This window comes from Stenella coeruleoalba, assembly GCF_951394435.1.
Source record: "Stenella coeruleoalba genome assembly, chromosome: 12".
Classification (NCBI taxonomy): Eukaryota; Metazoa; Chordata; class Mammalia; order Artiodactyla; family Delphinidae; genus Stenella; species Stenella coeruleoalba.
The window spans coordinates 42,413,996-42,702,353 of record NC_137158.1 but is presented as its reverse complement, the minus strand read 5'-3'; the positions used below and the strand labels follow the sequence as shown (position 1 = coordinate 42,702,353).

The 288,358-nt window shown below is 40.4% G+C and overlaps 7 protein-coding genes, 1 long non-coding RNA gene and 1 pseudogene across 16 annotated transcripts in view; 4 read left to right on the top strand and 5 right to left on the bottom strand.

Moving 5' to 3' along the window:
* Nucleotides 1–1,445, top strand: part of REV3L (REV3 like, DNA directed polymerase zeta catalytic subunit) — a 230,608-nt gene extending 229,163 nt beyond the window's left edge. For all 4 annotated transcript variants that reach the window (XM_079939298.1, XM_079939295.1, XM_079939296.1 and 1 more), the window contains one exon: nt 1–1,445. This exon is cut by the window's left edge and continues 4,737 nt beyond it. The gene's annotated coding sequence lies outside the window, so the exon portion shown is untranslated.
* An 18,533-nt stretch (nt 1,446–19,978) lies between these two features.
* MFSD4B (major facilitator superfamily domain containing 4B) lies at nt 19,979–30,231 on the bottom strand. The gene is given in 5 exon segments (XM_079939309.1): nt 19,979–24,368; nt 24,370–25,580; nt 26,910–27,026; nt 28,137–28,305; nt 30,025–30,231. Coding segments are annotated over 4 exon segments (1,530 nt in total). The 5' UTR covers nt 28,303–28,305; nt 30,025–30,231; the 3' UTR covers nt 19,979–24,332.
* On the top strand, nt 29,879–43,460 carry LOC307195479 (uncharacterized protein; the record flags this gene model as incomplete). The annotated part of the gene is made up of 3 exons (XM_079939602.1): nt 29,879–29,922; nt 29,976–30,675; nt 43,373–43,460. 2 exons carry the CDS (start codon nt 29,879–29,881, stop codon nt 30,541–30,543), a joined length of 612 nt encoding a protein of 203 aa, XP_079795728.1. The 3' UTR covers nt 30,544–30,675; nt 43,373–43,460.
* A 10,272-nt stretch (nt 43,461–53,732) lies between these two features.
* On the bottom strand, nt 53,733–189,653 carry SLC16A10 (solute carrier family 16 member 10). The gene is given in 8 exon segments (XM_079939304.1): nt 53,733–54,485; nt 54,859–57,235; nt 57,237–57,460; nt 59,783–60,011; nt 70,278–70,421; nt 94,379–94,841; nt 103,775–103,919; nt 189,139–189,653. Coding segments are annotated over 7 exon segments (1,605 nt in total). The 5' UTR covers nt 189,485–189,653; the 3' UTR covers nt 53,733–54,485; nt 54,859–57,181.
* LOC307195586 (mitochondrial dimethyladenosine transferase 1-like) lies at nt 161,992–164,251 on the top strand. The gene has a single exon (XM_079939778.1). The coding sequence runs from the start codon at nt 163,191–163,193 to the stop codon at nt 164,241–164,243; it is 1,053 nt and encodes a 350-aa protein (XP_079795904.1). The 5' UTR covers nt 161,992–163,190; the 3' UTR covers nt 164,244–164,251.
* A 7,035-nt stretch (nt 189,654–196,688) lies between the features above and the next one.
* RPF2 (ribosome production factor 2 homolog) lies at nt 196,689–274,792 on the bottom strand. 5 transcript variants are annotated; one of them, XR_013830771.1, is made up of 19 exons: nt 274,673–274,736; nt 272,554–272,682; nt 271,571–271,608; nt 267,872–267,911; nt 264,620–264,701; nt 263,875–263,951; nt 257,932–258,031; nt 247,763–247,865; nt 242,815–242,959; nt 240,072–242,064; nt 239,165–239,278; nt 236,899–236,964; nt 233,951–234,079; nt 232,677–232,834; nt 217,544–217,684; nt 215,758–216,062; nt 214,028–214,729; nt 213,693–213,880; nt 196,689–196,969 (listed from the first exon to the last, which is right to left on the bottom strand). XR_013830771.1 is itself a non-coding variant. In XM_079939310.1 (10 exons), the coding sequence occupies exons 1-10, from the start codon at nt 274,693–274,695 to the stop codon at nt 241,885–241,887; spliced, it is 921 nt and encodes a 306-aa protein (XP_079795436.1). In that variant the 5' UTR covers nt 274,696–274,792; the 3' UTR covers nt 239,379–241,884. The 5 variants fall into 5 exon arrangements, 1 of the variants encoding a protein (XP_079795436.1); XR_013830772.1 differs by lacking the exon at nt 274,673–274,736 and adding an exon at nt 274,370–274,612 and having other exon boundaries at nt 272,554–272,686; XR_013830769.1 differs by having other exon boundaries at nt 196,690–196,969; nt 272,554–272,686; nt 274,673–274,792.
* Nucleotides 260,572–262,154, bottom strand: LOC307195257 (ubiquitin-conjugating enzyme E2 D3-like; annotated as a pseudogene). Its single transcript has one exon. The product of its transcript is annotated as a ubiquitin-conjugating enzyme E2 D3-like (transcript).
* LOC307195301 lies at nt 274,758–278,343 on the top strand. The gene is made up of 3 exons (XR_013830773.1): nt 274,758–274,993; nt 275,378–275,528; nt 278,246–278,343. It is a non-coding gene; the product is annotated as an uncharacterized lncRNA (long non-coding RNA).
* Nucleotides 278,344–278,518: 175 nt separating this feature from the next.
* GTF3C6 (general transcription factor IIIC subunit 6) lies at nt 278,519–287,536 on the bottom strand (the record flags this gene model as incomplete). The annotated part of the gene is made up of 6 exons (XM_079939314.1): nt 278,519–280,107; nt 283,236–283,349; nt 284,785–284,829; nt 284,934–284,997; nt 286,976–287,056; nt 287,408–287,536. 6 exons carry the CDS (start codon nt 287,534–287,536, stop codon nt 279,806–279,808), a joined length of 735 nt encoding a protein of 244 aa, XP_079795440.1. The 3' UTR covers nt 278,519–279,805.
* Between the last annotated feature and the right edge of the window lie 822 nt (nt 287,537–288,358).

Below are 288,358 nucleotides of genomic sequence, written 5' to 3'. Positions count from 1 at the left end.
GGCAGTAGCCTGTGCACAAGGCAGGGCCTGGCAACCAACTGGACCAGGGGCCAACCAAGCCTACTAGACTGCTCACACCAGTCAGCCTGCCACAACAGAAGGAGCCACACAGCCAACAGAGGAGGCATCCCTAGAGCATACAGATCTGGTGATGAGAGGGGAGTACACTGCTGGGATACATAGGACATCGCCTGCAAAAGGCCACTTCTCCAAGGTCAGGAAATGAAGCCAACCTACCAGATACATAGAAATTTAAGTTAGGGAAAATGAGGTGATAGAGGAACATATTTCAAACGAAGGAACAAGATAAACTCCAGAAGAAGAACTAAGTGAAGTGGATACAGGCAGTCTATCCAAGAAAGAATTCAGGGTAATAATCATAAAGATGATCAAAGAACTTGGGAGAAGAATGGATGCACAGAGCAAGAAGTTAGAAGTTTACAACAAAGAGTTAGAAAATATAAAGAACTACCTACCAGAGATGAAGAATACAATAACTAAAATGAAAAACACTAGCAGGAATCAACAGTAGATCAAATGACAAAGAGGAATGAATCAGCTAGCTGACAGAGTAGTGGAAATCACTGATGCTGAACAGAAAAAAGAAAAAATAATTAAAAGAAATGAGAAGAGTTTAAGAGACCTCTGGGACAACACTACGTGGCACTAATATTCACATTATAGGGAGATTCCAGAGGGAGAACAGAGAGAGAAAGAAGCTGAGAAAAAATTTGAAGACACAACAGCTGAAAACTTGCCTAACCTGGGAAAGGAAAAAGACATTCAAATCTGGGAAGCACAGAGAGTCCCAAACAGAATTAACCCAAAGAGAACCACACCAAGACACACTGTAATTAAAAACGGCAAAAATTAAAGAGAGAATATTAAAAGCAGAAAGGGAAAAGCAAGAAGTTAATACTGGGAACTCCCATAACACTATCAGCTGGCTTTTCAGCAAAAACTCTGCAGGCCAGAAGGGAGTGGCATGATATATTTAAAGTGATGAAAGGGAAAAGCCTACAACCAAGAATACCCAGCAAGGCTCTTGTTCAGATTTGATGGATAAATCAAAAGTTTTATAGACAAGCAAAAGCTAAAAGAGTTCAGCACCACCACACCAGCACTACAAGGAATATTAAAGGAACTTCTCTAAGCAAAAAGAAATGACCACAACTAAAAACTTGGAACTTATGAAAGGAAAAGGCTCATCAGTAAAGCCAAATATACAGTAAAGGTAGTAAATCATCGACATACAAAGCTACTAGGAAGGTTACATTACAAAAGTAAAATCATCTATATCCACAATGAGCAGTTAAGGGATGCACAAAATAATTAGATGTAAAATAATGACATCAAAAACAATAACTGTGAGAGTACAAATGCATGGTTGTTAAAACGCATTTCAAATTAAGAGATAAGCAACTTAAAACAATCGTACACATATACATACTCTCTCTCTCTCTCTCTCTCACATACACACACACACACACACCCCTACCTCATGGTAACCACAAACCAAAAAAATCTATAAAAGATACACAAAACAGAGAAAGGAATTACAATCTAACACTAAAGATAGTCATCAAATCACAAGAGAACAAAAGAAGAAAGAAAAATAAAGACCTACAAAAACAACCCCAAAACAATGAACAAAATAGCAATAAGAACATAATCAATAATCATCATAAATGTAAATTGACTAAATGCCCCAATCAAAAGACACAGAGTGGCTAAATGGATACAAAAACAAGACCTGTATATGCTGCCTACAAAAGATTCACTTCATATCTTAAAGACACACAAAGACTGTAAGTGAGGGGATAGAAAAAGGTGTTCTATGCAAATGGAAATCAAAAAAAGCTTGAATAACAATATCTATATCAGAAAAAATAGACTTTAAAACAGACTTCTACAAGAGACAAAGAAGGACTTTACATGTGATCAAGGGATCAATTCAAGAAGATATAACAATTGTAAATATATATACACCCACAACTTCCCTGGTGGCGCAGTAGTTAAGAATCCGCCTGCCGGGCTTCCCTGGTGGTGCAGTGGTTGAGAGTCCGCCTGCCGATGCAGGGGACATGGGTTCGTGCCCTGGTCTGGGAGGATCCCACATGCCGCGGAGCGGCTGGGCCCGTGAGCCATGGCTGCTGAGCCTGTGTGTCCAGAGCCTGTGCTCCGCAGCAGGAGATCCCACATGCTGCAGAGCAACTAAGCCCATGGGCCACAACTACTAAGCCTGCGCTCTAGAGCCTGTGAGCCACAACTAGTAAAGGCTGCACACCCTACAACCTGTGTGCCGCTACTACTGAGCCCACACACCGCAACTACTGAAGCCCGTGTGCCTAGAGCCCACGCACTGCAACAAGAGAAGCCACCTCAATGAGAAGCCCATGCACCAAAACGAAGAGTAGCCCCTGCTCACTGCAACTACAGAAAAGCCCGCACAGAGCAACGAAGACCCAACACAGCCAAAAAATAAATAAAATTTTTTAAAATATATATATATATATATACACCCAACATAGGAGCACTTAAATACATAAAGCAAATATTAATGGACATAAGGGGAGAAATTGACAGTAACGCAATAGTAGCAGGGGACTTTAATACCCCACTTACATCAATGAACAGATCATCCAAACAAAAAATCACTAAGGAAACATTGGCCTCAAATGACGCATTATATCAGGAACACTTAGCAGATACAGATAGAAGATTCCATCCAAAAGCAGCAGACTACACATTCTTTTCAAATGCACATGGAACATTCTCCAGGATAGATCACATGCTAGGCCACAGAACAAACCTTACTAAATTTGAGAAAACTGAAATCATATCAAGGATTTTTTGTGACCACAACACTATGAGACTAAAAAAACAACTACAAGAAAAAAACTACAAAAAAACCACAAATAGGCGGAGGCTAAACAATATGCTACTAAACAACTAATGAATCACTGAAGAAATCAAACAGGAAATAGAAAAATACCTGGAGATAAATGAAAACAAAACGATCCAAAATCTATGGGACACAGCAAAAGCAGTTCAAAAAGAGAAGTTTACAGCAATACAAGCTTACCTAAGGAAACAAGAAAAATCTCAAATAAACAACCTAAACTTACACCTAAAGGAACTAGAAAAAGAATACCCAAAATTGATAGAAGAAAAGAAAGCATAAAGATCAGAGCAGAAATAAATGAAATAGAGACTAAAAAACAATAGAAAAAAATCAATGAAACTAAAAGCTGAAACTAAGGGCCTACTGTATAGCATAGGGAACTCGGCTCAATATTCTGTAATAACCTAAATGGGAAAAGAACTTGAAAAAGAATGGATACATGTATATGTATAACTGAAACACTTTGCTGTACACCTGAAACTAACACAGCATTGTTATCAACTATACTCCAACATAAAATAAAAAAATTTTTTAAAGAAAGAAATGAAATAGAGACTAAAAAAATAGAAAAAAAATCAATGAAACTAAGAGCTGGTTCTTTGAAAAGGCAAACAAAAGTAATAAACCTTTAGCCACACTCATCAAGAAAAAAAAGAGGGCCCAAATCAATAAAATCAGAAATGAAAAAGGAGAAGTTACAATGGACATCACAGAAAGACAAAGGATCGTTAAGAGACTACTACAAACAACTATCTGCCAAAAAAATGGGCAACCTACAATAAATGGACAAATTCCTAGAAACAAATAATCTCCCAACAGTGAACCACCAGGAAGAAACAGAAAATACTGAACAAATTACCACTAACAAAACTGAATCAGTAATTTAACAAAAAAAGAAAAACCCTACAAACAAAAGTTCAGGACCAGATGGCTTCACTGGTGAATTCTACCAAACATGTAGAGAAGAGTTAATACCTACCCTTCTCATACTATTCCAAAAAATTTCAGAGGAAGGGGTGCTTTCGAACTCATTCTATTAGGCTACCATCACCCTGATAGCAAAACCAGACAAAGATATCACACAAAAAGAAAATTACAGGCTAATGTCAACGATAAAAAAATGCAAAAGTCCTCAACAAAATTTGAGCAAACTGAATTCAACAATACATTAAAATGATTATACACCACGACAAGTGGGATTTATCCCAGAGATGCAAGGATTTTTCAATATCCACAAATCAATCAGTGTGATAAACCATATCAACAAATTGAGGGATAAAAACCATATGATCGGGACTTCCCTGGCAGTCTAGTGGTTAAAACTTCGCCTTCCAATGCAGGGGGTGTGGGTTTGATCCCTGGTCAGGTAGCTAAGATCCCACATGCCTCATGGCCAAAAAACCAAAACATAAAAAAAACCCAATATTGTAGAAGCAATATTGTAACAAAATAAAGAAGCAATACTGTAACAAATTCAATAAAGACTTTAAAAATGTTCACATCAAAAACAAAAAAATTTTTTAAAAAAACCCAAAACACCATATGATTATCTCAACAGATGCAGAAAAAGCTTCTGACAAAATTCAACACCCATTTATGATTAAAAAAAAAAAAAAACCCTCCAGAAAGAGGGCATAGAGGGAACATACTTCAACATAATAAAGGCCAGATATGAGAAATCTACAGCCAGCATCATACTCAATGGGAAAAAGTTGAAAGCAATTTCCTCTAAAATCAGAAACAGGACAAGGATGTCCAGTCTTGCCACTTTTATTCAACATAGTTTTGGAAGTCCTAACCACAGCAGAGGAGAGAAAGAAATAAAAGGAATCCAAATTGGAAAAGAAGAAGTAAAACTGTCACTGTGTGCAGATGACACAATACTATACACAGAAAATCCTAAAGACACTACCAGAAAACTACTAGAGCTCATCAATGAATCTGGTAAAGTTGCAGGATACAAAACTAATACACAGAAATCTGTTGCATTTCTATACACTAACAATGAAAGATCAGAAATTCAAGAAACAACCCCACTTACCATCACAGCAAAAAGAATAAGACACCTAGGAATAAACCTACCTAAGGAGGCAAAAGACCTGTACTCCAAAAACTGTAAGATGCTGATGAAAGAAACTGAAGATGACATGAACAGATGGAAAGATATACCATGTTCTTGGATTGGAAGAATCAATAGTGTCAAAACGACTATACTTCCCAAGGCAATCTAATTCAATGCAATCCCTATCAAATTACCAATGGCATTTTTCAAAGAACTAGAACAAAAAAACTTTTTATTTGTATGGAGACACAAAAGGCCCCAAATAGCCAAAGCAATCCTGAGAAAGAAAAACAGAGCTGGAGAAATCAGGCTCCCTGACTTCAGACTCTACTACAAAGCTATAGTTATCAAAACAGTATGGTACTGGCACAAAAACAGAAATCAATCAACAGAACAGGGCAGAAAGCCCAGAAATAAACCCATGCACCTATGGTCGATTAATCTATGACAAAGTAGGCAAGACTATACAATGGAGGAAAGACAGACTCTTCAATGAATGGTGCTGGGAAAACTGGACAGCTACATGTAAAAAAATGATATTAGAACACTCTTTAACACCATACACAAAAATAAAATCAAAACGGATTAAAGACCTAAATGTAAAACTGGATACTATAAAACTCTTAGAGGAAAACATAGGCAGAACACTCTCTGACATAAATCACAGCAATATCTTTTTTGATCTGTCTCCCAGAGTAATGGAAATAAAAACAAAGGGGGCCTAATTAAACTCAAAAGCTTTTGCACAGCAAAAGAAACCATAAACAAAATCAAAAGATAACACACAGAATGGGAGAAAATACTTGCAAGCAATGCAACCAACAAGGGATTAATCTCCAAAATTTACAAAGAGCTCATGTGGCTTAATATCGTAAAAGCAAACAATCCCATCAAAAAGTGGGCAGAAGACCTAAATAGACATTTCTCCAAAGAAGACATACAGATGACCAAGAGGTGAATGAAAAGATGTTCAACATCACTAATTATAAGAAAAATGCAAATCAAAACTACAATGAGATATCACCTCACACTGGTTAGAATGGCCATCATCAAAAAATCTACAAACAAAAAATGCTGCAGAGGGTGTGGAGAAAAGAGAACTCTCCTATACTGTTGGTGGGAATGTAAATTGGTACAGCCACTATGGAGAACAGTATGGAGGTTCCTTGAAAAACTAAAAATAGAGCTATCATATGATTCTGCCATCCCACTCCTAGGCATATATGCAGAGAAAAACATGGTCTGAAAGGATACATGCACCCCAGTGTTCATTGCAGCACTGTTTACAATAGCTAAGACAAGGAAACAACCTAAACATCCATCGACAGAGGAATGGATAAAGATGATGTGGTATATATATACAATGCAATATTACTCAGCCATTAAAAAGAATGAAATAATGCCATTTGCAGCAACATGGATGGACCTAGAGATCATCATACTGAGTGAAGTAAGTCAGACAGAGGAAGACAAATATCATGTGATATTGCTTATATGAGGAATCTAGAAAACAATGATACAAATGAACTTATTTACAAAACAGAAACAGACTCACAGACTTAAAGAATGAACTTATGGTTACCAGGGAGGAAGGGGTGGGGGGATGGGATAGTTAGGGAGCTTGGGATTGACATGTACACACTGCTATATTTAAAATGGATAACCATAAAGGAGGCAAGAATATACAGTGGAGAAAAGACAGCCTCTTCAATAAGTGGTGCTAGGAAAACTGGACAGGTACATGTAAAAGTATGAAATTAGAACACTCCCTAACACCATACACAAAAATAAAGTCAAAATGGATTAAAGACCTAAATGTAAGGCCAGACACTATCAAACTCTTAGAGGAAAACATAGGCAGAACACTCTGTGACATAAATCACAGCAAGATCCTTTTTGACCCACCTCCTAGAGAAATGGAAATAAAAACAAAAATAAACAAATGGGACTTAATGAAACTTCAAAGCCTTTGCACAGCAAAGGAAACCATAAACAAGATCAAATGACAACCCTCAGAATGGGAGAAAATATTTGCAAATGAAGCAACTGACAAAGGATTAATCTCCAAAATTTACAAGCAGCTCATGTAGCTCAATATCAAAAAGACAAACAACCCAATCCAAAAATGGGCAGAAGACCTAAATAGACATTTCTCCAAAGAAGATATACAGATTGCCAACAAACACATGAAAGAATGCTCAACATCATTAATCATTAGAGAAATGCAAATCAAAACTACAATGAGATATCATCTCACACCAGTTAGAATGGCCATCATCAAAAAATCTACAAACAATAAATGCTGGAGAGGGTGTGGAGAAAAGGGAACCCTCTTGCACTGTTGGTGGGAATGTAAATTGATACAGCCACTATGGAGAACAGCATGGAGGTTCCTTAAAAATCTAAAAATAGAACTACCATACGACCCAGCAATCCCACTACTGGGCATATACCCTGAGAAAACCATAATTCAAAAAGACTCATGTACCACAATGTTCACTGCAGCACTATTTACAATAGCTAGGACATGGAAGCAACCTAAGTGTCCATCAACAGATGAATGGATAAAAAAGATGTGGCACATATACACAATGGAATATTACTCAGTCATAAAAAGAAATGAAAATTGATTTTTTTGTAGTGAGGTGGATGGACCTAGAGTCTGTCATACAGAGTGAAGTAAGTCAGAAAGAGAAAAACAAATATTGTATGCTAACACATACATATGGAATCTAAGGGAAAAAAAGGTCATGAAGAACCTAGGGGCAAGACGGGAATAAAGACACAGACCTACTAGAGAATGGACTTGAGGATATGGGGAGGGAGAAGGGTAAGCTGTGACAAAGTGAGAGAGTGCATGGACATATATACACTACCAAATGTAAAATAGATAGCTAGTGGGAAGCAGCCACATGGCACAGGGAGATCAGCTCGGTGCTTTGTGACCACCTAGAGGGGTGGGATAGGGAGGGTGGGAGGGAGGGAGATGCAAGAGGGAAGAGATATGGGAACATATGTATAACTGATTCACTTTGTTATAAAGCAGAAACTAACACACCATTGTAAAGCAATTATACTCCAATAAAGATGTTAAAAAATAAAATAAAATAAAATGGATAACCAACAAGGACCTACTGTATAGCACAGGGAACTCTGCTCGATATTATGTAACAACCTAAATGAGAAAAGAATTTGGAAAAGAACAGATACATGTATATGTATAACTGAATCACTTTGCTGTATACCTAAAACAAACACAATATTGTTAATCAACTATACTCCAACATAAAATAAAAAGTTAGGGCTTCCCTGGTGGCACAGTGGTTAAGAGTCCGCCTGCCGATGCAGAGGACACGGGTTCGTGCTCCGGTCCGGGAAGATCCCACATGCCGCGGAGCAGCTAGGCCCGTGAGCCATGGCCCCTGAGCCTCCACGTCCAGAGCCTGTGCTCCGCGATGGGAGAGGCCACAACAGTGAGAGGCCCGCGTACCACAAAAAAATAAATAAATAAATAAATAAATAAAAAGTTAACAAAAAAATGACCATCTCAACAGATGCAAAAAAAGCTGCTGACAAAATTCAACACCCATTTATGATAAAAATTCTCCAGAAAGTGGGCATAGAGGGAACCTAACTCAACATAATAAAGGCCAGATATGATAAACCTACAGCCAGCATCATACGCCATGGGGAAAAGCTGAAAGCATTTCCTCTAAGATCAGGAACAAGACAAGGATATCCACTGTCACCACTTTTATTTAACATAGTTTTGGAAGTCCTGACCACAGCAATCAGAGAAGAAAAAGAAATAAAAGGCACCTAAATCAGAAAGGAAGAAGTAAAACTGCACTGTGTGTAGATGACATGATACTATACATAGAAAATCCTAAAGATGCTACCAGAAAACTACTAGAGCTCATCATTAAATTCAGTAAAGTTTCAGGATACAAAAATCAATATACAGAAAAACTGCTGTGTTTCTAGACACTAAAAACAAACAGAAAGTGAAATTAAGACAACAGTCCTTTTTATAATTTACAATTGCATCAAAAAGAATAAATAAATAAATAATAAATTTAACCAAGGAGGTAAAAGCCCTATACAGTGAAAACTGTAAGACACACACTGATAAAAGAAATTGAAAACACAAATAAATGGAAAGATATTCCATGCTCATGGATTGAAATAATTAATATTGTTAGAATGTCCATACTACTCAAAGAAATCTACATATTCAATGCAGTCCTGATCAAAATTCCAATGGTATTTTTCACAGAAATAGAATAAACAATTTAAAAATTTGTATGGAAGCACAAAAACCCCAGGTAGCCAAAGCCATTTTGAGAAAGAAGAACAAAGCTGGAGGCATCATGCATCCTGGTTTCAAACTATATATAGAGCTAGAGTAATCAAAACAGCATGGTGTTGGGTGGGGGAGATACATAGATCAATGAAACCTATAGAGAGCCCAGAAATAAACCCACACATATATGATCAATTAATTTACAACAGAGGAGTCAAGAGGATACAATGGGAAAAGGATAGTCTCTTCAATAAATGGTGTTGGGAAAACTGGATAGCTACCTGCAAAAGAATGAAACTGGACCACTATTTTACACCATACACAAAAATTAACTCAAAATGGATTAAAGACTTGAATGTAAAACGTTAAACCATAAAAATCATAGAAGAAAACAGGCAGTAAGCATCCTGACATCTGTCTTGGCTATGATTTTCTGGATTTGACAACAAAAGCAAAGGCAACAAAAGCAAAAATAAACAAATGGGACAATATCAAAAAGTTTCTGCACAGCAAAGGAAACCATCAACAAAACAAAATGGCAACCTACCAAATGGGAGAAAATGTTTAATATCCAAAATATATAAAGAACTCACATAAATAAATAGGAAAATAAGGCAATCTGACCTAAAAACAGGCAGGGGATGGGAATAGACATTTTTCCAGAGAAGACATAGATTGCCTACAGTTATTTGAAAAGGTGCTCAGCATCATTCTTCATCAGGGAAATGCAAATCAAAATCAAAGAGAGATCACCTCACAGTGTTAGAATGGCTATTATCAAAAAGGTATGAAATAACAAGTATAAGCAAAGATGTAGAGAAAACGGAACACTTGTACACTGTTGATGGAATTGTAAATTGGTGCAGCCACTATGGTGAACAGTATGGAGTGTCTTCAAATAGAATACAACTATCATATGATCCAGCAATTTCACTTCTGGGTATTTTTCAAAGAAAATTAAATCACTTTCTTGAAAAGATATATGCATGTCTATGTTCATTGCAGCATTACATACAACAACCGAGACATGGAAACAACCTAAGTGTCTATCAACAGATGAATGGATAAAGAAAATGTGATATGTATGTACGTGTATGTGTGTGTATGTGTGTATGTGTGTGTGTATGTGTATATATGGTGGAATATCAATCATAAAAAAGAAAATCCTGCCATTTGCAACTACGTGAATGGACCTTACAATATTATGCTAAGTGAACTAACTCAGAGAAAGACAAATACTGTATAATATCACTTTTATGTGGAATCTAAAAAAAAAAAGCTGAACTCATAGATACATAGAACAGATTGGTGATTGCCAGAGGTGGGGGATGAGGAGTAGGCAAAATGGGCGAAGGGGGTCAAAAGGTAAGAACTTCCAGTTATAAAATAAATAAGTCCTGGGGATATAAAATACAGCATGGTGACTGTAGTTAACAGTAGTGTACTGAGCACAACAAAGGAAACCATAAACAAAATGAAAAGACAACTCACAGAATGGGAGAAAAGATTTGCAAACAAAGGGACCAATAAAGGTTTAATCTCCAAAATATACAAACAGCTCACGCAGCTCTATGTCAAAAGAAAACAACCCAATCAAAAAATGGGCAGAAAATCTAAACAGATATTTCTCCAAAGACAACATACAGATGGCCAAGAAGCTCATGAAAAGATGCTCAACATCACCAGTTATCAGAGAAATGCAAATTAAAACTACATTGGGGTATCACCTCACACCAGTCAGGACGGCCATCATCAAAAAATCTACAAACAGGGCTTCCCTGGTGGCGCAGTGGTTGAGAGTCCACCTGCCAATGCAGGGGACGCGGGTTCGTGCCCTGGTCTGGGAGGATCCTACATGCCGCGGAGCGGCTGGGCCCGTGAGCCATGGCCGCTGAGCCTGCGCGTCCCGAGCCTGTGCTCCGCAACAGGAGAGGCCACAGCAGTGAGAGGCCCACGTACGGCAAAAAAAAAAAAAAAAAAAAAAAAACTCTACAAACAGTAAATGCTGGAGAGGATGTGGAGAAAAGGGAACCCTCCTATACTGCTGGTGGGAATGTAAATTGGTAAAACCACTATGAAGAATAGTATGGAGGTTCCTTAAAAACTAAAAACAGAACTGCTGTATGACTGAGCAATCCCACTCCTGGGCACATATACAGAGAAAATTCCAATTCGAAAAGATACAAGCACCCCAATGTTCATAGCAGCACTATTTACAATAGCCAAGACATGGAAGCAACCTAAATGTCCATCAACAGAGGAATGGATGAAGAAGATGTGGTACTTATATACAATGGACTATTGCTCAGCCATAAAAAAGAATGAAATAATGCCACTCTCAGGCCTAATCAAGTTCATGGAAGATGAAATGGGCATGTAACAATAAACCAAGCCCCTGCTTCTTCATGGAAAACACTGGGGACCCTTGGACATTGCGGTCAGTTATGCTTGAAATCCTATCATATCTGGCCCAATGCCAAGTCTTCTAGAGGATTTTATTTATGAGGAGCCAGAAAAGGCCAAGCTTTGCCCACAGTCCCTGGCACGAGGCAAAGGTACAAGAGGATCCCTGCACAGAGTGAAGTGCATAGTTGTAAACTAGGTCACTGAAAGCAGAGATCGTAGTAGTCAAATAAGGACACCAGGAATGTCCCTTATAACTGCTCCCATAAGACAAGGGAGAATGAATGTGATCATTTAGTTTCTCTCAGCTTAAACATCCCACCTTAAAAAATATCCTTTCCCAAGACTCCAGTAAAGGATGAAGGGGGTGGGAAGTTGCTGTATACCTGAATCATGATCCAAGTTAGAAGTATTTAACCAAATTATCACCATAGTTGTTTTAAACAAGTTAAAAAACAGGCAGTCTTTCAGCTGCTAGGTGCTGTACAGAAGGGAAGCAAGGAGAGGCATCCCAGTTTCTGCCTGATGTGCAATTTTTAAAATCTCCTTTCCATTCTGAAACAGACATATCTGTAATCCTCTTAATTAGGGAAGTATCATTCCAATAAAATATTAACTAAAATATGCAGCTAGTAATAGCTTCTTTGGTGGACTTTTAACAATTAGGTCATAAACTTCTTAAGAGGAACTGAAGGACCAAAAATGCTAGATGTCATCAAAGATATTAGACGTCATTTCTAAAATATCTATGTGAAGTGAAAATAAAATACTATTCACATTTTAGGGACCAATACACTATATCACATACATTTTGGAGCACTCACAAGCGAAAATCTAGAAATATTCTTGACTAATTTCTGGAGAGATGCCAAACTCACTTTTAAACATCCATGAAATGAAATGAGACACAAATCTTATCTTAAAGCAGTATTAGTATTTACTTATATCAATATTTTACTCAAACAAGCTTTTACCTTGTACAAAGCCACGTAAACAGTGAACAGGCTTAAATCCGGATGTAGTAAATCTACAAGATCATCACCCCTACTCCATTAAGCCCCCCAAATCAAAACTGACTGGCAAAAACCTCTCTAGAAGGCCAACCTCCAAAAGGTCCAGGTTTGGTTTTGTTTGGGGCAGAATTTCAAACAATATTGGTTACTCCCTTTAACTGACCAAGCACTAGCAGAGGTAACAGGAAATAGGAGAGAGATCTTCTTCTCCATTTTTCCTTCAGAGAAAGCACACAGAATTTCAAGCATCCATAAAAGAAGCATGACGTAACCAAGCTGTAAATTAGCCTTTAAAAACCACTGTTAACTAGCAGAAGTTCCAGTTCTTTGCACTGATAAAAGCAGTGGTTCTCAACCTCTACTGCACATTACATTACCGGGGGTACTTCCAAAAACATCAATACTCAGGCTCCACTTCAGAGCAATTAAATTCTTATTTAAGTGAAAATGCTGGCATCAGTAGTTTTTAAACACTCCTAGGTGATTCTAACAGCAGTTACGTTTAAAAACCACTGGAGCAAAGACTCATCACTAGACCAGGGAACAAGAATACATGCTGCAATCACGTTTTTCCCTCAGGCCATTTTTCCTCCTAGAGCTTATGGGTTCTGGAGGGTGTAGCAGCAAAATGTCACTTTGCCCTGCTTCTCTATGACTAAGCTCTTCTCATATCACAGTCAGGAGACACCCCCCCCCCGCCCCCCACCTCCGGCCACTGAGATAAACCCAAGGTAACAGGGTCATCTAACTGGTTCTGATCTCAAAAACAATAAATTTCAAGCATCTTGAACATCTCCCATAAGCCTGACTCCCTAACAAAGCAATTCTATCCCTGGTTTTTGCTGCACTGGTATCTGAAGACTTGTCATGACCTTTGCGAATAAGATAATCATGTGGGAGAGTTACTGCTTTTCCATTATGAACAGACTAACGCAAACTTGGAAACCTTGATAGGTATTGCTTTTTTCCTTTAAATACTTGTGTTTCTGTTTAGCAAGCCAGTCCTTCTCTTGCTCTCTTGCAGGTAAACTTTTTCTTTCCTAAATGCTTCTGTCTCTGAGTTTATTCAACAAGGGTAAATAAAGGCCCAAAGAGAATGTGGACCCAGAACTGGGTATCTCCTCCTAAGGGCAAAAAGTTCTCTGCAATTAAGTGAAAGAGCTGAGGAATGAGAACCGGCTCAGTTAACCCACAGGTGTTCCGAGGTGTGACCCAAGATCCAATTCAACCATAAATGCCGCCTTTGGCTGCTCTGAACAAATGCCGGGGCTGGTGTCAGACTCCTCTGCTGCAGCCTTCCTCAGCAGGTTTTCACTATATTTAACCTCAACTGCACTGCACTGTGCTAAAGAATTTTCATAAAGCTCTAAATCAGGAATCACTCCAAAGATTACATGTAAAAATACTGGAAATGAACAGACACAAACATGCACCAAGGAAACAAGAGCTTGGTTACTTTACTGACTTTTCTGGAACTAGGTAAAACCTATTTCAATAGGCTTTACTGACTCTTCAGCTAACAGAAAGACTGTCATGGCAAATCTTAGTTGAAATAGTGAAGTATAAGCTTGATGAAGGCAAGACTCTCATCTGGCTTGTCCTCTGCTATATTCCCGGGGCTGATACTGAGCATGGTAAATGCTCAGTAGATTATCTGTTAAATGACTGAAATGTTTAGACTTGGAAATCTTTCTGGTTCACAGAGATGAGAGCTTTAATAATATTTCGTGACAACTGGAAATCCTCTTGTATCTCACTCAAGTACAAATGCTACCTTATTAAGAGAGAGCTTTTTTCCTTGATTGAAATCAAACAGTTCACTACTAACCTTGCCTAATAAGCTCTTCAAAAAAGATCTGCCATTCAGTGTGACTTTGTTTTTCCAATTTTTGATTCAAAACATGAACAAGACCATCATACCCAGGGCCTAACAATTTGAATTCCATTGGAGCATCTGCTAGCAAATATCCATTAAGCCCAGCACCACCCCAGGTACAGAGCAGACAGGGGAACTTCCTTTTTGGTTGTCACAGCTCCTGACTCAGAGCAGCGGGGGGAGGAATGTCGAGATGGCCACTCTCTGGATGGGGGCGACAGGCACTGATCCAAGGAGGGCCCATTAACAGGCTGATCAGCAACTCCTGAGGCCAGGCTCTGCCCAGTAAGGGCAATGGCAGCTACTCAAGTCATTCAGACAGGTTCTTTCTGGAATTTGGACTAGAGATATACAGAGGATGGGCCAAAGGAAGGAGGAACAGGGAGAAGTTCCACAGAGAGGCAGAGCTGCTTTGAGAAACAAGCAGAGAGCAAGCAGCCTGGCCACAGCCCTGGACCCACCCCAGCCCATGGTTCCCTGACCACACCACCATCTGGTTCCACGGTGGTCAGAGGGGTATCTGTGTTTATAAACAAAGGAGAACATGACACAAGACCAGCCATTTAGGAGAAAACTGGGATCAAAACTCCAAAACACATGATAATGGTACTTGGTACTCCAAGGACAGGAGAGGAAGTTCATTAATACTTAGTCTACAGTGCCTAGCATAAAGTAAGCTCTCAATCATTTGCTCAGTGACTGAACAAAAATTGGAAGCAGAGATAACAAAACTTTGAGGTAGATACCTGACATATGAGTTCATTTATTCAGTATGTGGGTGATACTAAGCTCATTATAATGGGCCAAAAGTCTGCCTAGAGTTTGAAGCAATACTAATGAAAGTGTTTCTCCTCTTCCTATAACTGGTCTCTTCTGGAAGAAGTGCATTAGGATAATATCTAAGCAGAATAATAAAAATAAAGCACCCCCAAAATTAAAAATAGAATCATCATACGATTCAACAATTTCACTTGTGGGAATATACCTAAAAGAATTAAAAGCAGAGACTCGAGGACCTACTGCATAGCACAGGGAACTGTACTCAAAATTTTGTAATAACCTATAAGGAAAAAGAATCTAAAAAAGAACATATGTATATGTATATATATATGAATAACTGTGCTGTGCACCTGAAACACAACATTTTAAATCAACTATACTTCAATTAAAAAAAACTTTTTAGAAAAGCAGACACTCTAAAAGATATTTGTACATCAACGTTCATAGCAGCATTAATCACAACTGCCAAAAGGTGGAAGCAAAGCAAGTATCCATCAACAGATAAATGGATAAACAACATATGCATACAATGGAATATTATTTATTCTTACAAAGTTAATTCTGACACATGCTACAACACAAATGAACCCTGAAGACGTTATGCTAAGTAAAACAAGCTGGTCATGAAAGGACAAATACTGTTTGAATCCACTTATATGAGGTACTTAAGAACAGTCAAATTTACAGAGACCGAAAATAGAATGATGGTTGCCAGGGGCTGAAAGGAGGGTAGAATGGGGAGTTATTGTGCAATGGATTGAGAGTTTCAGTTTTGCAAGATGACAAATGTTCTGCAGATGATGGCAGTGATTGTAGCACGATAATGAGAATGTACTTAATGACACTGAACTTACAAATGGTTAAAATGATAAATTTTATGTTATGTGTATTTTATCACGACTAAAAAGAATTTTTTTAAAAAAAAGAAAGGACCTTATTAATCTCAACAAATGGTTCAGAAGCTAGAAAGCCCAACCTCTTAAGCTATTCATGTCATCTTACAACTTCAAAACATTTCTCCAGGCCATCCATTAACTAACATAACCAAATGCATCAAAGGTGAGCTGCAATAATTTAGAGGCCAGAAACTAAGGCATTCTGCAATTAAAAGTATCAGTCAAGGGACTTCCCTGGTGGTGCAGGGGTTAAGAATTCGCCTGCCAATGCAGGGGACACGGGTTCGATCCCTGGTCCGGGAAGATCCCACATGCCGCGGAGCAGCTAAGCCCGTGCACCACAACTACTGAGCCTGTGCTTTAGAGCCTGCAAGCCACAACTACGGAGCCCGTAAGCCGCAATTACTGAAGCCCCCGTACCTAGAGCCCATGCTCTGCAACAAGAGAAGCTACTGCAATGAGAATTCTGCACACTGCAACTAAGAGCAGCCCCCACTCACTACAACTAGAGAAAACCCGCGTGCAGCAATGAAGACCCAACACAGTCAAAAATAAATTAAAATGTATATATATACAAGTCAAAAGGAAGACATGAAACAATATGCAAGAATTAATAGCCACAGTGCAAGAACATAAGGGATCCTCTCTAAAAGAATTCAAAGAGGGGCTTCCCTGGTGGCGCAGTGGTTGAGAGTCTGCCTGCCGATGCAGGGGACACGGGTTCGTGCCCCGGTCCAGGAGGATCCCACATGCCGCGGAGCAACTGGGCCCGTGAGCCATGGCCGCTGAGCCTGCGCATCCGGAGCCTGTGCTCCGCAACGGGAGAGGCCACAACAGTGAGAGGCCCGCATACCGCAAAAAAAAAAAAAAAAAAAAAAAAAAGAATTCAAAGAAATAAATAGGGCAGAAATAGAGGACAAGAAAAGACATAATTACAATAACCACAGAAAAATGTTGGAAAATAATTCTTTGACTGTAAAAATTCAGTGTTATACAATTTTAAATCATTAAATATGAAACTATTTAAACCTAAATAATAATCCAACTCAAGTTCAACCTAGCTCAAATGCCAACTGGCCAAAGTGCATTAAAGGAAAGAGCTTAAATACTCCTTCTGATAACCAAGGTCACCAGCCTTGGTTTGCTTCTTTTATACACAAGGAAAACCAAAACCTTCTCTTTTAGCTCACCAGGTCTTTCTTAAATGCCACAGTTTATACTACACCATTTGACAAGGTATCTATCACAACCTTTGTGACCCCAGATAGTAGTTAATTAATCTCTAGTACAACAGGAAATAAAGACTTCCTGGAAATATCTGTGTGATTACTTGTTTGATACCTTGCTTCTCCAACTGGACCTGTGCTATCCAATATGGCAGCCACCAACCCAAGTAGATACTGGACAGTACGGCATTAGAGGTAAGTTCCCTGAAGGCAGGAAACTTCTGACCTTTTCACCAGCGCACACTTAGCACCCCCCACAGAAACTGCCAAATAGGAGGCATTCAATAAACATGTGAAGTAAATATTCAACAGCTAATGTGGTAAATGGAGAGGACTGAAGAGAACTCAGAATAGTGTAAGAGGAGGGGGTTCATGGGGACTGCAGAATCCCAGAGATCTAGGATCAGATTTAGAAAAGCTAAAACAGGAGGAGGAACCAAGATGGCGGAGTAGAAGGACATGCTCTCACTCCCTCTTGTGAGAACACCAGAATCACAACTAGCTGCTGGACAATCATCAACAGGAAAACACTGGAACTCACCAAAAAAAGATACCCCACATCTAAAGACAAAGGAGAAGCCACAATGAGACAGTAGGAGGGGCGCAATCACAGTAAAATCAAATCCCGTAACTGGTGGGTGGGTGACTCACAGACTGGCGAACACTTAAACCACAGAAGTACACCCACTGGAGTGAAGGTTCTGAGCCCCACGTCAGGCTTCCCAACCTGGGGATCCAGCAACGGGAGGAGGAATTCTTAGAGAATCAGACTTTGAAGGCTAGTGGGAATTGATTGCAGGACTTCAACAGGACTGGGGGAAACAGACACTCCACTCTTGGAGGGCACACACAAAGTAGTGTGCGCACTGGGACCCAGGGTAAGGGGCAGTGACCCTGGGGGAGATTGAACCAGACCTACCTGCTAGTGTTGGAGGGTCTCCTGCAGAGGTGGGAGGTGGCTCTGTTTCACCGTGGGGACAAGGACACTGGCAGCAGAAGTTCTGGGAAGTACTCCTTGGCATGAGCCCTCCCAGAGTCTGTCATTAGCCCCACCAAAGAGCCCAGGTAGGCTCCAGGGTTGGGTTGCCTCAGGCCAAACAACCAACAGGGAGGGAACCCAGCCCCACCCATCAACAGTCAAGTGGATTAAAGTTTTACTGAGTTCTGCCCACCAGAGCAACAGTCAGCTCTACCCATCACCAGTCCCTCCCATCAGGAAGCTTGCACAAGCCTCTTAGATAGCCTCATCCACCAGAGGGCAGACAGCAGAAGCAAGAAGAACTACAATCCTGCAGCCTGTGGAACAAAAACCACATTCACAGAAAGGTAGACAAGATGAAAAGGCAGAGGGCTATGTACCAGATGAAGGAACAAGATAAAACCCCAGGAAAACAACTAAATGAAGTGGAGATAGGCAACCTTCCAGAAAAAGAATTCAGAATAATGATAGTGAAGATGATCCAGGACCTCAGAAAAACAATGGAGGCAAGATTGAGAAGATGCAAGAAATGTTTAACAAAGACCTAGAAGAATTAAAGAACAAACAAACAGAGATGAACAATACAATAACTGAAATGAAAACTACACTAGAAGGAATCAATAGCAGAAAAACTGAGGCAGAAGAACGGATAAGTGACCTGGAAGACAGAATGGTGGAATTCACTGCTGTGGAACAGACTAAAGAAAAAAGAATGAAAAGAAATGAAGACAGCCTAAGACCTCTGGGACAACATTAAACGCAACAACATTCGCATTATAGGGGTCCCAGAAGGAGAAGGGAGAGAGAAAGGACCAGAGAAAATATCTGAAGAGATTATAGTCGAAAACTTCCCTCACATGGGAAAGGAAATAGCCACCCAAGTGCAGGAAGCGCAGCAAGTCCCATACAGGATAAACCCAAGGAGAAACACGCCAAGACACACAGTAATCAAATTGGCAAAAGTTAAAGACAAAGAAAAATTATTGAAAGCAGCAAGGGAAAAATGACAAATAACATACAAGGGAACCCTCATAAGGTTAACAGCTGATTTCTCAGCAGAAACTCTACAAGCCAGAAGGGAGTGGCATGATATACTTAAAGTGATGAAAGGGAAAAACAAGGGACAACCAAGATTACTCTACCCGGCAAGGATCTCATTCAGGATCTCATTCAGATTCTATGGAGAAATCAAAACCTTTACAGACAAGCAAAAGCTAAGAGAATTCAGCACCACCAAACCAGCTCTACAACAAATGCTAAAGGAAATTCTCTAAGTGGGAAACACAAGAGAAAAAAAGGACCTACAAAAGCAAACCCAAAACAATTAAGAAAATGGTCACAGGAACATACGTATCGATAATTACCTTAAACGTGAATGGATTAAATGCTCCAACCAAAAGACACAGGCTTGTTAAATGGATACAAAAACAAGACCCATATATATGCTGTCTACAAGAGATCCACTTCAGACTGAAAGTGAGGGCCAACAGTACCTAGGAGCTTCTTAGAAATGCAGAATCTCAGTCTTACCCCAGTCCAACTGAATTAGAATCTGTATTTTAACAAGCAATTCTAATACACATTAAAGTATGAGAAGCACTAGTCTAGTTCTCTACCCTTCCACATTGAGCAAGTAACCCTCTCTCAGCAAATTTGAAAAAAACACTATATACAACTGCATGTAAATCTACAGTAATCTTCATAAAAATTTCAATTAGAAACAAAAAACAGGGCTTCCCTAGTGGCGCAGTGGTTGAGAGTCTGCCTGCCGATGCAGGGGACGCGGGTTTGTGCCCGAGTCCGGGAAGATCCCACATGCCGCGGAGCGGCTGGGCCCGTGAGCCATGGCCGCTGAGCCTGCGCGTCCGGAGCCTGTGCTCCGCAACAGGAGAGGCCACAACAGTGAGAGGCCCGTGTACCACAAAAAAAAAAAAAAAAAAAAAAAAAATTCTGGGACTTCCCTGGTGGTCCAATGGGAAAGACTCTGCGCTCCCAATGAAGGCAGCCAGGTTCAATTCCTAGTCAGGGAACTAGATCCCACATGCATGCCGCAACTAAAGATCCTGCATGCTGCAACAAAGTTTCCACGTGCCACAACTAAGAGCCAGCGCAGCCAAAATAAATAAATAAATTTTTTTTTTTTTAAAAAAAGAACATTTCTAACAAACTTTGAATCATACGGGAAGCTTTTCTGTATCCCTTCCCTATCACCTCTACCTCCACAGCATCCCCATAGTATGAACAAAACAAGGGCACTTAAACACAAATACAGGGCATCCCAGAAGAATATATCTACTTCCACTAAGAATTTTAAGCTCTATTTTAGTAATAACTTTTTAAGCAGCAGGACTGAAAATGGTACATTGCTATGGTAAAACAAAAGTTCTGGTTATGAGAAAGCTATCTTGACTATTCAGTAAATCTACCTGAAACAAAATTATTTTACATGTAATCTGGGTCTCACACAGTTTTTAGGAATGTGTTGCTACACTGTTTTTGTTTTTAATAAACTACAATTCTTCAAACTAAAAACCAGTCCACCAAATATAGTATCAATATAATGTAGACACAAAATTCAAGTTGTTTCTGATACCGTATCTGGTAGAAAGAAACTTTTTTTTACCCCTTTACCCTTGACTTAGGAAATTAAGTTGATTAGAAATGTAAGAACTCTCCAGGTGTTTAGGATTATGATTACTTATATTTGTCCCTCATAATTTTAGGTATTTCCATAATTTTCTATCATGACCTTTCTTTATACCTTCATTACTTGTATAATAAAAACTGATTTTTAAAAAAGATTTTCCTTTAAAACATAATAGTAATTGAAAAATGCTCTCAAAGTGTTCTTGGACTTTACTATGAAAATACAATTAAACTGAAACTTACCTATTTCCCTCATATTATGCTGCATTTGAACGGGTTTTAAAAAGCACAGTGGTAAAGGACACAAAATAAAATCTCAAGAAAAAAAAGCCTAACTCCGAGTTAGGTTTATTGGCCTGGTCTATGGAGCACTTTCCATCCCCTCACTAGGACATTCAGTGGGCTGTATCTATAATCACTTTCAATGACTGCTGAAGGTCTTTCTTCCCCCCAGCTCAAACTTTCTAGCTCTCTTGAGTTTTGCAGGTACCTGAGTATAGCAGACACACTCCAGGGTGACCCCCAATAATCAGATACATCTCTATACTAGCTTCTCCCCTTGAGTTTGGGCAGATCTGCGACTTCCTTCTAGCCAACCCAATATGGCAAAGGTGACAGGATGTCACTCCTGTGATTACATTATATTATAAAAGACACCAGCTTAGCTGGCTCTGGTAAGAGATTCTCCCACTGGCTTTGAAGAAACAAGCTGCCATACTTTTGAGAGGATCTAAGAGAGGGCCACACAGCAAGGGTCTGTGGGAGGTTCTAACAATCGAGAATGGTGCCTGCTGACAGCCAGCAAAAAACAGAGACCTCAATCCACATCAAGGAACTGAATACTGTCAAAAACTACACGGCCCTGGAAGGGAAGCCCAAGCTCCACAAAGAAGCACAACTCTTCCAACAGCCTGACTGCAGCCCTGTGAAACCGTGAGTGACAGTGACACCGTGCCCAAACTCCTGACTCAAGGAAACTATGAGGTTAAAGAAACAAAAACTCCGCTGTTTTAAGCTGTTAAATTTGTGGTAATTTGTTACTCAGCAACAGAAAATTTCGGTATTGGTTATCTGTGTATCAGCAGACACTTACTTAACTAAGAACTTATTATTAGGATGAATGCTAATTCCTGAATTGTAATAAGTCTTATCCTTCCAATATGGAAATAGATTATTAAACTTTAACAATGCCTATAATCTCATCTGGCCATTCACATTTTGGTTTGTGGAATTCTAATGCATTTTTCATGGATTTCCAAATTTTCTGCCATGTTCTTATTAACTTCTTTCCCTGAGTTGCCTTTTTACCCTTTAAATGTAGATGCTGCAGGTAGAATCCCTATTCCAGCAAGCCGCGCAGATGCCAAACAGTTGCTGCTGCCTAAATTCCAACAACCTGAGAAGAGCAGTAAATGGAGCAGAGATAATCTCCAAGTTCTTGCTAAGAGAAAAATACAGTATAAGAAGAGCAAGAATAGGCTTTTCACTGCTAATTTCTTCACCAGCCCTCTCCAAAACTGTCAGATTGTTAATATGAACCAATAATGGACAGTGGTCAAGAAAGGTAGTTTTCCACTTAAAACAAAGGCAAATTTATAGGAATTAGATAAAAAGTAGACATACTGCAACCAAGTAGAAATTAGATATTTTTCAGCCTAAAATGTGCTAAAAAGAAGTGAATAAAATCTGTCGTCAATGCCAGTCATTTATCAAAGGATAGCCCACTTGCCATACTCATGATCCCCGACTCTTAGGCTCCCAAGCCACTTTCTAATCATTACTTTGGTTTCCCAGGTATTTCAAACTAGGCAAAGAGGAAGCCCAGAGGGCTTCAAGCACTGTATCCAGAGTATTGTATCCACCTGGGGGATACAAGTATTCCAATCCTTGGAAAAGACTGTGTCTCACTGTAAGTTAAACTAGCAACCTAATCTACGGCGCGTACAACATGATTACCAACTGGACTTAATGAGGAGCAATTCCTGGAACAGCAAGGCTCATACCCACACTGTGTTACTGAGCTAGGGAAAGGACCTCAAGAGACCCTGTCCACAGCCCTACTACTAACATAGTAACCCTGAAACAGCTTTAAAAATCGGAACAAGGCATCTCCAAATCCTGTTTGAACATAATTACAGAAAATAAGCATATAAAAATAACTTCTTTTTAAAATGTCTGTAAAAATAGTATAATCTCCATAATTGAATGAATTACTATAGTCACTGAAACTAAGACACTGATTGTAAAATGCAGCACTACTTTATAGAAGTATATAGGAAAAAACCGTCAATTAAGTTTTGCCACAATGTTAAACGATCATTGATTTCAACACATATTGATTTCAGAGATGTTAAAAATGTGAAAAAAGGTGCATCTCAGAATTGATGAAATACAGTACTAAAAATGTATTCTTCAGACAATTATTCAAATAAAGTATTAAACACTGAGTCTCTTAAATTGACACTATTCATAGCACATTCTTAAAGCTATCAATTTTTTTCACTTCTCATTTGAAATGAAGAATGGGGTGACACATATTGATTTCTAGCAGGTATCTTGCACAAACTTTAAAAATTATGGATCCCCAGCTTGAAAGTCATCGCATTTTCATTAGAGAATCACAGATCGGGGATGAGATAAACGAGACCTATATAAGTTAAATGACTGAGTACAGGGCCAGAAGACTTGTGAGCAGCAGTGGAGGCCTGAAGCCAGGTCTGTGCCTGTTCTGTGTTCTCTTCACAGAAATCAGAAATCATACGAGTAATTAGCATTTTCTGGTCCAACACTACAGACAGAGGGAAACAGTAAAAATCTCTGTCCATTTTCAAAGATGCTCTTTTATGAAATGATCCTCCTCAACTTCCCTGGCAGAATACTGACGACGGATAATTTGTTCAGCTAACCAATTCAACTACTAAACAGTTTCATTCTATCTGAATGGCACCCAACTTCTCAAAAACAAATGCCTTCTCTGCACACTCTGAGACCAGAAAATATTGCCTAATCAGCCACATGCCACCAAACGCTAGCCTCACAACAGGATCCAGCTGTATGAGATCACTGGTTCTTTACGAAAGGCTCTGGGAATGACAAAACATTTCAAAACCTTTTAGCATTTGCTATACTTGGACCTAGAAATTTTGACCCCCAAAGCTTGTTGAAAATCTGTTATGCTTTGCTCTGACTGGCCTCTTTAGAACTGATGATTATTCAGGGAAGTCAGTAAATAGTTCATCTTCTCTAGCCCTTAGTCCCTTTTGTCCTGGTTTCTTGCAAGGTGATTCACAGGGGACTTGCCCATATTAACCGGAGAGGACTCAAACATTAACGCATTTGAGTGGGACTGGTTGGAGACGTCAGCTGTGGGCTCCATCAAAATATATCTAGATGTCTCTATTACAGAATTCCTCATTGTATCATTCATTTCGATCACTTCAAAGTCCATTTCATTCCATTTTTCTGCATCTTCTTCTTCATTCTCTTCCTCACAGTCATTTAGCCCAGAGCTAGAGAGCAAAGCTTTCTGGTCCTCGCTTTTACTGTGTTCTTTATGCTGACGACTGATAGGCAAGGTGGCTAATTTATACAGCACAGGAAATAAAACAGCAGTGGCTACTGATGACCCCAAACAGGTGTACAAAACTACAGGCAAATCAGGGTATTTTCCTTGAAGAATTCCAATTACTGCAGGAATAGCCATTTCTCCCAGGGCAGCACCGACTACAAAAAATGCTGCAGCTTTCCCATGGATGGTCGTGTACTGCTCAATCCAAGACACACCACTGGGAAATGTGGTTGCCATTGAGGCGCCATACACTGAAGTTGCTATCCAGAGACAAACTCGGCTCTTGTTGAAAAGCACCAGAAATAAAGATGAAGCCAGGCTGCCAATGTTGCTCAACACAATCATGGTTCCAGGTTGTAAACATGTAGCAAAAAAGATTGCCATACCCCTGCAGGCTGCAAAGGTCCCCCAGAAGATGGAGTTCAACCCAGCCGCTTCACTTTCTTTCATGCCAGCATGGGTGGTTGCAAAGGAGAAAACGTAAGAGCCATATGTTACCTCGGCTCCAACATAAAAAAAGAAGAACAGAAAAAGGAGACAAAGAAGGGCATTGTGATATTTAGCTCTTCGAAACCTCTGAGTAGATACTTTTGCTTTATCCTGCCTTGAGCTTTTCTTTACAAACAGAGCGAAAAAAAAGAGAGAAACTACAAAAATATAAGTACCGATAACAGCATAAGCCCACAGTAAATTCATATCGTCAGGTATTCGAAGCAGAGATTCTGAGTCAGCTTCAGATGACTGGTTGAGGGCAGAATGGTTAAAGTCAGCCTCTGTGTGGTTTTCAGCAGACACCATCCTGCCCAATGCCAATTTAGCCAGCAGGGGAGCCAAAAAGGCACCCAAGGCAAAACTGAAGTGTAAGGCCTGCATATGGGGGGCTCCTTTGTCCCCCCAAATAGCCAAGATTAGGACGTTACCACCTACCAATGAAAGATGGGGAAAATGATTTAATCATAGTAACTTAGTAAAAAAAAGTTCAAAATAGATGAGTCTATTTTACATGGCACAAGGATTATAATATTCTAAGTTATCAACTGTTGCAACTAAGTCAATTCTATGATTAAAAAACTCTAACTCACCAATACCACCAGCGAACTCTAAGCACTGGAACATCACACACTCACAAATGGGATTCTACAAGCTAATAAACCACTATTTCCTAGAGCCAAGTACATTAGCCCAAGGCTTTTTATAATATAGTTCTAATACCAGGGATAGGAGGGGTGGGGGTAGGGAAGGATATTTATATAGTTATTTTTAAACATTTTAAATATATATTATCATCAGATAGTGGCCAAATTACCAAATTTTTCTGTACCTGCAATCGGTAGCCACTTGAAGAAAATTATTTATGTATACGGCGGATGCAAAACACATGTTCAGGAACCTGAACATTACAGGATTCTGCTGTGCCCATTGCAGGAAACAAGGAACACGGATACCTTCTAACACACTCAGTTACACTGTCTATGTATCTACATGGTGAAAGGCAAGAAGCCTCAAGTCTTGTGTTTTCTCTTTCTTTTTAATATATTTGCAGATAAACATACAATTCCACACAATTCCATCCTGTAATTTCACAACCAAATTAAGCCCCAAGTAAAAGAATATTTCCCCAACCTATCAAATAACAGGAAGAGAGGGAGAACGTTGGTTTCAGGGGTGAACAAATGTCACATATGTTATTTAGTAGGTTTTAAAAGATATGAAGATACATGGAGAGGATCTCCTGCAGGAGGTCAGGAACTTTTGAGAGAATAGGAAAAGAAGGGAAATAATACACAGCACAGGTTTCTCTTAGTTCAAAAGGCAGAGTGCATTTTAAATTGGAGAGCTGCTTTTATGTTTCCTCAGCCAAATAATGGTTCCAAACTTGGTTTGTTCTATTAACCCGTCAATTCCTGACATATTACAATGATAAAGTTCTATCCCGAAATGAAAACCTGCTCATCTGCACTGTGATTACCCACATGGGGGCCCCTTCCCTGTTTGGATACTGTAAATCAACAATCTCTCAAAGAACAAAATTCTCTGAATTCACTCTGTGGTTGGCTGCTCAAAAATGGGCACCCTACTTGGCAAGAAGAGTAGTTGCCGGAAAGGTGGTTCTGACCTGGAGACCCCATGACCAACTCAGTAGGTCAGTGTCATTTTAGGGGACACTGCAAGTGACAATTTAATATCATATGCTCTACTTTTTCTAGTAGAAAGTCCCTACTCCCAGAGTTGACAATGAAGGGCTCACTGACCTGTATCCAGGATGCCAACTGAAACACCAAAGATGGACATCATGACAATCAGTAACACCGCGGTCTTACAAAATGGAACAAGATAAAGACCAATTGTGGTAGCGAACATTGACATCCCTGAGAAGAAAAGTAAAAGTCAGCTATAAAAAACACTATTTATGGGAAAGGGTTATGGATCAAGGCAACATCATAAAAACTCCCAAAAATGTAAAAACAGGTCAAATTAAAATTGAGTAATAATGAGTAGATGAGAGGTTTAGCTTCTACTAACAGTTATTTCATTTAAAAGCTTTTATCATCTTTATGGACTATAAAATATATGTTATTCTACTATAAATACATTTCTAGTACTGCTAATAATCAAACAATACATTATACCACAAGGCAAAGTTTTATAGCAAAACAGAGCTCAAAAATTATTCATTTAAATGTTTCATATTTAACCACCTAAAGAGATGTTTAGATATGAGGTAAAAAATAAAAAAGACAAAAATTAAATGCAATTACTATAGTAGTTCATAGTAGAAATGTATTAAACAAATTTGGGGAATAGGGAGGGAAATATAAGTAGTATACTCTTTCGACACACTATGGAAATCAGAGAGATTATTTACTCATTCATCAACAATGGTAAATTATCTCCTTACGTCCAAAGCAGTTTTATCACATTAATTCAGATTTTCTTTAAACATGTCAAGTTATCCCAAAAAAGAGTAAGTTAAAAGCTTCGCCGTCTATTTTGAGAGTGAGGTAGAGAGGCCTGGGGTAATCATTAACATGGGGCAGCTGGGACAAAAATTGAGCCTTCATCATTTCACCCACCATCCCCTCCCACCTCATTCTCAGTCCAGGGTCTAATCTGGGGAGGTTCAAGGAGTTTATTCTGATCTTTGGCCCAGGAGATCTGCCCTAAACCCTGACAATCAGAGCTCTTTGGACAACTTGTATGTTATCCAGTGGTGGTGCCTAAACTACAATGAAGGTCGGGAAGGCTAAGGATCGCTAACACACTCCAGGGCTAATCTAAATTTCCAGAGGGGTTTTAGACCGGATTCCCAGTAACTGCCAAGATGAAAGCAGGCACCAGGGAAACCTGACTTCCACTGAGGATACCTAAACACTACCCTTAAGTTGTCAACCATTCTGCAAGCCAGTATGTTTCATATTTATAAACAAACTGTAAATTCCTCGAAAGTCACAAAGAAGCGAAAATTGTTGTTTACTTACCCAAAAGAAGAAAATGATTCATAATGTCAAAAAGAACTCCACCAATCACAGAGCCACCCAAATATCCAAAGGCACGGCCCACAAAAATCAGAGAAAGACTGCTGATATTGCGGTTCACATTTGCTGCCAAATCTTGAAACGTGGGTCCCAGTATAGCGACACTCATTCCCTAAAATTTAGAAAGACAGAAGTTTTCATTTACAATCACTAAAATAATGTCTATCCAGGTGGTAGCTGTTTTTCAGTATTAAAAAGGGAGGAGGGGATTTCAATGTAATGTAGGAGATTAAGCCCCACAGTAAAATTCATAATGAAAATACTAGTACTAGTAGAGCTATAGACTCCTATTTCTGGTGTGCCAAGTCCTAGTGCTTTTCTAGTTTTGACAACCCTCGATTTTTACAAAATTCTTTAATTCTTTTGGCTCTTTGCTGCAATTCTGTTTCCTTTTTGAACAATACCAGAAAAAAACTACAGTATTTGTATTAACAGTAAAATGTAACATTAAAAAATTTATGAAATAGTTTTGAATAGTCTGAAATATACTGCACGCACAAATAACACCAGAATTTTGAGGTTAAAAATTTAAGTTAACAAACCATCAAAATATTATCCCCATTTTTTGATGTTGTTAAAACAGCAATATTTCTGGATGTACATGGGGTCCTTCCTCTGAACTACACATATAAAACATGTAAGAGATAAACAATTTGAATGTTTCTAAATCTACATTTTTTTCTTCAAAGAAAACCAAAGCCTCAGGAGTACTGTCTGTAAGGCTTCCTTAGAGAATATTACATATGCGTGTATGCAATGACTTTAAAAATAAAATTTTACTCAAAGACATGTAACTTCAGCAAAAATTAGGGGCTGCAGTTGGCTTTCACAGGAAATTCGCTGGACACACAAAAAATGTTTCCAATCGGTCTACATTTCAAGAATAAGTGATTCTAATTGCACGAATTTGCTCTAAACGCTTGGGTGTAGCCCCTCTCCAGGCCTGAGCAGTCCCCAGCTACGAGCAAGCTTGGGCACAGGTGCAGAGTAAGTGCCTAGTACAGGAAGGGAAGGCTGCGCCCCAGCTGTAACCAAATTAGTTCCCGCCTGCAAAGCACTTAAAAGGACCTGGCACATCATCTGCAGTGACGTTTCTTCGAATACAAATACTCTAAGAATCAAGCCTGGCTCAAAGGAAGAGACACTAAGTGGTCACAGGTGACTCTGCTCAGAGGACTCACCCTCCCAACTCCCCAGGATCCCAATATTTAAGACAAGTGACCACAGGGCGGCCAAAGGGGTTGGCAAAAGGCCAAACTAGCCTTGCAGTTTGGTCTTAGAAAAACACTGAAGGACCTGAAATTTTGTTTTACATAAAACTGTAGGCAGAATAAAAGACATTCCTGGCTCAACCACTTAACCAGCTGTGTGGTCCGAAAAAAAGTCACTTTCCCTCTCTGGGTCTATTTCCCCACCTGCAAAAATAAGGGGTGAATTTGGTCAGCCGAGGAAGAGAAAAAACCAGTAGAGCAACTTTGCGCAATAATTTGGGGGTTGGGTGAACGCAGGAGGCGGGGGGGGGGGGCTTCGGGGGAGGCTATAAACCTGGCAACCCCTCTTGCATCCCCCCGACCCCACGGAGGAGAGGTAGAAAGGTTTGCTGGTGCTGGAAAATATTTTACGAAAATCGGTTTCACATCTGACAATAGCCCTCTAAGATTATAATTGTGCCCATTTTTCAGATTATGAAACTGAGGCCCCGGCAGATTAAGGAGCCCAAGGACACCCAGTCTGCAAGCGGCGGAAACGAGACAGGAGCTCGGAAGGCCGCGCTCCCTACAGGACTTCTGCTCACGCCTCGGCCTGGGAGGGTTCCAGCCCCGGCTCTCACCAGCCCCAGGAAGGCGGCACACAGGAGGACGGTGATGAACCAGCGCAGCACGCTCCCAGCCCGGCCGCTCCGCCGGGAGCCCGCCACCGCCTCCGGCTCATTCTCCGCTGGGGCTTCGGCCGGGAAAAGCCGCTGCCCGGCAGCCTGGGCCCCGGCCCCACAGGGTTCCAGTTCCAGCTCCAGCTTGGAGGCTCGCGAGCAGCGGTCTTGCTGCCGTCCGGCTTCTCAGAGGAGTCTCGAGAACTCCAAGCCCTGCCCCGGCCCCGCGCCTCCAGAGCCGTTGGTCTCGGCTGGCGCCACCTCCCCGGGGGAGGCCCTAGTCCGGGCCGAGGACTAGAACTTCTGAACGCGCCGGGTGTAGCCGGCAGCGGAGGCGCGCCCTCGCACACGCAGGGCGCCTGCCCGGGTCACGTGGCGGAAATGTGGCCTCCAGCCAACCACGGCCGTGCCTCAAACCGGAAGTTGATAGGGTTGCCCAGGACACTGGACGCCGCGCTCGGGCCTCAGCATCACACTTAGCTGAGCTCACAGAGGCCCTGTGAGCGGGCGCCGCGCGGCGGAGCGAGCTGAAGCCGCAGCCTGGGACCCGACGAATCAGGAGGGAAGATGCAGCCAAGCCGTCAGGAGGAAGTGCTGGCCAAGAAATACAAGGTATGGCTTCGCTCCCTCTCCCCGGGTCTCCTGGGGGGTAAAGGGAACCCCAAGGTCTGTCCTTAATACAACTTTCTAAAATCCCTGCCCTAGTTCCTTTAAGGTCTGTCGTCTATTGATCTGCAGTTCATCTGTTACTCCACAGCATTTGTTGAACCACATATGTAAGCTTTCACGTGTATGAGCTCAATTGATCCTCATAACAACACTCTAAATTACGTGTTATCCTGATTTTAAGATAGGAGGATTGAGTCATAGAAACTAGCAACTTGCCCAAAGTCAGTCAGTGAATCAGTGGACACAATAGCTCAAGAAATCTGGAGCCAAAACTGCGGTTTCAAGCACACTCTCACCCCCAGTCCCTTCAAATAATTCCATTGTTGTAAGGAAGTGGAGCAGGGCTTTGATTTGCAGAATGCCTGAATAAGGTTATGCCAGTGGGGGCTTCTCTGGTGGCGCGGTGGTTAAGAATCCATCTGCCAGTGCAGGGGACACAGGTTCAAGCCCTGGTCCGGGAAGATTCCACATTCTCCGGAGCAACTAAGCCCGTGCGCCACAACTACTGAACCTGTGCTCTAGAGCCCGTGAGCCACAACTACCGAGCCCACGTGCTGCAGCTACTGAAGCCGGCGCGCCTAGAGCCCGTGCTCCACAACAAGAGAAGCCACCGCGATGAGAAGCCCGCGCACCGCAAGGAAGAGTAGCCCCTGCTCGCCGCAACTAGAGAAAGCCCGCACGCAGCAACAAAGACCCAAAACAGCCAAAAATAAAAATTAATTAATTATTTTTAAAAAGTTATGCCAGTGGATGAAGGAAAGGCCTTGTTTTGTGTATCCTACTCTAGCTTTTTGTTTCCTTTTGCTCTTTGACCAAACAGACCACGGCCTCAAAATGTGTAAATATTTTTTTCTCGTTTATCTGAAATGTTCTTTTCCACCTGATTACTCTCCAGCTCACCCACTTAAGCTCCAGATTATACACACCTGAGTCTTATCATCATTTCCCTTGCAACCCATCTCTCCAGCCCCATCCATTTGGTCATTAATCACGTCCCAGTTTACCCCAGAAAGTACAGGTGTTATGATTTAAGAGAACCTGTTTTAGTTTTTCAGAGTCAGGGAATGTCTCTGAGAAAAGTGTAATGTGATTGAAACAAAAGGCATATACATATGTTAAAGAGAATAGAATATGATATGGGAGAAGTAAGTTAGGTCCAAATTGTTAAGGGCAAATAATTCTTCTGCCTCGATCTCTTTCTCCTCTCCTTCTGGGACTCTGATGACTTGTATGTTAGACCTTTTGATATTATTGCAGAGATCCTTGATGCTCATATGTTCTCTTTTTCTTTTCTAGTTGTTTTTTCCCCTCTCTGCTCTTCAGTTTAGATCATCTCTGTTGATGTCTCTATCTTCAAGTGCACTGCCTCTTTCCTCATCTCCATTCTGCTGTATCCACTGAATTTGTTTATTTCGGTTATTGTACTTTTCAGTTCAAAATTTCCACCTGGTTCTTTTTCATCCTTTCTTCTTCTCTGCTGAAGATGCCTTCCTTTACATTTATCTTTACCTCCTGGAACATGTAATAGCTGCTTTAAATTCTAGGAAAATGCCAACATCTGTGTTATCTCAGGGTTTGTGTTTGTTGCTTGTCATTTCCCTTGGGATTTGGTCACATTTTCCTGTTTCTTTGTATGACAGGTAATTTTCTATTGTATCCTGGACATTGTGACAGTTACATTACGCAGACTCTGGGTCCTGTTAAAATCCTCCTCTGGAGAATGTTCATTTAAGCAGGCAATCAACCTGATTGAGTTCAGGCTGCAAGTTTCGTATCGCCTTCTGTGGATGATGGTTCCAATCTCAGTTCAGTTATCAAAGCCTGTGCTGTGCTGTGCTGCTCTGGGCCAGTCCTGAACATGCACCACTCAGGCGTTCATCTGAGACTTGGGCAATGGTTTAACACTCAAATCAGTTGTCAAAGCTGTTGCTATGCTGCTTCGGGTGTCTGTCACACACAGGGGCAAACCCAAGGGGCTTGCGTGGTTCATACACAAAATTTTAGTGATCACCTTCTCTAGCTCTCCCCTCCCCACCTCCCCACTCGCTTTCCAACCCAGAGCGTCTCCATTTCTCAGTTCCTTGAACAAGGAAGATGGGGTTTCTATCATTCTATCTCATTGCCTTGAAGGGTTTTTTTTTCTAAGTTTTGATTCCCCTCCTTTGTTCACTTTTCAGAGTCCTCAGGTACTTGCTCTTTGTATTTCATCGTGAGTGGTTAGTTGTCATCAGTGGGAGAGGGGCTGGAGCAGGCTTATGATAACACCGAACCAGAACTATCCCTACCTATCTTTGAAGAGTCAGCTGAGGTGTTACTTCCTCTAGGAAGCCTCTTCTTACCCTCCTCTCAGTCTCGGGACTATTTTAGTTTCCCTCCTTTGTGCATAATTCTCATAGGCCACCAGCTACTACCTATAGAATTTTCCTGTTTATGTGTCAGCTTCCCTTTTATACCAAGAGTGCCTGAAGGAAGGTACTGTGTCTTATTTATCCTCAAGCATAGTGCCTGGCACACAGTTTGTCTTCAGTAAATGTTCGTTGAATGTAGTAGACTTTTTCTGAACAACCTAACCAAAAATCTGAATTCCTATGTAGCTATGCTACTCCTAAATGTTCTCACACATTCTAGCTTGTGTTACAGTTATTTCAACACTTCTCTTTAGTTCCCTAGGAGATTGTAAGCTCAATGAGATGGAAACCATGGATCTCATGTCTCTATCTCCCCTGTGGCATTGTGTTATATACTTAAAATATTACATAATTGAATTGAGGTTCAGTTAACTAATTTTAAATGTTTTAATTCACCCTGATTAAACATCAAAAAATTTTTTTTCTCTAGATGGAAAGATCTACTTTCTGATTCTCCCCACTTCACTCCTGAAAGCAGCAGGATACTTTTTCCACTTGCCTCCAGAGGTCACTCACCACCTTTTTTTAAAAAGGGGTGATTAAAATAGGGCATTGCTTCACGCAGCTTTCTCTTTAGACCATTTTTGAGAATACATCTTCTTGTGTGAGACAATTCAAGAGAAATAAAAATGTTGATGGGCCATTCTTTAAATAAATATAGTTTTATTGATTCCCTTGAAAAAATGGATATTCTACAATATATATGACAATTTATCTTTGAAGAAAATGTCTGGGTCTTAGTGGCTAATATGGTACTACCTTGGCATATTTGTGAAATGGCAACAGGGAGGCAGGTTTTTCATCTTTCAACTTAAAATTTTACTTTGGACGAGAATGAGAAGTTAGATGGATTATGTTTAGGGACTGCATATCACTGCTAGGACCAATTTAATCTTTATTCTCTGGAGGGACCATCCTTTTTACTTATCAGTAAATGTCTCATTAGTGCTTAAAGTGCATCATGAAAAACTAGGTGTCATCATAACTATTTCTATCAGTATACTAAACGATCATTCTTTAACCTCATCTCTAAAAGCCCAGTCTATTAAAACCAACTCTCACAAAGGTTTAATTTCAGTAAGATAACTCTCATGTTTGTGCTATGTATTTTGAAAAGTGAGAAATAATATTGAAAGTATCTAACATTGGTGTCTGTTTGATGGAATTAACTTTTTATCTTATTAAAAATAAAAAATTACTGTTTTTTCATGAAATTTCCTTATAAAAATATAAACTTAAAATTTCCTTTAACTGGATTCATTGTAACATTTGGGGCTGCAGGACTCTGAATCTACCATCATAATGGGCTCCTAGGCTGTATTGGTCAGATAAAATCTTTGCTGTACTGTACCATTATTAGCCAAAATCAATATATCAAGAGAATAAAAACAAAGCAACCAAAAGTGAGAGCATGGCTACTGTAGACTCTGCACAGAAAAATAAAATAACATTTCTTAAGGTACTAAGGGCTTCAGAAGCAATTAGGGTCATCTGCATCAAAAAAGAAAGCCACTTTAGGGCTTTAGGTACTTTGTAAGGGATATGATCTCCATCTGTACAAAGAAGAGGCCACTTATCCAGAGCTGTACACTGCTCTGCCCTGGAACAAAGGAAAAACTGGAAATTACAGATGGCTTTTAGCATTCCTGTTTAATCACTGCCATCTGATACCACATATGATACTACCTGCTTGGAAAAAGTCCAAAACCTTTGCAGAAATCCCCACAATGACAAGGACTGTTGTGTTGCTGGACTAGGAACAAATACTAGTAACAGTATTTCTTTTTAAGTTGCGAGCAAACTATATAAAATCCCACCTGTTCATTTATTTAGTCATTAAATAGCTATTCAACATCTAGCACGTGCCAGGCATTGTTCTAACAGTGAAAAAACAGACAAAAATTCCTGCCCTCATAGGCAAGGTAGACAGTGAACAAATACATTTGTAATGTTATGTCAGATTGTGATAAATACTCTAAAGAAAAATAAAGCAGGAAAGGGGGATAAGAGTGATGGGAGGGGGTTATTTTAAGTTAAGGTAGTGTTGGGGAGGGCTCTGTGAGTGATGTTTGAACAGAACCCTAACTGAAATGAGGGAACCGAAGGGCAGGAAGAGCAGTCCAGAAAAAACAACAGGTGCAAGGATCCATTAACAGGAGTGAGCTTGGTGTGTTGGAGAAATAAGAAAGGCTGAGATCAGGCAGTGTTCCTGACTGGGTATGCCTTATGTTAAGGACTTTCTGGGTATGTTAGAAGAATACACTAGAGGCAGGCAGGATGGAGAGTAGAGAGAACAGAGATCTAATTAGGCGGTTATTTGATTAGGTCAGATTTGTGTAGGTGGTGAGAGTGTTCAGATTTGGGAACTATATTGAAGATAAAAATAATAGTATTTGCCAATGAACTGGGTGTATGAGAGAAGGAATATAAAAAATGACTTCAGGGACGTCCCTGGCGGTCCAGTGGTTAGGACTCCCCACTTCCACTGCAGGGGACACGGGTTCGATCCCTGGTTGGGGCACTAAGATCCCACATGTCACACGGTGCAGCCAAAAAATTAAAAAAAAAAAAATGACTTCAAGGATTTTGACCTATGTCAAAGAAACCCAGAGCTGGACAGTAGTTAAGGCTATAAAAACAGATTTTACTCAGGAACTATTATAATAAAGGAAAAGAGACCTCAGTATAGAACTGGGCTCAATTCTGAATACAACAAGGAAAAGTGGGAATTTATAGCCAAGGATCCTGGTTGAGGGCAGGGGGAAAGATCAGTGGATAGAAAATTATTAAGAGGGAACAGAGTAAGGGGGTTTCTGGCTAAACCAGCCTAGCAGGAGTCTTGCGGAAGGCAGGCCAGGCTGATCCGGCATCACCAGGGGGATGTTGGGGATGAGCAACCCAATCAGATATCAGAGTGCTCAGCTATCTAGGGTGGGGGCTCTGGCTAAACCACTTTAGCAGGATTCTTGCTGAAACTGGGTGATGCAAATGGTAGTCCACAGTTGAGGCCTTGCTGGGAAAAGGATTCAGGAGAGACTGTTATCTAAGCAACTGGTAAATAGTGCTCCTCTTTATTCAGGTGGAAAAGATTGTGGAAGGAGCATGAGCGCTGCTGGGAAATGGAAGAAAATCAAGAATTCAGGTTGAATGTGTTAAGATTATGATATTTATTAGACAATTAAATGAAGGCATCAAGTGGGCAGCTGGATATTCAGTTCAGTGGAAGGATCAGAACAGTAGATATAAACTGGGTGTTATCAGCGTGTAGATGGTATTTAATACTGTGTAACTGGGTGAGATCACCTAAATTGTGAGTATAGACAGAAGAGGGCCAGGGAGTAAGCCCTGAGGGCATCCCACATGTAAAGGTAGGAAAGATGAGGAATATCCTGCAAAGGAGACTAAAATAAGAAGGAAATCAAGAATGTATGGTTTTAGAGGCCAAGTAAACAGAATTCAAGAAGGCGTGTGATCAGCTGTGATCGGTGGAGAACACACTGGATTTATAGAATCACACACATGTTCTTAAATAATTATGTAACTTTCCTCAGCCTCACTTTCCAAGTGGGTAAATCTGGAAAACCAAACTGAGGACTCTATCTTTTGAATTTAGGAAGCTATTACAGGTTTTTGAGTAGTAAAGAGTATCAAGATGAAAGCAGAGGATTAAGAACATTAGCAGGCAGTAGTGGCCAGTTGAATTGGAAAAACTAGAGAATGCGAAATGATTTTAGTAGTTTTATTACGTAGTTCAGCAAAGAGATAATTGTCTTTGTGCCAGAGTGGTTTGGTGAGAATGGAAGCGTGGGTATGGAGGCAATAATTCCCATGACCTTTCTTTTTTGTCTGTTTTCTTCTGTATGTACATGTTCCATGGCAGTACCAGAATTTCTATATAAGAGGGCATAAGATTGCAAGCTGGTTGGAATGTGGGGAGAATTAGGGGACTTGTATTCAAGATAAATCATTTTTACTTCGATTGTATCTTTATTTAGAGTGGCTGAGCGTAAGGAACTAATGGAGATTTTGAGTAGGCCAAACCACTCCCCTATTCCACCACAAGCCACCCCTGAGTAAAGGCTCAAACGATGTGAAACTATGGCCAAAAGAACTTAGATCTAGCTTTCAGGCCACTTCAAAGAGAGAAACTATGTACAGCAGAAAATGTTCACCCAACCCAGCTCTTTATGAGGAGGCTGGGCAAGGGTCAGCTCAGTTGTCCATTAGCTTGAGACAGAAATGATTCTTATCTCTTGTCTCAGTGGTGGCTAGACCTATTGGGAGTTCAGTGAAGGGGAGCTGAAGTAGTCAGAATCCATGAGAATGGGTCAGACTGAGTCATTAAGCAAAGGGGCCTGGTGATGAATAGGAGCTGAAATAATGAGCTAAAATAAAGGGGTTGAGAAGCCACAAGAATGAGGAGTTAAGGCAAGGACACGGACCTAGCATGCCGAAATGGCATGTTCATCAAGCCAAACTTATATCTGGTTTATGTAATGTCAGTTACCACAAATAGTTTATTATATTACTATGTTTCTTGACAATTAGGGATCGTTAGCTGTATAATCAAAAGAATTACTCAAAAATGGTTTATTGGATCTCTCTGATTAGGTTTTCAAATTATTCCTAGCTTCTTTGATGATAATTTCATAAAGAAGTAAAAGTAATCTGCTGTGGACTAAATTGTGTTTCTCCCAAAGTTCATATGTTGACGCCCTAACCCCCAGTGTGATAGTATTTGGAGGTAGACCCTTTAGGAGGTAATTAGGTTTAGATGAGGTCACGAGGGTAGAGCCCGCATGATGGGATTAGTGTTCTTTTAAGAAGAGGAACAGACACCAGAGCACACTTGCTCTCTTTCTGCCATGTGAGGTCACAGAGAGAGGAGGGCAAGCATCTGAAAGCCAGGAAGAGAGCCCTCACCAGGGAAGTGAATCAATCAGAACTCTGATCTTACTTCCCAGCCTCCAGGACTGTGAAAAGTAAATTCCTGTTGTTTAAGCCACCCATTCTAAGGCATTTTGTTATGGCAGCCTGAGCCGACTAGGATAGAATCCATCACAGTATTGTTTTGTGTTTTTAATGCAGTCATGCATTAAACTCTTCATGATAATAGCTGAGTTAATCTTTAAAACTGCATATTTTCTCTTATACTCAACTATTTTAAATGTAGACTGATTATTAAACCTAAAAAAGCCCTGTTTGTTTAATAGTATTATTAACCTGTTAAAATTATATTGATGTTGCCATTTAGAGATGGTGAAAAGAGAGAATGATGAATAAGTGAGATAGATCAGCTACTCAGGCTAGACCCCAAGGTCAAGTCTCTTCAGAGTTCAACTTTCCAAGGTTAGGAACTCAATTATTAGTTCATCTAGAACTGATCAGGTCCCAGAAAACTAACTGATATGAGCAGACCACAAGATGATAATTTACAAACAGAGTGATCTGCTCTGTATCTAGTATTCCCTAGATCTAGGCACTCCTCCCCAGTGAGCAGAACCAGTCTGGAAGTCAAATGATAGCTTAAACAAGGGTCAACAAACTAAAGCCCACAGGCCATATCTGGATACATTCTGTTTTTGTAAATAAAGATTTATTAGAACACAGCCACGCATATTCATTTACACATTATCTATGGCTAATTTTGCACTACAGTGACAGTTGAGTAGTTGTGACAGAGACCTCATGGACCGCAAAGTCTGAAGTATTTACCGCCTGGCCCTTTACAGAAAAAGTTTCATGACCACTATATTTGAAGGTTCTCTATTAAAGTAAAAAATTAAGCAGAAGGAATTATATATGTCCTTAAAACTGTAGAATCAGATAAACTGTCCTTTCCCACTGTCAGGTTAATTTGGGGCTATATTAGCAAAATCAGAACCCTAGAAGTGCTGGGCATATACTGACAAATGCTTACCATCTAATGCTCTTTTAAAAAATATCCTTGACTTCTGAATTACAGTCTTCCCATCAGTTTATCTCTCATTGTTATGATTTCTAAATTTCTGTCTTTCCTTTTAGGGACATGACCTAGCCTGTGTGAAGATTTAGATAGCACCTACTTTTATTATCAGCAGTATCTTTATAAATCATTACTTTAGTATGTTATTTTCTCAGAAGATTTCCACAGATAGCTACCTCTGTCCATTTAAAGTTGGTTCTTATTAGTTTCAAAATGTGAATTTCCCCCTTCCATTTTCGGGGTGACATTTTCTGACTTTGTCCACAAATTCTTAGAGTGTGTTGCATCTGTAGCTGTCAGATCAAGGGTGACCCACAACATGCACTGACCATCTCCGTTTCTCAATATTGAATCATAAAAGAAAGTTTTTTCCTGCTGGTCAGAAAGGTTCAAATGAGCAATTATTGGTAGCTTTTAGCATCCTGTCAGCTGGTTATCGATTGATTGCCTCTTAGCACCATATCCACCCTTAAGTACCTGCTCTGCAATGATGGATTGGACCATTAAGCATTTCTCTTTTATAGTGGGCACAGTGCTGAAATTCTCAGTAAAGGGTGCTGGAGGGACATTGTAGGAGGAAAGGGGCTTCTCCTTTGTTTTTTTGCTGCTATCATTTTCATTATTGCTGTCATCACTGGTAGAGTATCATCATTATTACTGTAGCAACTGGGAGATACAACGTATAGCCATTTTTTAAAATAAATTTATTTATTTATTCATTTTTGGCTGTGTTGGGTCTTCGTTGCTGCCTGTGGGTTTTCTCTAGTTGTGGCAAGCAGGGGCTACGCTTCGTTGCGTTGCGCGGGCTTCTCACTGCGGTGGCTTCTCTTGTGGAGCATGGGCTCTAGGCACACGGGCTCTAGAGCGCAGGCTCAGTAGTTGTGGCTCACGGGCCCAGTTGCTCCGCGGCATGTGGGATCCTCCCAGACCAGGGCTCAAACCCATGTCCCCTGCATTGGCAGGCAGACTCTCAACCACTGTGCCACCAGGGAAGCCCCCTTACACTATTTTTAAAGTGTGGTATTCATTTTTTTTTCCACTATGGAGTTGTAGAAGTTTCTTATATAATTTGGAGATTAACCCCTTGTCACATATATGGTTTGCAAATATTTTCTCCCATTCCATAGATTACCTTTTCACTGCGATGATTGTGTCCTTTGCTGTGTGGAAGCTTTTTAGTTTGATGTAGTTGCACTTATTTTTGTTCTTGTTGCCTGTGCTTTTGGTGTTATATCCATGAAATCATTGCAAAGACCAATGTCATGAAGCTTACCACATTTTGCAATCATTTGTGCTATTCTGAAAGAAACAATAAAACCATCTTTCCGGTTTAGGGAAAAAATGTTAAACATTCCAGTAAATAGTAAGACGGTTTTCAGACTTTTCAGAATGCTTTATCTCACAAGAATGCTATTATCGTTGCCAACTTTTCACCATGTTTCCTTGTAAAGTGGTCACTTAATCTTGATGGTTTCATTGCTTCATTAGGGAAAAACATGTTAACAAAATGGGCATATGGCAACCGTTCATTTGTGGGCAAAGATATAAAATCCAACTTGAAATATTCAACTGAATATTGATAATTTTTCTCTATAATTAATGAAATGACTAAATAAGTATATTCTTGTAGATCAAATTGCTGTGAATGCCACATTACAAATACAGACCTAAGCTGTATTAGATGAGTATCGACTACTCAAATACCACGAGTGGCATTCCCTTGATGATTTTCCAAAATGGAGACTCACTCATGGTAGAGTTCAAACTAAAACAAAATGCAGTCTTCCCTTGAGTTACATGATAGTTTATGTTTTTGGAAAATTTGGTGTTTATTGGAACTATGCAAAAAAATTTATGTTTATATGTACAAGAGGTTTAGAGTCTAGGCTCAGATAATTAAAAGCAAGCTTTTTTCACTCAATGAATATTTAACAGGACATTCAAAAGTTGGACAGTGTGTGGGACTATCCCATATCACACATTGTAGGATGTCTAGCATCTCTGACCCCTGCCCACTAAAGGCTAGTAGCAACTCCCAGTTACTATGACACCCTCACAGATTTCCAGAGTACCCTCTGGGTGCAATAAGACTTCAACTGAAAACTACTCATGTAAACTGTCTGCCTCAAAGCTTCGCAAATAGTATTCTCTGAAATGGCCAGGGGCAACAGAAGTTGGTGACATTTCTGTTGTATGCTATAAGGATTCTAGATAAAGGTATTCTTTTACAAGATGCTTCATAGTAAAAGTTCACATGTGGTAAGAAATTCAGGGGTACTACCTTTGTTCGTAAGCTTCAAAGCATTTAAAAATTTATAGGCATACAGTGATAAAGGATTGTCATTGCTAGGTGGCAGAGCTTCCCTTACCAATGAAAGTTGCTTGCTCTCTAGTATCTAAAGAGACTAGTCTTTGTCTAAAAACTGTGATAATGTCACCTGGGACAGATGCCTCATAAGAAATGCCATTCTCCTTAAGGCCCATGACAACCATTACCATTCTCTATTGCCGCTAGGCCCATAACAAAGACCAAATCTCAACATGATTCAGGGAGACAGGTACACACTGTGATCCAGGAGGACATAGCTTGCACACCAAAAGAATTGCAATACTTCATTAATATATATTAGCAGAAACCTGGTGAGTGTGTAGGAGTAGATGCTCAGGGTATTAGAGCAAGGAGAGCAGAATATAACATTAGATCCAGCTGAATTCATTGATATGGGTACACTTTACTGGATATTGTGAATTCAAAGGGTTAGATCGTGCAGCTGGAGTTGGCTGTAACAGCTTACTTGGATCACTAAAATTTGGAGGCAGTGGTGGTCTACAGTTAATGAGGTTGAGATGCTAGAGCTTTCTTGGCATGATGTAGCGGAGAGAATCCAAAGGTTGGCCTCAGTCTTTTTTCATAGCAAACTTCAATCCTCAAAGATTCTGAAGCAATGCCTACAAGATCTCAAAGGAAAGAAGGCATGAGCCAAACTCTCTGTCAGGTATAGAAGCAAAAGACAAATAGTCTGAACATGAAAGGACACAGGGAATGTTATTTCCTTGACCCTGTTGGAGAAATCTGTTAGAAGATTCAGCCAACCAAGAGATGAGTGGAAAAACAACTGCAAAGGGATTGGCAATGATTACTGACATGAACTGTACGACTAGGACAAATGTGGGGATTTTGGTGACAGAACAGAATATAAATGTTGTTAGCCCTGATAATGTAGAAATTATATCAAAAATTAGTTATATCATTAAATTAGTTATATCACTAATGAAAGGTGGGAAGCAAAGGGTGGAGAAGGGTAGAAGTATACTGATTTCTTCATCTTCCATAACTAGGGGTCAAAGTTATCACTTAATGCTAGTAATTCAAGTAGTAGAGTTATAAGTATTCTTTTGAACAATGCAGAGTAAACACTAAGAGAGCGATTACCTACTAAAAAAAGGTGATGGAGAAAAGGGTGGGGACAAGGAGGAAAAGGGTATTTATTAATTTTGTCTTTGTTCATAGTAGAAAATTATTAGACACTGTCAGATGAGGAGGGAGAAGATGGATTGTTCAATGAGTAATGTCTAGTATCAAATTGGATAAACATTAAAGAAGTAGATTCCTACTTCATACCATACCTCAAAATAAATCATAGAGTTTAGAGATTTAATGTAAAAATGAAACCATAAAGATATTAGAAGGGATTTTAAGAATATAGCTACATAATAGGGTAGGCCTTTCTAAACATATAAGCAATGAGAGAGTCTATAAAAGTGAAAACTTTAGTTTAAAAAAAAAAATCAATGTAAAAAGACAAACTGGGGAAATTTTTACCAACACTTTAATTAGAGTCTCACATGATATATGAAGAGCGCTCACAAACCAGTAAGAAAAAGAGAAACCCCCCAACAGAAAAACAGAGAAAGGATAAGAATAGATAATACCCCAAAGAAGAAATGCCATGGCTGAGAAGTTTATGAAAAAATATTTCCACTAATTAGTCATAAAAAATGCAAATGTAGACAAATATTGTATGATTCCACTGTATGAAGCACCTAGCATGGTCAATTCATAGAGACAGAAAGTAGAATGGTGGTTGTCAGGGACTAAGGGGAGGGAGGAGTGGGGAGTTAGTGTTTAATGGGTACAGAGTTTCAGTTTAGGATGATGGAAGCATTCAGGAGATGGATGGTAGTGACGGTTGCCCAGTAGTGTGAATGTACTCAATGCCACAATACACTTTAAAATGGTTCAAATGGTAACTTTTATGTTCTGTAGATTTCACCACAATTGAAAAGACTCCTGAGGATTTTAAAGAAGGACTCTTGTATTTAAGGATTTAGGTTCATCTGTAGGAGACTGTGAGAAGAGAACTTTAAACCCTGAAAGTAAGTCTGATACTATGATAATTCTTTGATTGAGTCATACCTCTAGAAACTTTGTTTTCTGTATACAATAGAATTCTGTTTTTTTCCTATAAAAATTACTTCCTCAAGAGAGTAAATTTTAGAGACTGGTTCAAGATGGCAGAGTATAAGGATGTGCGCTCACTCCCTCTTGCGAGAGCACTGGAATCACAACTAATTGCTGAACAGTCTACAGGAAGACACTGGAACTCACCAAAAAAGATACCCCACAACCCAAGACAAGGGAGAAGCCACAATGAGACAGTAGGAAGGGCACAATCACAATAAAATCAAATCCCATAACTGCTGGGTGGGTGACTCACAGACTGGAGAACACATACCACAGAACACATACCACCCACTGGAGTGAAGGTTCTAAGCCCCGTGTCAGGCTTCCCAACCTGGGGGTCCGGCAACGGGAGGAGGAATTCCTAGAGAATCAGACTTTGAAGGCTAGTGGGATCTGATTGCAGGACTTCAACAGGACTGGGGGAAACAGACACTCCACTCTTGGAGGGCACACACAAAGTAGTGTGTGCATCGGGACCCAGGGAAAGAGCAGTGACCCTGGGGGAGACTGAACCAGACCTACCTGCTAGTGTTGGAGGGTCTCCTGCAGAGGCAGGGTGTGGCTGTGGCTCACTTCGGGGACAAGGACACTGGCAGCAGAAGTTCTGGGAAGTACTCCTTGGTGTGAGCCCTCCCAGAGTCTGTCATTAGCCCCACCAAAGGGCCTGGAGGCTCCCGTGCTCGGTCACCTCAGGTCAAACAACCAACAGGGAGGGAACCCAGCCCCACCCATCAGCAGACAAGTGGATTAAAGTTTTACTGAGTTCTGCCCACAGAGCAACAGTCAGCTGTACCCACCACCAGTCCCTCCCATCAGGAAGCTTGCACAAGCCTCTTAGATAGCCTCATCCACCAGAGGGCAGACAGCAGAAGCAAGAAGAACTACAATCCTGCAGCCTGTGGAACAAAAACCACATTCACAGAAAGATAGACAACATGAAAAGGCAGAGGACGTTGTACCGCATGAAGGAACAAGATAAAACCCCAGGAAAACAACTAAATAAAGTGGAGATAGGCAACCTTCCAGAAAAAGAATTCAGAATAATGATAGTGAAGATGATCCAGGACCTCAGAAAAACAATGGAGGCAAGATTGAGAAGATGCAAGAAATGTTTAACAAAGACCTAGAAGAATTAAAGAACAAACAAACAGAGATGAACAATACAATAACTGAAATGAAAACTACACTAGAGGAATCAATAGCAGAAAAACTGAGGCAGAAGAACGGATAAGTGACCTGGAAGACAGAATGGTGGAATTCACAGCTGCAGAACAGAATAAAGAAAAAAGAACAAAAAGAAATGAAGACAGCCTAAGAGACGTCTGGGACAACATTAAGTGCACCAACATTCGCATTTTAGGGGTACGAGAAGGAGAAGAGAGAGAGGAAGGACCAGAGAAAATATTTGAAAGATTACAGTCAAAAACTTCCCTAACATGGGAAAGGAAATAGCCACCCAAGTCCAGGAAGCGCAGAGAGTCCCAGGCAGGATAAACCCAAGGAGAAACATGCCGGGACACAGAGTAATCAAATTGACAAAAATTAAAGACAAATTATTGAAAGTAACAAGGGAAAAACAACAAATAACATACAAGGGAACTCCCATAAGGTTAACAGCAGATTTCTCAGCAGAAACTCTACAAGCCAGAAGGGAGTGGCATAATATATTTAAAGTGATGAAAGGGAAGAACTTACAACCAAGATTACTCTACCCAGCAAAGATCTCATTCAGATTCAATGGAGAAATCGAAAGCTTTACAGACAAGCAAAAGCTAAGAGAATTCAGCACCACCAAACCAGCTCTACAACAAATGCTAAAGGACTTCTCTAAGTGGGAAACACAAGAGAAGAAAAGGACCTACAAAAACAAACCCATAACAATTAAGAAAATGGTAATAGGAACATACATATCAATAATTACCTTAAATGTGAATGGATTAAATGCTCCAACCAAAAGAGACAGGCTGGCTGAATGGATACAAAAATAAGACCCATATATATGCTGTCTACAGGAGACCCACTTCAGACCTACGGACACATACAGACTGAAAGTGAGGGGACAGAAAAAGATATTCCATGCAAATGGAAATCAAAAGAAAGCTGGGGTAGCAATACTCATATCAGATAAAATAGGTTTTAAAATAAAGAATGTTACAAGAGACAAGGAAGGACACTACATAATGATCAAGGGATCAATCGAAGAAGAAGATATAACAATTATAAATACATATGCACCCAACATAGGAGCACCTCAATACATAAGGCAACTGCTAACACCTATAAAAGAGGATGATTATAGACGCAAAAATCCTCAACAAAATACTAGGAAACAGAATCCAACAACACATTAAAAGGATCATACACCATGATCAAGTGTGATTTATCCCGGGGATGCAAGAATTCTTCAATATATGCAAATCAATCAATGTGATGCACCATATTAACAAATCGAAGAATAAAAACCATATGATCATCTCAATAGATGCAAAAAAAGCTTTTGACAAAATTCAACACCCATTTATGATAAAAACTCTCCAGAAAGTGGGCATAGCGGGAACCTACCTCAACATAATAAAGGCCATATATGACAAACCCACAGCAAAAATCATTCTCAATGGTGAAAAACTGAAAGCATTTCCTCTAAGATCAGGAACAAGACAAGGATGTCCACTCTTGCCACTATTATTCAACATAGTTTTAAAGGAATTCAAATTGGAAAAGAAGAAGTAAAACTGTCACTGTTTGTAGATGACATGATACTATACATAAGAGAATCTTAAAAGACGCCACCAGAAAACTACTAGAGCTAATCAATGAATTTGGTAAAGTTGCAGGATACAAAATTAATGCACAGAAATCTCTTGCATTCCTATACACTAACAACAAAAGATCAGAAAGAAATTAAGGAAACACTCCCATTTACCATTGCAACAAAAAGAATAAAATACCTAGGAATAAACCTACCTAAGGAGGTAAAAGACCTGTACTCAGAAAACTATAAGACACTGGTGAAAGAAATCAAAGATGACACAAACAGATGGAGAGATATACCATGTTCTTGGATTGGAAGAATCAATATTGTGAAAATGAGTATACTACCCAAAGCAATATACAAATTCAATGCAATCCCTGTCAAATTACCAGTGGCATTTTTTACAGAACTAGAACAAAAAATCTTAAAATTTGTATGAAGACACAAAAGACCCCAAATAGCCAAAGCAGTCTTGAGGGAAAAAACTGGAGCTGGAGGAATCAGACTCCCTGACTTCAGACTATACTACAAAGCTACAGTAATCAAGACAATATGGTACTGGCACAAAACAGAACTACAGATCAATAGAACAGGATAGAAAGCCCAGAGATGGACCCACGCACCTATGGTCAACTAATCTATGACAAAGGAGGCAAGGATATACAATGGAGAAAAGACAGTCTCTTCAATAAGTGGTGTTGGGAAAACTGGACAGCTACATGTAAAAGAATGAAATTAGGACACTCCCTAACACCATACACAAAAATAAACTCCAAATGGATTAAAGACCTAAATGTAAGACCGGACACTATAAAACTCTTAGAGGAAAACATAGGAAGAACACTCTTTGACATAAATCACAGCAAGATCTTTTTTGATCCACTTTCTAGATAATGGAAATAAAAACAAAAATAAACAAATGGGGCCTAGTGAAACTTAAAAGCCTTTGCAAAGCAAAGTACAAACAAGATGAAAAGACAACCCTCAGAATGGGAGAAAATATTTGCAAACGAGTCAACGGACAAAGGATTAATCTCCAAAATATACAAACAGCTTATGCAGCTCAATATTTAAAAATCAAACAACCCAGTCAAAAAATGGGCAGAAGGGGCTTCCCTGGTGGCGCAGTGATTGAGAGTCCGCCTGCTGACGCAGGAGACACGGGTTCGTGCCCCAGTCTGGGAAGATCCCACATCCCACATGCTGCAGAGCGGCTAGGTCCGTGAGCCATGGCCGCTGAGCCTGTGCGTCCGGAGCCTGTGCTCCGCAACAGAAGAGGCCACAACAGTGAGAGGCCCGCGTACCGCAAGAAAAAAAAAAATGGACAGAAGACCTAAATAGACATTTCTCCAAAGAAGGCATACAGATGGCCAAGAAGCACATGAAAAGCTACTCAACATCACTAATTATTAGAGAAATGCAAATCAAAACTACAATGAGGTATCACCTCACACCAGTTAGAATGGGCATCATCAAAAAATCTACAAACAACAAATCCTGGAGAGGGTGTGGAGAAAAGGGAACCCTCCTACACTGTTGGTGGGAATGTAACTTGATACAGCCACTATGGAGAACAGTATGGAGGTTCCTTAAAAAACTAAAGATAGAATTACCATATGACCCAGCAATCCCACTACTGGGCATATACCCAGAGAAAACCATAATTCAAAAAGACACATGCACCCCAATGTTCATTGCAGCACTACTTACAATAGCCAGGTCATAGAAGCAACCTAAATGCCCATCGACAGACGAATGGATAAAGAAGATGTGGTACATATATACAGTGAAATATTACTCAGCCATGAAAATGAATGAAATTGGGTCATTTGTTGAGATGTGGATGGATCTAGAGACTGTCATACAGAGTGAAGTAAGTCAGAAAGAGAAAAACAAATATCGTATATTAACACACATATGTGGAGCCTAGAAAAATGGTACAGATGAACCTGTTTGCAGGGCAGAAATAGAGACACAGATGTAGAGAACAAACGTATGGACACCAAGGGGGGAAAGTGGGGGTGGTGGTGGGATGAATTGGGCGATTGGGATTGACATGTATACACTGATGTGTATAAAATGGATGACTGATAAGAACCTGCTGTATAAAAAAATAAAATAAAATTTAAAAAAGAATTCCTCAACTATGGAACGAGTTTACTTTGCGAAGTAAGCAATCGTCTATCATTTTAATTTAACAAAAAAAGCGAGTGAATTTTATCCTGCTTAGGATCAGTAACAATTTGTCATATCCATTCTCTTCCATTTCCCTCAAAAGCCCTCCTATGGCCTGTACGTCTGGTACCTATTTACAGGCATATAAATAATTAATATATTCAATGCATATTGCAAATTTCATGTTTGATGTATAAAATTTATTTAGCACCATTAAACATCAATAGTGATTTGCTTTGTAGTTAGGTCTCATCAGATAATAAACATCTTCTAACTGCAGCCAGTTTTTCTCCAAGTGAGTAATCCACAATAGCGGGGGATTTTTAAAAAAGTTCCAGCCTGGCTCTTGATCATCCCCTGAAATTTTCAGTGACTAGGAGATCACTTAGTACCAGCTGAATTTAATCAGTTTAATCAGTGTAAGTAAAAGAAGCAATAATGTAAGTAAACTGCAAAAAAAAAAGTATCAAATATAAATAGTTTTTGGACTATCCGGTGCTTTTGGTTTATTTCTATCTGTGTTCTTTGCCCTAGAGAAATAACAATACCCAAACACACTTGAAATACATATAGGAAGCTTTAAAAGCACACAGCTTATTTCTCTTTTATTCAACATAGACTGTTTCCTTTTCTTTAGTAATTTTTCCTTCCCCCTTCTCCCCAGGGAATTTCATAAATATAATCACAAAGCCTTATAGAAATTTGCTAAAAGTTTTTTATTGTATTTACTGAGAACATCACATTGTTCCACAGTAAAATGATCTTATCCTCCAAATGATTACAAAGCACTTTTCATTAAAAAGGTTTCGGTTATCTATATTAAATTGCACATTATAAAAAAATCAGTTATAAATCATACTCTTTAAAAAGAAACATAAGGCAAGTACTAAAATACTGCACACTGATCAAACCCAGCATAATCATTTCACATAGTGATCTATATTTAAACAACTACTGTGCCAAAAATGGCATCCTGTGTAGGTAGGTAGAGAAGCAGACTCACACTGCAGTGTGCAGCGTGCACTTGGAACAACTTGCTTTTGATGTCTAAAATAAAACATGTTTTTCTAACTTTGAAAATATGCAAAATAATTTAAAAATTACTTTTCAGGTAAACATTAAAATAAAACAAGTTGACATAAAAAATATCATGTTATACTAGGAGACAGTTAAAATATCCAAGCTCTCTCTCAGTAATACTGCAGGGTTCAGTTTGTCATAGCTATAACTTTCAGGCTAAAATAAACTGGTAGGAGAACAAAATGACAAAATGCAAATTTATCAAGCATTGGGCAATGCCTTTATAATCTTACATTTCTCAAACCACAATATTTTAACAATTACATGAGAAGCTATTACTAAAGGGATATTTCATCTCTAGTGTAATTTTTTTAAATTTTTATTGGAGTATAGTTGATTTACGATGTTGTGTTAGTTTCTGCTGTACAGCAAAGTAAATCAGTTATACATATACATATATCCACTCTTTTTTTTTAGACTCTTTTCCCATATAGGTCATTACAGAGTATTGAGTTCCCTGTGCTGTACAGTAGGTCCTTATTAGTTATCTATTTTATATATAGTGTGATATGTCAATCCCAATCTCCCAATTTATCTTCCCCCTGTAACTTCAGATTAACAAGCCCCCGTTCTCCCTTCCACATACAACTAATGTTAACAGTAGAATGGAATTATCATTAGTTAACACAGAATCCAGTACGTTCCAGTAGATTCTAAATGTCTGGTTTTCCTAATTAGGAAAATGATAGTGTGTATTATTTTCCTAATTTATATTTTTAAAATCTTCACAAAATAGAGTTAAGGCAAGTCTATAAAGACAGCAAGGTTAAATAAAAACCTGTGGTCCCCACTTCCTGTGAATACTACTTACAGGTACATTAGGATTCAGAGACCCACGTGGAATTTGGGGTAGAGTTTTAGGTGCGTGTCACACAGTCAGCCACGACCATGATGCTGAGAGCCCTTGATAATCATAGGTCTGAGATTTGCTGACACTGATCCAGACACAGTCCTTTCTAATTTATGTTAAATCTGAAAGATGAACAGTGATTCATCTTTGTGACAGTGACAGTGACATCTTTCAGTGTCATTTTTTTAAAAAAGTAACTCATTGTCCAAGTTTTAAGATTGATGACTCCCAAAACTCTAATCTTAGCCTGAAAAATAGCTTAAAATATCTACTTAAACAAGCTCAATAGAAAGCTATTTTGTACATATAGCTATATGTATAATAAAATATACATAACATTTTTTCACATACCCTCCGAGTCACAGAATACTTTGAATAGCTAACTATGCTAGAAACATTGACCAGGGATTTTTCTTTAAAGGCATTACGTTGGGGGGCTGTGTTCATCATTAAGTTTTCATTTGGTGATCATTTTCTGACTTTCATAGTGAACGCCTTCTGTGTTAACAAAAATTGCATACCTCTAAGTAGATTTTGAACTCAGTAATTGTTTTATAGGAGGTTTTTCTCCTCAGACATATAAACAAAATGCAACATGCATAGTACTGCTAGATCTACACATTTCTTATTGACATATATATTTAAAAAGAAAAAATAATTTTGCAAGGAACATGAAATTTAGCACCAATCTTGATCTGATCTTTCTCTGGTAGGAAAAAAAGGCACCAAATACAGTCAGTTCATAGCCTCAGGTCAAAATACAGCACTCTTGATAACAAACCCTGGGTCCCTGAAATAATGTTCCAATATAGGCTAAATTACGAAAGATATGTTGACCCATTACTGTCTAGCATTTTAGAGCATACTCTAGAAGATTACATTTGGTGAAGATAACAGTAGAAAAGGTTTATGTGTTTACACACATATTTAACAAATGGACTCTTCTAATAACTGACAGATACTGAAAAGTATTATCTGATGAAGAATAAAAGTCATGTATCGGAGGCTCCAAAATAGTGTCACAGATCTAATTTGATTTCTAAATGTTGTTTTATATTGATAGTGATATCACATACATGCTTAGTGACATTCAACTCCAAAATACTCTTCTTACAGCACCCATATAGAAAGGCTAGAAACATCTTTAGATTGGGAACTTGTGGGTTAACTCCTACACTATTGCCACACTCAACGGTAGCATTTTCAAAAACTCCAGCAAGACAAAAATTCATTGCCACGGTCCCTGTTCCACTAGGAAAGGGGTGCCTCTTACAGGAGTTAACATGTAAGCTGTAAGGTTAAGGCACAAGCATACAATCTTTTGTCAGTGATCATCCATCTTCCTGCCAAAGAAAACACAGATGAAAACGACCTCAGCGTCAAGCTGCCAGTGTAATTTGAAAAGCCACTGGTGAAGCATATTAGTAAGTGTTCATTATTGTATATAGATTATAAATTTCTTCACTTTTTTCCTTTTTCAGATTATCCACAGGCCACAATAGTTAATATTCCATTTTTGTTCCTTTTAAATCCATTTATCAGAAAAAAACACTTAAATTTTATCGATATTTCGACCCCCTTAACAACTTGTATTCCCTTGCCTTTTAATCCCAGAATCACCATTAATTCACTGACTAAGCAAGAATTAAGCTGGATTTTTAGTCAGACACTGAAAGCTGAGGTAGGTGGACCGCCATGATCAAGTGAGTGTCATGATAAAGCACTTAGAAAGGTTTTATTTCATTCCCACTGTCTTTCCAACATACTAATAAAAGATTGAAATCTTGTTTCATAAATGAGGTAGCCTATTTTATATCTGTCAAAAAAAATAGTACCATGGAGAATTTTCTTGAATGTATAGAGGCCAAGATGATTAATGTTTACTTTAAAAAAAATTAATAATTTTTTTTTTTTGGCCGTGCCAGGTGGCATGCGCAATCTTAGTTTCCCGACCAGGGATCGAACCCACGCCCCCTGCATTGGTGTGCAGAGTCTTAACCACCGGACCGCCAGGGAAGTCCCCCAAAACTAATTTTTAAAAGGACAAGCTAAATAGACTACTATGTCCCAAATATCAAGGTTTGGGTGATTCAAAGATGTGACAGTGAATTGTTTCATGGGTCATAAGGAGTTATCTGATAAAATCCGTATTTATCAGGAATTATGATTCTAAGTTATGTGCAGGTTTCATATTTAGCTATGGGCATTTGGCCCTTTATTCTTGAAAATTGTAGCCTATCACTTGTAGTATATTTATAAAACAAAGCATTAGTCTCTGCCAATAAAGTGATAAAATATGGCTGCGGCTATCCCATTACAGTGAACCTGGGAGCTGTGTGTGCCTGTTGTCCACATTATTCTTTGCTCCTTCTTTGCCAGCTACAATGAAGTTTTCAGTTAGAAATTTCCCGCAGAGTTTTAAATACTTATATAAATTATTCACATATTTAAAAACTACGGACTTAATTAGCTTATACTTTTCACTTGTATCTCTAGACTCTGGGAAGTTACTCTTAATACCATTCACCATAAAGTGTAACCCAGCCTAAGGCAGGTTCATTAGGAACTGCATCCCAGAGGCCCCCTACATTCTAAGGCATCCTCCATGATGTGCTTTCAGGACTATGATTTAGCAAAACTTTAATGGAATATGAAAATCAAAGTTAAAAAGTGAGCTCTCTGAAAATATTTATATTAAGAACTTGACAGTCTTTTCTCTCAAAGTATTTACCTTAAACATTTAAAGTTTTATATGTTAGCACAAAAGATGACAATTATATGAAACTTATTACTCCTCCCAGTTTTAATCATGTAATTAAAATTTTTTTCGGTGTGATCATTAGAACTCTAAGTTGAAAGCTAAGAGCAAGCCATTCTCCAGGTTACACAAAATTGGATGGAGTTCCATCCTCTGAAATCACAGGGACTGGTAAGCAGTGCAGCTAAGCAACCAGTAGCACTAAGCAAGGATATTAATGGACTTTTCAGCAGGTTTTTGAAGGATGTGGGGAAGTAAAGGGAAAAATGATAAAGATAATATAAAAAGAGGCATACTAAAGGGTCTGAAAGTTTACCATCACCAGGAAGTCCTCAGAGGCACCCATGCTATAGGTTGCCTACCTCAAATCTCATACCACATTTTCTATTCAGTCTTATTTAACATCAAGAGTTATCTGGACATGGGACAGCTTACAAATAATAATAGCACAAATTAGAATGTTCTTAAGTGCAGTTAAAAGGAGTATAATTAGCAGAAGTAAACATGTTTACTTTACAACCAAGTGTACATTGACTTTAAAAGTGGGAAGTTGAAGCTAATAGAATTAAAGTATTTTTTTTTCCATACTTGGGCAGAGCCCATGAGTCTGCAAACATGTATAAACAGATAATGCATGATCATGAAATGCAAATGAAGTCCTGTTTCTATTTATGAATAGAATTTGAAGCTTAATGCAAGCACTATGCAGTTTTCAGTGTAAATTACACATCTTGTAGTAGGGCTATAGACGAAGCATTACAACCATGATCAAAGAGATTTATAAATTTTGAATACAGTATCAATAATCTGGGTGGTTTATTATTACTTAAATGGATGCATCCCAGCAATGTCTACTGCAATAAAATTTAACCAGAATGTTTCTGTAAGATCCTTGGGCATCTGTTACAATACCCAATCCAGCCTTTCTGTAAAGTTGCTCCTCTTCTTATGCTATTGTTGGCCTCAAATGCCAGAACCTTTTAAATTTGAGTTCGCTTAGTCCTATCAGAATTAGGAGGATGAGATGAGAAAGTAGAGTTCTGTATCTATTCCTTTTTGGGGGTGGGGAGCGGGCAAGGAATAGCAACTTTATTCAGAAAGCCAGCCGAACAAGAAGACGGTGGACTTGTGTCCCGAAAACCATTGCGCCTGAGTTAGAATTCAGGCTTCTTTTATACTAAAAGGGGTGGGAGTAAAGTCAAACATTTCCTGGTTCTGTTCAGCCTCAGGAGGGGATGTGTTAATTTCTTCCTCCCTGCAGTCATTCACAGGTGGGCCTGGTCAGGATGTTTCCTGTGAGCTAAACAAAGGTATTTTATTTTATTTTTATTTTTATTTTTTTTACAAAAAACTTTTATTGTATTTGAATTATAACGTTGTGTGAATTTCTGCTGTACAGCAAAGTGACAGTTTGTATCTATTCTTTTAAACAAGTGTCTTGGATTGAACAAAAAAAAATGTAGGCCCATCAGGTCACTTTACTGCAACAGTAACACTCTGTTCAGAAATTAGAAAGGATTTACTTTGAAAGATTAAAGTAATATTTCTTGGTCTAAAACAAATCTTTGTGAATATTAATATTTTTTATTTTCTTAGTATATATTTTAGATGTTTATAACTATTTGTACCAAACATATTACTAAATATGCATTTTATGGAATTTAGCATCTTACCTTTCATACTTTTTAACTTCATATTATTACAGCACAGAACTCCCCATAAGAGTCTATGTTAGTGGAGCCTTTTCAGTGTTGTAGATCCTGTTTGATTCATTCCATTAGACTGAAAACTAACATATGTATAATATTATACACAAACACAATATTCTGAGATCTAAGTTTTATTATAAATACTTGTCATGTTGCTCTTTTATCATGGAAAATAAGCAAGATCAAGTCTTTGAGTTTCAGATTATTACTTTTCTTCCCCTAAAATCAGCAACATTTTGAAAGGAAAAACATTTTGGAGGTCTTTACAAAATAAATTTTCTATTTTAGATCTAGTCTTTCTGTAAAATTGGGAGGTAGTCAGGAGTTTGTGCTGAAACTGTAGGAAAAATAAAAATAATGGCAGGTTCAATGATTGTACTTAGTTGTATGGTTTTGCTAATTTCAAAAGCACTGATAATAATGAGGAAATAATGTTTTATATAACTGGGCATGAATAAATGAAGAAACTAATAATGTATTACATTATCATTTCTAAGTCATTTTGTAAAAGCTTAAATAAAATAAGAACATCAAAGGGCAGCATGGTCAAAATATATATATATATTTTTTAATGCAACTGAACCTTCCAAAAAACAAATTATCTAAGTCCCCTGAATATGAAATGTGGAAGAATTGGAAGTAGTAAGTTGCAGAGTGTCTCCAAGATCAAAATTATTTAAAGTTCTGTTAGAAATAAATTCCATATTTAGTATTTACACTTTGAACCTTCAAGGTTGCAGTATTTACACTTTGAACCTTCAAGGTTGATACTAAAAGGAAAAGTTATTGGGTTTTCTAGAAGTTTAATTAACAGCCTCACTTTGCTCCTCCCGCTGCCTGCCCTCCTTTCCCATCAACAACTGCAAATCCATATGCTTTCCAGGCATCTCCATCCTCAGCTAGAGACAGGACTGGAAGGACTTTGCCTTTCACAAACGATCGAAGCTGAAAAGAGAAGTAGGGAGATAATAGGTTTCATTTCTCTCAGCACAGAGACTTTAGAAACAGGTGAATCCTGGAGGTGGTTTATAAAAACAGCATTTTCCCAGGTGAACAAGCTACATTTGAGGAAGATCTAAAATACATATGTATTTAGGATTTAAATATGCTTTGCACATTATTAACTTAAAGACCTAAATAAGAAAGAAAAATGTACTAAAATATAATTTCAGGAATGAGGGACGTGTTCTGATGTTTTTTAGATGAATATGGGTCATGTCATGACTTCGGTTTTAATTTTAAGTCTTTAAAACTCAAATAGCCTTCTTATATTTGTCTGTGTATAAAAATATTTTTAAAAATACAGGCAATGTTAAAGGGGAACACAATAGGATAAGTACATATGAACGCAAATTTCTGTCAGAAAGTTTTACCGATTTGAGCAATTCTTTCTATCAGAAATAGATATTTTCTTCACAAATGTTTTTTTCCCATTTGTGCCTAAAACTGCAACTTGATAACATGCACTAGGACCTGATATTTAAACAAAGTCTTACTGAGCAACAAATCAGAAGTCAGAAAAATTCTAAGTTAAAATGCCAGAATATCTTTCAATTCTTCTATTTTACTTTATTGTTACAATTTAAACAAATTCAGAAATCTGGGGTGTTTCTGGCTACTTGAGTAAAACACACTGCAAATCCAAAGGGGAAAAATGTAAATGGAAGAAATGTCTGATTTCTGAACTGTTCTGCCCTTATGAACATGATCCTGTTCATCTCACACCTTGATTCTGAACACCTTGTCAGTACCTGCTCCAAAAAGGTCCCTTGACACTGGAGCAAGTCAGAATAACTTACTTTCAAAGCTTATTTAAGAGCAGGGGAGCAATTTTAACTAGACTTGAGATTTAAGTAGATCTGATATTATCTAGAATCCAGGCTTAAATTTTGTTTCCAAATAGCAGAAGAAATCAAAGATACCAAAACTAAAAACGCCAAGTGAGACAACAAACAATATTTCCAGTCCTAACCAAACTGCAACCCTTTCAATACAGCTTGAGGTATTTTTAAATATTTGTATAAGCTAAATAGCGCTCACAGTTTCTGAAGTTACTTTTTACTGAGATAGCTTCATATTCTCATAATATTTGACTTTCAGACAGGTTTTCTTGTACATGAAATTGAGTCTGAGTCTCCAGCCTCAGACTCATGGAAATATTGGACAGCTTTCAGTGGCAGAAAATGATTCTTGTAGTAATAAGGTTCTATTTCCCAATTATTGTGCTATTCCTAGGATGTGATTAAAAAAATAAGAAATTTGCAATTCATATAAAAGGAAAACTTGCTTAAACTTCTAAAAGCAAGTCCAGTCTGGTGGAGGTATATAAGACATTAAATAACAGAGTCAGATTCCTTCTTAAAGATTCCAGATGAGCTTGACAACAGAGAGTTCTGGTTCTCCAACATTTTCTCCATCTTTTCTCCTCCAGTGGTTTTATTGATCTCTCTTTGCTTCTTACTATGGATCCATGGGATAAAACAAAGGACAGCACCTCCAATAAGGGGAGGGATTCCAGCGAGGTAGAATGCCACATCATAGGAGCCCAGCTTGTCACGGAGTAACCCTGGGAAGGGAAAAAACTGTCACCAAGAGAGAACAAGTATGGCTCTTGGGGTCTCAGATTAGACACTCTGGTGGCCTACTGCCAACCTAGAATCTTCATCTCAGCAGGATAGTTCAAACATCTCAGATATCAGACATTTTTAAGGAAATGGATCTGAAATATAAACCTTTTCTGATATGAGGAAGGAAAAGATCTCATTTCTTTAATCTTGTTGCAAGTCTGTGACAGGCCTTTGAGTTTTCCTACCAAGATATTACACGGAAAAAATATTTTCAACCAAGCTTTGGCTTTCTCAAAACCCTTCAGAGGCCATTTGGGATATTCTGACACATGGTGTAAAGGTCCTGTTTTAGCTGAAGGTGGACGGACCGTCAAGCTGAAACTTCTCTCATACACACAGACCTCAAAATGTCTACGTTTTAAACCTTTCTTGGGCCTGTTTATGAAATAACATGAAACTACTTAAAAGTATAATCCAAAATCATGAAAAATTATAAATCTAAGAGTCAGGATGAAAAAACTAGGTTGTTAAATACATTTTGGAAAGAAACTAAGGTTTGTCAGCACATGGGAGGAAAATATAAGAATATATGTGTGGTGCTCTAATAGATCCTAGGGCTCTGCTTCTAAAAACTGTCAGAATACTCCTTATTTCTAATTTCTCTAACCAAATCCAGATTTTAAAAGTTATCTTAGTGTTTTAAACTTTTACTATATAACCTAAGTTATCTGAAATGTTCTAGGAACACATTGTACTGAATATCTGACTCTGCTAAGTAAACAGCTGAGGATTTGTTCAGGTAAGTACCAACATCAAAAAAAAAAAAAAAAGAAAGAAAAAGGTGTACAGTCATTCCAAATAGAAACCTAAAATATACAACATATCTAAATATATGCTTTTCCTATCCCCTGAATCAGAACATTCCACATATAACTGAACCTTTCATCCTTATGAACATAAATTAATATGTTTGTTTGTAATACTATGATCCCTCAGAACCTCCTGCTGTTCTGCCTGCTTTGAAAGTTTCCTGTTAACTCCTTCATTCTTGATCTGTTATAGTCACTTCTAGTAGCAAACACCGTTTCTACAAAAGTGCTGCTTGTAATTTGCTGTGGACTTGGAAACCCTAACAAACTAAGCTTGTAAGATGTAAAAATAGTGTATTACCTGGGGGAGAGGGGAAGGACTGGAGGGTTTTCCCTAAAAGGAGACTGTGATCTTGAGAACTTATCTTTTATTTGGTCTGCTCAGTAGTGGTTCTGCTTGCTTGATACATGACTAGATTCCCAACTGGCAAATTTGCTGATATGTGTGGTTCTGAATGTGAGAATGAATTGAACTGAACTTTCACTGAGCCACTCAGATACCAGACACAGATGACAGTACATACATTTAAATTTTATAATAATTTTAGCAAATCTTATCATAATTTACAGTGGCACCCAACTAATACTGAACGTGAAACATCTTTATACTATCATTCAGAAGATTTCTAAAGGTGAAATTCACATAACATAAAATTAACCATTTTAATGGCATTTAGTATACTAACAATGTTGTTGTACAACCACCACCTCTCTCTAGTTCCAAAATATTTTCATCACACCAAAAGAAAACTCCACACCCATTAAGCAGTTACTCCCTAATCCCCCATCCCTCCAGCCCCTGGCAACCACCAATCTGTTCTCTGTCTCTATGGATTTACCTATTCTGGATATTTCACAGAAACAGAATCATATAATATGGGACCTTTTGTATTTGGCTTCTTTCACTTAGCACATGTTTGAGGTTCATCTGCCTGGTAGCATGTATCAGTACAGCACTTCATTCCTTTTTATGGCTGAATAATACTCCGCTGTATGGATATACCACATTTTGTTTATCCATTCATCTGCTGACGGACATTTGGGTTGTTTCTACTAAGTGTTATTTTTCATTAACTACTTCTCAGGGGGCTATGATCTCTTACACAAAGCATACATATTTAGAAATCTTTCAGAATCTTCACCTCTTCCTAAAAAGAAATCACACTGCTATTCCTCCAAAACACATACTAAGTGAAATATAGGAACTCTGAAAGCTCAAAGTCCAGAACCTAACTGCTACACATTTCACTGAGAGTTTTAGATATCAATGAGAATAAGAGGACTCATCGGCAAATTTTTCCAACATGCCATCTACAGCTGGTCTTATTAAAAATGTTATAGATAAGGCACATACAAAGCAAGACACCAGAAACCAATAAATCATAATATATTTAACATATAAGTGAGACTTAGGACCTACAGTAGAAAATGCTATGAATTAATATAATTTACCTGCAATGGGTGGGCCCACAGTCATGGGTATAGACATGAATCCGAGTAGAAATCCAATTGCTTGTGAGACATCCTGGGCACCAACTAACTCAAAGGCAATGGGGGCCATAATGGAAATGAAGCATCCATCGAAGAGACCCATGATGAGACAGACAGCAATGAGGGCCCCAAAGAGGCTGCACAGGGGAATCATCATGGACATCAGACCAATGAAGAAAAAGGACAGTACCTAGGACAGACACCACAATGTCAACTCTGCTCTCGGGAAAAGTGAACGTCACTATTACTGAGCAACAGGCTTAGGACTTTTAAGTGGTTACTGGTCAGTTGCCTCCTCAGCCCAGTTCGCCTTGATTTTATATACATAACCAACTCCCATAATCATCTCCCCCAAGTTTCCCCAGCACTTTCTCAATATTTCCATTAAGGGACAAGAAGAAAGTAAGGATTTTTTTTAATAAATTTATTTATTTTATTTTTGGCTGCATTGGGTCTTCACTGCTGCACGGGCTTTCTCTAGTTGCAGCGAGCGGGGGCTACTCTTCATTGCGGAGTGTGGGCTTCTCATGCAGTGGCTTCTTTTGTTGCAGAGCACGGGCTCTAGGCACGCAGGCTTCAGTAGTTGTGGCATGCAGGCTCAGTAGTTGTGGCTCATGGGCTCTAGAGTGCAGGCTCAGTAGTTGTGGTGCACGGGCTCAGCTGCTCCATGGCATGTGGGATCTTCCCGGACCAGAGCTCGAACCCGTGTCCCCTGCATTGGCAGGCGGATTCTTAACCACTGCGCCACCAGGGAAGCCCAAAAGTAAGAATTTTTATATACTTACTTTTCTTTCCAGGCTGAAAGCTCTTTGAGATCAGAATCTGTACAAAAGTCATCTTTGAACTACATATTATAAGGTTTAAGGATCTTGAACCTGGGCACTGCTCAATACGTATTTGTTCCTTGAATATCAGCTCAAATTCACTTATCAAACATGATTTAAAAATTTTACCCTTGAAATTATATGCACTTTACTGGTATTAGTCCTCTGCATAATGAAAATATGCCAGCCAGATCCGTCCTTCACATCACAGAGCTTCCAGTTTGGAGAATACAGAGATGTAAGTTTTAGATATTTAAATAATCAATTTAGAATATAGTGCCTGCTAATATTCCAGACATGGTGAGCATAGGTAGATCAAGTGAGAGAGATTAAAATAAGTAGCTATGATTTGATATTCTATAAATGTGTACTGAATTTTGATTATTCCAATTCCAATTAAATTTTGACTGTCAGAGGAAATATATGATGCATAATATGCAGTGAAAACAGTGAACACATTCTGCTATAACCTCCTAAGAACTCATTTATATAATCCAGTTTTATTTACAGTGTAAATCAGTGACTATTATTGCCAAAGAATATTTTCAAACATTGTCTTTTGATGCTAAGTCATAGATATACCCTATTTAAGCACCCCAGAGTTAAGGCTGAGAAATATTTTGCACCACAGAACACTTTCATTTTAGCGTTAGAGTAATTAATAGAATCAAACACTTGATTTTCCCTGCCATTTGGTAGCTACTGTGCTATGTTCTGTGTACGGTGCTATGTGAATAACACCTGGTTCCTACCCTTGGGTTGTGGGGAGAGGACCATGTAAATAAATAAATGCACATGAAGTCTTCTAGATGTTGCTGTTGTATATTCAAAGTATGGTGGGTACAAAAAAGGAAGGAGTGGCCAATTCAATAGCTTTTTTAGGCAAAGAACGAATTAAAATTGGATCATTCACTCATTAGTGGAAGAAATGTTTTAAAAAGAATCAGCTTTTTAAAAAAGTATTCATATAATAGCAACTATTATTTATTTAATGTTTATGAAATGCCAGGCGTTTTTCTAAGGACTTTAGATCGTGATTCTCATAACAGTTTTATGAGATGGGTACTAATGTCTTCCCCGTTTTACAGATGAAGAGAATGATGCTGAGAGGTTTAGTAACCCTGGATGGAGCCAGCCCGGAACCCATGGTCTGCGTGGGCAGTAGGTAGCAGGGAACGATGGAACAATTTCTAGAGGGTACCCTCCGATGACAGTGGGGCTGGGGAGGAAGGGAGAGGCCACATAAAGCAGCCATCTGGATCACCGTCTTCATCTGCCCTGTTTTTCCCAGGACCCACTAGGCACGTCTGTGGCATACCAAGCTTGATTGCACGCCTCAGGGCAGCCCCTCACAACCTTAGTGCACATCAAGATCACCTGAGGAACAGGGATCTGGGAACGGTGATTTTCACAAGCTCCCCAGGTGACTTTGACACAAGTTGTCCACTGACCCCACAATAAGAAACACACTGTTGAAAAAGGTTTTAAACTCCAAGTTGGTTGCTTTTTGACAACAACATATTATACAGCTGAATCAATTTTTCTTCTTCATTATTAAAATACAGCTTTGTGGTAGAATTATGATTAGTTTAAGACTCTGAGTCGGCTGTTTGAAAAGTAAGTCTGGCACTTCACATTTTCTAAAGAACATAATCTCCCATATTCCGATTTTCTATGTTCTACTTAAACATCCTTTTCTCCAATCCAATTTCCCTCAAAGCATAAGCATAATTTCTTAGTGGTGGGTAATTACTGGGTTTGCAGCCTATAGACTGGAAAGAACTAATAAGGCTCAGAGGGACAGACCGGGCTCTAGCTCTCTGTGACCTTGATAAAAAGACTCCCTGATGCTGCCCATCTACACAAAAAAAGATTTAAAGCTAAATCAGAATGTAGAAAGTGGGTTGAAACTAGCAAGTAAGTAAAGATTTGAGTTATTTTTATTGAAAAACTAATAAAGACAAATCCTAATATTATTAATTAGATACATTTTTACTCTATCTACAAACACAAAAGAAGATAAATACTTGAATCTTAGAAAGGTATCTATCATTACAAATTCCAGAGAACCTGGAGTAAAATGTTAGGACATCACGGGGCCAGATGGAATGGGTTTAACTGGTAAAGCCACATACCAAATATTCCCAACCACACAACTGTAATTCTACTAGGTGAGCTTTCAATGTGCTTCCTATTCTTTTACTGTTTTGTTCAGAACAAATCTCTTCCAAGGTAAGACAACCAGAGTGACTGTTGAAAGCTTAGCCCAAAGTCATTTTTGCTCAATAAACAAATGTTTTCTTGGACCAGTTTATGTAACATGAGACCGAGGCACTTATGTTAGTTATCCTGATCTTTCTATCCATTTTTGGCCCCTTCAACTTTTTGTTCTTTGGTCAGTTTTGTAAGAAATCATATAAGAGGGGCTTCCCTGGTGGTGCAGTGGTTAAGAATCCGCCTGCCAATGCAGGGGACACGGGTTCGAGCCCTGGTCCGGGAACATCCCACATGCCACGGAGCAACTAAGCCCATGTGCCACAACTACCAAGCCTGCACTCCACAGCCCATGAGCCACACCTACTGAGCCCAAGTGCCACAACTACTGCAGCCCACCCACCTAGAGGCCGTGCTCTGCAACAAGAGAAGACACCGCAATAAGAAGCCTGCGCACCGCCAACAAAGAGTAGCCCCCACTCGCCACAACTAGAGAAAGCCTGTGGGCAGCAACGAAGACCCAACACAGCCAAAAATTAATTAATTATTTTAAAAAAGGATTGCTAGTGTATAGATACACAATGGATTTTGTAAAAAAAGAAATCATATAAGAGTTTCAAATTTATTATTATATATTTTGAGCATATTACTTCTTAATACTTTACCTGACTGCAAGTTCTCCTTTTCTCAATTCAAATTATGTTAATTTATATTCTTTTTCAAATATTTAAAACTGTTAAATTTTAATAACAATTGTTAAATAAAAATTATTAGCTGTTATTTAAAAGTAAAATTTCTTGGTTTTTCTTTAAGAATTGAATTTATAGAAATTTACACATTTATTCTTTAGCATTTCGCAGAAAATACCTAGCTACTTCTGCCTTATTTGTAGCTATAGTAGTGAGAAACACTGCTCTTTCTCAGCAGATATAACTACCCCAAATGTAGCTAAATTAGGAGGTAAGCAGGCCAAGCTGGTGAGGACATACTCCCCACATGCAGGGACATCTGAGCCACAAGGAGCACAGGCCAAGGTTTATTTAGCACACTGCGTGTAGGAGGTTCATCACTTCCCCAAACATCTACTGATCTATAGATACTAGGCCCCAGTTTGAAAGGTGAATAAATTTAGTGTTACATACAATCTTTTTTTCCGCCCCAAACGCAGTAGCTCTGGTTAGATTTAAATAAGAGATTCAAAGGTTCCTAATCCTCTTATAGGCTCTGGCACTGACATTTAATAAGGCATTGACTGTTGAGATGTCTTCCTTGCTTTTGTTTCTTAAAACCATACAAGGAAATATCTCCTGTCATAATTTAACAGGCTCTAGAAGAATAACGCCCCGCTTAAGTTAATGTACCTAAGAACAAACAAACAAAAAAAATGGGGGTTTTTTTGCTATTACCGTTCCCATTTCTGTCACAAAGAGAGCATTTTCAGAGAACTGTCAGGGGAAGTTTTGCTCAGGAATCTAAGTATATGACTGAAGAGGAAAAATGAGCTGCACCTGAATAGCAGAAGGCACTTTCGGAGGCGGGCACACAATTGGGCACAGTTAGAATCAAGGGTTGCTCCTATAAATTTATTCACTATAAAGTTTCCAGACTTTCAGAGCCTCTGGCTAGGAACCCAGTAGTTGGCAGCAGAGACCTGCAGGTCCATCACACTTCAGGGAAGTGTTTAGGGCACAGCCAAGTGGCTGGCTTCTTCTAAAGCACAGTTCTCTGGAAGTGCTTCACAGGGAGTCTGTTCAACTTTCCCCACGGCACGTGAGTACCACCATTTCTGCCTGGAGGGGGAACTGGCCCCAGTGCCACAGCCCAGGCAAGGACAGAGAATCATCGTCTGATTCCTTACTCAGGCCGGGGAACTACTAAATATTTGGATACCATTTGGGAAATAGTTTATGTTTGGTAAAGCATGTACCTTTATCCCAATGTATCTTCAGGAAAACATAAAATGCTAAAAGGGAACAAAAAGCAACAATAACAGCAACAACAAAAAAAAGAAAACTGGACAACGCTGATCAGTTCATTCTACTTCAACCAGAAGAGGAAGCTTACACAGGAAGTTGGATCCAAAAGTGATTAATTTTTCTAAATTACAAAAAAAGTTTCTGAATTTCAAAAGTAACTCATGAATACATTCTTGAAAAATTTCAAACCTTAGAAAAATATATAAAGTAATATATGAAACTCTCCCTTCAACCCCCTCCCACCCTCAACCCATTCCCACTTTCCTCGTCAGGAATAACCGCTCAACAATTTGGTGAGCCTCCTAGACCTCTTCTGTGTACACACATGTTGTTTGGGTTTGTCTGCTTTACATACATGGATATGACGCCCACACTTCAGTATGTCCATGGCACAGAGAAATCTGACACGATGGGAAAGTGATCTAAACCCAAAGTTTTTGATTCTGTCATTAGAGTTACAACTTCCAAACCTTTGAAAAACACTTTCACACTTTTACAACAGTTACATATTAAACACACAAATCTGCAGTAATTTAATGGTGACTAGAAAAACAGGTCTGTGAAGTTAAGAAAGATGGCTGAGAAGATACCAGGACATAGCCTTTCCTCTCCTAATAAAGTACTCCAGGAACCCTTGCAAAGATTTTCTTTAACCATCATTATTCATCATTAATGCAGTTCGGTCATCTCTTTGCTTGGCATTTAGAATTGTTAGGCTGAAAATACCTGGAACCCAGGACCCTGATGGAAGTTTAAATTCAGAACTCTTAAGCAGAAGTGTAAGATATATTCCTAAACTCTGTTACCTATAAGCAAAGATCCCCAAATCAGGATAACCAAGGTCTCCTTGATACCTGTTCCAAACCAGGATCTGCCTCAGTATTTAATAGAATACTAAAACAATAAAAGCAAGGATCTATTAATGATCCACTCTGGGCCGGCACTTTAAATAAGCCGTCACCGGGACTTCCCTGGTGGCACAGTGGTTAAGAATCTGCCTGCCAGCACAGGGGATACGGGTTCGAGCCCTGGTCCGGGAAGATCCCACATGCCGTGGAGCAACTAAGCCTGTGTGCCACAACTACCGAGCCTGCGCTCTAGAGCCCGTGAGCCACACCTACTGAGCCCGCGAGCCACACTTACTGAGCCCGCAAGCCACAACTACTGAAGCCCGTGTGCCTAGAGCCCGTGCTCCGCAACAAGAGAAGCCACCGCAATGAGAAGCCTGTGCACCACAACGAAGAGTAGCCCCCACTCGCCGCAACTAGAGAAAGCCTGTGTACAGCAACGAAGACCCGACAGCCAAAAATAAATAAAATAAAATGAATAAATTTATATAAATAAATAAGCAAGCAAGCTGTCACCATGAGTCCTCACACAGCCCTCTGCCGGATCTAGAGACAAGTCATATCACACTCCAGAGCCTGTGCTTTTCTACTCTGCGGCCTCCCAAACCCAAGATGACTGTGCCCCAAAAGTAGAACATGTGGGAGGCTGTGAAGTGTGTTCTGGGCCCGGAGGCTACTCAGAACCCGTGTGATGGGGACAGAGAGGGAGGGGAACTGCCGTGGCCCCACCAGGCTGAGCTGTAACAGACGAAAGCGAGGAGCAGACACGTCTGAGAAAACACAGCACCAACAAAAGGCAGGAGAGGAAGATAAGCAGCAGAAGCCTTCCAACCCTTAAAGGCCGCCAAAGGGCAGACAGCCAGGCAGGGAGACAGGGAGAGGAGGAAGAATAAGCAAACAGGCAGAGCTGGAGTTGGTCGCAGCAGAGAAGAAAGAGCCAAGAATCAAAACCCACACTGAATGTTTGGGAGTTGGGGCAGGGAAGCCAGGAAAAAGAAGGGACAGAGCAGGGTGGTGAGCCCAGCCGCCTGTGTGGGGTAGGCCTGCGTTGGCCCCTGTGCTGTCAGTGGCTCCCAGCAGCACAGGACACACCGAAGGCTGCCTTTCTCCTCCACGGGCCTCCTCGGGCTGGACCGCAGTCATCTCGCCTGTGACACAGCCCGCACTACCAGGTGCTACACACACTGCACATTTGGATGAAAAAAATCAGATGCGACCTAAAAGAAGCCAGGCTGTGACTAACCTTTCATCCAAAACGAAATTACTGATTCTTAACGCACTGCCGTGTAACTGCAGACCAAACGTGGGACAAGCTAGGAAAGGCTATATTTTCTTTCATAAATCACATGAAATACTAACGTATGTGCCCCCAATATGTTGTAAGTGACCCGACTGCCCTGCCTGTAGGGGGAAACTTTCTAAAGTTATAGTTGTTCCCGAGTAAAGTGCTGATGTATAAAACATACCATGACTTCATCCATCACAGCACCTTAGTCTGGGCCCCAATCGCCTCGACCCGGGACACTGTATTGGCCTCCTAACTGGTCTCCCTCCCTCCAGCACTCCTGCTTCCCTCCCAGTAATACAGCCTCCACACACAGAGCGACCACAGCGACTAAAACGTAAAATCCCGTCATTCCCCAACAAAGACCTACTATGCTTCGAGTAAAATGTCTGCATCAGGGATTTCAAGGCCCTGTTTAATCTGGGCCCTCCTCTTCCCAACCTCTTCCCAGGCCACTCTCCCTGTCTTCTTGAGTTCCCATTCACTCCCAGCTTCCTCCTGCCTCAAGTCTTGCTCCAGGAACTCAGGGACCACGTCTGTCTTGTTTGTATCACCCCTACCAGGGTCTGGGCTGGTGCTTGGGGCACAATGGGCACTCCTTTTTTATTTTAATAAATGAAAGGAAGCCAAAAGTCTGTAATACAACCAATTTCCATTAGAGGGCTCCCTTGACACTTGAGAACAAGACAATGTTCTGCTAAGTGTTCGACAGGGATATCCGCAGTTGGGTATTAATAAAAGGGGGAATGATCCTAACACAGTGAATATTTTAAAAAGTAGCACTCTACTAGCTGTCTGCACTTCCTTCTAGCCGTGTGACCAGACTCCTTCCTGCAGCTCTCTGCCTGGCCCTATACACAAACACCGACGGTGAGGTAGCTTCCCTGTTCTTCCGTGTTGGCATCCCTAAGTGGAAACAGCGACGGTACCTTCCTCAAAGGGCTGGGCAAGGAGGAAAGAAGATAATGTACGTACAGCATTCAGTTCATCGTCTGGCACACGGAAGTGCTCAGTAAATGGGGATGGCTATTATTTCAAATCAATTAAAGGCAATTTATCTGTAATAAATATCTTTTCCAACCATGTCCTTCGCCCAAGTTCTACCTTTCCTTCAAGGCCCTGCTCAGATACTGCCCCTCATCTCTACAGTGAACGGACGTGCGCAATCCCCAAGCCCCCATTTTGTCTCTCCTTTACCTTCCTTCCACAGCCAAGCCCTTGACAAAGTTGCCTGTATTTCCATTTAATCAGCTGATCGTGATCAGTCTTTTGCACCTGCCACTCCACTGAAACTCCCCTCTGTTGCTAAATCCAGTGAAAACCTATTAGTCTTTAACGTGCCTGCCCTCTCACTAGTTACTGACACTGCTAACCACTCCTGCCCCTGGAAACACTATGTGCCTCGCTTTTTTCCTACCAGGCTGGCCACTCCCTTTCAGTGTCCCCTGCACACGCTCTACTCACCCCATACAAGCCCATGAATGCCGAAGTCCCACAGGTCTCTCAGCCACGCTCTCCCACGAGCTCCAAACTCAACTTGGCTTTCCCACAAGCACTACAAACTTAACATGGCAAAAACAAACTCATCCTCTTACTCTGTTCTACTGAATTACTGATCTTGATAAAACAGCAAAACCTTCCACTGTTACCTGAGCCACAAATCTCAGGCCCAGCTTAGGCGGCTCCACTGAATTCTCATTTCCTGTATCCCTGTTTTACTCCCTGTTTGATCCCAACATCTCTGCCCTGGTTCCTCCTGCCTAGACTATTTCAATATTCTCCAACTAGTCCCTGTGCCTCCACTTTTTAAAATAAATAATAACAATAGCTTTATTGGAATATAAATTCACATACCAAAGAATTCACCCACGCATTTAAAGTGCACAATTCACCGCGGGTTTTAGTTTAACAAGATTGTACAACCATCACTACTGCCTAGTTTTAGGATATTTACAACACCCCAAAAGAAACCCCATACCCAGGAGCAGTCACTCCCCATACCCTCCTTCCCCCAGCCACTAGCAACCACTAGGCTGCATTCTCTGTCTCAGGATCCGCCTATTCTGGACACTTCATATAAAGGGAACCACATGATATGTGGCCTTTTGTGACTGTCTGAACTCTTGCCCTTCCTCCTCTGTATTCCACCCTTCACAGTCACTAGGTTAAGCTTTATAAAATACAACTCACGTCGGGCTTCCCTGGTGGCGCAGTGGTTGAGAGTCCACCTGCCGATGCAGGGGACACGGGTTCATGCCCTGGTCCGGGAAGATCCCACATGCCGCAGAGCGGCTGGGCCCGTGAGCCATGGCCACTGAGCCTGAGCGTCTGGAGCCTGTGCTCCGCAAGGGGAGAGGCCACAACAGTGAGAGGCCCGTGTACCACCAAAAAAAAAAAAAACAACTCATGTCATGTCACTCCCTTGCTTAAAATCCTTAATGGCTCCTGGTAGATTTCAGGATAGAGTTCGGCCTCTCCTGTGCTCATAAAGGCCGTTCCCAACTTGACTCCTGCCTATCCCTCAGCCAATCAATCTACTATTCTCTCTTTAGTCCATTCAAACATTGTTTCCCAGACCTAACATCTCTTTGCCCATGTGGCTTCCTCTGCTTGCAACAAACACCCTTTTCTCTCTTCCTTATCTATTTAACTATTGCTCACCGCTTAACACTCCACCAGCCCAGGAAGCCTGCTCAACCCTCCTCTAGTGATTTAGATGCTCTGTGCCTATGTTTCTATGGCACCCATCTAGCATACCATTATTCCACTGTGCTGCAGCACTGCTTTATCTTTCTTCCCCGGAGACCATTAACTACTGAGCACACAGACCATACTTCAGCTGTACCGTTTAGCACAGCGTCTGGCACGGAGGAGTCACTTAAATACTTGTCAAATAAGTGTCGACGTGATCTTGGAATAGCACACCCCACAATACCCAGGAGGCGATCTGCAGTAAAGAAACTCAGAAGACACGCACACCCCTGAATTTCACAGCGTATTGCAAAAGGCACGTGACTATGAGAACTATGCCAAAAATAAATCATTCTTAGAAAAAACAATGGGCAAACACCATTTTGGTTTGGTGGAGTTCCACGACAAGACAAAGATTGTTGTTTGTTCGCCAATTTCTCATGTTGAAAACCCAAAACTCATAACTGATTTTGCCCTTGAAAAACTGCTTGTAAAAGTTAGGTTCTAGAAAGTATTTCTCATTTTTACAGAAGAATTTAAGCAAATAAGTACATATAATGAGCCATTAGGTGGTAAGGATAAATTTGCTGGAGGAAAAAAGGCTTATTAAGAAAGTACCTGTAGATAAACTTTCTTCACACCAGGCACATAATCTGCGATCCGGCCGAAGAGCAGCCGTCCAACTCCTGAAGTGATGCCGATGCACATGAGAACCACCTCTTTATTTTTCTCATCTTGAAACCTTTCATTCACATGTTTCATCTGTAGACCAAAGAGAAAGAAGCCACACTGAATATGGTAGGAAAACTGGACAAGTTTTGAAGCTCTGTACAAATGCCTTTGTGTCTCTACCATGTTATGGACTCTCATCCCCTTCCAAATTCAAATATTTATAAAATTTGTTCTGTAAAAGAAAATTTATAAAATTTTTCATGAGAACACATGAAGAAAAGCTAACATGGTTTAGCTTGTTTATAAATAAGAATTTTTATAAGAGGGTTTAAAAAAATTTTTAATAAAAAGTAACCAGCACACCCTTTATCAGTTACCACTGGGCCATGAGCTAAAGAAAGAGACCTTTGAACACACCGTGCCACCTTGTCCTCACAAGGTCACCCGAGGATCCAGCTATCATCTGCTCCCCTGAAAGGTAGTTTAAGGCTCAATTCTGGAGTTTCCTCTCTTCTAGGAGGACCTGAACCAAACTGAAATAAGTTATACTGGAGCTTACAGGATAAAAGCATAAGGTTCTCTGCCTGAGGATTTGCCTATTTGTGTGGCATTAGAACAGATAAAAATAGAGTCAGTTTAACAGAAAGAAGAAAGGCCTGGAGAGAGAATGTTTGCATTTAAGTCCTGGTTCCATTCCTTGCTAGCCTTGTGACCTTGGGTAAGTTGTTAATCTCTAGGGCCTCAGTCTCCTTGTCTGTAAACTGGAGACAGCAACAGTACTTCAAGAGGGTGTTTGTGAGGATTAAATATCTCTGTAAAGAACTTAGTGCCTGACACACAGTTAATAGTGATATTAATTTTAGCCTTTTTTTTTTTAAAAGACCTTTTCCCTCAATTTACAGTCTACTTAGAATAGTGACTGCAAATCTACAAGCCAACAATGTTTTAAAAGGAGTGTGACTAGCAGGTGTTATAATGGGTGACAAAACCTGCGGCTCAGCACCCACTGCCTAACACAAGCTTTGCTCCCATGGCCCCTAAGTTCCACGCTTTCCACCTCTTGCTCAGCGCTTCCACTTTCTCAGTGATCACCTATCTGTGCTCACAGCAAGGAGAAAAAGCATGTCTGTACTCCCACTGCTTTCTCTGAAATCACTGAGCTATCATAACAAACAGTTGTTTCAAACAGACTCACTGTCCCCTACACCAAACGCTGGCCTGAATTCTGAAAGCCTGCAAAGCAAATTTGCCGGAAAGCGCGATGGCCCAGCTGGTACCCTGCCGCACTCACCCCCTCACAGCCTGCCTCCCTCCGTTTCAGTTACCACCACTACTGCTGGCCCAGCTACCCAGGTTTAGAAACTGGACAACCATCCTAGATTATCCCCTCCCTCCCTTCAGATCCAGCAGTCACCACCCAGTTCTGATGATTTTACCTCCTAAATCTCTCAGACACTCTTCCTTTGGTCCATGTCCCCCCCCAGTGTTTGAGTCTGGGTTATCACTCCTCACCTGGACCCCTACAACAGCCTTTAACGTGCTTCATGCTACAGCCCCCAACTCCTGAATCTCTAACCTGCATTCTCTGAGACCACCTGATTAAGTTCCAAATTAAAAATAACACTGCTCTGCTATGATCCCACAGCCTTCAGGGTAAAGCTCAAACTCCTGGTTTGACCAACAAAGCCTCCCTACTTTGCTGCGGAGCCTCACCATGTCAGCACTGTGCTGTCCAGTACAGCAGGTGCTAGCCACGTGTGGGCTATCCAGCACTTGAAATGTGGTTAGTTTGAACTGAGATGTGCTTTAAGTGTAAAACGCAAAAAAAAAATTTTAGAAAACTTAGTGGGAAAAAAAAACACAAAAAATATCTCAATAATTTTAAAATACTGATTCCATGTTAGAATAACAGTTTGGCTATATTGGCTAAATAAAATATATTATGAAACTAATTTCATTTTTTTTTTAACTTTTAAAAATGTGGTTAGTAGAAAATTTTAAATTACTTATGTGGCTTGCATTATATTTCTACTGGACAGTGCTGGTCTAAGAAATTCACTTATGGTCACAAAGATAAAACAGCTATTGATAAAAGTGACCTCAAACTGGCTAATTCCTCCAAGTCCTTATCAGAGATGGATTCCAGCTCAATTCTGAAGAAAATGAATAACCTGATCTAAGGCAGGTGAGATAATAATTATGTGTATTCATCAGCTTTATTTGGAATTTGAATCCAGACTCTGATGTATTAATCTACTTTAGGAAACACCCAAAGGATCTAGAATAACTGTTTAAGACGTTCTTTAGTATTCAAATAAGACTGAATATGCTAGTCATTCTTTTGATGAAACTAAGAACACCTGCCTGCCAAATTGCTATTATCCTTTATTAGTCGTTTATTTTTGCCCCCTGCTCTACACTTTGTAATCCTTAAAAGAAATAATGAGGTGAAATGTTTTGGGTCTCTTGAAATAAGGTAAATTTGGTAAATTCAAATTACACTTACGTGGAAACTTACTTCTTCAGCTATAAGGGGCATTATTTCATTGAATTTTATTATTGTTGTCATTGTTTAAGTAAAGCAAGAACTACAGCTTCTTATACCTCCTTCCCCACCCTCAGCCAAAATTTGCAAAATAAAGTTGAGGTTTATTTTGTTTTTTGGATTTTTGTCAGGAAGTAAGGGAATCTGGGTGACTGGAGAATGGAATCGGGGGCTGCTGCATCTCTGGATCTTAGAGAGCCTTTCTTGGTGAGGGAGTAGCACCCAGGAAAGCTGGCGTGTTCTACTTGCAGCCTGGGCCTCCCATGACTGCCACCAACTATTCTACGAATCCCTGCCCATCTCTCTGGAGACTGGCACACATTTTAGTTTAGCAGAATGCATGAACGCTGGGCAAAACTGATTACTTCCCATAAAGAGTCACATGGAAAGGGACATGAAAATGTGGAACAGATGTTTCCGTATTTAACCTAACTTATTTAAACCGATGCAAAGCTTATATTAGAAGCCACTATCTACACAGGGGATAACGCCATTTTGTATGGCAGTGGTTTAAAGTGGACTTTATCCAAATGTGTAAGTGCCTTTAGGGAATTAGTCATTTGTTTCTATTCTAAACATGTGTTTACTCCAGGGCTGCACACCTTTCAGGGATTACCAGAGCCTTGCTGACTGACAGCTTGAACGCTCCCTGCTCCTGAAACATTTTCCATCATTCAAACAACTTTCGCTAACCACAGAAGCCATTTTTGGATTGTGTGAAACCCTATTTATTGTTTTGTTATCGAAAAATAACCAAGAACTTAAATCCCATAATATCTGCGCATTCTTTATCCACGGGTGAAAGAAAGACACACTAGCTCACAGTTTACCCCCTTCCTCCTAACCATCCCCACTTCAAGTGAATGGTGATTCAGCCTCTCTCTACAGATGACATGTTTCTGACCAGCCACATGAAGAGAGAAGTTCCTCCCCCCTCACTAGAGCCCAGAGGCAGAGCCGTTTTTGAGAGGTCGAGGGCAGCAGCCTAAGAAAGTGACCCTCCTGCTGGATCGGCCTAGCCCTGGCTTCTCCCCTCTCTACCTCTTCCCTACAGGGAGCCTCAGGACCAGACATTTGGAGACATCAGACAGTGTTCTTCCACTGAGATCCCAGGCTGAGTCCTCTGGCTGTCAGAGAGTCAACCATGAAGGAAGCTCAGTTTGGGGTGGCCATAGTACAAAACCAGGTCCAATACAGCTGACGTAAGTGCGTTAGAAACTCAAGCTTCTCCTTGACAAATGGTTTCACGACAGAAGATGGCCCAACAGAAGGGCATCCCAACTCACTTTACGGAAGCCCCTGAAATCCAGTGATGCTACGCATCTGCAAAACAAGGAGGTCACTGGTCCAAAAGGTCCAATAATTAGGGAATTCCCTGGCAGTCCAGTGGTTAGGACTCGGCACTTTCACTGCCGAGGGCCCGGGTTCAATCCCTGGTCAGGGAACTAAGATCCCACAAGCCACACGGTGCAGCCAAAAAAAAAAAAGTCTAATAATTACTTATAGTTCTGTTTTCTAAGATTGTGTTATTTGGCCATGCCATGATGGTCATTAGCCTCACTGTCCTTCCACACACACAACTTTTTAAGGGGATGGGTGGTTTTTGTTTAATATCTTTTATGTAACTTATTACATAAAAACATGATAAAACTTTGGTATATACAATTTAAACTATACATCTTTGGGGGTGTATAGTAGTTAAGAAAGAAGGGAGGGCTTCCTTGGTGGCGCAGTGGTTGAGAGTCCGCCTGCCGATGCAGGGGACCCGGGTTTGTGCCCCGGTCCGGGCCCAATAGAGCACTGCAGGCTATGGGACTAATGAAACTACAACTGCCTTTGCAGGATGGAGGAAAAACAAAACAAAACGACAATATTTATCATCCGCTGTTGTTGCAGTTACTACGCCCTTTGGGAGATTAACAGATTCCAGACAGCAGTCATCATCTGTCCTTGTCTGTGAGCATTTGATTCCCTGATCCTCTGCCCTCCTCTTCAGATCCATACCATCAAGCTGAAAAGAAGGTGGGCAACAGGTAGTCACGTGCACTCCTTCCGTGTCTGAGAATAAACTCTTGGCGAGGACAGGGGACCCGTATCATTTACATTTACGCAGTACATTCAAAAATGGGATAGTAAATGCTACACAGTATTTTCAGGGGTTGTGGAATTCAGAATGATTTCTGCAGCTTCCTACTTCCCAACAGAGGTGCTGCATTCAGAGTACTTCTCACTTGCTGTTCACTCCTGAGATTAGCAGTTTCAGCTTGTTGCCTCTCATTTGCATGCAGTTTCAGCTTGTTGCCTCTCATTTGCATGCAGTTTTTCTAAGAATATATCCTTTCAACATCTGAAAAGCTACTCCGTAACTCTAAAAGACCATTCTACTTAAATATACTTTTTGAAAGGTAAACACAAAGAAAAGAGCCTGGTCCCTTTAAAAATTAGATGTACATTTGAAAGGCAGTAGAAGGCCTGCTAGAGTGGTTAATGGATAATCTCAGATTTTGTTGCAAATCAAAACTTTATACTACCCTTTGACTTCAAAGAAAGATGAACAGAAATCTTCTGAATGGAACGAGGGTTTGGTTTGGTTTTTTTCTTTCTTTTTTAAACAACTGTGTTTTCTCTATCTCTGTTTTTGCTAAGAAAAGGAAGAAAGGGCATTCATTCCCTGAGGAAGTTTTACATGGGCAGTGTACACCAGCAAGCCCAGTGAGGTGACTAAAGATAGCAGGAAACTAAGTCCATAGATATGGGTACATAAAATTAAGCCCTTTATATCATATAATATTGAAATCGGACTCTATAGCCATAAGACAGTCATTGATTAGGTCAGCCTCAAAACATCATTTTAACTTGTTAAATTTGATAAACTGTGCTTTGAAATAAAACAGCTCCAAGATGTACTTGAAGTGAAAACGCAGAATTTCCTTGCCTGCCAACATTTTTAAGGACTAACATCTTAGGCAGCCCACTGTCTCTATACTAGTAAGATATTTGACATGACTAAACCCGTGGTGCGGGTACCGCCTGCCTGCTCAGCAGCTGACCCAGTGGAGGGCAGACCTTTGGCCTGGCAGGACTCTAGGAGGCATGGGTAGTTGGTTCTGTTTGTTTTTTTAAACGGCCAGTCTTTCCATTTCATTAAGATGGGTTTCCATAGTGCAAGTATTCACACATGGCGCTGTTAAGACAGATAAATGTCAGGACTGAGAAAAAAAGAGGGACGAGTTTCCAGGAAAATTATTTAACAGCCACCAAGGGATAGAAAAAGAGTTCGGAAGGAAGGAAGATAGCTAATGGTTTGGAAAACTTTGGTCTGATTTTGAAAACATTTTCTAACTCTAAAAATTCTTTAAATCCTTCATTTTTCTTTTTTTTTTTTGAAAAATAATTTTCCTTAGATTAAAAAAGAAAAGTCCATCCTTAACATAGCATTATTTAGATCAGATCAAGATTTGGCAACATGTTCTAGAGGAAGTGTCTGTCAAAACCAATTTGGATTCAGATACCAGTTCAAATAATCCTGAATTACAGAAGTTAAGATGAACTTCATCTTAAAATAAAAAATAAGTCACTAGGATTTTTAGGTAACTTGAAATTATTCAGTGACCCTGACAATAATTTCTGTGTCAGATATTTCTCAAATTATCAAAAATTATTCTAGTCCTTCCAGAACAATGAAAGATGTTTAATCCATTTTTTAAAAAACTTTTATTCATTCCACCTAAATTCAAATATGATTCTGAAGAGTTTCTTTCTTGAAGTCTCATTCTTGGCACACCAGGGACACCACTCTCTCAGACCCTTGGTTCCTGGATAGTTGGGATGAACACAATGGACTGTGAATTGTTAAGACAGTGCCCATCTGTGAAGGAGGTAGACTGTCTCTACTCTGGTCAAGATGGCTCGGGAGGTCTCAGCCATGGTCCACTGCATGACCGCCTGACTAACGCTTTAGTAGAGTACTCTGAAGATACACGGTGATAGAAAGGTCTCCGAAGATGTGGACTCCTGGTTGTGATTAATGCTCTTCTGAGGCATCATGTGTTTCTATGTTTGTATTTGTTTAAAAAAAGGTGGAGGGATATGCTCTTTTAAACTTACTCCTGGATTTATCTGGTGATAAAATCACCTATCAGCTAAATGTACATGCAAATAGATAGGTGTGGGTTATGGAGTCTGCAGTCATTAGCTGAATTGCATGAATTTGGAAAAGTAGTCCAAATTGAACAAATATACCCAACAAAAGGCTAGTTCAATTAAGGTTAAATTTTAGAAGTTTAAGATAGACTTCATCTTAAAATAGAAAGGGATAATTTCAGAAAGTATTAGTTAAATCACTAGGATTCCTGGGTAATTTTATAACTTTACTTAATGACCCTGGCTATAATGCTAATAAGCCAGATATTTTGTAAATTATCATAATTGGTTCTATTTCTTCTTGAACACAGAAAGATGTGTAGACTGTTGTTTTACTGAAATTTTAATTTGTTTAAGGTAGATCTAATTTTTGAGAGAAATTAGAGCACTGTTAGTTCTTATTCAGCTTAATTTTGCCCTTAATTCTAAAGTGAAAAAAGATTGATCCTTCCATGAAAATTCTACCTTCTTCTACCCTCTCCTCACTAAGATTCCCTCAGACTAGTGGTGCTGGCTAGAGAACCCTTTTACCAAAAGCCATCTGGCCTCCTTTCTCCTCTAGTCTTCCTAAGGCACACCATAGTGAGTGTCTTTTCTATTAATTCTAAGAGTTATCTAATTGCCAACTCTCTCCCTAGTATCACATAAAATTCAAAAAAAATTTTATCTGAATGAAGATTAAAAATTATTAGGATTAGGGAATTCCCTGGCAGTCCACTGGTTAGGACTCCGAGCTTCCACTGCAGGAGGCATGGGTTCAATCCCTGGTTGGGGAACTAAGATCCCGCATGCTGCGGGGCACGTCCAAAGAAAAAAAAAAGCAATTGTTAGGATTAGGCCCAGAAAAGTTTTCCTTCCACTGCTGTCGCTTTCACATACTTGTGAGATTGTCTACCCCGATTTTTTACCCTTTTCTTAAGAATAAGACTATTTCAGAGTTTGGGGGTGTTGGTGATTAACATTATTTTAAACATGTTCAGTCCTGTCTTGTGATTTTAGTGTTCAGGAAGAAAAGGACCACACCCCTTTAGGATAGATAAGAAAGTACAAAGCCTGAGTGGTCTGGATTAAGGCAGCTGGCATGGCAAAGAGAAAACTTTTGTGGGCTGAGAGTTGGAAGGCCTAGGCATAGTAGGAAGAAAAAAGTCTTTGGAGTCAAATTATGAGCTCTACTCCTTACTGAGTCTAAGATCTTGGGCATCAGTTTCTTAGTTTCAAACCAATACTGCACACTGGTTCACAATAATGGCAGTACCACTCCCTTGGGGGTGTTTCAGAAATCTGTGGAGGCTATTTTTATCTTTCTGATATAGTTGTGTCCAAGCATTACCTTTTTTCCAATTATTGCTTTTTATTTTAACAACATTTATATCACATAACATTTACCATTTAAACCAGTTTTGAGTGTGTATAGTCATTGGCATTAAGTATTCACCTTCTTGTGCAAACATCACCACCATCTATCTCCAGAACTTTTCCATTTTCTCAAACTGAAACTCTGTACCCATTAAATAATAACCCCCATTGTCCCCCCTTCTCCAAGTCCCTGGCAGCCCCCATTCTACTTTCGTCTCTATGAATTCGACTCCTCTAGGTATCTCATCTAAGTGGAATCATAGACTTTGTATCTGGCTTATTTCATTTAGCATAATGTCTTCAAGGTTCCTCTATGTTGTCACATGTATCCCAAGCATTACCTTTATTTTATTCAAGAATTACTTTTTATTTCTCCTTGTGTTACAAGTGGGGCATTACTGATTTTTTTAAAATTATGTATATAGGCAGGTTTCATGACCTAGGAATTTTGTTTCAGGAGAGAAAAGGAGGCACTGGGTCTGACACACTGCTCTAGATGTGTGACAGGGTGGCTGTGAAGGTGAACGTGATACAGAACTTAGAAAGCACCTCACAAGGAAGAGGTAGGACGGGAACCCTAGGACTGGGCAACCCCTACTCCAGGATCCAAGGCAGCCCCGAGAGCTGAAGAACAGGAGACACTGGCAGGGAATCGTGAAAAGTCCCTAAGACAGTTCCCGAGGAGAAAGAAACATAAAAGGAAAAAATGTATTCACAGAAGTAGATACAGTTAAGTAGGAATAGGGATACCGGATGTACGTTGAGGCTATTGTAATGCTTCATAAATTAAATAATCAACATATGGCAACATTTTAAATTGCACAGATGGGTACACGGGTCAAGAGCGTGGGTCATCTGTTAGGCTACTTATTGGGCTGTGGTCACCTAGGCATCCCATTCTCCTGGAAGCAGCTTGGAAGATGGTACAAGGCCTAAGAGGTATTGTTTCACCTCAGCAGGGCTGACTATGTACCTCGAGCCACCCATTTCCGTATCTTTAAATTACTCCACATTGACACTAGTCTAGATAAGCATACTTTTACTTCTATTATTTAACCTTTAAACCACACCCTGCCACTAACTATTTGTATGTGGCCAGAGAAAGTCTCAAAAGCAACTAACTCCTCTCCCTATAAAATGGAGATAAAACTGTTCTCACCTCCAGGGGTTGTATATTGAGGATCAAAGAAAAAAGAATTTGAAGAACATAAAGTATTATTAGGATGAAAAGTAGTCACGAGTAGGGAAATTAGTAGACATCATATTCCAGCAATTCAACCAACCTATAGCTCAGCCTCAAACTGGTCAAAAAGTATTTGTGTGCCAGGCACATGCTTGGTGCTCGGGATGGAGCAATGGAAAGGAGGCTCTGTCCCTACCCTTGTCTAATCTACCTTACCTGGTTCTTCTTTATCATTTCCTGAGGTGTTAGGACACTCCCCACACAAAACTCCCCAATGTATTTTGTAGATAAATCCACAGTTTTCACCAGCCTTTCCCATACTTACATTGAATACATTATACAGGATAAGGGCCTAACAAAAATACACTACTGCTGCTTTTCAACTTAAGTTAAAATCAGATATTCTTAAATGTTTGTGGATTTCATTTTCCCTCCAAATTTTAAATCTTTTAGCAGTTTGGGGCCTACATTCTAGGGATAATTTTCATGCCTGAATAAACCATGCATCACTTCTAAAAACTATTGTTGAATTATTTGTAAATACTTATTTTTGGCTAAATAAATACAATTTGGAACACATGACAAACTTACTCTACCTTACTAAAAGCAGCAGCTCTGTTTTAGTTTATTTGTAAATAATCAGTTTTCTAGATTTCTTATGTATTAATTACATAATGTCTTCCTATCATGTTCCTATGCTAGTGTATTACAATTCGAAAGAAAAAAATTCCAAAAAAACCCAAAAACAACCCGGCTAGCTTTTTTTTGATGAAAATGTTCTGTAGATATTTAACTTCACCATTAATTAGTCACACACAAGTGGCCAGAGAAGTAAAGATCCTTATTCATCTCAAGTAGGAGAATGCTGGTGAATACTGCCTAAGGCACAAAACTGATAAATGGGCAAATTTTCACTAACCTGAGTAGTCAAATTTCAGCAGATGTTGAGATCTGCAGGGAAATAAATGCAAGGTTAGAAAAGCAAGAAAAGCATAGACACCATTGAAAAAAATCTGAAAAGTGGGGATAAAGTGATGGAGAGAGGATGTCTATTCACTCCTGTAATAATCACATGAGAACTGAGAAACTGTAGTGTATTATCAGAAGTTATAAGTCGTGAATGAAGTATCTGGAGAAAAAGCAAAGCTTGGGTCCTATGCAAGAATTTTAAAATTCTAACATGCAGATTCGAATATATCAGATAAAAATAAGTTGAATAAAAAAATTCATCAACTGTTGGCTGGCCTTAAAGATGGAAACTAGAGAAATTCCATGTCACAGGCTTCCTGAGGGCAATAGGAAGCTGTATCATTTTTGTATCTTCCAAATACCTAACGCTACCCTTCACTGAGAGAAGGCACCTACTGGCACCTCCTCAAAGAGGCTGTCCCTGACTTTACAAACTAAGGTTACATCCCACCACCACCTTCCATCTCATTTTATTTTCTTCAAAGAAAATATCACTATGTGAAAACTACCTTGTTTATTTATGTGCTTACTTATTTATTGAACTCCGTGAGAGCAGAGATCACGTCTGTTCTCACCACTGCATCCCCACACCTAGAGGCACCCGACAGGTGCTCAGTGAATATTTGCCAGATATTCACTTGAATGCTTGAATCTGCTCAACCTGAATCTGTACAACTGAGTTGTAATTAGAGGAAGTCACATATGTGTAAGAAAATACAACAGTGACAGAATGGAATAACCCATTCTAATTCTATTCTAATAACATCCCTGCCACTGACTGTGCAACTCTGAGCAAAATACAACCTCTCTGATGGTCAAGGTTCTTATCTATTAGTGGGAGAAACCAGTATTAGCACTGCTTTCCTCATAAAAGGCTGCTGTCAGAGTTGAATCAGAAAATATATGTGTGAAGGAAATACCTTTATATTCTTTCTGGAAGTTCACTGGGATGGGAATGAATGAATGAAATGAAAATAAGTGAACAAACAAAACACTTCCAGACCACATAATAGGGAAAAAATGTAGGAGTTGTGCGTGGGTATATATAATCAGCACACAGGGAATCTTAATGGTTAATTCTGATATTTAAATTAATACACTATACAAAGAAATATTCTTGTGTCAAAGAAATTTTATAAGCCTATTTTTGAATGAAAAATAGAAGAAAAATTACTTAAATTAGAAAATCTTGGTGAAAAAGCAATGTGATTACTTTTTATTCTGCAAACTACCATAGCATTCTGCATAGCTAATAAGTGTTAAAGTAACAATAATCAGAATAATAAACCAAATCAAGAACAAAAAGAAGGAAGGGAGGGAGGAAATAATGAAACTTTAGCCCCTAGTACTTAGCCTCTAGTGTTTAGTGCCCAGGCTAAAAACAAAATTGAAACGTCAACTCTGCCTCTTTTATTTGCTTGCAGTGCCAAGAAGACTGAGATAGGGCAACTCTTCAGATTATGCAACTCCATTGGAAATCATTCTAAAAATGTTTCCAAAACTCTGCAATCATCATCCCAGGGCTGAGGACATGTAATGGGCACCAAGGCTCTTCTGCCAGAACCTTACAATGAACAGAGATAAACACAACAGGAGAGGTCAGCTCAGCAGCCCAGTCCTGGCCCAATATACAGTAACCTCTGGTTTACATGGATTCTGCTATGAATCCTGCATTCTCAGGGCTCTGCCACACAATAACCATAACCCTGAGCTCTAAATATATCCATGAAAGAAAGACGACAAAGCCAGTACAACTGTTACTGGCAGCTTTGAAGAACTAGACTGTGTCAAAATGGGGAAGCAACCTCCCGATTGGGAAATGAACCCTATAAATTGACTAGAGTTATGTAAAGTGAGACAACTTCACTCCTTTAATGATTCAGTTTCTACTACATACACATTTACACTTTAGGCTACGATAAGCTTCCATTCATTTTCCACGGATATTCTTGCATGTTACACCAGGTTCTGCCACTTTTATAACTATGTGACATTTGGCAAGCAACTTAACCTTTCTGTGTCTTAGTCCCTCTACCAGACTTAAAAAAAAGAAAAGTGCAATTAAGTGACCCGTACAATCCCTTCAACGCCTAAATTACTGTCCTTTTTTTTGCAGGCATTTAAATATCTTCAAAGCCACACTCTTAAGAAGACCAGGCTCAAGCCCCAGCTGCACCAGGCACCGGCCTTTCAACCCTAAGCAAGTTGTCTTAACAACCCCAAGTCCGGTTCCTTTCCTGCTGAATGGAAACCGATCCTGCCCATCTCATAGGGTGGCCCTGAGGCTCCAGTGACAGAGAATATTTGTGGGAGCTTCTTATAAACTAAATGTTAATTAAACATGTGGGAAATAAAAAATACTATATGTGTTTAAAAGAAACTTATGGTTTAAAACAAACCCTTGCATGGCTGTGAGGACTGGGCACACAGAATCTTAAACCGTGCTCTGAAGACTGAATGCTACAGTTGTTCTGGTCATGTTACTCTGAGAATAAATCAGTTGAATTTGACATGGATGCAGACACAGCTGGATTACATAACTGCACACCAGTTGTCCATGTTTGCAATTTTGCCTCCAAATGGTAGGCACTACCTACCATTAAATGAGTTTTTCTCCAATCTGTTACGAGGGAATATAAACTTTCTGATTACAAGTGAGCTGCCAACAAGTAGAGGGGTGAAAAAAACTAGATACAGATAATGGGGCTAGAAAGTGGGGGAAATGGAAAGTGGCAGGGCATCTGGGAGCTAATACATAAGAGATGTGTAGCCCTCAAACTTCCTTTGGATCTCAAGACTCTTCCCTACAGCATGAATACATAAAGTGGCCTTTTCTCCTGGTGCTCTGTAATCCTTGGAGTTAGTGTCTGTGAGGCCTTTTCCAAAGAGGTGTGTCAGAATTTAGAGATAAGGTTAAACTAGCAGAAATATACTCTCAATGGATCAGACAATTCTTTCCCCTCACCAGAGCCACCTGGTAAATGTGGGGTAAAAGTCAATGTCCAGGTATAGCCTCACAAAGGAACATTCTTCAAATTAAGATTTCTATTTCTATTAATCCTCTATCATAACAATTTATTTTCTAGTTGATATAAAAATCATGATAGAACCCTTATCAGCTAAATTTAGGTTCCTCAAACTTGCACAAACTTTAATTTGATATTAATACAATGAGTTGAGGGATAAGCAAATATCCATACTACAGTTAAATTTTGAGATTATTCAAAAGTATATTATATTTTAACAAATAAAACATGAGACAGTTAAAACAAAAGACCGGGGCTTCCCTGGTGGCGCAGTGGTTGAGGATCTGCCTGCCAATGCAGGGGACATGGGTTCGAGCCCTGGTCCGGGAAGATCCCACATGCCGCGGAGTGGCTGGGCCCGGAGCCACAACTACTGAGCCTGTGCGTTTGGAGCCTGTGCTCCGCAACAAGAGAGGCCACGATAGTGAGAGGCCTGCGCACCGCGATGAAGAGTCGCCCCCGCTTGCCACAACTAGAGAAAGCCCTCGCACAGAAATGAAGACCCAACACAGCCAGAAATAAAATTAATTAATTAATTTAAAAAAAAACAAAAGACCTGGTGAAATTTACACATTAACAAGACAGAAGGACAGAGAACGAACTAGTGGTTACCAGTGGGGAGAGGATGGGGGGAGGGGCAAAATAGAGGGTAGGACATGAAGAGGTGCAAACTATTATGTATAAAATAATTAAGCTACTAGGATATATTGTATAGCACAGAGAATATAGCCAATATCTTATAATAACTTTAAATGGAGTATAACCTATAAAAATACTGAATCACTATGCTGTACACCCGAAACTAATATAATATGGTAAATCAACTATACTTCATTTTAAAAAGAAGAAAAACATTACAGATATAGCTGGGGGGGAAAAAAAAACAAGAGAGAAGGAACAGCTTTTCCAAGGCTGTTAGGGCTTTCTCAGGACACTTAATGATTCATCAGTGGCCTCAGAGAGTTTATATATAACTCTAAAATTCAAGCAATTTGCTTTTTTCCATTTTCCTCTAACAGTACTTATGTTATTAATCAAACATAAGATAGCTCTTGCTATAAATTTATACATTTGTCCATTTTTTTCTTCTGCTATGCTTAATGTTTATTATAGGAAACAAAACTGAACATAAAACTATGTATATTCCATGTTCTGCTTGTCACAGGCTGTGAAAAGCAATTCAGTTTTCTCATATTCACAACGTACTAAAGACCAAAAGAGGAGATGTGGGGTCTGGAAGAAAGGTTAGGTGGTATCCCATCATCCCCATTAGCCTGTTTCCTCAGGAGTCCTCTCCGTGGCTGCGCAGCATCCTCTGAGTGCCAGGATGGTCCAACCCTGCCTCTGTGCTTCGTTCTGAGAGAACAGAGGGAAACTTGCAAGGCAAAGAAAACTCTGGTCCAGGCCCAGTGTGGCTGACAGTAGGCAGCACTCCACCTCTGAGGTGATCCGATGAAGGAACAGCAGACTATTTTACGAAAAGAACATGAGACTTAGAGTCCGAGATCTATGTTCAAATCCCAGCTCTGAGCAAACTCAGTGAGTGACCTCGACTAAGCACAGCTTAACTTAGCAGAGTTGTTTCCTTAGCTCCAAGTATATAGTTATTTATTACACTTATTACACTCATCCTTATGATGGTTACCTGAGATTTTGTGGAGATGCTTGACACATGACAGATTCTTGACAAACGTTACCTGAATCCCCCTCTGAGGAAGCCACAAAAGAGATGAAAGCATGTCTGCTGTTCCTATTTGCATGGCTCAGCGCCCTGAGCTCTGGCTTGGGATAATATTCCTGCTGTCACCACAACATGGCCAGAGGTGACCTGGCCAGTGAGGTCTAACAGCTACATTCCAGTACTGAGCCACAGAGCATTTGGCATTAACCAAAGCCATAAAATATCTCCCAAGGTACTACATGTCCCATTTATCGGCTTATTTGCCTCAAATTTTCATTTCTAGTTTTAAAACACAACTTGTGGGGACTTCCCTGGTGGCGCAGTGGTTAAGAATCTGTCTGCCAATGCAGGGGACACGGGTTTCAGCCCTGGTCTGGGAGGATCCCACATGCCGTGGAGCAACTAAACCCATGCGCCACAACTACTGATCCTGCGCTCTGGAGCCCACGAGCCTCAACTACTGAGCCTGTGTGCCACAACTACTGAAGCCCACATGTCTAGAGACTGTGCTCCACGATGAGAGAAGCCACTGCAATGAGAAGGCCGCACACCGCAACGAGGAGTAGCCCCCGCTCACTGCAACTAAAGAAAGCCCATGCACAGCAACAAAGACCCAGTGCAGCCAAAAATAAATAAGATAAATAAATTTTAAAAAAATTAAAAAATAAAATAAAATAAAACACAACTTGTTGGGACTTGCCTGGTGGCACAATGGTTAAGACTCTGTGCTCCCAATGCAGGGGGCCCAGGTTCGATCCCTCATCTGGGAACTAGATCCCATACGCAGGCCACAACTAAGAGCCCACAGGCCACAAATAGTTGAGGCCGGCAAGCCGCAACTAAGGAGTCTACGTGCTGCAACTAAAACCCAATGCAACCAAATTAATAAATATTTTTAAAAATTAAAAAATAAAAACACAACTTGTTTGTTCCCAATTACAGCTGGACTTGGTGTCCACTTAAGTGCCCTGTCAGCAGGCAAATGATGGTGCCTTCAATCATAGTCTCAGAAAAGTGGGATCTTCCCTACCAGATCAGAGTTTCTTTTGAGAACAACTACTATCTGCCACAAAAATGACACACTTATAACTTACGGAGTTTTTTCAAAATGGGCTAATAAACATATATGTTGCAGATTTCAACGCATGAGTCAGTCGTCTTCTCTCCGATAGAGAACTATGTGGATCAGAGCTTAAAAACCAAAACTTGACTGCCATATGTTCTGGAGTCAAAGAACACAGGTGCAGCTTTTCAAGGCGAGTAGTGGTGGACAGATGTGAAAGCAATAAAAACTAAGTCATCATTCTCGTACTGAGGATGGAACACTGCCGCTGAGAAGAGTTGCATCATCGTTGTCATTTTGTAGGCATTTATCAGTCATCCGGCTGACGTGGCCCTGTGGTCAGTGCTCTACCAAAGCAATGCAGACTTGTGGTCAGGCTCTGGTCCTGCATCCTCATCCTGTTCTCACACACACCACCCAAGGCTCTGCGAGATTTTCAGCTGCTACACCGTAGAGAAGACACCAGTTGTCTAGATTTCCTTGTTAATGGGGATAGCCATTCACCCTTCCATACACTTACACAATAGTGACAGAGACACAGAAATTTCTTCCATTTATAAAGTTTCAATTTCAACATGCAGATAAAGCTATGGGTCAAAAGCAAAACACATCAACTCTTTTCCCCATCAACAGATGGCATTAGTGCTCCTTAGTCTTAGGTTTGCTGAATTTGAGCTTCTTGATTAAGTGTTGAATGGATATGAATACCATCATGTCCTATAGGTATAACATGTGAAACATCATTCTGGTATCAAAGTAGAGAATTTTAAAGATCAAAATGGAGAGAAAATGAATACTGCTTATATGGTGTCACTTTAGACTTATCCATAAGATAGTCATTCGACAAATACTCGAGCACTCACTGTACATTAGGCACCATGGTAGATGCTTGGGTTCATTCACTGAACAAGACAGAGGAGGACCCTCAGCCTCCTGAAGTTTACATTCTAGCAGAGGTATACACACAGAGAGCAAACAGTAATCATCACAAGTAAATTATGTAACATGTTAGAAGGTATGGGGACTTCCCTGGTGGTCCAGTGGTTAAGAATCCGCCTTCCAATGCAGGGGACGTGGGTTCGATCCCTGGTCGGGGAACTAAGATCCCACATGCTTCGGGGCAACTAAGTCCATGTGCTGCAACTACTGAGCGCGTGTGCTCTGGAGCCCACCCACCACAACTAGAGAGAAGCCCTCAAGGTGCAACAAAGAGCCCACTAACCGCAAAGAAAGATCCCACATGCCACAACGAAGATCCCACATGCCACAACTAAGACCCAACGCAGCCAAATAAATAAATAAATATATTCAAAAGAAGAAAAAAAAGAAGGTATGAAGCTCTATAGAAAAAGAAATAGCAGTGTGAGGGGGTTTGGGAGTATGTGGAGGGCAGAGGGAAGAAGGGGGTTTTAACCAGGTGGTCAGGGTGAGCCTCACTAAAAGCTGAATAGCAAAGAGAGCAGAGTGGCGAGAGCAGAGTGAATGACGGGGACCAGGCCTGATGAGATAAGAGATAGGAGGGGACAGACCACGGAGGACCTTGTAGGCCACTATAAGGACATTAGTCTTTACTCTCAGAGCAATGGGGAGCCACCCAAAGATTTTGAGCAGAGTGACTTGTGTGTTGAAAGAACACCTGTGGCTTCTGTGTAGAGAACAGACTACAGGGGGCAGGGAAGGATACATTTTGAAAGGAGAACCGCCAGGATTTCTGGCCTGGATCAGGAGTGTGGTATGAAAGAAACAGGAGGTTTGGGGACTGATGGAACTGCCGCCTCCTGAGATAAGGATGGCTGAGGGCAGAGCAGGTTTTGGGGATGGGGGTAAAATCAGGATTTTAGGGCTGGACATATTAAATCTGAAACATCTAACAATCATCCCAGTGCAGATATTAAGTAAGCAGATGGCTATAAAAGTCCGGTGAAGAATTCAAAAGAGGCCTGAGCTAAATATAAATTTTGAGCCACTGGCATATATATGATGTCTGAACACAGGAAATTAGATGAAACCATCATTTGGAATGAGTAGAGAAAAAGATCAAGGTGTAAGGCCTAGGACTGCTATTCAGGGTCAGGGTGAAAAATAAGGAACCAGAAAAGAAACTAAGAAGGAGTGATAGAGAGGTAGGAGGAAAAGAGCACGTTATGTTTCTGGAAGCTAATGAAGAAAAACTGGATAACGAGGAGCCATAAAAACTTCAATCCTGGGCTTCCCTCGTGGCGCAGTGGTTGAGAGTCCACCTGCCTGTGCAGGGGACACGGGTTTGTGCCCCGGTCCGGGAAGATCCCACATGCCGCGGAGCGGCTGGGCCCGTGAGCCATAGCCGCTGAGCCTGCGCGTCCAGAGCCTGTGCTCCGCAACGGGAGAGGCCACAACAGTGAGAGGCCCACGTACCACAAAAAAAAAAAAAAAACTTCAATCCTGGGTTTCCCTGGTGGCGCAGTGGTTAAGAATCCGCCTGCCAATGCAGGAGATACGGGTTCGAGCCCTGGTCCAGGAAGATCCCACGTGCCGCAGAGCAACAAAGCCCCACGCCGTAACTACCGAGCCTGTGCTCTAAAGCCCGTAAGCCGCCACTACTGAAAGCCCACACGCCTAGAGCTCGTGCTCCGCAATAAGAGAAGCCACCGCAGTGAGAAGCCCGCGCACCGCAACGAAGAGTAGCCCCCGCTAGCTGCAACTAGAGAAAGCCCATGCACAGCAATGAAGACCCAATGCAGCCAAAAATAAAATAAACGAATGAATAAATTTATTTAAAAAAAAAACTTCAATCCAAGCAACCGACAAGGGATTATCTCCAAAATATATAAACAGCTCATGCAGCTCAATATCAAAAGAACAAACAACCCAATCAAAAAATGAGCAGATCTAAATAGTCATTTCTCCAAAGAAGACGTACAGATGGCCAAGAGGCATATGAAAAGCTGCTCAACATCATTAATTACTAGAGAAATGCAAATCAAAACTACAATGAGGTATCACCCCACACCAGTCAGAATGGCCATCACCATTATGGCCAGCATCACAATAAACGCTGGAGCGGGTGTGGAGAAAAGGGAACCCTCCTACACCATTGGTGGGACTGTAACTGGTACAGCCACTACAGAGAACAGTATGCAGGTTCCTTAAAAAACTGAAAACAGAGCTACTATATGATCCAGCAATCCCACTCCTGTGCATATATCTAGAGAAAATCATAATTGAAAAGATACATGTACCCTCAATGTTCACTGCAGCACTATTTACAATAGCCAGGACATGGACACAATCTAAATGTCCATCAACAGAGGAATGGATAAAGAAGACATGGTACATATATATAATGGAATATTACTCAGCCATAAAAAAGAATGAAATAATGCCATTTGCGGCAACATGGATGGACCTAGAGATTGTCATACTGAGTGAAGTTAAGTCAGACACAGAAAGACAAATATCATGAGATATTGCTTATATGCGGAATTTTTTTAAATGGTACAAATGAACCTATTTACAAAACAGAAACAGAGTCACAGATGTAGAAAACAAACTTATAGTTACCAAAGGGAAGGGTGGAGGGATAAACTGAGAGATTGGGATTGACATATATACACCACTATATATAAAATAGATAAGTAATGAGAACCTACTGTATAGCACAGGGAACTCTACTCAATACTCTGTAATGACCTATATGGGAAAAGAATCTGAAAAAGAGTAGATTAAAAACAAAAGAGTAGATATATGTATTATAATGTATAACTGATTCACTTTGCTGTATAGCAGAAACTAACACAACATTGTAAATCAGCTACACTCCAATTAAAAAAAGAAAACTTAATCCAGAAAACCAAAACAAAACAATTCTCAAGCAAAATGGGCAATTCACAACAACTAAAGCAGCTGTTACTGGGAATGGCTATTTAGAAAGTTATGTCTCACCTAAATTGATGTATAAGATTTGTACACTTACTCTATTTCTTTAATTTTGTATCTATGAGATGATGGATGTTTACTAAACTTGCTGTGATAATCATTTCATGATGTACATAAGTCAAATCATTATGCTATACACCTTAAACTTATACAGTGCTGTATGTCAACTGTATCTCAATAACAGTAGAAGAAAAAAAAGATCCATACCCTTACAGTAGAGATTACAAGTGGGTAGGCCTAAAAGAGATCACTGACCCCTTCCATGAAGCAATACGATTCTTCATGTTTAAAAGTTAACTACTAAAAGAAAATTTCCAACCTTGCTCGGAGAAAAAGAATGCCACAAAGCATACATATTTTCTCTCAAATCATCATGTATAATGTAATAAATAAGTAAAGATCTTAGGATCTTTAACATAACCATGAGAGCGCTTCACTGTATTTCAGAATCTTCAAAGGAGGCCTAGATAGATAAATTAGTTCCCTAGCTAATTAAGGATCCAGTTTCAAGTCTCAGGCTTAAGGACCAACTCCAATCCTATGAAACTTGTACTAACCACTTTTCCAAAGGGACACTTTCTCCTTTGACTCTTCCACAGCCCCACTAAAACCAGCAATTCACAATCACGTTGTCTGAAATTTAAATAACTCTTATTTTTATACCAGAACTGAATAGATGCTTTACAGACATTTTCTCTCATCCTACAACAACTCTGCAAAATTGGGTCTATCCCTATTTTATAGATGTAGAAACTGATGCTTAGAGTGTGTTACCCAAGGTTACACAACTAGTAGGGGACAAAACCAGCTTTTAAACCCAGATCTCTTTTACTTCAGAGCCTTTACTTTTACCCACTATGCAGTACTACCTCTTGCATGAAAGTATAACACTAATAATTACCAGCTGCTGTGTCTTGTGACCCTGGGCAAGTTTCTAAACTTCTCAGTGCCTCATTCTTCTCATCCATGAAATGAGGACAATACATTATAGGTACTGCATTGTGGTGAAGATTATATAAGATAATGTATGTAAAAGTCCTTTATAAACTATAATTGTTTATATTATTACATGTACTAGATTTTATGCTCCTTCAGAACAGGTTCTTATGCCTTACATGCATATTCCCTTCAACACCCAGTAAAGGGTTTAACATGAATTGAACATCTACTAGTCTTTGGAAAAATTTGAGACACCTTTTCCCCCTCTAAGGAGGAAAGTAAGTGGTGTCCCATTGCATGAAGCCTGGGATTAAGTATCCGTAATCCAAACCTTAAATTACAACACAGTGACAAACTCAGTGTACCCATCAAACATGAGATTTAAACAGCCTCCATGACATTTAACTGTCTGGTGTTTCCTTTCCAACGTGGCTTTAGTGCCATAACAGTTCAAAAGGGGGAAAATCCCAAATGAAAATATCAACACATTTTGTAAGAAAACGTGCCCGGAAGGAGGGAGAGCAGAATAAGGCCTGATTTGTTATCCGAGTTAACAGAGACCCATTGTTTTGTGTACTATCTGAATTACAGCCTCCTGACGACAGTAGTAACTATAACACGGTCTAACTCGTTACTCACTGTGAAATTTCATTTACTTTAAGAAAAAGACCAATAACATATTTATTAAATTTCCTTACACATACTCACATCCCCCTCAGTAAGATGGACATATCTAGCAGTATATCCAGGGACGGGAGCCAATATGCCCCAGGCTAAGACTGTGCTAGATTTGCTACCAAGTAAGCACAGCGGAAGGGAACCAGCCCCTGCTCTGCTGATATGTGATTCTTGGGAAGCCACTTAACATCTCTGTTAATGATGGATCTGTTTTCCACTCTGTAAAACATGAGCTAATATTATTTTGCCTACCTCACAAGTTTACTGTGAAGGTCAAATGAAATAATAATATATGTGAAATTAATTTACAAATTATATTACCAGAAATAGCTAGATAATCACCTACCACTTGTCTTTTAGTAAATGTCACATACTAGCAAAGCTGACGTACAGATTTCTCTGAGTGTGTTCACCTTATAGTAACAAAGAGAATTTTTTAAAAATCTACTCGGGGGACTTCCTTGGTGGTCCCAGTTGTTAAAGACTCCGCACTTCCACTACAGGGGGCGCGGATTCGATCCCTGGTCTGGGAACTAAGATCCCACATGCTGTGCAGTGCAGCCAAAAAATTAAATTAAAAAAATGAAAAGAACTATAAAATAAGAAAATAAAAATCTACTTGGGAATTCCCTGGGGGTCCAGTGGTTAGGACTCCAGGCTTTCACTGCCAGGGGCCTGCGTTCAATCCCTGGTTGGGGAACTAAGATCCCGCAAGCCTCAGGGCGTGGCCAAAAAAAAAAAAAACACAGCAGGCATTTAAATAAATAAATAAATAAATAATCTACTCGTCTCTGAGATGGACACAACAAACACTTTCTTATCTACAGAGCTATGGAAGAGGTAACTGGTAAAGCTGATCTTTCCACAATGGATCTATATATTTTTTAAAAAAATATCTTCAAATGGTTCAGCTATGCCTTCCTAAAAGTGTGAAAATGGATTATCAGATCAAGATGTAGCCAGAGACTTCATATGTGACAAGCATCACATACTAGGTCATTTTACCTAGTACCTCAGTCTCTGCAAAATGCCATGTGGCTCAGAGTACTAAAAACTAGTCCTCTCCTTCTCTCCCCACTGGTCATCCCAGCTGCTTCCTCAATACCTCTGGCAAAAAGAAAATAAGGAGAATTGAGAATTCAAAATTATCTTAGATACAGGACATGCCTACCACCCCTCTTTGGGTTTCCTTGACCTAATTCCTTTCTGAACTAAACACAGGAACCCACAAAAGACTGATGATGTAGTGTACTGGCTGACCCCCTGACCCCAGTAATTCTCTGAACTGTACTGCCAACTTGCACCAGAACTTTAACTAAAGAAAAATTGCACAGATGTCCAAAAGTAGACTGAAAGCTAGAAAGGCTTCAAGTCACACACACAGTATACACACAAAAGAAAAACTTATCCCACTACCATTTTTGTTGATCATTTATCAACTATGTTGAACTGTATATACATTTTCAGTCATAACAGTAAGAAAAAAGGAAGAAACATAATAATAAGCACCTTTTTTTTTTTTTTTTTTTTTACGGTACGCGGGCCTCTCACTGTTGTGGCCTCTCCCATTGCAGAGCACAGGCTCCGGACGCGCAGGCTCAGTGGCCATGGCTCACAGGCCCAGCCGCTCCGCGGCAAGTGGGATCTTCCCGGACCGGGTCACAAACCCATGTCCCCTATGCAGGCAGACTCTCAACCACTGTGCCACCAGGGAAGCCCAATAATAAGCACTTCTGAGGAAATTCTGCCAGGGGCAAATACTTTAGACACTGCTTACTCTTATTTCATTATAAAGAGGCCAAAATTTGCCTTCGCAATATAAACAAACAATATAAAGTGCTTGAGGCCGCACTTGCCTTCTGAGGTGGCCCACACTCTGTGGAATGTGTTTCTCTCTAAATAAATCCATTTCGTACCTATCAAACAAAAATAATAATAATGATGATAATAAAGTGCTTGAGCACTTGAAATCCTAATTTCCTGTGAAACCCTTGCTCTCTCCCATCATTTGGAACTTGCTAACATTTCTCAAAATAATCCTCTGAGTAGACTTTCCATTTTCTCAGAAGTGTCCCACAAGTAGACAAAATGTTTCTTTGTGTCAAGGCCGTTGGCTTTTACTATTTACTTAATTTTTGTACCCTTCTGTTGAAGAATCATTTATTGATGTTGACAAAATCATTGCACCATCTTTGTCCCTGATTATGATTTGTAAGCCACTTGAAGGAAAAGTGACCTATCAAATTTTTTGTACTGATGACATTTGTTCCAACATTTTAGTCTTTTTTTTTTAAAGAACTTGTTTTTGTTTGTGTAGGTTTGGCGATTTCTAAAAATACCAAAACACACCATGAAACATATTATCTGTTTAATGATCTGATGATGTGATGACCTCATCTTAGCAGACCTTGAATTTCAAGAGTCCCTGAATTACAAACAAGATAATTATTTAAGGCCAACTTCAACCTGATCTCTATTGCTCTTCTAAGAAGTTTTTGTGTATGAAATAATAATATCCATTACCAGCAACGCCAGAGAAGCATACTTACCAAGTGAACATAAGGCACAAAGTATCCAAAAAGTGCAAGTGGTATTCCAACTGCCCACACTGCATATGCTGTCACCTTGAAGATGGCAAAATTGAAAATTTTTTTTGGAGGACTGAACTTTCTCCTGGAAAAGAGGGAGAATCTGTTGCCTCCTTTGGTTCCACTGTCTTTATCTTTGGCACTGGAAGCAAGAGGTCGGTAAGTAAAGCCAGCCAGAAAGAGAACAAACATGAAGATGCAGAGGACCCTCAGGGTATAAAAGAGGCCCACGCTCTCAGTCAGTACCCTTAAAAGGAAAGGCAGCAAAATTGTGAAGATACTGCTGCCGGCGGTGACAATGCCATTCACCAGTCCGAGGCGCTTCTTGAAATAGTGTCCCAAAATGACCAATGAAGGCTGGTAGGCAAAGGAGCAGCCACAGGCAAATATGATTCCATAGGTCAGGTACAGAGGCTCGATGGAGCTGTGTAAAGACGAAAAAGATGGAGAGCAGCTTTCATTATTTTTATCATGTGCTTGGTAGAATAAAACCTTATTTTAAAACTGGGTTTCAGTTAATCAAAGTATTTTCTACAAATAAAAATCAACCAAAAACAGAGGTGAAAAACTTAATAAGTCAAGAATACAATGCTGAAATATTTTAATTTAATGTGAACGGATAATAAAAAATGCCTTGAGTATGTGAAAAAATGACCGTTAAGGTCATCAGTGATTTGATTCCTCCTTCTCTTTCTATGGATTTCAGGCAAACCATGCAGCACTGGGTAAAAACTGTTGTGTTCTCCGCAACTCAGAAATAAAGGACAGTGCCAGGAAGGGCCTCAGTAAAACTGACAATGATTAAAATTAAAAATTAAAAAAAAAACTAGTCGTGATAAAAGTTTTTAAAAAGTATAATTTAACTATGAAAGCTCACTTTTTTAATGGAGTTTTCCCAGGCACTTACTAAGCAATCTACTCAAAGAAAAGGCTGCATCTGATATTTTCTCCACAAGGTTATGTCACAAACGTTTGCACAGGGGAGCAGTTCTGTTGCATTTTGCTGGCCTAAGGGCTGCAGACCAACCTTCGCCCTGTACTGCACTGTTCTTGGTATTGTGCAAGATAAGGAGAAATCATATTCTGATTGCAGGAATACTAAATGAAGTGTGTTCACTAGTGATCCCAGTTTGTAAGCTTTAGGGCCGTGTATGTCTCAAAAAAATAATAAAGGATTAAGAATTCTTTATTTTAACCAAATAACTTAATTATACACTTCTTATGAAAGTAAATGAACACAGGGAATTCCCTGGCGGCCCAGTGGTTACGACCCCTCATTCTCACTGCCGAGAGGGCCTGAATTCGATCTCTGGTCAGGGAGCTAAGATCCCACAAGCCTCACGGTGGGGCAAAAAAAAAAAAGAAAAATAAAAAGAGAGGGCTGAAGCAAGAGGAGGCTGCAGATGGAAGAAAGTAAAAAAACAAAACAGTAAAGGAACATACAGCATCACATTCTTTGAAACATTTAAGGTAAGGAGTGAAAGAAAACTAAAGTTTTTTTCTTTTGAAAAGTTCAATTCAAAAGGCTGTTTATCAGTAGTAAAGGCAAGCTATTTATTAGAAACTAAGATAGATAAAGTTGGTTAATAATTAAATTTTGGACAATAATTCTAGCCTAGCAATATGCTGAGGTAATCACAAGGAATTCTAGAATCTGATAAAATTAAGGCAGGTTGTCAATTCTCTCTCCCTGAGATGCCCTTTCCCCCTCTATTAATCCACAGTTAGAACCATCTTCAAATCAGGCTCAAGAGCCACTCCCAGACTCTCCCAGATTAACCCTACCTCACTCTGATCACTCTTTACTGAAACTCCACTCTTTATTCAATAAACATATATTTAACAGCTACTATGCTCCAGATACTTGGTGAAAAGAATATTTAAAATGTGGTCATGCCCTACTTCTAGTCTGCTTAGTGAAACAAGACATCTACGCCAGATAGTAAGAATACAGAACAAAATATAAATAATACTTCACTCATTCTGCATCAGTTTCTGCACGTAAGTAGTTTTCCAGGTAACTACAACTTACTTCTTAAGGTGCTAATTTATTTTTATTTAACAATTTTAAAGGAAGAATCTAAATCTAAATACATTTCTCTGCCTTCTTCAAAGTGTATGTTAAAAATAGTATTGACAGCAAAGTATCATCATGAACACCAGTATCTACACAATTATACCACATTATTATAAAGCTGTCAGTTGGAAAACCAGAGAGCCACTGACATAAATCACAGACATTCTTTTGCACAACATTTAAACAGAGAGTGCTAGGTAAGATTAACTTTGTATCTCTCCCACATAGTAAAGTACATAAGCTTTGTGATGGCATTTTCACTGCTGCTGGAACCTTTTTTACTTCTAAATTTTCACCTTAGTAAGAGGTGGTTCAAACTATTGAAGTATGACAACTGAATAAGTACAGTGTAAATCAGTAAGATATCAAATATGTGTGGAAAAAGGATTCCAAGAAGAGACACTGATGCAACCTCGGGGTGCTAGAGAAGGCTTTCCTAAAAAGGCAGAACTTGAACTAGAGGAAAAGAGGGTTGGTCCACTGTTTGACACTTGGAATTTACACTACATCTCCCCCTTGCGCCTGTGTATTGTTCTGAAAGTCTGGCAGCTTTTGATCGGTGGGGGGTTAAATAATGAAACTGAATAGAAAACATGACAACATTACATACAGTAAGGTAAAGATGGCTTCAAGACATTTTGTTTTAGTTAGGGGTGGGGATGGGGGAGGGAAAGAGAAAGGAAGAACTAGGTCACAATGTAAAATACATTTCATAATTTTTATTTCTCAGCGGTCAAAACTATTTGAGAAACACTGCTTGCTGTAAGCAGGTTTGTGTATATGTGTTTTGTCTACCAAATTAGGTAATAAGTTACATGGATTTTCTATCTCTTAGTTTCTCTCTCCACCAAAGTCTGAGTGTTAACACCAGCAAGCGCTAAGAATACTGACAATGGGTACCTGGAAGCTTCCAGACCAAGTGGGTATCTGACAAGGTGGTTATCACGCCATGCTGTATTACTGATAAAGAAGAACTAAAAGTAAATGATCTCACAGAGCTACTAAGCAGAATCTTATTCCAAACAAAACTGGGTTTTGTTTCTTTAAAAAAAAACTTTAGAAGAAGAAAAAAAAAACAAAACACAAAGGCACTTTAAAGGTAGAATATTTATTTTCTAACAAAAAATTAAAATAATTGTTTAGGGACTTCCCTGGCGGCACGGTGGTTGAGACTCCGTCTGCCAATGCAGGGGACACAGGTTCATGCCCTGGTCCAGGAAGATCCCACATGCTGTGGAGCAACTATTGAAGCCCACGTGCCTAGAGCCCATGCTCCGCGACAAGAGAAGCCACTGCAATGAGAAGCCCACGCACCGCAACGAGGAGTAGCCCCCACTCGCCAAAACTAGAGAAAGCCCACAAGCAACAAAGAAAACCCAAGCAGCCAAAAATAAAATAAATTAAAAAAAAATAAAGATGGCAAGCAACATAAGTTTGATTTTTTTTTCTAATAACCACAATAATGCTTTTCAACTAGAGCACGAAGATAGCTAGGGAAAAGAAAGGCACAGGATGAAAATTAACTACTAAAGTAGAGACAGGATGAAAATCATCTTAAGGTTTTTCTTGTTAATCACCTCCTGTTAGCCAGACCTACCTATTAAACCAGTGTTTCACTAACTGGGGATTATTCTGACAATGAAAGGGTATTTACAGGTAGAACTGGAGCTGGAGGGAGAGGTGCTTCTATGGTAATATGCCCACCAGCTCTTTGCAGTTAGTTCCTCTGCAGTGCACAACAGCTTTTAACAGACACAGGGAAAAGAGTGTTTTATTTTAAGCTGCATTTGACCACTTCATTTTGTCATGATCTTTTTAAATTTCAGCATTGTTCTATTTTTAAAAAGAGTCCCAGGCAGGATAAACCCAAGGAGAAACACGCCAAGACACACAGTAATCAAGCTGACAAAAATTAAAGACAAAGAAAAATTATTGAAAGCAACAAGGGAAAAATGACAAATAACATACAAGGGAACTCCCAGAAGGTGAACAGCTGATTTCTCAGCAGAAACTCTACAAGCCAGAAGGGAGTGGCATGATATATTTAAAGTGATGATGAAAGGGAAGAACCTACTACCAAGATTACTCTACCCAGAAAGGATGTCATTCAGATTCAATGGAGAAATCAAAAGTTTTACAGACAAGCAAAAGCTAAGAAAATTCAGCACCACCAAACCAGCTCTACAACAAATGCTAAAGGAACTTCTCTAAGTGGGAAACACAAGAGAAGAAAAGGACCTACAAAAACAAACCCATAACAATTAAGAAAATGGTAATATGGGCTTCCCTGGTGGCACAGTGGTTGAGAGTCCGCCTGCCGATGCAGGGGACACGGGTTCGTGCCCTGGTCTGGGAGGATCCCACATGCCGCGGAGCAGCTAGGCCCGTAAGCCATGGCAGCTGAGCCTGCGTATCCGGAGCCTGCACGTCCGGAGCCTGTGTGTCCGGAGCCTGTGCTCCACAACGGGAGAGGCCACAGCAGTGAGAGGCCCGCGTACCGCAAAAAAACAAAAACAAACAAAAGAAAATGGTAATAGGAACATATATATCAATAATTACCTTAAATGTGAATGGATTAAATGCTCCAACCAAACGACACAAGCTCACTGAATGGATACAAAAACAAGACCCATATATATGCTGTCTACAAGAGACCCACTTCAGACCTAGGGACATATTCAGACTGAAAGTGAGGGGATAGAAAAAGATATTCAGTGCAAACGGAAATCAAAAGAAAGCTGCAGTAGCAATACTCATATCAGACAAAACAGACTTTAAAATAAAGAATGTTACAAGAGACAAGGAAGGACACTAAATAATGATCAAGGGATCTATTCAAGGAGAAGATATAACAGTTGTAAATATTTATGCACCCAACGTAGGAGCACCTCAATACATAAGGCAACTGCTACAGATGTAAAAGAGGAAATCGAAAGTAACACAAAATAGTTGGGGACTTTAACACCTCACTGACACCAATGGATAGATCATCCAAAATGAAAATAAATAAGGAAACAAAAGCTTTAAATGACACAATAGACCAGATAGATTTCACTGATATTTATAGGACATTCCATCCAAAAACAGCAGATTACACTTTCTTCTCAAGTGTGCACAGAACATTCTCCAGGCTAGATCACATCTTGGGTCACAAATCAAGCCTCAGTAAATTTAAGAAAACTGAAATCATATCAAGCATCTTTTCTGACCACAACACTATGAGATTAGAAATAAATTACAGGGAAAAAAATGTAAAAAACACAAACACATGGAGGCTAAACAATACGTTACTAAATAACCAAGAGATCACAGAAGAAATCAAAGAGGAAATCAAAAAATACCTGGAGACAAATGACAATGAAAACACGATGATCCAAAACCTATGGGATGCAGCAAAAGCAGTTCTAAGAGGGAAGTTTATAGCAATACAAGCCTAACTCAAGAAACAAGAAAAACCTCAAATAAACAATCTAACGTTATACGTAAAAGAACTAGAGAAAGAGCAAACAAACCCAAAGTTAGTAGAAGGAAAGAAATCATAAAGATCAGAGCAGAAATAAATGAAATAGAAACAAAGAAAACAACAGCAAAGATCAATAAAACAAAAAGCCGGTTCTCTGAGAAGATAAACAAAACTGATGAACCTTTAGCCAGACTCATCAAGAAAAAGAGCGAGAGGACTCAAATCAATAAAATTAGAAATGAAATAGAAGTTACAACAGACACTGCAGAAATACAAAGCATCCTAAGAGACTGCTACAAGCAACTCTATGCCAATAAAATGGACAACCTGGAAGAAATGGACAAATTCTTAGAAAGGTTAAAACTTCCAAGACTGAACCAGGAAGAAACAGAAGATATGAACAGACCACTCACAAGTAATGAAATTGAAACTGTGATTTAAAATCTTCCAACAGGGCTTCCCTGGTGGCACAGTGGTTGACAGTCCACCTGCAGATGCAGGGGACACGGGTTCGTGCCCCGGTCCAGGAAGATCCCACATCCCACGGAGCGGCTGGGCCCGTGAGCCATGGCTGCTGAGTCTGCACATCCGGAGCCTGTGCTCCGCAACACGAGAGGCCACAACAGTGAGAGGCCCGCATACCGCAAAAGAAAAAAAAAAAATCTTCCAACAAACAAAAGTGCAGGACCAGATGGCTTCACCAGTGAATTCTATCAAACATTTAGAGAAGAGCTAACACCTACCCTTCTCAAACTCTTCCAAAATATTGCAGAGGAAGGAACACTCCCAAACTCATTCTATGAGGCCACCATCACCCTGATACCAAAACCAGACAAAGATACTACAGAAAAAGAAAATTACAGACTAATATCACTAATGAATACAGATGCAACAATCCTCAACAAAATCGTAGCAAACAGAATCCAACAACACATTAAAAGGATCATACACCTTGATCAAGTGGGATTTATCCCAGGGATACAAGGATTCTGCAATATACGCAAATCAATGTGATACACCATATTACCAAACTGAAGAATAAAAACCATATGATCATCTCAATAGATGCAGAAAAAGCTTTTTACAAAATTCAACAGCCATTTGTGATAAAAACTCTCCAGAAAGTGGGCACACAGGGAAACTACCTCAACATAATAAAGGCCATATATGATAAACCCATAGCAAACATCATTCTCAATGGTGAAAAACTGAAAGCATTTTCTCTAAGATCAGGAACAAGACAAGGATGTCCAGTCTCGCCCCTATTATTCAACATAGTTTTGGAAGTCCTAGCCATGGCAATCAGAGAAGAAAAAGAAATAAAAGGAATACAAATTGGAAAAGAAGAAGTAAAACAGTCACTGTTTACAGATGACATGATACTATACGTAGAGAATCCTAAATATGCCACCAGAAAACGACTAGAGCTAATCAATGAATCTGGTAGAATAGCGGGATACAAAATTAATGCGTAGAAATCTCTTGCATTCCTATACACTAATGATGAAAAATCTGAAAGAGAAATTAAGGAAACACTCCCATTTACCACTGCAACAAAAAGAATAAAATACCTAGGAATAAACCTACCTAAGGAGGTAAAAGACCTGTACTCAGAAAACTGTAAGACACTGATGAAAGAAATTAAAGATGATACAAACAGATGAAGAGATATACCATGTTCTTAGATTGGAGGAATCAATATTGCGAAAATGACTATACTACCCAAAGCAATCTACAGATTCAGTGCAATCCCTATCAAATTACCAATGGCTTTTTTTTTTTTTTACAGAACTAGAACAAAAAATCTTAAAATTTGTATGGAGACACAAAAGACCCCGAATAGCCAAAGCAGCCTGAGGGAAAAAAATGGAGCTGGAGGAATCAGACTCCCTGACTTCAGACTATACTACAAAGCTACAGTAATCAAGACAATATGGTACTGGCACAAAAACAGAACTATAGACCAATGGAACAGGATAGAAAGCCCAGAGATAAACCCACGCACCTTTGGTCAACTAATCTATGACAAAGGAGGCACAGATATACAATGGAGAAAAGACAGCTTCTTCAATAAGTGGTGCTGGGAAAACTGGACAACTATATGTAAAAGAATGAAATTAGAACACTCCCTGACACCATACACAAAAATAAAGTCAAAACGATTAAAGACCTAAATGTAAGATCAGACACTATAAAACTCTTAGAGGAAAACACAGGAAGAACACTCTTTGACATAAATCACAGCAAGATCTTTTTTGATCTACCTCCTAGAGTAATGGAAATAAAAACAAAAATAAACAAATGGGACCTAATGAAACTTAAAAGCTTTTGCAAGGCAAAGGAAACTACAAACAAGACAAAAAGACAACCCTCAGAATGAGAGAAAATATTTGCAAATGAATCAACGGACAAGGGATTAATCTCTAAAAAGATTTATAAATATATAAATCTCTAAAATATATAAACAACTCATACAGCTCAATATTTAAGAAACAAACAACCCAATCCAAAAATGGGCAGAAGACCTAAACAGACATTTCTCCAAAGAAGACATACAGATGGCCAAGAAGCACATGAAAAGCTACTCAACATCACTAATTATTAGAGAAATGCAAATCAAAACCACAATGAGGTATCACCTCACACCAGTTAGAATGGGCATCATCAGAAAATCTACAAACAACAAATGCTGGAGAGGGTGTGGAGAAAAGGGAACCCTCTTGCACTGTTGGTGGGAATGTAAATTGATACAGCCACTATGGAGAACAGTATGGAGGTTCCTTAAAAAACTAAAAATAGAATTACCATATGATCCAGCAATCCCACTACTGGGCATATACCCAGAGAAAACCATAATTCAAAAAGACACATGCACCTCAATGTTCACTGCAGCACTATTTACAACAGCCAGGTCATGGAAGCAACCTAAATGCCCATCGACAGACGAATGGATAAAGAAGATGTGGTACATTTATACAATGGAATATTACTCAACCATAAAAAGGAACGAAATTGGGTCATTTGTAGAGACGTGGATGGATCTAGAGACTGTCATACAGAGTGAAGTTAAGTGAGAAAGAGAAAAACAAATATCGTATATTAACGCATATATGTGGAACCCAGAAAAATGGTACAGATCAACCGGTGTGCAGGGCAGAGACGCAGATGTAGAGACCAAACGTATGGACACCAGAGGGGAGAGTGGCAGGGGGCAGGGTGGTAGTGTGATGAATTGGGAGATTGGGATTGACATGTATACACTAATAAGTATGAAATGGATAACTAATAAGAACCTGCTGTATAAAAAAAATAAAGTTTTAAAAATAAATAAATAAAATAAAATAAAAAATGCAGGCAGGAATTCTCTACCTGGGTTGAAATAAATAGCAAAGTCTGGATTTCATTAATAAAAATATTTCATATCAAGCCTATGAACAACCACTTCAAAATACCACTTCTCGTACCCTTTGGGGCTCAGACTGAGCTGACCATAAACTAAGCCCATTGTTTTAGACAACTTACTGTTATGAGTTAAGATTCTTCTGTGAATGGAAAAAACAAAAGGAGAAACATTTTTTCTTGGCTCCAGAGAACATATGTATCCTGACTGACATCTAACTCTGAGGCACTGCAAGCAGAAGCATTCAAATTCACAAGCTCTGATTTGCTGCTGTAGACAACACTGCGTTAAGTGACGCTGCTTAGTTTAAGTACTGAAAAGGAGGATTTTTCCTTGTAAACAGCAAAGTTTCTAAAAGGAAATCTTTAAGGTAGCTAACAGTTTTTGAAAAGTGACATGAGGAAGCCAAGTCCTTACCTTACAAAAGAACTTGATACGAGTCCAACAAATCCAACAGCAGCACCCACGACAGCTGTTCTCCGGCAACCAAACACGTCTGTGAAGACGCTGACAATTGGGCAGCAGAAGAAAATCATCCCCATGGAGAGAGAACTTACCCATGCTGTAAAAGAGGAAACAAAGGGACATTATGACATGGTAAATTCTATTTGTCCTTACCTAATAAGATATAATACATATTCAGAACAGTATTAATGCAGAAAAGGTATTACCCAGATTGATGAATGGGGGGAAGTTGGAATAAGTAACAAATCTGAATCACAGATGAAAGGACTGACCAATACTAATTATAATTAGCAAAGCAATTATTTGTGTTTAATGGAACTCTTAAAAAGTTTGTATTCTTAAATAAATCAAACATTCTCCTGTGACCTAATCACTATTAATCTCTATCCTGGTATCTATGGTTAATTTTAAGCAACTTCTAATCTATGGAAAGAAATTTATTTCAAAAAATTGAGATACGTTTAGGAACACATGCCTAGGTGATCAAACTGCAAAGAAATGATGACCACCAAACTCAATACAGTGGTGAAACTCAGGGGAGAAAAAGGAATTATAACCATCTGGACCCAGTAGATAAGAACTGAACATTTGCCTAGAGTCTGGGCTTTGTGCTTTTGTTAAAGGAATAAAGTAGTACACAGGTAGGCTGTTTGTTGACCTGGGTAACAGTTACTGTGTATTCACTTTACTTATAAAACCATACATACATTTTATCTTCTTTTCTGAAAGTATGCTATCTTTCACAATAGAAAAGATTTAAGAATCAGGTCATAATTTCCTGTTCTGATCTGTAAAGACCAAAACAAAAGGAAAGCCAAAAAGAGAAACATACTGAGTACAAATGATCATAAATTTGTGCCCAAGAAATGAGTGATCTTATAGGATATCAAGTCTGTAAATTCTTAAAAAGTATATAAACTAGTGGGGCCTAAGTGAACATGAGCTATAAAACAAACAGACCTGGGTCCAAATCCCCCATCTCTGTAACTACAATATATCCTTCAGCAGGTCACTTCCTCTGAGTCTGTTTTCTCATCTGGAAAGGGAATTGAACACAGACTTTTCCAGAATTATTAAGGATTAGAGAAAATGTATCTAAACCTCTGCATCTAGCACAGGAACAATTAATAATTCAGAGTTTTAACAACAACAAATTGTCTTATAAAATGAAACAGATGATCTCCAATGCTCCATCCAGCTCTGACAGTCTACTAGTATATTACTCTATTTCCTCAGCAAAGGAATTAAGTCCAGATCCTGTGCTAATGCCCATTTCTTAATAATGTGGTCCAAATGGATCTTCACCAGACTAACAATTTCATTTAATTCTTTGCCTTCTTACCTTTTAAATTATTTTTTTAATTATGTATATTTTAATCAGCCATAATTCTCTTTTCTTTCTTCCCTTACCAGAAAGGAGACTATGATCTTAAAACAAAACACAATGGGATGCAAATAGAGATTATCATACTAAGTGAAGTCAGAAAGAGAAAGACAAATACCATATGATATCAGTTATATGTGGAATCTAAAATATGGCACAAATGAACCTATCTACAAAACAGAAACAGACTCATAGACATAGAAAACAGACTTGTGGTTGCCAAGGAGGAGGGAAGATGGAGAGGGATTGACTGGGAGTTTGGGGTTGGTAGACGCAAACTACCACATTTAGAATGGATAAACAACAAGGTCCTAATGTATAGCACAGGGAACTATATTCAATATCCTGTGATAAACCATAATGGAAAAGAATATATAAAAAAAGAAAGTCTATATGTGTATAACTGAGTCACTTTGCTGTACAGCAGAGATTGGTACAACACTGTAAATCAACTACACTTCAATAAAACACACACACACACACACACACACAATGAAGAGACTGTACAAACAATGCAGTCTTGGCTTAGGTGCTGGTGGGGGAATTCAGAAGTGGAGAGCAGAGAGGCGATTGGCCAGATGAACTAGCACAACCTCAACCCCAGATGTGCAGAGCTGTTTAGTATGGGCTTGCTCAAGGAGAAGTGCAAATTTTTTAGTCTATGTTATATAAAAATGTCACTGATTTATAATAATTTAATCTTATTCAAAAAAAGTTTAGTCATCTATCCTGTTTATGAAACAACCTAGGCAGACTAGAAGAATAGCATCCTAACCTTTATTTTTGGATAAAGGTGCTTTTACAATTAAGTGAAACACCAACACTAAATTGGAGCCCACTTTAAGAAATCCAAGAGCGGAATTCCCTGGAGGTCCAGTGGTTAGGAGGACACCGCATTTCCACTGCAGGGGGCACGGGTTCGATCCCAGGAAACTACGATCCCGCATTCCGTGTGGTCCGGCCAAAAAAAAAGAAATCTAAGAACATACAGCAGCATTGCATGTAATGCTCACATAAGTCAAGGCACTTTTCAAGAATAAAAACAAGGCTTAATGCATTACCATAGATTTCGGACTACTGCAATGCCAAACGTGAAAATTTTTACAGAATTTTTATGTCCACTGAACATGCACTAACTGCAGGATATAATCAAATATAACTTTATTTTTGTCTCGGCTATCCTCTTAAAATGTATGCAGGGAGAAAATGTTCCCCCGGCACTGGATGACCACTCAGCAGGCCCACACGTTTCTTCTAGCCAGTGCTAAGTAACAAAGTCCTACAGTCACTTTAGGTTACAAACCAATCTTCACTAGGTAATCAAATCTCATTTCCCACCCCCAGCTGGGAAAAGAGTAAGCTCAGCTATGTCTTTTCCATGACCCTTCTCCCCTTCCCTAGCTGCTGTTGTCTCCAAAGTGGATATGAGAGAGAGGAGTGCTGGGAGACGGAAGGCAATGAGATTCCAACTTAAGAGGTCCTGCCAAAAGGCCTGTCTGGTGATGTCTGAAGTGGACTCTTTTCCTCAGATGCACTTCTGTGGGTTCTTCAGAGTCTCACCTCAGAGTTTCTTCTGGCTATAGCTCTACCGACGTGGACAGTTCAGTGGATAGTTCATTCTCCTCCTGGCTTTTTGGCTGTCACTTAAAAGACTCACTGTTGGAGCCTCATTGCCCTTCTAGGCAGTTTATTTGGGCAGGAATTAAAACAGCTCCAGGCCGCCTCTCTCCTCCACTAGGCCTGCCTCTGCTCTGCAGGAAGTATTCATATTTCCTTTGCCTGGACAAACACTGGAGTGTAGGCAAATTCCAACACAGCCTACCTCTTGCTGTGGGAGCAGTCAGCCAGCTACAGTTCTCTCCTTGACGGATTTCTCAGGGGATCCAGACCTCAGTCCTCTGTACCCGCTAACTGAAGAGAATTCTTTAAATCTCTAAGTGGTCCCTCTAGAGCTCCTCTCACTAGATATCAAGTGAGTCTGTACCCCCAGTTCTCCCATGGTGTGTGTGGGGGGGGGGGAAGCAACAGCATAATTTTTAAAAGAATCCTCACAAAATGTTCTTCCATGACCCTTAAGTATCCTTCTTATGTGTTTTAGAGCCTCTAACTGGTTCTTGAACATGAAATACCCCAATTCCAAATTTCACACTCTTGTACCTTAATGCCTCTGCTAAAGTTCCAACATCTTTTTTTTCTTTTTTTAATTTTTGGCCACACCACGCGGCATGCAGGATCTTAGTTCCCCGACCAGTGACGGAACCCGTGCCCCTGCAGTGGAAGTGGGGAGTCTTAACCACTGGACCGCCAGGGAAGTCCCCCAACATCATTTTTTTTAAAAAATAAACTTATTTATTTATTCTTGGCTGTGTTGGGTCTTCGCTTCTGTGTGAGGGCTTTCTCTAGTTGCGGCAAGCGGGGGCTACTCTTCATTGCGGTGTGTGGGTCTTTCACTGTCGCAGCCTCTCTTGTTGCAGGTCACAGGCTCCAGATGCGCAGGCCCAGTAGTTGTGGCTCACGGGCCTAGTTGCTCCGCGACATGTGGGATCTTCCCAGACCAGGGCTCGAACCCGTGTCCCCTGCATTGGCAGGCAGATTCTCAACCACTGCGCCACCAGGGAAGCCCCTCCCCAACATCTTATGTTACAATAAAAATTAGGAACAGATGAGGTTAGGTCTATCTTCTGAGCAAATTCAAGAAGAAATTAATTCTTGTGAAGATTAAGCGAGACTCTTTTTTTTTTTTTTTAAATTTTTGGCTGCACTGCACTGCATGCGGGATCTTAACTTCCCGAACCAGGGACTGAACCCATGCCCCCTGCAGTGGAAGCAGGTAGTCCTAACCATTAGACCACCAGGAAATTCAAGAAATTCATTTTTTAAAAAACTTTTATTGGAGTATAGTTGGTTTACAATGTTGTGTTAGTTTCAGGTGTACTGCAAAATGAATCAGTTATACATATACATATACATATATCCACTCTTTTTTTCTAATATTCTTTTCCCATATAGGCCATTACAGAGAGTACTGAGTAGAGTTCACTGTCCTATACAGCAGGTTCTTATCAGTTATCTATTTTATATATAGTAGTGTGTGTATGTCAATCTCAATCTTCCAATTTATCCCTTCCCCTCTTATCCCCTGGTAACCATAAGTTTGTTTTCCACATCTGTGACTCTACTTCTGCTTTGTAAATAAGTTCATTTGTACCCTTTTTTTTTTTTTAAGATTCCACATATAAGCAATATCATATGATATTTGTCTTTCTGTGTCTGACTTACTTCACTCAGTATGACAATCTCTAGGTCCATCCATGTTGCTGCAAATGGCATTATGTTGTTCTTTTTTATGACTAATATTCTACTGTATATATGTACCACATCTTCTTTATCCATTCCTCTGTTGATGGACATTTAGGTTGTTTCCATGTCCTGGCTATGGTAAACAGTGCTGCAGTGAACACTGGGGGTACATGTATCTTCTCAAATTATGATTTTCTCTGAATATATGCCCAGGAGTGAAATTGCTGGGTCATATGGTAGCTCTATTTTTAGTTTTTTAAGGAACCTCCATACTGTTCTCCATAGTGGCTACCAATTTATATCCCCACCAACAGTGTAGGAGAGTTCCCTTTTCTCCACACCCTCTCCAGCATTTATTGTTTGTAGGGTCTTTTAAAAATATTTATTTATTTATTTGGTTGTGCCAGGTCTTAGCTGTGGCAGGCGGGCTCCTTAGCTGTAGTGAGTGTGTGGGATCTAGTTCCCTGATCAGCAATCGAACGAGGGCCCCCTGCATTGGGAGTGCGGAGTCTTATCCACTGCGCCACCAGGGAAGTCCCCATTTGTAGATTTTTTTATGATGCCCATTCTGACCAGTGTGAGGTGATACCTCATTGTAGCTTTGATTTGCGTTTCTCTAATAATCAGTGATGTTGAACATCATTTCATGTGCTTTTTGGCCATCTATATGTCTCCTTTGGAGAAATGTCTATTTAGATCTTCCACCCGTTTTTTGATTGGGTTGTTTTCTTGATATTGAGCTGCATGAGCTGTCTGTATATTTTGGAGATTAATCCCTTGTTGGTTGCTTCATTTGCAAATATTTTCTCCCATTCTGAAGGTTGTCTTTTTCTTTTATTTATGGTTTCCTTTCCTATGCAAACACTTTTAAGTTTAATTAGATCCCATTTGTTTACTTTTGTTTTTATTTTCATTACTCTAGGAGGTGGGTCAAAAAAGATCTTGCTGCGATTTATGTCAAAGAGTGTTCTGCCTATGTTTTCACCTAAGAGTTTTATAATGTCCGGCCTTACATTTAGGTTTTTAATCCATTTTGAACTTATTTTTGTGTATGGTGTTAGGGAATGTTCTAATTTCACTATTTTACATGTAGCTGTCCAGTTTCCCCAGCACCATTTATTGAAGAGGCTGTCTTTTCTCCACTGTATATTCTTGACTCCTTCATCATCGATTAGGTGACCAAGAAATTAATTCTTGAATGAATATATTACTAGGCACTGTAAACTCATAAAATTTCTCGTTTTTGTAAAATTTTAACATGGCATGACAAAGAATCCAAGGTCTTATGGGTTTTATGCTATACACCATAAAAATGAAAGAGACTGTTGTTCTCTTTTACCCCTTCCAAGTCTGACTATGATTATTATTAATAACAGAAACTGAGAAACTGAAGACATAGTCACTATACCCACCATGGTAAAATTTTTGTTTAAAAAAATGCAAACTAGCCCTAATCCCTCTATGTAATTCAACCAAACACCCACACAGGGTTTCCTAATGTTGCTGAAGAGCAAATATTTTTCAATGGAAGAGGTACTATTTAAAATATGGAATAACAACTTTTCCGAGTAAAAGTGCCTATTATGTTCTAGGCACTATCCTAAGCTGCTGAGAATATAAAAACAACTAAAAGATTTCTCTACCTTCCAATAATTTCCATCTAGTAACATATATGCAAATAGAGGTCCAACCAGAACACCATACAGAATGTGCTAATCACCTTAAAAAACACAGATGTCAAAAAATATGTAATGAAGAAGGGCTTAAAGATCTCCTGAAATTTTACCAGCTTGGAATCCCTAATCAGCAAACATTGTTACAGACTGTTGTACCTTCTTCACATTTGCAATACTGTTTCTCAAATGTATGTTAGTAATAAAATACGGATACATTTTAAAATGCTAATGACTTCATAGTAGATCTCTTTCTCATTAGGTATTTCTCAATGAATTGTACTTTATATATTTACTGCTGTTGGAGGAGCAGCGTACACATGTATCTAATGATTTGATTTTGAGGTTGTTGGCACTCCTCTATGATTCAAGTTAACTATAATACAAAAGCCCATTTCCCTTAAAAAAAAAAAAAAGAAGAAAGAAAGGCTTTAGAATGTGCTTGTATATTCTTATTTGAATGTATGTGTGTTTGATGTTACAGAGAGAAACATCCAAAAAATAGCCAGGTTGGGAAATCATTTTTAAAACATAACAATCAGCTTTCCAATTTCCCTATCCAGACCCTCTTTGTTTCCAACTCCATACTAAGAACAAATCCTCAGCTCTCAGTGCATGGCCAAAGGAGAATGCAAATCACTCGGAGAAAGTGGGTAGGTTTAATATTTTAAAAGATTTTCACTTGCAGGTGTTATAATTATGCAGATGTAAATGACTGCAAGGACAAAGTGTTTACAATTGAAAACACCCACAGGGAAGATTTACTATAGTTATTTTAAGGTTGATAAATATTTTTTTGCCCTGTTTTGAGAGCTCCAACCCCCATTTCCACTTGATCTTGGCCTCTTTCAAGACAGCTCTGCTCTATAATATCTGAACCTTGGTCTAACAGCCTCAAATAAAATGAAACAATATATTAAAACTGAGATTAAAATGCAAAATAGTATTTAACAAAGTCCCAATGACTTTTGGAGCATGGTGCTCTCTGGCAACTACACAATTTAGGAATGAGTAAACTGTACTTGATTTGACCATTTTATTGCCACCCTAAAGGTTATTTGGTAGTTATATGTCACTTAGGAGTGGTTTTTAAATTATTTGCTATCAACTTCTGTTAATGGCATCGGAGTGAAGTGGTCAAGTAAATCCTCTTGCAGATAATAACTGTGTGTAGCGGGGGGGGGGACTTATTTAAACACACTGGAAAATGTCTAAAAACAGAAGTTGGAGGAGAGTTTACACTTGAGAAGCTGAAACCGGAAGAAATAAGAATTACAAGTTTGTGGGCTTTCCTGAGGATCAACAAACTATGCAGGTGCTGGGTAGACTAGTAAGGGGTCAAACTAAAGAAAAGCAAGAGATGGAGAAAAAGAAAAGAAGCAACAGTTGGAAACTGTATGAACTGAACAGAGATAGCAGCTGCTACCTAGCACAGAGAGACAGACTTTGCAGTCTGAGTCCAGGCAAACTAACTGCCTCCTAAGAACAAAAACTCAATAACCCTTGGAAGAACACAAGGGAACCAGAGTTGCTTTAAATATTATCTACAATGTCCAAGTATTGAACCTAAAATTACTAGACATGAAAAGAAACAGGTAATCAATATTAATTGACTCTGAATGGACTAAGATGTTGGATTCAGAAAACAAAGACTACAAAACGTCTATTACAATTATGTTAGAAGTATTAAAGGATAATATTTTCAAAGAAGTAAGTTAAAATATGGTCTTATTGAGGGAACAGATAGTGAATCTCAACAGTGAAATGTAAACTAGAAAAAAATGGAAATTCTAGGGGTGAAAAGTACAACAGCTGAAAAAAATGCATTTCAATAGGATCACTAGCAACTTGGAGATAAAACTTAAGAATGAATCTGGGAATTTGAAGACAAAAATTACCCAATCCCAGAAAAGAGAGAAAAATAATATTGAAAAAGAATGAACAAAGTCTTAGAGACCTGTAGGACAAAAATCAAGAGGCCCGGGGACTTCCCTGGTGGTCCAGTGGTAAAGAATCCACCTTAAAATGCAGGGGACGCAGGTTTGACCCCTGGTCAGGGAACTAAGATCTCACATGCCGCAGGGCAGCTCCGCATGCCACAAGTACTGAGCTCACGCACCTCAACTAGAGCCCGTGTGCCACACACTACAGAGCCCATGCACCCTGGAGCCTGCACGTCACACTAGAGAAGAGAAAACCCACATGCCACAACTAGAGAGAAGCCCGCGCACCACAAGGAAGAGCCCATGTTCCACAATGACAGATCCTGCATGCCTCAACGAAGATCCCACGTGCCAAAACTAAGACCTGACGCAGACAAAACTAAGTAAAACAAATAAATAAATCGTTAAAGAAAAAAAAAATCAAGAGGCCCAACATAAATATAACTGAAGTCTTAGAAAAGAGAGAAAGAGAAAAGAGCAGAAGCGCTTCCCTGGTGGTGCAGTGGTTAAGAATCCGCCTGCCAATGCAGGGGTCACAGGTTCGAGCCCTGGTCCAGGAATATCCCACATGCTGCAGAGCAACTAAGCCCGTGTGCCACAACTACTGAGCCTGTGCTCTAGAGCCCATGAGCCACAACTACTGAAGTCTGCGTGCCTAGAGCCCGTGCTCTGCAACAAGAGAAGCCACTGCAATGAGAAGCCCGCGCACCACAATGAAGAGTAGTCCCCGCTCACTGCAACTAGAGAAAGCCACACAGAGCAACAAAGACAAGGAAGGGAGGGAGGGAGAAGGGAGGGAGAAGGGAGGAAGGGAGGAAGGAAGGGAGGAAGGAAGGAAGGAAGGAAAGAAAAGAAAAGAAAAAAGAGCAGAATAAAATATATGAAGGGCTTCCCCAGTGGCACAGTGGTTGAGAGTCCACCTGCCGATGCAGGGTACATGGGTTCATGCCCCGGTCCAGGAAGATCCCACATGCCGCGGAGCGGCTGGGCCCGTGAGCCATGGCCGCTGAGCCTGTGCGTCCGGAGCCTGTGCTCCGCAACGAGAGAGGCCACAACAGTGAGAGGCCCGCGTACCGCAAAAAAAAAAAAAATGTATATATATATATATATATATATATATATATATATATATATGAAGAAATAATGCCCCCCACCCCAAAATCACAAATTTTGTGAAAAACATTAACTTACAAAAACAAAACAAAACGAAAAACATTAACTTACAAATCTAAGAAGCTCAGAGAAATGCCAGCAGTATAAACTCTAAGCAAACCATTCCTAAGCACATCATGGTTAATCTTCTGAATGCCAAAGATAAAAAGACAATTCTGAAAGCATCCAGAGAAAAACGACATACCGAGGGAGAACAAAGATACCATTATCAGTTGGCTTCTCATAAGAACTAATGGAGGACAGAAGACACTAGAACTGTCATATTAAAAGTGCTGAAAGAGAATAAACTGTCAATCATGAATTCTACAACCAGCTACTAGCCTTCAAAAAGTGAAAGCAGGGCTTCCCTGGTGGCCCAGTGGTTGAGAGTCCGCCTGCCGATGCAGGGGACACGGGTTCGTGCCCCAGTCCGGGAAGATCCCACATGCCGCGGAGTGGCTAGGCGCATGAGCCATGGCCGCTGAGCCTGCGCGTCCAGAGCCTGTGCTCCGCAACGGGAGAGGCCTCAACAGTGAGAGGCCTGTGTACTGCAAAAAAGAAAAAAAAAAGTGAAGGCAAAATAAAGATATTTTCAGATAATAAAAACTGAGAGACTCTGTCACCAGATTTCCACTGCAAGAAATCTTAAAGAAAGTTCTACAGACTGAAGGGAAATGATACCAGCTAGCAATTTGGGTCCAAAGGAAGGACTGAAACATACAAACACACACAACACACTGTTTTCTCATGATTTCTTTATAAGATATATGACTGTCTAAAGCAAAAATTATAACACCGTATACAGATGTACTATATACATGACAACGACAGTGCTAAAGATGAAGGTAAATGAAAATATACTGCCACAAGATTCCTATATTTCATCTGAAGCAACTTCATATCAACTTAAAATACACTGAGATGTATGTTGTAATCCCTAGAGAAAGCACTTTAAAAAATGCAAAGAGATACAGCTTGAAAGCCAATAGAGAAATTAAAATTGATTACTAAAAATTAGTTAATTAATTAAAGGAAGGCAGAAGAGAAAGAACAGAAGAACAAGAGGCAGATGAGGGACATAAAAAACAAACAGCAAAATGTCAGACCTAAATATACCCATATCAGTAATGACATTAAATAAAGACTCCAATCAAATGACAATATTGTCTAACTGGATAAAAAAAAATCAAGCATCAATTATATTCTGTTTAAAGAGATGCACTTTAAATATAAATACACAAATAACTTGGAAATAAAAAAGATATGTCATGTAAATAATAACCCCAAGTACGCTGGAGTGACTGTACTAATATTAGACAAAATACACCTCAAGACAAGTAGTATTACTAGAAACAAAGAGGGCTACTTCATAATGATAAAAGTCTCAACACATCAGGAAGATATAACAACGACAAGCTTATGTACATCTAATATAACACAGCTTCAGAAATACAGGAAGGAAATGTGATCCCTACCTTATACCATATTTTAAAATTACCTCAAAATGGATCACAAAACTGAAATGTGAAACTGAAAAGTATAAAACGCCTAGAAGAAAACATTGGAGAAAATCTTTTGTGACCTTGGGTTAGGCAAAGATTTCTTAGATACAACATCAAAAACATAATCCAGGGACTTCCCTGGTGGCACAGTGGTTAAGAATCCGCCTGCCAATGCCAGGGACACAGTTTGATCCCTGGTCCGCGAAGATCCCACATGCCACGGAGCAACTAAGCCCATGTGCCTAAACTACTGAGCCTGCGCTCTACAGCCTGCAAGCTACAACTACTGAGCCCATGTGCCACAACTACTGAAGCCCGCACACCTAGAGCCCACGCTCCACAACAAGAGAAGCCACCACAATGAGAGGCCTGCACACCACAGTGAAGAGTAGCCCCCGCTCGCTGCAACTAGAGAAAGCCCTCGTGCAGCAAAAAAGACCCAACACAGCCAAAAATAAAATAAATTAATTATTTAATTTAAAAAATATCCACCGAAGAAAAGGGAACCCTCCTACACTGTTGGTGGGAATGTAAATTGGTGTAGCCACTATGGAGAACAATATGGAGGTTCCTTAAAAAACAAAAAAATAGTTACCATACGATCCAGCAATCCCACTCCTGGGCATATATCTGGAAAAACAAATACTTTAATTCAAAACGATACATGCACCCCAATATTCATAGCACTATTTTCAATAGCCAAGACATGGAAGCAACCGAAGTGTCCATCAACAGATGAATGGTTAAGAAGACGTGGTATATATGTGTGTGTGTGTATATATATATATATACACACACACACACACACACACACACACACACACACACACACACACACACAATGGAATACTACTCAGCCATAAAAAATAATGATATAATGCCATTTGCAGCAACATGGATGGACCTAGAGATTATCATATTAAGTGAAGTAAACAGGAAAGAGAAACACAAATACTATATTATATCACTGATATGTGGAAACTAAAATATGATACAAATGAACTTATTTACAAAACAGAAACACTTACAGACATAACAAACAAACTTATTACCAAAGGGGAAAGGGGGTGGGGGAGGGATAAATTAGAAGTTTGGGATTAGCAGATAAAAACTACTATATATAAAATAGATAAACAACAAGGTCCTACTATATAGCACAGGGAACTTTATTCAATATCCTGTAATAAATCATAATGGAAAAGATATGAAATATATATTTATATGTATATATCTGAATCACTTTGCTGTACACTAGAAACTATATAATATATATATACGCATGTATATACATCTGAATCACTGTGCTGTACACCAGAAACTAACACCCTGTAAATTGACTATACTTCAATTTTAAAAATAATAATTTCAGGGGCTTCCCTGGTGGCGCAGTGGTTGAGAGTCTGCCTGCCGATGCAGGCTACACGGGTTCATGCCCCAATCCGGGAAGATCCCACATGCCACAGAGCAGCTGGGCCTGTGAGCCATGGCCGCTGAGCCTGTGCGTCCGGAGCCTGTGCTCCGCAACAGGAGAGGCCACAGCAGTGAGAGGCCCGCGTACCACACACAAAAAAAATAATAATAATGATAATAATAATTTCATTAAATAGCAAAGAAATAAGAGAGAGCATAGGAAAACAATATAAAAGATTAACAAAACTAAGAGGTGGTTCTTTAGAAGAATAAACAAAACTGAGAAGCCTTTAGCTAGACTAACCAAAAAAAAACAAAAAAGACAGGACTCAAATAATATTGTAAAGGTACATGTACAGCATGGTGACTACAGGTTAACAGTACTCTATTGTACACTTGGAAGTTGCTAAGAGCATAAATCCTAAAATGCTCACCACAAAAATAAAATTGTAACTAGGTGAGATGATAGATGTGTTAACTAACCTATTTGTGGTAATCATTTCACACTATGTATGTATATAAAATAAACACACTGTACACCTCAAAAAAATAGAAAAATCCCACCAGGCGCTCAGAGCCAGGCACCATGCTTGATGCTGATGAAAAGCTATCCCTCCCCAGAGAAGCTCACAATCTAACTTAATTACAAAATCTAGACCTCAGTCAAGATGACACAGTGAATTCATCCTCTGTTCCAAACACAAATTAACAATACAGTCAAAATATTTTTTAAAAAAAGAAAAGGATACTGACTAAAAAAAAAAAAAAACACCTAGCCATGAGCTACAGACTAGCTGCAAAAAGGGATGGGGCAGTAAGTAGAGCCTGCCTGCTGGGGCCCAGGTCAGGAAGCAGGCATTGGCAATTGTAAAGAGGACAGAACGTGCTCCCTGTGAGATAGAAAAGGAGAGCCAAGCTCACCGGCTGAGGTGAGAGCAGAACTCCCCCCACACCTTGTGACAGGAGGCTAAAGGTGAGAACTTAGTGATTCCTATATATATTAAAGATTTGAGGGCTTCCCTGGTGGCGCAGTGGTTGAGAGTCCACCTGCCGATGCAGGGGACACGGGTTCGTGCCCCGATCTGGGAAGATCCCACACGCCGCGGAGCGGCTGGGCCCGTGAGCCATGGCCACTGAGCCTGCGTGTCCAGAGCCTGTGCTCCGCAACGGGAGAGGCCACAACAGTGAGAGGCCTGCGTACAGAAAAAAAAAAAAAAAAAAGATTTGAAACCCTACAAGCCTCTAGGGGAGGAGGATACAGACTCAGCCTCATGACCAGGCCCTGAAACAAGGTACCCACTGGCTCTCTGGCTGGGTCTGTAAGATTTTCAGTGTTACCGTGGAACAAGAAACTTAAAAGGCCTAATTCTAAACTGAGAATTCAGGGAGCCAGGTGGAAGAAAGTATAAACCGTTAGGTAGGGAGGGTAAAAAAAGGAGACAATCAAACAAAACAATATACCTCCCACTCAGAATGATTCTGTAAACTCAAATTCCAAACAACTGAAGCCAATCCAATGCTAAGACAGCCAACAAAATCACCAATTAGCAAATACAGTCACTCCAGATGAAATTAACTCTATAGACCAATCTGACCACTCCAAAATGACTATGTTTACAACTTTCGAAGAAATAAAATAATAATTTTCATTTTAGAAAATAAGAAATTATGAAACAAATAAGCAAAAATAAAACAAATACATTAAAAAATGAACAAAAACAATGAAACAAGCAAAACTAAAACAAGTGCATAAAAAAGTATTCATTAGAAATTCTGGATATGAAAAAAATAGTCACTGAAATTAAAAAATTCAATAATGGAAAAAACTTTTTATTCCAGATTACAAAGCTAAAAAAAAAAAACTTTAGGATCTTAAAATAAGGGAGAAAATCTTGACCTCATGATAGAAAAGGACTTCCAGACATAAGCATAAATCATGAATGAAAATATGGATAAAATCTGACCTCACTAAAATACAAATTCTGTGCAACAAAAGACACTAGAATCAAAGCAAGAAGAGATGAGCCACAGAACGGGAGATCACTGCAGTACATATCACTAGTAAATTATCATCTTGCATGTATAAAAATAGCCTGTGAGTCATTAAGAAAAAGACAGCGCAGCAGAAAAACAGGCAGAAGAGTTGAGAGGAAATATACAAAAGAGAAAACACAATGGCCAACTAACATTTACAAAGATGCTCATTAGCAATCAGAAAAATGCAAATGAAAAGAATAATAAATCACCATAATTTGGCAAAAATTAAGAAGTCTGACCACACCATGTTTTAGCGAGACTATGGGAAAATAAGAACTCTTATGCATACCAACATAAATTGAAATAACCACTGTGAACAGTAATTTGGCAACATCTAGCAAAGCCAAAGATGTGCATACCCAAATTCGAGCAATTCCACTCCCAGGTGTGTACACCAGAGAAACCTAACACATGTGCACAAGGAGACATGATTAAGAATGTTCACCAAAGCATTGTTTGTAATAGTAAAAGAGCTGGAAACAACCTAAATGCCCATCAGCATTAGAACAAATAAATAAATGTATTAACATATACAATGGAATACGGACTCACACATATGAAGTAACAGTATAAAACATGATGGAAATAATAAAAGCAAATTCAGGAGAGTGATTACCTCTGGGAAGGCATAGATAAAGATTAGGAATGGAGAAGGGTACAAAGGGGACTACAATTGATTCTGTAATGTTTCACATCTTTTTAAAAGGAGAAAACACTAGAATCTGACTACTAAGTAGTTATATAGAACAGGCATTTGTTATATTATTCTCTACATTCCTCTGTCTGAAATACTGAATAAAAAAGATACATAAAGTTAGTTTTCAGATCCTCAAAAGGTTATTCTAGCAGAGGCAAAATAGCTTTACAAGAAAGGGCTAAAAACAGAGACAACAATTTCAAACTCCCTCCATTTTAAAGCTTGCTTTAAAAATGAGAGAGACGTTATTCTGGCAAAATGGAAACCTTCAAATCTCACTTACTAGACGCGGGCCTCACACTGCTGTGGCCTCTCCCGTTGTGGAGCACAGGCTCCGGACACACAGGCTCAGTGGCCATGGCTCACGGGTCCAGCCGCTCCGTGGCATGTGGGCTCTTCCCGGACCGGGGCACGAACCCGCGTCCCCTGCATCGGCAGGCGGACTCTCAACCACTGCGCCACCAGGGAAACCCTACTAGTTCTTTTAAAACATGAATACAACAGAAAGAGTGGAGTCAAGAGGGCAAACTAGGAGGACGTGGAATTCGCGTCTCCTCACAACTACGGCACCTGCCAGGCCAACGGTGGGGGACCACAGACACCTAAGGGGACAGGAGGAACCCCCAGCGACGGGGTAGGACGTGGGGCATGGGGTGGGGTGAGGGGGGAAGAGAAGTGGAGGCGAGATGGGACTGGTGCCCCTGAGGGGCAGCTGGGGGAGGGGAAGGGATCCCACGCCCTAAGGGGGAAATTGGGGGGCCATTGGGAGGGCAGAGGATCAAAAGGTAGCTTGGCCAGGCTTCCCCTGACCACTTGGGCCCCCAGAAGCCTGCTGAGATCCCGGGCCTGACTCTCTGCCCACCAAAGCCCCCTCCAGCCATGCGGGTCCTGAGGTAATTGAAGGAAGGTAAGGGGGAGCACAAGTAAAGGCCAGACCTCCGGGACCAGCACCCCTGAGGGGTGGCTGGGGGAGGGGAGGAGTTCATACACCCAGCGAGACCCACCCATGGTTAGGGGTCCAGTGGTGACGGGGGAAACCCTGGGGGAGATGGTGGGGGAAGGGCGCAAAGGAACGGAAGGGAACAGGGCCAGTGCTTTCCCTGTCAACTTAGGCACTGGGAAGCTTGTTGGGTTCCCGGGCCTAATTCTGTGCCTCCCAGGCCCTGCCCCTACACCCCCCACTAGGGCCCTACCTCTACACTCCAAGACCTCCTCCAACACGCTAGGCCTAAACCCCACCCACACAGCCTCACTCAGGGACCTACCTCCAAACTCTGGAACTCCACACTCCAGAGGCCCTCCTTTCCATGTGCTGCCTCTCCCCTTCCACGCAGGTCCTAAGGAGAGGCCCCGACCCACGCTTCAACATCGCCCCGCCTAGGCCCCACCCCACGCTCAAACGTCACCCCCCACACACACCCGCCTAGGTCCCGCCCCACCCAAAACCAGACCCTGCCTAAGTCCCACCCCTGCCTAAATTCCACCCCCATAGACAAGTCTTTTTTTCTTTTTTCCTCTTTTAGATTGGGGTTCTGTTTTACCTTGTTGATTCATTGTTGTTGATTCTTTTATATTTTTATTTTTCCTAATAAATATTTTATTTTTCTAATTTTATTTTATTCTTTATACTTTGTTAGTGATCTCTCCTTTTGGCTTGTTCTCCCCCCTTTTCTTTTTTTTTCTTTTTCTTTTTTCTGTGGTGGTTTTATTTTACCTTGTTGCAGTTGTTTCAATTATAGTTTTATTTTTCATAATATATTTTTCATCTTTCTAAATTTGTTTTTTATTCTTTAATATTGTACTGCTCCTTTTTTTCCTTCTTCTTCTTCTTTACCACACCACGAAGCTTGCAGGATCTTGGTTCCCAGGCCGGAGGTGAGGCCCGAGCTCCTGTGGTGGGAGCTCCAAGTCCAAACAGCTGGACTAACAGAGAACCTCAGACCCCAGGGAATATCAATTGGAGTGAGGCCTCCAGGAGGTCCTCATCTCAGCACCAAGACCCAGCTCTATCTAACTGCCTGCAAACTCCAGTGCTGGACATCTCAGGCCAAACAACCAGTAAGACAGGAATACAGCACCACTCATCAAAAAAAAAAAAAAAAAATGAAATGACAAAAAAATTTGTTACAGACGAAGGAGCAAGGTAAAAACCTACAAGACCAAATAAATGAAGACGAAATAGGCAACCTACCGGAAAAAGAATTCAGAGTAATGATAGTAAAGATGATCCAAAATCTTGGAAACAGAATGGAGAAAATATAAGAAATATTTAACAAGGATCTAGAAGAACTAAAGAGCAAACAAACAGTGATGAACAACACAATTACTGAAATTAAAAATACTCTAGAAGGAATCAATAAGAGAATAACTGAGGCAGAATAACGGATAAGTGAGCTGGAAGATAAAATGGTGGAAATAACTGCCAGGGAGCAGAATAAAGAAAAAAGAATGAAACAAATTGAGGACAGTCTCCGAGACCTCTGGGACAACATTAAACGCACCAACATTCGAATTATGGGGGTCCCAGAAGAAGAGAAAAAGAAAGGGTCTGAGAAAATATTTGAAGAGATTACAGTCAAAAACTCCCCTAACATGGGAAAGGAAATAATCAAGTCCAGGAAGCACAGAGAGTCCCATACAGGATAAACCCAAAGAGAAACATGCTGAGAAATATATTAATCAAACTATCAAAAATTAAATACAAAGGAAAAATATTGAAAGCAGCAAGCGAAAAGCAACAAATAACATACAAGAGAATACCCATAAGGTTAACAGCTGATTTTTAAGCAGAAACTCTGCAAGCCGGAAGAGAGTGGCAGGACATATTTAAAGTGATGAAAGGGAAAAACCTACAACCAAGATTACTCTACCCAGCAAGGATCTCGACAGAGAAATTAAAACCTTTACAAATAAGCAAAAGTTAAAGAGAATTCAGCACTACCAAACCAGCTTTACAACAAATGCTAAAGAAACTTCTCTAGGCAGGAAACACAAGAGAAGGAAAAGACCTACAATAACAAACCCAAAACAATTAAGAAAATGGTAATAGGAACACACATATTGATAATTACCTTAAATGTAAATGGATTAAATGCTCCAACTAAAAGACACAGACTGCCTGAAAGGATACACAAATAAGACCCATACATATGCTGTCTACAAGAGACCCACTCAGACCTAGGGACACATACAGACTGAAAGTAAAGGGATGGAAAAAGATATTTCATGCAAATGGAAATCAAAAGAAAACTGGAGTAGCAATTCTCATATCAGACAAAACAGACTTTAAAATAAGGACTATTACAAGAGAAAAAGAAGGATACTACATAATGATCAAGGGATCAATCCAAGAAGAAGATATAACAATTGTAAATATTTATGCACCCAACACAGAAGCACCTCAATACATAAGGCAAATGCTAACAGCCATAAACCGGGAAATCGACAGTAACACAATAATAGTAGGGGACTTTAACACCCCACTTTCACCAATGGACAGATCATCCAAAATGAAAATAAATAAGGAAACACAAGCTTTAAATGATTCATTAAACAAGATGGACTTAATTGATATTTATAGGACATTCCATCCAAAAACAACAGAATACACTTTCTTATCAAGTGCTCATGGAACATTCTCCAGGATAGATCATATCTTGGGTCCCAAATCAAGCCTTAGTAAATTTAAGAAAATTGAAATTGTATCAAGTATCTTTTCTGACCACAACGCTATGATATTAGACATCAATTACAGGAAAAAAACTGTAAAAAATACAAACACATGGAGGCTAAACAATACACTACTAATTAACCAAGAGATCACTGAAGAAATCAAAGAGGAAATCAAAGATACCTAGAAACAATGACAATGACAAAGGCAACTACTGAAGCCCGTGCACCTGGAGCCCATGCTCCACAAGAAGAGAAGCCACTGCAATGAGAAGCCCACGCACCACAAAGAAGAGTAGCCCCCACTCGCCACAAGAGAAAGCCTGTGCACAGCAACGAAGACCCAATGCAGCCAAAAATAAATAAATAAATAAATAAAATTTTTTTTTTTTAAATCTTCCAACAAACAGAAGCCCAGGACCAGATGGCTTCACAGGCGAATTCTATCAAACATTTAGAGAAGAGCTAACACCTATCCTTCTCAAACTCTTCCAAAATATAGCAGAGGGAGGAACACTCCCAAACTCATTCTACAAGGCCACCATCACCCTGATACCAAAACCAAAGATGTCACAAAACTGAAAACTACAGGCCAATATCTCTGATGAACATAGATGTAAAAATCCTCAACAAAATACCAGCAAACAGAATCCAACAGCACATTAAAAGGAGCATACACCATGATCAAGTGAGATTTATCCCAGGAATGCAAGGATTCTTCAATATATGCAAATCAATCAATGTGATGCACCATATTAACAAATTGAAGTATAAAAACCATATGATCATCTCAATAGATGCAGAAAAAGCTTTTGACAAAATTCAACACCCATTTATGATAAAAACTCTCCAGAAAGTAGACACAGAGGGAACCTACCTCAACATAATAAAGGCCATATTTGACAAAGCCACAGCAAACATCATTCTCAGTGGCGAAAAACTGAAACCATTTCCTCTAAGATCAGGAACAATACAAGGTTGCCCACTCTCACCGCTATTATTCAACATAGTTTTGGAAGTTTTAGCCACAGCAATCAGAGAAGAGAAAGAAGTAACAGGAATCCAAATCGAAAAAGAAGTAAAACTGTCACTGTTTGCAGATGACATGATACTAGACATAGAGAATCCTAAAGATGCTATCAGAAAACTACTAGAGCTAATCAATGAATTTGGTAGAGTAGCAAGATACAAAATTAATGCACACAAATCTCTTGCACTCCTATACACTAATGATGAAAAATCTGAAAGAGAAATTAAGGAAACACTCCCATTTACCACTGCAACAAAAAGAATAAAATACCTAGGAATAAACCTACCTAAGGAGACAAAAGACCTATATGCAGAAAACTGTAAGACACTGTTGAAAGAAATTAAAGATGACATAAACAGATGGAGAGATATACTATGTTCTTGGATTGGAAGAATCAATATTGTGAAAATGACTATACTACCCAAAGCAATCTACAGATTCAATGCAATCCCTATCAAATTACCAATGACATTTTTCACAGAACTAGAACAAAAAATTGCACAATTTGTAGGAAACACAAAAGTCCCCGAATAGGCAAAACAATCTTGAAAAAGAAAAACACAGCTCGAGTAATCAGGCTCTCTGACTTCAGACTACGCTACAAAGTTACAGTAATCAAGACAATATGGTACTGGCACAAAAACAGAAATATAGATCAATGGAACAGGATAGAAAGCCCAGAGATAAATCCACGCACATATGGTCACCTTATCTTGGATAAAGGAGGCAGGAATATACAATGGAGAAAAGACAGTCTCTCCAATAAGTGGTGCTGGGAAAACTGGACAGGTACATGTAAAAGAATGAAATTAGAACGCTTCCTAACACCATACACAAAAATAAACTCAAAATGGATTAAAGACCTAAATGTAAGATCAGACACTATGAAACTCTTAGAGGAAAACACAGGCAGAACACTCTATGACATAAATCACAGCAAGATCCTTTTTGACTTACCTCCTAGAGAAATGGAAATACAAACAAAAATAAACAAATGGGACCTAATGAAACTTAAAGCCTTTTGCACAGCAAAGGAAACCATAAAAAAGACAAAAAGACAGCCCTTAGAATGGGAGAAAATATTTGCAAATGAAGCAACTGACAAAGGATTTAATCTCTAAAATATACAAGCAGCCCATGCAGCTCAATAACAAAAAAGCAAACAACCCAATCCAAAAATGAGCAAAAGACTAAATAGACATTTCTCCAAAGAAGATATACAGACTGCCAACAAACACATGAAAGGATGCTCAACATCACTAATCATTAGAGAAATGCAAATCAAAACTACAATGAGGTATCACCTCATACAGGTCAGAATGGCCATCATCAAAAAATCTAGAAACAATAAATGCTGGAGAGGGTGTGGAGAAAAGGAAACCCTCTTGCTCTGTTGATGGGAATGTGAATTGATACAGCCACGATGGAGAACAGTATGAAGGTTCCTTAAAAAACTAAAAATAGAACTACTGTATGACCCAGCAATCCCACTACTGGGCATATACCCTGAGAAAACCATAATTCAAAAAGAGTCATGTACCACAATGTTCACTGCAGCACTATTTACAATAGCCAGGACATGGAAGCAACCTAAGTGTCCATCGACAGATTAATGGATAAAGAAGATGTGGCACATATATACAATGGAATATTACTCAGCCATAAAAGGAAACGAAACTGAGTTATTTGTAGTGAGGTGGATGGACCTACAGTCTGTCATACAGAGTGAAGTTAGCCAGAAAGAGAAAAACAAATACTGTATGCTAACACATATATGGAATCTAAAAAAAAAAAGGTTCTGATGAACCTAGGACCAGGACAGGAATAAAGACACAGACATAGCGAATGGACTTGAGGACACGGGGAGGGGGAAGGGTAAGCTGGAATGAAGTAAGAGAGTAGCACTGACATATGTACACTTCCAAATGTAAAATAGCGAGTGGGAAGCAGCTGCATAGCACAGGAAGATCAGCTCAGTGCTTTGCGACCACCTAGAGGGGTGGGATAGGGAGGGTGGGAGGGAGACACAAGAGGAAGGGGATATGGGGATATACGTATGCATATAGCTGATTCACTTTTTTATACAGCAGAAACTAATACAACACTGTAAAACAATTATACTCCAATTAAGATGTTTAAAAAAAAAGGAAAAAACAGAAAAGCTCTCTGTTATCCCCCCCACCCCCTCCATCATTTCTGTATACCAATAGCATTTCATGATGCTTACAGTTGAGAAAAGCACCTTTGGGGGCTACAAATTCCTAAATGCTGGCAGTTAGGATCATAGTTCTGATTATGATCTAAGGCATACATTTGCCTTAAAAGTGTCAATACAAGTAGTTTGAGGTTATATTCTATGGTTTCACTCATACTGACTGCCTGGCTAACTTGTGTCTACAATTCTCAGAAACCTCATTCTCAGATAAAAACACCCAAGTCTTATCTCACCTGTAAGATCAAAACTTGAGACTTTTCTGCTTTTTTAAAAACGAATTTTAGGACTTCCCTGGTGGCACAGTGGTTGAGAGTCCACCTGCCGATGCAGGGGACACGGGTTTGTGCCCCGGTCCGGGAAGATCCCACATGCCGCGGAGCGGCTGGGCCCGTGAGCCATGGCTGCTGAGCCTGCGCGTCCGGAGCCTGTGCTCCGCAACGGGAGAGGCCAAACAGTGAGAGGCCCGCGTACCGAAAAAAAAAAAAAAAAAAGAATTTTATTTTAGAATATTGTTAGATTTACAGAAAAATCGCGAAGACAGTATAGAGAGTGCCCATATACTCCCCATCCAGTTTCCCTGTTAACATCTTACATTAGTATGGTACACTTGTCGTAAGTAATGAACCAATAACGGTACATTATTCAGTCTGTACTGAAGTCCATTCTTCATTCAGATTTCCTTAGTTTTAACCTAATGTCCTTTTTCTGTCCCAGGATCCCAGCAAGGACACCACCTTACATTTAAGTCATCATGTCTCCTTAGGCTCCTCTTGACTGTGACAGTTTGCCATTTTCCTTGTTTTTGAAGACCTTGACAGTATTGAGAAGTACTGATCAGATATGTTGTAGAATATTCCTCAATTGGGATTTGTCTGATTTTTTTCTCATTAGATTGCAGATCGGAGGTTTTTAGAAGTCAGACCACAGAAGTGCCACATCATCACTTCATATCAAGAGTCCATAGTATTAACATGACTTCACTTTTGACATTAACCTTGATCACCTGGCTGAGATAGTATCTGTCAGGTTTTCCCACTGTAAAGTTTACCTTCTATTCCCCCTTTTCATACGGCATTCTTGCAAGTCGCTAACCACAGCCCACATTTAGGGAATAGGGAATTATACTCCACTTCCTTGAGGGCAAAGTATCTACCTACATAAATTATTTGGAATTCTTCTGCATGGGAGATTTTTCTATTCTCCTACATGTACTTAGTTATTCAATCATTTACTTATATCAATTTGGACTCATGGATATTTATTTTACAATTTGACTTATAATCCAATACTGCTTTATTTGGTTGGCCATTGGGAGCTCTTTCAGTTGGCTCCCATCACCCTTTGACATACCCCAATTATTGTGGAGGAGGGTTTTCTTGTGGGTTTTTGTGAGGGTTTTTTTGGTTTTGTTTTGGGTTTGTTTTTTTGTTTGTTTGTTGAGTACTTCCTCCTGGCTTTCTGGTACTATAACATGCTCCAGGCTCATCGTGTATATTTTCTGCTCCAGCCCTATTTCTCTAAAGAGCCCTGGTTCCTTGTATTAGAGAATGGTGTTAGAAACCAAGACCTGGGTGCTAGGTGTGCTTGTTGCTACAGAGGTGCTGTTGCTTCTAGGCCTGCTTAACTGACAGAGCTGGAAATACAAGCATGTATTTACACATATGTAAATGTATTTACACATATGTATTTACAAACACCCATGTACATACACATATCTATAAATATTCTCTATATGTAACTATTCATATCTATATTAAACTAAACATGAATTCGTACTGTTATCTCCAACTCTAATCCATTATTGCATGAGTCATTCTAACCTTCTCCCTTGCTTGTCTGTACCTTCCATTTTTACATTGAAAATCTCCTACTTTTCACCTCAGAAAGTTACACAAGTAAAAGGGGAAATGAACTTATGCTTTGAAAGGAAATCACTTCTCCAAATAAGCATATTTTTCTGTCTTGTTCATAATATCAAGACACTATAAATAAAGAACTTTAAAGCAACACTGATCACCCAAATGTAAAGCGAACTAAAACTTCTCTTCCCCATATCTTCCAGGTCATGGCATACATAGAAAATAATAACATTTGTACAGCCCACTGAGGCAAGATAGACAAGGCTGCTCATGGATGGAGGCAATGGCTGGAGGCAATGGATCGGGGACCTGGGACTCAGAAGCACTGAGGGAATCAACAGGGATGCTCACCCGTAACCATTCACCTCGCCTGGGAAGCACTGAACTGAAGTAACATAGCTCTAAGCACTACTACACAGATTTCTGGAATTGTGTATCACACACTCCTCCTAATATATGAAAAGTAACAAAGTTCACGGTTAAAAAATATGGGTGTCTCATACCCATATCAATGGCTAAGTCTCCAGGGTTCACCTTTAATTGATGGCTCTGAGAAATTCAAAGTAGTAAACTTACAGCCTTGAGTTTGAGGATTTTTTTTTTTTCACTCCTAACTTAGATTCACAATTCTGGCCTCTAATACAAAGCTCCTCACTTCTTCTTTATTAAAACTTACACCAAGAGTACTGAACACTTTCTAACCTTACCACTGTTTAAAGTAGAAGATAAAATCCCCCAGCCCACGTCCATAAGGCAGTGTGCTAGTCATATGGCTAAATGTGGGTGTTGATTAGGTTCTCAGTTTCCACAAGAGGATGCCAACCTGACAGTCTGCTGGTTTGATCGCTAAAGGAGATTAACCCAGGATCTCTCAAAATACCCACAATACAGGTCCTAAACTCCTAGACAGCTCTTATCAAAAGACCTGTTGAAAGCAAGCATATGTAAAGAAGTTGGGAAAATTGTACAGTGCACCCTCCACATTACCTTGGATCCAGCCTGCCCTAGAACCTATGAGCTTGGATTGGATCACGCTGGCCTCTGGTATAGCTGCTTTCAGAGCTGTGTCTTGAAGTCAGTCTTGGCTTTCATCAGGAGACACTTAGAGAAACTGCCTGATGAAATCCATTATTACATCTACTGTAAGGGTAATGCCAACATTCCTTCATTACTCAGTGCTTCCTACAAAAAGCTAAGAGTTAGGGAACACTCGGCTTCCGTCTGTACTAGGTAAACGTTCTTCTCTGTACACCTCCACTGTGCTTCCCTTTTCATTTTGGTTGCCAGGAAGCTTACAGTCAAATTTGTTATTGCATTACAACAACATAGGCCCTGTGACTTATGGATTAGGTACAATTTTCCCCCTGGTCTTCCCCACATACCATATATTTTCAATGGTTCCTGATTTCTTATTTTCTGTTCCCACATTACCATTTTATTTTGTGTAGTGTTTTATACTTCTGAAACGACTTCAAATCCTTTGTGGAATGTGGTAGTATAAATTAATACACATATAATCCTATTATTACTACAGTTGTTTAAACTTTGCAGTAATAACAGGATTAATGGCCTATAGTGGGAAACTTAGTTAAGAGTAACATTTTTTACTAAATTCATATATAAAATATTCTCCAAAATTGCAAGGAAATAAGCTGTTTTTCACCTGACCATCATTTTCTAGACTATCAAGAAAAATACTTTCCTAATTAGATCCCCTTCAAACATCCATTTTCCCTACACCCAATTCTGTGCACCTCTTCTCCTTCATGGTAAACCCTTGTCTTTTTTTTTAATTGCTGGAACTGTAAGAGCGGTAGCTACACCAAGAATTAAAATCATAACTAATGATGGTCAACAGGAACACTTAAAATATATTCAGAGCAAAAAACTAGGGAACAAAAACCTAGGAAGAATGGTTGACATGCTGGTTGGCAACATCAGGACTCAAAATCCATACAAAGAAAAAACTGAAAGCAACAACATCAAATTTAATGGAGAAAAAATATAGCATTTTACATGTAGAGTCCAGGAAATTAAATGGACAAATATGAGTGGAAAATACAACTTTATTCATGCAAAAACATGTACTGAGTCCTAGACTTCTGGGCACTGGAGATCTCAAGTCTCTAATCTCAAGAAGCTCATAATCAAAACAGACAGACAGGGCTTCCCTGGTGGCGCAGTGGTTGAGAGTCCGCCTGCCAATGCAGGGGACACGGGTTCGTGCCCCTGTCGTGGAAGATCCCACATGCCGTGGAGCGGCTGGGCCCATGAGCCATGGCCACTGAGGCTGCGCGTCCGGAGCCTGTGCTCCACAACGGGAGAGGGCACAACAGGGAGAGACCCGCGTACCGCAAAAAAAAAAAAAAAAAAAAAACCAGACAGACAAGGACAGAACAATGTACAGTGTGATAACTGACCCTGGTGTGAAACTTGTATTATGGGACCACTTAGGAGGGGTACCCACCCCAGACATGGGAGGGAAAGACCTATCCACTCTTTCCTCAGGGTAACACCCAAACTGTCTTGGAGAATGAACTGGCCTTAATCAGGCAAGGATTGGGGGGGTGGGGGGATGGGGGGAGGATGCAGGAGCATTCCAAGTAGAGGGGAAAAAGCATGAGCAAAATTAATTTCAGTAAGTGGTTGTCTAAGGGTGCAGCCAGAATCACAGCACAGCCATGCCTGTCAAATACAGACTTTACCCTTTAGATGTTACGGAGTCATCATTAGGTTTCAACCTGCGAATTCACATCATCAGATGGTCCTTTAAAAAACTTCACTCTGCCAAGGTTGGAGAGTGGGCTCTTCATGGGGGAGACTGGGAGGGAGGCAGCAGGAAGGCTCCTACAAGTGACAAATGGCAATGATCTGAACTCAGAAGTAGTGGGGTATCCAAAGGAACAGACCGAAGAGATGTGAGTGATGGAATCAACAGAACTTATGATTCTTTAGATATAAAAAGATGGAGGGAGGGGCAACAAGGTTGACACTTAAGAGATCTGACTAGGTGACAAAGTCGGGGAGGGGCAGAGACAGAGTCTAAGAATAAAGAAAATGAACGGATTTGGGGAGTAGAGAAAGGGGAAGATGATGAGTTGGTTTGAAAATGCCAGGAACTTAATATACCTGAACGTAAGGTAAGTTTCTTTTTCCAAAAGTACTCCTCAGGGAAGATGTAGTTGCTTTATATTAAATTCTCTTTCAAAGGTTTCCATAACATGGGGCACTTTCTCAATTTCTATATTTTGAAAAATTATTGTTGGAGAAGACAAATAAGCCAGAAACTACCTCAACTGTTGCTACCTGAGATCACCTGATGCTACCTGAGCTCACCTGAGAGTTGGAATTGGTTAAACAGGAGCAAAGAAACTTAACACCAATTTATAATTCTCCTGGGAGCATACCTCACATTTGCATGTTTAAATGTTTCAAATTTCAAAAAGCTACATAGTAAGCAGGTATGTTGCAGAGATCACAAATAGGTATCCACAGGACAAAAGCATCTGTCCTAATGTTGTCTGGGTAGGGACTTGCCACAAGGAACCTTCTTTATTCCCCAGCCTCTAGTTTCCCTTCAGGGGCTTCCCAGGGGAGTCAACTCAAGGCCTGTCTCCACCCCTCAGCAACTACTCCTGGGGAAGATGACTTTGGTAGAAGGAACTGAGCATGCTCAGTCAGCTCCCTTCTGGGCTTCTCTCCTCCTTCCTAGTGGCTTGTCCTCAGGAGGTCCAAATTCTCTGATCATTCAGGATACAAGCCTACAGGGCAAAGCCTGCAGGAGAGATTTACAGCTGACCACTTCAACTGTAAATGCCACCACACCAGTCCCATCCTTTAAATGCAAAGAGAGACATTTAGATGGCCATAGATCATAATGATATTGATGATGATGATGATGATAGCTGAAATTTACTTAAAACTCACTGTGTGCCAGACACTCTGGATGCTCCATACTTAAGTTGTTTAATATCCACAGCAATGCACAGAAATCTCTGACTTTCTTATACACTAACAATGAAAAATCAGAAAGAGAAATTAAGCAAACAATCCCATTTACCATCACAACAAAAAGAATAAAATACCTAGAAATAAACCTACCTAAGGAAGCGAAAGACTTGTAATCAGAAAACTATAAAACACTGACGAAAGAAATCAAAGATGATACAAACAGATGAAGAAACATACCACGTTCCTGGACTGGAAGAATCAATATTGTGAAAATGACTATACTACCCAACACAATCTACAGATTCAATGTAATCCCTATCAAACTACCAATGGTATTCTTCACAGAATTAAAACAAAAAATTTTACAATTCGTATGGAAACACAAAAGACCCCAAATAGCCAAAGCAATCTTGAGAAAGAAAAACGGAGCTGGAGGAATCAGACTCTCTGACTTCAGACTATACTACAAAGCTACAGTAATCAAGACAGTATGGTACTGGCACAAAAAACAGAAACATAGATCAATGGTACAGGATAGAAAACCCAGAGATAAACCCACAGACCTATGGTCACCTAATTTACGACAAAGGAGGCAAGAACACACAGTGGAGAAAAGACAGCCTCTTCAATAAGTGGTGCTGGGAAAACTGGACAGCTACATGTAAAAGAATGAAATTAGAACACTACCTAACACCATACACAAAAATAAACTCCAAATGGATTAAAGACCTAAATATAACACCAGACACTATAAAACTCTTAGAGGAAAACAAAGGAAAAACACGCTTTGACATAAACCATGTCAAGATCTTTTTTGACCCACCTCCTAGAGTAATGAAAATAAAAACAAAAATAAACAAATGGGACCTAATGAAACTTAAAAGCTTTTGCACAGCAAAGGAAACCGTAAACAAGATGAAAAGACAGCTCTCAGAATGGGAGAAAATATTTGCAAATGAAACAACAGACAAAGGATTAATCTACAAAATATACAAACAGCTCATGGAGCTCAATATCAAAAAAAAAAATCCAATTTAAAATGAGTGGAAGACCTAAATAGACATTTCACCAAAGCCGACATACAGATGGCAAAGAGGCACATGAAAAAATGCTCAACATTAGAGAAATGCAAATCAAAACTACAATGAGGTATCACCTCACACTGGTCAGAATGGCCATCATCAAAAAATCTACAAACAATAAATGCTGGAAAGGGTGTGGTGAAAAGGGAACCCTCCTGCATTGCTGGTGGGAATGTAAATTGATACAACCACTATTGAGAACAGTATTCAGGTTCCTTAAAAAACTAAAAATAGAACTACCATATGACCCAGAAATCCCACTACTGGGCATATACCCTGAGAAAACCATAATTCAAAAAGAGTCATGCACCACAATGTTCATTGCAGCACTATTTACAATAGCCAGGACATGGAAGCAACCTAAGTGTCCATCATCGGATGAATGGATAAAAAAGATGTGGCACATATATACAATGGAGTATTACTCTGCCATAAAAAGAAACGAAATTGAGTTATCTGTAGTGAGGTGGATGGACCTACAGTCTGTCATACAGAGTGAAGTAAGTCAGAAAGAGAAAAATACCGTATGCTAACGCATATATATGGAATCTAAAAAAAAATAAATGGTACTGATGAACCTAGTGGCAGGGCAGGAATAAAGACATAAACATAGAGAATGGACTTGAGGACACGGTGGGGGGGGTGGGGGTGGAGGGGGAAGCTGGGGCAAAGTGAGAGTAGCATCAACATATATATATGTATAACCAACTGTAAAATAGATAGCTAGTGGGAAGCAGCAGCATAGCACAGGGAGATCAGCCCAGTGCTTCACGATGACCTAGAGGGGTGGGTGGGAGGGTGGGAGCGGTGGGATAGGGAGAGTCAGAGGGAGGCTCAAGAGGGAGGGGATATGGGGACATGTGTATGCATACGGCTGATTCACTTTGTTGTGCAGCAGAAACTAACACAGTACTGTGAAGCAATTATACTCCAATAAAGATCTTTGAAAAAGAAAAAAAAAAGAATTGAGAGAAAATTTTAAAAACCCACAGCAATCCTGAGGTAGGTTATTCTTGAGGAAACTGAGGCACTAAGATTAAAAAACTTGCTCCAAATCACAAAATACTAGTGGATGGTGAGGCTGGAATTCGAGCCCTGAGCCCTCACTCTTTGCCACTATGCTATTCTGCCTTTGAAATGATTTAACCAAAAACTGTAATACAGTCTATATTAGAAGGATTAGAAAAGAGGTAGAATAAAAGAGTTAAATCTTCACCTTCCATAGAAGGAAGTCTACAGATAAGTTTGAAAATTCATAATACAGTCATATAAGCATTTCATTTAAAAATATGAAGGTAACCACAAGAAACAGCTGAGAGAGTTGAAAGCAGTTGCCTCCGGAGCAGGATGCCCAGGATGAGGTGGAGTGGGACGGGGAAATGCTACTTTCTATTACAAGCCTTACAGAAATTGGATCTTTTATACTACATACATATATAACTTTAAACATATAAATTAATTTTAGGGACTTCCCTGGTGATCCAGTGGTTAAGACTAGGGGTCCCCAATCCCCAGGCCGTGGACCAGTACCAGTCCACGGCCTGTTAGGAACCCAGCCACACAGCCGGAGGTGAGCAGTGGGCGGAGTGAGCGAAGCTTCATCTGCCACTCCCCCATCGCTTGCATTACCGCCTGAACAATCCCCCCCCACCCCGTCTGTGGAAAAACTGTCTTCCACGAAACCAGTCCCTGGTGCCAAAAAGGCTGGGGACCACTAGTTAAGACTCCACGCTCCTGGGACTTCCCAGGTGGCAGAGTGGTTAAGAATCTGCCTGCCAATGCAGGGGACATGCGTTCGATCACTGGTCCGGGAAGACCTCACATGCCACGGAACAACTAAGCCCATGCACCACAAATGCTAAGCCCATGCACCACAACTGCTGAGCCCACGCGCCACAACTACTGAAGCCCACGCACTCTAGGGCCCACGCACCCTAGGGCCCACATGCCCCAATTACTGAGCCCGCATGCTGCAACTACTGAAGCCCGCGTGCCTAGAGCCTGTGATCCGCAACAAGAGAGGCCACTGCAATGAGAAGTCCATGCTCCACAACTTAGAGTAGCCCCCAGTAGCCACAACTAGAGAAAGCCCACACACCTACAGCCCGTTCTCCACAACGAGAGAAGCCACTGCAATGAGAAGTCCATGCACCAGAATGAAGAGTAGCCCCACTTGCTGCAACTAGAGAAGCCCACGCACAGCAACGAAGACCTAACGCAGCCAAAAATAAATTTAAAGAAAGTAATTAATTAATTTTAAAAATTAAAAAAAAGAAAAAGATCCCGCATGCCGCAAACTAAGACCTGGTGCAGCCAAATAAATAAATTTTTTTAAAAAATATTCCTAGGCATAGACTAAATCTGTGGGTCTGATATCAAAGACAGAGCAGTCTTCCCTAGCCACAGTCAGAATACAGTTTCTCCTGATCAGGGAGCAGACGGATGGGTAATAAAAAGCAGCCTTATGCTTATAACTAGTTTTGTCTGAGCTAGAAACCTAGTTCAATTACTAACTTGCCAGAACATCTAACCCTTAAAAGCATAAAGACAACTATCCTTCCTTTAACAATAAGAATATTTGCAATGTGAAGGGAAAATGGAGGGTTAAAGTAATAGCTAGAGAGCAAGCCAGAGAAGGGTCCTGACGATGAACAGGCTGCTTTGTTAAGCAAATCATCAGTTCTGCTGAAGAGGGTAGCTATCAGGCCAGCACAAGCAAAGGAAGACAATTATTTCCCCAAAAAAGCACTTTGTGAGATTTTAGAGAATTTAAAAGTGATTTAAAATAATAAAACTTTATCTTGCTATTTAATACTGAACAACAGCATGACTTGTTTTAAAAAATAAAGAGGAATATTACACCTAGCAGAGTTCAGAGTAATAAGGTCATTCTAGACAGCTACATTCTCCCCATTCCCTTCAAGAGTGAAGAAAGAACTGCCTTCTCCACTCAAAGGGGTTTACCTGAGTACAAGTAAATTAGGTAGGTCTAGGACAAACTCAAGGGTAAAATTTCCAGTTAATCTCAAACCATCACCCCTTCTGCAGCCCAACACAGAACTATGCATACATTTCCTATAGTTTTGTACTACGTAACTTTTATTAAGTGCTTATTATGTTCAGGGCACTGTTTAAGTGCTTTGTATGCATTACTCATCTAATTCTTGTTATCCTTGTACAGCAGAAGAAACTGAGGCAAAGAATGGTTCAACCGATTGCCCAAGGACCCAAAGATAGAGCAGAAGAAGAGAACCCGACAGTCTGGAGGCCGTGTTCTTCACCACACCACACTCCCCACCAACAGCAGCCAAGTTCTTGTAAAGAGCTACAGCAAACCTTTGGAGACACACGGGAACACCTCCGCCTGAAACTGTCACAGACAAACATATCTTGATTATCTAAGAAAGCATCGACCCACACAGATAAGAATCCATCTGTTAGGCAGAAACCCATCTCAGTAAAACCAGTGCCTCCTTGCCCTGTCCTAAGTACCAACTAAACAAACATGCTGTGATAACAGCATTCCTAGCCACAGGTAATTCTGCCAGGGAGTGAGTTACTATCAAGTAGCAGAACATTAAGAGATAACATTTAAACTGCCAAAATAAACCATAAACTGCATGTATAGACTGGATTGCAAGACAAGGGTCTCACTCACATTCCTCCCTGACAGTGGATATTGGACGCAGATCATCTTTTATACAAAAGGATTTACTAAGACAAGTTGAGTTGATGAATGATTGAGGGGAAAAAAATAGCTTAAAAGAAAGATAGAAAGGATACCAAAACCATTCACCCTTTGCTCTGTTCTACTATGTTCTAGAAATCTTGATCTTTTTTTTTAATTGAAGTATAGTTGATTTACAATGTTTTGTTAGTTTCAGGTGTACAGAAAAGTGATTCAGTTATACATACACACACACACACACACATATATATATATTCTTTTTCAGATTCTTTTCCAATATAGGTTATTAAAAAATATTGAGTATAGTTCCCTGTGCTATACAGTAGGTCCTTGTTGTTTACCTATTTTATATATAGCAGTGTGTATATGTTATTACCAAATTCCTAATTTATCCCTCCCCCACCCCCTTTCCCCTTTGGTAACCATAAGTTTGTTTTCTATGCCTGTGAGTCTGTTTCTGTTTTGTAAATAAGTTCATTGTATCACTTTTTCAGGTTCCACATATAAGTAATATCATATGATATTTGTCTTTCTCTGACAGTTCACTTACTATGATAATCTCTATGTCTATCCATGTTGCTGCAAATGGCATTATTTCATTCTTCTTTATGGCTGAATGGTATTCTGTTAACCTGTCGTTGGACATTTAGGTTGCTTCCATGTCCTGGCTATTGTAAACAGTGCTGCAATGAACACTGGGGTGCGTGTATCTTTCTCTTTTTTTAAGTTATTTTTATTTTTGGCCATATTGGGTCTTTGTTGCTGTGCACAGGCTCTCTCTAGTTGCAGTGAGTGGGGCTACTCTTCGTTGCAGTGCGCGGGCTTCTCATTGCGGTGACTTCTCTTGTTGCAGAGCATGGGCTCTACGTGCACGGGCTTCAGTAGTTGCAGCACGTGGGCTCAGCAGTTGTGGCTCGCGGGCTCTAGAGCACAGGCTCTGTAGCTGTGGCACATAGGTTCTACATTCCCAACAATAGTGCAGGGGGGATCCCTTTTCTCCACACCCTCTCCAGCGTTTATTATTTGTAGACTTTTTTTTTTTTTTTTTTTGTGGTACGCAGGCCTCTCACTGTTGTGGCCTCTCCCGTTGCGGAGCACAGACGCAGGCTCAGCAGCAATGGCTCACGGGCCTAGCCGCTCCACGGCATGTGGGATCTTCCCGGACCGGGGCACGAACCCGTGTCCCCTGCATCGGCAGGCGGACTCTCAACCACTGCGCCACCAGGGAAGCCCTACTTGTAGACTTTTTGATGATGGCCATTCTGACTGGTGTGAGGCAATATCTCATTGTAGTTTTGATAGAAATCTTTATCTTCTTGCCCACAGCACGAAAGGAAAGAAAGATTTGTCTTAACCAAATCAAAAGTATCTCTGCCATTCTGTTTAATCTCAAAATCAAACATAACAGGCTATGGAAAGTGTTAAGAGTGAAAAGGTAGACGGATGACCAAGTAAGGCCTAAAATGGGTGTGATGTGATGAGTAGCACTCCCTAGAGCCCCACAAGAATGACCCCTGCCCTGGTCCCCTACAGATCACAGATACACACTCTCACAGAAATCTCATCAAACAAAACCTGGACTCTTGGCGCTGATACAGTGAGACTCATAACTCTTAACACTTTTCCTTGTTCAGGCCTCAGAGAAGCACATCTCCACACCTGCTGTCCTGTGTCCATGAAACAAAAGGGATTCTGCCTGAATGTCATGACGTTGTGGCTGTGCCACTGCCACACTCAAACTCTGGCACCACAGAGGGCTTGAGTGTGTGCAGAGGATATGAGCAGTGGAAGCACTTAGGTGAGAGACAAGTAAAGCCCTTCCTCTATGACAGCCCAAACACAATAGGTTCTTCGTGTTTTTTGAATTATAAATTTATTTACTTACTTACTTATTTATTTATTTTTAGCCACACTGGGTCTTCGTTGCTGCACACAGGCTTTCTCTAGTTGCGGCGAGCGGGGCCTACCCTTCGTTGCGGTGGCTTCTCTTTGTTGCAGAATCTGGGCTCTAGGCACACGGGCTCAGTAGCTGCAGCTCGTGGGCTCTAGAGTGCAGGCTCAGTAGTTGTGGCACAGGGGCTTAGTTGCTCCGCGGCACGTGGGATCTTCCCTGACCGGGGTTCAAACCCGTGTCCCCTGCACGCAGGCGGATTCTTAACCACTGCGCCACCAGGGAAGTTCTGCAATAGATTCTTGCATAATGAAGCTTTACTTCACAGTACTGCTGAGTGTTCATTTCCTGTGCAATTCATGGTTCTGGCGTACTAAGTAGCGTGGTAGTCATAGCTATTACTCTTAAATAAATACACATCTTGGTGAATCTAATATGAGTGACACATGACACTGACAGTTTATGCTGGGAATTAATAGACACTGAATGCTCAAACAGTTCTGATTTTACAGAACTATTTAATAAGACTTAAATAACTCTCAAAAATAAATTCAGCTATAAATGTATTTCAAAATTAAAATTCTGATTTACCTTCTTTGTTTTGCCTTGATTTTTTTCCTCACGTAACTATTTTAGTGAGATATAACTCACATACCATAAAATTTGAACTTTTTTTAAAATAGTAAAGTCAGTGGTGTTCAGTATATCCACAAAGTTGTACAACCATCATGATCTAATTACAGACCATTTTCCTCATCCTCACAGAAACCCTGTACCCAGTAGCAGTCACTCCCATTCCTTCTTCCCCACAGCCCCTGGCAGCCACTAATCTGATTTCTGTCTTTACAGAATTGCCTATTCTGGACATAAAACATGCTTCCATTTTTGTGTAGCTTCTTTCATTTAATATAATGTTTTCAAAGCTCATCCACTTTGTGTTAGTACTTTGTTAGTACAGTACTTTGTTCCTCTTTGTGACTAAATAATATTCCATTTATGAATATACCACATGTCATTTATCCACTCATTCACTGATAGACACCTAGGTTGTTTCCTCTTTTCAGTTATTATGAATAACACTACTATGAATGTTTGTGAACAAAGTTCTGTGCGCACATATATTTTCTTTATTCTGTTTTTTTTTTGATCTTTTGATCATGCCACACAGCATGGGGGAAGATTCCTCAACAAGATTCCTTAACAAGAATCGAACCCATGCCCGCTGCAGTGGAAGTGTGGAGTCTTAACCACTGGACTGCCAGGGAAGTCCCATGCACATGTATTTTCAGTTCTCTTGGGTAGAACTGCTGCGTCATATGGCCACTTTCTGAGGAATTGCCAGACTATTTTCCAAAGTGGTTGCACCATTTCACATTCCCACCAGTAATGTATGAAGGTTCTAATATTTCCACATCCTTGCCAACATTTGTTACTGTCCATCCTTTTTTTATTACAGCTATCCTAGTGGGAGTAAAGTGTACTTCACTGGATTTCTATTTGCATGTCCCTAATGACTACTGATGTTGAGCATCTTTTCATATGCTCATTGGCTGTCTCTACACCTTTTTTGGAGAAATGTCTATTCAAATGCTTTGCCCAATTTTAAATTGTGTTACTTGTCTTTTTATTGTTGCATTGTAAGAGTTCTTTATATATTCAGGATTTGCAAAAAATTTTCCCCCATTCTGTGGGTTCTCTTTTCCCTTTCTTCATAGTGTCCTTTGAAACACAAAAGTTTTTAATTTTGATGAAGCTCAATTTATCTATTTTTTCTTTTGTTGCCTGTGCTTCCGATGTCATATCTAAGAAATCATTGCCTAATCCAAGGTCATGAAGATCTATGCCTATGTTTTCTTCTGATAGTTTTGTAGTTTTAGCTCTTATATTTAAGTCCTTGATCCATTTTGAATTAATTTGTGTATATGGTGTGAGATAAAGAGTCCAACTTCAGGGACTTTCCTGGTGGCTCAGTGGTTAAGAATCCGCCTACCAATGCAGGGGACATGGGTTCGATCCCTGGTCCGGTAAGATCCCACATGCCTCAGAGCAAGTAAGCCCGTGTGCCACAACTACTGAGCCTGCACTCTAGAGCCCGCAAGCCACAACTACCGAGCCCATGCGCCACAACTACTGAAGCCCGTGTGCCTAGAGCCCGTGCTCTGCAACAAGAGAAACCCCTGCAATGGGAAGCCCGTGCCCTGCAACGAAGACTAGCCCCCGCTCATCACAACTAGAGAAAGCCCATGCACAGCAATAAAGACCCAACGCCGCCAAAAATAAATAAATAAACAGAAATTTATTAAAAAAGAGTCCAACTTCATTCTTCAAGTGGCTGTCCAGTTTTCCCAATGCCATTAGTTAAAAAGATTATCCTTTCCCCCACTGAACTGTTTTGCTTTGCTTTTTTATCTTAATAATTTTTAATATTTAGAACAAAAATCATAGCATTTTGAAAACAAGATTTTCATTTATTTTTTACAGTTTTACAGACATAATTGTTATGCAATAAACTGCACATAAAGTGCTCATTGAGAAGCTCTGGCATGTGTATACACTCATGAAACCATTGCCACAATCAAGATAATGAATATTTCTATCATTCCAAAAGTTTCTTCATGCCCCACTGTAATTCCTTCCTCTCGTCACTCGCCAGACAACACTGATTCATTTTCTGTCACTATAGATTAGTTTGCATGTTTTAGACTTTTACATAAATGGAATCATACAATATCTATTTTAGTTTTTACTTTTACATTTACTTATATTTTTATTTATTTATTTTTTTTGGCCATGCCATGCAGCACGCAGGATCTTAGTTCCCCAACCACGGATCAAATCTATGCTCACTGCAGTGGAAGTGCAGAATACTAACCACTGTACTGCCAGGGAATTCCTACATTTATTTACATTTAATTACATTCCTACAATTAATTTACATCTTTGTAGAAAATTATTCAAAGACTGTGGTTTGAATACCAATACATTTTTTAGCTTATTCTATTTTTTTATTAATTTTTATTGGAGTATAGTTGCTTTATAATGTTGCAAAGCAAAGTACAGCAAAGTGAATCAGTTATATGTATACATATATCCCCTCTTTTTTAGATTTCCTTCCCATTTAAGCCACCACAGAACAAGGAGTAGAGTTCCCTGTGCTATACACATTAGGTTCTCATTAGTTATCTATTTTATACATAGTAGTGTATATATGTCTATCCCAATCACCCAATTCATCCCACTGCCCCTTCCCCCTTGGTATCTGTAAGTTTGTTCTCTACATCTGTGTCTCTATTTCTGCTTTGCAAATAAGTTCATCTGTACCATTTTTCTAGATTCCACATATAAGCGATATTACATGATGTTTTTCTCTTTCTGACTTACTTCACTCTGTATGACAGTCTCTAGGTCCATCCACGTCTCTGCAAATGGCACTATTTTGTTCCTTTTTATGGTTGAGTAATATTCCATTGTATATATGTACCATATCTTCTTTATCCATCCCTCTGTTGATGGACATTTAGGTTGCTCCCATGTCCTGGCTACTGTAAATAGTGCTGCAATGAACATTGGGGTGCATGTATCTTTTCGAATGATGGTTTTCTCTGGGTATATGACCAGGAGTGGGATTCCTGGGTCATACAGTAGTTCTATTTTTAGTTTTTAAGGAACCTCCATACTATTCTCCATAGTGGCTGCATCAATTTACATTCCCACCAACAGTGTAGGAGGGTTTCCTTTTCTCCACACCCTCTCCAGCATTTACTGTTTGCAGATTTTTTGATGATGGCCATTCTGACTGGTGTGAGGTGATACCTCATTGTAGTTTTGATTTGCATTTCTCTAATAATTAGTGATGTTGAGCATCTTTTCATGTATTTGTTGGTCATCTCTAAGTCTTCTTTGGAGAAATGTCTATTTAGGTCTTCCACCCATTTTTTCATTGGGTTGTTCATTTTTTTTTTTATATTGATCTGTATGAGCTATTTGTATATTTTGGAGACTAAGCCCTTGTCAGCTGCTTCCTTTACAAATATTTTCTCCCATTCGGAGGGCTGTCTTTTCATTTTGTTTATGGTTTCCTTTGTTGTGCAAAGGTTTTTAAGTTTTAATTAGATCCCATTTATTTTTGTTTTTATTTTCATTACTCTAGAAGGTGGGTCAAAAAAGATCTTGCTAACCACTCTTCCCAGGCCACATCCAAAGTGGAGGAATCTTTTTAAGGAGTCTTAAAAGTAATGCTTACTCATTGGAAAAATAAAAAGAAACACCTTAGAAAGGCAAAAAAAAGGATCTTGTGGCAATTTATGTCAAAAAGTGTTCTGCCTATGTTTTCGTCTAACAGTTTTATAGTGTCCGGCCTTACATTTAGGTTTTTAATCCATTTTGAGTTTATTTTTGTGTATGGTGTTAGGGAGTGTTCTAATTTCATTCTTTTACATGTAGCTGTCCAGTTTTCCCAGCACCACTTATTGAAGAGACTGTCTTTCTCCATTGTATGTTCTTGCCTCCTTTGTCATAGATTAGGTGACCACAGGTTCGTGGGTTTATCTCTGGGTTTTCTATCCTGTTCCATTGATTTACGTTTCTGTTTTTGTGCCAGTACCATACTGTCTTGATTACTGTAGCTTTGTAGTATAGTTTGAAGTCAGGGAGCCTGATTCCTCCAGCTCCATTTTTCTTTCTCAAAATTGCTTTGGCTATTCTGAGTCTTTTGTGTCCCCCAGACCAGGGATTGAACCTGTGCCCCTTGCAGCAGAAGCATGGAGTCCTAACCACTGGACCGCCAGGGAATTCCTATAGTTACTTTAATTTACACTTTATAGAAAATTATTCAAAGACTGTGGTTTGAATACAAATACATTATTTTTTAATCCTTAAATCATCATAAGACTAGATCTTGTTACTAGTACACCGAAATATCTTAATAACATAGTGATTTTGCTGAAACAAAGTAATTAATTGTATAGAATAATTACATAGTAATTTTTTAATATCTGTCTTTATTTTACTTTATTACTCATCTAAACATCACAGGCCTATCAAAAGAATACTAAGACATTTTAAATAATAATTGAATTCAGTCATCTTTGACATTTTGCTAAGTTTCAATTATTTAAAGCCATAACTTTACATATTTCCTAGTTTTGTTGCTATGAAGGTTGTCAAGGTAGAGAGCATATTTTAACCGTTTTTAGACATAAGGTATATAAGACTCCATTTGTACTTTTTTTTTTTTTAATTTATTTTTGGCTGCACTGTGTCTTCATTGCTGTGCGCGGGCTTCCTCTAGTTGCAGTGAGCAGGAGCTACTCTTCATTGGCCTGCGGGCTTCAGTAGTTGTGGCTCACAGGCTCTAGAACGCAGGCTCAGTAGTTGTGGTGCATAGGCTTAGTTGCTCTGTGGCATGTGGGATCTTCCCGGGCCAGGGCTCGAACCCATGTCCCCTGCGCATTGGCAAGTGGATTCTTAACCACTGTGCCACCAGGGAAGTCCCATTTGTACTTTAGAAGTAGGCTGGGCTGGCAACATTCTGTTTCTTCATAAGTATGTTTGTAATTATCCTTCAAACTATACAGGTAAGTTTTTGCTCTTTTCTATACATAGGTTATATTTCACAGTAAAAGAAAGAGAAAAGGAAAAAAGCAGCTCAGAAAATCACATTACATGACCCTAATGAACACTATACAACTTCCAACTAAACTTGGCATAAATAATGGGTGAACTCCCCTGGGCGGTCCAGGGGTTAAGACTCTGCGCTTTCACTGCAAGGGGTGCAGGTTCGATCCCTGGTTGGGAAACTAGGATCCTGCGTGCCGTGTAGCACGGCAAAAGGAAAAAAAAAAAAAGAATGGGTGAAGTAGAGTCATTTTGCTCACTTTGTTTATATGTGAATTCAGCTTCTGGAGGATTTGAATCAAACGTACAACTCTCCAGGATCATTGCTCCCTGAGGCAACCAGGGACCTTCTACATAGATCAACTTCAATACTATCAGAAGAGCTGGGAGGGAACCAAGGGAAAAGCAACCATCCAAACAGCACCGTGGCAGGCCAGGCACAGAGCCAAGGGCTTTCCACATACATATGTCATTTAATCCTTGCAGCAACTCTGCCAGACAGGGAGCACGGGCTCCATTTCACCGCTAGGAAAGCTAAAGCTCACAAAGATTTATTCTCCGAAAGGCCACAGAGCTGGTTAGTAGGGTGCTGGCTCAAGGTCAGCGTGCTGAAGATTCATTCATCAAATACACCCAATTTATTGATTCATCAATGATGGTAGAAAGAACTAGGAATTGGAAAAACCAGCAAACCATCAAGATGAATAAGACAACCAGGCTAGGGGTTCAAAGACCAGATTCTAGTCTCAGCTCCTTGACACACACACCTCCCTGCCTGAAATACACTCCTGCCATCCTGTACCCCATTTATTTATTTATTCCAACTCTTACTAGGTAATACAACTTTTCTGAATTCTCCAAGTCTTCTACAATGTTAGTAGAAGTGTCTCTATCAACTGTCTCAGGCCTTCTCCAAACAGGTTTAACAGGATTTATACTTTGTCCCATTGTTTTTCCCTTACCTCTTGTCACGTCCAGAAGCCCAAGAGAAAGGGCAATTTGGGTAGGGGAGCTATCAGTAAACATTCTGAACATAGGACTCCATCCTCAGAGTGTTTGGATTTAGATCATGGAGGACTTGAGTGCCAAGTGGTTAGTCTGTAGTTATACAAATCTGAAACTTAAAAATCACTTTGAATTAAACTAAATTTAAATATAGAATAACAGCTTTATCACTAAAATCGTATTTGTCAAGGATGTACTTTGTTCTTCCACTCTGATAAAACTGGTTTTATAAACAATAAGTAACTATTAAAGCCACTGAAAAGAGCAAAATATTGATAATTCTGACAGACTCTGATGCACTGCCTACTGGCTAAAGCTTTACCCTCAAAGTACCATATCAGGTAGGGATTGTTTTTCCTCTTTTCCAACACTGAACTCAACCATATTGTAAGTTTCACATGGTTCCAAATCACTGTATTTTTCCATTTCCACCTGGCTTTCTTGGAAGCCTGACAGACTGCATGGAAAGATGAAGGCTTTCCAAGGTCCAAACGTACAGCTGCTCCTTCCAAGGCCAGCTCTAAAACTGACGTGGCTGCCTCGTAGGCATCACCCCAATCAATTATTAATGCCTTGTAGCCTTTACACATTCCACTCTTTTCCTTTTCACGGGAGAGGCTTAACTTAAAAACCCATTATAACATAATGTTAAATGAAAAATTAATATGCTATAACTATGTACAAACTATACACAAATAAACACAAGAACTGGAAGTGAATGTGAAAAACTAAAAGCAGTTAATTTGCTGGGGTAAAGATTTTTCTTGATTTATAAAATACTATTATTATTATATTGTTTGTGCAATAAAAAAACCACTAAAGAGGTAAAAATCACAATCTGTCACTGGTTAAGCACCCTTCTATAAGGGACAACACATCCTCTATGAAGAAAGAGAGGTATTGGTTCTCTCCTCAATAAACAGCCTTTCTTAAAAGATTGCACTTCATGTGTATACAGGTGGAACTATTCAGAATAGAGAGGTGTATTATATGGTCCATGGAATGAACGTCTATATTCCTTCTTAAAACCAACTGGTATTGTCTTGATCAGCTAGCCTTTTTCCAATAGAAGAGTGCCACCCCCCGACTTCTTACCAGACCACTAAATAACCAATTAGTAACCGATAAATATATAAAAGTGTGAAAAAGTGATTAAGAGCATAGTCTCTAGTCTGGAGTTAAGCATGGGTTTGAGCCCTGGCTTCACTGACCCACTCTGCGACCACAGGCAGATTAATTAAACTCTCTATGCCTTATTTTCCTCAAAAGTGGAAAGATATCACCTACCTTGCAAGGTTTAAGGATTAGTAGAATAACGTAGGTAAAAAAGTGTATAACTAGTTCTCAGTAAGCACTCAGTAAATGTTAGCTAATATCATATTATATATAATTATTATAATGTTAATTGATAATTATCATAGCTAAACTGATGAAATGATTCAAAGAAACAAACTTCCAAGGGACTAGAACCCTGTTCTGAGAAGATAACACAAGAGTATCCCTGCCCCTTTTGGCCTCGGCGGAGATGAGAAAAGATACTGACAGAGTCTCAGGCCAAGAGCCAAGGAGGCAGCATCAGGGGTTGTGCTGCCTGAATTCACAGGGAACCTGGGAGAGAAGTGGTCCAGCCCATGCAGGCTCACTTAGGCCACCTCAAGGAGCCAGTTTAAACAGCATCCCTCATCTCTGTGCACAACAGAATCTTGCTTTTCCCTTCACTCCTCTACTTCCTAATCTCTATTTTGTACCCAGTGTTCAGAAATAGCCTCTTTACCCTTTTCTCCCACTGTCTCTACCTTCCGTGCCCTTTACATAAATTGTTAGAGAAGCAGATAACAAGAACGTGTCACTGGAGAGCTGACTCTGTGAGAATACATGATAAACAGCATCCCTTATCAGATAAGGCGTACACCAGCAGGAACACTGTGCAGTGCTGAAACTGCTAATCTGCTGTACACTAGTCTCATGACACAGAAGACTGCTAGCTACAGGAAGAAATAAATGTTTCATCCATACCTTTGTTTGTTTCACAGCACCTGGCCTGGGCTTGTCCCCAATTGGACACATCTCTTGCCTGCTCAAAACCCCACACTTAGAAGAAAATCAAGCTCTTTACCCTGGCCCCTCCACCTCTCTACACTGGACAACATCTTTCTGTTCTGTGCCACCCTCATCCTGCCTCTCAGCCTTTGAACTTCTGTCTTCCCCCTCCTGGAAGGCTATTTCCCCAGATCTTCACATGGCTATGGCCTCTCGGGTCTCAGATTAAACGGCACTTTCTCCAACAGGACTTCCCAACTAAGAATGCCCCTTTCAAGAATTGTCCCATTACTTTCCTCAAAGTCCCTGCCACTCCATGAACTTCATATTGACTCATTTACCATTTCTACCACTAAAATGTAACTTCGATTAGAGTAAGGACCCTATCTGTCTAGTTCACCACTGTGTCCCTGATCCCTAGCCTAGTGACTAGCACATAGAAAAGGGCTCTTGATTTTTGTGGAGTTAATAAATAAAAGAGTGATAACCTCTGAAGATGATAATGCTACCTAATAATTATTGTTTGCCTACTGTTTGCCTCCACTGTTCTAAATACTTTGTACTCATTATCTTATTTAAACACTCAGACAACATTACAAGGTTTCCCATTTTACGTATTAGAATACCAAGGCTTAGAGAGACTAACTTGCTGTAAGGTCACTCAGACAGTAATTGGCAGAGCCAGGATTCTGGTCTGATTCATAAAAGAATATATAAGGATATAAGAATAGGGGCTTCCCTGGTGGCTCAGTGGTTAAGAATCCACCTGCCAATGCAGTGGACATGGTTTCGAGCCCTGGTCTGGGAAGATCCCACATGCCACGGCGCACCTAAGCCCATGTGCCACAACTACTGAGCCTGCGTTCTAGAGACCATGAGCCACAACTACTGAAGCCCATATGCCTAGAGCCCCGTGCTCCGCAACAAGAGAAGACACCACAATGAAAAGATCACGCATCACAACGAACAGTAGCCCCCGCTCACCGCAACTAGAGAAAGCCCGCGTGCAGCAACGAAGACCCAATGCAGCGAAATAAAATAAATAAATTTAAAATATATATATATAAGAATATAAAAATGTATATTCTTAGCCATGGTGCTATACTATCTCCAAGTCAGATTTCTTCATTTGTAATATGATAATAACCATGTCATTTCACATGACTTAACATGTTTATTATGAGGAACAAATATATAAGAACAGATTGGAAAATATAAAGTGCTATACAGATATATTACAATATCCTAAAATAGTCATGAACTGCCTAGGATACATCTAACTAGGTCAAAAAGAAACTCGGTAAGCAATAAAATTCTTTAATCTCACACTTCATCTCTGGTACAACTGTCAGCAGTGGCATGAATCTGACACTCCTAGATATATTTCAGCATAATTCAATGCATGTTCTACCCACCTACCCTTCTGCTGCTACTGCATAACTATGAAGTATGGGAAGAAGCCAACCAAAGGACTGATGTTAAAAAGAGGACCTATAAATACCAAGAAAATACTCCTGGTGAAGTCAGCTTCACCTTTATAACCAAACACCAGCAAACTGGTTCCTCATTCATCATGTGGGAAAACATGAGATAACTGGAACAGTCTTCAAAATCTTAAGTATCTCTGATTCTAGGACTTTAAGATAATTCTCACTAAAGTAAGTGGTTCTCAACTGCAAATCTAAAAATAAGGCACTACTGATTATAATTCTAACATTTATGACAAATCTGATATACACATAAACGTATGCCATAAAATGTACATGTGCCTGTGTCTGTGTACAGACATGTACACAGCCATAAAATGACATGTGTACATGTACAGCCATAAAATGACATGTGTACATGTACAGACATGTACACATGTCTGTGTACAGACATGTACACAGACATGTACACAGCCATAAAATGTACATGTGCCTGAATCTAATGATTCAAGTTACAATTGCCATGCGTGTCTTCGCTAAGAATGTATCATGTAAGTCAATCGGTACAGAGAAGAAGAAGGAACGTGGAGTTTGGAGTCCAAAGGTCTAGGTTTGTGTCGTAGGGTGTGCAGGTACCTCCTGTTTGATCTAGTCAATCTGAGCCTCAGTTTCCTCAACTGCACAGTGAGGATGATGATAATGATGATGACAATAATAATACCACCACCATCCTACATGTTGGTCAAGTTAGGATTAGGGGTGTTATTTATGCAAAAATATACCAGAAAGCATAAAGCAGTAAACAGACTTTACATTTTTTATACAGAAATTGGCAATTCTAACAGCAAATATCCAGTATAAATAAAAACTTTTATTGATATTCAGGAATGAAGAGAGTTGTAGTATATCTTATTTAACCATAGAAATATCCAAGTAATACGCTCCCTTATTCAGACTGTCTAGAAAACTTAACAGAGGCAAAAAGATCTCAAGGGCAATCTGATGAGACATCGAGAGAGTAGTTTTTTGGCAAACTCGTCAAGTCAGATACTTTTTCAATGAATATTAATCTTAACATCTTACTGTGTGTCCTGGTTTTCTAGAATATGTCTTTCCAGAAATTTTAAGGGAGGTAAGTGAAAACCACTCCATGCCCATATACATTTATCAAAACATACTACCAATTCTACAAAGGCTCACCCCAAACTACTTGCATTAGCCCTGGAGATGAACTAATAATCTGTAACTTAATAACACTGCTTTTAAGGTCGATAATGTGAGCTTTAGTGCGGTTATAGAAACAGAAAGATCTTTGGATTAAAATAAGTCTCTGCAGATTTCATGATCTATTTAGATCTAGTTGAGGAATTTAGAAACAAAAATAAAGACTAATTCAGAGTTAAAATTATGTTTATTAATAAAATTTAAGGGCTTCCCTGGTGGTGCAGTGGTTGAGAATCTGCCTGCTAATGCAGGGGACACGGGTTCGGGTCCTGGTCTGGGAGGATCCCACATGCCACAGAGCAACTAGGCCTGTGAGCCACAACTACTGAGCCTGTGCATCTGGAGCCTGTGCTCCGTAACAAGAGAGGCCGTGATAGTGAGAGGCCCGCGCACCGCGATGAAGAGTGGCCCCCACTTGCCACAACTAGAGAAAGCCCTCGCACAGAAACGAAGACCCAACACAGCAAAAATAAATTAATTAATTAACTCCTACCCCCAACATCTAAAAATAAAATAAAATTTAAGATATTTTAATAAAATACTTTTCTAACTATATTTCATCTTCCCAGTATAGCAGTACTAAGGTTAAAGTATGATTATCTCTAATGAATTGTGCTATTTAGCCATCAGCACTTATGAAACCAAGTGCCCCTAAAACGGAGTTCCCTTACCAAGTTTATAACTACTCTCTCTATCCAAAACTTTATGCCCTTTCTTGTCCCCTCTGAACTCAGTCCTGTGCTAACTGAACACTAATCAACCAGAGTCCGATGACTAAGGTTGCTGTTGTAGATAACATCGTTAATGTACTAAAATTGCTGTTGTCGATATTATCATTAAAGTACAAACTCTGGTTGTCTCTCCAGGACCAGGTGAGCTCAAAGACCACCTGGCAAGAGATTTGTAAACCGGAGACATCCTGACTCCGAAACCACAACTGAGAAATGTCACAGAGATGTCACAAGACGATGAGGAACCCCAGCTTCTCTGTTCTTCCCCTTTGAAACACCCCCAACTCTAAGACCATGAAGAAGCAGATCTGAGGCTTGTCTCACACTCCCTTGCTTGGCGCCCTGCACTAAGCCCTTACTTTGCTACAGACACCCGCTGTCAGAGTTTGGCTTTCTGTGCCACGGGCACATGAGCACACTTACAATTCAAAGTCTTACTAATTAACAGTGAGGAAAATTTCCAGATACTGCACAATGAACTGAACTCTGACAGTTATTAATGGATGAAACTGCAGAGGTAGGAAAAACAGTTGATAAGCAGAGTTTATAAACATTGGTTTTTCCTATAGAAAGTCTGTAAGGAACATTTCCTACTTCATGTCTTCAGAGATTTATTTTTACATCATACTAAAGATCACACTAAAAATTATCACTCTCTGCCACTCCCACTCAGTAACCTAAGCCAGAATAAAGTTGTAGGGATTCAACGAAGGAAAAGCACTCTATTGGGGAAATTGAAAAACTTTTAAAGTGTTTTTTTTTTTTTTCAAGCTATAAGTACAAAAGTCTATTTCTCAGCTATCAACCAACCCTGAATAATTAGGTTCAGAATGAGCAGATAAAAGGCCCTAACTTAAAAGCTGAAAGCATAGGGCCCTCTGTATTTCTATGGCCAATCCCACCACCCAAAGTTTACCTACTTCATGGCAACTACAAAGCCCACTGCTAATCAAGAACCCCTCCATCTTATGTCTGAGGATGAGATCACCCTGGACTTAGACCAATTTTCTCTTAGGACCTCAGGGTGTTTGGTTTGCCCTAATGCTTCCTGTCAGTGTGCCCCGGAGTAGAGCCCTGGAGCCCATGGCTTTTTCCCACCTCTGACCGGCTAACTTTCCTGCTTCTTCTCATCCAGTCCTGACCCCCCAACTCTGGGCCTTCTTGGAGATTTAAAAAGGAAAAAAAGGGAGGAGGTGGGATTTAAGCCAGTGTCTCTCTGATGGTAACATAACAGAAACTGTACTGCTCTTTTTCTGATGAATGAATGTTGGTGCCTCCTTTCGGGAGGGCATTTAGGTGAGAAAGGACCCTTCGAGCTGAGGGTCACAGAAGTTAGTATGAAGAAGGACAAAAACAAATCCAGCACGCCAGGGAAACTATCTCTGATGAGGAGCTCCGATTCCTATTTGCCCCTTAGACCTACATCAGAATATTTAGGAACTTTTACTGGTTGTTAGTCTATTGGAATACAACAGAATCAGATGAAGTTACTGCCAACTCCTGATTCTGGGGTTCAAACAGTGAACCAAGTAACTGAGGGGCAGTGAGCCTCAGCCAGTAGGTCTCCCTGATTTAATCCTCACTGAATTAGACACCGAGGAAGGAGACTGTCAGACACAGATCCTTCTCCAGAGGGAGCAACAGTCTCAGAGCAACACTAACACATACCTGAGCGTGGGCATGAATTACACAAGTGAATAAATAATTGATCCAGAGGCTGAAAGGGAAAGGATTCTATTACACTGTAGTAATCTGAAGAGACTTCTTTGAAGAAGAAGAGATAAAAATCCAGAAGCAAAGTTATTGTGGAACCAGGCAGAGATCAGCCTGCTAGGATGGGGACAGGTGGGAGGAATGGGCTAGAGTCCGAAGAAATGCCTGAAGATAAAAACACACACGTGGGGAGTAATAAGATCCAGCTCACACCAGCTCCAAGATCATGCTGATCTTTTCAGAAGGAAAGTTAATATGCAACATGTGAGTAAAAGGCAAAGGTGAAAATATTATGCCACGAACAGGTGAGGCAATGTTTATTTTCTAAATGAAATGATTCTCAGTGATGAAGAACTGGTAGTAGATAAAATACCAACAACAGTATCTAGTCATTATGCTCAGCACCCCTCTCCCAGGAGATGGGCAATGGTCAGCAACTGAGGGTGAATCCAACCCAGCAAACAGCCTAAAAAGAACCCACCAATTCCCTCTGGGAAGCAGAAGCTGTGCTGAGTGTGCTAAGAACTTGACAAGAACCGGGCAACAAGAGCTCTCACCTAAACCAGGCGTTATGTCTGCATAGAAGAGCTGCACCTGAATGATCTCAATCAGAGCAGAGTGAGGCAAAAGGCCAGAGTTCCTCCCCAGCCAGCCACTGTGGAGAAGGGAATTCTCACTGGTGCACAGCCCAACAAGCATTAAAGTTTCTCTTGCCTGGAAAATCAGTGACCCAGTCCAGCCAGGATCGCAACTCCTTTCTGACAGCATATTGGGTTCCATCTTTAAAATCCCAAATCATCTCCTTTGTCTATGCAACTGAAGTGGGTTTCTAGGGAATACCAAGAAGCAGACTAGACTAAAGCAAAGGGGCAGAGTCAGGTCCAGGTTTAGGACATATAAGAGCAAGACACGGGAGGCTGTCAATGAGGGGAATGCATGAGCGAAGGGCCGTATCTATCAAGGCCAAGAGACTCACAAGCAACCGTAAGGGCAAGCCATGGTCAAAAAGCCCATGGGCTCCCAAAGTGAGAAACCAGGACGTTGACAGGCACAGGGACAGGGGGACAGGAAGGAAACTTAGTTTGGAGCAGAAATCATTCCTGGCATTACATGCTCACGTAAAAACCACCTGCTTAGTATAGTAAAGATGTGTTCCTGTAGAATTTACTATATACAGTGGGAATATAGTAAATTCAGGGGAATTACTCTTCTGACCAAAAAGCTTCACAGGTCCGTTTCATCACACATTAGATTTCATGTTTGTATGATCCAACTTGAAGAGAGCTTACCTTTCTATCTGAAACAAATCAACAGAGGCCACTGAAACTGTGCAGTCACAGTAAAGAAAAATAAAAAGTTTTAATGATAAAATTCATGCTAATAAATATCTTTATGCTATGCAATGCCAGGCTTAAATGCAAATATAAGAATGTTTAACTTATATGTAGAATCACTGAAATTACACAATTTACATTTCACAGCCCATCCCCAGAAGGTACCTGGAGCTAGCCAGAAGAGACCAATTCAAGCCAGGCTCAAGAAGGTTGGAAGGAAGAAGAGAAGGTGCTATGTACGTGCAGCCAAAGCAACAGCATTCCTCTGGGCACAAGGGTTCTCATGGGAAGAGCGTGGACTCTCAGGGGCAGGTGGGGAAGCGGGGCAGTGTTGCAAGCATACGCTCAGGCCTGATGGCTGCTGGCTTTTCTCTTCTGACCACCAACCAGACCAAGGCTGTGGGGAAATAGAGCCAGGTGTCTCTCCTGCCCATTGGCCAGTCACTGCAATCCATGCTAAGGGACACCCAAGGGGTTTTAAACCTCCACACCTGGACAGAGTAGACACCTGGATTGGGGGCGAGCTAGAGGTGGACACACCAAACGTGTCAGCGTGCTGCCAGCCTGGGGCAGGGTTGGCTGTCGCCACTCCCCACAACGCTGCGAGACATAGGCACCTGACCCCAACCCTCCCCGAGCTTGTACCCAGGAGGTGGAGGGTGACAGCAGAACATGGGCCTCCTCCTCCCCAACATGAGCCAGTCAGCACCCCAGGTGAAGGGTAGCAGTGGACATGGCCGCTGGCTGGAAGGGGAAGCAGAACAGGGCCTAGGGATATGGAAAGGTAGAACTGCACATGAGCCAAGGCCCCAAACCTCCAGCACAGGCTCCACTGTCCCACTGGACCTCATTTACAAAATAAGATCAAATATAAAATTATCAAGAATTTCAAGATGCTGACAGCAAAACATTAAACCAAGCACAGAACCCTTCTGAGCACAGAGCCCTTTGGGACTGCACAGGCCACATGTCGAGGAAGCCAGCCCTGCCTGATTCCCTGCTAGAACATGAAAAAAAATTTTAAAGGAGGCTAGTCTGTAGCTTTCCACGAAGTTTCCTTAAACTACGCTTTAAATGGAAATGGAATAACAACACAATTTCTCTAAAAAATATGTTCTTCCAAATACAATGAAATCTTGATAATGCTGGTGCCAAAGAATTAAACTAATCCGGGCCTGCAGGGTAATTAGACTGCTTCAGCTCCTCCAACAGAGTGAGGGAAGCATGTGTGTCATTCTGTTTGCCAGGTTATTATTTGACCCGTGACTCATTTAAACTGGAGGTTTAAGAAGATGGTCGTATTGTATACACAAAATCACTTGGCAATAAACATTCCAAATACACTTTGAATAAATAAATAAATGAATAGAAATAATTGATTAAACACTTTATATTTTTTCCATTAGGAAAACAAAACTCCCACTTGCCTCATATCCACACACACACACACACACACACACACACACACACACACACACCCTTAAAAATTGTTCCCCATGGGCTTCCCTGGTAGTGCAGTGGTTGAGAGTCCACCTGCCGATGCAGGGGACACGGGTTCGTGCCCCGGTCCGGGAAGATCCCACATGCCGCGGAGAAGCTGGGCCCGTGAGCCATGGCTGCTGAGCCTGCGCGTCTGGAGCCTGTGCTCCGCAACGGGAGAGGCCACGGCAGTGAGAGGCCCGTGTACCGCAAAAAAGAAAAAAAAAAATTATTCCCCACAAGATAAGCTGTGTTTCAGAGTGGCTCAGATTATACCAGAAGTTCTAAAGAGTAAAAATAACCCTGACATCTTAAGATAGATTTTGTCAAATCAATTCTTCCTTTTTCTTTTTTTTTTTGGCCATGCTCCAGTTCCCCCGACCAGGGATCCAACCCGCGCCCCCTGCATTGGAAGCTCGGAGTCTTTAACCACTGGACCGCCAGGGAAGTCCCACCAATTCTTAAAAAAAAAAAAAAAAATTAACCATTCTGCAGTGATTGCAACAACTCTAATATCTTGTTCAAATACTAATAATCATCACTATGATATGATGGTCATCCTCTTTCCAAAAAGGCTGTCAAGTGAACTACAGTACCTGTTGGCACACAGCATAAGTTAAAGTTACCAAGATCAGTGCTTAAAATGGTTCATGGATGGGTGCTGGTCCATCAGCTACTTATTACCAGTTCACGACAAGATAACTAAATAAACTGAGAGTGTTTAGAAATATTTATAGCAATTTGAAAGGGGAGTTTTATGTCTGATAGATTTATAATATAAAATACAAATCCGGGGTTTCCCTGGTGGTGCAGTGGTTGAGAATCTGCCTGCCAATGCAGGGGACACGGGTTCGAGCCCTGGTCCGGGAAGATCCCACATGCCGTGGAGCAGCTGGGCCCGTGAGCCACAATTACTGAGCCTGTGCGTCTGGAACCTGTGCTCCGCAACGAGAGGTCACGATAGTGAGAGGCCCGCACACCGCGATGAACAGTGGCCCCCGCTTGCCACAACTAGAGAAAGTCCTCGCACGGAAACGAAAACCCAACACAGCCATAAATAAATAAATAAAGCAAACTGTCAACAAGTAAAAATAAATAAACATTATTATTAAAACAAAATACAAATCCAACATTATATGTTGCTTTTTCCTTTTTTAGTAATCTTGGACTGGAGATATACACACAATAACAGATTCCTATTGGCATTTTACTTTACTTCCATTTAAGGTATGAAATTTATACGGTATAGAAACTCAACTCTTTTTTTTTTTTTTTTTCTGCGGTACGCGGGCCTCTCACTGTTGTGACCTCTCCCGTTGCGGAGCACAGGCTCCGGACGCGCAGGCTCAGCGGCCATGGCTCACGGGCCCAGCCGCTCTGCGGCATGTGGGATCTTCCCGGACCGGGGCACGAACCCGTGTCCCCTGCATCGGCAGGTGGACTCTCAACCACTGCGCCACCAGGGAAGCCCCTGTGTAGAAACTCTTAAGTGCAGGAAAACATATTGAAAATGCAAACGCTGCCAGAGTTATCTGGCCCTAAATTAAACTAAGTTAAATCTGTAAAACAGTGACATGTAGGAAAACTAACATGTCTCAACTCTAATCTCTGGTGCAGGGGCCCATTTTTGTGTACTTATGTATACTTTAAAACAATGTTAATGAGCACATTTCACACTAGTATTATGCCAGTGATTATAAGTAGACCCAGAGCAAAATGTCTTGATTATTTTTCCAAGAATCTGAGAAAGTATTACACAGAGGAAAAGGAGAAATGGAAGAAATGCTTCATGAAACCCAAACTAGAGATGTTGGAAGAACAATGTCAGCATCTTTCTCTGAATGTCAGTGTGATTCTGCAATATGAAAACGTGCAAATCAGCATTTATGGAGACAGATGCAAGCAATACAGTTGGGACCATATTTTTAATATTTCTAAATATTTTAAGTTAATTTCTATGATGGATGTTCCCCTTAATACTACTTAATGATTTAAACCAGCTACATATTTAAAAACTGCCCCTATGGGACTTCCCTGGTGGTCCAGTGGTTAAGACTTCACCTTCCAATGCAGGTGGCGCGGGTTCGATCCCTGGTAGGGGAGCTAAGATCCCACATGCCTCAGGAACAAAAAACCAAAACATAAAACAGAAGCAATATTGTAACAAATTCAATAAAGACTTTAAAAATGGTCCACATAAAAAAAAAATCTAAAAAAAACTGCCCCTAATCAGCTTTAAAAGAAATTCCTTTATCATGGAAATTATGAGTGTGGATACATAAAATATTTGAAGGAAGACATCCAAAATAATAAAAATAAAGACCAGAAATCCTACCAGTACCGTGGTTTCCAAACTAGTAAGCTTATGGAGTTCTTTTGTAGTGTTCTTTAGTTTCCAAAATTCCAAGTCCTAGATAAGGCCTAGATACGATCAAGTTTCAGACAACTTTAAATATATTCACCATAACTGTTTTTCATTTTTTTCTGAGAGCCAGAGTTAACAACCCATGGCACAGTGGGGTTAACAGCAATTATTTAAGTCCAAAATAAATGCATCCTATTTTATTTGGCTTACTCACTCCTTATACTAAGAGGTGAAAATCTGCCTCTTCCTTTCTTATATTAGGATATCTACTGATATCTAAGCACACCTGTGTATTTGATTATAAAATCTAAATATAATACAAAATATTCCTGCCAGTACTTCATGACTTCAAAATGTCCCGAATGCAAACAAACAGCAACAATTTTTAAAACACTGTAGGGGACTTCCCTGGTGGTCCAGTGGGTAAGACGCCGTGCTTCCAATGCAGGGAGCCCAGGTTCGATCCCTGGTCAGGGAACTAGATCCCACAGGTTGCAACTAAAGATCCCACATGCCACAACTAAGACCCAACACAGCCTAAATAAATAAATAAATATTTTTTTAAAAAAAAACAAAAACACCATAAAGACAAAAAACAAATGACAAACTGGGAAAAATATTTGCAGCTCATATCACCGACAAATGGCTGAGCTTCTCAATAAATTAGGAATTCCTACAAATCAATAAAAAAGCCAACATCCCAGTAGAAAAACAAAGGATATAAGGGACAGTTTAGAAGAAGGAAATACAAATAAGTGACTCTCTGAACACAAAAGATCCTCAACCTTATCCATAATTATTATTAAAATTACCCATATAAGATACCATAATGATTACCAATTACAATTTTCCATAATATAATTTTACCCAGAATAAGAGAAACGTGTTATAATGAAATGCCACTCTTTTTCTAACACACTGTCAAAAGCTGTTAACTAATTGTGTTAGTGCAATTGAGGGTAAATTGTGCATTCTCATATACTACTTTCGGGAATGTATAGTGGCACCACCTCTATGGAGACAATATGGTAATTTTTGTTAAAATTATAAATACATACCAAAAAGCATATTATTGGGTCAAATGATGAAATTAAATTCAGATGGCATATATTAGAGAAATATATTGTATCTATGTTCAATTTATTGAAGTTAATAACTTGTGGTTATATAAGAGGATATCCTTATTTTGAGAAAATACACATTGAAGCATTTAAAAGAAAAGGGCAATAATATATTCAACTTATACTTAAATGGCTTAGAGAAAATGTTTCCTCGAATACATGTATGTATATGTAAATGCACACACACAGACACAGAGAGCACAAGAGAGAGTAGAGAGCAAATGATAAAGCAAATGGAATAAAATGTTAGGAGATGATAAAGGGTTTTCAGCAATTCTTTATACTATTCTTATTCTTGCAACTTTATTGTTAAATAACATTTTTAAAAGTGTGGAAAAATGCACATACTCTTTGACCCATAACTTTCCCTTTTAGGATATAAAACCATTTGTCAACTCTTGCTACAGACGATGAAAAAGAATGAAGCATCTCTATGTGGTCTGACTGGGTCCATCTCTAAAATATATAATTTAGTTTAGAAAGCAACATTGAGTATTTACTACTTTTACCCTGTTTACTTCCAATTAGACTCTAAGGGGACCTATTTGTGTGCCAGTGATTTTTTTTTTTTTTTTTGGCTGCACTGCACAGCACGTGGGATCTTAATTCCCTGACCAGGGATCAAACCCATGCCCCCTGCATTGGGAGCGCAGAGTCTTAACCAGGGAAGTCCCTATGTGTCAGTAATATTAAGTTCAATCCTCTTTTCAGAACTCCTGGGCTGATTTAGCCCAGATGATAAGGTCTGTTCAGAAGATGTGGCACATGGTTACCAAGGACAGATAGCCCACTCAGTCCCCTTGATCTTGGCTTCGCTGAACCACACTTGCCTTCAGAGTCACAGCGAAGTCCCACCCCCATCTTCTTCAGCAGGACATCTGTTACTGTGCTTGCCTTTGGTCCCAGTCCTGTTTTGATGATTCTCTTTCCCTGGTTTCGTCCTCCTGGGGCCCTGTAGTATCTTCTGGGTGGGGATGAGGACATTTCCTTAGTCAGATCTGAACCAGCTTCTCTAGTTGTGTGGGGCAGGAGAGGAAAGTAAAATTATGTGCTCAATTATACCTATTCTCAACTGCTTTGCGCCCTTCACAGCTTCCTTCCTAGTGGTCCACTTCAGCAAAACCACCTGGGCTAAATCATCTATGGGTGCCACACAGGACTGAGTGAATGAATAAAAAGAGGTGTAAGGCTACCACAACTTTCATGAAATTCACTTTCCAGGTTGTACTTTGCCTTTTACTGTTTGCATCAGTTTTTCAATTATAATTAATTTCATAAAAATAGAGTAGATTGTCAACAAGAAGCCCTACAAGGCCAATGGTCTGAATGATAAAGTTCGTCTGTAAATGTTTCACCTTGAGGCAGCAAGATGCATTTACTTTATATTTTACATTTCTTCAATGACATTGCATATTTTTTCGTGTTATATTGTATTTCTTCTTTGGTGAGTTGTCTGTTGATATTCTTTACCTATTTTTGTTTTGGAGTGGTAGTCTTCGTAAAAACTGTAAGTTAAGATAATAATGACATCATATCCAATGTTCTGTCCATCCTGAAAAAATGGCCCTTAAAATGTCAATAATTTGGTTCTGCTCTCTCTCCCTTTCCCTCCTTCTTTCCTTGTGGTACAGTAGAAAGGGCACTAAATTTGGAGGCCTAAAACGCAGGTTCATTGCTGAGTCCCTGGGATTTATCTACTTACATATAAAGTGAAGGGGCTGGATTAACTGGTCAGCAAGGCCTTAGATGTCTAAAATTCTTTAGTTTTTTTCTATTCCTTCCCCAATCATCACCAGCCTCATTCTACCTCTGATGGTAAGATGACTTAACTGTGAGTTAATTATAGGACTTTTTTTTAGTAGCCATAAATCACTGGTGATGTAAAAATCAAAGGAAGAAGTACAGAGAAAAGAAATGGTCCTTCATGCCCTCAGAAGTTTCAGTTTCTTTGTAAATGATAAAATTAGTTAAGATTCTACCATCTCAGGGTCAGACTTTGGCTCTGTTGAGGATGGTAATGGCATTATTGCAAACAAATAGCTTCAAAGCAAATAACCAAATATTAACTAAAGCAGACACAGTCCAAAATTTTGGTTTATTTGGTAGTGCAAATGAAAAAGCTAGTCACATCAGCTCTGATCCTCCCACTTCTTGTACCAATCCTCTTCAATATTCTGATTTCCACACACTTGCCCTCAGCCAACTTACTTCTAAAAAGACAAAATTTAAATAATCAATTTGTGCATTGCTAAAGCAAAGCTGGTTTAGAGTGTTTTAGTTTTATCATCAAAAGGGCCATTACTTTGCATTTTCTAGTATCCCCCATCCTAATATCTGCTATTTTCTTAGAAATTCAAATTTTTCTTTCAAAGATCTGGCTGCCCCAAAAATATAATTTTTTTTTTTTTTTTTTTACAAATGGTGAGGGGAGAAATCCACTCAAAATTCTACCATTCTAGTACAACTATTGCTTGTTTGTTTCTCCATATTCCCTTCATCTTTGTTCACGTTCATGCACATTTTTAGAGTCACAGTCGAGTGATACACCCTGACTATGTATCACCATCAAACATTTTCCATGTTGCTACATAGAAGTCATTATCATTATCAGTTGCAACATAATTCATAAAGTAGATCAACATCATTTATTTAACCACTTCTATAGTTGGGGGCATTTGACTCCAAAGTTTTACTCTTTTACAGTAATGGTATCGTGAAGATCTTCATGCATAAAGCTTTTTCTTAGGAGTCATTAGGCAAGGTCCTAGGGAATGAGATTCCGGGTTAAGTGGTGTGACTATATTTGGCTTTTTTTTTAAATTTATTTATTTATTTTATTTATCTTTGGCTTCGTTGGGTCTTCATTGCTGTGCGCGGGCTTTCTCTAGTTGTAGAGAGCGGGGGCTACTCTTCATTGTCGTGCACGGTCTTCTCATTGCGGTGGCTTCTCTTGCTGTGGAGCACAGGCTCTAGGGCGCATGGGCTTCAGTATTATCTTTTAATTCATACACAAAAACGGAGATGTAGAAAGCCCTCGGCCTTCCAACAACAACAACAAACCCCACTGCTGTGGTATGATAGATATAGGAAAAAGTCTGAAAGAACACAAAATCAAATGCAGTCGTCCCTCAGTACCTGCAGGGGATTGGTTCCAGGACCCCTCTTGGATACCAAATTCCAGGGATGCTTAAGTCCCTTATATAAAATGGTGTACATCCTCCTATATACTTTAAATCATCTCTAGATTACTTATAATATCTAATACAATGTAAATGCTATGTAAATAGTTGTAAATACTATGTAAATACTATGTAAATAGTTGCCAGGCATGTGGCAAATTCAAGTTTTGCATTTTGGAACTTCCTGGAATTTTTTTTCCCCGGAATATTTTCGATCCACAGTTGGTTGAATTCGCAGATACAGAACCATAGACATGGAAGGCCAACAATACTGTACTAGAAAGTAAAACAAGATCCACTATATATATAGGCTTTTGCAACTTGCTTTTTATGTAGCTTCTAAATATATACTTTTCATTAGGAAATATTTACAGCATACATAAAATTATAGGAACTCACCAACCAGCTTTATCTTTTTTTAATATTTATTTATTTTTATTTGGTTGTGCTGGGTCTTAGTTGCGGCAGGCAGGCTCCTTAGTTTTGGCACATGAACTCTTAGTTGCGGCATGCAAACTCTTAGTTGCGGCATGCATGTGGGATCTAGTTCCCTGACCAGGGATCGAACCCGGGGCCCCTCCACTGGGAGCGCAGAGTCTTAACCACTGCGTGACCAGGGAAGTCCCCAACCAACTTTATCTAACGTTTTGCAATATTTGCTTTAGATTTAAAAATATAGGGCTTCCCCAGTGGCGCAGTGGTTGAGAGTCCGCCTGCCAATGCAAGGGACACGGGTTCGTGCCCCGGTCCGGGAAGATCCCACATGCCGCAGAGCAGCTGGGCCCGTGAGCCATGGCCGCTGAGCCTGCGCATCCGGAGCCTGTGCTCCGCAATGGGAGAGGCCACAACACTGAGGGGCCTGCGTACCAAAATAAATAAATAAAAATTAAAAAAAATTAAAAATATAGAGAGTTGAAGCCCCTCGTGTGCCCCCATTATCTGTTTCCCTCCCTCGCTTCATAGAGATAAATCACATCCTGAATTGGCTATATATCATTTCAATGAGTGTTTTTATATTTTTATTACATAAGTATGTTTCAATAAAATATATTTACCTTATTCAATTCTAAAACGCATGCCTTTTCATATTATATCTCTAAAACTGGGATGCACCTTACAATCCACAATAAGGCACTACATCACAATTTAATCTGCAAGTTTTCCCCTTCGTCAGTGTACATAAAATGGGGGTGCATCTCAGCAACAGTGTTTTAGATTCTATGAAATGTGGTAGTATTTTTTCCTTAGTTTTTTTTTTAATGAAATGTAAATGGTATCATGTTAAACATTCTACAACTTCATATTTTCAACCAATACTATGAGATTTACCAATACTGTTACATGTATGTGGCATCTTTAAATGTTCTTAACTCACCACTACACACCACAAGATTAGGAGTCCTCTAGGTAAGGAGCAAGTCCTATGCTAGCTAGTGAAAATGGCAACCATTATTGCTCAAATGTGTGTGCTTGGCTAAAACAAAGAAAAGGAGTTAACGAGATGGAAATAAGAAAAAAGGGAAGGAAAGAAGATAAACAGAAGACGCTTCCTTGATACGTAAGTAGCTGGGGACAGCAGACAACTGCATAACTAAACACGATAATTCAGGAATAAAAATGATGACAGGAGGAAGGAACCGCGGGGAAGGACATGTGTGAGACCTGTGCAGCCAGGCCGGGGCTCATGGACGCCTCCAGGACGCTCGGCACCTTCCATCTCCCACCATTACCCACAATTCGAGAAATCATTAAGTTGTTTAGACTGCAAGCTGTGAAGCAGCTATCCCAGAATTTTCTCTTGGACTTGAGGCTGACAGATAAAATTGTAAGGAAAGCTGGCAGTCTGACAAATGCTTATGTTTATGAAGTGGGCCCTGGGCCTGGGGGAATCACAAGATCCATTCTCAATGCCGGTGTTGCTGAACTTCTGGTGGTTGAAAAGGATAGTCGATTTATTCCTGGATTACAGATGCTTTCTGATGCAGCACCTGGAAAACTGAGAATTGTCCATGGAGATGTCTTGACATTTAAGATAGAAAGGGCTTTTCCAGAAAATCTCAAAAGACAGTGGGAGGATGATCTTCCAAATGTACATATTATTGGAAATCTGCCTTTTAGTGTATCAACTCCACTGATTATCACATGGCTTGAAAATGTTTCTCATAGAAATGGACCTTTTGCTTATGGCAGAACCCAGATGACTTTTCAAAAGGAAGTGGCAGAGAGACTTACAGCCAGTACGGGAAGCAAGCAGCGTAGCCGCCTCTCCATCATGGCCCAGTACTTCTGCGACGTTCAGCACATCTTGACAGTTCCAGGTCAGGCTTTCATCCCCAAACCAGAGGTGGACTCGGGGGTGGTGCATTTCACCCCCCTGACCCGGCCCAGGATAGAGCAGCCATTCAGGCTGGTGGAGAGAGTCGTTCAGAATGCCTTTCAGTTCCAAAGGAAATACTGCCATCGAGGGCCTGGAATGTTATTCCCTGAAGCCCGGCGATTAGAAAGCACTGGGAAACTGTTCCGCTTGGCAGATGTGGACCCTACCCTTCGACCCACCAGCTCTCTGTCTTACATTTTAAGAGCCTCTGTGACGCATACTGAAAAATGTGTGATGAAGACCCACACCACTTTGCTTACAATTTCAGAGAAGAACTCAAGCAAAAATCAGAAAAAAGGGGATGACAAGGAGAGTTACAGACTGTAGCTGCTACTTCAGGGTCTGGCAGCCAACTGGATGTTGATTTTCACAGTGTTGAACTTCTCATATGTGTGTTCCCCAGGTGTGACTTATTTCCCCTTTTAAGCTTGGTAAAGAGAATAAATATCATCAAACAAATTTAAAAGTGAAATCAGCAACTTAATCCATATCTGAATTAGACCTGTATTATGCCTTTCCATGGCTCTCTGTTTCATAAAAACACTCCCCGTTGACAGCCGACGTTAAGCTCTGGACGCTGAATTCTCGCTCGAGAACGGAGCTGAAATCAAGGTTGGCATTTTCCGATTGACTGTCCAGGGTCTGGTGACGCATCTGCGCCTTCAGCAGAGTTCCCCTGTCCGTCTTGGTGCTGTTGGCTTTGCGTTTGATGGCGCAGAAGTGCCCCCGGACCAGCTTGGGCTGCCCGTCCTCGCCGGGCGGCTGCTGAGCTGGCCGAGCGTCCGGGTCCTCCGAGATCCTCAGTCTCTGGAACTGGATCTCCATGTCTGTGGTAGGGCTGCCCTGCTTCCCAGTCTGGTAGTAGTCCTCCTCGTCGTCGCTCAGAATGTCGCTCTCCTTGATGAGACTGTCGGAGAAGTCGGCCAGGCCCTCGTGGGGGTGTTTCTGGGCGTCCTGTCTGCTCCCGGCCAGGGGGCAGCTGCTGCTCTGGGTACCACTGCTCAGGCTGCCCTCATCCGAGACCAGCGAGCTGCCCTTGCCCGGCTCCCCGGGCCACTCGCTGCTGGAGGAATTCTTAAGAACTTTTAAGGACCTGGATGAAGCTGCAGTGAGAAAAGCACATCTTCCCTTATGATAGAGGAACCGATTCCACAATGTGTTCATTTTTGCCTTGTAGGTTATCAGATTTAACATCTTAATTAAAATTTTATCACCTCACTTCAATCCTGGGACTATCCTGGAACTTGGGCAAAAAAAAGTGTAGATACTTGGGCTTCCCTGGTGGCGCAGTGGTTGAGAGTCTGCCTGCCGATGCAGGGGACACGGGTTCGTGCCCCGGTCTGGGAAGATCCCACATGCCACGGAGCGGCTAGGCCCGTGAGCCATGGCCGCTGAGCCTGCGCGTCCAGAGCCTGTGCTCCACAACAGGAGAGGCCACAACAGTGAGAGGCCCGCGTACCGCAAAAAAAAAAAAAAAAAAAAAGTGTAGATACTGCAAATATGGACATTTTTTATTTATGCTTATTTGAAATTTTAAGTTGGAATTTGGCATTTTTAGAGGACCAATTACCAGAGCTTAATTACTGAGAACAATAAGCTATAATCTATCACAAGGGCTAGGATTCCTATTACTAATGAATAAATTTAAAAGTCAGTTTTACAGCTAATTAATGAATAAATTAGCTCTTGCTAATGAATAAATTTAAAAGTCAGTTGCTAATAAAATCTAGGTCCCTTTCTTTCACTAAAGTACTTTGTAGTTTGAGAACTAAGATTACACCATATTTCTCTGCCCACCTTCTCACCTGTTTATTTCCCTTGCTGCTCAATTAAAAGTACAAAAATGCTTTTTCTCTCTCAAAAAAAAAACAAAAAACAAAACGATGACAGGAGGAACTGTTCCCTGGAAATCTGTGCTGTTGCTACTCCAGAACCCAGCTGGAGATGCAGTCTGCTCATGTCAACCAAGCAGGCACTAAGACCCCAGGCCCCACCCGCCTTTACCCAGCCAACTCTGCTCACTGACTCCAAGGGGGCCCAAAACCAGCATCAGGACAGGGCAGGCCCCAGGGACGGAGAGATGACAAACAAGCGGCATTTACGCAACAGGGACTGCAGTGTCAGTCTGCTTCCTCTGCTTCTGCTCCTCCCTGCCCCTCCATCCCACCTCCTCTCTCCACTCCCCTCCCCTGCTCGTTTATGTTTACTCGAGGAAGTCTACTCGAAGACCTGTGTCCACTGTCTGTCTGTCTGCTCTCCTACACACAGACACACACGCACAATCATTCAGTGAAAAGCCATAATGATCACTCAGTACTAGATTTTGCTGATGAGACATAAGAAAATTTCCATTACTGGTTCCTGAAGCCAAACTCCAGTTTTAGCTTATTCGGAGTTTTAAAAGGTAAGAAAATAATAGGACCAGAGTTCCTAATAGCTTTTTCATTTCTCTTTCCATATGATACAAAAATACCTTGGTGGAGACAGATTTTATTTCTAAAAAAAGCCTCAGTGGCCAAACACACATACAGAGTCCTTACCTTCCAGAATCAGAGGCGTACTGTGATAAGTAGCAATATAATACGTCCCTGTAAGAATTAACACTTAGATTGTATTTTGCCCCTTTATCTCCATTTAACCACAAGCTTATGACACTAGTTTATCTAATAGCAGCTAACAGAAACACCCATATTTATGCATATTTCTTAAAAAATAAAAGTATTACTGAATTCATTAATAAATGTACCTTTAAAGAAAAACAGAATTCCTCAATTAATTTATTAATAAACTATATCTTTTTACCTGTAAGAAAGATAATATTTTAAACTCTAGTGTATTTTATTTAGTATAAGGTAATAGAACTAAACAGTCCCCAACCATTTTACTGATTTTCTTTCTCCAAAACATTCTGTAAGCCATAAACTCTGCAGGTGTTCTGGTGTTTTGGAGCATTCTGCAACTTAAGTTCCTGTTACTTGTTGACATATTTGATGTGTATTTGAACATAAATTATTGGAACATTCTTTCAACTGTCAAGTTTGATTGACTCACTTTCTGTCAAGTTATCCTAATTAACCCACAGCCTTCAAGCTTTGGGATTATTGCTGTCAATTCTGTACAGCCATTTGTTTAATGCACAGTCTGCTCTAATACCTTCCATGGTGAACCTGCAAATATAAACCCTTTTTGATTTTTACTCATTAACTAGACATTGGAAAGTGCCATGCCGTATAATCTGTATTAACGTGTGAATACAAGTTTTGCCTACTTCATACGAAGCATTCAGAAAGAACTTATTAAACAAATAAATCCTCTCAGTGAAGGACTTTCAGTTGTTCAAAAACTTCACTGAATGCCCACTATGGGCCAAGCACTGTGCTGGACAGTAGAGATATAATTGTAAACAAGGCAGACATAGATAGCCCCCGCTCTCATGGGCCTTCTACATTTAGTAAGGAAGACAGACATTAACACACAATTACAACCAAACAGAGAGAAAGCTAATGCCACAATTTGTGCCTTGCACAGCATCCGCCAAAGTTAAGCTCAGTACATACTGTTATCACTACCTCAATTTCAAAAATACAAATAGTCTACCCAGTAAAGAACTATGTTAAAGTTATAAATCAGGAGTGATACAAAGGGAGGAAAAGAGATGACAGTCATGCTTCAAATTTAAGTTCTGGTATAGTGGTGATGGATGCACAACACTGTGAATGTACTTAATGCCACTGAAGTGTACACTTAAAAATGGTTAAAATGATAGATTCTGTTATATATATTTTACTACAATAAGAAAACAGCATTTAAAAATTGTATTAGATTGTTAAATGTTGAATCAACTTCACCAAAGACTTATAGCACGTGAGTACTTCCGCATCTCAGAATGGTGCATAAAAGGTGGAGAGAAGAGAAAGCCATACAGCACACAGCTGAAAGCAGACAGAAAATGTGAAACTACTTTGCTTCAATTCTCTTCTAACTTTACTGAATTGTTCAGTTCACCTTCTCTGCTCACACAGTAGAGCACAGCTGAGAAGGAAAAAAAGAAAAAAAAAAAAAAAGCCACAACCTTAGAAACGGGTTTCACTACAAATTCACAATTTCCAATATTTCCAATCTCGGTTCAGTTCTCAGAACTCTTCTCAATCCTTTTCCTTAGCAGTAATCAGCTCCCAAACCTTTGCCACTCTCTCAAATCTGCTGTTAAGTCCCATGTTATGCTTAACACATACCCTCCTTCTCAGAGGAAGCAAAGGCCCCCTCAGTTTCCTGATCCTCACCAACCCTACCCCTCCATTTGTTTCCGTTCTTACTTTCCCCTCTCCAGGTCCTGAATAGGTGGCATCTCTGGCAAATGCACTGCCCCCCACCCCTCACCAGCAGCAGCAGCTGTGCTCTGAATTCCCGCATCTGTGACCTGCTCATGAATCTTATTCCATCAACTAGCCACTTGGTAACTTGACCTTCTCCCTCTGTACAGGCTCCTTCTCCTCAAGCTACTCCCATGTTTAAAAAAAATTGTTATTCCCCCCACCCCTGACCCTAATCATCTTCTAGCTACCACCCTATTTCTCCCCTTTCTCACTTCTAAGCTTGCACCACCATCCCTACCTCCCAGTCACTGCTCCACTCCCTGCACACCCAGGCCAATGAGTGTACGCTAGCTGAAGACATCAGTGATTTCCCAATGACTCATTTCAATGGACCCTCTTCAGTTTTTTTTTTAAATAGAAAATCTCAGCCATATTTGACTCTCTTGATTGGCAGTACCACCAATCACCTAAAATCACCCAAGTGAAAAACCTGCCTTTCCAGAGTCCTTGCATACTATTTCACCTCCTCATTCAGTCACACACACACACACACACATACACACACAAAAATACATAGTATTATCCTCTTGTTAAATTTAAAAATACAGGTAAGCTTATAGAATAAAATGAAAATTAAAATAAGGTTCACGAGAGACAAAAACATATGTCCACACAAAGACTTGCACGCAAATGCTCATAGCAGCACTATTCATAGCAGGCAAAAACTGGAAACAACCCAAATGTCCATCAACATGTGAATGGATAAAAAATTGTAGTACGGGGCTTCCCTGTTGGCTCAGTGTTTGAGAGTCCGCCTGCCGATGCAGGGGACACGGGTTCGGGCCCCGGTCCGGGAAGATCCCACATGCCGCGGAGCAGCTGGGCCCGTGAGCCATGGCCGCTGAGCCTGCGTGTCTGGAGCCTGTGCTCTGCAACGGGAGAGGCCACAACAGTGAGAGGCCCGCGTACCACAAAAAAAAAAAAAAAAAAAAAAATTGTAGTACAGGCATGCAACGGAATACTACTCAGCAATAAAAAGGACTGAACTGCTAGTACAGTTGTCCCTCAGTATCTAAGAGGAGTTGGTTCCAGCAACCCAGCAGATACCAAAGTCTGCAGATGCTCAAGTCCCTTATATAAAGTGACGAAGTATTTGCATATAACCTATTCACATCCTCTTGTATACATACTTTAAACCATCTCTAGGTTGTAACCCAGCAGGACCCTCTGGGGCCTTCCCGGGACAGACCCCTCCCCCATATCCTCTGCTTTAGCTCCTCTCTGAAGTGCAGATAATAGTGTCTGACGCACATTTCCTGAGTTATTTTACAGATGCTAAAGCCACCACCAAATGGAAGAAATTAACTACTTGACCATGAGCATGTAGCCCCCAGACCTAATGGCACCTGAGGATTGATAATGTTAACCCCTGTGACCCTGCCCTGTTACCTCACCATCAACCAATCAGAGAGTTGTGCATGAGCTGATCACACACCCTGGGACTCCCCTCCCACACCTGGCTTTTAAAAATGTTTCGCTGAAACCCATGGGGAGTTCAGGCATTTTGACACAAGCTGTCCTAGACTCCTTGCTTGAGTCTCTGCAATAAACGCTGTGCTCTCCTTCACCACAACCCGGTGTCAGTAGATTGGCTTTACCACCTGCCTCCGGCAGACCCAATTTGGTTCAGTAACAGGTTACTTATAATACCTAATGTAAATACTATGTAAAGTTGCCAGCATGTGGCAAATTACAGTTCCGCTTTTTGGAGCTTTCTGGAATTTTTTTTCTTTGTATTTTCTATCTGTGGTTGGTTGAACCCAGGATAGCGAAACCATGGATATGGAGGGCCAACTGCATATGCAACGACATGGTAGAGTCTCAAAAGCATCATGCTGAGTGAAAGCTAGACACAAAAGAAAACATACTGTGGGATTCCATTTATAGAAAATTTTAGAAAAAGCAAAACTATAGTGACAGAAAGCAGATCAATAGTTGTCAGCGGCAGAGGTTCCAGGGATAGACTGGCTGCAAAGGGGCATGCAGCAACATCCTGGGGTGATGGAAGGCCCTGCATCATGACTGCAGTGGTGATTACATTACCTTATACATTTGGCAAAACTCATCAAATTGTAGACTTAAAATGGTGAATTTTATCATATGTAAATTATCCCTCAATAAAGCTGACTTCCAAAAGTTAAAGTGAGTCTTCTAAAATGCATCCTAGGGACTTCCCTGGTGGCACAGTGCTCAAGAATGTGCCTGCCAATGCAGGGGACACAGGTTCGAGCTCTGGTCCGGGAAGATCCCACATGCCGTGGAATAACTAAGCTCATGTGCCACAACTACTGAGCCTGTGTTCTAGAGCCCACGAGCCACAACTACTGAGCCCGCATGCCACAACTACTGAAGCCTGCACACCTAGAGCCCGTGTTCCGCAACAAGGGAAGCCACCGCAATGAGAAGCCCACGTACCGCAATGAAGAGTAGCCCCTGCTCGCCACAACCAGAGAAAACCCGTGAGCAGCAACGAAGACCCAAAGAAGCCAAAAATAAATAAATTTTAAAAATAAAAAATATTTAAAAATAAAAAATAAAATACATTCTACTAAAGATTTCTGTGTCTGCATTTGTTTTCCATAGTCCTAATTCATATTTTAGTTCTATGGTAATTCAGTCCTATATAGAGTATTGTGTTTCTCATAATAATACAAATCCTTCTCTAACTGACTGGAAACAATACATAGAATTCTGTTTTATTTCCAGAAACCTTATCAAGGCAACAATTTACAGTGTAAGTGTGTGAATTTTATTATTATCAAAATGGGAGTATCCTGATTGTGATAAATAAGTAGTATGTCTCTGATTCCACCTGCATAGCAATTTCATTGACTCTCAAAAAGGTTCTTTGGGAACCTCTTAAATGAAGACCTCAAACTCCAAAAGGTGAACACTGGTCTGTCTTTGAGACACTGTACCCATGTGGAAAACATGAGACAAGGACTTCCTCCTTATTTTATTCCCTTGGGATTGAAATGTGTACTTTTCTTTATTCCCATCCCACCGCTAGCACCTAATAAATACAGTAGTTTATGTTGACTCCTTCAAAATATTTAAGGCATAAATAAATGGAACTGCTGTCAGCAAAAGACTCACTTCCTAAACAATCTATATTCAAACCAATTTTATAATGTTATCAATTTGCCTAATCCTAACAATTTGACTTCCCTGGTGGTCCAGTGGTTAAGACTTTGCCTTCCAATGCAAGGGGTGCAGGTTCAATCCCTGGTTGGGGAGCTAAGATCCCACATGCCTCGTGGCCAAAAAACCAAAACATAAAACAGAAGCAATACTGTAACAAATTCAATAAAGACTTTAAAAATGATCCACATCAAAAAAAAACCTTAAAAAAAAATTCTTGTCTAGCCCTAGTAACCAGAAATACATACACAAGTTGCAAGCCTTAACCTGTTAAGGCAGTTCTGTTAATCCTTAGCTGGGGTAAACCTATGAATGCTTACCCCAAGATAGTGTATTAAAAACCCCAAGATAGTGTATTAATGTATGTTCCCTGTGGTTCCACATACAGTTTCCAGAGTTACAGAATGATCATGCTATAATGCAGGGGAGAAAAGGGTGAAGGCAACTAGTTTCCATTCACTTATAATTAGTCTTACAAAGGCTGATTAATTATGACAGTTCCACTAACTCACTGACTTGCTTTCCAGAAATTAAGGATATTTCCAGCTAAACAGAGTAATTATCCAAAGATTAGTGGCTGGTGATTAATTTATCCTCTTAAGTGACCATAAATAATAGGGATTACATTGCCTTGACATTTTTCCATAACCCATTCTCAGTTGCCACCAGACACCCAAAGTCATCATGATGAATTAGAGGAAGAGACAGTTTAATTGGATTAAGCATTACTTTTATCTGATTTTTTTCCAAAAAATAATAATAGTCTGCCTTTTGCTTTAAGTGTCTCAATATTTGTTTCCTAATCAAAGCTACAAAAAAATACTACCATGTATACCAACTAATTATAATAGCATACACATAATGAACACTAAGTTATACAAAACAGTGTATTTTCAAGTCAACACCAAAAAACATACATTGCTCTTTTGTGATTCCTGACCTTTGGTATTAGCACCACATCTCTCTGGTGTGTTGGCATGGGATTTAAAAGACTATATGGCTTCTGTTTCTCAAACTCTGAGGAAAAAATACTTGAGTTGGCCTTCCCTGTGCCTCCCCTCCCCATGATCACTGGATATCAAATTGACTTGTCATCAGGCCAGTACCCCACAAGCACAACAGTAGACAAGCATGGTTGAAACACTGCCTTAAACCCTGACATGTACTTTAATACAGACCTTGCAAATGAAGCCAAAAGGTACTAAAAGATGAAACAGTTACTGGAAGGAAGGGTAGGGGGTAGGGGTGTCTTGGCTTACAAAATAAGGCAGATACCCTCTTCTTGCACAATCATCAATTCCCTTTCACCCACCCCCTGCTTTTACTGGCTCTTCCTCCAGGGTCACTGCACTTCCAGCACCTTCAGCTGGGCTTCAATCACAAGAGAGCAATTCAGAACCTGAGTTCTGAGAGATTACAGCACAGCACATGAGTCAACACACACGCCCACATACAGGGACTGTGCCAACCTACTCAGTAACAAGAGTGTCTGACATATCTGTTGTGCATCCAAAGCACTTTGACATTCTTTTATCTTACTTGAGTCGCACTGCTACAGCTGAGGAGCTGAGTAGCTGACTCAGTTCCTAAACTCTGTGATGGCTGATCTACAAGATAACATCTTCCTGTTGAACAAGTTTTCCACCACTATCAATACTTTACATTTAAATTAGAAATATATAAATTAATTGAAACGATTCTAAGCCACTCCCACAGGCTCTTGGTCTAGAACATCTTGAAAATAAGACTTACAGACTGGTTTAATTAATTATACGGTGAATGCAAGAAACCGTAAATGCAGATAGTCTCAGAGGTCACGTAAAACTAAAGGGGGAAAAAAAAACCAAGTCTTAGGACTAAGTTTTGGAAATACTTAAGACAATGACAGTAAAAAATACAATCTGACCTTTGGAAAGTTGCAAATCTGAATTAGAGAAATCTAAATGCTGGAAAGATTTTTTTTTAAGGATGAAGTGTTGTTACTTTTAAATAAGATGATTTCAATGGAAACCAACTAAGCTACCTAGGAGCAGCCCCTGGGGCTTCTTGAGACAGAATTTCTCAGTTTCTATGATAACATCACATTCCTCATAAAGAGACGGGCTCTTTCCAAAGCTCTACCTCCGGCCTCAGCTCCACTCTGAGGCTCCAGGTTTACGTGTCCAGTTATCTGCTTGACATCATCCCCTGATGTCCTGCTGGCATTTCACACTCATATGTCTAACATCTGAGTCAGCCTTTCCCTGTCAACTCCTCCTCCACATGCCCCTGGTCCTGTCAGTGGCACCATCCAGGACTGTCTACATCATTTGCAGGGCCAAGTACAAAACGAAAATGTGGGGCTCCTAGTTCAAAAATTATTTAGATGCTGTCCCCAGGCATAAGCATCATCTGTTTCCATGTCACTGTCCACACGCATCACTTGCCAGACTTCCCTCAGTCTGTCCTTTGAAATGTCTCACATCTACCCTTTCCTTCCCACTTCCACTGCTGGGCCTCAAATCTACCCCGGCTCTCAGCCAAGACCTCCGTAATTGATGTTCCTCCTCTTTCTTTAACTCTGCAACCCAGTCACAATTTTTTAAGGCACACTTCAAACATCCTTGATATCTTCCCATTGCCTATTAAATCACATGCAAACTTCCTAACTCGGCACTCAAACCTTCCATTCCCCATTCTTTCCCAGCCTTATCTTCTGGGACTTTCCTCTACAATTCCTGGGCTCTTGCCAAACCAAATTCCTTGTCATTCATTTAATGAGCCCAGTGCATAGTTGAGTATTAAAGAACCCGGGTCCTGGGCTTCCCTGGTGGCGCAGTGGTTGGGAGTCCGCCTGCCGATACAGGGGACATGGGTTCGTGCCCCGGTCCGGGAAGATCCCACATGCCACGGAGCGGCTGGGCCCGTAAGCCATGGCCGCTGAGCCTGCGCTCCGCAACGGGAAAGGCCACAACAGTGAGAGGCCCGCGTACCGCAAAAAAAGAAAAGAAAAAAAAGATGTCTACAGATATGTTATTTACATTGCATAACACAGCCTGCGATTCAAACACCCTGCAAAAGGAGGTCTGGCTGAGTAATCTAGGGTAGATCAGTATGATAGCCGAATATCACATTTACTGAAAACATGAAGCAGGTACGCTACCTAATAAAGAAAAATGTACCTTAAAAATATTGTTCACTGAGAAACAGAAAACAAAATATTCACATATAAATCTACAATTCCTTATTTCCAACTTTGGAATCCCAAACCCAAAGTTTTTTTTATAAGATGGCATCAATAATCACTTGGAAGTAAAACATGATCTGAACTGACATGAAGGTACTTATGGTCTCTATTTGTCCCAATTACTCTGAATAGTCATACATTTTTTTGCAGAAATATCAGTGTATTAGATTATAGGGTGCTGCCTCAGACTCCCCTGGGTGGGGAGGGACGGGGGGTAAAAAACACAGCTGTATGAACCAGGTTACTTTTTTAAAATCAAAAAAATTCGACCCCAAAACACATATGGCCCCAAGAGTTTCAGATAAGGAACTGTGGCTCTGTGCTAATGACATCAATTGTAAATTTAAAGAGTTAAACTTTGGTATTCCTCAGCTTTGTTGAAAAAAGTGTCTGAGGGACTTCCCTGGTGGTGCAGTAGTTAAGAATCTGCCTGCCAATGCAGGGGACATGGGTTCAAGCCCTGGTCCGGGAAGATCCCACACACCGTGGAGCAACTAAGCCCGTGTGCCACAACTACTGAGCCTGCGCTCTAGAGCCCACAAGCCACAACTCCTGAGCCCTCGTGCCACAACTGCTGAAGCCCGCGCACCTAGAGCCCATGCTCTGCAACAAGAGAAGCCACTGCAAGGAGAAACCTACACACTGCAACGAAGAGTAGCCCCTGCTTGCCACAACTAGAGAAAGCCCAAGCTTAGCAACAAAGACCCAATGCAGACAAAAATAAATAAATAAAATAAATAAATTTATTTTTTTTTAAAAGTGTCTGAAAGGCATGCATTCTTTCAGGAAGGCTCTTTATAATGCTACAACTGCAGGAGTGTGTGAAAACACAAACCAAATCCCTCCCAAATAACTACAAATTCCAAACCAATAAAACTGAACTAATTACAATTTCTTTTTGCTTAGATTCAAGATTTCACATTTCTGGAAAAGGGTCAGTCTTCTGTCCTACTGAGCATCATTTTACAGACACAAGTTTATTGAAAGAAATGATAAACTCTCATATTTTTATAAAGAACACTGAGCTAAAATTTAGGTCATTTAAAAGCATTATTTTAAATCTTTTAGTTTAAATAGTCATTTAATATGTAACCATTTTTATCCAGGCAAAGATTTTTTTTTTTCTGGTGGCAACACAATGCGGCTTTGAGATTTTTTTTTTTTCTGGTGGCCAGCAGCAAAATGTGGGGAATGCTCTATTTGCCTTTGCCCTCGTACAAGTAGCCTGTGTACCAGAAACACAAAAGAACCACCAAACAAGAGGATTCTTGATTAGTAATTATTTATCACTCTGGATTTAAAATTATGCATACAAACACAAATATTCATCTATTATCTCTTCTGCCCCTTCACTAGTCCCTCTACCCGCCCCCCAAAAGAGAAATATCAATAATAATTTTCTGTGCTGTGTCTGGCTGGGGATCAGGTATGATTAGCATCGCATGATCTAGCTCTTAGTGACTGTCCATCTGATATAAAATATCTCCATTTTGATCCAAAACAAAATGTGGCCAAATAATGTAACATGATTTAAAATCAGTTCCCTGGGACTTCCCTGGTGGTCCAGTGGTTAAGACTCCACACTTCAAATGTAGGAGCCACGGGTTCGATCCCTGGTCGGGGAACTAGGATCCCACAAGCTGTGCGACACAGCCAAAAAAAAAAAAAAAAAAAAGCCTCTCCTCCTAATCTGTTTATATACAATTAACGAAAGATTGTTATTATAAAACTAAAATCAGTTCCCTTTACCAGTTCCAGCCTATTCCATAATTAACATTTTTCTCTGAGAAGAGACAAAACCTAACAACTACAATGAAAACTCCATACATCTATCATTTATTCCCACAAAACCGCTTCATCTTAGGCCAAATTTACTATTACAGTCATTAAAGTTAATACATCTAATGCTAATGGTTAATTATTTTTACTATTATAAAAGCAACGCTTGTTCAACATAGAAAAACTAGAAGCTACAGATAAACCAACAGAGACTAAGAAGCCCAAAAACCTGGCACTGGGAGGTAACTTTGGAGTTGGGGGTACTGCTGCCAAAGTTCAAGTGTTACATTACTGCAGGAAAACAACTGCAACTTTCTGCCCCCATCTGTGCTAAAACATCAATTAACTTTGTGGAATGCCGTTGTTTAAACAACCATTGACAAATGTGAATCCTTTGAGATGCTGACATTTGAAATTGGAACGTGAAGTCAAAACTAATAAAAAGGATAATTAAGCAAGATGAAAAGGTTTTCACTATTAAAACCAGTCACCAGACCAACCCACCCCACTTGGCATTAGTACCTACACAGAAAAAGTCAATAAGTACCTCTGTTTAATGAGTAGTGGTTTTCTACTCTAATGAAACGTATCTCAGAATTGCTTTTTGGATCCAGTCTAAGTTGGTCACAAGACTAAATAAATTTTGACTTTCTGAACACATGCAGAACACTGTTGATGCAATTTACTCTTTAGCAAAAAAAAGGGTAAAGCTGAACCACAGACCAATGCACCTTTCCCTGAGTTTTATACGTTAATTTAACCACTGACCTTTCATTTAGATTTAACTATCTAATGATAGAAACGCATACCTTGAACGGAATTCAAAACTCCAGTCACTGATTCTCAAGTTGGGGGACTGGAGGAGGAAGGCAGCACAGTTGCCCCTCACTAAGAGGAGCATATCAGAGAGGCACACTTAGTTTTTGGGGTTTTTTTTTTGCGGTACACGGACCTCTCACTGTTGTAGCCTCTCCCGTTGCGGAGCACAGGCTCCAGACGCGCAGGCTCAGCAGCCATGGCTCACGGGCCCAGCCGCTCCGCAGCATGTGGGATCTTCCCAGACCGGGGCACGAACCCGTGCGCCCTGCATCAGCAGGCGGACTCTCAACCACTGCGCCACCAGGGAAGCGCCACACTTAGTTTTAAAAATTGTATTCAGTATTATACTTTTGTCTTCAAAAAAACAAATAAAGAATCCTAGGGGATTCCCTGGCCATCCAGTGGTTAGGACTCGGCACTTTCACCACAGGGGCCTGGGTTCAATCCCTGGTGGGGGAACTAAGATTCCACATACCACGTGGTGCGGCCAAAAAAAAAAAATCTTAATTATTTCCATAATACCACTAAAAGTAAAGGGACAAAATCTTAGCTGGTGGAAAAATACAGAAACATGGCTTTATCTTCCGGGTATTAGGGAATCTCACTCAAAAGTTAAACTACCCTTGGAGGTGTGTATCAAAATTTTCAACAGCTATGGGACTTTTATGTTTGGGAACAAAGGGGGTTAGAAACACTGCTTTGGTCCACATACCTTATTTCAAATCTTTATTTCATGTGTATCCCCATAATTAAAAATTAGTGAAATGCAATAGCCAAGACATGGAAACAACCTAAATGTCCATTGACAGATGAATGGATAAGGGAGATGTAGTACTAGGTTGACCAAAAAGTTCCTTCAGTTTTTAAGTAAAAATAAAAGACACATTTTTCATTTTCACCAAGAACTTTAAAGAACAATGTATTCACCGTTTTGTTCCACTGCCTTCTGTCATTTTTCAGGCAACTTCATAATTCCATCTTCCAAAACTTTTTCTTTTTGAGCAAAGAACTGTTCCAGGTGCCTTTCACAGTCTTACAGGGAAATAAAATTTTTTCCATTAAGAGGATTTTGTAAAGACCAAAATAAATCGAAACCCGAAGGTGCAATGTCTGGTGAATACAGCGGATGAATCAGAACTTCCCAGCCAAGCTGTAACAGTTTTTGCCTGGTCATCAAAGAAACATGCGGCCTTGCGTTATCCTCATGTAAGATTATGCATTTTCTGTTGACTAATTCCGGACGCTTTTCGTCGAGTGCTGCCTTCAGTTGGTCTAACTGGGAGCAGTATTTCTTGGAATTAATCGTTTGGTTTTCTGGAAGGAACTCATAATAGAGGACTCCCTTCCAATCCCACCATATACACAACATCACCTTCTATGAATGAAGACCAGCCTTCGTTGCGGTTGGTGGTGGTTCATTTCGCTTGCCCCACAATCTCTTCCGTTCCACATTACTGTACAGTATCCACTTTTCATCGCCTGTCACAATTTATTTTAAAAAACAGAACGTTTTCATTGCGCTTAAGTAGAGAATTGCAGGCAGAAATACAGTGAAGAAAGTTTTCTTCACTTAACTTATGTGGAACCCAAATATCAAAGCGATTACCATAACCAAGCTGGTGCAAATGATTTTCAACACTTGATTTGGATATTGTGAGTATGTCGGCTATCTCCCACATGGTATAACTTTGATTGTTCTCAATGCCTCGATTTGATCACTATCAACTTCAACTGGACTACCGACCGTGGAGCGTCGTCCAGAGAGAAATCTCCAGCACTGAACTTCGCAAACCACTTTTGACACATTCGATCAGTCGCAGCACCTTCTCTATACATTGCACAAATCTTTTCTTTGCATTTGATTTGCATTTTTACCTTTCTTGAAATAATAAAGCATAATATGCCGAAAATGTTGCCTTTTTTCTTCCATCTTCAATATTAAAATGGCTACACAAAAATTCACCAATTTTGATGTGTTTTTTTAAGTGCACGCTGATATGACAGCTGTCACAATACAATCCAACAAAATTGTTTCTAATGAACTTAAAGACAACTAAGCACTGTTAGAGTCAGCTTACAGAAAAACCCAAACTTTTGACCAACCCAATATATATATACAATGGAATACTACTCAGCCATTAAAAAGAATGAAATAATGCTATTTGCTGCAACATGGACACAACTAGAGATTATCATACTAAGTTAAGTAAGTCAGAAAGAGAAAGACAAATACCATATGATATCACTTGTACGTGGAATCTAAAAATATGACACAAATGAACCTATCTATGAAACAGAAACAGAATCACGGACATAGAGAAGACTGGTGGCTGCCAAGGGGGAGGGGGTTGGAGGAGGGATGGAGTGGGAGGTTGGGGTTAGCAGATGTAAGCTTTTATATATAGAATGGATAAACAACAAGGTCCTATACAGCAAAGAGAACTATATTCAATATCTTATGAGAAACCATAATGGAAAAGAATATAAAAAAAAGAATAATTCAGTTATATGTATAACTGAATCACTTTGCTGTACAGCAGTAATTAATACAACATTGTAAATCAACTACACTTCAATTAAAAAAACTTAGTGGGACTTCCCTGGTGGCACAGTGGTTAAGAATCCACCTGCCAATGCAGGGGACACGGGCTCGATCCCTGGTCCAGGAAGATCCCACATGCCACGGAGCAACTAAGCCTGTGCGTCACAACTACTGAGCCTGCGCTCTAGAACCCACGCACCACAACTACTGAGCCCACGTACCACAACTACTGAGCCCGCATGCCTACAGCCCGTGCTCCACAACGAGATACCACCGCAATGAGAAGCCCGCAAACTGCAAAAAAGAGTAGCCCCCGCTCACTGCAACTAGAGAAAGTCCGCGCGCAGCAACGAAGCCCCAGCACAGCCAAAAAATTTTAAATTTTTTAAATTTAAAAAAAAGAAAATCATGACTACATTAATATAAGCATGTAATAAAGTTAGAAATTCTATCTGGCCACCTTAAAAAAATGAAATAAAATAAAATTTTAAAACTTAGTGAAATGAAAAAAGACTTCAATTTGGGAATAAGGCAAGTCACCTCCTCAATTTCCTAGTTCTAGTTCCTACATGCAAGGCGGAATGCAGGCATTTTGCTGTTAATGAAGATAACTTAGCTAAGAAGGTATGATCACACACATCTGGTACACAGATAACTAGGAGCACTGCTTTCCTCCATTACTCCAGTCCTAGAGGGTGGCTCTGTGTAGTGCTTCTGCACAGGTCCCAGGAGAGCTGGAGTTGTTCCTTCTGAAACACTGCCAATAAAAACACCCACAGTTGTGCCTGCGTGGCACCAGGCTAGACGGGTGCTCAGAGCTGGGGTGAGCTGATTGTTGGAGCAGTGTTTGGGGTTTCGTTTGTTTTTGTTAAGGTTTGTTTCACTTCAATATGAGATCAGATCTCTAACTGGGTTGTGATAACTCTAAATGGAATGGATTGGACGACTTCACAGGATTTCTGATAACTTGGGTAGGAGACACTAAAGGTTCTAGAGAACATTTAGGTAAATATGCAGAAAATAGTTTCAAGGGGATAAAAAGGCAGTATTCTACATTTCAAGACAACTTTAACAGAAGGATAAATCTTTGTCCAAATAAAAAGATGCTCTTAATTTCAACTTAACGGATGTAAATACTGATATCATGTGTCCCAACCTTAAACCGTGCAAGTTTCAACTTCACTATCTATAAATAGAGGTAATGACACACTACAATGCTACACTAAAAAATAAAATTGAGTAATGTATATGAAAACCCTTTCTTTATGGTAAAGAACTATGCAAATTATCACTTAAACAAATATGGATTATCTTAAAAGTGCCTTTCACAGAATGCTAGATTAGGATGGGTTGAAATTAGGTTCTATGTCTTCCACTCTACTCTAAGCTTAATTCGTAACTCATTTGAATTCGTGCTACCCCCAAAACATTCCACATGCATCCCCCAAAAACGTAACAACAGTTGCATAAAAACATTGTTTATCCCATAGTTGTGATAAAAGAAATAAAATGGCCAACCATTTCATCAGAACCTTATAAGGACCAACAACCACACTGAAGAGAGGAGTGGCACACATAAAGTCACAGAGGCAAAGACAGCAGGACAGATTTGGAAAAGTGCAAGACCTTTGGCTAGGCTGGAGCATAAAAAGCAAGAAGGGAGAGGGAATTCTCTGGCGGTCCAGTGGTTAGGGCTCCACGCTCCCACTGCAGGGGGCCCGGGTTCGACCCCTGGTCAGGGAACTAAGATCCTGCATGCCACGCAAGATGGGAGAGAGGTGAGAAGCAAGGCTAGAGGGTCAGGCAAGGGCCAGTGCTCAAAGGCATTTGGTTTTCCCAGAACTAATGGGTATCACTGATGGCTTTTAAATAGAAAAATGATATGGTCCAATGTTTCAGAAAAACCACTCACTTGTATAACTGAGGACAGGTAGACCAGTTAATGGGTTATGACAATAATTGAGGCCAAAAGTAATGAAGGCATGAATTAAGGCACAGCACTAAAGGAAAAGACAGGGATTGACTTATGAGGCATTAAGGAGGTAAACACAAAAGGACTGTCTAATTTAATGAAATAGGAAAGGAAAGAGGAGAAATAAGAAATTAAGATGGATTCCAGGTTTCTGACATGAGCCATCAGAGGTGTTATATACTGAGAGAATTCAGAAGGAAGGTTACGCCTATCCACAGGCGGGCTGTTGTTTTTGGTGGCAGGTGAACACTAAGTGGGGTGGCTAAGAAATGAGTTCATTTTAGCTAAGTATGATGTACCTGTGCATCCAAATGGAATTTTCTAGAAATAGGTAATATGAGTCTTGAACACAAAGAAGAAATTTGGAAATAACACCCCAAGATAGTGGCTGGAGCCACAGGGCATATAAGACACGCAGGGAAGGCAAGAAAAGTGAAGCAAGCACATGGCCTGGGACCAAGCCTCAAGGAACTGCAACATGGATTCAACAAGGACCCATTGGGCTTCCCTGGTGGCGCAGTGGTTGAGAGTCCGCCTGCCGATGCAGGGGACACAGGTTCGTGCCCCGGTCCGGGAGGATCCCACATGCCATGGGGCAGCTGGGCCCGTGAGCCATGGCCGCTGAGCCTGCGTGTCCGGAGCCTGTGCTCCGCAACGGGAGAGGCCACAACAGTGAGAGGCCCGCGTACCGCAAAAAAAAAAAAAAAAAAGGACCCATATAAAAATGATACAACAAATCACATCAAGAGCACAGAGTACAATTTATTCTAAAAGACACCTCAAAACCTCTCCTGAAATAATTCATACACTTTTATTTTTGGTTGAGTTGGTTCTTTAGACTGTTAATTCTATTGATAAAAATTCTACGATAAAACACCACAGAAATACTCATATTGTTGTACTTAATCAGAATTCACTACACACTATTTACACTTTTCAGTCTTGCTCTGAACTCAGAAACATTCTGGAAACGGAGTATGAAATGCTCACAACATGCTCATGTCTTTATTATTCCAAAATCCCGTAACAATTTTTGTGGTCTAATAACTTATTTTAACAGGCAGTTTAGATGAATTCACATGGAATATGAGGTTGGATGTTTTAAGATGGAAGAGAATGAAGGAAAATCAAGCATCGTAACAGCCGCCATAAGTGAGTTCTCTTGGCTTTTCAACATCTCTTTGAGTGCAAATAAGAGTCAGGTATTTTCCTTATAGTGAAACATGTATACAGTATAGGACCACGAATCAGATCATTCGTTCACTGAAACCATATTAAGAAAACACCATTACCAAACACTTTCCTGTGACATAGAAATGGTTAGCTATGCAGACAGCTTTCCCCACCAAAAATAAAGTCCTCTCCATAAAAACCAGACATAGCAGTTCAGTTCTGAGCTATAGCCAAAACCTCCTGTAAGTTCAGGTGTAGCATACAACTGCAGTATGCATATATCAGCATAATATCAGTATGTAAATATAAAAGCTTTTTTAAAAAAACCTTCAGGAAGAGCTAACTGACAAACTTTCAGAGGTGCTAGTAAGACCACGTTGAGAGGTGTTGCAAGATGCATTCATCCCTAAATGCTACTAAAACTCCTACTTTGTGATTATAACTATCTGAAGAGCAATCTACCTCCACACAGGGAAGATAGAGTTGCGTTAATGATTATAACCAAAGAGCGTCCCTTTTTGGACCTTTTTGATAACCTACTTTCCTTTAAAACTGAATTGAATTTTTAATACCTTGATTTATATTTGAAAATATCCAAAAGAGGAAGATAATGTGCAGTGTTTCTCAAACTTATTTAACCACAGGCCTCTTCTTTAAAGAAAGGCTATTAAAGAACACATTTTGGGAATTACTAAAAGAAGTAGGGGTCTTCTTGACCAAGCCTCTGGACCACAAAGACATAATTTCTTCAAAAGAATATCACTAATGACCCTAAATACTGATTCTGAAAACATACTTGTTTTAAATAGTTATTTTTTAAACGTCAATATACCACTAAAATATTTTTTTTTCCAGGAAGAAAGTAGATAAGTAAACTAGACTAATACCCTAGTAAGATCCCAGAGAATATCCACAGCACTGTGTCAGGAAGCTAAAAGAACCCTAGAATCTTTCTCAGTTCCATGAAGGAACTAAAAATAGGTTTTCCAATAACCAAAGTTAAAGCAAAGTTGCAATTTCTAAGGGAAAACAATGTTCCAGTTAATTGTAGCATCTGTATTAGTTTTCCCAAAAGTGTCTGACTTCCCCCCATCCGGGCAAGAAGCACATACATATGAACAGATAAAACTTAACTGAAAAGAGACAACTCAAGCTCAGCTTGCTCCCTCTGATGGACCTTTCTAACACAGCAGTATGTGCAAGGCATATCTCTGAGTGCCACGTCAACAGCAGCCAGGATAACGTAATAGGGCTGTGATGCACTCAACATTTTTAATTGGTTCTACTGCCTAAATCGGAGTTCGGCTTTCTTCCCCTTTCCAAAGCCTTAATTTCACCAAGTGAGATTTATTGCCACAGAGAAAGAGGCCATCAAATGCCTTTCCCAGCCTCCACCGTTGGTGGGAATTTCCTTAGAATTTCAGCCTCTTACATTAAGACTGAGTCCTGGTATACTGCAAAGAGAAGTACTCTGTTTACTTATTTGTATCCCACAGCAGATCAAAAGGGAATCAGCTGCTCTCCTTGGGAACAGCTGACTTCCTCTCTCTATTACCACCTCCAGTGCGCAGCACAGAAGGTGTCAGATGCTTGGTAAACATTTGTAGAATGAATAAGGAGTAACATTAAGATGTGTAAACTCGCTTATATCTTAGTGTGAATGAATTTCTCCACGCCCTTTTCCTGAGAAATTTTGGGTGGATCGTCAGTGACATAGAAAGAGGTAAGAGAGCCCTGAAGAGAAAAAGTAAAGCCTGAGGAAGGTTCCTCTTCAGTTCTGCCCGGAAGTACTGTCCTGCTATGGATCAGTCTAAAGGAGCCTGGTTCTTCAAAGGAAACCCCAGACTTCTTCTTGAATGCCATGTGAAATTATCTTGCTTCTCCGTGAACATCTCCCTATACTTCAAAAACCTAACTCTTTCTGGGCTTCCCTGGTGGCGCAGTAGTTGAGAGTCCGCCTGCCAATGCAGGGGACACGGGTTCGTGCCCCGGTCTGGGAAGATCCCACATGCCGCGGAACGGCTGGGCCCGTGAGCCATGGCCGCTGAGCCTACGCGTCTGGAACCTGTGCTCCGCAACAGGAGAGGCCCCAGCAGTGAGAGGCCCGCGTACCGCAAAAAAAAAACCTAATTCTTTCTTTCTTTCTTTTTTAATTTTGGCCACGCCGCACGGCTTGCAGGATCTCAGTTCCCCAACCAGGGACTGAACCCGGGCCACAGCAGTGAAAGCACCAAATCCGAACCACTAGACCACCAGGGAACACCCAAAAACCGATTTCAACGAGACATCAACAATTGGCAATTGCTTACTGACAGCCAAGTAAGACCAAGAAACAGGGACCCTAATCTTTCAGACCTCTTTTCTAACGCCAGAATTCTCGGTATAGTACTCAATCAATTTCTAACACTTGAATTAACCAAACATAAAGAACACTGGATTAGCAGAATGTTATCTAGCCAATGCAATATGATCAAGCATTAAAAACCTAGCTTCTGAAGTCACATAAACCTGAGGTTGAACCCTGGCTCCACCACTTACTTAATCTCTATGAGCCTGAGTTTCCACATCGGAAAAGAAAGATTAAATAAAGCCTATCTCGGGACTTCCCTGGTGGTCCAGTGGGTAAGACTCCATGCTTCCAATGCAGGGGGCCCGGGTTCAATCTCTGGTCGGGGAACTAGATCCCACACGCATGCCACAACTAAACATCCCGCATGCCACAACGAAGACTCGGCACAGCCAAAATACATAAATAAATTAAATAAATAATAAATAAAAGCTCAACAGATAAGTTTCTTTAAAAATAAATAAATAAATAAAGCCTATCTCATGGAGTTGCAGTAAGATTTAAAATAGAAATGCATGTAAAGTGCTTAGCACTGGGCCTGGCACATGTGAAGTTCTCAAGAAATATAAACCATCATTTGGAAGCCTAGGTTCCCATTCCAACACCACCTCCCTGGGTATCCTTGGGCTTATAATTATAAAGAAGCTAATGAACACGTGGAGACTGCCCTCTAATGCCCGAATTATCAATCATGAATAACGTAATAGAAAATGGACCGAGGGCTTCCCCGGTGGCGCAGTGGTTGAGAATCTGCCTGCCAATGCAGGGGCCACTGGTTCGAGCCCTGGTCTAGGAAGATCCACATGCCGCGAAGCAACTAAGCCCTAGCGCCACATCTACTGAGCCTGCGCGTCTGGAGCCCGTGCTCCGCAACGAGAGGCCGCGATAGTGAGAGGCCCGCGCACCGCGATGAAGAGCGGTCCCCGCTTGCCGCAACTAGAGAAAGCCCTCGTACAGAAACGAAGACCCAACACAGCCAAAAATTAATTAATTAATTAATTTTTTAAAAAAAGAAAGAGAAAAGGAGGGAGAGGATATGGAATGCACGGGCTCTAGTCTCTCTGTTCCAGACTTTGAAAATGGACCGAAACTTTGAAAAAATAAAAGCCTTAAACAGTTCCAAATATGTTTTACGTTGTACTTGAAGTTAGCATACGTTTGATCACAGATGACTCAGCATTAGAATATCCAAAAAAAAGACTGAAGAGTCAAACTTCAAAGCAGGTGTTCTCAAACACTTCAGGGCCTACTGTAGATGAGACTTTATATGAAACACGTGTGTGTTTGTGTGTGTGTGTGCGTGTGTGTGTGTGTGCACGTGTGTGTGAGTGAGTGTGAGAGAGAGATGGAGGGAGGGAGGGAAAGAGAAAGTGGCGAGAGAGAGAAAGAGAGGAAGGAAGAAGGGAGCAAAGAAAGGAGAGAGAGACAGAAGGGGGGTGGATCTCAACATTAACTGGCTAAAAGACTATCCTGTCACCATTTTTTCACCGATGAGGTGATCTCAGACCTTAAAGTTTATCGGCTGTACATGTTTCACATATCGACCAAGTACAAGTACAGGCTTTTGTGCCATCTAGCTGGGGTGTTACACAGGGCCATTACAAGTGCACAGGGCCCCTCTGCAGGAATTAGATAAAAGGCACCCAGAGCACAGGCTGGTTTCCAGCCACCACTGACCCTGAATTGTGTACCTCTGTGCAAGGGCACAACCAACCACACATGGCAGTCATGCAGACGAGCACAAAGATCTTCAGTATTTAGCTGGCACCCTTGTATACTTGTTTGTGTGTACACACCCCCACACACACAAACACGGCTGAAAGCCATCAAGGATTTAAATGAGTAAATGGAGAAAGACATTCAACAAAACTGAAAATAGAGAGTTTCAAAAAGTTCAAGAGAGCAGGTCCCTGTGGCCTCCCTCCCCTTCAGCTACCCAGAATTGGCCTGTTGTAGCAATGGGAACCTTGGGGACGGTAGAGATACAGAGGCTTCGACACTGCAAAACTCTGATCCCTGGTAAAGCTATGGTCTCTCTCCAGCAGTTGCTCACTCTCTCTCAAAAAAAGTTAGGAAGGAGAAAAAATAAGACACTCCACAGATACCAATGGATCTACTCACCTGAGTTTGCAAAACCAGTGGTAAACAAAAGACTGTTTTGTTTTGGTGTTTTGACTTCAATAAACGTCTGTAATCCCAGGCAAGAATATGCTAAATACTGAAGGACCTAGTCTTAAAATGTTGACTCTGTGAATTCTGCCTCCTTGGGCTTTTCCCTCCCAGATACCCGATACGCATAGAGAAAAGACACAAAATAATTTTTGTTTACTACTACATATGCATATCTATCCTGATAAACTGTACAATAGTTGCCTTCCAAGCAGGTACATCATATTACATTTTGAACACTTTTGTATCCTGTGACCTGCAGAACACAACAGCTTTAAAAGCTATTTAAGGAACAGAAATTCCAGGTTAAATATGGTACCTGATTCACATGCGCAAGGAGCCAATGTACAAGAATATGCATGGCAGCATTGTCTATAGTAAATCTGGAAGTAACCTAAATGTTTATTAAAGGAAAAATGCATATAAAGTATAATATATTCATACAATGGAAAACTATGAGTTAAAATGCAAAGAATTTAAGCTACCAGCTCAAATTGAGGTATTATGGGGATAAACTGCAAACAATGCAGAGTAGAAGAAAGGCTGAATAATGATACATATAGTATAATACTCTTTATATATAAGGCTTTAAAACTCCCAACATTACCTCTCTCTTAGAATTTGTTACGAGTCTTATGTATTTTTTGTATGCACACTAAAGACCTAAGGAAAACTCTAAAAATAAACGAAAATTAAAATTTAAAAAAAAAAAAAAAGACCATTAACCATATAGTTGCCCAAATGGCAAGCAGGGAGCCTGATTTAGTAATGGAAATCACTTGGCCCTTTAAGTCATAAGATGTGTGTCTTATCTCCATTCTGGGCTCATTAGGACACTTTATTTCAACAAGCTTCACTTTTCTCACCTAAATGGGGTTGACAACGCCTGCCTTGCAGGATGTCATGAAATAATGTATGTAAAGGCATTATACAGAAGGTCTTGGATTTGGTAGATCAGGTAATAACCAACCCTCTACACGGAAAAAAAATTTTAAGTCTGCACCTTTTTCATCTAATTTGGTATATGATTAAATATGACAAAGAACACACTAGGAAAGGGCAACCCTTCACCTCCCTCTTCCCAGTCCCTGATCTGGCTGTCTCCTATATTTAGCAGAGTGACAACCCCTTCCCCCCACCGCAAAAAAAAAAAAAACGCCACGAAACCGTGGTTCCTTCAGGGCCCCCTTCCGAACTCCCGTGACCTTGGAATACATATCTTTCATCTCGCCAACCCTGCCTCCCCGCAACACAAACAGCCCTCTGCAGCGCCGGGAGCAGATGAACAAAAACCCAACCGTCACGGTCACGAAAGAGACCGTAAAAATGACGGAGCGGTGTAATAGGGTTTGGAAGGGTCTGTTTGTTTTCAAAAATGAAAAGAAAGTCTACCGCAGACTCTTAGCCCCTATTCTGCAGAGAGGAAAGCAGGAAGATCTAGGCAAATAAGTTTTGCGACTTGTTTCCAAATACAGTGCCTACATCTGGATTCAACACAAAGACAGGCGCACCGAGCATGCTGCTTTTGCAACTGGACAGACCCACCCCTCACAACCTCCGCACACACGGACCCACAGAGGCGCACTAGGCGGCGCCGACGCTCGCTCCGCACACGGGATGCCCGGGGGTCCGCGCGCCAGCCCCCTCGGGGATGGCCGCGGCGGGTGCTGTGCCTCACCTGTCTTGAAGACCATCTTGTCATCGTCCTTGGACCCGAAGGTCTTCAGCATGGACACGAAGAGCACCCCGCAGGCGTTCTGGATGCCGAACACCGACCCGTTGCACCACATAGCCGCCAGCATCACCAGCCAACCCCAGCCGCCCTCAGGGGGCTCAAGGGGCTCAGCGCCCGCCGGCCCCGCCGGCCCCGCCAGCTCTACCTCCACCTTCTCGGCCCCCGCCGCCTCCGGGCCATCCAAGGGTCCCGGGCCGGGCAGCGGAGCGGCCCCTGGGGGCGCAGGGCCGGGCGGCTGCGCCTCGCTCGGCCCCCGCGCGGCGGCGGGCTCCTCCTCGGAGGGCACCATGGCCCGAGGCGGCCCCCTCGGGGGCCGGGGAACACGAGGGGCGCGAGTTCCCGGCAGGCTCGCGGAGGAGCCGCCGAGTTGGGTTGGCGGGCTAGTGAGGCCGAGGTGAGGGTGGTGGAGGCCCCCGTGGGCAGGCGGCGCAGGGCTAAGTCTCAAGCCTCCTGGTCCACAGCTCCGCACCCTGACTGAGCAGGCGGCTGGGCAGCCCGGTCTTAAAGACTCCCGCCCCCCCGCCCCACCTCCTGGGGGCGTGGTCGGCGGTGGGACCTGCCCCGGCCCACCCCCCTCCCGCGGCGCGCGGATCCAGGTGCCTGCGGGTGGCTGTATCTGCGCGCGCGTCTGCAGCGGGGCCTCCTCCTACCCGGCGGGGGTCACAGATGTGTAGGTCACCCCGCCACAAAGTGTTAACGGAAGGGGCGCGTCTCCTCCTAGGTGCACGCTGGGTGGATCATTAGGACCACAGTGCGGGACCTTCTTTAGCCTCAGCTCACTGACAGCCTCATGACTAAACTAACATTGTCTCTTTGTTTTATTTTTGTTTTGTTTTATGGCATTCACCTCTTATTACTAATTCTAATACATAACATACGTTATGCCACCTGCTGACTTAAAAAGGAAGTCGGAAAGATTAGAGGCCTTGTTTAATTTCTCCTGCATTCATATGCAATTTCCTGTGAATACTTGGCATAATGAACAGGCTCATTTTGGAAGACTGTTATACCAGTCTTCAAATAACAAACATTTTTGACAGACAGCTGAAAAACACTAAACTACAGCACAGTTGTTTGTACTTTAAACAAACACTAGCACCTGTATTCAACTCCTCTGTCTCCCTGAAGCATGGAGCAACAATGTATGTAAAAGAAATGAAGAGTAATTAGCTGCGCAACATTGAGCACAATTTTTTTTTTTTTTTTGGCTGCACGGGGTCTTAGTTGCTGCATGCATGGGGGATCTAGTTCCCAGACCAGGGATAAAACCTGGGCCCCCTGCATTGGGAGCACAGATTCTTACCCACTGGACCACCAGGAAAGTCCCTTGAGCAAAATTCTTAATTTCTCAGTTACTCAGATTCTTCACTTCGAAGTCAAAATATGCTAGTTACTTTATGATGGAGTACACAAATGAGCGTGATTGATCACATTTCTGCCTCTATCTGTTCAAAATCTAGTAGAGAGAAGTCCTGGGATAGGAGTGTCAGATAATAAGTGTTACAACACATATACAACAAAGAGAAGTGGGATGGAACCATTAAATTCTCTTCAAAATGCTAGAGAAGAACTTATACAGCAAATAGCCTTTGAGCTGAACCCTGAATCATACAGGCAACTTCAGTGGACAAAGATAGGGGAAGAGCCTTCTAGGTAAATAGCGGAAGCTAAGGGAAAGCAGGGTGTACTTGAGGAACAGGGAACAAAGCTCAAGTATATGTCTTAGGGATGGGATTAGAATGGTAAACTAAAGAACAGTCGCCCAAGTGCACAAAAATGAATGTACAAGGATGTTATTCCAGCACTGCTGGAAATAAAAAGTGGAAGCAAAAGTGTGCATCAGTAGAGAATTGATTAAATACGTACTATATAACCACTAAAAGTTATGATGTTCACCTCTGTTGACTTTGAAAGTCACAACATTTCATTGAGCAAAGAAAGCACATCCAAAAAAAAATGGTATGGATTATAACACAAAATATAAAATAGATATCCATGAGTCAATATTGATATAAGTAAATGATTAAGTACATAAATAAGGGGGGAATAAACACCTCCTTGCCTGACCTTCTTTCCCCTCTTTTGAATGGTGAATTCTCACTCTATCTTCAAGGCTTAACTCTAAAAGGAAGTCACCTTTATCAATTCTCCCTCCAGGCTTCCATATTTTATTTATAACACTTTTCACAGTCAGCAGAGTGGTTTTCAGTCTCCTTAACTGGAGTAAAAATTTTCAGACGGTCAGATGATGTCTCATGGAGCTTTGAACCATAGCACCACGCACAGTGTAAGTGAACAACAAATAGTTGTTGAACCAAATTGAATTGAATTGAAAAAAATTTTTTTAAGAATCACACAGCATGAAATTGATCACATCAACTTCATCCCATATTTTCAGGTGGAAAATTGTCAGTATTTTTTAAACAACATGAATTTATTTCCCAATTATAAAAGTAATACATGCTCGCTATAGTAGATACCATAAAAAATAATAAAATTTTTAAAGTTTATTATTACACCACTCATATAACCTCTCTTAACATTTAATAGTTTTTAATTATTTATGTATTCATGGAAGATAGAGCATCAGTTCTGTAACTACCATTATTGCATATTTCCCCTATGAACTATGGTATGGCATCGTAAAAAAAATTACGAGTCTTTTAACCCTTAATGAAAATTGCTACATCCAAGATGATGAATGAAACATAAAGAAGCCCAATGAGATGAGGATGCCCAGTAGACTTTGCCGCAGGCCATCTTCAAAGGTCCATGTGACTTAGATTTGTACATCAGCAAAGTTATTTACCAGTTACCACATGTTATGAATCTTCAGGACTGCTCATAAAGCTACAAATCTACTATGTTTCCTTCAAGTCTTTTTTTTTCTTTACATTTTTAAATAAAATCAGAATCACGGTATTGTGGACTGTGTACCCTCCCCCCACCCAGGCAAAAACTCGTATTGAAGCCTTAATCCCCAGTACCTTAGAATGTGACTGTGTCTGGAGATAGGGCCTATAATAAAGGTAATTAAGTTAGAATAAGTTAGAATGAGGCCATGAGAGTGGGCCCTAATCCAATCTGACTGGTGTCCTTATAAGAAGAGGATATTATGACACAGAAAGAGAGAGACACAAGGGAAAACCATGTGAGGCCACAGGAGGAAGGCAGTCATCTGCAAGCCAAGGAGAGAGGCCTCAGAAGAAAACAAACAAACCTGCTGACACCTTGATCTTGGACTTCTATCCTCCAGATCTGTGAGAGATAAATTTCTATTGTTTGAGCCAGCCAGTCTGCAATATTTTGTTATGGCAGTCCTAGTAAACTAATATACATAACTAAGCAAAATTTTGTACACTGCATTCTTTTCACTTAAGCCATTGTATCATAAATAACTTCCCATGTTATTAAATATTCTTCAAAAACATGTTTAGTGGCTATATAGGCTTCAACTATAGAGATGGACCATAACTGATTTAACCATTTCCTATCACTGCACATATAATTTATTTCCGGTTTTTCACGATTATAAATAATACTGTAATAAACATCCTTACACACAAATATTTATCAGCATCTGTGATTTTTTTTTTTTTTTTTTTTTTTTTGCAGTACTCGGGCCTCTCACTGTCGTGGCCTCTCCCGTTGCGGAGCACGGGCTGCGGACGCACAGGCTCAGCAGCCATGGCTCACGGGCCTAGCCGCTCCGCGGCATGTGGGATCCTCCCAGACCGGGGCACGAACCTGTGTGCCCTGCATCATCAGGCGGACTCTCAACAACTGTGCCACCAGGGAAGCCCTGTGATAATTTTTTAAAATAAATTTCTAGATGTGAGATTACTGGTGAAAAGCACATGCATATTTTAAGACACTAAACACGTTGATAAATTTTAAAGCAACTTTGTCAGTTTATAACCCCACCAGCACTATATGAGAATGCCATGTTAGTGCCCCTCAGGAAGTATGGAATAATATGATTATTTTTAAATCCTGCCAATTTAGGATTAAAATGAAATTTCATTATTAGTTTATTTTTCAAATCTTTAGCTATAAGTGACAAATATATTTATTAATCATCTGAATGTCCTTTTTTATAAATGGTCTCTTGATAGTCATTCTCCACTTTTCCCAACAGGGAAATTGATGTTTTTTTCTTAGTGATGTTTACTAATGTTTCTCATATAAGTCCCATGCATTTCTCATTAGGATTATTTTCAGACATTTCACTTTCATGTTGTTGTTGCTGCTGATGTCGTTGTCACTGCTTTTGTGAATGAATTTTTTTCCATGAGAGCTTCTAACTGGTTGTTGCTAATACAGTAAAAAACAATTAAGTTTTTATTTTTACTTTGGTCTAACTTTGACGGTAAAGCATTATCTACTAGATTAAGATAATGAACACCAGCCTAATAAAAAAAAGAAACCTCTTATCATTTTATAGCTTGTTAGATCCAATCCTACATCTTAAATGGATAAGTTTTAACTATGTGTACACATTTACCCACTTTACATTCCTAATTGAAAGTAACTTCAACATTTTTTTTCTAATGCAAACAACTTCTAATGCAATGACTTCTCCCTTCACATATTTTATTTTTATATAAAGTGTCTTTAAAAGCACTGTGCATCAGTTTTTATACTGTTGATTGTTCAATAAGTCTTCTCAAACCCCTATTAGGGGATCCGAAACCAGGTTAAGAAGGTTGAATAATCTTCAGAGAAGATGTCTCCAAACTATGTTATGCTGACACCCTCCAACAGAAGACACAGGCTATGGTGGCAAGAGCACTTGGAATCAGAAGATGAGCTCTGTCACTTCACCATCTGTGTGACCTTGGCCCAGTCACTTGCCTATCTGCAGGTCAGTTTTTTTTGTTTTTGTTTTGTTTTAATTAATTAATTTATTTATTCAATTTTGTCTGTGTTGGGTCTTCATAGCTGTGCGCTGGCTTTCTCTAGTTGCGACAAGTGGGGGCTACTCTTTGTTGCGGTGCATGGGCTTCTCATTGCGGTGGCTTCTCTTGTTGCAGAGCACAGGCTCTAGGCACACAGGCTTCAGTAGTTGTGGCCCGCAGGCTCAGCAGTTGTGGCTTGCAGCCTCTTGAGCGCAGGTTCAGTAGTTGTGGCACATGGGCTTAGTTGCTCTGCAGACTGCAGGTTCTTACCGGACCAGGGCTCAAACCCGTGTCCCCTGCATTGGCAGGTGGATTCTTAACCACTGTGCCACCAGGGAAGCCCGCAGGTCAGTGTTTGAAACCCAAACACAATTCCTCGGCCTCTAACCCCAATCCATCCACCCCACACTCCATCCTGACAGCGCTACCTCAGTCATACTACAGTTTACCTCAGATATATTTTAGTATCACTAAAGAGGTTTGGGGAAACCCATTCTTTAGCAGCATTTTCTTTGCAAATATTCTGGAACGAGAACTATGGATTAGATACTTAATCAGCTTCATTTGCAGAGGGTAACACTGTGCAACCCTATCCCGAATTGTAGGAGTGTGTAGGAGTGTGTCCATGTGGCTCCCCACGCTTTGACCATCTACACCAAGTGTCCCCAAAGCATGGCTGCCCAACAGAGATCTGTCAAGTGCAGCGTCCTACCATTAGCACCCTGCTACTGTTGAAGCATACTAAATGGAATTAAATTTACTGTCATGACAAGGGAAAACATATTGATAATTTAAATTTGGTAATAGGAGTCCCTTTCCCTGTGGTACAATGGAATTTAAGAGGATTTTGGAGGAAGGAGATTTGAACTCAAGTCCTGGCTCGACCCTTCACAAGCTGCCAACACAAGGCCCTAAGACTGTTGAGGAGATGAAGTAGGATAATGACCAGAAGCTGTCTGTGACCTGTGCCTCCCTGTGGAGGGGCTGTGGCATTATTGTTGCTGGAAGAATGTCCTTAGTTGTAAATATTTCTTGAAATTTTGTATTCTTGGAATCATACGATATTACCTCTAGAGAAGGGATTTTATTACTTTGTTCAACTTCCTGCTTAAAGCAAGAGTCTCTTCTAAAGCATCACAGCAAAACCAAAGAGTGTACGATGTGTGAGAAATTGTGTCCATGTATAGAAAAGCCCACACGATGTCTGGAATCCATTGTGTAACAACGTGGCTCACGGTTACACCTCAGCCCCTCCTCACTTTCTGAGGGGCTGTGCTCTTCTTGGGCTCGGTACAAAGACTGGCTGCTTGGGTTGAAGGTGTGGGATGGTGTCATGGAAACTTGTTCTCCCAAATCACCATGGAAGTAAATCCCTATGGAGTGCCTTCTGCAGACACAGGGAAACCTAAAACACCAGGCAGAGGGAACTTCAGGAATCGTGAATTTTAAAAATATTTTTACTGTGATCCACAGTTAGAAACACATTTGATGTCTCAACCCAGTACATACACACACACTCACGGACACACACACAAACTGGAACAAAAGTTTAACAGAACAATTTTTTACGACACAGCACATTCTGAGTACAACAGCACATTCTGATCTATTTTATTTCATTGAAAAAAACCCAACCTGCTGGTAAAAACTCTAAATTGATTTTACAACCTCCTAATGAATTTTGGTTTGAGGTTTGAAAAACACTGATCCTATCCAATGCTCCCATCTTACAAATGAAGAAACTGAGTCTGGGAAAAAGGAACTGGCTAACTATTCCACAAAGACACACACATTCACAGCATGACAGTGACAAGGCTCCAGGTCTCCTGATCCTCGTCATGGCCTTCCCTTAGAACCTCCTATTACTTCTCCTGTCTTCTTTTGTTTTTGTGGTACGTGGGCCTCTCACTGTTGTGGTCTCTCCCGTTGCGGAGCACAGGCTCCGGACACGCAGGCTCAGAGGCCATAGCTCACAGGCCCAGCCGCTCCGCGGCATGTGGGATCTTCCCGGACCACGGCACGAACCTGTGTCCCTTGCATCGGCAGGCGGACTCTCAACTCTCAACCACCGCGCCACCAGGGAAGCCCTCCTGTCTTCTTGTATAGAGATACAATATTGCCTATCTCTATTTTAGGAGCAAGATATCAGTCTTCTATCAGAGAGGGGAGGAAGTGTCCTCCTCTCTCCCATCTTCCCTGGATGCCCCCCATTGTTGTGGCTGCAACAGGGGCCCCTGCAAGCTCTTTTCCCAAAAACCTAACATACCAGGGACCCCAGAAGAGAGACCCTTGCGGGGGGGGGGGGATGCATAGGTATCTATTTCCCCTTATAGGTGTCTATTCCCCCCCTAGTCTCATGCTTGTGGGGATTTTTTCTTTGGATTAGTTTGCCAACCCCTAGGAAAGGTCATCTGAGAGTCTGTCCTCAGGAAATTAAAATAAAGGGTAGTTCTTTTCTATGGGGAAAGATGGGATGTGGGGAGGATCCTGCAGAGAACTGGTCCATGACTAACTCTGGTTGATCAAAAGCTGTTTGGGGCAATTTGGCACTGTTGATGGGGAACCCATGTCCCAAAGCTAGTTGTGATGGACTTCAGAGAAGCAAGACAGCACCTATTTACCCTCAAGCAATAGCTACCTCTGCCCTCTAGCCCTAAGGCCATTCCATCTCTTTGCTCTACTCCCCTTTGCCTATCCTGCATAAGGGGGCCTTTAAAGGGCGTATATTTTTCAACCAATAATCCCTGATAAGATGGGCACTATCTTATATACAGTTATTTAAAGGAGTCAGGAAAACAAAAAAAGAAACAAAATCTAGAGCCTCTTTTTGTTGTTGGTTTTTCCACAGGCCATACTTTTGAACACGAAGAAGAAGGCTGTGGAGATATCAAGGAGGAGGAAATTGTTAGAGAAGACAGACAAATTGACTACCGGCCATGAAAAGCTTATGACTGGGAGGTTTTTGCTTATCTCTTCCTAGAAAAAGAATGTGCAGACTCTAGGAAGTTTGATCTGTTTTTCCCTAGAGTGCCACAATACTTCTTGTAGTTCTTCTTTCTTCTCCCCACCCACCTTCCCAGCCCATCCCACTTCCAAACAATGACTTAAGACCAAGATACAGAACTTGAGATAAGGAGTCAAGGATGGGAAGCAGAACTGCAAAACTGGCAAGTTAGAGCCAGAGACATGTGAATCCTGGAGAAAGAATTGTCTTATTTATCTCTCTCTGCTCAGAACGCAATGCAGCTCCTGCCTGGCACCTGGTAAGTGTTGTGTATATTCTTATAGAAAAAAAAATTGACAAATACAATATGAGAATAAGCAGAAGGTCCATAGAAAATCAGCTCAGACACTGGATTCCAGACTCCAGGAATGCAATCTGGACACCAGGAAGGACAATCAGCAGAGAAGACTGAGCTTGACTCAGAATTCATAGATAGTCACAAGTCAGAATCAAAAATAGCAGAGAACAGGCTTTCCCTGGTTAACACAAAATGGCTTTCTCCCATTATACAGCAGGTATACTTATATGACCAATGACGATAGATTGGCTTAGCATCGGTTAAAAGAAGTGAAGTTTTTCAGTAAAGAAAAAAACCCTCAAAATGAATCTATGGCTACTCTGAAACGATGCAAAATTATTCTATATTTTAAGAGTTATAATATCTAGAATTGTGATGTTCAATGTGATAGCCACTAGCCACATGCAGCTATTTAAGTTTAAAATAATTAAAGTTAAATAAAATTAAAACTTCCGGACTTCCCTGGTGGCACAGTGGTTAAGAATCCGCCTGCCAATGCAGGGGACACGGGTTGGAGCCCTGGTCTGGGAAGATCCCCCCTGCCACGGAGCAACTAAGCCCATGTGCCACAACTACTGAGCCCACGTGCTGCAACTACTGAAGCCCACGTGCCTAGAGCCCATGCTCAGCAACAAGAGAAGCCACCACAATTAGAAGCCCGCACACCGCAGCGAAGAGTAGTCCCCGCTCACCGCAGCTGAAGAAAACCCACGTGCAGCAGCAATGACCCAACGCAGCCAAAAAATTAATTAATTAAATTAAATTAAAAATTAAAACTTCCTCATTCTCATTAGTCACAGTTCAGATGCCCAACAACTACATGTGGCTGGTGACTACCATATTGGACATCGCAGATACAGAACATTTTGACCATAACATTAGGTTCTATTGGACAGTGCTGATCTAATGAGCAAGTTAATAGTTCCCCCTGCTCTGGTGCATTCATTCAGAATGCATCACTCTTCAAATAAAATATAGACAAACAAACAAAAAAAAACTTCAAAAGAGGATAACTGCAAAGCTAAAAAGACATCATTTGGGGAATAGTTCAAAGAACTAGAGATATTTAGTCTGGAGAAGAGGAAAATCCAGAGTAAATATGAAGATTAACTTCAAATATTGAAGAACTGTCATATTGTTCCATGTGACTTAAGGGATAGACTTAAACCCACGCGTCAGAGTTACAAAAGATTCTAGCTCAAGAGAAGGAAAAACTTCTTTCCCATCAGAGCTACCCAAAGGCAGAATGGGCTGCCTCATTCAGGAATGAGCCCTCTAACTTGGAGTGTTCAAGCAAAGGCTGGGCACATGCCTTACACACAGATATCAAAAAACAAAAAATCTTGTGAAAGAAAGGTTATTTGTCAAATATATCAGGAAGGAGGTATGAATTCAAACATGAATGAGCAGTTAAACTTGATGATCTTTGAAACCCCTTCAAATTCTGAGAATCTCTGACTCCTAGGATTGTTTTTCAGCCACTGGGTAAGAAATTCAGGAGAGCATGGGGAGTAGGGAAACTGTCTGTACCATTTTGAGCAAGATCAGGTGGAAACTCAAGAATGCGACAGGGTGAGAGAGAGCTCCAGAGAAAAAGAGAGGAAGAAGGTGGATGATGAAGCAATTTAACTGGAATTAAAAATGGAGCACAGGGGGCTTCCCTGGTGGTGCAGTGGTTGAGAGTCCACCTGCCGATTCAGGGGACACGGGTTCATGCCCCGGTCCAGGAAGATCCCACATGCCGTGGAACGGCTAGGCCCATGAGCCATGGCCACTGAGCCTGCACGTCCAGAGCCTGTGCTCCGCAACAGGAGAGGCCACAACAGTGAGAGGCCCTCGTACCGCAAAAAAAAAAAAAAAATGGAGCAGAGGGACAGAAAAGAAGGTGCAAGAGGAAAGGGGGATCCTGAGAAAAAGAAAGACAAAGAGAAGAAAGAATGGTATGGGGAGAAAGAATGATATATGTGTGGGACGTTTGCGAAAAAAGGCACAAATAGAAGCCTCAATTTTAACTCTCCCTAACTCAAAAAATGACCAAATAAGCTCTTTTTAAGATAGTTTGCTTAGAGGTCTGGGCGGAGGGCTGGCAGGCAGCGGCTGGGGCCGCGAGTGGGGATCGCGGCATGGGGATGCTGGCAGACGCCGGTGGCGGCCAGTCCGGAGCCCCCAGGCCAGAGCCGAGCTAACCGCAGTGGGGACCAGGGCCCAGAGCCGCGGCAACTGTGGCTGGAGGACGATGGCAGCGCCCGCCGGGGCCAGGACACTGATTGCATCCCCAGACTGCAGGCGCTGGCTGTGGTCAGTGCTTGGGGTGGTGCTCGGGCTCTTGACTGCTGGTGTATCAGCCATGGAGGTGTATACACCAAAAGAAACCTTCGTGGCAAATGGGACACAAGGGAAGCTGACATGATGGGAAAGGAAATAGCCACCAAAGTCCAGGAAGCACAGCAAGTCCCATACAGGATAAACTTGAGTAGAAACATGCTGAGACACATAGTAATCAAACTGGCAAAAATTAAAGACAAAGAAAACTTATTGAAAGCAACAAGGGAAAAATGACAAATAACATACAAGGGAACTCCCACAGGTTAACAGCTGATTTCTCAGCAGAAACTCTACAAGCCAGAAGGCAGTGGCATGATATACTTAAAATTATGAAAGGGAAGAACCTACAACCAAGATTACTCTACCCGGCAAGGATCTCATTCAGATTCGATGGAGAAATCAAAAGCTTTACAGACAAGCAAAAGCTAAGATAATTCAGCACCACCAAACCAGCTCTACAACAAATGCTAAAGGAACTTCTCTAAGTGGGAAACACAAGAGAAGAAAAGGACCTACAAAAGCAAACCCAAAACAATTAAGAAAATGGTCATAGGAACATACATATCGATAATTACCTTAAACATGAATGGATTAAATGCTCCAACCAAAAGACACAGGCTTGCTGAATGGATACAAAAACAAGACCCATATATATGCTGTCTACAAGAGACCCACTTCAGACCTAGGGACACATACAGACTGAAAGTGAGGGGATGGAAAAAGATATTCCATGCAAATGGAAATCAAAAGAAAGCTGGAGTAGCAATACTCATATCAGATAAAATAGACTTTAAAATAAAGAATGTTACAAGACACAAGGAAGGACACTACATAATGATCAAGGGATCAATCCAAGAAGAAGATATAGGGCTTCCCTGGTGGTGCTGTGGTTGAGAGTCTGCCTGCCGATGCAGGGGACATGGGTTCGTGCCCCGGTCTGGGAAGATCCCACATGCCGCGGAGCAGCTGGGCCCATGAGCCATGGCTGCTGAGCCTGTGCGTCCGGAGCCTGTGCTCCACAATGGGAGAGGCCACAACAGTGAGAGGCCCACGTACCACAAAAAAAAAACAAAAAAAATGTAGAAGATATAACAATTATAAATATATGTGTATCCAACATAGGAGCACCTCAATACATAAGGCAAATGCTAACAGCTATAAAAGAGGAAATCGACAGTAACACAATAATAGTGGGGGACTTTAACACCTCAATTACACCAATAGACAGATCAACCAAAATGAAAATAAATAAGTAAACAGAAGCTTTAAATGACACAATAGACCAGACAGATTTAACTGATATTTATAGGACATTCCATCCAAAAACAGCAGATTACACTTTCTTCTCAAGTGCACATGGAACATTCCCCAGGGTAGATCACATCTGGGGTCACAAATCAAGCCTCAGTAAATTTAAGAAAATTGAAGTCATATCAAGCATCTTTTCTGACCACAACGCTATGAGATTAGAAATAAATTACAGGGAAAAAAACGTAAAAAACACAAACACATGGAGGCTAAAACAAAACATTACTAAATAACCAAGATATCACTAAAGAAATCAAAGAGGAAATCAAAAAATACCTACAGACAAATGACAATGAAAACACGATGATCCAAAACCAATGGGATGCAGCAAAAGCAGTTCTAAGAGGGAAGTTTATAGCTATACAAGCCTACCTCAAGAGACAAGAAACATCTGAAATAAACAATCTAACCTTACACCTAAAGGAACTAGAGAAAGAAGAACAAACAAAACCCAAAGTTAGCAGAAGGAAAAAATCATAAAGATCAGAGCAGAAATAAATGAAATAGAAACAAAGAAAACAATAGCAAAGATCAATAAAACTAAAAGCTAAAAGCTGGTTCTTTGAGAAGATAAACAAAATTGATAAATCATTAGCCAGATTCATCAAGAAAAAGAGGGAGAGAACTCAAATCAATAAAATTAGAAATGAAAAAGAAGTTACAACAGACACTGCAGAAATACAAAGCATCCTAAGAGACTACTACCAGCAACTCTATGCCAATAAATTGGACAACCTGGAAGAGATGGACAAATTCTTAGAAAGGTATAACCTTCCAAGACTGAACCAGGAAGAAACAGAAAACATGAACAGACTAATCACAAGTAAAGAAATTGAAACTGTGATTAAAAATATTCCAACAAACAAAAGTCGAGGACCAGATGGCTTCACAGGTGAATTCTATCAAACAATTAGAGAAGAGCTAACACCCATCCTTCTCAAACTCTTCCAAAATATTGCAGAGGAAGGAACACTCCCAAACTCATTCTATGAGGCCACCATCACCCTGATACCAAAACCAGACAAAGATACTACAAGAAAGGAAAATTACAGACCAATATCACTGATGAATATAGATGCAAAAATTCTCAACATAATACTAGCAAACAGAATCCAACAACACATTAAAAGGATCATACACCATGATCAAGTGGGATTTACCCCAGGGATGCAAGGATTCTCCAATACATGCAAATCAATCAATGTGATACACCATATTAACAAATTGTAGAATAAAAACCATATGATCATCTCAGTAGATGCAGAAAAAGCTTTTGACAAAATTCAACATCGATTTACGATAAAAACTCTCCAGAAAGTGGGCATAGAGAGAACCCACCTCAACATAACAAAGGCCATATATATGACAAACACACAGCAAACATCATTCTCAACAGTGAAAAACTGAAAGCATTTCCTCTAAGATCAGGAACAAGACAAGGATGTCCACTCGCACCACTATTATTCAACATAGTTTTGGAAGTCCTAGCCATGGCAATCAGAGAAGGAAAAGAAATAAAGGAATACAAATTGGAAAAGAAGAAGTAAACTGTCACTGTTTGCAGATGACATGATACTATACATAGAGAAACCTAAAGATGCCACCAGAAAACTACTAGAGCTAATCAGTGAATTTGGTAAAGTTGTACAAAATGCACAGAAATCTCTTGCATTCCTATACACTAATGATGGAAAATCTGAAAAAGAAATTAAGGAAACACTCCCATTTACCACTGCAACGAAAAGAATAAAATACCTAGGAATAAACCTACCTAGGGAGACAAAAGACCTGTATGCAGAAAACTATAAGACACTGATGAAGGAAATTAAAGATGATACCAACAGATGGAGAGATATACCATGTTCTTGGATTGGAAGAATCAATACTGTGAAAATGACTATACTACCCAAAGCAATCTACAGATTCAATGCAATCCCTTTCAAATTACCAATGGCATCTTTTATGGAACTAGAACAAAAAATCTTAAAATTTGTATGGAGACACAAAAGACCCCGAATAGCCAAAGCAGTCTTGAGGGAAAAAAACGGAGCTGGAGAAATCAGGCTCCCTGATTTCAGACTATACTACAAAGCTACAGTAATCAAGACAATATGGTACTGGCACAAAAACAGAAACATAGATCAATGGAACAAGATAGAAAGCCCAGAGATAAACCCGTGCACCTATGGTCAACTAATCTATGACAAAGGAGGCAGGGATATACAATGGAGAAAAGACAGTCTCTTCAATAAGTGGTGCTGGGAAAACTGGACAGCTACATGTAAAAGAATGAAATTAGAACACTCCCTAACACCATACACAAAAATCAACTCAAAATGGATTGGAGACCTAAAGGTAACACCAGATACTATAAAACTCTCAGAAGAAAACATAGGAAGAACACTCTTTGACATAAATCACAGCAAGATCTTTTTTGATCCATCTCCGAGAGTAATGGAAATAAAAACAAAAATAAACAAATGGGACCTAATGAAACTTAAAAGCTTTTGCACAGCAAAGGAGACCATAAACAAGATGAAAAGACAACCCTCAGAATGGGAGAAAATATTTGCAAATCAAATATTGAATTAATATTGAAATAATTGATTCATTTCAAATAATATTGAAATGAATCAATGGACAAAGGATTAATCTCCAAAATATATAAACAGCTCATGCAGCTCAATAGTAAAGAAACAAACAGCCCAATCCATAAATGGGCAGAAGACCTAAATAGACATTTCTCCAAAGAAGACATACAGATGGCCAAGAAGCACGTGAAAAGCTGCTCAACATCACTAATTATTAGAGAAATGCAAATCAAAACTACAATGAGGTATCACCTCACACCAGTTAGAATGGGCATCATCAGAAAATCTACAAACAAATGCTGGAGAGGGTGTGGAGAAAAGGGAACCCTCTTGCACTGTTGGTGGGAATGTAAATTGATATAGTCACTATGGAGAACAGTATGTAGTTCCTTAAAAAACTAAAAATAGAATTACCATATGATCGAGAAATCCCACTACTGGGCATATACCCAGAGAAAACCATAATTCAAAAAGACACATGCACCCCAATGTTCATTGCAGCACTGTTTACAATAGCCAGGTCATGGAAGCAACCTAAATGCCCATTGACAGATGAATGGATAAAGAAGATGTGGTAAATATATGCAATGGAATATTTTCAGCCATAAAAAGGAACGAAATTGAGTCATTTGTTGAGACGTGGATGGATCAAGAGACTGTCATACAGAGTGAAGTAAGTCAGAAAGAGAAAAACAAATATCGTATATTAACACATGTATGTGGAACCTAGAAAAATGGTACAGATGAACCGGTTTGCAGGGCAGAGGTTGAGACACAGATGTAGAGAACAAATGTATGGACACCAAGGGGGGAAAGCCATGGGGGGGTGGGGATGGTGGTGTGATGGATTGGGCAATTGGGATTGACATGTATGCACTGATGTGTATAAAATTCATGACTAATAAGAACCTGCTGTATAAAAAATAAATAAAATTAAATTTAAAAAATAGTTTGCTTAAATAGGAATAGAAAAAATAGAATCAGATATGTAACTAGAGAGCTTGTTAAAAGGAGAGACAAAAACAGATGAATATGATAAATACAAAATACTACAAAGGTTCTGAAACAGCAAAGCAGAGATTTGACCACCCACAGAGCCAAAAGGTTTCTTCTTCTACCACATATTCAATCTCCAGCTTTTAATAGTCTAATAAAAATAAAAGAACTATTCTGAAATAAAGATTATATCATTTTCCTATTAGCTGCTTTAACAAATTACCACAAATTTACTGGTCTAAAACAACACAAATTGGTTCTCAAACAGTTTTGGAGGTCAGAAGTCTGAAATGAATCTTACTGGACTAAAATCAAGACGTCATCAGAGCTGGTTCCTTCTGGAGGCTCCAGGTGAAAATCTGTTCCTTGTCTCTTCCAACTTCTAGAGGCTGCTAGCATCCCTTGGCTCACAGCTACATGGTAATCCAGGATAATATCCCCATCTCACCTTTTCAAAGTCCCTTTTACTGTGTAGGGTAACATATTCACAGGACTTCTTTGGGAAACCATTATTTTGTCTATCATAAGGATGGTAAGCATCTGCTTTTCATAGTTAGAAATGTCATGTGAGTATTCGAAATTGAGGCCACTGACCCAGTATTTGTAGGACATAAGTTATTATTAGGGAGCATGGTGGTAGAAAAAGCAATAATCAGGATTCTGGGGGCCTGGGTTCTTGTCCTATCACTGCCATTAGCTAGTTGTATGACCTTGAGCAAGTCACTACCTCTTCTCTGGAATTCTCCTTGCCTATGAAATAAACTCATTCTCCAATGGGAAATTGTTGAAACTGTGTTCTTGGCCTATTCTTTCTTCCTTGTGATAAAGGGCATAAATTTTCCCTAAAAGTTAGCAGTTCATTCATTGTCGCTAGGAAGCAATTTTTTTTCTTAGTAGCCAAGCGGTCCAGGCTTCCAGACAAACTCTGGGGCACTTTGTGAAGCATGTCACTTAGTCTCTGTGATGGTGTTAGTCTGCACTCTGTGTATGTCAATTAAGTCTCCTAAGAAAACAATGTTCTGAAGTTTGTTAAGACCTCTGAACTCATGTGAGTACAACATCCTAGGCTTGTTTTCTCAAATAATATTTGAAGCTATTATTTAAATACATATATTCAAGAAACATTCATTGAGAACCAACTAGGTACAAAACACTGTACTAGGCTAATTCCTAGCAAGCTTGGTTCTTGAGTATAATAAAGACTCATACCTAATAGATTAAATGGAACACTTGAACATTACCAGTTAGCATACAGTTCAATAAACATCTATGAGGACTAAACACAGGAAATAAGGAACTCAAGTGCTCTGACCTCAAGCAATACCATATAAATATAACACATATGAACATGCGTTAAGATCAGGTTGCTTTTTTTTTCCCCAAAGTTTTCATTTTCCTTTGTATTTATTTATTTATTGGCTGCGCTGAGCAGCATGCGGGATCTTAGTACCCCGACCAGGGCTCAAACCCTCACTCCCTGCAGTGGAAGCGTGGAGTCTTAACCACTGGACCTCCAGGGAAGTCCTTTTCCTTTTTATTTATAATTTATGAAAAAAGTGTCAGCCTCCATCCCTATCCCTTTCCAGGTGATGCTTCTTCTAGTACAAGAATATGAAAGCCGAAGTTTTTTTTTCTGTGTGTGTGTGTGTTTTTGTTTTTTTTTTAATTTATTTATTTTTGGCTGCATTGGGTCTTGTGAGTGGGCTTTTCCCCAGTTGCGGCTAGCGGGGGCCATTCTTCATTGTGGTGCACGGGCCTCTCACTGCGGTGGCCTCTCTTGCTGCAGAACACAGGCTCCAGGCATACGGGCTCAGTAGTTGTGGCACGTGGGCTCAGTAGTTGTGGCTCACAGGCTCTAGAGCGCAGGCTCACTAGTTGTGGTGCACGGGCTTAGTTGCTCCGCGGCATGTGGGATCTTCCTGGAGCAGGGCTCGAACCCATGTCTCCTGAATTGGCAGGCGGATTTTTAACCACTGTGCCACCAGGGAAGCTCGAAAGCAGAAGTTTTGATCTTAGGTTCTGAGTGTTTTTTTCTGTTACAAATAGTATAATCCCATTTTTTAATTTTAAAAAGTACGTTGTGATTTTTCCTCTACAGGGTGGAATTTTGAGTGGTTTTTTTTTCTCTTTTTCATTTATCTACATTTTCTAATTTTTCAATAATGAACATTTATTTATCGTATAAGGAAATATGTCAAAACGTTTTGATGAAAAATAAATAGATCCTTACCATTTTGACAAATTAACCTTCAATGTAATTTTCTGCTGGAAAACTTGTATACTACTCAATTTCCACAATAGTAGTAGATGTCTATACCACCTGATAGCTTCAAGTAATAATTATAGTCATAAAGCATTTATGAGATTGTAAGATTAAGTTTTGACTCCTCTCCAACTCATTCTGGAACTTGGGGAATTGTCAAACTTCTCTGTACTGTGATTTCTGGCCACATTTCACTCCGGGATTTTTTTTTTTCCCTGATCTGGCACAAATTAAGAGAGATATAGGCTTTAATGGTCAAATAGCCTTTGAAATCTTTCTATTTATTATATTTATATCCACTAATGGTCACTTTATGTTATAAAAAAATTGAGGGAGTTAATTTGGCACAATTATTGTAAATCTCTTGAAACTAGCAAGTTTCAAAACCTGACAAGCTAATTGATTCCCAAATTAGATACTAAATCCTCATTGCAGCTTCCTGAAGGTCAACCCGGAAAGACAGAGCTAACGTAAGCACCCACGTAAGGTTATAATTTAACCAGTGGTTCCCATTTGAAATGACCACATTCCTGCACAGAAAAGGAAATGTTTGTTCAACAGTTTTATCTGTTTTCTTCCATGGGATTTGAAGGAATTTACAATGTATTATTCTAACTCCAGCTACTGTCTTGAACAAACTTCAGGATGAGCCCAATTCACAAATAAAATATATCAAAGGTAGTAGTCTGATACGGTTGTACTCCTTTACTCAACCCCTGAGAGATTAAGTCACTCGAGGTCACATGGTTACAAGAAAAGGAGGCTTGAGCACATGGAGTTCCCAGTCTCTGGAATAATCAAGAAGCCCTGTTTGGTGTTTTAATGAATCACACAGATCTCCTCTTCAGTTTTCAGCCCCTACAGTCTCCAGTTCTCACATATTATAGCTTGTTGTTTCAGACTCTCTCCTTATTCTTTCATTCCACAGCTATTTTTGAGCACCTGCTCTGTGCCAGCGCTGTATTAAATGTTGGAAGAATAAACAACATGTAGTGCTGGGCCATTCACAAGCCCTTTTCACCAACATCGTATCATTTGGCCATGTAATGTGAGCTATTTACAATGTAAACCGAGACTCAGTCACACTTGCATCATCTCGGACTTAGTTTGGTGCCTGCTCAATGCACCAAATGTTTGTTGAATGGATGCGTAAATGTAGGAGAGAATGAGGAATGAATATATAAAAGCTTATATCCCTGGTTTATGCATTTTTTGTTTTCACGGGATTACCAAGCATTCATTCGCTTTTCTCCTTAACTCTTTTTTCCCTTGGAAAAGCTTTCTGGTCCCTCTCATTTTTTTCTCCCCTGTAGAGCATCTCTTAACGATGCTCAGAGGCAACACCTCAGCTCCTCAGAAATCCCTAAACCTTCTGCCTCTCCTTGCCATCGGCTGCTAACAACCTCTGGGTGACACCGTATGTCAGTCCCAATCTGGCCTCTTTTTTTGAAACTAATGAACACTTTTTTTTTTTTTTTGCTGTGCTGCAGGGCTTGTAGGATCTCAGTTCCCCAATCAGGGATCAAACCTAGGCTCCAGCAGTGAAAGCACAGAGTCCTAACAACCGGACCACCAGGGAATTCCCAAAACTGGCCAACTCTTATGAAGAGTTTGTCAATTGGATTAAGATGCAAACTCTGTACTCCTATTACTGTTGTAGAATAATTTTAATTGGGATAAAAATCTGTGTAACTAGGTTCCTTGTTAGATTAGAAATCAAGAAAGCAACATGTCAAGAAAACTGTGATGGAAACCATAAGCTAAGCTGATGTACATTTAGTGCTCAGGGTAAGGGGAACAGGCAAAATCAGGAAATGGATGGTGTTCAGGGATTGCTAAAAATATTTCAAGCAATTACCTACTAGCCTCACAAACAGAAAGGTGGTTTTTTTTTTAAGTACCTTCCAGATCCACCAAAATTTTAAAACGTTCCAGAGCATCACCTTGAAAATAGCCCTGAGGACAGAGAAGACTTCAAGAAAATAAGACCTACCTTTCCCACCTAAAGCGGCAATGGTCCAGTTCCTTCCTGCACTTGTCAACAACTATTTATTGAACATCTATTTGCCAGGCATTCTTTTTTTTCTTTTTATAAATTTATTTATTTATTTATTTCTGGCTGCGTTGGGTCTTCATTGCTGTGTGTGAGCTTTCTCTAGTTGCGGCGAGTGAGGTCTACTCTTCATTGTGGTGTGCAGGTTTCTCATTGCTGTGGCTTCTCTTATTGCAGAGCACAGGCTCTAGGCATGCGGGCTTCAGTAGTTGTGGCATGCGGGCTCAGCAGTTGTGGCGCACGGGCTTAGTCGCTCAACTGCATGTGGGATCTTCCTGGACCAGGGCTCGAACCCGTGTCCCCTACATTGGCAGGCAGATTCTTAACCACTGGACCACCAGGGAAGTCCTGCCAGGCATTCTTGAGGATACAGTGGTTTAAAAAAAAAAAAGACTAACAAAGACACCATTGGGTGGTCAGGGAAGGAGATACTGCTCCCCCAGCCAAGAGACCAGAGAGGGAGAGGGTGTGAGATGAGATCCTGGAGGCAGGAGGCAGAGGGAGAAGGGCTTGAAGTCAGAGGCAGGGGGGTTTATTCTGAGGACGATGGCGCGCCATAAGAGCAGTGGAGTGGCTGCGTCTGATGGGTTTCTGTCTGTGCCACATTCCGTGGCTGGAACAACGTTAAGAAAAAACGGCCATCTCAAGTGGCACAAAAGTTACTGACCACCCCCTTTGCCTCATTCATCTGGATACTACTGTAGAGGATTAGCATTGCCATTATATGTTTTGTTACTTCACTAACCTCTTCCCTGTTAATAAAGATTGTGCCAGGTTTTACCTAAATTACCACATTAAATCATCATGAAAACTTTATGTCTAAACCATCCGTAAGACTTCAAAGGCCTCCCTCTCCCAGGGCATCTACAGGACTGTGCCCTGTTGAAATGACACTCCGATAATGTGGCAGGAAGAGTGTCAAGATTAGGGTCTTCCACAACATCTTTCGCCACCGAGGCAAATAAATGTGCCTGTAGATTTTGATCAGGGGTAAAAGTGTATTCCTTCTCTCAGCACATATTTATGGGCATTAGAGATATGAAAACAGAACAGAGCCCCAGTCCTTGTCCTTAGTCAAGTAGGAGGGAATCTGGTAAGAGCTCTTATCTGTTGCCCCCTTTTTAATCCCTCCCTCTCCATCTACGCCCCTCGTGTATTTCTGTGATAGATAATGGAAGAGAGAACTGGGGGTGAGACACATGGAAAGAGGGAGAATTGCTCACGCCTGGTAAACACACCCCAGAACCATTATGCATGAGATCAGGTGCAAACTGAGATCGAGGTTGGCCTCTGGAAAACAAGAAGACAGGCTGGGCGAGGGGCTGACTACAAGCATCGGGGCCAGGGTTTGGGGCTCTGTGCTGCCACTGACGAGCAGCGTGACTCTGGGCAAGTTACTTATTCTCTTTAAGTCTTAAGTTCTCATGTGTAAAATGGGGGAAATAATGCCTAACTCACTGGGTTGCTGTTAAGGAAGTGGTACGTAAAGCACGTGGCTCAGAGCCTGACATACTGTGTTTAATTATGGGTGGCTTTTCTTACCCCAGAGAATAGGAGAGGAGACCCGGATGTGGAGGTGGGGAGAGGTTACAGTGGAGGTGTGGGAGAAGGGGTGGGCTGGCGAAGGCTGGGCCCGCCAGGCCACGTGTGAAGTGAAATTCACGTTGCCTCTGCCATCTTGTGCGCATGTAAGCCCCAGATCAGAAGGGAGGTAAGCAGGGCATTGGCACCATTGAGAGAGCCACCCTCCCAGTCCCCTCCCCACCTTTCCCCGGCCACACTGCCACTAGCTGGTGCTCATTGAAGGCACTGACAGGGCGGCCCCCACAGGGAGGAGACGCTGGGAGACGGGGTCTCTTTACTTGTCCTGTTACGCTGCTGCTGTCTCCCTCAGCCCGTCCCGTTCGTCCAGGTAAGGTGTCTGAGGAAAACGGACACTTTAACTGGGCCTAGAGGAACACAGTGTGGCCCAGAACCTGCTGACTTTACAGTCTTTACACATGCCACAAATAGTTATCAAATGTCTGCAAGTGCAAATCTGGAAGATACGATGACACCGAACTGGACAGCAGTACAAAGGAGCACTGGGGGTTAGAGGAGACGGGCGGGGGAAGTGACCGCATCCCATGGGGATGCTCCATGGGGCAAGTGTCTTCCGAGTCAACGGAAAGGGAGGGTGTGTTTACCACAGAGGCTATCTTTCAAGCAGCTCTTACTGAGACAGAGAGATTGAGAATTAGCTAAAAGAAAACAGGCTAAGAGGAGGGTGTGTTTTAACACCAGAGTGACTTGGGCATGGGTGTAGGCTGAGAGACAGAGCAGAGTTGGCTGAAGGAGCAAGTTCCCCCTAGGGGCTGTGAGGGAGCTGGATGGGCCTGAGCAGAGGGGGCAGCGCTTCCTGTGACAGGGAGGAGGTGAGCTTCGCTGGAGATGTAGGTTAAATGGAAGGGGAGCAGGGTTTTCAGGTCCTTGTAGCTTCCCGGCTCAATTTTCTCCATGAAGTGGGGAGTCCATTCCTGAGACAGAATGAAGGAGGGTCGTGTGGGGCTTGGAGAGAGAGGTGACGCTTTGCAAGAGTCATTGAACACTGCTGATGGGCATAGAGGGCCTGGCTGCCGCTGGAAACAGAGGTTTTGTTAGGGCCCTAGACCTCAGGGGTGTGCAGTTTCTTTCAGCAAACTACGGAGCCGCTGCGTCCCGTTGAGGGAGACAGACTGTAGGGTGAGTAACAGGAAGTCGGAGGCAGGGTGTTAAGGTTCAGGTCATCAACTGTGTGGTCAAGCCTGGATAGGAAAGTTGGAGGACGTAAGACTGACACACTCAGACAAAGCAGGGAGACAGTGAGACTGAAGGTCCCCGTGAGCGAAAAGAGGAAGTGTAGGAGGAGTGGGACTGTGACGACTGGAGAAACGCTGTGCTGGGCTGAACAGTCTCCTCCAAAAGTCCATGCCCACCAGGAACTTCAGAATGTCACCTTGTTTGGACACAGGGTCTTTGCAGACGAAATTAGTTAAGATGAAGTCATAATGTATTAGGATGGATCCTAAATTCAGTGATTGGTATTCTCATAAAAAACAGAGACACAGAAATACACACACAGAGAGGAGAATGTCTTATAAAGACAGAGGCAGAGGTTGGAGAGACGTGGGTATAGGAACCAGGGAATACCAAGGATTGCCGGCAACTCCCAGAAGCTATAGGAGAGCGGCATGGAGCAGATGCTCTTCAAGGGCCTCTAGAAGGAACCCACCTGCTGACACCTTGATATTGGACTTACAGCCTCCAGAACTATGACAATAAATTTCTGTTGTTTTAAGGCACTCGGTTTGTGATATTTGTTACGGCAACCCTAGGAAATGAATACAGACAGGAGGAAGGTCATGGTTGGAGAGTTGGGGTTAATGGTGGCAGCGTCCCCTTTCCCACTTTTGTGCTTTGCCAAGACAATGAGGATGACGAGGGTTGGTAGACGTTAGAGAGAACGTGAGGTGGACTCAGTGGGACCTGGCAACTCATTAGATGATGGGATGGTGAGGGGAAGGGGACGTGGACAAAAGGGGCAAAGAGGACTCGAAGGTTTCACAGCCAGTAAATGAGTGACCACTGACCTCCCCATCCCGTGGCTGGCACTGCCATTCTCCCCGAGAAGAAGAGCACACAGTCTGAGAAGATTCAGGAGGCTGCATGTCTTCTCAGGAAAGAAGTGGAGGAGGGGGCCACGCTGCAAAGTGATGAGTGAGTTTGTGGTGAGGAGTGGAGGTGGTCAGAAGAGAAGTCTTCTGAAGTTTAGGAATGAAAGAGAGAAGGTTCAAAAGACCAAGTTTAGCACTGGTCTTTGCTGGGCTAGAAGAGGGTTTTGGGTTTTTTTTTAATATTTATTTATTTATTTGGCTGTGCCAGATCTTTAGTTGTGGCATGTGGCATCTAGTTCCCTGACCAGGGATCAAACCAAGGCCCCTTGCATTGGGAGCTCAGAGTCTTAACCACTGGACGGCCAGGGAAGTCCCGAGGTGTGTTCTTTGGACATCATTGTGGTTTGTCTGCTAAAGGGTTATCTTGGGCTGAGAAAAATTTGTATTATCATTTTTTTTCTCTCCCACCCCATATATGTATATTAAATATACACATATATGAACCATAAATTAAATTGAACCATATCTCTGCAACATAATCCTGGCTATTAAAACCTTCTACCTGAGTTGGCCACAGACAATGAAACAGAATTGGAAGAAAGCTCAAAAGAAAGAGCACATAGGGCTTCCCTGGTGGTGCAGCGGTTAAGAATCTGCCTGCCAGTGCAGGGGACATGGGTTCGAGGCCTGGTCCAGGAAGATCCCACACGCCTCGAAGCAACTAAGCCGTGCACCACAACTACTGATCCTGCGCTCAAGAGGCCGCAAGCCACAACTACTGAGCCCACGTGCCACAACTACTGAAGCCCACGCGCCAAGAGCCCGTGCTCTGCAACAAGAGAAGCCACTGCAATGAGAAGCCCGCGCACCGCAATGAAGAGTAGCCCCCGCTCACCGCAACTAGAGAAAGCCCGCGTGCAGCAACAAAGACCCAACATGGCCATAAATTAATCAGAAAAGAAAAGAAAGAGTACATGACTGTGACCGTGTGTGTGTTTGTGTGTGTATGTGTGTGTGTGTGTGTGTGGTGAGGAGACGGGAAGTACTTAGAAACTAGGCGTCTCATCCCAACAATTCCCTTTGGTACACCTGTGTGGTCGATTTCTGGGATGGTGGCTTCCACCCTTACCTGTCCCCACTCTGTCCACGTGATGATCTTCCTCTGGAGGTGTGGCCACAGCACCTGCCTTCAGGAAGTCCTCGGTCTGGGTCTCCTCTGGTCAGCAGGGGCCGTGGCTCAAGGTTCCCTTGGAGGGGATTACCTCCTCCCCTGTGTAGGTAGATCACAGCCAAGGCTGCTCCCGCTTCTCGTCTCTGCTGGATAAGGACCCATCCCTAATGTTATGTTATGTCTTACTTTGACAGCAATTTGTTGTTGTTATTCTTTAGTATTTCTAAGTACAACCCCTTTGTCGACATTCGACATTCGTGGTGTAGAAACAAAGAGCTGGTTAAAGCTAATACCTTGTTCTAATGGAGCCTGGAGATCAAAGCCAGAGGATCAGGGTGGGCAACTCTTCCAAGAGCCTGAAGGCCATTTTTCTTCCAGCACAATCTTGATGCTCTCCTTCTCTCTGTTTGCTCAGATGATTCCTAGATGTAATAGAATCCTCTTACTCCACTTGCAGCCTCATGCCAAGAAAGAATTCATGCTTATTTATCAAAACTTCCCAAAGAATAAATAGGATGAAAATTAAGAACAGAGGCAAATCAAAGCTTAGGTGTTTTATTATGCATACCGCCACCCAGGGAGCCCAGGTCTGCTGATTTGAAAGATAAGCAGGAAAAAAAAAAAAGAAAGATAAGCAGGAAAGCGCTGGAGGGGAAGAACCAGGGAAACCGGTGAAAGGGAAGTTTCCTGTGCTCCTCTTATCCATAGCTCTGTGTTGCCCAGTGACTTCAAAACATTTGAAGGCCAGTATAACACATGAGGAGTACAGAAGAAATGCAAATCTTTCATTAATTCATTCAACGTTTTGAGCATCTACTATGCATTGGGCATTGAGTAAGGAGAGTTCTGGGAATATAAAAAAGAGTACTATACATTCTCTGTCTTGCAGTAGGATTAGGATTAAGGCCTGGACAAAGCACACGGAGGAGGGAGTTGCAGATACTGCCTGGGGAAGTTGCGAAGGCTTCAGGGAGGAGGTGATAATTCAGGTAATTCTGCAGGAAGAGTAGAAGATTGCTAAGTATTAGAACAGCATGCACTACAGTACAGAGCTGTAAAGAACACACCTTTTTTTTTTTTTTTTTTTTTTTTTGCGGTACGAGGGCCTCTCACTGTTGTGGCCTTTCCCGTTGCGGAGCACAGGCTGCAGACGCACAGGCTCAGCGGCCATGGCTCACGGGCCTAGCCGCTCTGCGGCATGCGGGATCTTCCCGGACTGGGGCACGAACCCGTGTCCCCTGCATCGGCAGGCGGACTCTCAAGCACTGCGCCACTAGGGAAGCCCAAGAACACATTTTGTCCAAGGAACATTAAGAAGCTGAAGGCTGGTGTAATTTAGGCAGTGGTATGGGATGTGGCCAGAGAGGCAGGCTGGGAATATTCTATGAAGAACCTTTTCTACCCTGCAAGAAATTTGGGTTTTTATCCCATGAATGGAGCTCTGCTGGGAGTCAAGTAGGAGAGCTGCTTGGTGATAGACTGGACTAAAAGCTGGGAGACTAAGGATGAAGGGTGATAGGTGATGGCATGGAAGAAAAAGGAAAACTGGCAGAAGGGAGGGAGAGGAAAGAGTCGAGGTGAACTGCCAAGATCCCTGGCTGGGCAACCGCATGGGTGGTAATGCTATTAACAGAACTGAGGAGTACAAAGTTTGGCAGCAGGTTTGGCAGGGGAACCTCACATTTACTCCAAACCTGTTTAATGCACCTTGGAGCACTCCGCAAGAAACTAGGAGGTAGCTGACAATACAAGACCGCAGAGCTGGAGGTTGGGACTTGTAGCACAGGAGGGGACAGACCTACAGGAGGAGATCCACCCACAAGTCGAGAATCAAGATGGGCACTACTGGGGACTTTCTGGCTGTCCAGTGGTTAGGACTCACGCTTCCACTGCAGGGGGCACGGGTTGGATCCCTGGTCAGGGAACTAAGATCCCCACATGCCATGTGGCATGGCCAAAAAAAAAGAGATGGGCACAGTATAGGAGTTAAATATGACATGATGAGCTACAAACGAGAAAGAACCTAGAAGAGTTGGTGATCCAGGAGGCTGGAGCACAGTAGATGGAGAAAGCTCCAAGGAGCAGGTATATTCAGCCAGGAATACCTGACTCCCACACTCCCACACACATCTGTGATGAAAGTGAAGAAAATCCATCAGGTAGAAAGCAGCTGACATCCTTCCTTTTTCTTTCTTTGTTCGACTCTTCCCAATGCCTCTAGGCCTCATCTCTGGTTCAAATCTACCCCTGCAGCCAGAAGGGGAGTCAAGACCACAAGTCAAGGAGTGGACAGGTTAGTCCTTTCCTGGGTAGCTCAGTTGCTGCAACCTGGAAAGGAAAAGCAATTTATTTTCTTTGTTCTAAGGTTTATTTTTTTCACCATTATACAATAAAAGATATAATAAAAGAAAATTTGGAAATAATGAAAAAAAAGGAGAAAATACCTATAGTTTCAGAAATCACCATTAACCTTGTGGTACATCTCCTTCCAGTCCTTTTCTATATACCTAAGAGTTTTGCTTATTGTTAGTAAATGATGAGGTTGTTAAGTTTTGTTTAGGTTAGCATACATATAATGGTTCATTTAAAATGATATTATAAACTACGTTATTACATGTGTTTCATAAATACCACTTTTAGTGGCTGCATAAATTGCTTTGATTGGAAATAATCATTTATTTGAATCAGTTATAACATGTACATGGTAAAAAATTCAAAATGCAAAAAAGGTATACATAAAAAATATCTCTCCCATCCCTATTTCCCAGCCACTCACTTCTCCTTAAACATAGTACTAGTTCCAGTCTGTTGTGTGTTCTTCCAGAGATATTCTACATATATGCGAATAAGCATGTACAAATAAATAATCTTCCTTCTTCTCCCCCTAATGATAGCGTATTACACACACTCTCTGAACTTTGTTTTTTTCACTTATCAGTGTATCTTGGAGTCTGTTCCAGATTACCAAATTAAAGCTGCCCTGTTCTTTTTATTGGAAAAGCAATTTCTTAGCAGGCAACAAATGGTGGCTCTCCCAGGAGCAGCGGGACCCTCCCTTGAGCCAAGGTGACAGGCAGCAAGTGGCCCGCCAGACAGGTCTGCCCCTGTGAGCCAGGAATGTCAAGTCTGATATCTCCATCTCCTGCCCACAGGGTGGGGGCACTCAGAAGCCCAGGAGGCAGCAATGTGTCTTGTTGATAAATGGAGGCAGCAAGTACAGAGAAAACCAGACTGGAAGACTGAAATTTGCTCCAGATATGAGGTTGTTTTCTGTCTCATGTTCACTGGCTTGCGCAAGTCTACATGCTCTAGGAAACTTCCCCAGACCTCTCCAGCCTTCCGTCTCTCCAATGCCTCAAAGATGGGCTGCTCCAGGGATGGTGTGACAACCTTGCCACAAACAGCCCTCCATCTCCTAGCCATGGCCCTTTTCTCTTAGTTTTCTTGATGTTTCCCAGTTAGAGGAAAGCCTTCTGCCTTAGCTCTATCCTGCTAGTATTTTAGGTTGTCTTACATTACTAAATCAACTAGTCCATGAACTGAATATTCAGAAAGACACCAAAAATCTGAGGTTTGATATTATCATAATAATATTAAAAGTCCTAAAAAGAGGGAGATTATTGAAGAGAGATGTGGACAGTGTCCTGAAATATTTGTTGGAAACAAGATTTTCATGTTTTCCTGAACTTCTAAGACCTCCCCCTGGAGACTGGTTCAAGATGGCAGAGTAGAAGGACATGCGCTCACTCCCTCTTGTGAGAGCACGGGAATCACAACTAACTGCTGAACAGGAAGACAATGGAACTCACCAAAAAAGATACCGCACATCCAAAGACAAAGGAGAAGCTGCAATGAGATTATAGGAGGGGCGCAACAGCAGATTACACTTTCTTCTCAAGCGCACACGGACATTCTCCAGGACAGATCACATCTTGGGTCACAAATCAAACCTCAGTAAATATAAGAAAATTGAAATCATATCAAGCATCTTTTTGGACCACAACGCTATGAGATTAGAAATAAATTACAGGGAAAAAAACGTAAAAAACACAAACACATGGAGGCTAAACAATACATTACTAAATAACCAAGAGATCACTGGAAGAAGTCAAAAATTACCTAGAAACAAATGACAATGAAAACACAATGACCCAAAACCTATGGGATGCAGCAAAAGCAGTTCTAAGAGGGAAGTTTATAGCAATACAAGCCTACCTCAAGAAACAACAAACATATCAAATAAACAACCTAACTTTACACCTAAAGCAATTAGAGAAAGAAGAACAAACAAAACCCAAAGTTAGTAGAAGGAAAGAAATCATAAAGATCAGAGGAGAAATAAATGAAATGGAAACAAAGAAAACAATAGCAAAGGTCAATAAAACTAAAAGCTGATTCTTTGAGAAGATAAACAAAATTGATAAACCTTTATCCAGACTCATCAAGAAAAAGAGGGAGAGGATTCAAATTAATAAAATTAGATATGAAAAAGGAGAAGTTACAAGAGACACTGCAGAAATACAAAGCAATATAAGAGACTACTACAAGCACCTCTATGCCAATAAAATGGACAACTTGGAATCAATGCACAAATTCTTAGAAAGGTTGAACCTTCCAAAACTGAACCAGGAAGAAATAGAAAATATGAACAGATGAATCACAAGTAGGAACTTGAAACTGTGATTAAAAATCTTCCAACAAACAAAAGTCCAGGACCAGATGGCTTCACAGGTGAATTCTATCAAACATTTAGAGAAGAGCTAACACCCATCCTTCTCAAACTCTTCCAAAATATAGCAGAGGGAGGAACACTCCCAAACTCATTCTACTGAAGAATAAAAACCATATGATCATTTCAGTAGATGCAGAAAAAGCTTTTGACAAAATTCAACACCGACTGATGATAAAAACTCTCCAGAAAGTGGGCATAGAGGGAAACTACCTCAACATAATAAAGACCATATACAACAAAACCACAGCAAACATCATTCTCAACAGTGAAAAACTGAAAGCATTTCCTCTAAGATCAGGAACAAGACAAGGAGGTCCACTCTCACCACTATTATTCAACATAATCTTGGAAGTCCTAGCCATGGCAATCAGAGAAGGAAAAGAAATAAAAGGAATACAAATTGGAAAAGAAGAAGTAAAACTGTCACTGTTTGCAGATGACATGATATTATACATAGAGAATCCTAAAGATGCCACCAGAAAACTACTAGAGCTAATCAGTGAATTTGGTAAAGTTGTACAAAATGCACAGAAATCTCTTGCATTCCTATACACTAACAATGAAAGATCAGAAAGAGAAATTAAGAAAACAATCCTATTTACCACTGCAACAAAAAGAATAAAATACCTGAGAATAAACCTACCAAAGGAGGTAAAAGACCTGTGCTCAGAAAACTATAAGACACTGATGAAAGAAATCAAATATGACACAAACAGATGGAGAGTTATACCTTGTTCTTAGATTGGAAGAATCAATATTGTGAAAATGACTATACTACCCAAAGCAATCTACAGATTCAATGCAATCCTTATCAAATTACCAGTGGCATTTTTTACAGAACTAGAACAAAAAAATCTTTAAATTTGTATGGAGACACAAAAGACCCCGAATAGCCAAAGCAGTCTTGAGGGAAAAAAACGGAGCTGGAGGAATCAGACTCCCTGACTTGAGACTATGTACAAAGCTACAGTAATCAAGACAATATGGTACTGGCACAAAAACAGAACTATAGACCAATGGAACAGGATAGAAAGCCCAGAGATAAACCCACGCACATATGGTCACCTTATCTTTGATAAAGGAGGCAAGAATATACAATGAAGAAAAGACAGTCTCTTCAATAAGTGGTTCTGGGAACACTGGACAGCTACATGTAAAAGAATGAAACTAGAACACTCCCTAACATAATACACAAAAATAAATTCAAAATGGATTGGAGACCTAAATGTAAAACCGGACACTATAAAACTCTTAGAGGAAAACATAGGCAGAACACTCTATGACATAAATAACAGCAAGATCCTTTTGATCCACCTCCTAGAGAAATGGAAATAAAAACAAAAATAAATAAATGGGACCTAATGAAACTTAAAGGCTTTTGCACAGCAAAGGAAACCATAAACAAGATGAAAAGACAACTCTCAGAATGGGAGAAAATATTTGCAAACGAAGCAACTGACAAAGGATTAATCTCCAAAATTTACAAGCACCTCATGCAGCTCAATATCAAAAAAACAAACAACCCAGGAGAAAAGGGAACACTCCTGCACTGCTGGTGGGAATGTCAATTGGTACAGCCACTATGGAGAACAGTATGGAGGTTCCTTAAAAAACTACAAATAGAACTACCATACGACCCAGCAATCCCACTACTGGGCATATACCCTGAGAAAACCATAATTCAAAGAGTCATGTACCGAAATGTTCATTGCAGCTCTATTTACAATAGCCCAGAGATGGAAACAATCTAAGTGCCCATCATCGGATGAATGGATAAAGAAGATGTGGCACATATATACAATGGAATATTACTCAGCCATAAAAAGAAACGAAATTGAGCTATTTGTAATGAGGTGGATAGACCTAGAGTCTGTCATACAGAGTGAAATAAGTCAGAAAGAGAAAGACAAATACCGTATGCTAACACGTATATACGGAATTTAAGAAAAAAAAATGTCATGAAGAACCTAGGGGTAAGACAGGAATAAAGACACAGACCTACTGGAGAACGGACTTGAGGATATGGGGCGGGGGAAGGGTGAGCTGTGACAAAGCGAGAGAGAGGCATGGACATATATACACTACCAAACGTAAAACAGATAGCTAGTGGGAAGCAGCCGCATAGCACAGGGATATCAGCTCGGTGCTTTGTGACCGCCTGGAGGGGTGGGATAGGGAGGGTGGGAAGGAGGGAGACGCAAGAGGGAAGAGATATGGGAACATATGTATATGTATGACTGATTCAGTTTGTTATAAAGCAGAAACTAACACACCATTGTAAAGCAATTATACCCCAATAAAGATGTTACAAAAACAAAAAACAACAAAACAAAAACAAACAACCCAGTCAAAAAATGGGCAGAAGACCTAAATAGACATTTCTCCAAAGAACATATACAGATTGGCAACAAACACATGAAAGGATGCTCAACATCACTAATCATTAGAGAAATGCAAATCAAAACTACAATGAGGTATCACCTCACACCAGTTAGAATGGGCATCATCAGAAAATCTACAAACAACAAATGCTGGAGAGGGTGTGGAGAAAAGGGAACCCTCTTGCACTGTTGGTGGGAATGTAAATTGATACAGCCACTATGGAGAACAGTATGGAGGTTCCTCAAAAAACTAAAAATAGAATTACCATATGATCCAGCAATCCCACTACTGGGCATATACCCAGAGAAAACCATAATTCAAAAAGACACATGCACCCCAATGTTCACTGCAGCACTATTTACAATAGCCAGGTCACGGAAGGAACCTAAATGCCCATCGACAGACGAATGAATAAAGAAGTTGTGGCACATATATACAATGGAATATTTTCAGCCATAAAAAGGAACGAAATTGAGTCATTTGTTGAGACGTGGATGGATCTAGAGACTGTCATACAGAGTGAAGTAAGTCAGAAAGAGAAAAACAAATATCGTATATTAACGCATGTATGTGGAACCTAGAAAAATGGTACCGATGAACTGGCTTGCAGGGCAGAAGTTGAGACACAGATGTAGAGAACAAACGTATGGACACCAAGTGGGGGAAAGTCGTGGGGGTTGGGGATGGCGGTGTGCTGAATTGGGCGATTGGGATTGACATGTATACACTGATGTGTATAAAATAGATGACTAATAAGAAGCTGCTGTATAAAAAAATAAATTAAATTAAATTAAAAAAAAAAAAGGGCTTCCCTGGTGGCGCAGTGGTTGAGAGTCTGCCTGCCGATTCAGGGGACATGGGTTTGTGCCCCGGTCCGGGAGGATACCACATGCCGCGGAGCAGCTGGGCCCATTAGCCACGGCCGCCGAGCCTGCGCGTCCGGAGCCTGTGCTCCGCAACGGGAGAGGCCACAACAGTGAGAGGCCCGCGTACCGCAAAAAAAAAAAAACTACAATGAGGTATCACCTCATACCGGTCAGAATGGTCATCATCAAAAAATCTACAAACAATAAATGCTGGAGAGGGTGTGGAGAAAAGGGGACCCTCTTGCACTGTTGGTGGGAATGTAAATTGATACAGCCACTATGGAGAACAGTATGGAGGTTCCTTAAAAAACTAAAAATAGAATTACCATATGATCCAGCAATCCCACTACTGGGCATATACCCAGAGAAAACCACAATTCAAAAAGACACATGCACCCCAATGTTCATTGCAACACTATTTACAATAGCCAGGTCATGGAACCAACCAAAATGCCCATCGACAGACAAATGGATAAAGAAGATGTGGCACATATATACAATGGAATATTACTTGGCCATAAAAAGGGAAAAAACTGGGTCATTTGTAGAGACATGGATGGACCTAGAGACTGTCATACAGAGTGAAGTAAGTCAGAAAGAGAAAAACAAATATCGTATATTAACGCATAATGTGGAATCTAGAAAAATGGAACAGATGAACCAGTTTGCAAAGCAGAAATAGAGACACAGATGTAGAGAACAAACATATGGACACCAAGGGGGTAAAAGTGGGGGACAGGGGGATGGTGGTGGTGGTGATATGAATTGGGAGATTGGGATTGACATATATACACTAATATGCATAAAATAGATAACTAATAAGAACCTGCTGTATAAAAAATAAATTAAATTAAATTAAAAAAAAAAAGACCACCCCTTACCCAACCCCAGACAAATGGGAAGGGTGGATTTCTCATGTTCATAGTGCTGAGGGGACCCAAAGCGTCACACTCTGCAGCTCTTGATCTCAAGGAGTGTGCAATCCACTATGTGCCTGGCACAGTGCCAGGCACTACGGATAGATACAATGCGGTGGGGAGGGGCTCATGGTCCAGATGGTAAAACAAACATCAGTTCGAGAGATATCACTAGGTAGTGAAGAATGGAGGCCATAAGAATGATAGAGATTGAGTTTTCAAACCATGGTCATTGGTGGATCATGAAAGCAAACTTAGTGAGTGGTAGATGTGATCAGGATCTTTTTGTAAACAGTAGAATAGAATGAAAAATAATGAAGCTTGTGGCACATACTTCAAATACTGCTGAGTGAAGCTTTTCTTTTTCAGTTATATATCAAGTTGCATGTGTTTTGGTCATGATATAAAATATATTTATTACTGTGGATTACAGACATAAAGTTGAAAACAACTGATTTCATGGGAAAGAGTGATCAATGTACTAGTGAGCAGCCAGGGAAAAACACCTCAAAAATACAGGACCCAGGGCTTCCCTGGTGGCACAGTGGTTGAGAGTCCGCCTGCCGATGCAGGGGACGCGGGTTCGTGCCCTGGTCCGGGAAGATCCCACATGCCGCGGAGCGGCTGGGCCCGGCCCGTGAGCCATGGCCGCTGAGCCTGCGCGTCGGTAGCCTGTGCTCCGCAACGGGAGAGGCCACAACGGTGAGAGGCCCGCGTACCGCAAAAAAAAAAAAAAAAAAAATACAGGACCCAGCACAGAGGTAGGTGCTCCAAAAATGTTTATTGAGGCTGTGCATGCTATAGGACTTTATAAATTTATTTATTGGTTTTTTTATTTTTGGCTGTGTTGGGTCTTTGTTTCAGTGCGCAGGCTTCTCGTTGCGGTGCGCGGGCTTCTCACTGCAGTGGCTTCTCTTGTTGCGGAGCAAGGCTCTAGGCACGTGGACTCAGTAGTTGTGGCTTGCGGGCTCTAGAGCACAGGCTCAGTAGTTGTGGCGCACGGGCTTAGTTGCTCCATGGCATGTGGGATCTTCCCAGACCAGGGCTCGAACCCATGTCCCCTGCATTGGCAGGCAGATTCTTAACCACTGCACCACCAGGGAAGCCCCTATAGGACTTTAAGAGAAGGCAAATAAACCAAACTCAAAGGCCCTAACAAGGGAGGGGAAATTCTTGGGATCAAATGTGCAGGCTGCTCAGGCAGTGCATCTTGAATCTGGGATCCGTCCACTTTGCGCCAAGGCCATTGCTGCCATTCTAATGCAGGTCCTTGTCATCTCTGGTCTGGACTCTAGCAAAGGTCTCTAAACTGGTATTCCTTCTTCTCCTCTAGCTCTCTGTACCAGGAAGTAGTGTGTTCAGCTGTAACAGGAATCCCTACCTCAGTGGTTTAAATAAGTAGGGATTTATTATTCACATGTAACAAAAAGTCTGGATGTAGACTGACCAGAGCTTATGTAGCAGCTCAGGGGTGTGATCTGAAAACCAAGCTGTTTCTACCTGCCTGCTCTATATCTTTAGCATGAAACCTTCATCCTCGTGGTTGCAAGATGACTGCTGTACCTCCAGGCATTGTATCCTTTTCCCAGATAGGAAGAAGAAGAAAGAGTGTAGCATAAAGGAACATACCTTTTTTCAGTAAAGCAACAGCCTCCCCTGAGACTACTGAAGCCCACTCAGTAGACTTCCAAATTATATCTCTTTAGCCACTTATACTGTCACATGGCCTCCCAAGAGGTTCCCTGTGCCAAGGGAACCAATCAATTTTGCATTTTTGACTGAACACATTGAAGCCTTGAACAAAAAACAGGGTTTTGTTAATTTAAAAAAATGATGTCTGGAAGCATTGGCTACATCCCCTTTAACATAGCCCTTGCTTCTAATCTTTCGATGGTTTTCCATTGCTCTTAAGAGCAAATCTGAAATCCTTAATGTTGCCATTATGGACTGCATTGTGTTCCCCCGCCCTCCCAGTTCATATGTTCATATGACTAAAAGATAAACTAAGGTATATTAAAAATTTTAAGAGTTTATTTGAGCAAAAATCAATTAGAATTGGGCAGCAGCCAATGTGGCAGATAGAAAGGAGCTCCAAGGAGCTGTACAAAATGAAAGACTTTTATAGCCAGAAGGGAACAGGATCAAGGAAATTATACTAGGCAAAAAAGCGGGTTAGTTATTGTAAGGTCCCTTTCCTTTAGGGGATGACACGGGTCTCTTGGCAGATTATCTAACTAGTGCTGATCAGGCAATTCCTGATTGACTGGTTTAAGATTCCATTTCCGGGACAGCCAAAACTGTAATTAAGTCTCAGTTTGATGACATGGGGCTTAGTATAAGCAACTCCACTTTGGGCCTGTTGTTTGTTTTTTAACATCCCACTACTTCAGAATGTAACTTTATTTGGAGATAGGGCCTTTAAAGAGGTAATTAAGTTAAAATGCCTTTAGGGTGGGCCATAATCAAATCTGACTAGTGTCCTTATAAGAAGAGATTAGAACATACAGAGACACCAGGGATGCATGGGCACAGAGGAAAAGCCATGTGAGGACACAGAGAAGGCAGCCACCTGCAAACCAAGGAGAGATGCCTCAGGAGAAAGCACACTGCCAACACCTTGATCTTAGTCTTCCAGCCTCCATTTCTCCACTGTGAGAAATAAATTTCTGTTGTTGAAGCCACCTAGTCTGTGCTATTTTGTTATGGTAGCCTGTGATATTGTGATTTATAATAAGAACTATATATTTGGTTTTCCTCCACTAGCTAGCACAGACCTCCTAAAACCCTTGGAATTTTCAAAGTGATGAGAGCAATAAAGGTGTCTTTTGTTATGTTAATAAGGTGACTTTTGGAAAGCTCCTCGGTAACTTAAGGATCTGGGCTGGTTGCCAGGTGAACCAACCAAGGGATTAGAGGATTGGAAATTTCAGTCCTCCAAAGAGGGGAGGGGGGCTGAAGATTGAGTTCAATCACTCAATAATTTAATCAATAATTTAATCAATCTTGCCTATGTAATGAAGCCTCCGTTAAAACCCAAAAGGACCGAGTTCAGAGAGCTTCTGGGCTGGTGAACACATGGAAATGCAGGGAGAGTGTTGCTCCCAGAGAGCATGGAAGCTCCTCCCCACTTCCCACATACCTTGCCCTAAGCATCTCTTCCATCTGGCTGTTCTTGAGTTATATCCTTTTATAATAAAGCAGCAATCTAGTAAGTAAAATGTTTCTCAGTGCTCTGTGAATTGTTCTAGAAAATTAATTGAACCCGGGGGTGGGGGGTGCATCTTGTAAGACTAAGCCCTTAACCTGTGGGATCTAAGCCTATCTCCAGGTAGACAGTGTCAGAATTGAGTTGCTTGCTTCATGGTATAGAAAAAAACGAAACAAACCCCACATATCCTAGGCCCTAGTAAACTAATACAGTTGCTTAAAAGAGCTGAGCATGATCTGGGTGCCCACTAACCTTGGGCTCCCTCCAGTGCCATTCTCCCTTGCTTACTACCTTCAAGACAAGCTGGCCTTCTTTAGTTACTAGAACAGGTGAGTCCTGTTCCAGGCTCTGGACCTTTGCATGCGCTGTTCCTTCTCCCTAGAGCTCTGTTCCCCTGCTATTTTTTTTTTTTTTATAACTTATCTTTGGCTGCGTTGGGTCTTTGTTGCTGTACGTGGACTTTCTCTAGTTGCGGTGAGCCGGGGCTACTCTTTTTTTGTGTGTGGTACGCGGGCCCCTCTCACTGTTGTGGCCTCTCCCGTTGCAGAGCACACGCTCCGTTCGCGCAGGCTCAGCAGCCATGGCTCACGGGCCCAGCCGCTCCGCGGCATGTGGGATCTTCCCAGACCGGGGAACGAACCCGTGTCCCCTGCATCAGCAGGCGGACTCTCAACCACTGCGCCACCAGGGAAGCCCAGGGGCTACTCTTCATTGCAGTGTGCGGGCTTCTCATTGCGGTGGCTTCTCTTGTTGCGGAGCATGGGCTCTAGTCATGTGGGGTTCAGTAGTTGTGGCTCACGGGCTCAGTAGTTGTGGCTCATAGGCTCTAGAGTGCAGGCTCAGTAGGTGTGGCTCATGGGCTTAGTTGCTCCGTGGCATGTGGGATCTTCCCGAACCAGGGATCGAACTCGTGTCCCCTGCATTGGAAGGTGGATTCTTAACCACTGCGCCACCAGGAAAGCCCTGTTCCCCTGCTCTTTACATGACCAACCTCTTGTCCCACAGGTCTCATAAATCTTATGAAAGGTTATTATGATTTATAATAATTTTGTTTGTTTACTTTTGTCATGGTCTTTGTCTGTCTTTTCCAGTAGAGGACCTCAAGCTTCATCAGGGCAGGAAGATGTCTAGTTCCTACTTGTGTCCCTATGGCCTAGCACATCCTATACCTTCCATAAATAATTTCTGAAAGAGTGAATAGGATGTATGTTATCTGATATTTTCTGTTGGTTAAATTTATTTTTAACTATGTGTGGAATGAGAGGAGGAAGAGCAAGTCTGGACATTTTGGATGGAGGATGGGTAGCAGTTGGATACAATCACCACCCACAAATATGCTCCTGGGGTTTTGGGGGAGAGTGGCACTCTCCAGCTTCATTTAAGCCATTTAACACCTTTTACTGACCTCATTGGCATGGAGTGAAGATGATCTTCCAAGCCGTTTGCTTGTTAGTGGTTCTAGTAACAACTTGGTGAAGGAAGAGGTTAGAAGTAATCGTGTGACCTAAAGTTGGTCAGAATCTCATCAGCTGCAGTGCATCCTTTTCCAACTCTAAGCCAAACTCAACCTAGTTCATTAAATGAAGACATCCAAATGTATTCAAATCCTTATGTGTTCCCTTTGTAACAATCCAGCAACAAAAAACAAAACCCAAGCTATTTTTATAAGTTTTGTAGAGGGGACGATTATTCCAATCATCACATATCACAAAGGCTGAACGTTCCACAAAGGACTATCAAATGGAAATTGGAATCTACTCCAAGTCTCTAACACTGAGCCAGAAGTAAAAAGAGTCTGTTATAGGGACCTCCCTGGTGCCACAGTGGTTAAGAATCCACCTGCCAATGCAGGGGACATGGGTTCGATCCCTGGCCCGGGAAGATCCCACATGCCGTGGAGCAACTAAGCCTGTGGGCCGCAACTACTGAGCCCATGTGCCTAGAGCCCATGCTCCGCAACAAGAGAAGCCACCACAGGGAGAAGCCTGCACACCGCAACGAACAGCAGCCCCCGCTTACTGCAACTAGAGAGAGTCCGCGCACAGCAACAAAGACCCAACACAGCCAAAAAAAAGAAAAAGAGTATGTTAGAGTCTCTACGTCTAAGGTGAAATCTTAAGATTCAGAGCAGTGATTGCCCTGCCTCAGCCAGCCATAAATATCTCCTGGTCTGAAAAATTCATGCCTGCCAGATTGTTGGAACAATGCAATATTATTTCAAAACATCCATGATTATGCAAATACAGAGAGAATAATTAAAAATAAGGATATAATAAGAGTTACTGGAGTTCCATTAATAAAATCTACCTCAAGGGACTTCCCTGGGGGTCGAGTGGTTAAGACTCTGTACTCCCAATGCAGGAGGCACAGGTTTGATCGCTGGTCAGGGAGCTAAGATCCTACATGCCATGAGGCCGAAAACTAAAATAAAACAATTTTTTTTTTATTAAAAAAATTTTTTTAATAAATAAATAAATAAAATCTACCCCAAAAGGTATTCTGTCCCAAAGGTTTCTGGGCCACTGAACATGTTGAAAGGGAGCAAAAATATTATGTTTGCATGTTTCTGCTAAATGAATAAAATGTGGAGAGTTGGCTAATCCTCTCAATAATTAGATCAGAGCTTTTCCTCTAAAAGAAATCCAAATATTAGCTTTCCCTTTTTCTCATTTTGTAACCATAGGTGTGCCTTATTTTAAAAGACACTGTGTTCCTGGAAGGATGTATGCAAACAATACTTTTAGAAATGAAATCATATAATATCTAAAGATGCCAACTATTTTAGGGCTCCTTATCCTGAATTTTTAAAAAAATTAATAAATGTGTTTGCAGTGAAAATATTCACTTTCTAATTCTTCCATCTTTGTAAAAGTAGATTTTAGAGGCTCACATTTATCTTGTAGAGTATAAGAAGAATTATAGGGCTTCCCTGGTGGCGCAGTGGTTAAGAATCCACCTGCCGGGCTTCCCTGGTGGCACAGTGGTTGAGAGTCCGCCTGCCAATGCAGGGGACGCGGATTCGTGCCCCGGTCCGGGAAGATCCCACATGCCGCGGAGCGGCTGGGCCTGTGAGCCATGGCCGCTGAGCCTGCGCGTCCGGAGCCTGTGCTCCGCAACGGGAGAGGCCACAGCAGTGAGAGGCCCGCATACCACAAAAAAAAAAAAAAAAAAATTAATAAATTGGACTTCAGCAAAATTTTCATGCGTCAAAGGATATCATCAAGAAAATGAAAAGACAGGGGCTTCCCTGGTGGCACAGTGGTTTGGAGTCCACCTGCTGATGCAGGGGACGCGGGGTTTGTGCCCTGGTCCGGGAGAATCCCACATGCCGCGGAGCGGCTGGGCCCGTGGGCCATGGCCGCTGGGCCTGCGCGTCCGGAGCCTGTGCTCCGCAATGGTAAAGACCACAACAGTGAGAGGCCCGCGTACCGCAAAAAAAAAAAAAAAAAAAAAAGAAAATGAAAAGACAACTCACAGGATAGGAGGAAATATTTACAAGTCATGTATATAATAGGGGACTTGTTTCTAGAATATCTAAAGAACCCATACAACTTAGTAATAAAAAGACAACCCAATTGTAATATGAGGAAAGGATCTGAATAGATATTTCTGCAAGGAAGATTTACAAATAGCCAATAAGCACATAAAAAGATGTTTAACATCACTGATCATGCATATCAAAACCACAATGAAAAGCAAATCTGTCTGAAAACAGCTTATGGCAACCTGTTGTTTATAAAAAATTATTATTTTTTTTTTTTTTAATTTTTGGCTGCATTGGGTCTCCTTTGCTGCATGGGGGCTTTCTCTAGTTGTGGCGAACAGGGGCTACTCTTGTTGCAGTGCATGGGCTTCTCATTGCGGTGGCTTCTTTTGTGCGGATAACAGGCTCTAGGCATGCAGGCTTCAGTAGTTGCAGCATGCAGGGTCAGTAGTTGTGGCTTATGGGCTCTAGAGTGCAGGCTCAGGGGTTGTGGCTCACAGGCTTAGTTGCTCTGCGGCATGTGCGATCTTCCCGGGCCAGGGCTCGAACCCATGTCCCCTGCATTGGCAGATGGATTCTCAACCACTGTGCCACCAGGGAAGTCCCGCAACCTGTTATTTACTGGCAAAGAAATATCTTTCTTTGCCAGTAAATAACACAAAAGACAAAAACACAGAATGAGATACCATTTAATATCCATTAGGAAAATGAAAAATAACAAGTTTTGGTAAGAATGTGGAGAAATTGGAACATAGAATTACCACATAATTCATTTATTCTTCCCCTAGTTATACACCCAAAAGAATTAAAAACAGGTATTCAAACAAAAACACGTACATAAACATTCATAGCAGCATTGCTTACAATAGCCAAATGCTGAAAATAATCCAAATGGCCATCAATAGAAGAATGGATAAATAAAAAGTGGCATATCCATACAGTGGAATATTACTTGACAATCAAAAAATTAATGAAGTACTGATACATTGTACAAAATGGATGAGTCTTGAAAACATTATGCTAAGTGAAAAAGGATCCTATTTCATATTATTCCACTTATATGAAATGTCCAGATTAGGCAATCCATAGAGCAAATAGGTTAGTAGTCATCTAGGACTAGGGAAGGAGAGGGGAACTGGAGGATGATGGCTAAGAGGAGAAAGGTTTCTTTTGGGATAATGAAAATGTTATAAAATTGAATGTAGTGATAGTTGCACAACTCTATGAATATTCTAAAGCCATTGAATCATACATTTTAAATGGATGAATTGTATGGTATATGAGTTATAGCTCAATAAAACTGTTTAAAAAATTAACACTAAGTACTTTTTAGAAAAAAGCAAGCTACTTCCTTGGAAGAAGCACTACTATTTCTGGTACCAAGACTGAAGAGACTAAGACAGATGTTCAGAGTATATCCTGTAAGATGTGGTAAGTGATAGTCTCAGTGATATCCTTCAAGAAATGCAACAACTTAAGGATGTTTTTAGAATACTCTTTAACACAGGGTAGCGCACTAAAGAAAATGCAATTCAGTGCCCTCTGGCTTACTCCAGGAACGTACTCTGGAGAAATGGACAGACTACACATCTTTCAGGAGAACTTCCATAACTGTTTCTTTCAGCCTGTTTTTTTGTCTGTTTTTCTCTTTCGTTCCCCTCTTATTTAAAAATATAATGCGTGTTTGTTGAGGAAACCAGAGACAAATGAAAAGAGAAAATCAAAATCTCCCATAATTTTACCACCTAGAAATGATCACTGTTAGCTTTTGAAGTTGGAGATAATCAGTATTGGAAAAAAGTTGTTTAAAAGAAATCCATTTAAAACAGGAGCCAACATTTCATAGTAAATAGTATGTGGGGTGGGGAAGGAAAGATTTGATTCGGATATTCTCTTAAAAAATAAAACAAAAAATTATGAAGAGTTATGCAATTTATATTGTTTTTACAAATATGAGTGAATCAAACTTCCATTTTAGAGATGTGTAACTTTATTAACATATTTGTTTGATAACTTGATTAGACAATTTTCATATCATTGTTTGACCTTTGCAGCACAATTCCATACAGAGCATTGTTTTTCATATATATTTTAGTACTTCACCCATTTTTCCAAGGGCCTAACTGTTGAACACTGAGTGAGAGTGAGTTCAAGATTATACTCTCTGGGGACTCCCCTGGTGGTCCAGTGGTTAAGAATCCACCTTCCAATGCTGGGGACGCAGGTTCAATCCCTGGTTGGAGAACTAAGATCCCACATGCCACAACTACTGAGCCCGTACACTCTGGAGCCTGAGTGCCACAACTAGAGAGAAGCTTGCGTGCAGAAACGAAAGATCCCATGTGCTGCAATGGAGAAGTGAAGCAGCCAAAAATTTAAAAATAAAAATAAATATTAGGGCTTCCCTGGTGGCGCAGTGGTTGAGAGTCCGCCTGCAGATGCAGGAGACGTGGGTTCATGCCCCGGTCCGGGAAGATCCCACATGCCGCAGAGCGGCTGGGCCCATGAGCCATGGCCACTGAGCCTGCGCGTCCGGAGCCTGTGCTCCGCAAGGGGAGAGGCCACAACAGTAAGAGGTCTGTGTACCACAAAAAAAAAAGAAAGAAAAAAGACATAAATAAAAATATTAAAAAAAAAGATTATACCCTGGTATATCCATACAAAGGAATATTATTCAGCCATAAAAAGGAGTAAAGTACTTACACATGCTGCAACATGGATGAACCTTGAAAATATTACACTAAATGAAAGCCAGTCACAAAAGACCACACATTGTACCACTCCACTTAAATGAAATATCCAGGATAGGCAAATCCATGGAGATAGAAAGTGGATTAGTCAGAGGAGGGAAGAATGAGGAGTGACTGCTAATGGATATGGTACTTCTTCTCAAGGTGATAAAAATGCTCTGAAGGTTGTACAACTCTCTGAATATACTGAAACCACTGATACATACACTTTAAAATGGTGAATTTTATGACACATGAATATGTCCCAATAAAGATTATACTCTCTGACAAGTTCATGGAGAACAGCTGTCCTCTGCTACTGGTAAATGAACTGTCTTCTTGCACAAATTGAGGACCCTGAGAATGACAAGGGCTGGAAAAGTAGGTCATACCACATCCCCTAGAGGTGATGGGACCACAGCTTGAGGAGCCCTGTCTTAAGAGAGTTTTGTCTTACCCCTATCCTTTATGCACCCTTCCCATAGCAAAGAAGCTGGCAAGAAATCCTCCTGCTGATGACCCTATATTGTTCATTCATGTAAGGAATCAATAATTGATGATATGCTTTATTGAATTGATATGACACAAAGCCGTATAGTACTAAAAACATGCCTGCACTCTTACCTGATGATTACAGAAGCATCTAGACAAGGACTGAGGATATCATGGAAGGATGAAAGCAGCAGTTTCTTAAGTCAGTGAAATAGATGGTTTTCTACTCCTCTCTGCCTTCCTCCTCTTCCTTTCCTTCCTTCTCCTCCTTCTTCTGTTCCTTTATTGTTCTTAAGTTTGCACAATAATTAAAAATAATTATATAATTTAGTCTTCTAATACATTTTCAAAAAGACTGCATCTTTTATCTGCATTAATATGTTGGTAGACATCATTTAATTTCAAATCACTATTATTATTTTTAAATGGACAGATGTAGGTAAATGCTGAAGGATTATCTCTATTTTTATTAACATGTCCTCACACTTCCTTGTACACTAACCATAGAAGGTGTCATTTAACTGAAAGAAGATAATGCATCCTTCTTTTTCTGGCCTCTCAAGGAACACTTGAATGTTTTCTGAGTGCCTATTGTTAAGCCCAAAATTAGTAGAAAAATGAAATTTTTTTCTATCAGTTGCCTTACAAATTAGCGCAAGTTACTGCAGTTTTTTTTTCTTTTTTTCCTTAACACTTGGCTGCCACAAGCCAGTGTAATTAGTTTTTAAGCTGGATTTATATCTGCTCAATAATTCACTTATTATAAGTGGTCAAGTAAGACCACTTATTTGGTCTCTAACTAGAGACCAAAGTCCCTAGTTAGTTCCATGTCCATCTAGTTGTAGTTGTTATTCATATTAGTAGGAAAGGTCTTAAGAACAATAACAAAAAGAAATAAAGAACGAAAAGAAAACCTCTACAACAGAAAAGGACTTAAAACTTGGTCCTTTTCCTACCCCCAAACATCCCACTATGAAAAGTTTCAACTGAACCCAAGCTCTTCTCTACCTAATGTCTGCTCGCTGGTCATATTTATGCCTCTAAAATAAATGTAATCCCTTTTCCTCCTGATTGTTTTTTGAACCTCTGGAGACAACTATTACATCCTTCTTAAGTCAAACTCCATCCTTTCTCAAGGACTTTGCTCTTAAAGTTCCCAGTTCCTGGAATGTGCTCCCTCAAACCTTCATACATTGCTTCATACATTGGAGAACTAAGATCCCACATGCCACAACTACTGAGCCCACACACTCTGGAGCCCAAGTCCCATTCGGGACTCGGCTCAACTTAAATGTCAGCTCTACAGAGAGATCTTCCTTCATCATTCTAGTTAAGATAAACCCTTCTTAGTCACTTTCAGCAACTCTTTTACTATCCTTATATCATTTATCACTTTCTGAACTTACCATTTGTTGACATGTTTTACTGCCTCTTTCCCCCCTAGAAAGTGAGTCTAGGAACCTGTTCCTCTTGTTCATAAAGTTCCTAGTGGAACTGAGTGTTCAACAGGACCCAGCCATTCCATTCCTAGGCATCTACCCAAAAGAAATGAAAACATGTGTTCACACAAAAACTTGTAACATGAATGTACATAGCAGCTTTTTCCATAATGGCCCCAAACTGGAAACAACTCAAACGTCCAAAATCAGATAAATAGATAAACAAAATGTGGTACATCCATATGATGACATACCATCCAGTAACGAACTACGGATAGATGAAGCAAGATGTGCAAACCTCAAAACCTTCAGACCGAGTGCAAGAGGCCAATCACAAGAGTTCTGCTCTTCTGTTCCATGTATATACAATTCTAGAAAATATTAATTCATCTATAGTGACAGAAAGCAGATCAGCGGTTGCCTAAGCCTTGGGGTAGAAGGAGAATGGACTACAAAGAGGCATAAGGAATCCTTTCAGAGTAATGAAAATGTTCCCATCTTTATCGTGCTAGTGTTTTCATGGGTTTATACAAATGTCAAAACTCACCAAATCATACACTCTAAGTGGATGTACTTTAGTGTACATAAATTATATTCCAATTAAGCTGATAAAAACAAATTTTGTTCAATGACTGCCTTTCTCCCCCCTGGTAAACCATTTCTGCCTGATCTGGCAAGGTTTGGAGATTTTTCATTACCTTCATCACCATCTTCTGAACACAGTCCAGGGAGCTCAAGTTCCTCCAAGGGTGTGCCCAGAACTGGGACAAATACTGCAGATGTGGTTTGAGCAGATTAGAGTACAATGGGCCTCTGTTCCTCCACTTTTTTATTACTGTATATTCATATCAGGCTTTGCTGTTTTCAGACTTTCTTGTCTATCTCATGTATTCTATTTCAGTCAACCTGAATGTTCTACTTCTGTCAGTGCAGCTTAAGTTTCTGTGGACCTTTCTGGAAGTCTGCTCACACTGATCACTGACATAGGGTTTGTCCCCTGGGTCATTTCCCAACTGTAGATTTACACTTCCCTTATTCTAAAAATGTTCACATTTTCCCCTCTAAGTACTGAACTTTTCATTTATCTTACTAAATTTCTCCTTTTGGCTTCAGTCCACCTTTCAAGCCTGTTAAGATATTTTACATTTATGTCCTCTAATATTCTCACTGCTTTGTCATCCACAAATTTAACAAATGTGTCCTGCCTTCATTCAAGTGGAAGATAAACTTATTTAAGGAACAAAAGTCAAGGACAGGGCTTCCCTGGTGGGAAGTCAAGGGCAGAGCCCTGAGGCCTGCCAATAAAGATTTCCTTTGTAGATACCACAGATTTATGCATCATTCATCAACACTCTTTGGGTATACTAGTCCTTCCAATCGTTTTGCATTAGCCTAACTGCTTTTTTAGTTATATCACCTTTCCCCATTTGAGTCACAAGAATACCTTGAGACTTAGATGTCCTGTTGAGAATCTACGCAACTAGGAATTAGAAAACAGAAGTTCTACGTCCAGCTTTAGCTCTTTAGCTGTGTAACTTCAGACAAGTTAATCTTTCTGAGCCTAATTATATATAATACCAGCTGCACTATACATCTCACAGGTTATTTTAAATGTCAAATAAAATTAACATGTGAAAATATTTTCTAAAAATATTTCTCTGAAAGGATATACATCACATTACATGTAACAATGCCAAAAGGAATTGACATTAATGCCCAATAGTAGAATGACAAAATTTTAACACATCCATATAACCAAGTATTGTGTAGCTATCAAAAATAGTGTTTTCAAAAAAAATTAATGACAGGAAAATGCTTACAATTTAATATTGATTTTAAGAGCAGGGTACCTAGTAGTTAACTGGCTCATGACTGAAGGCGGTACAAAGGGTTTCTGTAGGTCTTGACAATATTTCTATTTCTTTATCTGGATAATGTTTATAACAGTACATTCACTTTGTAAAAATGCATTGCATTTACTCATCTGAACACTTCCCCATTTGTGGTATTAGTTTAAAATTTTTAACTTTAAAAAGTTTACTTTTTTTTTTTAAAGCAGAACTCCAAATAATATAGTAAGATCATGTTCTTATTTTAAGAACCTGTATTTTTAAAGTGGTAAAAAATACAGCAAAATGTTAATAGTGGTATTCTGGTTTGTAAGATTACACATAATTTTATTTCTTCTCTGCAAGTTTCTCTTCAATAATCAGAAAAATGAGGGACTTCCCTGGTGGTCCAGTGGTTAAGACTCTGCACTTCCAATGCAGGGGGTGTGGGTTCGATCCCTGGTCAGGGAACTAAGATCCCACATGACACACAGCAACCCCTCCCAAAAAAAAATCAGAAAAATGATTTGTTTTTTATAATCAGGAAAAAAATCAAAATTGTATTTTATTTATTTATTCATTCATTCATTCATTTATGGCCAGGCTGCCCAGCTTGTGGGAGCCTAGTTCCCTGACCAGGGATCAGACCCGGGCCCCCTGCTGTGGAAGCACAGCGTCCTAACCACTGGACCACCAGGGAATTCCCAAAATTGTATTTTAAAGAAAATGCTTTCTAAATTGTAAATATACACAATGCCTGAAACAGAAAGCTTGATAAATGTGGAGTGAATGACTACTCCCCTATCTATCAGGGAAGGACTCCTTTCAAAACAGGAATGTGATCAGTTGACACTCTTAGCTCCCAGGGAACCCATGGTGGCTCTTAGCAATGACTACGTTCATGTCTAAGTAAGAGCTCACAAGCCACCTATGTAATGATTTTTCCCAAAATGTTGCCAGGACAAAATCTCTATCTCACTCTGCTTCCTCACAATTCCTTCAAGATTAGCTGATTGTCCTTTCCTGGGATTAAGACTCCAAGTCATTTCAATCAGCCTGGTGCTTTCCATACCACATCTCACGCACCTTGAGGTTAGGATAGGACTATGGAGCACCACTCCTCAACCATGGTGGCTCTGCTCTTCTCAGTTTCTAAGCATGGAAATCAGATAAGAATTCTGTCAGCTAGCATTGTACCATTTGCCTTATCAGGTCCCCTTTAAAAAAATTATTTGTCATACTACTACTACTACCACCACAAAACAAAATAAAGCCTCATTTATTTTCTTTGCATTTCTCGAAAAACGCTGGGAGCTAACACTTCTAACATTACTTAGAGAACCATACCACTAATTGGTATTGCCAATGGTTTTGCCTGTCTTTAATTGGGTCCTTGTCCTTTTAAGTCTTAGCTGAGGGCTCAGAGAGCATCAGGAGAGGATGTCAGTTTCTTTCTTTCCTTCTTTTTTAATATTTATTTATTTTTGGCAGCATTGGGTCTTCGTTGCTGCACGTGGGCTTTTTCTGTTGTGGCGAGTGGGGGATATTCTTCATTGCAGTGTGTGGGCTTCTCATTGCAGTGGTTTCTCTTGTTGCAGAGCATGGGCTCTAGGTGCACGGGCTTCAGTAGTTGTGGCACACGGGCTCAGTAGTTCTGGCTCACGGCCTCTAGAGCCCAAGTTCAGTAGTTGTGGTTCACGGGCTTAGTTGCTCCGCAGCATGTGGGATCTTCCTGGACCAGGGCTCAAACCTGTGTTCCCTACATTGGCAGATTCTTTTAACCACTGCGCCACCAGGGAAGCCCTGTCAGTTTCTTTTAAGGCCACAACTTTCGGCCCCAACACTGCACTACCTGCTGTCCCTCTCTCCCACATATTCCACTTTTGAGGAGCTCCTAGCCACTTGAGCATTGTTTATTGATTTTTCAAGATTCAGTTTAATCCTTCCCCAAGGTCTCCCTATGCAAAGGAAGGTGCTGGGCATAAAACTCAGACACATTTGTGACACAGACTAGCTTTAAGTGGTGAGTCAAATGGATGGAAATGGGGCTTAAGGGGACAGCAATGAATTCTCCTGCTCTTTCCCACAGTGCCATAAACCCTAGGGCTGCCTCTGAGTGCCAAGCCAGAGGCCCTGTTGCAGGTTGTCATCTAAAGTGATATCTCTACTCAGGTCACCTTGCCATCTGCTTTGTCAGCTGACCCTGGGGAACTAGCTAAGGGATTGAGAAAATAAACTTCTCAAGTTGATGGGTGTGAATCTTCCAAGTCCATTCCAGATGCACCCGTTAAACAGGTTGTGCTCTGCCCTCCAGGAACCTCTTTCTGAGCTAACTTGCAGTGTTTGAGAAGGACAGAGGAGATCCCTGAACACAGTCTCTGCTTAAGCTCAACTCTGACTCTGGTTACAGGTCCTTTCCCCAGATCTGGCATCCAGAACCAGCACCTCTGCAGCTCTGGGTTCCAGCTTAGCCAGAGGGCATGCCTCACAGATCCAACACCTGCTACTCTGCTTCTAGCTGAGCCTGTTTTGAGCTTGAGGAATCAATCCCAATCCAGTAAAAGACTTAAATGCTCAAGGGCTTTGATCTTTGCTTCGCAAAAGCCTTAACTGCTGAGTTCTAAAGGCTTTGCCATTTCCCTTTTTTTAACCTTCTTTCATATAGGCCTCAAGCCCACTAAATAGCAGGTGCCTGCCCAGCGCCAGACCTTTCTCCCTGTGTTTAGAACCTATTTTCAGATGCTCAGAATGTGAAGGGTCGGGGTGGGGGGTGAGAATGCGTTGGGGAAAGGAGGAGGGAAGTTGTTTAAAGGACGCAGCAGAACAAGAACAAAATTAAAATGCATGTTGGTTATCTAGAACATGGTTGGCCATGTTCTAAAACTTTTTCCCTAAGGGTTTTGAATTGGAAAAATTGCAAAATGGCTCCAGTTCAAGCAAGGCAGTCAAACTTTCTAACATGGCCTAACATGGTCCACTTACAGGAAACTCAGTGTCATTTTCTCTGATTTAAACTTCAACCACTCGCGTTGTTGGTATGAGAGGAAAACAACATACATTTAAAAGCAAATTAACTTTCTTCTCACAGCTGGCATAAACCTCACGCCAGCAAGCCTAATTTATCTTCTTGTTTACAGTAGTTTATTTAAAGGGATGTGAATAATAGTCTATATAATTTCATAATGTATATATATACTAGGATATATGTGCCTTTCATGCAATTATGGGATGTTTTGACCATTTCTATGATTAAAAGTGCATTAAGGACATGATAAAGACGCTGTATTTTTGCAGGCTCTTAATTTTATAATGGACAAAGTACCGATACCTGAAATTCCATTAAAAAACAAACCTTCTCTTCTTGGTCAAATTTAGCAGTGGTTTTAGTGATTTTAACTTCTTCCATTTTAAAGCTTCTGTGAATCCTTTCCTGGCCTCACCCTTGGGTAGGGGGGAGGAGAAGTGGCTAAAAATATAAATGAAAGGAAGGAGAGATCAGAAGCAGCTAGATAATCAGATAATTGAAAACTAACTTGGGGTAAGTTCTTTTTTGCCCTCTTTCTTTATTGATTTGGGTAATAACATCTCTACTTTGGATTATGTTCAATACCAAGAAAACAAATAGCAGCATTTAAGTTATTAAAAGGAATCAGATTTCATGAAATCATATATAGCTTGGTATTAGTATTAGCATCCTGAAAAACAGGAAAAATACAAAGGGAACGAAAGACGCCCACCAAACTGAGACAGGATCTTGAAACCGAAAAATGAGGCAGGCCACTCCATATAATCAGTGGATCAGCTTATTATAAGGCAGTTTGCTCACAGGGTGGGATAGGGTGGATGACATCCAGAAGCATCCATAACTGCCACTGGGAGAATTTTATAGTTAACCCAGGGTATGGGGGTACGTGCTTGGAAACAGGAAGTGAATTCCAAAGTCCAGATTTATGAACGGGTAACTAGTCTCATGGGCACCAGGAATACGTCAGCGAAGCTCTTCATTATTGTTTGGAGACTAACAGCACAGGGGCCACCTGGACCTAATGGTCATTAAACAACATCTATTAACTACAAAGCCCCTGACAACAGAGATTTACTACACAGTACAGCCCTAGGTAGGGTCAGCTGAAGGACAGGAGGAACTGGACAGGCCCAAGATGGCATCAGTTATGCTAACAGCCATACAGTGTGGCAGGGTCCTTCCTGTAAGTGGCTGGTGAAAAGGACCCATGGCTCTGCCTCCTGAATCTGCCTACCTTCATTATTGTTAGCTGGACCAGCCAGGGGTCACACATTGGGTAAGGGCTATGCATCCATCATTTCCTTTTTTTTTTTTTTTTTTTTGTCTGCGTTGGATCTTTGTTGCTGTGTACGGCTTTCTCTAGCTGTGGTCAGTGGGGGCTACTCTTCGTTGCACTGTGTGGGCTTCTCGTTACAGTGGCTTCTCTTGTTGCGAAGCACGGGCTCAAGGTGCGTGGGCTTCAGTACTTGTGGCTCACACGCTGTAGAGAGCAGGCTCAGTAGTTGTGGCGCATGGGCTTAATTTCTCCGCGGCATGTGGGATCTTCCTGGACCAGGGCTCGAACCCGTGTCCCCTGCATTGGCAGACAGGTTCTTAACAATTGCGCCACCAGAGAAGTCCTGCATCCATCATTTCTGATGCCCCTTTCATGACGCCCCTTCTCCCCAACTATTGTCCATTGTCCATCTACTTGCAGATGGCAGGATATGAATCATTTTAATTTCGCCCTCTCTCCCCATTTAGACATATAATGCAAATGCCTACTTCCGATCTAAAACCGTGTAGTCTTTGGTTAAATGTATAATCAAGTAACAAGTGTAAATGAGTGATACCAGCTCCCTCTTTTTTAAGAGACTATTAGCCAGGAAAGGGCTGGGGAGAAGGAAGGCTAAGGAATGGGTTTAAAAGAGAAGGGAAAGGATAAAAAAACTAAAATTGAGGTTCTAGCTTTTAGCAAACTCACATAAATGCATGCACACATAGACATGGAGGAGCTCCTTGACATGGAAATGAAAACAATAGCATTTCTACTTTACATAACACATCATGGTTTATGTATGTTTGTACTTTTACAGCATAATTGGCTTGTGCTTGTATAAAGGAGCCTCTTTGCCAGGGACTCAGTCAAGGAAACTAAATTGTACATTTAGGGAACGCAAGTTTGCAGTACGAGAAGCAGGAAGCAGAAAGCTTTCCCCCACTTTCCTAGGCACAGGGCCAGTCTTCAAGAAATTTCAAAATAAGCTGTTTGGCTTTGGCTTACTCCTACTCTGTATGCAAACACCCAGGGCCTTCATGTGACCTTTAGCTACCTACGGCTACCCAGTACCCTAAAATGTCGTGTGTCTTAACTTATCTAATCTCTCCTTTCTCACTTCAACCCTTATCAAAACTTTCTTTCTCCCAAAGAAGAGGAATAGGGCTCCTTTATTAGCAGAATCTCTTAAACTAATCAATAGTAAGGTAGAATGTCAATGATCAAGTAGTGGACATCTCAGAGATCTGTTTTAAGACACAGAGCTTAAAATCTCAAAATTAATCTCTAACTGGTAGAATTTCAGGTAAAACAACAGGAAAGTAAAAAAATAAAAGTCAGGTTATATGTATATGCTGGGAGATGGGGTCAACTTTCCAGGTAGCTCATACTGAGCATGTATACAGTTACTTTGGAGCATTGCTACTTTCCATAACTTCCTCCCTTTATCTAAAGCTTAACCCAAAATTCTCTAAAATACCAATGATTGTTCTGGAGATCCCTCCTCACTCACCCACCCAACGAGATAGGAGACTTTGTATGGGGTAGGCAGAGGGAAATGTCACATCACAGAGAGAAAACGGCATACCAGGGTGTAATGTCTCCAGTAAGAGCCTAACTTTCAACCTAATACTAGTATGTTACTGTTCACAATGTATATAATATATAATTTAGGTAAATTATCAAGTTATAAAAATATACAATAAAACCTTACAAGAAACTCTGAAATAACTGATGCTTGATAAGTCTAAGTGAAGACTACAATAAAAATGCAGTTACTGGCTATATTCCATCAATCCTTTTTAATTCTCTTTGATTTTTTCTCCTGGTCTTCTGCTTTCCTTTCTGCAGGTCGCTTCTTCAACCCCTTCATTTTCCTGGTTTGTAGTTTGCTTAGGTCTTGCTTCTGCATATGAATTCTTCCATAAGTTGTACCAAAAGTATCATGAGAGACATTTTTCTTCTTCTTTGGCTATGAAACAAGAATATATTATATTTAGTTGGGTCTACTACCATGAACTGGTAAAAATCTAGTGTACAACAACTATCGTATCAACAATCTCCATTAGTGAGCACACCTTTAATGATATAGAGTCTATAGCCCTACAGCCCTTTCTCCTCCAACTTAGGTATAAACAGATCACTCAGAGCTTGTTAAAATGCCAATTCTAATTCAGTAGGACTCCGGTGGGATCTGCAAATTCAGCATTTCTAACAATTCTCAGGTAAACTGTCAGACCATACTTTGAGAAGCAACACAACAGACTAATCACTGTCATGCACTGAGAGAATTTCCTGTGTTTAGCTTAAGGATTATAACTATCATTTCAATCTTTATTGGCATTCCAGAGATGCCATGTCTACTTGCTTTTTAAAACCATTCAAAAGTCAAAACACATTTTATGCAAGTATGGGTTACACATACTATGCTTGAAATTACATTTTCACAATGCCTAAAATGAGCCCCATTTTTGCTGAAAACTGGCAGTCTTGACTACTAGGAAGCTCTCAGCAACACCTGATGCCTGGTTTCTACAATTTTATTATCAATTATGGTTGGCTTATTTGCTTCTTCCTCCTTTCTTTGGCTCTGAGAGTCTAATTTTATCTATTTTATTGACCTCTTTATGTATGCTCTTCAATATAATATGCCACAAATCCTTTTTTGGAAAGAAGAATGGAATATACAAATAAACATGGCACCAAGCTACAAGCCATGTACCTTGAGGGCTTTGGGCATTTTCATAGATAACTTATAAAGGTCATCTGATGCTAGGTGTGTCCTCCTCAGAACCAGATCCAATGAGGGTCCCATCTCCTCCAATTCAATCCGAGGTGTTCTGCAGCCAGATTTCTTCAACAGCAACCTTTATGAAATAGCAAAAAAGAAATGTTGCTTTGACTTTGATAAAAGTCCCGCCGCCCTCCCCACAAATATTTTTGTTCTAGAAGATTACAGTTCCATAAAATATCATAAAATGTTTAGAAAGGCTAAGCTTAGAGACTTCCCTGGCAGTCCAGTGGTTAAGGCTCTGCGCTCCCAATGCAGGGGGAATGGGTTTTATCCCTAGTCAGGGAACTAATATCCCAGATACCACATAGCATGGCCAAAAAGATTAAAAAAAAAAAGGAAAGGCTAAGCTTAATACTTTATATATTTAGACCAAGTGTTTTCTTTTTATTTTTTTTAAATAAATTTATTTATTTTATTTATTTATTTTTGGCTGCACTGGGCCTTCGTTGCTGCTTGCGGGCTTTCTCTAGTTGCAGCGAGCAGGGGCTACTCTTTGTTGCGCTGCGTGGCTTCTCGTTGCGGTGGCTTCTCTTGTTTCGGAGCACAGGCTCTAGGTGCATGGGCTTCAGTAGTTGTGGCATGTGGGCTCAATAGTTGTGGCTCGCAGGCTCAGTAGCTGTGGTGCATGGGCTTAGTTGCTCTGCGGCATGTGGGATCTTCCCGCACCAGGGCTCGAACCCGTGTCCCCTGCATTGGCAGGCGGATTCTTAACCACTGAACCACCAGGGAAGCCCCAAGACCAAGTATTTTCTTTAGTCTACTTATTTTCAAAATAAAACATAAGAGTATGCAATACTGTTGAGAAACAGCAGGTGATATAGTTCTAAGAAGTGAAGTGGAATCCTTTTATTTGACTTCTTCATCTTACGCAAGATTTACATGATTATAAAAAAATCTTAATTGGGTTTTTGAGACATTATATTACATGATTGATTAACAAATTCTTATTTCTCTAAGACCTATTCAGAATCAACTTTTGTCCATAGCATAGACATTTACTGATCTCTATAGATTGGAATGAACTTAATATAACAAAACCACAACTTTCTAGATACCATATGTCCAAATAGCTCTGGATTTGAAAGCATATGAAGGATACAATGGGGAGGAAGGGAGAGTCACAAATTCTTTTTTTGTGAGAGATACAACAAGAACTGCTCAAAGACCTGAAGGTTTTTTGAGTTAAAAGACTCAATTTGTTACTGTGGCCAGATCTCCATACAGGGGAAAAAAAAGGACTAAATAATAATGTTTTTAAAAGATCAGCCTTGGGCTTCCCTGGTGGCACAGTGGTTTAAAATCTGCCTGCTAATGCAGGTCACACGGGTTCGAGCCCCGGTCTGGGAAGATCCCATATGCCACGGAGCAACTAAGCCCGTGAGCCACAACTACTGAGCCTGCGCGTCTGGAGCCTGTGCTCCACAACAGTGAGAGGCCCGCGCACCGCAATGAAGAGTGGCCCCCGCTTGCCACAACTAGAGAAAGCCCTCGCACAGAAAGTTAAGAACTATTGCCCAGAACCTTTACACCCATGTAAATCTCCATTTCAGATCTTAACCTCAAGCTTTGTTTGTTTTGTTTCCCTATAAGCTCTAAATCAAAAGTGACATTCGGGCTTCCCTGGTGGCGCAGTGGTTGAGAGTCCGCCTGCCGATGCAGGGGGCGCAGGTTCATGCCCTGGACCGGAAGGATCCCACGTGCCGCAGAGCGGCTGGGCCTGTGAGCCATGGCCGCTGGGCCTGCGTGTCCGGAGACTGTGCTTGCCTATTTCTTGAGAAAGACTGGCATTACCACTCTTGTTTAAATTGCAATTTCCTTATTTTTCTCCCTTCCATATCCCTCTCTTCTGTTGACATTCTGTTTTCATTACTTAACTCCTTGCCTAGAACGTTGTGTTTGCTTTTTAAGGTACGCTAATACTTCCTGTTTTGCATATTTCTCCCCATAAAACCTACCCAATGCCATGGCAAAGGCATACGTGGCAGTTACTAAAGATCTTCAGTTTCATATTAATAGCTCTGGCCCTATAGTGAATAAAATTCTCCAAGGAATTAATTATTATAGGATATACAGGAAGGTGCCAGTAACACTATGATTTATTTCCCCCAAACAGGAAAGGTCAAAGGTTCTATTAATGTAATTCCATGCTCAGAGTTCCTTTCATACAAGAAGCTCAAAACCATTTTATAAGCCTTACTGATCTTCACAAATTAATAAGCGTCAATATTAACTACCTTTAACCAACTGCCTAAGGGCTGGTTGGAAGAGGGCAGGACACCCAAGAGCAGCCTGTGAGAATGCCTGAGGAGCCACAGTAGGTCAGACACACTTCTATGGCACATTCCCACCTCTATCTGCACCCCTCTCCCTCTCATAAAGGAGAATTATCCGTCTCAGAGGGACCTCAGAATTACCTATATGATATTACTACACTTTGCAAAGGAAAAACAGGGGCCCTGAGAAGTGACTTGCCCATGTCATGTGGCAAAGCCTGGCAAAGAGCCAGGTCACTAGGCTCAGAGGTGATGCTCATTCCCGGGACCACCTCTTCCTTCCTCTCCCAAGCAGAGCACAGCCCTTGGAGGCTAAGCTAATCCACATCTAGGGATTTTCCCCAGTAGCAGCTTGCTCTCAATCACACTGTCCACTTTCTATTTCAAATCAATAGCTAGCAGGTATTACAGGATATAGATATGAAAAGCTGGGATTAAAATTTTACACTAGAAAAAAAAAAAAAAAAGTTTACATTAGGGGGGCTTCCCTAGTGGCGCAGTGGTTGAGAGTCCGCCTGCTGATGCAGGGGACACGGGTTCGTGCCCCGGTCCGTGAAGATCCCACATGCCGTGGAGCAGCTGGGCCCGTGAGCCATGGCAGCTGAGCCTGCGCGTCTGGAGCCTGTGCTCCGCAAGGGGAGAGGCCACAACACTGAGAGGCCCGCGTACAGCAAAAAAAAAAAAAAAAAAAAATTTTACAATAGGCTTTCTGATCTTAAAAATTCAGATCTTGGGACTTCCCTGGTGGTCCGGTGGTTAAGAACCTGCCTTCCAATGCAGGGGACGTAGGTTCAATCCCTGGTCAGGGGAACTAAGATCCCACATGCCACAGGGCAACTAAGCCCAGTCACAACTACTAAGCCCATGGGCCTCAACCAGAGAGCCCATGTGCCACAAACTACAGAGCCCACGCACTCTGGAGCCCATGCAAAACTAGCGAAGCCTGCGTGCTGCAACTGAAAGATCCTGCATGGTGCAAAGAAGACCCTGAGTGCCGCAGCTAAGTCCCAATGCAGCCAAAAATAAATACATAAATAAATAAAATAATTTCGTAAAAATTTCAAATCTTTTTTTTTCATTATGGCAGATGCCATGCTAACCTAACAGTGATTCCAGCAATTACATACTTCTTAAAGTAAGTGGACGGACGAATATGTGTAGTTACACTGCCAATTTATCCTTGTTCTTAAGACTGATTTGCTAATTTTCTGTCCATTTTGCTTTATTTCTCTGTATTTTCTTTCTTTCTTTACAAATTTATCTTTCTTTTCACTAAATACAAGTTCTGATACAAGAGAATACTTCCTTTGAAATTGTTCACCATGAGTTTTAGATTATTATTATTCATTTCTCATTCTCAAAGACTTTTATCTTTATTTTTTAGCTCCTTTGTATCCCAGGGTCTCCTTGTTTAACATAAGTTTTCAAAAAGATTTTTTTTTATGTTAGTGATTTTTCATCTTTTATCTCTTGCTCTATAAATAGGAGTCACCTACTTCATAATATTCTTAGCTGCCCCAAAATCAAGTTTGGAAATGAAAACAACAGATTATAGGGACTTTCAATCTCAACTAGTTAAAAATGATTATAAAATCCTTTGCCTGTTATTATTTAAATGAGAAAAAAATAGAAAAATAGAAATGGTGGTACCACTCATGTGGTGAAAAGAACCGAGCATCTCTCACTCCATACAGTTGAGACAAAGATGGACATTACTAACAAAAAAGAGGTGATTACTTAGTTCATTTGGATGTTCACTGGACACAAGCTGGTCAACCATGTATTCCATTATGATAAAAAAACAAAATTAAAACCATGGATGAAATGCTGAAGTCCACGAATGGTTGCACAAACGGCACCACTGCACGAAGACACTGTCAACACTGGGCTGCCGGCGCTCAGGCCGCACTGCCACGCCACAGCGCGAAGCAGATGTCAGGCTGAATTCAATGTACCAAGGGAGGCAGTTAGTGGGAGTCAATGTATTCTCTAGAAAAGTGTGTGCTCCATCAATCAGCGCTAACACTTTATTTTAAATAAGGGAAAAAACAAGTCATGCTTACCTCAAAAGGCAGTTGCAGCACGTCATTAAGGTTTTTATGAAAACAGAATGTGCTTGTTAGGATTTATATTTATATTGTGGTGGGGGTATGGGTAGAGGCCTGGGCTGGAGAAAGAAGGTAAAATGAATCTAGCCACTGAATCTTATTACTTTCAGACTCCATTTTTTAGACTCAGGACTTTGAGATTTGCTTTGGCTGGGCTAAGACTTGTGGCTTGGCACTCTAAATTTAGTCAAGAAAAACAGGGAGATACTGCATAAAAGTATGGCAAGTTAGGACTGAATAAGTGTTCTAAGCTCAGAGGGAGTGTACTGTTTGATGCCCCAGGGCCCTGGAAAAGCAGGGTTTCTGGGAGGCAGAAGTTAGCAGGGGAGTGACAGACCTGAGGATCAGCACAGAGCTACTTTGTCACTGCTATTCTGAAAACTCTCCAAATAAACTTTTGGCCAGACACCAATTCTAAGTCTGAGCTCTATAAAACAGTCACACTAAAATGCTAACCCTGAGGATTAACAAAAACATGCTAAGAAACGCACTTACTTATAGCTTCGAAAGTAAATCTTCCCATTCAGTGCAGTGAAGTGCAGAACATACTCTAAACCAGCCAGACGGACATTTGATACTGTGGGGCCTCTGAAGAAATCTAAAAGCACACATCAGGTTGTTTGGGGGAAAAAAAAAAGATTAATTAAGATTAATTAAAAGATCAATTAAAAGTAATTAAAATTAATTAAAATAATTAATTAATTAAAAATTTTAAAAGATTAATTAAAAGACTAATTAAAATTAATTAACTTTAATTAATTAAAAGATTAATTAAAATCTTAATTAAAAGACTAATTAAGATTAATTGTTACAAATCAGCTGCACTCTAAACGCAACTCTCTGTATCTCATCTAAAAAGCAGCACAAAAACTCATGCCTGAAAAATCTGATGGTCCCGCCCCTCTACCATTTAATCTCATGACTGTATTTCTGTTTAATTCACTGAGCCATGTAATTTTTCAGTTTTGCAGTTCTCCCTCTAAGCCAATGCTCAGCACCAGAGTATAACAGGTTTATTGTGAACAGTAATTTTTTAGAAAATGTAAAACAAGGTATACAATTTTAATCAACTAAGACAGACAGGTTAAGATGGCAAAAGTCTATAAAAATGGCTGTTCAAACTTTGACTATTAAATTGAACTAGTGTTTGTCATATGGCAGACGCCAACAAACAAGAAAATTCTAACAAGGTATCTCAATTATATGAGCAAAGAAAAGCTATCTAGTGTCAAAGCCAGAAAAGAACCATCAAGATCAATGAGTAGACTGTTTTCCCACAGAGTGGTAATAATACCCAAGTGGCACATATGAGATAATTTTAAATGATACACAGGCAGATATAATCTACAATGCATTATTTATGTTATCATACACCATTTTGCACTGAGAGTAGGGACATAGGGTTTCCTTTTAAAAAGAGGAGTCAGGGGCTTCCCTGGTGGCGCAGTGGTTGAGAGTCCGCCCGCCAATGCAGGGGACACGGGTTCGTGCCCCGGTCTGGGAAGATCCCACATGCCGCGGAGCGGCTGGGTGAGCCTGTGCGTCCGGAGCCTGTGCTCTGCAACGGGAGAGGCCACGGCGGTGAGAGGCCCACGTACCGCAAAAAAAATAAATAAAAATAAAAAGAGGAGTCAATTTAAAGAAAAATCTCCAGTGAACAATGCTATGGATACTACACAGACATGGCTAACGTTATGAAGGTGGCACATGAATGAAAAGAGTTTGGAAAACAGCAAACAAGTTTGGTCACCTCATTTTTACAGATAAAAAGACTGAACTTGGGGGGAGGCTAAATGGGAACACATGAATAACATCTAGCTAAGAAAAAGTTAGGCATAAAAGGGTCATCCAAATTAATTACTTAGGAAGAGGTGCCCTAAGACAGGTGATGTCATAAACAGGAAATATCTCATTCTGTTCCAATCTGTAGCCACTCAGCACTTGCTTCCCTCCTCCCATTAGCTCATAAGATGGGAATTATCTCCATGTGCATGGACATATACATCTTTTACAGTTTGCTTTTTCCTTCTTACAGATAACTAAAAGAAAATCGCATCACTAACATACATAAAGCAGACGTTAAGTGTGCATACCCTTGTACACACCACCCTTCCTTACTACCACAAATAAAAATCCCTTGGGGGTACTTTTATAAACCAAATATGTACGTTTTCAAGGTATTTTGATCTAAAAATTGATTTTAATTAATGAAGAACTTTCCCATAGTTTTGCCAAAACCTGACTCTCCTTCAGTGGCCAAGTTAATAAAGCCCCACTCACGGTTGTGGCAGCATTATTGAAGTCAGAGTCATTCTGGGGAACAAGATATGTACATTCCAGTCTCCCCTGAAACAGTTTTTGTAATGCAAACCTTATAGGCATGTGCTTTTTCCATAAGCTTTTAAGAAAGAAAAAAAAAACAAAAAAAGAATGAAATGAGGTAGAAAGTTTTAAGAACATTGACCCTTACCTCACACCATATACAAAAATTAACTCAAAATGGATCATAAACCTAAATGTAAGATCTAAAGTTATAAGACTTCAAAAAAATATTTATAAGAGAAAAAAATCTTTGCAATCTTGGGATAAGCAAAGGTTTCTTAAACAAAACACTGTATGAACAACCATTAAAGAAAAAAATTGGATAAAGTACACTTCACAAAAATTTAAAATTTCTGCTCTTTAAAAGACATCACTGTTTGCAGATTACATGATACTATACACAGAAAATCCTAAATATGCCACCAAAAAACTACTAGAGTTCATCAATGAATACAGTAAAGTTGCAGGATATAAAATTAATACACAGAAATTTGTTGCATTTCTATACACTAACAGCACACTGTCAGAGAAATACCTAGGAATAAACCTACCTAGGGAGTTAAAAGACCTATACTTGGAAACCTGTAAGACATGGATGAAAGAAATTGAAGACAACACAAACACATGGAAAGATATACTGTGTTCATGGATTGGAAGAATTAATATTGTTAAAATGACCATAATACTCTATAGATTCAATGCAACCCCTATCAAAATACCAATGCCATAGAACTAGAATAATTTTAAAATGTGTATGGAAACACAAAAGACCCAAATAGTCAAAACAATCTTGAGAAAAAACAGAGCTGGAGGAATCATGCTCCCTGACTTCAGACAGACAGAAAAACAGTTACATGGATCAATGGAACAGAATAGAGAGCCCAGAAATAAACTCACATACTTAAGGTCAATTAATCTATGACAAAGGAAGCAAGCATATACAATGTTGAAAAATCTCTTTGGTAAATGGTGCTGGGAAAACTGGACAGCTACACGTAAAAGAATGAAATCAGAACATTTTCTCACACAATATATAAAAATAAACTCAAAATGCATTAAAGATCTAAATGTAAGACCAGAAACTACAAAACTCCTAGAAGAAAACATAGGCAGAACACTCTTTGACATAAATCGTAGCAATATTTTTTTTTGAATCTGTCTCCTAAGGCAAAGGAAACACAAGCAAAAATAAACAAATGGGACCTACTTAAACCTAAAAGCAGAAGACCTGACTAGACATTTTTCCAAAGAACACATACTGATGGCCAACAGGCACATGAAAAGATGATCAACACTGCTAATCATCAGAAAAATGCTAATCAAAAGCACAATGAAATATCACCTTACACCAGTCAGAATGGCTATCATCAAAAAGACCACTAATAACAAATGTTAGTGAGGATGTAGAAAAAATGGAGTCCTTGCAGGAATGTAAGTTCTACAGGCACTGAGGAAAACAATATAGAGGTTCCTAAAAAACTAAAAATAAAACTATCATATCCAGCAATTCCACTCCTGGGTACATATCCAAAGAAAACAACACACTAATTTGAAAGGATACATGTACTACCTCAATGTTCACAGCAGCATTATTTACAATAGCCAAGATATGGAAGCAACCTAAGTGTCCATACACACACACGCACACACACATACATACAATGAAATACCACTCAGCCATCAAAAGAATGAAATTTTGCCATTTGCAGCAACATGGATGGACTTGGAGAGCATCATGCTAAGTGAAATTAGAGGAAGACAATGTATGATATCACTTGTATGTGGAATCTAAAAAATACAACAAACTAGTGCACATAACAAAAAGGAAGCTGACTCACAGATATAGAGAACCAGTGGTTACCAGTAGGGAGAGGGAAAGGCGAGGGGCAAGAGAGGGACACGGGCTTAAAGGTACAAACTACTATGCATAAAATAAATAAGCTACAAGGATATACTGTACAGCACCGGGAATATAGCCAACAATTTATAATAACTGTAAGTGTAGCATAATCTTTAAAAATTGTGAATTGGGCTTCCCTGGTGGCGCAGTGGTTGAGAGTCTGCCTGCCGATGCAGGGGACACAGGTTCGTGCCCTGGTCTGGGAAGATCCCACATGCCACGGAGCGGCTGGGCCCGTGAGCCATGGCAGCTGAGCCTGCGCGTCCGGAGCCTGTGCTCCGCAACGGGAGAGGCCACAACAGTGAGAGGCCCACGTACAGCAAAAAAAAAAAAAAAAAAAAAAATTGTGAATCACTATGTTGTACACCTGAAACTTACATAATATTATAAATCAGCTATATCTCGATAAAAATTTTTTTTTTAAAAAAGACATCATTAAAAACAAAAAGGCAAGGGACTTCCCTGGTGGTGCAGTGGTTAAAGACTCCGTGCTTCCACTGCAGGGGGAGCGAGTTCAATCCCTGGTTGGGGAACTAAGATCCCACATGCTGCATGGTGTGGCCAATAAATAAATACATAAATCAATAAAACAAAAAGGCAAGCCACAGTCCAGGAGAGAATATTCAAAGATATATGTCAGACAGACAAAAGACTTCTCTCTCTCTCTCACTCACACACACACACACACACACACACACACACACACACTCTTCCACATTAGTACCCAATAAAAAGACAAATAACCAAATAAAAAAATCAGGCAAAGATCTGAACACACACTTTACCAAAGATATACAAATGGCCAATAAGCACATGAAAAGATGTTCAACCTTATAAGTCACCAGAAAATGCAAATTAAAACTGCAACACTACCACTCCTTTATTTTGTAGATTTGACTTTGGAAACATATTACTGTCAGTATTCAACACCTATTAGAGTAACTAAAATTAAAAAGAACGGCCTACCAAGTATTGACAAGGAGATGGAGCCCCTACAGTTAGTGGGAATGCAAAATAGTGCAACCATGTTAAACAGTTTGGCAGTTTCTTAAAAATGTTTAACATAGGGCTTCCCTGGTGGCACAGTGGTTGAGAATCTGCCTGCCAATGCAGGGGACACGGGTTCGAGCCCTGGTCTGGGAGGATCCCACATGCCGCGGAGCAGCTGGGCCCATGAGCCACAACTATTGAGCCCGTGCGTCTGGAGCCTGTGCTCCGCAACAAGAGAGGCCACGACAGTGAGAGGCCCACGCAAAAAAAAAAAAATGTTTAACATACGCTATTCAAATGGTCCAACCATTTTATTCCTAGGTATTCACCCAAAGGAAATGAAAACATAGGTCCTCACAAAAATATGTATATAAATGTTCATAGCAGTTCTACTGGTAATAATTAAAAGCTGGAATCAATCTAAATGTCCATCAACAGATGAAGGTATAAACAAACTGCAGAATAGCTATAAATGGAATACTGCTCAGTTATAAAAAGAAATGGAGGATTGATACATACAACAACATGAATGAATCTCAAAACAAACTGAGTGAAAGAAGTCAGGCCAAGAAAAGTACATACTCTATGATTCCATTTACCTAAATTCTGGAAAATGCAAAAATGACAGAAAGCAGATCAATGTTTGCTTAGAATAGAGAAAAATAATGGATTACCAAAGGGCACAGGGAAATTCTGGGGGGTGGTGGAAAGGTTCTATATCTTGATTGCAGTGGTGTTTTTAGAGGTATATAAATATGTCAAAATCCATTAAATTTTAAAACTTTAAATATGTGCATTTGGACTTCCCTGGTGGCGCAATGGTTAAGAATCCATCTGCCAATGCAGGGTTCGATCCCTGGTGCAGGAAGATCCCACATGCCGCGGAGCAACTAAGCCTGTGCGCCACAACTACTGAGCCTGTGCGCTAGAGCCCGCATGCCACAACTACTGCAGCCCGCGCGCCTAGAGCCCATGATCCGCAACAAGAGAAGCCACCGCCTGCGCACCGCATCGAAGAGTAGGCCCCACTTGCTACAACTAGAGAAAGCCCGTGCGCAGCAACAAAAACCCAATGCAGCCAAAAAATAAAACTTTTAAAAAAGGAATTAAAAAAAGAATTTAAAAATAAATACGTGCACTTGATTGTATGTAAATCATACCCCAAAAAATAATTTATAATGAAAAAACTTAATAAAGTTATCCCTAAAAATTGAAAACAAAATGAAATGAACCTGTGTATTGGGCTGAAGGCATAATCATACAGAAAAGGACTGTTTCAAATGACTTCAAAACACAGTAATTTGACCATATTCCTAATAGGATATATAGACATACAGAACTGCAAAAAAAAAAAAACCACACACACAAAAGAAACCAAACACCATTCAGTTGCACTCAATATTCATACTACCAGTAGTAATAACAGTATTTTATTCTGAGACTGTTGTATGTGTAGTACAGTATAAAGTAAATGCATCATTATGTTGGAGTCATTGAGAACCTGGATTTTTGTCATGGATGAAAGAAGGTATGTACGTGTACATATCCTTCTGTCCTAAATTTGAGTTAGAAGTTTCAGTATGAACTCAGGATATATTTTATCTTAACAAATAAATCTCATAGTTCTGTCCACTGAAAAAGCCTAGAAACAATGACCAACCCAGAAATACTCCCTAGCACACAAAATGTGATTTCTAAAATAATCTCACTTAAAAAAAACCCAGGATCCTTACAGAAATAGCTGATTCCAGGACTGGAGCAATTAAAGTACAAGAGGAGTCTAAAACATCAAGGGGGTGATGGATTAAAATGTGTTGAAACTCAGAGCACTGTCAAAAAGGCTGACCCTAAACTGGGCAGGAATGATGGTTGAGGTAAAAAGGAAGATATTATGAGAATAGTGATAAGGAGAAAAACCTGGTTAAACAGAAATAAGGGGGTAGCAGATAAATTGGTTATAATTAGAAAGAAAGCCCCAGTTTGGACATTTTTTCAATGGATCAATTCCAAGCAAAAATAACACCTTTAGTGTGACTGTGTCCATGAGTAAAAACACTGGGAAAGGGCACAGGAGGATGAACAGGGTGTTGACGGGAAAGACTGGGGGATGTGGAGTCAGAGAATGGATAAGATCCTGATTCTGACACTTACTAACTCTTCACTCTGGACATCAGTGAACTGGTCTCAATTTCTTCATCCACAACATGGGAATAATATTACCATAATGAACTGAATGTTTGTTTAACCTCTAGTGTGACTATATTTGGAAATAAGGCTTCTAAGGAAGTACTTAAGGTTAAATGAGGTATGTCATAAGGGTAGGGTCTGCTCCCATAGGATTAGAGTCCATATAAGAAGAGACACCAGAAAACTTAAACCCCTCTTTCCTCTGTCTATCTCCCTCCTTCCCTTCCTCCCCAAGGAAAAGCCTTGTAAGCACAAAGCAAGAAGCCAGCAAGAGAGTCCTCACCAGAAACCTGGACTTCTAGAACTGTGAGAAAATACATTTCTGTTGCTTATGAGCCACCCAGTCTATGGTCTTTTGTATGGCACCCTGAGCAGACTAATACAATTATCTCTGTAGAGCTGTAGAAAGGATTAAATTTAATAAATTACCTGACCTAATCTATGGCAGTTATTTTCATTATTATATGTATTAAAGTGGAATAAGAATTAGGAAATGAGAAAGGTTAAAAAAAAATTATAACAATGACCACAGATGTAGATATGACCACTAATATAGACAAAGGCAATGAAGAAAAAAAAAAACAAAACCCAGTTAGGTAGTTAAGTTAAAGGTAGGCTTTAAAGGGACACTTAATAAAACTAACCTATTACTTGATTCATTATCATCTTTATATACGAGGAGTAGTCATACTAAAAAATAACCATAAAAAGTAGGATGGACTGGGAGTTCCATGGTGATCTAGTGGTTAGGATTTGGCACTTTCACTACTGTGGCCTGGGTTCAATCCCTGGTCCTTTTTGGGGAACTGAGATCCCACAAGCCACACGGCACAACCAGAGTTAAAAAAAAAAAAATTAGGATGGACTGAATCAAAAAACAAGCACTGGTTTTCTGTAAAGAAAAGCAGGACCTGCTAAGATTAACTACAAATCTATATAATATTTAAAGCAAAAGAGAAGCAAAATTCGAATGAACAAAATGGGTATCTGGCATGAAAATACTGAAGTAACTTTTCTTTCTGGCCAATTACAAAAAGAAAACAAAAACACAACTTCCAAACAGGAAAAAAGCCCTTGATAAAATTCTCTTTACCTACTGCTCTACATTATTTCATTTGAACACACAACACAAACCAAGAACTCTGCAACTTTCTTACTTCTTATTTATATTAAAAACTCAACTTTGCTTAGTGCCAGACAATGTCACTCCATCCTGCTACCTGTCTTTCTTCTTTCTTAATTCCTTTTTGGTTTTCACTCCCTCCCTCTCATTACTGCATCATGTGGTTATTCCTGCCATCTAGTGGAAGCACAAAATAGTAAGATAAAACCATTTAAACAGAAGCAACAAAGCTCTGTTATAACAAATTATAAGTAATTCCCTCACTAATAATAATTATACAGAAGAACAAGGGGAAAAAAGCAGGAAATCTGAGCCAACGCAGTACAACTACTAGGAATCTTGGCTAAAAAAAACTCCCTTGATGTTTTAGGCTATGTAATATTCAAAGAAATGTTGGTCGCTGTCTTCCATGTATGATTTTTTTTTAATTAATTTATTTTTTTGGCTACGTTGGGTCTTTGTTGCTGCGTGCGGGCTTTCTCTAGCTGAGGTGAGTGGGGGCTACTCTTCGTTGCGGTGCAACGTGCAATGCAGGCTTCTCATTGCAGTGGCTTCTCTTGTGGAGCACGGGCTCTACGTGCATGGATTTCAGTAGCTGTGGCACGCAGGCTCAGTAGTTGTGGCTCACAGGCTCTAGAGCGCAGGCTCAGCAGTTGTGGTGCACGGGCTTAGTTGCTCCGTGGCATGCGGGATCTTCCCGGACCAGGGATTAAACCCGTGTCCCCTGCACTGGCAGGCGGATTCTTAACCACTGCGTCACCAGGGAAGTCCCTTTTCTTTTTTTTTTTTAATTCATGGAAAACAGAGGTAAGAACCTATAGCAAAGACTCTGCAAAGGAATTATTCACCGTGGGCAGGATGAAGAGCAGAAGAAGAAAAGCACAGGCTTTGGGTTTTGATTCTGCTTCACCTACTTAATGGCTCTTAACCTCTCTAAGCCTCCAACTTCCCATCTGTAAAATGAAATGTTACCAAACTCAAGAGTTTTAGTAAGGATTAAACAGGTAACAGTGATACTTAGTTTTTCAAAAATAGCCATTATGAACAAGAGAAATGAGAAGTCCCGAAAACTGTATTCCTAACAATAAGAGCATAACTAATCCCAATAAGGAAAACCGAAAGCAATGTGTCTGCCCACAAACATTCTTTGGTTGGCTCAGATTTGTAAAAAGCATGTATATAATTTATAATATATCCCCCACCAACTTTTCAAAAGTCATCTAGGGCAAAGTATATAAAAATCCAAAAGAAGGGCAACCAAAAAAGTTAAGCCATAGCTTGTAAGAATGGTGCAAGAAAAGCTCAAATAGAATAAATTATTTAAACTTCAGAAAATGCCACTAAGTATAAGAAGAGTTCATATCTCTAGGGATGAACTAAATTACCTTCCAGAGTAAGAACAGAGCTGGCAGATGTGATCACACAATATTAAGTATTAGTAACCGTTAAGAAACCATGGAGAACAATAATGTCAGCTTTTCAAAAAAGGAGAGAAAAAGTGGTTTAAAATTGGTAAATTTAACATCAATCTCAGACAATAACTATATATTGTATGTTGGATTTTAAGAAGGTGGCTTGTGAACACACAAAAAGTAATGTAGTCATTAGATAAAACATTAGGAATGAGCAGAGTTCACTAAGAGCCAATCACCTTTAAAACAACCTTACAAGGTTTTTTTTGTTTTTTTTAAAATGGAAAAGGGAGGAATGAAATTGGTGGAGATTAAGAAAGCAAGTTATACGGGGTTATAGTGTGAAAAGCCTTGTATATCAGACTAAGAAAAACTAATAGAGGTTTTTGAATTGGAAGTGGATGATGTATAATAATCTCGAAAATTTAACTTTTCAATTTTCTATATTTAATTTAATAATGCCAATAATGACAGGAGACGGGTGCAAGCATTAAACAGGTTGCTACCAAAGTTACTATACCATCAAAAAGTAATAATGATCTATAGAGTATAGCATCCTTTTAACGCTCTCCTGCTTCTAGTGGGGAATAAACAAAATAATGAAAAGGAGAAAAAGAGATCAAAGAGAAAAAGCTGTATATCTAGAGTGAAGTTGCAAACTGCCACGACCAATGGCAACTCTTAGAATGCCTACCTGAGCTATCCTGCAGATATGTATTAAAATACTTACCAATAAGAAGGCTTTTTAGCCTTCTGTAGTCTTCTGTTACATCAAAATCATCACCTGCAAATATTAACATGGGTTTTGTTCCCTCCGGACATTTACTATTCTAGGAAATAAAAAAAGTAATTACATAATTATCAAGTCTAAATTGTTTATATGCTGATTTTAAAGCAGTCAATATTTATATATAGCAGGGGTCCCCAATCCCTGGACTGGCATCAGTCCTCGGCCTGTTAGGAACCGGGCCGCACAGCAAGAGGTGAGTGGCAGGCGAGCGAGTGAAGCTTCATCTGCTGCTCCCCATCGCGCATTACTGCCTGAACCACTCCCCATCCCCCCATCCATCTGTGGAAAACTTGTCTTCCATGAAACTGGTCCCAGATGCCAAAAAGGTTGGGGACCGCTGATATACAGTGACTCATTTTCACATTTTCTTAACTGTCCTAAAACTATGTCTATGAATGCTGATTTTATTTATTTATTTAGTTTGGCCACACGGTACAGCATGCAGAATCTTAGTTCCCCAACCAGATATTGAACCCGTGCCCCCTGCAGTGGAAGCGTGGAGCCTTAACCACTGGACCACCAAGGATGTCCCTATGAACACTGATTTTAGACTTAAAACCAGAGTGGGGATTTTTTAATTTACAGATTTTTATACTAAAAAATGATTTTTCATTCCACTCCCTCTTAGTGCCAAATTAATAAGTGATTAAAGAATGATGTAAGCTACTTTTTATCACTTTCTATGCAAAGAATAAAATAAAAAGCTAAACCTGCAGCAAAACAAACACAGCCCTCTAACAGCCAACATCTCAGAGTCAAAATAAATTTAATTTCTTTGAATTATTTGTAACAATGTGCCTTTCCTACTATGTCACACCAGCAGTATTTTTAAATGAAAGCTAAACTGAACTACCAACTAAACATTAACATGGGAAGCAATATAATGTTATACAAGCTACAGAAAATATGGGCAATCTTCACTCAGCAGGATCGAAGCTCTACTCTAAAAGATATTTTGTCTCACTCTGGATTTTCTTTTCTTTCTTTTTTTTGGCTGCACCACACAGCTTGTGGGATCTTAGCTTCCACACCAGGGAATGAACCCGAGCCCTCGACAGTGAAAGTGTGGAGTCCTAACACGGGACCGCCAGGGAACTCCCTAGTTCTGGATTTTCTATACCAAAAAGAATGTGAATTTTTGTTTTACCAAAGTGAAAGAAAAAATCAAATAGAAAAAATTCTTTAACTGAAGGGTTAATTTATGGAGGAAGAAGAATCGGTCTGAGCTTCCCACTGATTCTAATATCTCTGCTCTGACACTAATCAAGGATTATCCAAGTGGAGGGGGTAGGGGGAGACAGGACAACAAACAAACAAACATCCTCTGCCCTTGGACCAGAGGTCACGTGTTGCTTCGCTGTTCACCATGACCACTCTTGTTGACATTCTCTGCTTCCAACACGAACCTGAACTGTTTAAACTTAGGAGATGGGCCTAAAATCTGTCTGTCTGATTGTGGGCCTGAATAGACTTTCCAGACCCAATGACTCTTCTGTGTTCCACCTGTGCCCAGCTAACCTTTAATTTTAAATCATCTCATTTCTTAGGCTTATTTTATGCAGAATAACCATCCCTAGAATTTTGGCCATCTTAGAAAACAGGCTTCTAGAATAATCACTCTATTTCCTGGTAGAGTCTAATCACCTGTTGCTTAAGAGTTAATAGAGGGATGAGGCTTGGCAATAAAAGTGGGCAAGTAAGAGAAGAAATACCTGGTAAAGATGTCTTAAAAACGAGGAGGTAGAAATAAAGAAGAAATAAATATGGAAGGAAAGTACAACAAAACATGCAACTCCAGAACAAACTAAAAATACGAGGTTGTAGCCAAATAACGGGGTCAAAGTGAAGGGGACTGGCTAATAGTCTATGTAGGAATTGCCAATGTAAGCACATTCTCATCAATTAATGAATTTTATAGTTATGGATATGCTCCATGAGTGAAAATTTAGTACTCAATTTTTTATTTTTATTTTTTTCCCCACACCAAAACAGTACTTTATTTTGTAAATTTTGACCCATTATTACTCCAATGTTATGGTTTTTTCAGCTGTCAAGTGTACAAGGTGAAGAAAAAATTTAGTTAGATGGGGGTTGCACCTGGAAAATAAATTTCTTAAACTCCATATACACGTTTCAAAACTGCTGGGTCCCAAGTCCATCTATGAACCCCCGGGCTGCCCGTATCATGTGCAGCATACTAAAGCTACACTATCTGAATAGCTTATTAATTCTGCATAAATCAGGTCCATCAATGTGTCAACCTGTAACAGACTACACACTTTTAACTGAACATGGCAAAATATTCACTCTCTAGAACTCTACATCATCATTTGATGTCAAACAATGAAGCAAATCCCAACAGTATATACAAAAAACAGCTTTGCATTTACAAAAGATTGCTCCCATACTGATTAATCCAGGCAGCTAACTCATTGGTTTATGCAACTTTATTGAAGAAAAATAAATCAATTACTAGCAGAGCTATTAGTTGATCACTCATCCATTGACAACTTGCATCATTTATTCAGTGCTATATTAAACAGTGTACTGGAAGATAGATTAACTAATAGCTCCAAGCCTCCTAATAATTTAAATGAAAATTACAAAATGTTTGAGACCCTATTTTGGAATACAAAGGGTGTTTGACTTCCAATTTCCATTCTCTGTAAAACAGGTCATTCCTTTGTTGACATGCATAAAATACATCACATTTTCTGTCCTGCTGATGCTATAAATTCAATACCAATTTTCCAGCCACGTCAGTTACGAGCATAAAGTATATCATGTAACCTCAAATCTCTAACAGTGGAAGGCTTACACATGAATGGATGCTGCTAGAATAATGCTGCTTCCTTTGATGTGATAACTCAGCATCCACCTCCCTCCCCCTCAGATGATTCTTCAGCGTGTTAGAGCAGTGAGGAATGGTTTTAGTCTCATAACCAAGTTAGAGTGAAGACACTGGCCACATAATACACATGCTCCATTTTTTAAAAAATTCTGAATCTTGGGCAACTGTTCTCTTGTAACTACTTTACAGTTTCTAAAAGCAGTTATTGTCCAAAGCTGGAAGGACTTAAGTCTTCTCAGATGAGCATGTGAATGAATGGAGGGAGGTAAACAAAAAATAAAATTAAAGAAGATGAGTTCTGATAGGGGAGCAGCCGGGTAAGAAAATCAAAAAAGGAACAGTAATTTAAAGTTTATTCCAGCTATAATGCAGGTTATTCTGACTTTAAGGTAGCATCACATGGCATACTTCTGAGTCTATTCCCAAGATATTCTGTTGTACTTATCTCTGTTTCATAGATCCGTGCAATCTCTGGCACTAGAGGGTCACGTGGGTTTGGATCACATAGCAGTGAACAAATGGATAAAAGAACTTTAGAAATAGTTAAAGCAGGAGAACACTGTGATCTTAGAATATCGAGACAAATGCTGCCATTACTGTTAATATTTGGATGACAAATTCTTGTTGTAAATGCAACCTTAGGTGGTTTGAAGGGGTAGTCTGTAGGAAAATGAACTGTCAAAAGGAATACACTGCCTTGATATGGGCTGTCATTAGGTCCCATAATTGTGGCTTGCCAATGAAACATATCATCCCCAACTGGACCTGCAAAACACTGTGCTGGAGGGTCACGGGCCAAATCACTAAGTTCCTTATTAATCCGTTTCAGCACCATCATCTGTGCTTTTCACCTGGCTCCTCACTATTTCGGTGTGTGCTCAAAGTTCCGGCCAAAACTCTTGATGATCCCGGCGGCTGGGAAGGACTGTCTCTTGGTCTCACACCAGCTCTGCCATACACAGGTGCAGAGGGACCAGGGCCTCCCTCAAGCTGCAGCCTCGGCCTCCGCCCTGCGCGGCAGCTGGTGCCTCCCTGGCCCTACGGCGCTCACGCGCACGACACAGCCACGAGATCTAGTACTCAATTTAAATGGTTCTTGTTAAGAATACACCTGCCAAACGATACTGATTTTGTGGTTCAGTTTAGAAGCTGCACAGTGACGGGGTATTTCTTTGCTTTGGAAGGAAAGTGGAAAGAGCAGAGGGATTGGCATGCAGGCATCAGCCACTGCTCACACCCACTAACTGGTAACCATGCTAACAGCAGTGGTACTGCTCATCTCCAGGGATTCACACACAGCCCCAAAGACAACCTGTAATAAACTGTAATAAAATGATGGCATCCATAATAAAGTATCACAGTTTATACAGTTTTCAAAATACCTTTCAATATATTAAATTCATTGATAAGCATTTTCACATATATTATCTCGTTTGATGTTGTTATACCTGTTTAATACTTGATTGCAATTGTGGGTCAGGCAAGTAACTGAATGTCAGGTCACAAATGCTATCTAACTGACCAAGAAAGGCCTCAAACCCAAGTGTTCTGCCTCCAAATCCAATCTCACTGTTCTGCCCTGTACCTGAGGAAGGTGGTATAGCTAACCAAGTAGGGATCTGGTAAGAGCCTTTTTTCAAACACACAGGAAACCTAGAAGGCATGTCCTCTTCTTAGGGGAGGCTGGGAAAAGGAGTGATTATATATTTGCTATAATTCTTTCAACTATACAAAGACCCACAGACTGAGAACAATTATGTAACTTTCCATTACAAACTTCAATATCCTTTCTTTCAAAGCCCTTCAGTCCTAATCTTCGTTATACCATTTACTGTATGTATGACTCCAGGTCACCAGTGGAATTCCCCTGGGCCTCAGTCACCAAATCTATATAATAGGGAAAATAATTTCAGCCTTAGAGGGTAGCTAAGAGATCTTAAGTGAAATAATGTATTTGATGGACTAGATTAAGCCAGGAGCAGAGGTCTGAGGGAGCAGAAGCCCAATTTCGATCCAGGAACTGCATTAGGACAGTTTTCTTGCCTTTCTGTTTCATAATTCCATTCAAACAAAGGAGACACAAAGATGCAAGTCCTCAAGGGGAAAAGTGAGCTAGCAATTTGGTTCCCAGCAGCCAAAATACTGTAGGATCAGCCAAAGCTTCCTAGGTTTAAAACAGGGCTCACTTGGAAAACTGTGGGGACTTCCCTGGTGGCGCAATGGTTAAGAATCCGCCTGCCAATTCACGGGATATGGGTTCGAGCCCTGGTCCGGGAGGATCCCACATGCCATGGAGCAACTAAGCCCGTGAACCGCAACTACTGAGCCTGTGCTCTAGATCCTGCGAGCCACAACTACTGAGCCCACATGCCACAACTACTGAAGCTCGCGCACCTAGAGCTCATGCTCCACAAAAAGAGAAGCCACCGCAATGAGAAGCCGCGCACTGCAATGAAGAGCAGAACCCCTGCTCGCTGCAATTAGAGAAAGCCTGTGCACAGCAATGAAGACCCAACACGGCCATAAATAAATAAATAAATAAATAAATACAATTAAGACGGAAGGAAGGAGGAAAGAAAGAAAGAAAGGAAGGAAGGAAGGAAGGGGAAGGAAGGAAGAAAAAGAAGAAAGAAAGAAGGAAAGAAAGGAAAGAAAGGAAAGAAAGAAAGAAAGAGAAAGAAAGAAAGAAAGAGAGAGAGAAAGAAAGAAAGAAAGAAAATTGTGGTATTTCTGAGGTTACATAAAATGGGTGCTGTGATAATTCAGAGGGAGAGGAGAGCATCTCAACTATGGGGCCTAGACAAGAAGTTAGTAATGACTCTAAGTCTAACTGCCTACATATGTGTTATATGCTGTAAACATCTCTCTCTTTTTAAAGGTAAAATGAAATTGTGCTTTTTAGTTTAGAGCACACTAGAATAAAACCAAAGTTCTTTCTTATTTAAGTCTGTATCTTTACTCTTCACCACAAGATGTCACTATTGCCCAAGAGCAACGTTATAAAATGCTTATTTTTATGATCAGTATCTTACCTTAATATCTTTAAGGGAGACAAACTTCTCGATACCTACTTCAATCATATCCAGCACATGGTAGTCATACATACGACCTAGAAGGAAAATACATTTTCTTTTAACCATTTATTTTTTCCCAAACAGCTGCCTTATATTCACCTACTTATCTGCGTGTTCAAAATGTCCTAATAGCTGCCTCTTTTCTTTCTCCTTAAACCTCCCAAACATGTCTCTTCTTTCTTAAATTTTCAACTCTACCTAGAATGTACTGTTGCAACTTTGGACCTGGAAAGGATCTTAAAAGATCACTTAGCCAAACTCCCTTACTTTACAGAAGAGTAAATAAAGGCCCACAGAGGGTAAAGGGCTTTACCTAAGCCAGTGAGCATGTCAGCCCAAGCCTCAATACACAATACAGGGCAAGGGTTTATTTTCAAATGTATTCATTATACAGGTATTTATTAGGGAAGGGTTAATTTGTGTGTGTGAGTATGCTACTTCTCTTTTTCTAACTCTAATACTGATTTAGGATATATGTTTTATATTTGAAAAACTTCCACAACTTGAGGTAGGGTGATATTTACATGTCCCTTCTTTACCTGAAGACTGGTAGGTAAAAATAAATTTTATTCACATTCACAAGGAAAATAAAAAACTAGTTCAGTGCTAACTGGCTACTCCTGAATCCTCAATACCATCAATTAATCTGAGTCACAGAACTGACTCTATAAAATAAAAGTATTAAAAAGTAAATGATATTTACCTATTACTAGATTATTTGGCCGCTTCTTATTATGGGAGCCAAACATGAATAAAGAACAATCTGACTTCTTTGAAAAAAATTCCTGTAAAACCAAAGAAATCTCCTTCAATCAATGCATAAATGTAAGAACCTTAAGAATTGTACCTCTTTGAAATAAAAGGTATCCAAATTGTAAAGGAAGAGGTAAAACTGTCATTATATGCAGATGACACAATACTATATATAGAAAACCCTAAAGATTCCACACAAAAACTACTAGAACTGATCAACATAAATAAAACAAAAAGACAACCTACGGACTTCGAGAAAATATTTGCAAACAATGAGACTGACAAGGGCTTAATTTCCAAAACAGACAAACAGCTCATACAAGTCAATAACAAAAAAACCAACCTGAAAAAAAAAAAAAAAAAAAAACCAACCTGATCAAACAATGGGCAGAAGACCTAAATAGACATTTCTCCAAAGAAGATATACAAATGGCCAAGAGGCACATGAGAAGATGCTCAACATCACTAACTATTAGAGAAACGCAAATTAAAACTACAATGAGATACCACCTCACATCAGTCAGAATGGCCATCATTAAAAAGTCTACAAGTAACAAATGCTGGAGAGGGTGTGGAGAAAAGGGAACCCTCCTACCTACACTGTTGGTGGGAATCTAAGTGCAGCCACTATGGAAAACAGTATGGAGGTTCCTTAAAAAATAAAAATAGGGTTGCCATATGAACCAGCAATCCCACTCCTGGGCATATACCCAGACAAAACTATAATTCAAATGCACCCCAATGTTCACTGCAGCCCTGTTTACAATAGCCAAGACATGGAAGCAACTTAAAGGTCCATCAACAGATGAATGAATAAAAAAGATGTGAGGGCTCCCCTGGTGGCGCAGTGGTTGAGAGTCCACCTGCCAATGCAGGGGACACAGGTTCGTGCCCCGGTCTGGGAAGATCCCACATGCTGTGGAGCGGCTGGGCCCGTGAGCCATGGCCGCTAAGCCTGCGCATCCAGAGCCTGTGCTCCGCAGTGGGAGAGGCCACAACAGTGAGAGGCCCAAGTACCGCAAAAAAAAAAAAAAAAAAAATTGACTTCTATTACAGATTTGAGAGGGATGGAAACACAATTATGGGGTTTCAATCCTGGACAGCTCCTTTTACACTAGTGCCTATACTTTATATCCTACATACTTTGATTCAGTTTATTGAGATTCCCAATCTTAGCACAAAAATTAGAGTGAATGTGTTCTTGTCTAGTTCTAGCATAGTTGGAAAAGCTTCCTAAATTAATGACAAAAATGTTAAAGAACATTCGAAGCAACCACGGTCCTCAACTTTTCTTTATTGAGTGCAAGACCCCCTGAGGTATGGGCCCCTCGTTTGGTTATCATTCATTCCAGTGCTTAAGCAGAAGCAAATAGGAACAAACAACTACCTACTTGCCTATCCACTCCCTATGTAGAGGATACAGAGTCAGAAAGTCCAAGAATTCTGGCTTTGCCAATTGCTATGGGATCTGGTCAGCCTTTCTGAGAATTACTTTTATCATGTGTAAATCAAAGACAATAACACTTCCTGAAAAAATCTGCAAGGGCCACGTGACACGTCATATGGGAAAGCAACTTACACTGTGTCTGGCACAAAGCATGTGTTCAGAAATGTTTTTTAAATGTCCAAATCAATGAAAATCCTTTCTTAAAAAAAATTTTTTTTACATTCTCATGTTAACAGCCCAAAGCTTTCCATAAACTACCTTTCACATATATATAGTACTCATCTGTCATCCTTCTCCATAAAGTCCGCTTTTTCTTAAAATTCTACAGCAAGAGTAGACAAATTATCTTCAAAAGACTAGATAGTATATATTTTAGACTTTTTATATGGTGTAAAAAAAAAAAACTTTAAAAATGTAAAAACCATTCTTAGCTTGTGGTCCTCACAGAAACAGGGATTTAGCCCACAGGAGGTATATTTGCTAACTCTTGTAGTAAGCACAGTTCCAAGATTACAGCATAAGAAATGTGCTATTGGGGGATGGGCAGTCAGGAGGAGGAATTCAACCAAATTTCCAACATGATCACTGTTTCCACAGTCATTTTGAGCTCTAGTGGTCTGAGATTTATTACAGCCAATGAAATATCTCCTGTCTCTGGAAGTGGGAGATCAAAGAGAGGAAATGCCACAATTTTAAGTATAAGAAAAGTTGTCATATTGACACTGGATTGAAAAAAAAGTACAGAATGCTACAGATTCTACAACATAACACTTCTACAAAGTGGTCACTCAACTGAAAGCACCATGGTGTCACAAAACAAAATCAGCCCTGGATAAGTCACGTGTGGAAGAGAGAGATTTCTGGGTTAGACCCTCCATTTTTACTTTCATGATCTCTTCAAAAATGACGGTGAAAAACCCAAGACTATGATAAAAGCAATTTTATTAAAAAAAATGTTTATTTTGACAATATTTTCTTAATATAATTTTCACTGCAGTTAGTTGCCAAATTAGGATAAGATGCTCAATTTCAGTTTTCTAATTAGTTATTGAGATTCTTTTCAAACATTTTTTCTTTTAAATTCACTAACTAAAAGAACAAGCAATGGCGGTCCTGTCAAGAGAACATAATCACGTTCTGATTTTTTTTAAGTCAACTTAAATAGTTTAATCCACGTATTCCCTTAAGATTTTCTTTAGTAAGAAACTAATATCATCACATACTCAGAGTCCACTCATCATTCTCCATTTATTATATACCACCTTTTATCTTCTGATTTCATTCACTAGACTTTTTCATTTAGTTTTGATTGCTAATACACTCAAACGGGAATTTGATTAACTCTAGTAAAGCAACTGACAATTGTTAGTAATCATTTGGGTAGTGTTTCTTGTTCTAAAAACACTCAAAAAAAGAAAAGTAAAATTTTTTTAAATCAAACTTGCTCTATAAAAAGATCCATAACAAGCTTCCTTTTGACAATCCATTAATTATGCACTTAAAATGTAATTCAATTTTTAAAAATTCTATCAATATACTTGCAAGCAGTGAATACGTAACATTCAGTGAAATGTAAGCTCTATAGTCATCTTTTTGAAAGTATAAAAGTCTTATTTCCCCTGCATTCTGCATTAAAATTCCCTCACATAGGATGATTTCTAATTCAAAATCATAAATTAGGAGTACTATTAAATTAAATGAATTAGTTTGAATAATCACTTACATGCCTTCTTAAATCAGAAAGATTCTACTTACCAATGATGTCTGATCCTCAAACGGTCTTGTAATATTTTTCCTAATATTAAAAAAAGTTACCCTAATTTTAATAATCTTAATAATTCATCCATAGCAATAAATATTAAGATAATTTTATATTCAGATGATCAAAAAAAAGAAGCTAGAAGAATATTTATTCATTCAAATATTTATTTAGTGCCTATTATGTGCCAGGCACTGTTCTAGGAGCTAGGGATACCATAATACCATGTCAAACAAGATCCTTGCTTTCACGGAGCTTACATTTTAGAGGAAAAATGAACAATTTCAAAAAGTAATATCTGTTGTGACAAAAATAAAACAGGGCACTGTGTTAGTGTGAAGAATGGAAAATGATTATTTGAGCTGAGACCTGATAAATGAGGAGTTAGCCATGGAAAAGTTTTGAGGTTAAGAGTATTCCAGGAAAAGGAAACAGAATAAGAAAAGATTCCGAGATGGAAACAAGCTTAGACTATTCAAGAAACAGACGACAAATGTCACTGGAGCTTAGTGAACAAAGGGTTAACGGTGGGGTATGAGGTCAAAGATGTAGACTCGGCCCAGAATATGTAGGGCCTTGTTGGTCAAGGTAAGGAACGTAAGTTATTAAAAGAGTAACAGGAAGCACTGGGGGGTTTTAGGCAAGACAGTGATATGATTGGATTCAAGTGTTCTTTTTTTTTTTTTTTAATTTACTTATTTTATTTATTTATTTTTGACTGCGTTGGGTCTTCGTTGCTTTTCCCGGGCTTTCTCTAGTTGCGGTGAGCGGGGGCTACTCTTCGTTGCAGTGCGCGGGCTTCTCATTGTGGTGGCTTTTCTTGTTGCAGAGCACGGGCTCTAGGTGTGCAGGCTTCAGTAGCTCTGGAGCGTGGGCTCAGTAGTTGTGGCTCACGGGCTCCAGAATGCAGGCTCAGTAGCTGTGGCATACGGGCCCAGCTGCTCTGTGGCATGTGGGATCCTCCCGGACCAGGGCTCGAACCCATGTCCCCTGCATTGGCAGGCGTATTCTTAACCACGGTGCCACCAGGGAAGCCCCAAATGTTCTTTTTTTTTTTTTTTTTGCGGTACACGGGCCTCTCACTGTTGTGGCCTCTCCCACTGTGGAGCACAGGCTCCGGACGCCCAGGCTCAGTGGCCATGGCTCACGGGCCCAGCCGCTCTGCGGCATGTGGGATCTTCCCAGACCGGGGCACGAACCTGTGTCCCCTGCATCAGCAGGCGGACTCTCAACAACTGCGCCACCAGGGAAGCCCCAAATGTTCTTTTTAAAGGACTGCTCTGCCTGCTATATAAGGATGGAATGTACCACAGCAAGAGTGAAGGGGTTAGTAAGGAGCTATCACAGTAATCCAGGAGAGAAAGAAAAAAATGGTGGACCAGGAATAGTAGTAGTGGAGATGGAGAAACAGTGGGTAGAGAAACGCAGAATGCTATCTTTCATGCAAAAGGGAGAAAAATAAGATTATGTATTTTTATTTGCTTAAATATGCATAAAGAAATTCTGTTAAGACATATAAGAAACTAATGATAGTGGCTGTTCTGGGAAGAGTGTGTGTTTATATTTTCACTGTATATTTTTGGATTTTTAGTCATGTAAGTAAAGTATAAAACAGTTCATAATTTTTATGAATTTAAAGAGAAATAAAATCATATACACATGATCTCAATTTTGTTCAAAGATATATAGATATAAAACTGCATGAGGAGAAAATATACATAGTGCTTATCTATGGGTGATTATTTACTCTTATCCCAACTATCTAAGATAAATATATATTACTTTTTTAATCAGTAAAAAACAAAAAATGTATTTAAAAAAATGATGCAACACAAACAAATCAGGAAAAATTACTGCAGCATTTATGATTAACAGCTAACGGCAATTCACAAATAGGCAAATATGACCTGTTGGAAACATAGGGAAAATGCAAGTTTAAACAAAATGTCATTTTCACTTCTTAATTTTAAAAAACAAACCAAAAGTAGGTAGTGACCCATGAAACTCGTACATTTTACTCTGCCAAACTTCTCAAAAAGCACTACGGTTAATATGCTAGATTGGGCATGAAGCTATACCCAGTAATCTCACGTCTAGAAATCTCATGTAGGAACCAATACAAAAGAAGAACTCATTTGTGAAAAAATGGCCATTTTAGCATTATTTATAAGAACAACAACAACAAAAAAGAAAATCAAAATTTCCTCAAGTTAAGGAACAGTTAAGTAAATTTTAGTATAACCATTTAATAGGCATTATACTAGCATTAAAAATAATATATAAAGGACACCTATCAGTAGAAAAATGCTTACAAGACAAATGAAAAAGGCACAAAAGAATTGTCAGAATAATGAAACTGTTTCTGTACCATGACTGCAGTGGCAGACACAACTCAATGTATTTGTCAAAACCCATGAAAGTATACACCACAAACAGTAAATTTTACATACATAAATTAAAAAAACCACCAGGGGGCTTCCCTGGTGGCGCAGTGGTTGAGAGTCCGCCTGCAGATGCAGGGGACGCGGGTTCGTGCCCCGGTCCGGGAGGATCCTGCGTGCCACGGAGCGGCTGGGCCCGTGAGCCATGGCTACTGGGCCTGCGTGTCCGGAGCCTGTGCTCCGCAACGAGAGAGGCCGCAGCGGTGGGAGGCCCATGTACCGCAAAAAAAAAAAAAACAGGAAGTGATAGAAAACCCAAAATAGAATACAGACTGTAATAAATGACCTTAACTATAGTATAAATGAATAACACAATCACACTGAAGGGGCAAAAATAACCTAACCTGACTTACACTGGAAAACAATATTTTTACTGCATGTTGTGAGGTTAAAGACAAAAAGAACTGCACATAAATTCCATACTCTAGTTAGTAAAATTGTTTCTTATAAGGTTAGAAATTCTGAAACTACTAGAATTACACAAATAAGTAAATATAACAAAAGCAAGGTTTCATACTGTCAGAAGATAGAAGATACAAAGAAGAAAAGGAGAAAGGCTGGAATGAAGTCTCTGGTATTCGACTGGAATTGGAAGCACTAGTATGCACTGTGCGCAGCAACAAAGACCCAACACAGACAAAAATAAATAAATAAAATAAATTTATAAAAAAAGAAAAAGGAAAAACTGGTGCAAACCAAATCAAGCCTATGATTTAATTAACATTACTGTACCAATGTCCATTTCTTACTTTTGATAACTGTATTATGGTTATGGAAGTTATAACATTAAGAGATGCTGGGAGAGGGTATATGGGAACGCTACTATTTTTGTAACTTTTCTGTAAGTCTATTACTATTTAAAAATAATACATAATGCTATGATTACAACTCTGTAAGGATATTCAGTACAAATGAAAACACAGACAGGAAACAAACAAATTTTAAATACTCATAGCAGGACTTCCTTGGTGGTTCAGCAGTTAAGACTCCGTGCTCCCAATGCAGGGGGTCAGGGTTCGATCCCTAGTCAGGGAACTAGATCCCGCACGCCGCAACCAAAGACCCAGCGCAGCCAAATAAATAAATATTTTAAAATAAATAAATTAAATAAAAATACTCATAGCTATGTATGTAAGGAACTGTAGTATTTTTTAACCAAAATATTTTTCTAAATCTCCCATAAAGTGGTTGGTTGTTACTTTTATAATGAAACAATATAATTTAATAAGTGAAATAAAAGAAATCATGACTTACTTTTTATACAGAACTCCATATGGTTTCTTCAGTGCATACTGTAAAACATAATTTATAGCTTTCAAAACAAAGCACATTCTGAAAAGCAGAGGTAAAAATCAAGCATGATAACAGTCATTATACAAGATTATCCTGGTCCCTGAATCCTATTCTGCTATCTTCTGCATGGCTCCCTTTTGATCACTTATAACATGCAACACGAGCTTAGTATTCTTAGCTGGGACTTTCCTAATTAAAAATTTCTATGCCCTTTCAATATTCTATCCAATTTAAATGATTCCCTTCATTTCCTTAAATTCTAGCTTCATCTAGCCCACTCTCCTTTAGCCATCCCCAATTCTGCAGTTCCCCAAATGCATCATGCTCATTCACATGCCCTTTTGCACAAGCTTCTTCCTCAGCCTTGGAAGCCCTTCTCTTCCGCTTCCTTTTCTCCTTCTTGTTCCAACTCCTCCTTCAAAATGATGCTTAAGTGTCATCTCTAGGAAGCCCATCCTGTGTGTGGCAACCCCCGTGGGATTTTAACTCAGCCTCCCATCCTATCCTGTGTGTACCTCCAGCACAGCACTTCATTCACAATGCTGTTAACTTTTACTTGTCTGTCTTCCTCACTAAGCTCACTGAAGGGAAAGACTATGTCTTACGTAACTATTAATCCCTAGCACCTAGCACAGTAGTTGGTATTGTTGAAAGAATAGATAGTAATATGCAGTTACCTCGTTTTACAAATTAGATATGTTCCTGAAATGTGAGTAAATCAAATGCTAGTAATTGAAATCAGGTGAAATTTACTAAGGGAACTAGCTGCTGTAAGGAAAACCAGTAGTCAGGGCCTTGGTGAGACGTTAGCTTTTCTCTAAGGCTAGCATTTCTTAAAGCAAGCCAATCTTATCTATGTATTTCTCAGGCAGTCCAACTAGTATGCTAAAAATTTCCTAAAATGATTTCAACACCATTTAAAAAGTAAGTATATATATACGTACCACATCTCTAAGTACTTGTGTCACTGTTGAACTTGCATTGCCCCCTTTAATCAGCATAGCATTTTTAATATTTTCACTGAGTTTCGGTTCTCTTTTCTCAAGGAATCTCTTGGCTCTTTTTGTTTTGGGCTTTCTATTCGGAAAAATCACAATTCATAACAACTTAAAACATGTTCCTCATATTACAAAACCATGACTTATGTGCAAATTCTTAAAAATCAACAGAGACATTACATGACATTTATCAGTTAGGATTCCACCACTAAACAAAATCTCACTTTTTAGGGGAATATTAGTAAAAGATATTCAGCTCTTACTGTTAAGTAAGTGTTAATTTTATTAGATATGGTCTTTAAAAAGATTCCTATTTTTATATTCCCAGCATTCTTTTATTACTGTTTTCTAAACCTTTTATTTAAAAAAAGAGATAGAACTTCCCTGGTGGCACAGTGGTTAAGAATCTGCCTGCCAATGCAGGGGACACGGGTAAGAGCCCTGGTCCGGGAAGATCCCACATGCCGCGGAGCAACTAAGCCCGTGCGCCACAACTCCTGAGCATGCGTTCTAGAGCCCACGAGCCACAACTACTGAGCCCGCGTGCCACAACTACTGAAGCCTGCACACCTAGAGCCTGTGCTCTGCAACTAAGAGAAGCCACTGCAACGAGAAGCCCGCGCACTGCAACGAAGAGTAGCCCCCGCTCGCCACAACTAGAGAAAGTCTGCACGCAGCAACGAAGACCCAATGCAGCCAAAAAATTAAAAAATAAATACAAAAGGCATTAAAAAAAAAAAACTAACCTAGACCAATCACTCTGCAAGATATGAAGGGAAAACAAATCCATTATTCTGATTGTATGATGTTACAGCAGGAGTAGAATGTTTTTATACACTCTGTTCACCTCTGCTTACACTACAGTGAGAATCTTGATTTTCCAACAGTTCTCTGCCATCTACTGAAATAATTCCTCTTCTCTTAAATAACTATGACCCTCCCTCCTTCCAGTCCCACGGACACTTTGTGAAGTAAAAGCAAAACAGAATATGCACAAACTTACTTTACCATGCAGACTTTAAAAATTCACCAGATAAAATGTCAAGCACATTTAAAGCTTCTAATCATTTACTGGTTGATAAAGATACACAGTACTTTTTAAGTCAAACCAGGAGAGATTTAGTGTGTCTCTAACCCAATAAAAGTGCTATATGTTCTATATTCCATGTGCTTTATTACTTCTGACTAACCAGCAACTAATGCAAATAACACCTTGTACGTTTTATTAGCTGTTTGTCCCACAATGAGACAGTAAACTAGTCTTACTCATTTTTGCGGTCCCCGCACCTGCAGAGGAATATTCAGCACATGTGCAAAAATCGCTGATTTAATGACCAAAAGAATAATTTGTCCTTTTGATTACATGTTAACCCAGGTAAAACGCAAGAAACCCATAACAAATAACAGCAGAACTATTTATGAGATCGATAAACATTTTCTGGACTAATATAAAGCAGACATTACCCAAGGATAACTCAGAAAAGTGTACAAGTTTGGGAAAAAGAAAAAAAGCTAATGAGCATCTCTACGTGCTGCCGCAAAGCCTTTACATATATTCTCGCAAATATTCCTCACAGTTCTATGAAGTACGACTATTATGAACGCTATTTTACAGAGTAAACTGAGACTTAGGGGGACTAAATGTCCCAGTCGCATAGCTTTACGTGGACGGGCCCGGACTGTCACCTAAATCTGTCACATTCCCAGGCCTGTGCTCAGAGCACCTCACTCAGGTGTTCTGTGCCCAGAACACCTCTCTCACCTTCCTCTCACTTCTGCGGAAGCCGAGACACTTCCTATTGTCTAGGATAAAAGCGGCCAACGCCTCGGTGCCACCTCCACGCCGCGGCTCCCACACACGGCCTTCCCTGCTCTCCGTCTCCCCGCAGGCCGTCCCAACAGACGGAAACCCAAACCAGTGGATACATCCGCACGGAGTCGCAACGGGTGTGAAGAAGGAGCGTGGGCGGCCAGGAGAAACGGGAGGCAGAGGCGTTACTCCTCCGTCCCGCTACAGAGGCCCTTCTCCCCAACGTTACCCGGGGAAAGAACCCACTGCACTTACACAACTCGATCCAAAGCGTCCATGCTACCGCAGCGCCCACCTGGCGCACGCACGTGTACCACAGGGTTACAGGAGATACGGCAGCGCAACGACCGAGGAGGAACCGGAACTTGGGCGTGACGTCACTTCCTGGCACCGCCGCCGACGTGGAGGCTTGGAGGCGCTGGGGGCCGTTTGGGATGAAATAGCGCTCTGTTTCCTTGGTTACCGGTGTTTGTCTTGGCTCTTTTCCGGAAATCAACAGGCTCCTCTTGGAGCTTGATGTACACACCTGTGTGTGATAGACCAGGGTTCTCGGCCTTCCCCAATCAATAGAAATTGGTAAGAGGCCAGCCAAGAAATTCAGACAAGGCTTTTGGGGGGCTTCTGTGGCTGCAGGAAGGAGCAAAACCAAGTAACAGGTTCCCTTGCTAGTTCCCGAAGGTAGGGGGTGGGGCGCAGGTGAGCTGGTTCCTTATATGGGGTGAGGGTAGGGTGTGTCCAGGGGTGGGCTGGAGGGGTAGCTTAGGTGGTTTGCTCATGCATTTGGTGGTGTTGGTTGCAGGGGGCATGCGCAGTACCCTGCTTTTACTCCCTTTGCACCCAGCTCTGCAGAAGTGGCAATGGGGTTTTTCTGATCTTTTTGTTTCTTGCCCATAATTTGCCCCAACTGTGCATGCACATATTTTTAGTCTCTTATAGTTTTTTTGTATTTTGTTACTCCAGGAGACGTTTGTTCAGGTGCAAGCATTGCAGCTCTGCAGGAAATGGTCCCAGGTCCCAGCCTGTCTCATGTGTACACCTGGACTCAGATATTCAGGGACCAGGTGTTATTCATCTGGGAATCCTCCAGGATGCTAGAAAGGTTGGTGGCATGGTAGGTATTCATAGTCACTAAAATTATCAATGTGAAATATGCACTGTTGACAAAACTATGAGATCAGTGAGGCAGAGTTTATAAACAGAGTTTATAACTGCCACAGTGCCTGGCACATAAAATGTATGCAGAAAATAACACTTCTGATTGTTATTTTCCCCCCAATGTTTAAGTTGTCGTATACGTCACATGCCATAAATTACCCCGTAAAGTGTACAATTTCTTGGTTTTTAGTATATTCACAAAGATGTACATCCATCACCACTAATTCCAAAACATTTTTATCACCCTCTCATAACCCAGTAGCACTCTCCACTTTCCACCCTTGTCAACCCCTGGCAACCACTAACCTATGTCTCCGTAGATTTGACTATTGAGAACATACCATATTAATGGATTCATACAATATGTGGCCTTTTGCATCTGGCTTATTTCACTTACTATGTTCATAAGTGTCCATGTTTAAGGTTCATATGTGTTGTAACATGTATCAGTACTTCTTTCTTAGTACATTAATTTCTTTACTTAGGACTGAATAATAGTCCATTCTATGGATATACCATGTTTGTTTATCCATTCAAAAATTTATGAACATTTGTGTTTCCACTTTTATACTATTATGCATTATGCTGCTTTGAACATTTATGTACAACTTTTTGTGTAGACTTTTGTTTTCAGTTCTCTAGGAGTAGAACTGCATGTGGTAATTCTATGTTTGACATTTTGAGGAACTGCCAAAGTATTTTCTGTCTGCACCATTTTACATTTTCATTAGCAATGTAAGAGGGTTTGGAATTGGTTTTTCTATTGGTGCTGTAACAAATTACCACAAATTTACTGTCATAACACAAATGTATTATGTTAGTGTTCTAGAAGCCCGAAGCCTAAAATTAGTTTTACACGTCTAAAATTAAGTTGTCACTAGGGGTACATTCCCCCAGAAGCTCCAGGGAGACTGTTTCTTTGCCTTTCCAGTTTATAGAAGCCGTTTGCATTCCTCAGTATTCCTCCATCTTCAAAAGGCATCACTTGAACTTCTGTTTCTACTGCCACAACTTCTTTTTCTCTCTGACACTTCTGAATCCCTCTTATAAAACCCGTGTGATTACATGTGGCACAACTGGATAATCCACAATAATAACCCCCATCGCAAGATCCTTAACGTAATCATATAGCAAATTCCCTTTGGCCAAATAAGGTAACGTATTCACAGATCCCTGAGTTTAGGCATGGGCATCTTTTGGGGAGAGCATTATTCTATTAATCACAGGTTCCAACTTCTCCATTCCTCTCCAAAATTTGCTATTGTCCATCTTTTTTCATTAAGCCATCCTAGGTGTAAAGTAGTATCTCATTGTAGTTTTCACTTGCATTTCACTGATGACAAACGATTTTGAGCATTTTTTCCATGGGCTGATTGGCCATTTGTATACCTTTCTTCAGGAAAATGTCTATTCGAATCTTTGCTCATTTTTAAATTGGGTTGTCTTTTTATTGTTGGGTTGTAATAGTTTCCAATATATTCTACATACAAGTCCCTTATCTGATATATAATTTGAAATATTTTCTCCAATTGAATAGGCTTTTTCATTTTCTAGATAGTGTCCTCTGAAGCGAAAACCTTTTCAATTTTTTTTTTTTTTTTTTTTGTGGTACGCGGGCCTCTCGCTGTTGTGGCCTCTCCCGTTGCGGAGCACAGGCTCCGGACGCGCAGGTTCAGCGGCCACGGCTCACGGGCCCAGCCGTTCCGCGGCATGTGGGATCTTCCCGGACCGGGGCACGAACCCGTGTACCCTGCATCGGCAGGCGGACTCTCAACCACTGCGCCACCAGGGAAGCCCAAACTTTTCAATTTTGATGAAGTCCAATGTATCCAATTTTTTTTCGTTGCTTGCAATTTTTGTGTTATATCTAAGAGGACATTTCCTAATCCAACATAATAAACGATTTGTTTTTGTTTTTTTTTTTGGCTGTATTGGGTCTTCGTTGCTGAGCACAGGCTTCCTCTAGTTGCAGCGAGCAGAGGCTACTCTTCGTTGCGGTGCGTGGGCTTCTCATTGCAGTGGCTTCTCTTCCTGGGGAGCACAGGCTCTAGGCATGTGGGCTTCCATAGTTGCAGCCCGCAGACCTTAGAGCGTGCAGGCTTCAGTAATTGTGGCACATGGGCTTAGCAGTTGTGGCTCACAGGCTCTAGAGCGCAGGCTCAGTTGCTGTGGCACACAGGCTTAGTTGCTCTGCAACATGTGGGATCTTCCCAGACCAGGGACTGAACCCATGTCTCCTGTCTTCAGAGTTTTATCATTTTAAGCTCTTACATTTATTTAGACCTTTGGTCCATTTTGAATAAATCTATATATACATATAGTAGAGATGGGGGGGGTCCCGCTTCATTCTTTTGCATATGGATATTCAGTTGTCCCAGGACCATTTATTGAAAAGACTATGTTTGCTCCATTGTATTGCCTTTGCTCCTTGATCTAAGATCAGTTTACTATATGTATGTCTATTTCTGGGCTCTCTATTCTCTTCCATTGGCCTATTTGTCTATTCTTTCAGCAGTTCCCACTGTCTCTATTACTGTAGTTTTACAGTAAGTCGTGAAGTCCTCCTACTGTTCTTCAATATTGTATTGACTATTCTGGGTCTTTCCCTCTCCATATAAACTTTAGAGTTGGTTTGACAATATCCATAAAAACCTTGCTGTGATTTTATTTCAGATTGCATTGAAACTATAGATCAAGCTGGGAAGAACTAACATCTAGATAATATGGCCACTTTCATATACATGAGGAAAGCTGTGCACACTGCTAACCTGAATAAATTCTGGGATTCTGTTACAAAGAAATAAAGGAAGACCAGATGCTGGCTCAAGTAATTAGCAGTCTCTCCACATAGAGACTTCATACCATTTGGTAGAAAAAAATAAGCTTTTGATTAAACAAAAGCTGACACTAAAGTCATATAAAAATTGGGAGGATACACACTTATGATTTGGAAATGCTTTTAATCAGGGTAAGTTGTTTTCCAAATAAACAGTAAAAATTTACAAAACCTACTGAAGGAAAAAATTCCTCATCCTAGAACATTAGTTCTCTAATCTGTCACAACAGTTACACCTCCAACAGTTGTGAGATATAATTAACGTGAGGAGTGTTTTAACTTATTAGTACCAGGTTAAACCATATAAAATTGCAGTTTTATAGTCAGAAACAAATATTGGTAATTTCATATAGTTCAACCTGTATCAAAGTGTGTGACTAATTTACTTAAAAAATACAAGTTAGGGTAGATCTAGGTTATCACCATAATATTGTAGAATGTTACAGCTGAATTCCAACCATCTTTATTCAGTGGGAAAGAAGTGAAATTACAGCTGGAATATCAGAACTGTACCTTCACCCTTAAGCACTTCTGAATTCTTTTTCTGTTCTCAGGAGTAATACTGACATTGGTAGACTGGAAAATGGCCCCCCAAATGTTTTCATGCCATAATTCTCAGTTTTATGCCTGGTTAAATTACATGGCAAAAGGGACTTTGCAGATGGAATTAAGGTTATAGACCTTAAAACAGGGAAGTTACCCAGATGTGCCCAGTGTAATCAAATGGACCTTTAAAAGAAGGCAGAAGGGTCCATCATCAATAGGATTATGGAAGAAGCAGGAGAGATTCAAAGACTGAGAGGGACTTGACCATTGCTGGCTTTGAAGAGAAGCGGACCATGAGTGAAGGAATGCAGGCAGCCTCTAGAAGTGGTTTGGCTGGGAATGGCTCTCAGCCAACAGCAAGGAAATGGGACCGCGATCCTTCAGCTGCAAAGAACTGAATTCTGCCAACAACTGAATGAACGAGGAAATGGAGTCCCCCATGCCACATCCAGAAGAGAATGAAGCTCTGCAAATACCTTGATTTTAGCCCAGGTGAGACCCATATCAGATGGCTGACCTACAAAACTATAAGACAATACACTTGTGTAGCTTAATACACTTTAGCCACTAAGTCTGTGGTAATTTGTGATGGCTGCAATAGAAACTCACACTTACCTTAGTAAAACCCCCTTTTAAAGGACTCATCACAGAAGGGTCCCTACAGTCATTGAAACCATATTTTTAAAAACTCGTATCTGGTCCTTAATGATTCTAGTATATTAAACTATATTATAATTGGAAATGTGTATATAGCCAACAAAAATAATAAAATTGTGAACTGAAAACTACAAAGCCAGTTATTTCATATAAAAACTCTAAAAACATCATGACTAGTTTTTATGAGGAACATTTCATCTAGGAGTGATTTCTAAGGCAGTTTCTTGAGTTTCCATAAAAACAGAGCCTTCTGTCTCAGAAGAAGGGATATCAATAAGAGGACCAGAATCCTCTATATCCAAGTTTGGTGGTTTCTCCTGTTCATAACTCAGGTTTGAATTATCTTTCATTTGAATCTCTTGCTCTTCCAACTCCAAAGATTTATCTGGGTCTGGAGCTACAACTTCATCCTCTTCATTTTCATGCAGAAAACTACAAATCATGTTGGGTCTACAGGAGAAATCATTTTCCTTGATTTGCAGCCATTCCACACCACCTAATGGAGGAGGCAGGGGGACAAACCAAGAAACATGAAAAAGGAATTTCAGTTACTTACATATATTTTTAATTTAATTGTTCATATGAATATTTATCAAAATAAAACCCCAACATAAAGAAAGGAACATGGTGCCTGTACCTACTGATAAATGATCATATAATTTCCATCTTACATGGAGACCTTGGAATGCCTATAGGGTATGCATCATCAAAATCACTAAAAGTAATCAACTTCAGTTACTATTCCAAGCCCTTTTCCCAGAGTCCAATTCCCAACCCATTCTGAGAGATAACTGAGCTCCCACTGCCATCTTTTGTCTTGAAGAAAATTTTGTCACTTCCCTACAATTTTCTCCCTACCCATTCAGTTTTCATAATACAATGGATGATACCACTCTGTCATCTTGAGTCAACATTTATTTGTCATTTTGAGTTGAAAAATCCGATTGTGAAATAAGACACCTCTCCAAAAAAACCCTTGAAAAAATTTTTTGTTCCTTTCCATACTCACAGTCAAAGCCCTTACCTGTCAATGAACTCCCATAATCGAGAATTGCTCCAGGGACTTCCCTGGTGGTCCAGTGGTAAAGAATCCTCCTTACAATGCAGGGGAAAACGGGTTTGATCCCTGGTCAGGGAACTAAGCTCCCACATGCTGCAGGGCAACTAACCCCGCATGCCACAACTACTGAGGTCGCGCGCCTCAACTAGAGCCTGCGTATTGCAAACTACAGAACCCACGCACCCTGGAGCCTGTGCACCACAACGAAGAGCTTATGCGCTGCAACGAAAGATCCCAAATGCCTTAACGAAGATCCCGTGTGCTGCAACTAAGACCTGACACAGCCAAAAATAAACAAAATAAATAAATAATAAATAAATCTTAAAAAAAAAATTGCTCCAATAATGCTAGCCATTTTTTTCTTTCATCCTTATGACCCTTTCAGTTAAGTATTTTCAATGGATCCTCAATTCCTATAGCCCAAGCTGTTTACTCTCACCTTCAAAGTTCCATTAGATATCTGTAAGATATACCAACCTATCTTGTCACCCTGTTCACGCATCCATCTGTTCCTATCCCCATTCATAAACTAACTCTTCTGCAGCTGTTTGTTGAAACATCCTTACTGTTGATCCCATATCTTTTCTCATGTATTACTACTATAAAGTCTCCCTCTTTCAAAAATCGATTTGTTCTTTCCCTCCAGGTCAGCTTCAACTATTGACTTCATAGTTTTTTCTTGCTATAACGTCATTCTCCTAGTCACCAAGTTTAAAACCTCAAAGCCATCCTAAAGCCTACTCTGTTATCTAGCATAATACTTGGCACATAACAGATACTTAAAATAAGTTGAATGAAATGGGTGTCGAGTCATAGTCATCCATGTCTGTTTCAATGTGATTTGCTTTAGAGTACAAGTTCCTAGAAAGGACCACATTTCCTGTGTATTTTGTTCTGCCTCCAGCATCTTGCCATGTTTGGCAAACAGCCTCCAAGATGGTCCCCAATGATCCTCACCTTTCTGACAAGCACGCCCCTGTGTCGTCCCCTCCCACATGGAATAGGATATCACAGAAATGACAGAATGTGACTTCTAAGGATAGTTCATAAAAGACATTGTGGCTTCTACCTTGTTCTTAAGGATCACTTGGTCTGGGAAAGCCAGCCTCCGTGTCAGGAGGGCACTCAAACAGTAGTGTGAGGAGGTGAGGAAGTGAGGCCTCCTGCAACAGGCAGCACAAACTCACCAGCTATGTGAGTGAGCCATCTTACAATTAGATTTTCCGGCCCTACTCAAGCCTTCAGATGACTACAGCCCAGCCAACACAATGACTGCAACCTCATGAGAGACCCCAGCCAGAACAACCTAGCTAAGCTGCTCCCCAGTTCCTGATTCACAGAAACGTGTAAGATGGTGTTCTGTTGTTGTTGTTTTAAGCCTTTAAGTTTAGGGGTAACTTTTTATGCAGCAACAGGTAACCAATACAGCCTTGAATAGTTCGTTACTAATTTATTTGATTGAAAGATACACACAAATCTTCCCAAAGATCTATTAGATTATTAAGAACTATAGGAGAGGAAATTGTATAACTTCCTTTAAAAAGAATATCTAAATGATAGCTAAGCTATCTGGTATGTATCTGCCTTTCGAATTCATTCTAGAACTTCAAGTGCCTACTTCCTATTATTTTTGGAGTGCCTAAAAAAAGGGATAATTGTGGAATATATAAGAACAAAGATTTGTTATATAGTTACGTGTAGCTGGTATAATTAATTTCTAAATGATTAATGTACCTTCAAATGTTTATTCCTTAAAATATAATAAATCAAACCATGAATATTCATCAATAGGGTCTCATTTACTAGAGTTTCAAATATGTCTTTGAGCAATAAGTCTTTTTTTTTTTGGTGGACAAACACCTTTATTCTGACTGTGTCACAAATTCCCTAGGGCAAGAGAAGGAGGTTGGTGTGGTGAACAATGGGCTTTAAACCACCAAGTGTTTATTTGCTCATCTCCACAAACATGCGCCTGCTATGGGTGCAAGAAGCACTGGCCTAAGGTCTCTAGTGTGGGATGACGAGCAACTGGAGAAGGCTAAATGGATGCTTATTAAAGAACGAGACCCAGGACTAACAACTCTGGTCCTAGAGTCCCTCCCACATATAAAGCCAGTTTCTTCCAGTTGTGAGCATCTTGGGGAAGGTTACTGCATCTGCCAAAAGTTCAGGAGATCCTATGGGGTTACTCCTTGGGAATCGAGAACTGCTATCATCATATCTTCTGCACTTACAAAGAAGTTTTAATGAGAGAGAGAGAGAGAGAAGTAGTTGCTGAATTCCCTGGGGTTGAAATCATGTCAAGTTTCTTGACAAACTCCTCACAATCGTTTCCAATGCAAAGAAGATAGAAATTTCTTATATGTCTCCAGTGCCCCCTGCTATGTGAGAATTCAACTCAATTTTAAATCTATGTTTGGTACTTTTCATGGAGTACCCTCAATTTTAATATACTTTACCTATCACATATAGTTATTACTACAAAGTACAAAGAACATCCTGGCAGCAGTGTTTCATAAAGCCAATACTAAATCACCTATTTTCAGAGAACTAAGTGAACTAACCTATGTTTTCTTCTCCTTCCTTCTTTTCTGTCAGAAGAGTTCTTGTCATGCTGAGCTTCTTCATTGTGTGGCATTTATATTTTAGCGCTGTTTTATTATTGCCTTCTGCATCCACTAGAATATAAAATGAACACTATTATGCTGCTTGATGCCATCAAATAATCATGTTAAGCCTCAATGATTCCAGTTTCCTCCAGCTCCAAGCACAGAGAAATATCAGATAAAATACATAAGAACAAAAGGCACAGTGAACTCAAAGACAACAAACATCTCTACGGGACAGAAACACAAAGTGAGATTAAAGCTATGGGCCTATTAGGCTCCAGCTCGGAAGCAGGAAAGGGAGGCCAGGAATTTGGCCTTACAGGGTAATGAGGTCGAAAACTCAGCCACTCAAAGTGAAGGACCAAAGGTAGACCTACTGCTTGAAGCCGGACTGGAGTGGAGAACATTACCGATCATGAAAGAAGATGAGAAAAAAACCGCTGCCAACCTGCTGCTGGGGGTCACAGCTTTATAAAAACTGTGGGCGTAGGAAGGAGGGAGGATGAGGCTCTGTGCTAAGGATGTGAAGCACACGGAAAACTTCCACACCCTGCCACTGTGTGGCTGATACTACACTTTAGAAAGCAACACAGTGACATCTATTAAGTTCAACCACATGAAACTGTCGCTATTCGGCCCAAATTGGTAATTTCATATGGTTGAATCTAGTACACACACTCATCAAGACATTTTTACATATATGCAAAAGGAAACATAAAACTATTCATGGCAGTATTTCTGTAGTGAGTTAATAAGCATAATTATGAAAACGGGCTCTGGAGCAGACCACCTGGGTTCAAATCCTGGCTCTGCCTCTTATTTTGTGTATGACCTCGGGAATGTTATTTACCTCTCTGTGCTTCAGTTTCTTCAAATATAAAATGAAAACAATGGCATCTACCTCATAGACTTGTGGTGAGGATTCAATGAGTTAATACTTATAGCACCTAGAACAGTGCCTGACATACAGAAAGCACTCAATAAATTTTAGTAGTTATTAATAATTACTGGTAAAAACAAAAGCAACCTACATGTCCATAAATTGGAGAATAAACTGTGGTATAGTCACAAATAGAATCTTAAGCAACAGGGAAAACATATATCAACACATATAAATCTCGAAACATCTCTAATTGAAAAAAGGCATAGAATAATATGTGTAATATGCTATAACTTATATCAAGTGTGAAAATACACAGAAAGTGCTATTTATTGTGTGCGCATACATACATATGTAATATAAAATCAGGTATAGGAAAGAAAAACACCAAATTCAGGAGAGTGATTAACTCTGAAGACAGAGGAAGGGAGTAGGTTTGGAGAGGGGTATACAAGGGGCTTCAAAGGTATGTGGAATGTTTTTTAACTACCTAACCAAAAGGGAGGATTTGATACAGCTAGACAAGGCGTACATGAGATCTTATAATTTTAATATCCACCATACATAAGTATGTTTGAAATATTTCATAGTAAAAAGAGTTGAGTCAACATAGCAATCACTTACCATGTTCAACATTTTCTTCAAAGATAACACAGGTCCCAAGAGTGTCTGTAGAAAAACATGAAGGCAACTTGTTGAGAAGTAACAGAGCTACTTTCTCTGAAAGGCATATTAAAAAAAAAGGGAGTTTCATCTCTCTGACTTCCTCCTACCTTCATACTCTCCAGCAAAGACATAGCTGTCCACTTGCAGAATGGGCTTCTCAGTATCAATTCCCTAAAACAGAATATAGGATCATTAAAAAAATCATCATTAGAAAAAGCCTTGGGGGTGGGGGGAATGGGTGAAGTGGGGGCTCAAACGATACCAACTTGCAGTTACAAAATAAATAAGTCCTGGGATGTTTAAGAACATCATGGTGACTATAGTTAATAATACTGTACTTTATATTTGAAAATTGCTAAGAGAGTAAACCTTCAAAGCTCTTACCAGAAGAAAAAAAAATTGTAACGATGTGTAGTGATGGGTGTTAACTAGACATTGTGGTGATCATTTCACAATATATGCAAATATTGAAAACGTTGTACAGCTGAAACTAGTATAATGTTATATGTCAATTATTTCTCAATTTAAAAAAGAATGCACAAGGGACTTCCCTGGTGGTACAGCGGTTAAGACTCTGCGCTTCCACTGCACGGGGCACGGGTTCGATCCCTGGTCAGGGAACTAAGATCCCACATCCCGCATGCCGTGTGGCATGGCAGAAAAAGAACAAGACTTTTACATGAAACCTTGCTACCAAGGAGACTGATTTCCAAAGCTGGGGAACCTTTGGATCTTCTTGTCCTAGCAAGTAAAAGATAAGCTAAAACTGCTCTCATCACAGCAGCTACAAACTGAAGACTACTTAATTCATACCCAAGTAGCAAGGTCTATTTCAATCAACATCCTCTTCAACATAAAGTAAGAACAGAGGAAGTTTTGTCAAAAATGCTCAAAAGAGGGCTTCCCTGGTGGCGCAGTGGTTGAGAGTCCGCCTGCCAATGCAGGGGACACGGGTTCGTGTCCCGGTCCGGGAAGATCCCACATGCCGCGGAGCGGCTGGGCCCGTGAGCCATGGCCGCTGAGCCTGGGCGTCCGGAGCCTGTGCTCCGCAATGGGAGAGGCCACAACAGTGAGAGGCCCGCGAACTGCAAAAAAAAAAAAAAAAATGCTCAAAAGATTTTAAACATAAAACAGACGGTAACTCCCGATACCATAGCTCAAGTCAACAGTACTCGGGCCTCTCACCGCCGTGGCCTCTCCCGTTGCCGAGCACAGGCTCCGGGCGCGCAGGCTCAGCGGCCATGGCTCACGGGCCGCACGAACCCGCGTCCCTGCATCAGCAGGCAGACTCCCAACCACTGCGTCACCAGGGAAGCCCTGAAGTCCTTTCTTAATAGGTATTCTCTCTCCCTTCTCCACACTATTTTTGTTTGTTTTCCATATTTTATTTTTTGAAGTTTTTTAAATTTTATTTTATTATTATTATTTTTGCGGTAGGCGGGCCTCTCACTGTTGGGGCCTCTCCCGTTACGGAGCACAGGCTCCGGACGCGCAGGCTCCGCGGCCCGTGGGATCTTCCCGGACCAGGGCACGAACCCGTGTCCCCTGCATCGGCAGGCGGACTCTCAACCACTGCGCCCCCAGGGAAGCCCCTTTAATTTTGTTTTTTACTTAAGTATAGTTGAAGTACAATGCTGTGTAATCACTGCTGTACAGCAAAGTGACTCAATTGTACATATATACATTTTTTCATATTCTCCATTATCATTTATCACAGGATATTGAAATATAGTTCCCTGTGCTATACAGTAGAACCTTGTTGTTTACCCATTCTATATATACCAGTTTGCATGTTTAACCTCTGTGTGCATATCTAATTATCCTCTCTGCCCTTTGTGTTTTACTCACCCTCCTCACTATATAAAACGGTGTATTTTTTCAAAACCTAATGTTCCATATCAAAATGCTTTAACCCTCCAAATCTTTACCTCTCTCCAGCCACACAGGCAGACACTCAGGCAGAGTTAGGCATTAACTTTCTCCCAGCTGCTCCTACAGTCCCCCTGTACTCCTGTAATTGTCTCCAGTGTTCACTGCTTTGTTCACGTGAAATTAATATATCAATCTTAGGGACGGGTATATTTCACCAGTCATTCTTGTTTTAAATTTAAGAAAATCTACAACAACCCCCCAATTCTACAAGACTCACCAAAATCTTGCATTTATTTTCACATTTTGAGAGAAAGTCTGAATCAATAATTCCTGATAATTCCACCAGAACCAACTGCTCCTGGTGGAAGAAAGAGGGGTTAAAGGCGCTAGCTTGCGAGTGTGCAGGAAGAAGCAGGCATTAACGAGAGAAGCCAAGCCTCGCCAGTGCAACGACCCCACCTTTGTGAAAACTAGGTCCTGCTTTCAACAAGAGGAAGCGCGCGCCGTTACTTAAGGTAACTTCCCTCCTTCCCCCTCGAACTTCCGTGTAGCCCATAAGGCTGGGGCCAGCTGCCCGCCGCTCCGCGCGCCCTGAGGCACAATCCCGCCAGGAGCCCCCGCAAGCCCGCCGCGTCCCGACTCCCTTCCGCGCACACAGCCGAGCAGCCACCCTCTCCACCGCCGCGCGGGCTTCCGCCGTCGCACTCACTGCGTCCTCCTCCTCCTCCTCCTCCTCCTCGTCCCAGTATCCCCGACTTGGCTCCTCGGCCACCGCCGCCATGCCGCCGCTCCTCCGCGCGGTCTCCGAGCCGTGGGCCCCGCCCGCCGGAGCCGCCATCTTGAGTACGGGCAGCAGCTTCCGCCCCGCCGCGGCTCCGACAGCGCCAGTTGCTCCTGCCAGCACGCGAGATGGCGGCTCCCAGGCCCACGTGGAGCCTGTTGTCCCTGTCCCGAGAGCCGGAGCCGGGGCCCTGGCGGGTCGGCCGGGCAGGTCCCGCGACCTAGGGAACCCTCGGGTTCCCGGCCCAGCTGGGACGCGAGCACTATGGAAGCCGAGGGGATGAAGTAGGTGCAGGCAAGGAGGCTACGGTGCGCGAGGGAAATGGAGAGGCCTCGTGTGGCCCCAGCCTACAATGCTTGGAAAGAAATTCCTAATGTCGTGTGAGCACTGATCATCAATTCAGGTTCTCCACGAGCTAAGTAAAGGGCAGTCCTCAGTGTTCCACGTATCGGGCGCCCACTGCGCGAGGAAGTGAGCTGGGGTTTCAGGCAGCTAGGAGAGGTAGAATAAGGGACCAACCAATACTAATCAGATGGCCCTAGGTGCTGTAAGAGACCCAGATTGTCTGCGGAGTATAGTAGACTCCGAGAAGTGAAGTTTTGAACAGGATTTTCTTAAACTAACCTCATGGATTTTTCAGATTATAAAATAAATGATCTTTGTACGTGAGACAGGATGATCTACCTTCAAAGAGCATGAGGTTTGGGGTTTGATACCCTTCCGGTTCTGCTGCGTTACTTAACAGTAAGCCTTTAGGCAAGTTGGTTATTGTGAGGATTAAATGAGATAATCCCACTATTCACATATTAAGCACTAATGTGCATTTAATCTAGTATTAGTAATAATATATAAAAATTTAGAGTATTACAACTTTTAAAA

Coding starts and splice junctions, on each gene's coding strand:
- LOC307195586 (XM_079939778.1), top strand. CDS start 163,191: ATGTGTGAGACCTGTGCAGCCAGGCCGGGGCTCATGGACGCCTCCAGG.
- RPF2 (XM_079939310.1), bottom strand. CDS start 274,695: ATGGACGCTTTGGATCGAGTTGT. Junction 242,960..247,762: donor ATTTACTTTCGAAGCTATAA/GTAAGTGCGTTT, acceptor TATTTCATAAAG/GTTGCTGTTGAAGAAATCTG. Junction 242,065..242,814: donor AAATGCCCAAAGCCCTCAAG/GTACATGGCTTG, acceptor CTTGTTTCATAG/CCAAAGAAGAAGAAAAATGT.